Source organism: Anser cygnoides, chromosome 6 (genome assembly GCF_040182565.1).
Source record: "Anser cygnoides isolate HZ-2024a breed goose chromosome 6, Taihu_goose_T2T_genome, whole genome shotgun sequence".
Taxonomy (NCBI): Eukaryota; Metazoa; Chordata; class Aves; order Anseriformes; family Anatidae; genus Anser; species Anser cygnoides.
In genome coordinates, this window is record NC_089878.1 from 30,496,663 (window position 1) to 30,739,084 (window position 242,422).

At 43.9% G+C, this 242,422-nt stretch overlaps 2 protein-coding genes across 27 annotated transcripts; both read right to left on the bottom strand.

The window, feature by feature from the left end:
* Window positions 1-102,516: 102,516 nt before the first annotated feature.
* On the bottom strand, window positions 102,517-200,670 carry BIN1 (bridging integrator 1). 20 transcript variants are annotated; one of them, XM_067000037.1, is made up of 20 exons: window positions 200,489-200,670; window positions 161,953-162,033; window positions 150,568-150,622; window positions 150,069-150,163; window positions 148,034-148,129; window positions 143,887-143,994; window positions 141,096-141,188; window positions 136,913-136,998; window positions 136,244-136,319; window positions 134,371-134,453; window positions 131,644-131,688; window positions 126,402-126,552; window positions 122,160-122,288; window positions 119,242-119,349; window positions 117,538-117,561; window positions 113,556-113,648; window positions 112,649-112,759; window positions 111,807-111,908; window positions 110,549-110,599; window positions 102,517-107,900 (listed from the first exon to the last, which is right to left on the bottom strand). In XM_067000037.1, exons 1-20 carry the CDS (start codon window positions 200,570-200,572, stop codon window positions 107,793-107,795), a joined length of 1,779 nt encoding a protein of 592 aa, XP_066856138.1. In that variant the 5' UTR covers window positions 200,573-200,670; the 3' UTR covers window positions 102,517-107,792. The 20 variants fall into 20 exon arrangements, with proteins under 20 accessions (XP_066856138.1, XP_066856137.1, XP_066856140.1 ...); XM_067000036.1 differs by having other exon boundaries at window positions 131,638-131,688; XM_067000039.1 differs by lacking the exon at window positions 200,489-200,670 and adding an exon at window positions 200,016-200,360 and having other exon boundaries at window positions 131,638-131,688.
* A 15,657-nt stretch (window positions 200,671-216,327) lies between these two features.
* On the bottom strand, window positions 216,328-235,564 carry CYP27C1 (cytochrome P450 family 27 subfamily C member 1). 7 transcript variants are annotated; one of them, XM_067000069.1, is made up of 10 exons: window positions 234,974-235,178; window positions 230,916-231,033; window positions 229,111-229,310; window positions 227,539-227,748; window positions 225,882-226,045; window positions 223,521-223,687; window positions 222,654-222,732; window positions 221,538-221,741; window positions 219,665-219,757; window positions 216,340-217,390 (listed from the first exon to the last, which is right to left on the bottom strand). In XM_067000069.1, exons 2-10 carry the CDS (start codon window positions 231,023-231,025, stop codon window positions 217,307-217,309), a joined length of 1,311 nt encoding a protein of 436 aa, XP_066856170.1. In that variant the 5' UTR covers window positions 231,026-231,033; window positions 234,974-235,178; the 3' UTR covers window positions 216,340-217,306. The 7 variants fall into 7 exon arrangements, with proteins under 7 accessions (XP_066856167.1, XP_066856166.1, XP_066856170.1 ...); XM_048046982.2 differs by having other exon boundaries at window positions 216,549-217,390; window positions 230,916-231,106; window positions 234,974-235,558; XM_067000067.1 differs by lacking the exon at window positions 234,974-235,178 and adding an exon at window positions 233,874-234,387 and having other exon boundaries at window positions 216,549-217,390; window positions 230,916-231,106.
* Between the last annotated feature and the right edge of the window lie 6,858 nt (window positions 235,565-242,422).

Consider the following 242,422-nt stretch of genomic DNA (forward strand, 5'->3'; position numbering starts at 1 on the left):
GCTACTGCTGTTTGCAGAAAATCTTGTTGAATAACGTAGCGGCAGTGGGAGCACAACACTGATATCCTGTCCCTGGTTGTACCAATCCAATCCTTTTCAGCATCCCTAATAAATAAATAAACAAAGAAATCCTAACTGCGATGCTCACATTAATTGGGACCAAAATGTATACTCTAGTCAACAAACATGTGCAGGTGGCTTGCTTGTCAGCTTCTCGTCCAAGCTGTGAAAATTTCAAGGTTAAGGTTCCCTCAAGATACAATGAACACTTTAAACACAGGCAATAAGAAATGAATGGTGGTTCTGTAATGACTTCCAAAAATACCCCACTTCTGTAAGGCAGGGATCAGCACTCAGAGAAAAGGGCACATCTCAGTCCCATCACCCATGGGGCCAAAGTCCAGCAAGTCTGGATCAGGCTGGGGTTGAATCACTTTGGGTTGTAGGATTCGGGATCTTTTGGCAATGGGAATGTCTAGAAAGAAAATCCTGCTCTGACTCAGCTCAGATGAGGGCTCAAAATGCTAACCCTGGTAGGGAGCTCCACCTCCTCATGGGGACGGAGCAGGTCTGGTACTGAGCCTTTATCCTGCCAGGTCCCCCTGGATGCAGAGGAGAAGCTATCACACAGCCACCAGCGCAGAAGATGTGGCTGCACTACAGGGAGCCTGTGTTCATAACACCCAGCAGATGGGCACGGTTCTGCCAGATCCCACTCCTTCCATCAAAGAGGGGAAAGGCTGGGTCTTAATGGTCCAAGTCAGGAGATTGCTTAGCATTTTACTGTAGAAGAATAAATATTCTCATCTGGTAAAAAAAGGGGGTCTCACTTCTTTCTGGCAATATGGTGATCACTGCGATTTCTGTAAGCTAGAGAATTTCACTGGGCATTTGAAACTGGTAATTAACCATTTATTATTGGAAGGGGGGAAAAAGAGGTAGAGCAAATTGAATCTTAACAACGTTCATTTTCTCAGCACCAAACACAATTACAACTGCTTTAACGGACACCTTCAATTTTCACCATCATTAAATACAGACATATTTCAACCACTTATTGAACAAAGCTTCAAATGAGACCTTTATTTTAGAAAAAGGCTCCTCCAGTGCCAGAGCTGTGTTCACCCGGGGAGCAGATTTACCCACCCAGGCTGCAGTTCACTGCAGGGCCCTGAGGCAAAGCCATAACAGCTGGAGTCAATTAGTCCCTGCTTGATTTCAAATTCAGGATGCTATGCCTATTTGGGGTTACTCAACTGTTCCCTTTCCCAAAGAGGCAGATCTGGGCCTTAAATAAACTTCCTATGTGTCTGCCAAAATATGGATCCTCCTACATCATGCCATATGAGAGTGGAAAACCTAAGGTGTATAGGGATCGCTTTCTAACAAGTTTTCTTGGTTTTTTTTTTTTTTTTTAACAGATTTAAAAGACTAAGAGGATGCCCTCTTTAATGTCATGACACCATCAGCGTCAGGGTGACATTGCGACCTTCCCCACTTCATGAGCACATGAGCCAAACTCAGTGGATCATCCACTGAATCTCAAGCCCCAGGGAGCCATGGGCTGGTGCAGAGCTGCACAGAGCAAGGCAGGTGAGCCAGACCTGGCCACAGGGGCAGCAAGGGGGGAACCTCTTCCTGCCTGAGACTGGACATGTCTAACAAATTCCTAAGATCAAAGCCAACTCCTGATAAATTCCTTTGCAGTCAGGGCAACAACGCTTATTGAACCAAAAACCTAAAAATTTATACCGTTATTCTCACTTCTGTATGTCTTGCTTTGGCACAGCAGTCACACTCTTGCTGAACATGTGCACGTGCAAGTCTATCTCTATTCAGTTAAGCACCCACTTAACTTTGAACATGAGCTTTAAATGCTTTTAAGGTTGTTGGGCATCCAGAGGCTGTGCTTGAAATTAAATATGTGATAAAGTATTTTGCTAAGGCCATAAAACAACCTAAAATGAAAGAATGAAAGTATGCAAAAAAAAAAAAATAAGTGCAGTGGAGCAAATAATAACAATAATAGCAAAAAAAAAATCCACTAGTTACTGCTATGCTGAATTGAAACATACTGTGATGTCCTTAACACAGAATTTAGATGGTTCTCTGGCAAAGTTATCCCTAGACACACAGGTCTTTCACTTCTCCACTGTTCTGTGTGTTTATCTCAAATATTCCTGCCACTCCACGTAAGAATCCAACTCATCTCATTGTGATCTAGGAAGAACCTGCTATACTCATGCAGTCTCATTTTGGAGAACACAGGGGCTCTTACAAAGCTGAGCCAGCATGTGAGAACCTGCATTCAAGCCTTGGCCTTTCCGCTGGAAACATTGGAAAAGCTCCACATTGTCCCCTGCCTCCATTTACCCTTACACTTCTGATAAGTACAAACTCAATCAGGAGCATAGCTGATCAGTGTGCTCAATTTGTCTGCTGTGCAGTGGAGGTCAATGCAGAGACATCTAAACTTGCCCATGACCAGAATAGCTGCATTAATTAAGAGGCTGATTGGTGAAACTAATTACCACCAATAAGTCACAAGGCAGAGATTGTTGATTCTAGCATAATGCTACTCTTATGCAGCTCTGCTGCTTCCAGATAGCTCCACGGCTGCCAGCTCCTCACATGCTGCCCCACGCTCGTGCATGTTCCCCAGTGAGAGCCCTTCCGGGTGGCCCATTTTCACCACCCCTCATTCTTCATCCCCTTTTCTCAATGTACCAGTACCAGCAATATTTTTGCATCTATTTTCAAACTGATCTCTAATGAACTGCAACGTTTTTATCCTCCCATTATGTTCACCAGCAGTAGACTCCAGAGAGTGCAAAGACAAGCCCCAGGTCCCTCACATTGCCTTTTCCTCTGCATAGGAGATTAATTCAGGTCAGATCCCAATTTCCCTAGCAGACTTTTGAGCTGAGATCTGAGACTGCAGGTTAAGTCCACTGATATGTATTTCCAGGACATATTTTACACTCCTGTTGCCTTTTTGATAGGAGGATTGACAATTTCACAGATTCTTTCACTTCCATCTGTCTCAGCCTCTCTCTCCTCGTTACCCCCTGCAAAGAAGTAAATGAATTTGAGGCAGGGAGGGTCTTCACCGGTCAAATGCACTTAAACTGCTGGAGCCTCCTCAGCAGTTGACAAGTTTGCACTGCTACAAACTTGTCTGGATGCCTTGTGACACCTCCCAGCAGGAGAGCCATTGGTCTTCAGCAGCAAGATTGACCTTGGAAAAGTCCACGCTGACCTCCCACTGTGTGAAATACAGCAGAGACGCAGGGGATCCTGCCATGCAAGTAAACAAAGGTCAAATTCAATTCAATTTGTGTGATTGCTGCAACAAACAGCAGAAAGAGCCTTGTTGAGCTTGGAGTGCAGTTCCTGAACAATCCACTGGGCAAAACAAATAGATTTTATTTGTTTCCAAATGGGTGCCAATCAACAGATGCTCAAAACATTGTTATTACTGATTAGTATTTTATTTGAGCGTAAAGAGATTTTTCTTGTAAAGTTTTCAGGTAGGAAGGGGGAAAAATAAGCAGAAGACCTGCAGTAAAGTTTAGTTTCCAAAGCCATACATTACTTTGAGATGAAATACTGTGGCCAAAATAGAAATTCAGTACTCATGCTAGGAGACTTTCCTCAAAAATGCAGCTTTTCAAGCACAGAAAATAATAATAATAATAATAATCCCTTAATATCTGAAGAACAGTATGTAGTTTGAGGCAGTTGGGCGCGCCCTAAAAACACACAAGATTGTCATTTTTTTAGAGGTTGAGACCAGTAAATTGACAGTGATGCATGACCCAGCCAGTCTGTCCAGGACAGACCCAGGACTGTCTTCCTTCATTCTGGGAATGTGGGAAAAGCACTAAGACCAAAAGCCACTTCTTTTCCTCAGAACAAACGTTGGAGAATGGTATGGATCATTTTGCATCCCTCTGAGGCATGCAAAATGTTACCCGCTGTCTTGTAAGTTAGCAAGAATAGTCTGTCTTTCCTTAATTTTGGTTTGATTAGTACAACGTTTTGGGAGAGTTTCTCTGGAATTCAGCCTCGGGAAGATTTACAACTTACTCTCAGTAAATACTGTGAATTATAATAAAATAATATAAATTATAATAAAATAATTGCATAGGAAGCTGCTGAGGTGTGATCTAAGTGGAACTATTGAGAGGTGCAAAACTCTTTGAAAAAGTAGCTCTTTGGGTCAAGCATCAGTCCAGTCACATTCAATTCTATATTAATGACCTGGATGAACAAGTAGTTGTGCTACTTATTAAATTTGCAGAGTGATATCAGGCTGGAAGGGGCTGCTAGCACTTTGGAGGAATGGATCACTGTCAAAATGGTCTTGAAATTAGTGGAGGAATAGAGGGGGAAAAATAATTCAAAGTCATAGAAAAATTCTGCCTTTTTTAGGAGCAGTCACAATAGGATCTGCAGGTTAGGAAGGATCACAAAACTAAATCTGATAATGTTATATAGGAAAATAAACTTTATTTTGAGATAAATATATAAGGGAAAGGTCACAAGAAAGACAAAAATACTGGATAATCCTTCCTTTCTAGAGTGAACTAGCAAAGGATAGTGTGCAACAGCCGGTCTGGAACAATGTATTTAAAAGGAAAAAAAAAAAAAAAAAAAAAAACATGAACTGAGTGAAGAAACAGCAAATGAGATCAAAAGAACAATCGGTGGTCTGGAAAATATACGCTCCGTGGAAAATCTCAAAGAAGAGAGTTTTCCAAGTCAAACTAGAAGTGAAGGGAGTCACAAAAATCTTCAAATAAATAAATGTTGCATAAAGAACAAAAGATTTTTGGCTTAGATTGTGACAAGCATGATTTCAGGGCTCAGTTCAGTTATATAGACATCGATGTTTGAAGCCATTTCAGATGTTTCGGGGCATGTGATACATTTCTACAAGGCTTTCTACAAGGCGACAGATGTGACGCAGGACTTACAGGAGACAAGAACTTTCTGGAGGCAGAGTTAATAGATTCCAGGGGATGCGAGGTAGCAGAGGACAGCGATGTTGAAACAGTAAGACTGAGCTTTGGAAGAGTTTTTTCTCGGTGGTGAGGACAGTGAGGCTTTGGGATACAGAGCTGTGGAGCCACAATTTCAGTCAGGTTTTAGAAACAAAGTCCCCATCTATTAAACATGGCTCAAGCTAAGCTGATCAGCCTTTGAGCACACTACCAATTAGATGACTTCTCAAAGTCCTTGCCAGCCAAAGTGAAAGTCCTTAATTCAGCCTGGATTCTCTCTCTCTCTGACCTATTGAGTAGGATTTACTGGTAAACCTGTAGAGCTTGTGCCAGCAAAGCCTTCTAGAGGAGCATCTGGTATGAAAAACAAGCTGTGAACTCTGGACCCCACAGAGTATTTCCAGTCTCTGTGTTGTTGCTGTTGCAGGCAGATTGTCAGGGACGAAACACCTTTAGCAATTATTAGTATCAGGCATGGCTGCAGTCCACAGGAACGGGGCTCTGCAGTGCAGCTATTTCCCCCACAGCCAATGTATTCACTCAGTGTGACTAAGCAGGGCTGTGAGGAGGGGTTGCACAGTGCCATGCACGCTGGCTTGAGGGGGACACTGTAAATGCGTTCCTTACTCATTTGGATGGCTGCAGTTAGAGGACGGCAAACCAATGTGTAGAGGGAGGGAACCTCTCAGTTTCCTGTCAGCTAAGGATACATACAGGGAGTAGAAGCATGAACAGGGCACAACAAAACCCTTAATAATCTCTGTAATATTTGAAGGAATATTTGCCTTCAGATAGAATATATATATATATTAAAAAAAAAAAGTGGAAATTTCACTTTGTGGAGGAAGAAGAAAGACTCCACCTTAAACTGCCATCACTTTTGCTGTAATAGGACTATGTTCTCTTCTCTGCCTTCTTATAATTCTGACCAAAAAGTTGGTGAGAAAAGGAAAACGGAAGAATTTGTTTGAACCACAGTGCAGCCATCTATGAAATTCTGGAGGTACACCATTTTTTTGCGATCTGTGAAGTTCTCAGTGCACTAGTCATAAAAGCAAGGGATGAGTTCCTGGCCAGCAATGAGGGCTGGGAAGCACAACGGCAGCTTCACCAGGAAACATCAGAGAGGAGGAGTAACACAGTGTGCAGAGACTGTTCAGCATATGGTTACCAACAACAGTTGCTGATGGCTTTAAAATAAAAATAAAAAAATAAAAAAATCAGCTTCTCAGCAGAGACAGCAACATGTTTCCTTTAAAAACAAAAGCATACTGTTTGTCTCATTTCTCTCCAACTGCTAGGAGCCTCGTGGCATGCACAACTCCTGGGGCCATGCTTGGCACCTCATAACTGTCCTGCTTGCTGAGCAAAACCTGCCTGCCACCCTGGGGAGCAGTTTCCATGTTGTGCAGATGGAAATCAGGAGCCACATCCCCGAAGAAAATCAAAGTGCTGAAATGGAGGCAGAAATTCAGCACTGTGCAATCCCTCAGAGGCTGCCTTTGGGGAATAACAAACCTTTCATTGGCCCCTGCAAAGAGGAGAATGTAAACTCCACCTTTGCAGAGGCAGCAAATATTTCTCAAGAAGCAAATCTTACAAAATATCAGAATATAAGGCCATTGCATCAGGATCTAAACAGTTCCAGCATGCCCACCTCTGTCTCTGTAGAGAAATGACTTAATTTTTCCTCTGTTTCTTCACTGCCCAATTTGTGCATAAAACCCCTCCGGCAACTCTGTTTCTAAGATATTATTTAGTAACTGTGGCATGAAATGTTGAGAGGAAAAGTACCTAGATTGGCTAAAGTAGCATCTAAGATTGAAAACGCATCTAGATCTTGTGTATATTTAATGTTTCAAGCAGAAATGCAGTCTCCATGCTTCGATTTAAAGACAGAAAAGCTCAAATCTTTCCAATACTGTGGGAGGGAGATCATAGGACAAAAAATAAGAGTTGAGGAGACTATCAAGACTATCATAACCACTTAATTATCTGCTAGATCAGCCACTGTAGCAGAGCTGGATTTATCTAGGAGACAAATGGGATTTCAAGTTTCCATCTTACAGTTTTATGGTTCTCATCGTGAAATAAAGAAAGTAAAATAACTCAAAGTAAAATACTAGAATAGGTTTCATATGACGGGTGGTTTCTCCTCTTTCTCTCACTATTTTCACTTTTCTCAACCCACTCTCCTATTTAATGGCAGCTCAAAGCTTTCCAAACCTTTTCAGGTTTGAAATCAAAACTAAAAACCATTGCAGAAACAATTTGTGCATTATGAAGTGGCTTCCTTTACATAGGAAATACAAGAAAGCTGGAGGAAAGATCAGAGCACCTGAATTTCTGACCCAGCTGCAGACAGTGCAAGGTTGTTCTCTGGTTGTACTTCTCACCTGATGACCCACATGTGAGATGTCACCTGCTGCCCCTGTGGAGGGAATATGCAATCCTTTAAAGAAGAGTAGGGAGAGTCCTGCTCATCCTATAAATTATCCTTTCTGCCTCCCTGAATATTTTGACCATTGAACTGTTATTTTCCTCTGTGCTATAACAGCTCTGCTCTTCTCAGACGCAGTAGCTTTAGCAATAACTCACACAATCTTTCTTAGGGGGCTCATTTCTGCCTGGCACCTCTTGTGATGGCCTTGAAAAGTAATATGGTAATATTGGTGCACTCATTTGTTATATGCCCATTTGTGACCCTTCTAAGCCAAAGGCTACAGATTGCTCCTGTGAAGGAAGCCTTGAGTTTTTGTGTGCAGATGCAGCAGATGCAACAAGAAGAGACTGCCTCACATTTCAAATATGCAGATTGGAGCTTGTGATGAACCAAGGGTATGAGAAGTATACAGACCAATTTCAGGATTACATGGTTGGGCATCAGGGTTAGCAACAAGTTGGAGAATTCTGTTCAATGCAAAAATTTCTTCCCAGTGTAACGTAGAATATGTAGATATTTAGTTTTTGTAACTAAATGAGTCAAATTAATGACTTGGCTTTCTCCTTAAACCAATATCTGTCTTTCAAATCCATTCCCTAACCTGCTATTTTAAAAAGTGAATGCACAAATAGAGCTGTTTTTCTGTTTTTTTTTCCTTTTTTTCAACTCTGAAAAACTATATTGTGCAGCATTAATGTTTTTCTCCCCTTCCTCACTCTGCTTCTAAATAACCCAATCTGTTGAAGAGCAACTGAAACAGAAAATTGCTGCACATGATGAACAAAAAGTCTATGTAGTCCTATATCCTGCCTCCTTGCCTCAGATCAAAAGCAGATTTCTAAAGGAGAGGATATGTGATAATAGTTCCTTCAAGGAATCTTCCATCCTCCAGCAATGTGCAGTTCAATGCCTTGTACTGAATCATTTGCATTGGAGAAGGGTGTCATTTTCTGCATTTTCCTCTGATATTCCTTGTTGGAATTGTCTTCTTTGTCTTTCACACAAACCACCTTTCTCTTTCTTCATTCTTTGTTGTGACCCTCACTTGAGAAGGAAAATTAGCTTGGTTAAAAATACTTTGGACAGACTTAAGAAAACAACTGAAAATTCTCAAAAGATATTCCAGAGATTGGATGAATATTTCCTTCATGCTTTGTCATACTCTTACTCAGCACAAACTCCCTTGTCTTTCAGTACTCTTGGTACTTCAGACTGGACAAGAAAACTAGAAACATCTTCACTGCCTTGTGATAATTGAATACATTGAATTTTAATACTTTGAAGAACTCTATCTGATCGCCCAACTGTTCACAGTCATTATTTCTATCAACTCCCACACAATATTCTAAACCTCTCATTTCAAAATGGTTAAGAAATGACTTGTGGCCAAGACATGGCTAAGCAAGGGATAATGCTGGTAATTTAGGAAAAGTCTACTCACCAATGTAGCAGCAAAGTTTGAGCTTCAAATAATTAACAAATGACAGAATATGCTGAAATGCATAGGATGCTTCAAACTCCCATGAGCTCATTCTCAGCTGGAAGCAAGCCTGTTTCTAGCAAAATGTGCTTTAGTACATGAATTTCTGAATTTCATATTTATAGGAGTGCGTTTGTGACAGAACCCTGAATGCACAGGGACAGGCAGTAGTTAAAGAATAACTGAGCTTCACTTCATGTTCTTGGATATATTTTGGAGCTGGCTGGGGCAGATGAACAATTTTGACAAACATGAGGATTCTGTAAGCCAGTGTCAGGAGGTATGAGCACGAGAAGCAAACGATGGCCATTAATACAGCACTGGCTGTTAAACTGTAAATGAGCTTGAATACAGTTATCTAAAATTAATATATTTCCCTTTTTTCCAAAAGTACAAAAGGTTTCTGTGCCTGAATAAAAGAAGGGACACTGTTGCTGTCAGAGGAAGTGTTATCTGTGGAGAAGGTCTTTACCTCATCTTCACTTTGCATTAATCAAGCAGCTTCTATAGTGACTTTGGGAGAGGTTAGTGGTACAGCTTACTCACTACAGAGAGACAGCAAGGTAAAGGGGATTCTGGTGGGGGGAAAAAAAAACACATTTGCATGGACTGAAAGAATATTCAGGTTTTGTAGGTTTTTGCATTGTTATTCTTTGCAATATACAAAAAGTCAAAGCATTTCAGTAGCTTTTTTTCGTGAAGAGTTTCTATGTTCCATGTCAATGCAAGCTGATTTCTGAAATTTCTCTTAATATAAATCTTCAAAGTATGTCTAAAGAAAAAAAAATCAAACACTGAAATATCAGACTATCATAAACTCTTTTATTAAATGTTTACTTCTGACTGCTTTTTTAAAATTTTTTTTAGAATTGAAATAACTCTCCTATTGTACATTTTTGGTGGGGCTGTAGGGGCAATGTTCTTTTTTCCTCTCTGGCTACCAATTCAAAAATTTAAACTGTTCTAAAGTAAGGGTATTTGGCCCTTTCCCCTGGAAAGTTTTGAAATGATAGCTGCAACCTTGAACATGCGTTGTGGTGAGATTCAGTGCCAAGGGGGACTCGTTTTGGGGTGACAGTAATTCAGGCAGGTCTCTTTAGTGCCCTCCATGGCTGTCTGGGAAGCATACAACTGCATTCAAAATGCTGTAGTTGTGTCTGGTTTTGTTCAGGACTGGCTACATGAAACGCGTTGCCAACACAGCATGACCGATTGGTGGAGGTTATGCACTCACACAGTGGAAGGTCCAGACCTGGATTATCTGAAGGCCTCCCACATCTGAGATGTCTGAATTCATAATTCTGCATCTGAATCTCCTTTTCTTTTCTTCCTCCTGCTGATGTGCCTGACACAGGGGAACACAAAAATAAATGTTCCTGAAAGACCAGACTACAGCGTCCTCTGTGTCTACTACAAAGGAACATATGGTTTTATTCTACACCTTACAATGTGCACCACACTTTCAGTCTGCTTTCACAGACTCTGGCTAACTTTTTGAAGAGTTCTATAAGAAAAAATTTTTAATCTTTTTCCTTTATTACTGAAGAAATAGTGAAGCTGCAAAAAAAGCCAGTGAATTCAAACATAAGGCAAAGGCATTGTCCATCTAGACCCAGATGCTGCCGGGACTTTCTGACTAGCGTCTGACTGTGGGTACTTCAGTGTGTTGTTGCCACACTGTGTCCCTCTGCATCGTGCATTTACCACTACTCCTTTCTGCTGGTCTGCATGTCACCATGAAGGTCTGTCTCCCCTAGTCCTTTTTGTCTACTGTTGTTAGAACCGTGTTTGTGGAGAGCAATTTTCAAGGAGGGGCCTTTCTTTACACACACAGCTTTTCTGCAGTTCCTGCTGGGTAAAATAACACATCCACAAGACAAGGTGTACCCTGCAGCCATTTAGAAATTCTCTTCACACAAACCAAAGGAGAGTTAAGTTCTTATTCTTTCTGTAGGCTTTGCCACAAATCAGTAGAGGCAGTTATTGCTGCCTGACAGGGCGATTGAATGAAGAGATTTTCAGAGGTGGTACTATAAAGGACTTTGACCATTGATATAAACTACTCCTTAATAGCTTTTTTGTGAGTTCCCTTGTGAAGAATATGCGGTCTCATGCTACAACCAAAAGTCAGCAAGTGGTTCATCTTCTGCTTCAATTCTCCTGGTAAACACAACTAAAGAAAGAAATATGGCAGAATAATGAAGTAAGGGATCTAAGGGATGTTTAAGAGAGGACCTGGATTGTCAAACTAGCTCAGATACAAAGATAAGGAGCAATGATACTGAAATCATTCATGTGATCAAGGATTCGACAAGCCAGTGGACATATTTGGACCTATAAAAACTTGTCTATGAACTGTGCTGCAGACATGCTGTGTTTTGAGGGTCATGATGGCATTTGCTATAGTCAGAGTAATCAAAAAGACTGTGGGATGGTTACCTGAGAACAGATGAACAAAATTAGACTTGCTCTTTTGATACGCTTCTGTTTGCCTGCAAGGGATCATTATAGCCTCTTCTGTCTAAAAAACAATAGTGTTTATGGATTCCTGTTATCAGTCTGAAGGCCCATAGATCTGGTAGGGGGTCTCCCTACCAGAATAAATTCTGAAAGTACCAGTTGACTTCATCCAAATTTGACAGAGGAGTAGGGCTCTCAAATGGCCACCCTCAAGTTCCATGAAAACCTGCAGCTATGAAAAGAGAAGAGCATAGGGGTATCCTCAATGGCAAAAATGCTGCTAGATAAACAAGTCCTTTCCGAGACACCAGCAGGGTCAGCCACGAGTCACAAAGCTGTGCAAATGAGATTTCCTTCATTGTGCTGCTCTCAGCAATATTTGTTTATCTAAATAAGCACATGTGATATGTGCTGTAGGAGACTTGGTGCTGGGTGACATTCATGAGCAATCAGCTTCTCAATGAAGCTGGGGTGTATGGGCCTGTGATTAAGGTGGACAATCATGGAACAGAAAGTGAAATTTCATCATCATGTCAGCTGCGTGCTCACAGGGTGAGACAGGCACTTCATTTTCTCCTCTCTGTTCTGTCTCTGTATCCAGAAAATGGACACAGTCATTCATGCAGAAAGAAGAATTTGCAATAAATGATGTATTTGACTTTGGTCCTTCTGACTTACAAAATTCTTGTGAGGAGACCACAGTTTTCATTTTTGTACGGATTTAGTGTGTATCCTCAGGCACACCTCCTTTGCTCACCCTCTCACCTTCCAATAGTCCCTACAAAGGAAAAGAGTATGGGCAAAATGTTTTACTGAGAATGATCTGAGCAACTAAAATCAAGCCCATCTACTGCCCATGATCAACCAGTGGCATTCCGCAGACAGAGAGAGGTAGCTCTGGACAATAAATAAATATATAAATAGTTAAAACATGAGGTTCTATATGTAACTTCAGCAAGCCTGTTCAGAGATTTGTTCACATGTTGCCATGAGCTACTTAATTAAATTTCAGTTAATAACCAAGACTGGTGACATAAATACTTCTTCCAATTGTTATTTAATTAATTTTACATTAGCATTACGTGTCAATTAAATGCTTAACACCATCTCTTAATTTACCATATTAATAAGCAATATGCACATAATTAGGCTGAATATGAAACCTCAGACCCATCTAGCATTCTGGAAAGGTAGTCTGTCCAAGAAGAAGCAGTTGCTGGATTACTTTGTATTTGATTTCTCTTTTTCAAATCAACTCTAGGATCAAATTATCTGGTGATTCCATGCCATGTCGTCAATATAAATATGCCGACAAAGAAAATCATGTTCTGATCTTATATTCAGCTATTTAAGAAATATTTCGAAATTTAAAGAACAGATCTTCGTTGTGCTTTCATTCTTCAAGTAAATATGGCATCTACTTCTGTGCTGTAGTAAGCAACGTGCACTCAGTAAGTTTTAGACTGGAAATGAACCTGAGGTTGAGGAAAATCAGCTGTAACAGAGGAGCCAGACTTCCTCCATTAACTGATCATTTGGTCAGCTTGGTTCCCTTTGCCCCTTTGCCCCCATCAAGCATTTGAAGGGGCAGATGAGACTTGGTTGCTCCATATCTTGACTTTTAGCATTACATTACTATTGCTTTTGCCAGACGGTACTAAAGCTGTGCTTATTTCATTTGCTTTCCTAGAAAAGTTTCTTCCTGAAAGCAGCAGACTCCAACTGCCAGAGCAAAGGAGGTGGGATATAAGAAAACACCTCCACAAATCAAGCAGCTGAGTAATCCCAGTGTGCCAGGCAACATGAACACTGGCTGCTCCAGAGCAGGGAAGAAGTCTAAATTTTAATGGTAATGAAGGTGGGCAGAGAAGAATAAATACTGTCAGAGTCTGCTAATTATGAAGAGAGATGGATGGCTGCTGTAAATCAGTGTGCTGTGGGGAGAGAGTCTTCAGACAGATTAAGTTATTATTCATACTGGGGCCATTCAAATAAATCAATGGAAATTCCATCAGCAGCAGGTTCCATTTTTGTTTCGCTTACTGATTTATGGGTTATGCCTTTGGTCTTTTTCTTAGAATCCCCTTCTGCTTTATTCCTAACAGGTATATATAATCTAATCTGAAGCCACCAGATACTTTTTTGAACAATAAAACACACATATATATATATATTTATAAACATCCCAGTAACATGAGAATTCACAGAACAAGCTGGGTTTCTTTATCTTTTTATCTTTTTTTAATCCTTTCAGAGTATTTACTGAATTTCACTTTGCTTACATTACCCACCAAGCAAGGATTAAAATAGTGATTTCCTCCATGTCGCTTAGCCTGGTCTTCCAAGGAAATGGTATCAACGTAGTCACTTCATGTGTCTCAGCAGATTTTTTCACCCATTTCAACCAACTTTGGAGAAGGATAAATGTCTCAGGGACATGGAGTTCCTAGTGTAATGAAAACAGGCACTTGGGTAGAAGACACCAAGTGCCCCTATCAGGAAAATATAGTGGATCCAGATCAGATATATTATTAATAGGGAAGAACCTAAGTGAGAAACAGGCAGGAACCCAGGTCCTGAGATCTGCCACTTATATTTCCTTGTCTATTTAGATGACAAATTCTTTCTAGTGATGGCTATCTTTCTGTGTTGAAGTAGAACATCTCCTGTACCATGAGAGTGTGTAGGCACTGCAGTGGGAGAAACATTAAATAATCCACAACATGGAGTCAGGAAGCCCAAAAAATATTGCATTGCATATTTAACTTTTGTTTTACTTTATAAAGTACCCCAGCAGCAATGTCTCAAGTTCTAAAAATAGATAATGATGTGAAGTCTTGGGGAGTCATTATATTTACCAGATTTTCTAGTGATGCAGATGCAAGGGAAAAAGCCTGGCTTGTATAGTCAACAGATGAATGCCCAAGCAGTGCCTACACAACACAACAGAGCATGGAAAGTAGAAGCATGTTTCCTCTATGGAATGGACAGACATAAACAGGTATTAATGGGGTCCAACTTTCTTTCAACAACAAGAGCAAGCTAATGAGCTGGACATGTAGCAATAAAGGCAATAGTTGGGGACCAGCTCACATCTACAGAGACCTATGTTATCATCAGGCAAGTGCTTGAATGTATGCTAGAATGGTCCAACCTCTACCTATTAACAATGTTTAAAATCACCTCTGACTACATTATAGAAATAATGATGCAGACAGCAGCAAAACTGCACGGAAAGCACTTACCTCTTCCTGTCTCTTACTAGCTTGACAGAGCCATTCATAACCAAACAGCCTACAGCACCATGTATGCTGCCAGCGTGTTTTTTACCAAGTGCCCTCTTGCTCTGCAACCGTGAAAAAAAAAAAAAAAAAATATGTTTTGTACATCGTGGCAGTCTGGAATGGTATGTTTAGATGCCCAGTTCCCAGCAGAGTATTTGCAAATCCAGTAATTGCATATCATTTCCTCATTTGTTGCAGCTGTTGTTGCCTCTGCACTAGTTTACCTGTGGCTTTGGGCCACTTAAATTAGCAGTAGAGAGGGCTATCTTTAATGCTCTTCTCTCCAATGGTTTGTTTGAAGCAATGTCCATATATCTTGGGGCCTTGTAAGTAAAGCAGCATGCCGCAGAGCTTAATTAAAGAGGAAATAAAAAAAAATAAAAAAAAGAAAAGAAAAAAGTCTTTCCCCAGTGAGCTGAGAGAATTGCATACTGCTGAAGCTGATGGGATGAGATTGATTGTCTGATGTTAACAGGCAGAAAAAGGAAACTTTTGACGGGGTGGGGGGTCTATACTTCATTAGGGACAGCCCCTTTAAAAAGGACTTTCACTTATAATCTACTCAGATTTCTTTTTATTTCTGTATCCAGCAGTGTTTTAAAGTAATTCCCATCCTGTCTCCTGCTGTAAGCTTGCAAGGAAAAGAAGCCAGTTTTATACACCAAAGCCAAACTGACAGCCTCTTTTCTCTCTCATGAACCATTAGCATGGGACCACCAATACACCCAGGTCATGGCTGTGCTATTTCCATCAAGCATATGACCTGTCCTGGAAATGATTTCATTATCTCATCCAATTAGTCTGGAAAAGGCACTGGGAAATATGGTCCACATGATTCCTACTGACAACCAGGTCCATCATTTCCCATTTTCTGGAGGTGCCTATGTCAGGACTAGTAGCCACCATTTCAGAGCCCTCAGGACTCTCCTTGCTGTCTGTAAATGCATGCAGAAGGCACAAAGCAGTTTTCTACAGGTTACTGAAATGGTTGGGCAAGCAAGTTTATAATTAGCCAATGACAACAGAGACAGAACATCAGTTTTCTTTTCCCTCCAAAGTAACAAAGCATTTTTTAAAGAGCAATTTTTGCTTAACAGAATGCCACCGTACTCTCTATTAAACACTGAAGATTATCCTTGAGGAGGAAAAAGCATGTTTCCACAGAAAACATATCCTGTATATTTGGCCCAGTGATAAAAATCATTTAGTTTCCTCATAGTGTTTTAGTGATGTATGTAAAAGAGGTTGAAGACAGCAATCCAGTCTCCAGCAAAAAAAAGATCCACTGCATGCCATGCATGCACAAAACCCATTCATGTTGCAATCAAGCAATTTTAGTTCGGGCACAGAGGCCACAAATTCATGTTTTTCAAGAAACATTATGAACTATGGAAGCAGAGAGAATAAGCACCTAGATAGCTGCAGTCTGACCCCTTGTTATCTGAAAACCTGGTTGGATAGGGCTTTGGGCAATCTGTTTAGTGGGAGGTGTCCCTGCCCATGGAAGGGGGTTGGAACTAGGTCATCTTTAAGGCCCCTGCCAAGCCAAACCATTCTACGATTCTATGAAGGTAACACTAAAAGGCCTTCATCTGTTATTGAAATTTGCTTCCTCTAAACAAATATGCAAAAAAAAATCACAATGTCCATACTGGAGGCGCAGTACCCCCGCTATCACTGCTCGAAGGCGTGTGTGCTTGAGTCTAGAGAGCACTTTTGTGATGGGACTTTTAGCACGGGCCCCAGAACAAAAGTAGCACCTGAGCAGAAAGGTAGTATTTTACAGCAGTGTAACCACCAGCCCTGTTACTGCAGTTGGCTCTAACTTTTTCTTCTCTCTGGGAGGCCCAACAGCAGGACTTACCTCAGGATAGGTGGCCAATAATTTTCTTCAGAGTAATTTTGCTCACAAAAAACATGCATGGACACATTCAGATGGGTCCCAGCTCCACCAGCAAGGTCATTTCACTGCACAGGGTTATTTGCCTGCTTTTATTATGCCTGCTTTCTCTACCAAATCCCCACCTTCTAATGGCTGTACGTTGGAGTTAAACCCATCTCTTGACATAAGGCACCAAAGAAAAGGCCTCTCTCTCTCCTCCTCATGTCATTCCTGTCTGCCTCAGAGGAAAGCTTCCCCACACACCTGTGCTGCCTCCACAAACAAGGTACTTATGCTGCAGCTGCATGCCCAGCCCTCTGCGGTCATACAGATTAACAGCCCATGCAGCTTTTCTTCTTGGTTCTTATCAACTAATCAAGGATCTCTGTTTTTGTATCATTTCACAAATATCACTCCTTTCCCTGGGATCATTTTAGCTGCATAATAATGACCTGCAAGTGCCAATTGTAATATTCAGCTGACCTTCAAGGTAAATTGTGCTTTGCATTTGCCTCACACACTTTCATAGGAACATAATCCGCTGTCTAACATAAATGATCATTTCCAAAGAACATAATGGTTCTGAGTGCAGACAATAACTGGCTGCAATTTGCTTCATGAGCAATTTTATTTACATCGACGGCAACAGAACTAAATTGAAAGGTCTGCTCTTTGACTGTGGCTGTGTCTATGCTAACGCCAGAAGTATGTTCAGCTTCAGGAAATCAATTCACCTTTGATTTAGCTCTCTGTATTATTAACACAAGAATAACACTGAATATAGATTTCCTGCCCAGATGAAATGTGAATGTCTCTCTTCATGCCAAGGCAAGCACCACCCAAATTATTGAGAAATAACCATTTGATGGAGGGAGAGAGTGCATCTCAGAAGGTCTGTGGGTAGGATTCAAACAAGTGGAGCTGGATGAAGATAGCTGCCATGCAGACACTCTCAGGAAGCCCCATGTTGTTGTGTTCATGGGCTATTGGGTCATCCTCATGACATGATAAAGGCAGCCCTGAGGCAGCCTTCATAGTCACACATGGACTGCAAGTGGAGAAACAAGATCTTTAATGTGTTTGGAGTGCACTGCCCACAGAAGGCTCTGCATGACATAGCCACATTGCTAAAAGGTGGGTAGGACATACCATATTCAGTTTTTCAAAATGCTACAGGTCACTGACAGAGCAACATAAAGCCAGTTCTGGGCACCACAGTACAAAAAGGATGTAAAACTGTTGGAGAGTGTCCAGAGGAGGGCGACGAAGATGGCGAAGGGCGTAGAGGGGAAGACGTATGAGGAGCGGCTGAGGTCACTGGGCCTGTTCAGCCTGGAGAAGAGGAGGCTGAGGGGGGACCTCATCGCGGTCTACAACTTCCTCGTGATGGGCAGGCGCCGACCTATTCTCCTTAATCACCAGTGATAGGACCCGCAGGAATGGTGTCAAGCTGAGGCAGGGGAGGTTTAAGCTAGACATCAGGAAGAGGTTCTTCACCGAGAGGGTGGTTGCACACAGGAACAGGCTCCCCAGGGAAGTAGTCACTGCACCAACCCTATCTGAATTTAAGAAGAGATTGGACTGTGCACTTAGTCACATGATCTAAAATTTTGGCTAGACCTGTATGGTGCCAGGAGTTGGACTCGATGGTCCTTATAGGTCCCTTCCAACTCAGGATATTCTGTGATTCTATGATTAGACTGCATGGTCAAAGCAGGCAACCCAGGTGGACTAGAACCTGCCTGACATGAAGATGGTGTGGGATGCCTTAGACTCACTGTTTTCTATAAATTCTCCTTTCCTTGTGTAACTTCATGTTTGCAGAGGGAGACTGTTTTGATGCTAAGTATATCCCAGTTGTTGAAAGCTGTTTTTGTTAAAATTGTCACGTGTCATGTTTCCTTAATTAGAAAGATAAATCACAAGGTGCTATTCAGAAGTTAAGTGAGACAGTTCGCCATTTTATTTACACAGAAAATGTATGAAGTACCCAGGTGTTCCCAGTCCCAAAGAAAGAAAGTGAACAGCATGTAAACATGAATGTAGAGAGTGCTTATATGTGATAGGGATGATTATGACAGATTTCAAGCCATGATCAATGTCCATCCAATATATTAGGCTCTGTTCCCATTCCAGTGACAACCACTATAATTTTTGTTCCTATTCTATAATTTTTTCTTAAAAAAAAAAAAAAAAAAAAAAAACATTTACTCTGTAATTAACCATACATCTCTGAGCTAAAGAGCTTCCAATCTAAGCACTTTGTACCTTGTGGTAGTAATTTCTGTGAAACGCTCAGAGTGAAAGTGAGTATCTTCTGCTGAAGTGCTGTCTATTTCTGCGTGTAGCACTGATAGAAACTAACACTACCTGAGATGGGACCTTGATGTTCCAGTGATGCATTAAATTCCAAACCATTCTCTGAAGTTTTCTACATCTAAATAATGTAGGGAACAATCATAAAAGCTGCATGGATTATTCAAGAAGAGCTTGATGTCCATGTTAAGTGTGGCAAGTGGAAGCAAAGAAAGGTTAAGTTACCCAGTATCTTCTGATAAGTATGCAACATTATTTTAACTCTTAATCTAGTACATTAACAAGAAGTCCATCATTGTAAGCCAGTAACTATTAAAGGTGGGTGTGATGAATTCAGTGAATCTATTCCAATTTACTCCCACTGAAGATTTGGTAAAGGTGAGGGAATCACATAGTAAATTACATTTAGATTTTGCTGTGATGAAAGTCTATGAAGAAAAAAGCCCAGATAAATTTGGGCCAACTGAGTCACAACAATATTGCCAGCTGACATTAATGCTACGAGATCACTAAAGAAACATTAACTCCCTCAAGGTCAGGAAAAGAAGCTTTCATAGTGAAGGCTAAGAAAGGGAAAGGAAGCCTGTCTCAAGTGCTCCAGCAGCCCCTGAGACTGTCACCAGGAAGACTTAAGACTTTGCAAGCATTCTATGACTTCCATCAGAGGCAGTGACTGGGAGCAGGTGGCAGTGGTGTGAAGGTGACTTACAGCAAGGAGAAGAGCAGAAGGAGCCGCATGCAGTAGAGACACTTGCACATGCAGTCATGGGCTGATATATGTCTTCAGTTACTGGTACCTCTTGTGTTCTGGAAAAGAACAGCAAAAATAGCTGTTAATATAAATAAATAATTTTAATTTATTTTAAAATATTAATTTTTAAAAAAATAATTCAATAGCGGCCTAATAAAAAAAAAGTAGAATAAAAATATATTATTGAGTTTCTTCCTTTTTTTTTTTTTCTCCAGAAAGTATATAAATAGCCATAAAAATGTCAGTGCAAAAGAGGGAGACGAGCAAATAAAAACAAAGCTTCCAGTGAGCACAAGTTTATAACCAGAATCTCGAAACTGCTGTTATCTTGAAGTCAAGTTATCATCACAACATAGAGTACAACCCAGAGAGACCCCAGAGCCAGTGGCAGCAAGGAGCCGGGCCCGTCACATTAACCATAGCCCCATGTTAACACAAAGTTGTGCTAGACCATGTGGTTACAACAGCATCGAGCTCAGCAATCCATCACCCCAGGAAAAGCAGCCATGGCACAAGGAGGTGCAGTAAAAGGGGTAGGGAAGGGAAGGGAAGGGAAGGGAAGGGAAGGGGGAAGGGAAGGGAAGGGAAGGGAAGGGAAGGGAAGGGAAGGGATTTGCATTTGTGTGCCTCGAAGAAGATGGGGGTAGGTAGTGCGACAAGTGCTTGGTGCAACCCCAGCAGCGTAATATCTGAGGCCACCCAGTTGTTTGCTCAGGGATGATGAAAGTGAGAAGGACTGGATGAAAGGGCTGGGTTGTCACTGTGGATGATCACCAGATCAGGTACTGCACCTCATGCCAAGCTAGCACGGTTTGGAGCAGCTCCCCTCCCTGCCTCAGAGTGGGAGTGGCAAGGAAAAGATCTCCAGGGTTTATGGAGACAGACTGTCCCACCAGGTCTTTGTCCCTTGTATAAAAGCAGCCTGAGTCACATGGACCCTCCCTGGAGCTAACAGTTCAGGCAAGCAACCCAGAGCCCTGTCAGTCCTTCCCCTTCTGAGTTCTACACTATTGTGCTAAGACACCACTTGTGCTATTTCAAAAGACAATTGTTCATCTCATTACCCACAACCCTGCAGATTTTTTTGAAAGATTTCAGAAAAATATTTAAAAATTACAACCAATCTTCTTTTAAGAATGGTAAAAATTCCTATCCATTTGTATATTGTATTAAAATATATTTCCATAACAGTTAAATGCATTCAAAACATGTATCCATTTTTATAAATTTGTATATAAACCCATAAGGTAAATATTTTCTGGGTTCCTCGACTGCTTTTATTTTTTAGATCATCTCTATTGTCAATTAGACACTTTTCTGATGTGAGGATTCTGACAGCAAGAATAGGAGAGATTTGCAACAAATGTCTCCAATTTAAAAGCAGAAAACCACAGCAGGAGCAAGTGATGTCCAAATTACGAAGACCACTGCATTTCAGTCCAGGTTGGTAATCACATTTCTACAGACAGAAAAAAGATGTGTGTCCTACCATTAAAACAGGGCATTATGCTATTGTACATTGAATATGTATTCCCATAGATGGACTTCTCCTTCATCAGGCCTTCAATCTAAAGGGTTCTGGTGTACCAAGAAGTGCTGTTCATGTCTCAGCAATGCCTCATGATTTAGACATTAGATGCAATCAAATCTATTAAGGAGTGTAGTTTAATAATCCACATCCTCTTTCACTTCATTTTCTATTTATTGCCACAGTATGCAGCAAATGTGAGGCATTTCATGGCTAACAAGATTCAGAAAGGTATAAAAAAGAAAGAAAAGCCTTGAAGATGGTTTTGTTTTGCTGGTTTCACACAGTTCATAATGGGACACTCTGCACAGCATGTGGTTTACAGAGCTGGGCTTATTCCAAGGGGAAAATAGTAAATGTGAAATGGGTTTATATTCTGTGAGATACAGCTCAAGTGCCCTGCTTTCATCAAATGAGTCCTGGGAAACTTCTTCTTGTTTCTCACACACGTAAATTCATTAAATCTTTTTGCATCTCATTAAATTGCTTGAGGGGGAGGTAGCCAGAACCATCCCTGTGCCTGCAGGAAGTTTAACCAGTGCTGTACCTGGGGCTAGCCACCAGCAAAGATGAGCTGCATCCCCAAAAATCTTAAAGATTAAAATGCTGGTGTGGCAAAGCACTTAGGGAATGGCTCAGCCGTGTCTGCTTCTCCTCACAGCTACTTATTAGCATATTGCAAAGTGCTTTCTGAGCCTCAGCTGCAAGGCACTAAAGGAGGGATGGTGAAGGAGCAGGAGGAAGGCAGCCTCCTTCCCACTGACCTGCCTGAGCACTGCTGCTCCTGACAAGAGGACTTGCAGCCAAGTCCAGGCTCCATTATCTCTGGGTGACTGCTGAGATCACTGATGTTTCTCCTGATTTTGCACCCATCTGAGGGAAGGGCAGCACGCATAATTTCTGGGCACTGCCTGCTGAGATGGATTTGATCAAATGCCCATCAGGTGAAATCCACCAGAGCCATCAGAGCCTCTGTTTCAAGCCAGCTCATAGTAAAAGTGACTTGGAGCAGGTGGCCAGTGAGTTCCTGCAAGAGGGCAACATCCCCAGGTCAGCGCAGCTGCCTAGAGCCATAAAGCTGGGGATGCTCCTTCTTAGCCAAGTCGTGCCATAAATATATTGTGAAGGTTGTTTTGCCTCCTGCTGCCATTTCCTCACCTCCAGCAGTGACATACAAACCAGCTTTGTCATTCCTCCACATACACAAAAAAAAAAAAAAAAAAGCTTTAATAATAAACACCTCCCCAGGCTTTGCTGCCACTAAACGACAGCATTATAAAGTATTGATACAGAAGCTCAAACCGATTGGGAGGACAAGAGGTGTGTCCATCTTTCTCACTGCACTTTACCTTCCCGCTGAGAAAAGTTGAGGCTGCTATTTGGCCCTGTGGGAGTTTCAAAAGAGAAAGGGCAATTGTTAGGTTTCTGCTGAGCTTCCAGCCTCCCAAAATGTCAAAGCTAAAAAAATAAAAATAAAAAACTCAAATGATCATAAGTAGTGGGGATGTTCAAGGTGGAGAAGGCCTCTTCAGCTATTAAGGCCACCCCCCCCACCCTCCCCCTTGAAAGCCTGGCCAGTGGGTTTGGCTTCTGCATTTAAGTATTTCCTTTAGGCTGAAAAAAATTCTCTTCCCATTGGGTGGAGAATTAATATTTTTTTTCACTGGGATGATAATATTTTTTTTCTGGGATGGGAGATCATTCTGCTGCTCACCCCATCGCTCACATGCTGGCCAATAACTAGGGTCTCACCTGCCCATGCAGGAGGAGAAACCACTTTGATGTATTTTCCTGGGAAAAAAGGAGGTTTAGCACATCCTGCCCTGTAGTTTTATAATTCCTTCTGGTTGTAGCTAAATGCTGTTTCTTGGGAGAACATGGCCAGCCAGTAGCTGTTTGCCTCAGCGCTCAAAACCTTTCCTATTTGCAGTTATTTCAGTTGCTGCACCTCCATGACAGGGCTGATAAATTCAATTCTGACTGCAGTGGGACCAGGTGACAGCTGAAAACAAAAAAGCACGAGTGATCCTGACAGTGCCTCACTTCAAAGAAAAGAAAAGGCAGGGTAGGAAAATGTTCTTGAGGCAATCTGGTGAAAAGGAGCTGCTACTGAGCCGCTGCATTCATCTGAGTTTTTCCAAAGGTCACTCTCATCCTCCCTCTTTCCCTGGTCTCCCATACACCATCTGCAGTTCAGATAACGCAGCTTTTATTGGGCTCTCCACCTGTCTCAGCAAAACCTGATTACATATATTTTTCTCTTGTGGACATTTCCTCTCCTTGTTCGCTTCCTTGCCTCTATTCTTTCTTTCATCTCAGGCTGATCAAAATTGTTGTACACTCAAGAGTGGCTCGTACCTTGGGAATAGCTGAATCCCCAGCCCTACCAGAACTTTATAAACGTCATTAAAATCTTTCTTTACTGGTCTGCACTAATAATGACCTGCAGTTACGGTATCATGCAATGAAGATTTATGAGAACAACAGCATACAAAAACCAGTAACACTTACTTGTTATTGAGATAACACAAGCAAGACAATAGTATTTAGTTAACATAAAATGGAAACCAGAAAAAATGTCTATTACCTTGTAGGTACCTTGTAATTCTCCTACTCAAACCTTTTCATACTCAGCCCAGCTGCTGCTCTATAGCTTGTCTAAAAATTAGCCTAAAATTGTATCTATCGAAACTTGTTGCCACATCTAAAAAGATTTCATATCCATTTGTATATTTACATATAATTATATCTGTATAGATATAAGTATATACATTTGCCTTTTACTAGCTTGTTACAGAGTTCCCATGCATTTGTGTGCCAGATGAGTAGCTCTTGGTGGGGACGTTGCTGCCCACCCTCAAGACAGGCAGGTGGCAAACTGGGCTTGGAAAGGGCTTGAATATGGAAGGGGACACATAAGAGAAAGTTCAAAAATCCATTTCTCATAATAATCATTTCAAACGTTCTAATCTTGTTAGGTGTTATCTTGATACTTCAGCAACTATACTGATTTTATTTCATGGAGTATTGCTCTCTTAAACCTCTTTTGCATTATACATGAATGTGTGTGCATGCACACATGCACACAAAACTCTACTACAAAATTTTCTTTCGAGATGCCACCAGCTAAAATGTATTACACACCATTTTGTACTCCCATGCATGAGCATCACAGTTCAGCACAGCATTTAAACACATGCTTAGTCTTGGAAGCCTCATTTATCCCTGTGCAACTTTTGCTGGGTCTAGAGTTAAAAACAGCTTTGAACCAGAGGTAAGGATGTATCTCTCTCTCAGTCTCCTATGGGAATACAAGTATTATCAACCAAGGAGGTATGCCCTTCTTAGCAGAAAGCACTTACACAACAAAATATAAACAAAATATTATGTCTTGTTTAATATTCCTGGTTCCCAACATTTTAAAGAGCTGTGTGAAGCCCTGGAATCCTGCTGTGTTGTTACACAAAAAGCAAACATCAGACTGGGTGCATTTACAGGATTGCTGTAGGATGGATCTGTGAAATGTTCCTTCCCTGCTCTGCTTCAGTGCTGCTGTCAGGCCTGGAAAATGCTCTTTGAGAAAGATGTAAACTAACTTAAAAATAATTATCGGCTTAACAAGGATGATTAGGAATCTAGAAAGCCTGACTTCATTTGAGAAGACTGGAAAAAAATTAACTGTTTTAAGTCTAATAACTGAAAAATAGACAAATTAGAATAGCAGATTTCACATGCATTGAAGGTAACTGTAGAGTGAGTCATAAATAAATAAACTCATGTCCTCTGTGGATAGAAGGTATTGACTTAAAAGCAAGCTTGAAGGATTTAAGTGAGACATTAGGAAAAGGCTGGCAAAGCCCTGAATAGACTAACATCAGGAATGGTTTAGGTAAAGCTGATTCTGCCTTGGGAACAGAGCTGGGTCAGGTGGTGTCACTGTTTCTTCCTCCTGCATTTTTTACTACAGAAAGTGGTACCTTTCGGCTTTTGGAGGAAGTTATCTTTTAGAAATATGTTTTTCCTGACACTTTTCAAGTTACTGAAAGTAACATTATTCTTCGGTAGTTCCAAAAGAGACTGGCCAATTTAGTAGCAATGCTTCCCCTTTTCAGAGGCTGGGATTTCAAGGGGATCTTAAAGTTGCACAACTGCCTTAGACTTTCTACAAGATTTGGACCTTTGGATGGTACTGATTCTGTGTTTGTTAACAGAAAATTGCAATTGCAGTTATAATACCACCTTATCAAAGAAGCAGAGCTGTAGTCAGGCTATTCACATTTTATCAGGGTATGTCTTGGTGACTAGGAGGGTCCCAACACTGAGAAAAGCCAGTCCTGGTGAGTCCACATGAGTTACTAGGTTTTGCTCTGCCTGCTCTGAGTGTGGCTATCAATGCTGAGGATGTACTGCCTGATTCTCACTGTTGTAACCACATCGAGATCCTTTCACTAGCAGCTGTGACTTTGCCTTTGTGCCCTTTGCGTTTATTGTTGTGGAGAACTGTTGGAGGCTCTAGAGGACGATTTTGCACTTCCTCCAGTGCAAAGTAGGCTGAAATGGACAAATGGACCTTGCCTTCAGTCACTTCCCAGCAAAGACAACTAGCTCCCACTGAAGAGGTTTATGATGATTAATAAAGATCAATGACTTAAGCTTTAAACTGGGTGTCACCAAAAGAATGGCAATGACAATATACAACACATTAAAATTTTCCAAATCATGTTTCCAGCTGCATAGCCCATAGTAGTAACAGGGGAAGCACCACACAGACTGCAAAGAGTGAGCTCCGCTTCATGGCTGACTCCAGGGTTTGTCATGACCAAAAAATTTATAACTTTTTCACCTGGTTCAAGCAAAAGACATCCTGGGGAGAGGATGGAGAGTGATATACAAAGCATGATACAAACTTTTCCACATTACCACATAAAGCAGCAGGCTCTGTTTTAGACCACTTATCCCTGAAATTGTCTCTTCTTTAGTAAAACTGTGTCATTAGTTTTCTAACATTCAAAACCATCCAGATATATCATGCTGAAATGGCCCACCTTGTGCTCTCTGCACACAAACAAAAAAGTAATTGGCTTTAAATGCAAAAGGAGACCTACCTAAATAAAACCTCCTTCCTCGTCTGCATAGGCAGGCAGCAGAAAATAGGACAGCTTTGGAGGTGAAATGTCTTGTGGAGAAAAGAAGTTTCTGGAAGGTCACTCCCAGCAGGACAGAGATGCATTAGAATAGCCTGGTATTCGAACACCATTGCTTATTTCCAAGGAAAATGGCAATTTCACTTTGATTGTCCCAGGAGATAACCTCCTTAAAACAGTACTTTACACTTTGCCATAGGGTAACTGTGTAGCTCCCAGGAAAACGGGTAGGCCCAGAGCAGAGGTTATCTCTGCTCTGTGCAGAGAGGATCTTTACTGGCAAAGGAGCACAAAATATGCTGAAATGCAGAGAAGCCTTCATGCTCCATTGGCGTTAACTTTTGCTGCTTCTAGGTTCTGTACCTGTGGTGATATGAGGCTGATACCATTTAGCCCTCCCATGTTTTGCATGGCTCCAAGGTGAAAATTGGTTAATTACCCACTCATTAAGTCAACTTGCTTGAGACCCTATTTCTATAGCAATCAAGCCCCTAATACTGTTAACTCTGCTTCTGAGATGAAGCAGAGCAGCCTACAGGTTTGTTCAGAGACAAGACACCCCCAAGGTTTCTGAACATCCCACTGAAACCCTTAATGTACTTGAAACTTCTTTTTTTGCTTAGTCTGTTACTTCACACTGTGAGAGGAGGCAAGATGCAGGGAGGCAGAGACGGCAGGAGAGTCAGCAAGATAACTGAAAGATCAGGGAGTCCTGTGCAAAATCCAGGCACAAAACCAGCCTCATTTGTGTGATATGTGCCGTTGTCGGTCAGAGCAACCCAATTAGAGTTTCTCAGCACAGTGCCTATTCATGAGCCTGAATATCTTCTCCTGTTCAAGCACCGTCAACAAAGAACTTTGCTCTGAGCTGTCCAAATATTCTATAATTAAGACGAATTAGCAAGTAGAGAAGTAACTGCAGCAAGAATAAGAAACAGTTGTGAAGAATACTAAATTCCCTACCGAAGTTTTAAGTCTGAACTGATAGCCCTATGCACTTCTTTGCTGGCTTTTCCTTTCTTCTCTGTTTTTTTTTATTCCCCTTCTCTTTCCTTCAGTAACAGAAGAGTAAAAAGGACACAATCCAGTAGCTACTAAACTGAAGCACTATTTCTTTTTTATCTTTTTTATTTCCATGCTACCCTTTGCAGAGCCCTTTCAGCTCACAGAACATCTCCCTGCTTCTTCCCTGAAACACTGATTAAACCAGAAGAGTCAAGAGTGATGGGAAACAAGAAAACAGGGCAAATGTGTTCCTGCCACCTACAATCTGAAAGCACTACTCCGTTCATCAGCAAGCACCACATCTCTAGGAGAAAGGAAAGATTTAAATGGCTTTCAACTTTGTATTTGAAGCAACCATGATCATCCTCCAAGAGATGGGTAGAGGAAAAGGGATATGTCATATTCTAGGTTTTCTCTGCTGCCTTTTCTGTTGTGGTCTACAGGCAAGATGTGATGTTTGGATGCATCAAACTCATAATCAGGAGCAGCTCTTCCTTGGCTTTCCCTCTTGCAGGTCACAAGTACAGTGAAAAAGTTTAGCAACGAGATGGCAGCAACCAGTCTGAATGGCCATGCCTTGCCCTTCATAGATTATTTTTCTGTCTCACAGGGTCCTCAGCCCTCAGAAAAGGCTGCAATGCTTCTGCTCAAGCCCTTTTTGTGCAGTTGGCTGTTGGAACAGTTCCTCCTCACAAATAGATATATAATAGGCAAAATAGACACTTTGGATTGACTGAGTCTAGACTGAGCCCATGGGTGGCAGGACTTACATCTCCCTCATTAAGCATCATTTGTGGGCCTTTTAATCTCACAGGATTTTTAATCTCTTGCCTATGACTTGGAACAACTTCCTGCAACCTACAAGAATGCAGGCAGTTGAACGTTCGTTTTCTGGCTTCGGTTACAGGTTGGATGAGAATATGTTGCTCAGTTCAAGCCAGCCTGGGGCATTAATCCTCACTCAGGAATTACAGCCTATAAGCAGAAAAGTCTGTTAGGGTAAGGCAGCAGCTGAAGTGGATGTTTCTAAGGACTGAAACTGCATTCTGGCACTTACCTATCCCTTCCATCATCCTTTAAGGACCTAAATCCCAGGGAGTCCTAGTTGAGAAACCTTTCCTAAAATGATCTACTAAATGTGTCTGATCTGTGTGAGAGGTGTAAAAAGAGCTTTGGTCAGCAGAGGTTTCTGCTCACAAGAGAAAGGACAGTTCTGGAACTGACCTAAAGGCCAGAAAGGAAGTTTAGTTTGTTTGAGATACGCAATAATATTATTAAAAAAAAAAAAACACAAACTCATCATTTAGGAGAACTTTATTCTCTCTTGCTGTTATGGAAGTTTTAGGCTTTTCCAATGCAGAATGCATCTTTACTCCTTAACTAATAAAAGCTCTTCATCAGGCACATGAAATGGGCCATTAGCCTTTAAAAAGAACAGGAATATATGGCTTCAAGTGTAAAAGTCTTTAAGCAAAGGCTTGTTAGGGCAAGGTGGACTTTTCAGTTTGGCTTTGCTGCACATTTCTTGGTGGGAGGTAGAAATAGGCATGAATGTGGCCCTTTTTGCTGGCAAACCAGTCTAGAAAGCTGCTCAGCCTCTTTTACCCTGGAAGAAATGTTTGCCGTGTTCAATCCCCAAGCACCTCCTTTCCCAGAGATTTCGCCTAATTGGATTCAGACATTCAGAAATGCTGAGAAGTAGTGGCTGCATGGGAAGTTCAATACAGAGAACATTCAGTATCCAGCCACCCCTGGCCCCAAGGTATATCATCACTGCAGAAATGTAGCCATGTTCCTCATTACAAACAAGATTGATGTATTTAAATCGCCCTGCAGCTCTCCTTAATCAGCTATCTAATTTTAGGCCTTTGCATTGAGACTTAGAAAGGGAGGAGGGAGGGAGGTCATTGACAGAGTTCTTAAAATACTGTAGTGAAAACCTACACTTGTTAACCATTCTCTTTATCTGCTTTATACCCATAAGATATAAACTGCTCTTCCCTCCCTCAACTCCTTTATTCCCTCCAGGATTCACATTGCAAAGAGCTAAGATCAACTGAAAAAAACTTTGATGAGGTCTTCTCACATTGGATTTAGGTTCTCTGTACCAGCTACCTCAACGCAGCAATAAGTTGACTTAACCCTTTTTTAGCTTCTTGGTTGTATTATGTTTTTAGCTTCAACCCCCAGTCATTACTGGTCTGTCCTGTTGTCAGTCACAACACCAACAACTTTCCATTCCTTTGGCTCATTTCAACCACATTGGTGAATGAGTTATTAACAGCAAGTAACCAGAAAGAGAAAAAGAAAGCTTTCAAGTGCTCTCAAGGAGATGTGTATTGTGTTTGAGCTTGTCCCTTCATTAGACATGAGGGAATCTACATTCACTGTGCTTGCCTACATTGATATACTAGGACATGCTATGTCCATTTAGCGCAGGAGAAAACCAGTGGGTGGTATTATACAAGACTGTACTGAGTGATAAAGGAAATCACTTTAATTCCAAGTGCATCCTGACAACATTGGTCTTGGAGTTTGAACATATAAATATCATACACTCTGCACTAGTCCTGTAAGTCCTTCTGTAAGCATGAGCTTTGCCTCTCCAAACTGGGAACCCAAAACCTCATCCTGTGACAACACAGCAGAGATTAGCATTACATTCCCCTTCACATTGGACTAACAGATCATACTGATTTTAATGTGTGCAGCACAGAGGAAATTAAAAGCCCCTGAAAGGAGCCATCATCAGGATCTGCAGACACTGCCAGTGTTTCCATGTTTGTCTGCTCCTTCTGCTGTTTTGGCTGGGAAAGCCAATACTCCAAGTTTTGTCCTAGCATGTACTCAGCCAGCATCCAAGGTATAAAATGTGAGATCTGTTACACATTAGCCCCTGTTTGGTGATAGGCATGAACTCTGCTACGGTGCTTCAACTTATGCCTGCAGTCACAGTATGTGCAGTGAGAACAGCATTCCCTGATTACTCCTAGATTACTCCTAGATTGTCATGTCAAGCAGACAAAGCTTGATTTGACTTCTACATCCTGCCAAATGTCACATTAGCACCAGCCCAGGCCCATTTTTAAAGCTCCCACTGTCAGAGCCTGAAGACTCTTAAGTTCCTCGTTTTGGACATGACTCTCAAAGACACAAGCTCAAACTACAAATGCTAGAGCTAAACCCTATACAAATCATTGTTCATTTTCTAACACTAAAGGTGCTCTAAATGGGGTGAGCAAGAGCTTGGGAAGGAACACAGCCTTGACAACTGACTCAAAGTGACCAAGGGGACATTCCATGACATATAATGTCATGCTCAGCAATAAAAATTGGGCAGAGAGGTGGGTCTTGCAGGCAGCCATTTCTCTTGGAACCTAAATCCAATGTGAAACATCATCAAAGTTTTTTTGCAGTTGATCTTAGCTTTTTACAATGTGGATGACTCAGCATCAGTCTGCTTATGGGAGGTATTGAGTGATTGCTTTTGCATCACTTGTTTGGAGGTTTTTTACCTTCTTTCCTCCACTTGTTGAGATGTCTCTAACTTCACACACAAGTTTTTTTCATTTTTATTCTTCCTCCCTCTGGAGTAAGGAGTGAGTGAGCAGCTGCATGGTTCTTAGTTGCTGGCCAGGTTTCTTGCTGTAACCACATCATCTGGGTAGCTCCCACTGGGAAACCCGGGGACTGTGATCCCAGAAAACACAAGAGCATTCTGACTATTGCAGGTTAGTGATTTATCTCTATGTCTATCTGGAAGAGCAATGTCAATAAAAAGTTATTACAACTCTTTCTTTTCCTATAAAACTAAGTCAGTAAGATATTATTGCAGCAGCTTGTTTTAAAGGGAAGCCTGATAACAAAAAAAGCACACAGAGAAACAAGAATGGGGACTTGGGAGAGGTCCCCTAAATACAGAAGTTCTGTGTCTATCCACCAATTGTGTCTGAGGCAGCAGTTCAGCACCTGAATGCCATAAAGATGAACTTGACTCATTGTCTAGATGGCCTGATGGTTTTTCACAACAGCACTAGGTAGGGATTTGCACCTGTCCGCCCTTGCTAAACACCTGCTTCAGCTTCCCTCCCTTTGGGACACAGAGAAGACCAGTTCCCAGAGACTAAAACTCACTTCGCAAGATTATTCTTCAGTGGTGGATTTTATTATCTACAAATCTGAAGAGACCTAACTTGTTTCTTTATTTACTGTAGATCATTTAGATCTATGCTGAAAAGATATGCCTGTGTATAGCTAGTGCAATTTGGGATGAAATTCAAGGGGCAAGCAAAGCAAAGCTGCAAGAGAACTGCTACACATGCTCTACAACTGAAGTATAGAAGATAACTGCCTACAAAATCTGTCCAAGGGGATCTCATTACTTTTTTGGTGAGCATCCCATCACCTGTCTGCCTATGTCACAGTCTGTATCCATGTCTTAACATATCTCAATGTCTATTGAATAGACTTGCGTTCCAGCAGTATAAATCCATACAGTCTGGCAACTGTGAAAATCCCCATCACTCAGAGATCTAATTTTTGAGATTTGGTGTGAGCCCAGGAAAAGTTGGTCCTCATTCAGAATTGACCTCAGCTGCAGTACTTTGTCTGTGCTGCAAAAACCCTTCCAATATGATACAGTCTTTTATACCTCTCATCACCAATATCAGATAGGTCTCCAACTAATCCTTCTTGGACTGTGAATATTAATTTCTCACCACAATCAACCTTTATTTAAATTAACAGCATTTGTTGGGAGTAGTCACACAAACTTGTTGGAGTCGTATAAGCAACCACAGCCCCAGAAATTTTCATTTTAGCTGGAAGCACATGAGAACTTATGAAATAAAGCTAGTTGCTTCACACTGGATATGAACTATCAAGCCTTCAGTCTCTGGATAAAGCAAAGCATTTGGTGTATGGAAAAGGGTGAAACAGAAGGAAGGAAAATTCATGAAAATATTACTCTCCGAAGTGTCTTTACAGACTCATGTCTGTATGTATATTAGAGGTATCACAGGAGGAGGAAGCAACGCAGGAAGAGTAGGAAAGGAGAGAGGGTGTGCAACCTAGCAGGCTAATCCAGGTGACAGACTGGAGGGACTGTTCCTTTGCTTGCACAGTCCAAATGAAATATATATATTTGCTATAGCAGTAGAGAGAAAACACAGCAGTCTGGTGTTCGCTAACCTCGTTACAGTATAACTGATGGCAGAAAGAAACAGGGATGGGCTGGTTATAGCTAGTCCATTAATCAGGTCCCCGGCGAAGCATCTCAGCTAGAGTTAAAATTAACGTTAGCAAATTAATCGGGTCTTCACAACGGAAACCGCAAAGCATATGGTGTCAGCTAATGGAGAGGCTGTAGGGCTGAAGCCTCTGAAACTTCATGTCTTCCTGAAATCTAATTAGACCCTAATGGAAGGAAGACTGAGTGAAGGCTCTAATTGAAAATTACACTTCCAGTTCAATCAAAGCCTGCTTCCGTGTTGCTATTAACGGCCTTTTAAAAATAGCTGAATTCTACAGTGACCTTGCATACAAAGTGTTCGTTTACAGAGAGTAGCTGTATGGATAATCAATGGATGCCTCCGTGATGGATTTGGACCTGTTTTGTAATAATTTATGACTAGTGTGTATTGAACTGGCTGCTGGGATGTTGTCTGTATGAATGAATATATGGCTTAATTTAATAGGAGCTGTCCAGAAAGAACGAACAAGCAGGTAAAAGTGTCTCAAGGCAAGCCATTCCTTGACAAACACTCCAGAAGGTGTAAGAGAGAATGCACAGACAGGAAACAGCCTGGAAATAGAACTGATCTGAAGAAATGTCACATACCTGAAAAGGCAAACTTTCTCCAATGGAGGAATAATTGTTTTCCAGGTGGGTTATAAATGCCCAGACAGTTTCACCTGACTTCAGACACTGAACGTACTCAAATTAGTGAGTGAAGGTACTCAAGTACAATTGCTGTGGGTTCCCTCTATAACTTTTGGGCTGTTGCAGAGGCACTGGAAATCAGAGTGCAGAGATGCCAGGCTGGCTTCAGAACAGACAGCAGAATATCTCCACCAGGAGCAGCAGGAGTTCTGCGACTGTTGTACTTTGAAGATCCAGACTAAAATTTGCTCAGCAGGGGCTCCTTGGTGAAAGCAAGATCAGAAGTATGGGCAACATCTCAGACCTTCAAACTTCAAGACTTTCTGACTAGTGCCTGAAACTTTTCATGCCAGGACAGCTGGAGGCTGCTCTGCTCAGCTATGTGAATCATTCCTCTTTCCCCTTTGGTACACAACCCAACAGTACATCTTGTAACTGTCTATATGCTCTGTGAAGCATCCTCTATATCTGTTATTTGTATTTAGAATGACAGCAGGACTGTCCTCCATTTCACTTTCCCACAGCTCAGTTTACCTGTCTCAAAACCCCCATCACTCCCCAGGCCTTGCCACCCCAATGCCCTACTCTGCAGCCTTGGAGACCTCCTTGCACCTTCCACAGTTTGCCAGTTTAATTTTTATGGCTTGGTTTGCCTTTACTCTCAGCAGTGATTGCTGTGTTCCTTCTCACATCAACCAAGGATTTTAAGAAACCCCATGAAGCTTTGCTCTCCTGACACAGCCTGAAAGGCATTGATTCTTGCTGTATTAGGATTCTTTTCCCCAAGATGTATTTGTTACTTCTAAGTAAATCAGAGACTTCTTTCCACAGTTTTAACTCTGGCACAGCATTACATAAATGTTTGATGTCACTGGTGGCCTCTGATGTGAACTCTCCCTTCAGTACACTTTTGTCTCACTCTTTCTCTTGGACTTTGGGTTTTACAGGTTGTGGCAGGAGATGCATGAGCAATCATTTGTTCATAGCTTGTCTGTCACCAACTCGTGGCTCAGTTTGGTCAGCTCAAGTTTAGAATGGAATAGAATAGGTGGGATTCGTACATCAAGCTTGAGAAGGTAAGATTCAAGATTATCCTTTCAACTTCTGGGCTATTTGGAGAAATATCTCCTAAGTGCAAAATCCACTAAATAATACAGAATTATTTGTATCTAGAATCAAAATACTTAAAACTGTCTGGACAAATCATTAGAAAACAGGAACACAGTGCTGAAGAACACCAATCTCTCTGAGCTGCAGGCAACCATAATTTCATTCTGTATCCCCTCCACACACCTCACAAAAAGGAGCTGAACTGCTGTTTCGTGCAGCAGAGAAGGGCTGAAGCGGTCCACTCACAAATGCTCAAGAGACCTTTTCTCTTTCCGCACAGGGATTTTTCCTCCTCCAGTGCAAAAAGCATAGAAAGCACTCGCAAAAGAGCCTCTCCGCAGTGATTAGTGAGCAGCTCCAGGGATGGCTCTTCTGCTTTAAATGGAGAGACCTTAATGAATCAAGGTACTTTACTGGACACTCACTGCGATGCTAGGTATTCTTGCAAAATGTGGCTGGCAAGCCATAACGACAGTATCAGAACCATAACCCGGTGATAACAGTGCTTAAAGCAGCCCATGGAATAACTGTAAAAGAAATACCCATCCAACCAGAGTTTTATGTATGGTGTCTCCATACATATTCTGTGAGTTCAGTAATTAATTACCATGACACAGGTAATTAGCAAATTAGTTAAAATAACTGGACCAACAAAGTAATTACCACTAATATCACATCTATGCATATTTAAATTCCCACAGTAATTTCAGACAGAGGGACAAGAAGTACCAGTGCCAGAAACCTGAAGGCAGGCAAATTCCAACTAAACGCAAAGTGAATATTTTAAACCATGTTTATGTCTGTTAAAGCACTAACAAATCAAAGAAAACCATGGTTTCTCTGCATCTTCATGTCCTCAAGCCAAGACTACAAGGACTTATTCATGGAAGATGTGTTATGGTAAAATAAGAGTTATTTGATTCAATTTTTATTTTTTTTTTCATTCAGTAAAATAAGTTTCCAGGCAGAAACCAGACTGATCCACTTCTGACAATTATTTGTTGCTAATTCTATCTAGTCCATTTATTCTCCCTGCTACTGCTTCTTCTGGAAGTATCTTCTGGGTAACCTCATGCCTTCTTTGATTCCACATAACTCCTTCATCTGCATGTCTGCACACTGCCATACACGGCTAATTTCAGCTATGTTGTTCCCTTTTAATTCAAATTAATAAACAACTGCATGGGGGTGTTCCTAGCTCTCTTTGTTGGTAAGAAAGTCTTTACACCCAATATCCAGACTTCTTCCTAAGTATTTATTCTCCAAGGCATCTGTTTTTTCCTGTTTTGTACTTTGGCAGTTTCCCCCATCTCATAGCAATATGTTATATTTGAGATAACATTAAATAGGTAATTCTCTTACTTGTTCTACTGCTGTAGGCTTCCTACTGGAAATCAAAGAGCTTTGATTTATTTGAGCATGTTTGAGGAGAAAACAGGTAAAATTCTGCAGCTTAAGTTAAACAAGATGCTGGAAAGAGTGGTGTAGTGATGTTAAAAATCCATATTAATTAGCCCACATGGAAAACCTCTAATTTCTTAAGCTTTATAGTAAGTTTATTTCTAAGCTTCCTAAGAGTAACTCAACCAACGTATAACTTTCAAAATAAAACTGGGATTGCACACAACACATTGCAACTCAGACACTGCCTTCAATCCCGTTCTGGGCAACTGCTGTCATGTTTCATCCTGTCTCATCAGACTGCCAAGGCAGCACCTTTGTTCTGGAGAAGATCGCCCATCCTTACTCACTGAACCAACACAACACTAGGATCCAGTGAGAATAAACGCCTCTTTCTGAGGGCAGTGGAACTTTCTGGTGGGTTTGTATTTTCACAGAGCCCATGAAATTTGGGTTTACCTCTTCCTGAATGATCATGGTCAAGTCATTTCACACTTCTGTCCATCTGCAAAATGGAAGTAGTGAAAGTGATTTCTTTTGTGAAGTGCATCAAGTTTTCTTCATGGATGATGTAGAATAAACAGAAGTTTCAACACATTCTTCTTATTATAGAATCTGGGCTTTTCTCTATCAGAAATTCACCTGAAATCTCTGAAGAAACCGGTCCTTTGCAAATCTGCATCTTAGCTTGAGGGAGAGGGTTAATCACCCTAATTATAGGTAGTGATTTTTTATTATCATTATTTCTTAGTTAACAGTGGAAACTTAACCTTAGCCTCTGACTTCTCTGTCTTTTCCCACTTCTTCTTCTGTCCTCTTCACAGTAACAACAGCAAAGAAAGAGTGGAAGAAATGAAAACAAAGGCTAAAAATTAGAAATCACATCAAGGCTTTCACAAGAGCTGATCTCCCTTTGCCAGTCCAAAACCATCCTAAAAAAGAACCTAATCACCTGCCTTTGCCACTGTCTCTGTGAACACAGAGGGAGCTTTTCCTTCATTTTAATTGTCCTGACTCCTTTTTAATTATACCCCTTCCTCTGTTCTGCTCAGTGCTATCAAGTACTGAAACAAGGCATTGGATTCAAGCCTAATGCATTTTGGCTAAATCAAAACCCCTGAGTTTCAAGTTTCTTTCCCCACAAACAGACACAAAAACCTTTCTTGCTTAATGAAGTTTTGTCAGAGGCCTCTTGCAATTTGCACAACTGCTTGTTTGCACAGTCTGGTTTTACAAAGGTTCACATCTGCTTCTCTGATGTTTACTTCTCTTTACCACCTTAATAAGGAAAATCCAAAGCTTCTAATTAATTTGCTTGTAACTAATTTGATATGAAACTGAGTTCTTCAAACTGAAGATAAGCATTTTTGTTTATTGCCAGTTGATAAATTGGCAGTGAAATTACAGCTCTGCCGGGGCAGAAGAGCTTTTCGAGTTGGTTATGTTTCTTAGCTCATTTCACATCTGGAATTCAAAAGAAGCAAACTGACTTCAAGGCTCTGAATCTGGTGTATGGGAATAACAACAATGATCCACTCTAGCCTAATAAATCCCTAACACTATTAGCATTATATTTAAGAATTTAAAAGTACTTTTGCCAAGAGCAATAAACAAACATAAATAAGGGTAAAAACATTGTACACATAGAATTAATCGTTTTTTTTTTTTCGCTGTTTGCTCTTTCAGTTTTGTCTCCATGCTTTCAAGTTAGATCCAGAAAGGCATTTTGGAAAGTTGCTTAGTACTAACATGAAAGTGAAACAACATCTGGATCCCAATATCTCCAAGTATACATATTCTATGAGTCCTGAGACCCTAGTACTGCATAACTTGGGTACTCAGAAAATCAAACCTACTGTTGTAAAGTGGGATTTCTCCCACACAGAGTTAGATACACAAATCCCACACTTCACACATCCCACAGAGTCATTGCCATTCTTTCAGCTGCTCCTGAAGATATTAAGCACAAAAAGCCTTAGCAGAATCCTGTCTGAAGAAGAGACATTCAGCTAGGAAGAGAGATCTCAGCAGCTTTCCCCTGCCAGTCTTCTGTGTCTCTACCGTAAATCTCTTCCACGCTAGAAACAAGAACTGTCTCAGATTATATGTGATGGATTGGACTCCCACAAGACCAAAAACAATTGCAAAATATTTTGCAAAGAAGCAGGTATGTTTCCAGTTTGCCTTCCCCAAAAAAGGCACAGGGTAATACCAGGCAAAAGGCTTCCCAAATAAAGAAAGCACAACACTTCTCGTACTACCCTTCCCCTTAGTGAGGAGAAGAAAGGAGTGAACCTCACAAGGCAGATGTTATAGCACTTAACACACAACTGAAGGGCATTCAGACTGGAGCCTAGAAATTTATAGCTGAAAGGATCTCAATAGGTTTTATTTCAGCCCCTAAGCTAAATGGACCAAAGAGGTATAGTTCACCTTTGTGTTTTATCTTACTTTTCTTTAAACATTTCTGGGTCCAGCATCTTACAGCCCTCCCTTACCACTCATTCCAGTACTCATCTGTGCTTCCAGTTAGAGAGTGGCACCCTGTTTCAGGGCAAGAAACTAGTATTTGGAGTACACTGGAAATAGTTGCAAGTTTGACTAACATGGCACTATACCTCAGGAAAGAACAGTTTTCAAGAAGAACAACTCAATATAATGGATTATTAGACCAACTCTTAAAGTTAAACAACAACAACAACACAAGGCAAGCTCCCATGCATACAAAGCTCCTCACATCATTTCATGTTGTTATTCACCATCTGTGCTCAGACCTTCAAAAACACCTATGTATCTTTAGCACCTTCATCCAACAGCTAAGGGAGACTCACACTCTTAAATCTTTTGGGTGATTCTGAAAACCTTCTTTTTATGAATATGTTCATCCTTTATGTGAAATGAAATCATGATTTTCCCTTCACCCATCACATTCCCATTCTAGGAGCTGTCTCCATAACAGCACTCAGTAAATGATGCTCCTCCACATAAAATGGCCACTGTCTTCCATATGTTTCTCTCATGCATGAATAGATTAAAGAACTGCTGCTCATTTCTTTCTGAGGGAGTTAAAATTCACAGAGGCCCACTATCTGAAGAAGTTTTACAGGAATTTGAGAAGGATATAAGCAGCAGGGACACATTTAAGCCTCTTTCGTCTTTTTAATCTAAAAACTATTTGCAGTTATGAAACAGGGACTAGAGACCTCATTCGCACTACTTCTGGCAGCATTTCTGTTCTTTTTTGCTCTTGGCAATGCCTACATATACATATACCTAGAAATGCAGAAAAACTTTCTGAGAAGAGATTCTTCCAAATCACATTTGTAAGTGGAGTTATCCATGCTTGACCTACATACAAGCCATTTTGAGCCTCACTACTGAAATTCAAAGTGGCACCTGCCAGTTAACAACAAAATCTCCTTATTACTTGAGCAGGAGAAAGAAATTCGGTTTGATTTGCAGGTTCTCTAAGGATACGTCTATATTGCAGAGCTGTAGAAGAAGGGTTGGGTGGCATTTTCCTGATTAGCCTGAGTGTCCACCTTACCTGGGTTGCCTTTTGCAGCCCAGGTTGACTCCTAGGAAGGGTTCACCCTGAGCAGAGAGCAAGGCGGCAGTCAGCTAGGTCAGCAAACTAGGGAGGGCAAGAAAATTACATCCTGAGGTGATGAAGAGATGTGGCAGCCACACTTCTGGGCTACCTCAAAGAGGAGGTCTTGGGTGACAATGACCCGAGCAGAGAAAGCACCCACACCAGCCTCTTTGCCAGGATCAACAGAGATGTGGTTTTATGCAGCTAATAAGATATTTGGAGTATTATGAAGGCAGCTATCAAAGAAAAAATGTTGTCATTAAGGAACTTGAACCTAGGGAGCCTGAAGTGCTTCACAGACTGTTCTTACTGCTGACAAGGAAACAGCATTTTTCAGCTCCAAAACGGTCTACAAGCTTTAGCTGACCATGTCTTGTGGAGTACCCCAGTGGCATAGCAGCTGCACCTATTTTACACATAGGGAAACTGAGTTATGGAGACTAAACTCATCAATAAAGACATGTTGAGCCTTTCTTTACAAGATTCTTGGCTGTTCCACCAGCACACATCATGGGAGGGGTAGTTGAACTCTTCTCCTAGAAGAAAACATTGCATGAAGTAGAGCTGCCTGTAGGTGTCACAGAGGTATTGCTAACTTATTGCTAACTGGAAAAGAAATCTGTCTTCTTGATATTCACATTTTTTAATCAAAAACTATTTTTCCCCAGAAAACTGATACATTTATTTTTTAAAACCTATTTTTTTAACTGAAAACTTGACTGGCCATTATTTTCTAATGCCTGAGCCCCACTTGCCCTAGGAGACAAATCTTCAAATTACTGCATGTTCCAAAGTCAGCCTGTGGGAACAAAGCCTTGTGCACTCCCTCCTTCCTATCCTTCACAGTGCTGAGAATATGAGTCATTCCCTGGAATAATGCTGGCAAACAGCAAACCAAAAAATCATCATGGAAACAGAAACACTCTCAGGGCTTAAATCTACAATATTAGTCAGCCCAGGGTTGGGGTGAGGAGCTAAAGTGGGATTCCTCTGTTAAGTTTTCTTTTCATAACATGAGATAGAAGAAAAAAAATTCCACAGCATGGGAATTTCTTACCATGCTGCAGAGACAAGACACCTCTGAGCACTTATTAGACACGATCAGAAAAGACCACTATTCATTTTCTTCACAAGGAAAAGGTTTACCTGGAGTGCCTCTGCAGCGAGCTGCCCTCCCTCAAACGCTCTTGCAGAGCCCTCAGAAGCAGCATGGTCCACAAAGGCCACTAAGCCCCAGGTACCCCCACCACAGAAGCCTATAGACCAAGACAAGTCAGCATTGCAGAATTTAGTGTGTATGAATGACAGCATGCTTATTTAGCCTCCAGTTACACTGACAACTCACAACCCATTTTCATTAGATGGCTGTCAGCACATTTACAAATATTAAGACCTGAATATCAGCTCCTGCCCTTCTGAACATCATATCCTGCCTTTTAAGGGCAAACGTGACTCTTAACAGATTTGTTTCCCATTCTTCCTTTAATTTCAGCCATGCAGCTAAATTGCTGTCCTTCATACTTCCCACCTAAGAGCGAGGCTGTCAGTCTTCAGAGCTGAGATGGTCAAGGCAAAAGCTGCTTATGTGGGGAACAAAACTTGAGCGATGCACTCTACAAACCAGTAGGCTGGTACAGAAATGATCCCCCAAATAGTCACTGCAGTGTGACAAGAAGGAAGCTCATAACAGCTCTGGTAATTAAGAGCTAGGGCTGCCTGCACTTGTGATGATTTTCTGTCACTGGGAAACCTGGAATCAAGGCTGGACAGCTTTTCCGTTCAAGCTGTTGATGAAACAAGAGTTGATGCAGGGAAGCGGCCTGGTCTGTAGAACAGAAAGTATCAATCCAGACAGTCACAGGAGTGTTTTTTGAACTTCTGAATTAAGAAACAGACGGACCACAAGAAATTAAAAATCTGGAAATGTCCCCCTCAGAGTGCACATGCTCTGACAACATTAGCTGCAAGTGTTTCCGTCTGTTCAATCTTCCAAGCTGAAGGCAATGTTGCTCCCAGTGCGGACATCATTTCCATGTGCCCACGTTAATGTCAAACCTATCCAAGCTGACTCGACCAGATCTGGAAACTGCCATCCAGAGCCAGAGCCTTCACTCCAGCGTGGCTGTGTGATGCCATGCTCCCAGCAGAGGCAGATCACTTTGCCCTCATGTAACTGCCAAGCTGTTTTGCAGTGATTCCTTACACTCCGTGGATATTTGAAACCCGACTGCCTCCATGCTCCCAGTGCAAAAAGGGAGACTTGGAGGAAAGCAGGAAATTCAGCCCAGGGAGAAAGCATCTGCTCTCTCTGAGGCTTTGTGGCTGTTCTTACCTGAAAGGAAATTATTGTCAATGGGAGCTGTCAATGATCTTGCTGCCTCATTCATTTTTTGTGGCCATTTCAGAGGCTTCCTGTTCCGATGGCTCTGTGACAGTCTGAAGCTAGCTCCAGATGAAATCAAGCCCTGAGGCTACCAACTTCTGAGGATTTATCTGTCTGATGCAATTATTGTTAATATTTGGTGCTTATCACAATACCTGCAGCATGGCACTTTGCTTGGGGTGGCCAGATCATTTTTCTCAGTGGATGATGTACAAACAGCCTATTTTACTTATAGTTTCCATGTTTTCCTCATGGCAGTTTCATTCCTTGCCAAGAAGTTTCCCTGCCCAACCATTAGGATCACACCGCCTTGGAGACATGCCCCTCCAACTCAAAACCCAAATTATAATTATCAGAGACACAAAGCACTTCAGAGAGAAAGAGAACACAGCAAAGCCCACTCCTGCTGGGTCCAGCTGTGGATATGCTGTTGTTTGGGACTTTATTCTACAGTCATACCCATAATAAACTAGGACGTACTCCATTCTCACTTGGAAGATGACACTCCAGCAAGAATTACTGGGACATTCTTGGCCTGGCATCAGCCAGGGTATCATCACATTGTTAGCACACCTGCCTGCCAGTAACAAACAGCACTACATTGTAAACACGAAGCTGCCAGAAGTTTAGTTCTTACACATCCTCTGAGGTGTTTTTCCTCCGTGATGCCCCATCCCATGGTGATTGTGAAGGCAGATCCATTTCACTGTTGAAGGAAGATTCTAATTATTTTTCTTTATTAAGCTGTTTATTTGCTATTCTCACACTAAGTTGTCACAGGGTGTTGCATTTGCATGAAAAAAAAAAAAAAAGAGCCAACTGTCTTTGTTGCTAAAATCAAAGTTAGCACTAATGACAGATAAGCTTTCTCATATTTACAGTCCCAGTAGTGGGGAAATAAGATGAACACCAGCTCCTTCAACATCACCTTAGGAAACTACTCAAAAAGGCTATTATTTTTTTCTTCAAATAGACTAATTTACATAACCATTAATTAGCTAAATATGTGATGGATGACCCCACAAAAAAACTCAGGGTGCCATTTTCTATAGGCTATCATAACATATTATAACATTAAATCATAACATTATTTTACTTAAGCTAACTATCAAAACAAATAATTGGAAAGCAAAAAAAAACAAAAATGACAACAACAAAAAACTGTTCTTGCGGAATGAATTGGATATTCTAAACATCAAAGCATCAAATCTTTCTTTCAACTTATTTAAACTTATTCCAATGAAAACAAAATGACACATCAAGTTTATTGCTATAGTGCCTACTTACCAAAACAATCCAGACACAGGATCATAGAAATGGTGGTGGGAAGGGAGCTCTGGAGGTAACCTAGTCCTACCCCCTGCTGGAAGTAGGGCTATTGCCAACTTTAGAGTACACAAGCTGTGTCTTTCTTTGGCACCAAAATGCCTGCTTTGATTCTGGTGCACGCCTACACAGAAGCAAGCCAGGGCAAATTCAGTGCTCCCTGCCCAGGAGGAAGATCCACGGAGAGGAAAGAGTTTAACCCCAGGCAATGCAAAGTGCCTGTGACCTTCCCCCAGGATGCCAACATCTCCTCCACCAGACAGTCTGATCTCAGTCACTGTGCTAAAATGCTTTGTGGGAACTGATAGGAATAATAACCCTTTTTCCTTCTCAGCAAAGACACTACAAAGCTAGGCAAAATGCAGTGCATCTGTCCTGCTGCTAATTGCATTTTTAGATGCCAGGTCCTTTGAGGAATCAAAGAAATGCCTGAAACACTCCTGTTGAGTTCAACCACACGTCAGAGCAGATGTGGGTAGATGTGCTGTGCCTCTCAGATTCACTGCAAACTAATTAAGGGTTTCCTTCCCCACAACTATATCTAAAGGTGTTATTTCCCTAATTTTCCTAATTATTTTCATTCCAAATGCATTGACTCATGAATGGATTAGGTTCAGAAACTCCCTCACTCCTGCATAATTAGCTTTTCTAAAGCTCAGTCTTGGCTTCTGGTCCTTTCTGCTAAAGTTTCAGTGTCTGTCTGATGGTTGCCAGGTTGCATCCTTCTGATTTCTTGCCCTCAGAGGAAGCTGTGATAGAGAAAATCGACCAAAGCTGGGGTTTTTAGAACAGCAGCATCACACTGTGTCAAATTTTTCAGAAGCGTGCCACATTCAAGGAAATCAGGTTTAAAATTCCCTGGGAGTCAATCTTACCAAAAAAAAAAAGAAAAAAAAAAAAAAAAACAGGCACAAGAAAGATTAATAGCACCAAACACTGGAGACCCCAAGGGAATGTCGTGTCATCTTGTCCAACCCCCTGAGTAATTCAAGTGACATAATTTCATCTTGCACTCTGTGTGGCATGAAAGCACATTGCCCAAATAGCATCTAGCCTTGATTTTACAACTTCTAAAGAACCTGGATCCATACAAGGTCAAAAACCCACCACCGTCATTTCAGAAAAAGGTGGGAGATTTGAACTGATCCTTTCTTCATCTTGCGCTTCAATTATTTGCTTGTTACACTTGGCTGCAATCCAGTTTAGCCAAGGCATTTGGCTAATTTCTCCCAGGAGAAGGAAATCAAGGTCCACAGAGATCACATCATTTATTTTCAAAGATGCATAGAATCAACTTCCTCTAAGTAAGGGATGACTTGGGCTATCTCTAGGTTCCTTGTAAACACTTTTGACCCAAAAGTGTTCACTCAGCCTCTGCTTTCCTCTCACCACATTCTAGACCTGTGTCTCATTTTCTTTTCCTGACTTTTATTCATCCCCGAGGAGTTAATTAGGCTTCTTTCTCATTCTCACACACAAACACAAACACACACAACTGCTAAAATGAGGAGCTAGAAAAGACCTGTAACACTGCACAACCGCCCACCTCTTCAGAGCTTCCACGTGCATCTTGTAGCATGTTCCTGTAATGGGCAGAGATTACTCTCATTTCTTATAGGAGTTTAGCCACCTTCTACCTCTATTATTAGGTGACTGTAATACTAAGAAGTGTTAGAAGTTTTTCATCCATAGAGCATCTTCACCTTACACATATCTAACTGAGAGTCCCAACCACTGGCTAGATTTTCATTTCTGAATAACAAGATCAGCCCCTCATCCCAGAGTGCAACTCTGGCACTGATTGTCTATCTCATGTGGAGCATGATTAGGCTGGGATGCCTTGGGATCTGGTAGGCTTTCACCACTCTTAGGAAAAGGACTAACAGCACTGCAATTAAAGGCTTCAGCCTGTGAAAACAGCAGGATAGCATGGTGTTGTGTTCCCAGTGCCCTTCCCACATCAAGACCTTCACACATCTTGTGTTTCATAAGTGTTCTACATCTCGTCATGAAAAAAACTGCAAAGACTATCTACCTTTTGTGGTTGAACACTGTTTTCTGGTGACTGGTGTAACATACCGTTGATGTACTAGTACTACAAAGCACTGCACAAGACTGTAGCTGGAAGGTGCTCTACATTTATGAGTCCAAGAACATAGCATTCAACTGCTTTCCATATTGCGTATCCTAGTAAACCACTTTGTTCTTGAAGGCACACATTTTTCCTCGATTAAATATGAAAGCTGTTCAAACACAAAGATGACCTTTAATTATGGCTTTAAATGCACTTGGTTAGAATTACCTCCTTGTTCATCTTGGGAATGTATTATAAGAAGTAACATGATAATATGCAGTACTGTAGTTTTGGAGTAATTGCCTACTATGCTTGAACTCTGTGAGGCCTTTTCCAATTACATTTTTAGTTTGCTAATGTTTGGGGATTTTCCAGGATAAATTACGTTAATTGTATTCCTTGGATCTGTTTTCCACAAAAAGCCCAATAAACAGCAAGAAGGGGGAGGGAGAGAATTAAGTGGCGAAGTTAATTAGATTAGGCTTGTGCTGTAGTGAAGCAGGAAGATTCCACTAAATCCTATAATAGGCCCTAATGAGGATTTTATCATGCTTGTTAAACGGGTCATTTAGTTGTGTGACGGGGCCGTTGAGTGTAATGTAAAAACTGGTTAATAAAAAAAAAGTCTTTTAATTGCACACACAGGCAAAGCAGTTTCAAAAGAGTCCAGCTGAATAGAATAGCCTCCAACCAAACGCAGGAAAAGCTCTGCATATCCTGTAATGGTGAACACGGAATGTGATTAGGCCACTTAATTTTCCCTGACTGGCATAAAAATTAATACTTTACAAATGATCAAATGGTTAACACTGGGGAAACTTTAATAATCTAGATTGATCGAGATGGAAATTATTTCTTTTTCCTGATTTTTGGTTGTTCTTGTTTGTTTTTTTTTTTCCTAAAAATGGATAAAAATGAACATAGAAGTGGTCACTGTTGAATCATATGTACCTGTCCTTTCCATTAGTGTTTGTAGAAGAAGTCCATAAAGGAGCCATTGACTGCTTTGGCTAATCTTATTCCTAGAAGGGGATGAAAAAATCTTTGGATCTTGTTTTCAGGTAGCAGGCATCGCTCAGAAAAATCAGAGTCCTGCAAAATGCGCTTTATAGAGTGTGCTTCCTTAATAGCTTTATTTTTCTAATTTAAATACAAAGTTTCTGGATGACCTACTTAAAACTGGGCACAAGAAAAACCCATATCTGCCCTCACTTGGCCAAGGGGTGTAAACATCCATTCAAGTGCCAATAGTCTGTTGGCTGTCTGCTCTCCCACTGCTGAGAACAGCTCCAAGAGACTAACCTTACAGATGCAGACACATTTGGGGGCTAGATTCAGTAAAAAAGAGAAGGAACAGATCTAGGCCACAGTCCAAAAGGGTGGAGAAATCACTTGATCCCCTGCTTGTCAAAGTTTACCGATTCGAAATGAGACGTGATATATGGGATTTCTGAGTTCAAAGTCTCCTGTCTCCTGGAAGCCTATAAATGTTTGTTCGCTACATGCTACTTTCTTAGGTGACATCTGGCCTGCATGTCTTCAGAGGAAGAGTCCGTCCCTTCCCCTGGCTTTTATTTCAGCTCAGAGCTCACTGCCACTGTTTGTATTGATGCTCTCCTTCTACAATAAGGGACGATGTATCCTCTGCCTTACCATTGATTTTAACTTTACCCCTCCTGTTATGGTCCCAGAGATGATGCCACTTGTTGAGCACCCCTCTCAGCATTCAGTCCAAGCAGTGGGATAACCCCCTGCTCTTCTGGCAGACTAACTGCTACAGCTCATCTCCGGCACTTCCTTTCTTGTGCTTTAAAACATCTATTTGTTTTCTTAAGGCCCCCGTTGCTGAGAGAGTTTGATTTATACCAATCTCTGTGACATGTGACAGGGACCAGGTGGTGACTGCACAGAGGACCACCGTGATTTCCACCCGTCCAGCAAATGACAGCCATTACTCCAAGGATCCCACTGAGACATACCAGCTGCTGCTGCCTCCAGCCCAGCTTGGTGGCACCCCCAGAGGCAACGATAAGGAATAGCAGGTCATTCATAAACACCTCTCTTACCATCCGGGGGTTCTGGTGCCTCAACAACTGAACATCTGCTGGCAAAAGTGAAAACAAGAAGTTCATCTCTTTCCTGTTTATTCATTCCATGCTACTGATTTTTCAGCCTCTTTCAATTTGCAGGGGCCTAAGAGTATTCCAGTGGCAGGATGTGAACCCCCTTGCAGTGATCTGTGACAAACATTAATAAACTTTCTGTTCTCAGTTTCCTTTTCAGAGATGCCCTAGAAGTACCCAGAAACCCAGGACTGGCCACAAGTAGAATATCACTGTCCTAATCCACACTTTCTAAGAATAACATAACAAGTTATATAAAAGGAGAAATACCCATCCATTAAAAGCATGACAACACCAACCCACATTGGGTTGCCACCAAAACCTCATCCCTAGATATGGGGAAAGCGGACTTCAGGCTGCTCAGGGAACTAGTCAGCAAGGTCCCCTGGGAAACTGCTCTTGAAGGCCTTGATGTCCACCAGTGCTGGTCATTCTTTAAGCGATGCCTCCTAGAAGCACAAGATCAAGCAATTCCTAAATATCGCAAGTCAGGCAGGCGGGGCAGGAGGCCGGCGTGGCTGACCAGGAACATTCTAATGGAGATTAGGCGGAAACAGAGAGTGTTTCGCTACTGGAAGGAGGGCCAGGTGTCATGGAAAGAATACAGGGATGCTGTTCGTGTTTGTAGGGAGAAAATTCGTGTGGCCAAAGCACACCTAGAGTTGAAGCTGGCTGTGTCTGTGAGAGAAAATAAAAAGGGCTTTTGCAGATATGTGAATGGAAAAAGGAGAACTAAAGAATACATAGGGCCGCTCCTTGATAGGGAAGGTCTCCTCACAGACAATGACATAGGCAAAGCAGAGACGCTTAACGCCTTCTTTGCCTCTGTCTTCAATGCCGATGATGGGCTTCGGGACCCAGGGTGCCCTGAGCTGGAGGACCGGGACGGTGGGGATGACAAACTCCCAACCGACCCTGAACGTGTGCGGGATTTGCTACTCCACCTGGATCCCTACAAGTCCATGGGTCCGGATGGGATTCATCCCCGGGTGCTGAAAGAGCTGGCGGACGTCATTGCGGAACCTCTCTCAATTATTTTTCAATGATCCTGGGAATTTGGAGAGGTTCCGGTAGACTGGAAGCTGGCAAATGTTGTGCCGATTTACAAGAAGGGTCAGAAAGAAGACCCTAGCAATTACAGGCCTGTCAGTCTCACGTCAGTGCCTGGTAAAATCATGGAGAAGATGGTTCTCGAACTTATTGAGGCGCACCTGGGGGACAAAGCAGTCATTGGTCCCAGCCAGCATGAGTTTGTGAAGGGTAGGTCCTGCCTAACTAACCTGATTTCCTTTTATGATAAGATCACCCGTATGATGGACCAAGGGAAACCAGCTGATGTGGTCTTTTTGGACTTTAGCAAAGCTTTTGACACGGTTTCCCATAGGATCCTACTGGACAAAATGTCCACCATACAGCTAAATAAAAACATCATACGATGGGTGAGCAATTGGCTAACGGGCAGGGCCCAAAGGGTTATGGTAAATGGGGCTGCGTCAGGCTGGCGGGCGGTCACCAGTGGGGTCCCTCAAGTCTCCATTTTAGGGCCGGTACTTTTCAATATTTTTATAAACGATCTGGATGTAGGAATAGAAGGTATTTTGAGCAAGTTTGCTGATGACACCAAACTTGGAGGAGTTGTGGACTCGAATGAGGGTGGAAAGGCCTTGCAGAGGGATCTGGATAGGTTGGAGAGCTGGGCGATCACCAACCGCATGAAGTTCAATAAGAGCAAGTGCCGGGTCCTGCACCTGGGACGGGGAAACCCTGGCTGCACGTACAGACTGGGCGATGAGACGCTGGAGAGCAGCCTAGAAGAGAGGGATCTGGGGGTCGTGGTAGACAGCAAGTTGAATATGAGCCAGCAGTGTGCCCTGGCGGCCAGGAGGGCCAACTGTGTCCTGGGGTGCATCAAGCACGGCATCGCTAGTAGGTCGAGGGAGGTGATTGTCCCGCTCTACTCTGCGCTGGTGCGGCCTCACCTCGAGTACTGTGTGCAGTTCTGGGCACCACAGTATAAAAAGGACATGAAACTGTTGGAGAGTGTACAGAGGAGGGCTACGAAGATGGTGAAAGGCCTGGAGGGGAAGACGTACGAGGAACGGCTGAGGTCACTGGGCCTGTTCAGCCTGGAGAAGAGGAGGCTGAGGGGAGACCTCATCACAGTCTACAACTTCCTTGTAAGGGGGTGTCGAGAGGCAGGAGACCTTTTCTCCATTAACACCAGTGACAGGACCCGCGGGAACGGGGTTAAGCTGAGGCAGGGGAAATTTAGGCTTGACATCAGGAGGGGGTTCTTCACAGAGAGGGTGGTTGCACACTGGAACAGGCTCCCCAGGGAAGTGGTCACTGCACCGAGCCTGTCTGAATTTAAGAAGAGATTGGACTGTGCACTTAGTCACATGGTCTGAACTTTTGGGTAGACCTGTGCAGTATCAAGAGTTGGACTTGATGATCCTTAAGGGTCCCTTCCAACTCAGGATATTCTATGATTCTATGATTATTGGCATAGTAACTCTACAATCAGTTCAGTCTGAGCTTGTTTAAAATCCAAGCTTCATCTGTGAAAAATATGTTCCTTACAGGGCAGCTACAAGTGTTTACCTAAAGAATTGCCTTAAATTATGAATGCTATCTCATTTTCCTTCCTTGAGTCCTTCTTATAGAAGCCCTTTGCCTCAGCAGGTCCCCAAAACCATGCAAACATTACGTAGTTTTCATTGTTTTGTAAAACTGATATCCTTGTTGTGTCCAGTTCCTCTGTATCATTCCTCTGTAGCGTGGATCTCCTCCACACTACAAATATGCAAATATTAAATAACAAATTATTTCTCAGAAGTAACTGTATTGTAGCATAGCTCCTGGACAACATAGGGCAAGGATGCTCTTACAGATAAAGTGGCTCCCAGCTAAATAAACTAGCACTACAGTTTGGCTTCTTTGCTCTGCGGGTTATCGGAGCTCTGTTCAGTCAGATTACTATGAACCAATTCTCCAGTCCATGACATCAAGTTACCTGCACAGCCATACCACTCAACAGACAGAAACGAGCCCTGATGCTCACAGCCCTGTTCCAGAGTACAACCCTTTTGGTGATCCTGCAAACAGCAGCAGCCCCTGTTTACAGTCCATTCTATCAAAATCACACTATTAGTGAGCATAGGGATGCTGGCAGGGATAGCAGGTTAAAATCATGCTGATGGTCAAAACCACATCAATGTCAGCCAGTCACATAGGTAAATACTCTCTGAAAAGAGATTTGAAAGACATTCAGCAGGGACTTCTGAAATGGTTAAAGCCAAGCATATGCTCTGTTGCTGTGCTAATAACCATATTACATCCTTCATCCTACAGAATGTAAATGCTTCTAGTGGTAAGACAGCATATTGCCATTTAATATTTCATTGCACATCATATCGCACAATTCAGTCTGTTACTCTCAACTTGTGGAATTAAAAGTTTGCTTTACTGAACCATTTTGCCCAGGAAGGGTTTCTGCTCCTGTTGCACTAGTCATCCAGCTTTGCTGTGCATGCGTGTTTCTGTGTATGGTGCACACATGTATGTACAAGAGGATCCTTCAGACATACAGCTATGACTAATCACACAGCAGTGACTAATAAACACAGTCAAGCACAAGAGATCTTTGAAGAAAGAACCATAACCTGATACCAGATTGCTTTTGCAGAAATAATGGTATTCAAATAAGATAATTCTTATCACTGAAGGAAGGAAAGCCCCTTCCTTCAACTCTAACATTAGCCCTGCTTTGAAGAGGAGGCTGTTCCCCCAGCATTTGCCTGATTCTGCAATAATCCTTCTCGTTGTGTCCACTAAGGACAGGGAAAAAACAATGGATGCAAACTGTTAAACTGCAGCAAAGATTTAAATTATATATCAGGAGAATTAGGAACTAGGTAGCTCAGGAAAATGTGATGACTCTTGCAGAGGAGTTCTATGAACTACACAGAAAAACATCTCCCTTGAACAGCCCCTGGGGCAGAGGGATGGATTAGATGATCTCTTGAGTCTCTGCCATACCTCTGATACCTGTGACTTGATACATCTTCTGACAAAAGCTGGGTGAGGAGGATGTACTTGAAAGGATCGTATTGCTTCACAGCATAGCAGACAACCCTGTGCCTTCCTTTCCAATCGATGAGACTCTCAGAGCACAAAGTGCTGAAATAAACTCGAGCCATTTTAATTGGAGGCTTTCTTTGTTTAAACAATAAAGAAGCAATATGGGTCACTTCTGCTGTGAAGCAGTTATCTGTCAGACACAGAAAAGACTTGTGTAACAACGACACGGGAAATGCCGACTTCGTGTTCTCTTCTATTTTATTTGTGACCTGGACTTCTCCTTTTTCTTCCTTTTTTCTCTCTCACTCTTTTGCTTTTTTCTTCCTAATACGAAGCCCCAAAAAAACATCCTGACTTGCCAAGTTTTCTTCCTACCGACAGCTGAAGCTGCTAATTACAATCCCATCACTGAAACACAGACCTGCCCTTCATATGTACCGAACCATTCCTGTCTTTCCCCTGCAGTTAATGAAGTGCCTCATACTGAGGAAGAAGTACTTTGTAAGCCCAGCTTTCACAAAGATACTTACAATGCTGCGCTCACAGAGAAGAATCGGAGCCAAAGCTGTCTAAAATTCAAAGGAATGAAGAACTAGCCACTCTTTTGCAAGGCAGGCAGGCAGTGGGCTGCAAATGACTCCAGTTAACTGGGGGTGACTGCACTGCGAGGGCTTCGGGTGCTTTGTTTAGGGTCTCCTCCAAGACACTGACTGTTTATTTGTTTTGTCCCTGATACAGCACAGCAAGTGCCTCATCCAAGACTCATCTCTTGGGTATTTGTCAAAAGGTCAACAACAATCTCTGGATAAAGCGTGGCTTCTACACAGGCAGAGGAAACGTGCTTCCTGAGGAAGAGTGAAATAGTTTGCCATGAGGGGGTGGCGCTACACAGGGAGCAAACCTGCCTTTCAGCTCCAGCCCTGAAAGAGAAGCTATACTCGTGTCAGTGAAGAAGCTACACTTGTGTCACCCAGCTACACTTGTGCCACCCAGCAAACAGGGTGAGCATCCCAGCACAGCATGAAAGCCCACGGGTACTGTTTGCTATCCCAGAGTTGAAAGTCCTGTAGTTTGGGGTGGCAAGCTTATTTCTTCTCAAGAGGGTTGGTGTGGTTTTCAAGCTTATCATTTCCAGTAACAGGTTATACTGGATTAGCACCCTAGACTTGATGCCTGAATCGAACTGGCTTGGGGCCCTCTCTGACATTCCCCAGCAAAGAGGGCCTCAGCATGTAAGGGGAAAAAATTACTCATAGTCTCTCTTCAAAATCCAGCGGTGCTGGAGCATCTGGCCATGGATGTCTTACAGCAGCATTAGTTTCAGCCATGAGAAAGCAGAAATGTACGGGAAGCCTTTGGACTAATCTCTAACACTGAAAGTCACCTTAAGAGGATAAAATGGATAATCCCATATGAATGAATCAACTTCTGATATGCCATGACAACTGCCTGTTTTCACCCTCAGTATTGGCTCATGGGATCTTTGCATGTCTCTGCCTATCCATGCCCATCTGCCACTGTGTCTTCTACACAAATTCAGAACTTGCACTACAAATGGGATCCCAATGCGCATCCCCTTGATCAGAATATTCCTTTAATTACAGAACTGATGAAACTAAAAAAAAAAAAACTATACCGCACCACCAGGAGAGAGGTGCTCCAGAGATTAATACATGACACCATTATTGTTAGCACCTGATCTCTTTAGAAGTGCAAAGCTGGCAGTCATTCCTATCACAGATGTCTTTGCTTTGTATAGGAAGGGTTGAAAGGGCCAAACCGAAAATGGCATTGACAGATCTATGCAAACAGAATAAGCAAAAAGAACACAGACAGGATTTTGAAAATAAATATATAAAGATTGAGGCATATCTTCTTGCCTTTTTCTTCTCATTAGGAAGTATCTATTCTTAAATCTTATCTCCGCCTATGAAAGCTGAAAGCTGTCCACAGTCACTCCAAAGTTCATAGTTAAGCTAATCCTTAAGCATCTGTGAAAGTAGGCTAAGCAAAAGAAAGTCAGGTGTGTTGTACAGTAACCCACAGAATTTCAAAGGTCTCTTACATCTCTACGGGAAATGTTTAGGAGTCAACAAACTGCAACTGTTTGGAAATGCTTTTGGTTTATAAAGCTGTGAGCACCTAATCATTCTCTGTATTCTGACATTCATCTGTGTGGATGTTTCTGGCAAATTCTCCTTAAGTTAAAAGTCCCCAGATCTTACTGTTTGAATGTAGCAAACCCAAACTGTGCTGAAAGCGCTCACAGCCATGGAAAGAAAGAGGGAATACAACCTCACTGAATGCTACAGCCCTCCCCGGAGGCAGCCAGCCCAGCAGGGAAAGGTACGAAGCTTTTCTGTGCTTCTTGTCACCAGGTGCTAAATCCCATTCAAGCAGAAGTGCTCCCAGGGAAGAAAAGCTTTAATCTTCACTCACTTACTTCTGTTAATGAGACGTGTACATCATCTGCCTAACACAGACCTCCAGTGCTAGATGTGGTCAACTATTTCCCTACAAACAGCTCTGCCAGCACACCTCAGCCAGGGCTGCCCTATGGCTCATCTGCTATCCAGGCTCAAGGCTGTCAGTGTTGCCCAGCTGTGTTGCCTCCCCTAATGTCCCCCAAGCTTAGACCAGCTTTGTCCTCTGCCATATTCTACAGCTTTATTCTGAAGAGGTGAACAACCAGTAACATATCTCACTGCTGCTGAAAACCTTAATAAGAATGCACTCTTACACACATACAAAGAAATCAAGAAATTCATCAAATTAATGGATAGCCCCTGCAGCACTGTAAATCCAGATGTATGAATTTTAACATATTCAGGGGGTTTAATGCCATTTTTCCCCTCTGGTATCTGAATATTATAAAACTCCGGGCAAGTCAGTGAACCAGGGAATGCAACTGTTTTGAAATAAAAGCAGGATGACTCAGGGGTTTAATTGTCCAAGCCGGGCAAAGTTAAAAAGAAAAAAAAAAGTAAATAAGTACTTTGTTATACATGATGAAAAACAAATTGGAGCAGAGCCCAATTCTGTCAACTTTCTTCAGGTAAAATTCTCCTGAGCTTCACTGGCGGGGGCATGCATGTGTTCCCAGGGACTGAGTGGCTGGAAATCATCAGGAGTTTCCAGAGCCACAGGGCATTTCTGAACATCAAACTTGAAACAGCCAGAAGGTGGGTGATTTTCAGAGCATTTCACCTCTAAAAATCTGGTCTTACAGGATCTCCACCAGGACAACAAAAAGCCTGGTTTGAGGGAGCACACCCCCATGAGGTGGGGGCTGATGTGAAGCATAGTTATTAATTTACCTACAATGAGTTTTTTTGTTTGTTTGTTTTACAAAATACTTCCTTGATGAAAGAGAAGAATTAGTTTTTTGGTTTTGGGTTGGGGTTTGTTTTTTTTGTTTGTTTGTTCATTTGTTTTGTTTTTGTTTTAATTACAGGTGATTTTATTCACAGGAAAGTTTTGTTTCCTTTTTTTTTTTTTTTTTAAGTGGAGAGACAAATAAGAGGATCTTAGCTTTTCATTGACATTTCAAAAATGCCAGGAACATCAACATTTGTTTAGATCAAAGATGCCGCCATTCATCAATCTGATAATTCAGAACAGGGATTTCACAGAGCAAAAGCATTCAATACAACCTTCATTTTCCCACAAATGAAGATGTCCTTTACAAAAAGCTCTGCCAATCCTCTGTTGAAATCACTGCAGCCACCAGCAGTCGTGTGTCTTGGGAGCCCTCAGAATAGCCTGGGTGGGCTCCCATCCCCGGACACTTGCACAGCACGGCTGCAGTAGCACCCAGCTCCACCACCACTCATCCCTCTCATAAGCCGAAGAGCTCCACACCTGCTGAGGCTGGCAAGAGGTTCACTTTGAGCAAGCAAGGGAAGAGATGTGCAACATCCCGTGTTTCAGAAGTGGACTGTAAATAGAAAAAAAACAGATAGCATAGCACTAGTGATGGGGCTATACAGATGCAAACCCACAGTATCTGTAGGTAGTACTGCAGCCCAGGGACCAAGAATGATTAAGAGATGATGTTAGGGAGCACTAAGCATTACCAGCCTTGCCTGCTGTCTGACCCCATCATGTCGCCACCTCTGCTTCCTTCTCCTCCATTGAGGTGGGTGCTGCTACCTGCTACCCATTCACATGAAGGGAAAGAGCCAGGAAAAGGGTCCTTCCATTTTCTGTCAGTATTCATCTCCCTCCCCAAAAAATGCGTGGGACAGCAGAGCCACTACACAGCAGTCTGTAGAGCCCTGTGTTGGAGGAGAGTGGTGTATGGCACTTGGGAACTGAAGGAAAAAAATAAGAAAGCACTTCCCATTGTTGAACTGGGCAAGCAGAGAATTTGGAAACTCATCCAGTTTTCCTACCAGTTTCTTTAGAGGGTGAGTCCTTGCAAACTCATTTGCCTGTCCCATCTCTCCCTTCTCCAGGTGCCAGCACTAAGAATGAGGCATACAATTTCCCTGAGGCCCGTTCACGTTGTGAGGCTGAAAGCTCCTCCGGAATTGGCAGTGCTGCTAAAATCTAATCAGGTGCTTGTGCGCAACAGACCCAGAAGCAATTGCAATCAAGCCAATTGCTGCATCTGATTACACATGAAAACCCTCGTGCCACTAAGTGTTTTGCAGTCCTTAATAAAATGTGCCTGTCTTGCCTCAAATTGCATCAGGCAGGATTTTTTTTTTCTTTTTTCCTTTTTTGTACGGTTTGGGTTTTGTTCATGTTGTTGTTTTGTTTTTTGTTTAATGATATTAAGAGCTATGTGAAAGGAGAGGGGGAGGGAGAATAGGGTAGAATGAGAAAAAGCGACCAACGAAAACAAGATATATAAATGCCTAAAATACATCCATTGCTTCCATAATACTAAGCCAATTGGGATCTTCAGAATGAACTTCATGGAAACCCCAGTTTGACTGAGAAGCAGGAGAAAATGTGGCCAGGTGCCCACAGCTCCCTCACTGTCATTATAAGAGAAGATTGAACAGGTTAATAAAAGTCAGTGATTAAATTCCTCATGGAAAACACTTTCCATTTAACATGCAATGAGTTTTGTGGCTGATTGTGTTTGGCAGTGCACACACAGCAATTACATTGCGTGTATACAGAAATGCTCACACATCCCCACACAAAGACAGCACAATCCAAAACAGACACACACAGAAAACACAGTATTTGTATTCTTTGTGTCTGAGTTGCCTTTTTTTTTCCAGTCTTTCTAGCAATATGCACGAATATAGAATGAGAAATCCTAACCCTTAATTTTCCATGTTGACCTATCATTCAGAAAGAATTTTGCTATTGCTACATCAAGACAGCCCATAGTAGGGCCCCTAAAGATCCTCTGGATTTAAATTGGGCCAGCTATGAAAAAGAAACAGCAAGCCTGCAATAACACAGCAGAAATCTCCCCCGCATCGTGCTTACTCGAAATGGAAACCCACCTAGAAACCCACAGACCCTGCAAGCCACGCATCTGCCCCTCCAGCCAGTCCCACCACGTTGGCTCAGTGCAGCCCCGCTGTTCCTTAAACATGCTGTGACAGTGGTGTCCCTTGGCTGGGCACCCAGCTCTACATCTGCTCAGCTCATACTCGCTGCCTGGGCCAAACCACTTGCAGCAGCTCAGGTGTCTCGTGAGCTCAAAGAAAAGGATCTACCAGACATGCAAAGCTCATGAAGAAAAACAGCCATTTCCAGAAAGCCCCAGAGTTAGGGAAGCCCCAAACAGGCTGTCTCAGCATACAGGAGAAAAAAAAAAAAAAGATTGAAAAGGGGAACTAACGAGCAAAATGCCAACCACGTGCATTTTCTTTTATAACAGAAGTGCCCCAGTGTAGGATAAAACCTAGTCATGGCAGAGGAATTTATATTGTTGTAATAACTAGTGAAAGCCTGGAGCAGCCACATATCCTGGAGTGAGAGGCCACTCACCCCTGCTGCAATAATTTGCAGCTATAAAGCGCAAAACTCTGTAACATGAGATTCTCCCCTCCCTTGGGCAGAAAGACTGTTTGTGACCCCCTGTGTCGTGATACTCTTACTACAAACCAAAACCATTGAATAAGATGAGCAGTAGCACGGAAAGACAGGTCCAAGGAAAGTGCAGGCCCAGCTGCAACCTTTTGCAGGCCTTTGTGCCCAGGGTTGTTCTCTAGATCTGGGGACAGGGCTCTGTGTCCTGACAAAGGCAAAAAGAGAGCAGGGAATTGCAATGGGAGAAGGAAGCATCATCTCAACCACTATTTCCATGCACAACCTCTGCTAACTGCAGTAGAGGGCTTGACTCTATTTCCTGGATTTCAGCAAGGGGGCAACTGGAGCTGATGAATTAATAACATCTAAAAAGCGAACCTGTTCTTTGTGGCTACTAGTCACAGTTTGGCAGAAGAGCTACAGAAATCCATGTCTTAAGGGGGGAAAGCAGCAGCTGATAGCTGTGACTCACAGGCACCAGAGCGTGTCTTCTTCAAACAGTAAGAGTCCCCTGAGCTCAGCAATCAAATTCCAGGGCAGGGAATTGCACCCTAATACAATTAAATAAAGTCATAAAATATTTCATGATACAATAAAGAGTACTGAGAATAGGGAATCATTAAAATCATTATTATTTTGACTTCAGGGCAAGACAAGTAATAGCCAAAAGTGCTACTGCCCTCTTGAAATGACAGCTTCCACAAACATGGGGAAATCTGGATGCTCTCACTTTTCTGCATAGCTCCTCGGGTACATGAAATCCAAATGGTCACTTTGGTTTCCTTGTGAAGCCCCATGGGGCCCTCTTCCAAAGTCCACTGAGATAATAAAGAGCCCTTTGGTGAATAATAAAGAGCCTTTTAGAGCTACTGATCAAGTCCTCTCACAACCCCAAAGCAAAGGCCCTGGAAGGGTTAACACATCCTGAGTGCTGGAAAAGGCACCACTTAAAACATTTAGCAGATGGATAAGACTGTGTGCGTGCCTGTTCAGAGACTCACATCAGGAATTAAGCCTGCAGTGCTCATTAATAATAATGGGAGCTAAATGCTGTATTGCATGTGTCACGATGGAACAGACTCCTTCTGCTACAGCATGGGGCTGTCCTAAACAGCTGATTTAATTAGTATATTACAAGTATTGATTCTGGAAATAAATATGAATTCAGCAAATATCTCTAATGAGCTTCTTAACCCAGCAGTATGTCCTCCACACAAACCAGAAGCATTTTCTAATTTAATATATGCCATATCCCAATACTGACAGGAAATCTTAAAACCACTGTTCATGGCAGGAGCAAAACTAATGGCTGCCTCTTTCAAATCTCTGCTTAAAGTTAACACCTATAACTCATCTTTCTATATTCTAATAGACAGGTTCCTCTTAAAAGATTCTTTTTATTTTTTATTAGCAAGCAGAATGTAGTTACGAGCAGTGCAGACAGGTTTCCTGTTTCCCTGTCTCTGGACATCTCCCTTGAGTAGAGATGCCTGTGAACCTGCAGAGACACCTCTCTCAGAGGCTAAGACCAGCTCATGTCCTGGGTTAAAATACTGTGTTCAAAGCAATCCTTCTGTACCACTTCCAGTTCATGTGTGCAATTCCAATTCTTGCTCTGTTGCTTTTCATTCTGCACCTCATTTAAACTCATTCTGGAGCTAAATACTACTCGCTGCTCGCTCCTGTAAGAACAAAAATATGAGTGCAGCAATAAAGATTTCGGCAGGTTTTAACCATAGATCTTTCTCTTATCTGGTAATGCACCCAAGTGTTCAGTGAGTCTCCCAGATGTTCTGGGAAATATGAGCACTGCCAGATCCTCCTTTGTATGGCCTCCTTTGCCATCTATCAGCAAACCAGACCTTTCCCATATAACCCTACAAGTAGGTAGCTCTGCATGGAGCCTGGAGTTGCACGCAGTGATGCTTGTGGGTCCCTTCCAGATCAAGATTGTCTATGATTTTGTGATACATCTCTTGATTCAAATTCTTTCCTCTCAATGACCCATCGTACCACCAGATTTTGCATGTCTTGCCTCCCATGTTTAATTACATCCAAAGTGGAAAGGACGGAAGGTTTCTTCCCTACAACAGTGAAGTAACCGTAGCTGGTAAACAGAAGAGGCTTTGCAAGGATTCTACCCAATGAATCTGACCTTCACTTAACAGTTGTTCATAAGCATATATATGTATGAACCAAAACTTTTATCTGAGGTGTCTGCCTTTTTGCAAAGGAGAGATTCCCAAGCTTCTGCATACGGTCATTAGCCGATGCTTTCTCATCTGCTCTTTGTATGGAATATGCATGCTTGTTGATAGTATTAGATGTGGTAGTCAAGGGAAAAAATCTCAGATCGTTGTGCATTAGCTCAGCTTTTCTCTGCTCTGGCAAGTTTGACTTATCATTAAACATCCCAGAAATGTCAGCTTTAAAAATCATTTCTACTTTGATGTTATTTTCCACCTCTGAGACATTGCCACTCTCTTTCTGGGATTTGATTTTTATTATAAACTTTTTTTAAAGGCCAGAAATCTAGAAATAAATCATAAAAAAAAAATCAAACAATTCCACTTTAATTCAGGAACAGAAACCAAACTCTTCTACATTTGGGCCATTTTTTGTACAAAATCATTTTCCAATCTATCTCATTCTCCCCCATTGTTTGCTACACAAATGTATTGAAAGGAAAGTAGATATTCTAGGCAAATAAAGTTATCAGATATTATGCTATATAATACCTAAGAATAGCTAGTCTGGGTTTAAGCAAGCATCTAGCCCAATGTTGATCCACATTACATAAGCGATTCCCACTGGAGGCCAAGACAGCATATACAACACTTCAGCCCAAGCACTCCTTTGATCTGTGCAGCCATCAGAATTTTCCTTTTGTTTAGTAACCCTCAGTTGAGCATAATAACTAATCATATATAGTCCACACAGCTCAAATTCAGTGTTAACTTATGTTAATCAGCTGGTACGATGCAGAATCTGGCCTTGCATGTGTGTGTTATTCCTACTTGCAGGCTGGAACAGGTTTTTTTTGTTGTTGTTTTTGCTTGTTTGTTTCTATTGATTCAGATATTTTAATGCTAAGACTTCAGGGCTTGATTGTTCTCTGCAAGCCTTTCCTATAGACCTAAATAAAGATCTGAACTATATAAAAATCATAGCATGGAGGCTCTGTGGAGACCAATCTTGGATCATTGCTGCGAACACTTAATGATCCTCGAATTCACAAGGAGGAGAGAGGGGATTACTTATCCCATGAGTCCACTTTCACTGTATAGATTCAAGCCCAAAGAAAAAGATGGCAATTTCCTTTCAGGAAAATTTCTGCAGATTTGATTCTGCAAAGAAAACATTGAGATGAAATGTAACTGAAATGAGTTGTTTGGTCGGCTGTGTTTTTGGCTGGATTTTCTGATGTCTAGTAGTGTATGAGCTCTGAAGTTTTTTCCCAAGCTTGGACTGTAATAACAGTACAGTCTTGTGCAGACTCTCTACTGTCTAGTAAAAGCTGTGATTGTGCACTGAGAACACAGATAAAGTCTCCTTGGCCTCTTTCAGGCTGCTGCTTTTCACAAAATGTGTAAGAACCAGCTATATTTGAGATTTACACCCCTCTGCAAAATTTGGTGATAATTCAACTCACTAAAAATCATGCAGGCAGAAGATGTACACAAATGCCTAAGCACACAAAGGACACGTAGTCTCACAAGCCAAGGAGAGCAGGATAGAAACAACCAAGGAACACAAATACAAAGGGCAGTGAATGTAGCAGTGCTCCTTGAAAGACAGTTGTCACTTAGAGAAGCAAGACAGACTGGGAATGTAGTTCACAACTTCATTCTGCTTGCTAATGGTTATATTTATATATATATATATATACATACACACACAGTAACAGAAAAAAAACTGTCTATTAAAATGAGAACATGTTAACTTGCAGAGGAGGCACTCTGCTGTGCTCCAGACCCCTGGCTTTGTGAACACCTTTCTTAAACCTATTTCCCTGGAAAATCTTCCCTCTTCCTGCAGAACTCCTGAGACATGTGAGTGATGGCGTGGCAGACAATCTCATGGGAGTGGAACCTGCTTTAAAAAAATCAGCCTTTTTTTACGCTTTTAAAGGGTCAGGCTCTGTAGTCAGAACTGTGGTAGGCAAATATTGTTTAATCACTAGGAGTCAAGGAAGGCATAAGCAAGCAATTCCTACTGGTTTAAGAGCAGCCTTCCCTGATCAGCCTGGTAGCCTATGAACAACAGGTCTACAACAAGGTTACCCGATGCAGCATCTGTACTCCAATGCAGATCAATGCCACCTTCTTTAGGAAACATCTTAGAACAGGGCAAGCATTCAATGATACTTCAAGTATTTTCCAACCTTCAGGAAATCCAGTTTAAAGTTTTTCCTAACCAGACAGGATGCCCTTGTACATGATACCCATCAAAGCTTTTTTCCTGTGAATTTGTCCACTAATGTTTTGCACTCATGTAAACTTCCAGCATCTACACCATCCTGCTGCAAGGAACTCTGCAGCCAAACTGTATTTTGTGAAGGTGATTTCCTTTTGTTTGCTCTAAGACTACATCATGACAGCTTCATGTTCATGCCCCCATATTTAAAGGGCATGGGGCAATATCTTAGATACAGAAAACAACTCTGAGTAATCTTCACCATCACAGTCAGTACAAGAAAGTATCCGGTCCCCAGGGTACTCTGGAGACCAACATCAGAGCCTTTATAGGGCACGTCAGATGTTCAAATACCTACCAATCTGAAAGGTACTAGACCTTGGTTTACCCATCCACCACGTCAAGAGCTTTGAAAAGCCTCTGAAACCCAAAACAGGAAGAGTAAAGGAATAAAAGTTCTCACTCTGAACTCCCTTTTTTTTTTTCCCCCCCTCCTACAAGCTATCCAGCACAGTCTGAAACATCAGATATTTGATTCTGGCTTTGGAACTTTTTTAAACTATGTAAGTATCCCAACCATCTTCTGTATGTCTGCTATATTAAATATCATCCAGTGGCTATTGGAAGCAATGAAAGCCCTCCAGTTCAGCTCAAAATAGTTAATTAGGCTCCTAAAGCAGATCTTTATTAATCTGCCTTAAAAACCTAAAAATGAAGATTTGTTTTTTCTTATGAGGCTTCTCAATGTCTTGAAGAACTACTCAATCGGTCTCTCAGAGTAGATTATTTAATAAAAAAAAGAGGAAAAAAATAAGTTTATCAAAGTCTTGAAGATTGATGAAGGTGATTTTCACTGACTCTCTGTGGAGGAAAACTTAGGGCTGCTAATACCAAATATAATTCAATAAATCATTTTAGTAAGAGTGGCCTAATTAACACTCAAGCTCTGATTTGAATGCATGAAGCTCATTATTTTGACACAAGGTTCACTCTCACATTTAAAAAAAAAAAGAAACCTTTTAAGGAGCAAAGTTTCTGCACAAGTTGGGCAGCAGATATCTTCTGTGAAAATTCTGCTGCTGGTTTCCCAGTCTAGACTAGGAAATGATTTCCAGTAAATGAAGGAGAGGGTTCCTAGAACAAGAAAAGTAGAGATCAGTAGTTTTGAAATTGAAGCTTGATTTATATGACAGGGATTACATAAAGGCAGAATTTTCTGTGGTGGATGCAGAGCTCTTCTGAGACCTGTATTCCTGCCTTTACATTTAGGAAGCTATACACAAATATAAACCTACGTATATGGTTCTCATTTTACAGCCTTTGAGGAAGGTGTATGAAATTGGGAAATTGAATCCATTTATCTCATTAAACCAAAAAAAAGTGGAATACTGTTCCATACAGCTCACTTAATTAACTAACATCTGAATAAGTGCTTGATTGGAAAGACTGCCATTATAGACCAGGAGCCATTATCAGCAATTGTGCTTTTGCTTTTTCTGTTAGAGTAATTGAGGAGGGTGCCATGTGATTAGCCCATGGCTTTCCTGATTAATTTCTCATTTCTTTGTTTGCATTTGATTTTGATTGATTTTCTGTGCTCTTTGCAAATGAACAGGTTGTCATGAATACAAAAGCGCTCCACACACACAACAGCTACCAGAACTTGTTTGTCTGTTTTCCTGGTATCTTCTTCGTAGCTACTCATCCCTTTGCTGACCACCAGCTTTGACTCACAGCAGCTGAACTAATGAGTACACCTGGATGCCAGTTTGCACAGAAGCATGGTGTCCTTACCAGAGACACAGCAGGACAGAACTGCATGGAGTCACATTGTTATTTTGGTATAAAATGGCAGGCTATTCAGACACAAGTCTCAGTGCAGCATGGCACCAGATTTCTGCAGACCTGTGGCATTTTTAGATAGCTCTGCTAATGCACAATAGTAAATATTTCAGGAAGGAAACAGATGAGGTCGTATCATGGGGCAATACCATACCCATACGGTGGTGCCAACTTGCCCTGTTTGGTTTTGCAATGAGCAGAATTACATGACATTGATAACAAAACCTTATTCCAGCTTTACATAGCTAGCTAGTAAACGCAGTGAGCTCCTTGGGAAGGTTGCAGTACATTAATATAAGTCTCATGGCTGGATTAGCAAGGTATATTAGCACAACTGTGATGTGGTCTTAGAGGATTGGGAAGGAATTCACTCTTCAAGCTCTGAGGAAGTTTACATAGCATTTCTTGATCAACTCTAAGTCTTTTTGTTAATCAGGACATGGCTGGTTCCTGGGAGTCTGACAAGCTGAACTGCAGCTTGGAGCTTTGCCCTGACTTTGACAAGGGCTGATCCAAGTATCTCCTCTAACCCTTTCTTGTAAGGCACAAAAATGCACAACATGAACGTGCTGTCCTCCAGGTGGAGTGGTGAGCAAATGTACTCAACTGCAAGCATCTAGTTTTGCAAAGAAAGCCTCTCCTCACAAGCTCATTACCTGACGTTGCGTTACAGCCCTTCCATGCAATACTACCTCTCTGTCAGGTCACCATCCCTGATCCCATTTGAAAGCTTCTTCCACTGACGTGGCCAAGTGTTAATAGCCCACCACCAGGCTCGCAATTGTACTGCTCTTGGGACTCACAACACTTTACTGCAGATCAGTCAGTCAAGGGCAACTTTCTGAGCAGCAGTAGGTCTAGCACTGCTGTCACCTGGGCATGATCTTCTCAGCTGCAGATAAAATTCACCTTGCTCATGCACTGCCACATTCTTACAAAGCCAGTGGGAGAAAGTAGACAAGTCCTTCCAGAAAACTGACGCTGGAAAGCTCAGCATCAGCTATGACGGCTGTGAGGGCTACTGATCCGTAATACAAAAGAGAGTTCAAGGAAAAAGGGAAGGAAGTGCTCCACACTGTCAGTTCACCACAGAGCTTGGGTTTGCCTGGTTTTTGGTAAGACAATGATGAATTGCAGCTTAGACTAATGAAGGGAAAGAGATCTCTGGGAGACCGCAGACCTGAAAACTTTTGCTGTTCAGTGACTGCAACAGCTCAAAATTTAAGACAGTAAAGACAAAATATCAAAATATGAAATATATCATGAATATCAAAATATCCAGGTTTTATATCCTGCTTGAGGACTGAGATTTGAGACAGTTGTTTACTTTTTCACTCTTTTTGACCTCGTTTAGTTTCTTTGTGCCTGAATTTCTCCCTTAAAAAAAGGGCATGATCTCATTGCTTGACTATATGTGGAGCTTGTAATGAAGAGGTGTCCAATATGCAGAAATACAATGCCTGCGGTTGGATGAGTGGATGGAGAAGGTGAGAGTAAAACTGTATTAACAATCATAGAATGTCTGAGTTAGAAGGGACCCACAAGGATCATCGAGTCCAACTCCTGGGTCCCCAAAGGACCACCCAAAAAAAAAAATTAGAAAGTTGTCCAAACAATTCTTGAACTCCGGCAGGCTCAGTGCTGTGACCACTTCCCTGGAGAGCCTGTTCCAGTGCCTGACCACGCTCACAGTGAAAAACCTGTTTCTGATATCCAGCCTGAACCTCCCCTGTTGCAGTTTCAATACATAATACACTGATGTTAGGTAGAACTTAATTAACACTTTTCGCTTGGCAAGGTTTGATTCTGCCAGCTCATTGCATAAAGTCCCAGAAATACTCAAACACTAACTGATCAGAGACATCTTAAGTCTGCTCTTAAAGAAAAAATTCTTCTTAAGCAAAAAGCTTTCAAGCAGTTTGCTAGTCTCTTCACATTCGCATATTTAGTCTAGCAGGGTAAAAAGACTAGCTGTTATTAAATAAAAAAATCATACTAGAGAAAACCCCAAAGAACCGCTTTCCACACGTGCCCTTTTAGAACCGAGACTAGTTTCTATATAGTTGTAGTTTAGTAATGTATATATATATATATGAAGGTTCTTCATGCACTCAGTAAGAATTAATCTATGTTAACCGTATTTCTATATTTTTAAAGTCATATTTTTTTTAAAATGTTCTACCAAATCTTTTATGGCCATACAGTCTCTTCACATTTTATCAAAACCCACCTGTCTGAACATTTAGCCTCCCAACCTTGTTATCAAAATTTTCTCAACACCTGAGAGGAATGCAGTCTTGCTATTCTCTAAACACATCCCATTTGAACAAATTAAGAGAATATATTAACCTAATGCCTTTGATATGGAAGAAATCATTTTAATTTGTTTGGAAAACTAATTGGCTAAAAGTAACTGATTCCTATTTCCATAACACAAAACAGCAAAAGGTCCCAACTAGGCAGAACCTTTAGAAATTGAGTTTCCTCCTACTTAATGTTACCAAAGAATATGAACCCAAAATTACAGGTAGCAATATTAGATGGATATGCAAACAGAAAGATGAATTATCTGTTAAATCCAAATATACCATATATGAGTTACTGATGGGAATTTGGTCTGATGTTTAAAAGTTCATCAGTCAAGAAACCTAGGTGTGACTTGCGACTCTTCCTTACGTGTCATTAGGAAGGTAATTAATAGTTTTGTGCATCAGTTCATCATCAGCAAAAATTGATATTATTATTCTCACCTCCTGAGGGAAGTTGTCTTGAAGATAAATACCTTAATGTTATGAAGCATTCAGATACTGCATGGACAAATTATCTAGCAGGTTATGCAAATGTCAGTACTTTGTGCTCAGTTTCCTGAACCAGCAAGTGGTGTATAATTACCATTCTGTCCACAGCATTGCAAGAAATTAAATCCCAAGTGAGAATAGTTATACTTTTATTATCTCATGCTGCACTGTTGGAAAGATTGGAGGGGTTGTGCAAGTGGAAAATGAAACTGACTGTTAACGAGAAATGAGCTTGAACTGCGAAGACCAATTACAAAACAAGAAAAAAACATTCAAGGATATGGGGGTAAAAGTGCAGAAACAACCATTCTGCTTTCAACTATGTGTCAGAAACAGCATCCTTTATAGCAGCACCATTAGGAATAGAAGATGGGAATTATGTTTTTGTATATATGTGCCTGTGTATGTGTACTTACACATTTGTAATTATTTACATTTGTACACTAGTACCTCTTCAATTGGTGGCTATGAGTTCTCTATCCATCCCTCAGACATAGTTCACCAGAAAAGAATGTATCATAACACGGCCTCTTACTAGCAATGGTTTTAAAAATATGGAACAAGAGACAACGTGGTGTGGTCCCCATTAGTGGAAAGCAGAACAAAGATATAAGGTTCAGGATAGAGAGAGAAAGAATAAGGATTCAAAGTCTTGAATTGCTCCACATTTGAGTTTAGACCAATAGAAGTTACATATTACATTTAAAGGATTACACTGAATTTTTAATAGCATGCCACAACACTATTCTAGTGTCACCACTCAAACCTAATAGTAAGCAAGCTAGAGATATAGAGAGGTGCAATCCAGGTCCTCAGGGCATCAGAATTTTATACGTTGAGTAAATGAGATAACAAAAGACTTTAGAGTGTGAAAAAGAGCACAAAAGCTCTTGAGACTTTGCATAGCCAGATACCATATTCTAGCATTTGTTGCTTGATAAGATGCTGATGTACTCAAGATGATTCTTAAAAGCCAGATAAGTGTCCCTACTATTTTTTTCAGTAAGAGACTATACAGCACTGAATGAAACCAAACTCATTTTTATTAAATCTAAAGTTGCTGGAGAAATAGCAAACACGGGATACTCTCCTTTTCACCTCATGAAAGAAACTATAATGATAACGATCCTCCAACTTCCATTCATACTGCCTGGCATTATGAACACTTCACAGCGACTTAAAGTAATTAAATTGCTAAATACCGTACTATTTAGAATAAGATATCTTGTTTTAAGTTTTCAGAGTCCCCATCAGACTCATTTTGTGAACTTAGGAAAATAAAGCACTCAACAATACTCCTGGACACAGAAAGAAAGACGGATCCTAAGCAGCCTTTTTCGCCTGAGGACAAAAATAACCTGTTGCTTCCAGTTTTAGATCTGATACACAACAGAAAACCTCAGATGGTCAACAAACCTAATTAGCTTCAAACCACAGACAAGCAAATCTTAACTTCAGCCCAGATCTCCAAATAGCAGCCAGTTGGCAGAGGGAAGCTCAGCGGGTTAGCCACGTCCTCTCTGCCCACTTACTAGAACAAATGGAGCTATTTCAGTGGCTATTTTCTGTGGCTGCAGGCAAGAGATTAACTCTCAGACTGATGAATTGAGAGCAGAACTAAATGAAGCAACCCAATTTTTCCATTGGGCTCTCTAATTGCAATTCACCACCTAGTAGGAAGAAGCACAATCTTCGATTTTTCCAGCATTTCTGCTGGGTAACACAATTACGCTGTAAAGCCATACTACAGTATGAAAGTGCATACCTTTATGGATCTTCTGATGGTTTAGTGGCATTGGAAGAGTAAGCCCAGCCCATGTTACATATAGAATATCTTCAACCCCTGCGTTAAAGAAGATAACCAGCAAACACAGTCTACAAAACCTCCCTGCAATAAAGCAACGTGGGAGAGGTGAACTCAGCATGTGATGGAAACTAAATTAGTGCATGAGAGAAATCCTAAAATTGGAGACAGGTGCGGAGGAGGAGTCATCTGAGAGGTAAAGAAAGCAATACAAGAGGACATAAGAGAAACCAGGACACAGGGAAACTGAAGGAGAATTTCAAAGAGGTTGAAAACTGAAGATAGAGAAGAACAAAGATATGGAGATGGGGGGGAGGATCAGGCAGGTGCTCAAAGAAAGGGACAGAAGTGGAGAATGGAGAGTCTCGGTGGAGGAGGCCCGAGAGAGCAAACACGGGGTGTGAAAGAGAAGAAGCCAGATTGAGAAATTTAAGTTGAAAAGAAACAGGGAAAGGAAAGCCCAGGAGAAAGGCAGAGAAGAGCTGAAAGAAAAGAAACGTGTGCAAATAAAAAGAAATAAATTAAGACTGAGAAGATGTGATCCTTTGGGAATGATGCAGGATTGACATATGCTGAGCTATTCACAACCTAGCTCAGTATTAGTTCTGACTTTTGGCAAAGGGTTCCTCTTTTACCTCACCCACAACCCTAAATTCAAAACGCTTATTAAAAATGTGACACACTTTCTAAACTTACTTTCTGTGGGATGGAACAGTAGGAAGCTTGTTTCAAGGGAGAAGCTGGTGCCGACCTCTGACTTGGAGAGAGACCTTCTCTATCCAAAAAGATTAAAACCCAGAGTTCTAACACCCTCCTATAAGCGAGGCATACATCTGCCTACTAGACCCCCCCACTCAGATCTCCTGGGCTTGCCTGCTCTGTGATTATATCACTTCACTTGGCTCAGAGCAGCTGGCAGGAATAAGCCTGATGGCTGTGTTCAGATCACTCATCTTTCACCTGCACCCCAATGGCATCCTCTCACACCCATCCATTAACACCTCCCAGCCTGGAGAGCGGGCAGAGACCGCCTCTGCCTTGCCTCTTGGCTGTTAATAATGGGCAGTAGATGGGAAGCCTGCAGACTCCCTGGTGCTAAAAGGAAAGTTAGTTCCCTCTGGCTTGTCTGACCTCATTTCTGCAGCTTGGTTTTCACTTGACTTTTCTGCTACCCTGGACCACAGTGTTAAGGAGATGGCAAGTCTGTTCCCGCACGTGAGCTTTTCATCAGTTATCTAGGCAGGTTGCAAATAAAAGAGTGGGCCACAACGTTCAACTAAAGTTTCTAGAGGGATTGTCTTCCCATTCCCCATGCATATCCTTGATCATCACACCAGAAAAGAATAATTGCCACAAGTTATTTATGGTCAAGTAAAGTCATTTCTCTTACTGAATCACATTCTCCAGGGTCTGCAGTATGTGTAGATTGAGTTTAGATCTAAATTGCTTCATGATCAATCAGCTACCAAACAGTGTTTTAAAGCAGCTGAAACTGAAGCCTCTGGATCGCACCAGGAAATACCTGGACTTGTGACCTTATCATTTACATTTCCTACAGAAGCTGTTGAGGAAACAGGGCTGGTTTAATCCCTCCTGGGGAGAAGGCAGTCCCCAGGCATGAATGACCCCTTAGAAGCACCTCTCTCTCTCCCCTAAGGGTGTCCAAACAGCCAGTTCAGAAGCAGGTGTCTGCTTTACATTGCAGGTGGCTACATTGGCCGGATGAACACCAGGGACTGCAAAATAAAAAAAACCAAATAAAGCTAATGAGGGCTAATCCTTCATTATCAGTGCTAATTCCACTGGTCTTTACAGCAAGACTTTATCACAAGCTGATTTAAAGAGGGGGAGGGATTAAAAGGACTAATTTTTCTTGATGTTTTAATTGCCTTACCTAGTGATCAGCTGTCTGAGATGAAATAGTGTAAATGTCAAGGGGAAGGAGTATCTAGACACAGAAGGGAATCTCCTGCTTTGAGAATTGATCAAACCTCCACAGAAGTTCAGAAACTTTCCAAAACCATTTTCAATTTTTTTTTTATCTCTCCAGAGATCTTATTTACAGCAATATACTGGAAGTCTGATCTTCAGAGTGAATTGGTATACAACCTTTTCAGTGGCCCTAATGAAAGATACAATCTTGTAACGGTTTGCAAAATACTCAGTATAAAGTCTCTGAGCACCAACAGAATAAGTTGTTTTGCAAGTGCAGATAATTTTGGCAACTCATGAAACCACCTGAACCACCTATAAACTGGAGCAGTCTGGGGGAAAAAAAATCACAAGCGCTACTAAGATGCTTTATCAAAGTTTTCTTCTGAATGTTTAAAGCTCAATGCACCATTAGTATGAAAATTGGACTTACTCGCATCTGCTCGGAAGCAAGCTGGGGCCAGCTTGCAAAGGCATCCTGTGCGTAACACCTCTGCTTGGAAACCAGGGCTTACATGTATTGCAAAATATTTTGTGGGAAGCCCAATCGCAAAAGGCAGGAACTGTAAAAAGAAAAATTCCCAACGGTGTTTACTGCAGAGTCCCTGCAGAGTCCCTGCCAGTTACATACACACCAGAACCCCTTCAAATATTGAAGAAGAAGTTCTTGCCTTCTCTTATGAATTATCTGAAATACTCAAGAAAGGGTGGGGTTGAGTTCATATTTGCTTTTCCTTCCTACACCTTTTCATACTGCTGCCATGTTAAGGTCAGGACGAAGTGGAAATGTAACCAAACATTTCCTCACTGTCAGAGCAGAGATCTGACCATATCGTGAAATTCTGTTCATATATTCAATAAATCCCTTTAACTTTTAGTAGGATTATTTAGGTGCTGCATGCGCCAATGTTTCAGCATGCTTGAGACATAGGGCCTCATATGTGAATACAACAGGTCTAACACAATTTGCTATTTGACCTGGCAGCAAAAGCACATCCTCTCCATAGTCTTGGTATGGCAATTTGGATGCCCTTTCTGCTGTACTTCTTATAAGGACTTAATTCCTTATTTCCTAGCGAGAAGACAACACAGCACACAATGGTAGTTTGATTCCCAGGACATGGGGGTTTCCAACACCCTTGAAATGACCATGGCCCCAGGGAAAGATGGGGAAAAGACCTGAGGGAAAGAGAACAGAGATACATTCTCCCTATTTAAAGGTGCTCAGCTCTTCTGATATGCGATGTACTGCTTCCAGGGCTTGAGATGAAGGTTGCATATTTGTGGGAAGGTTTTGAAATATATGAGAGAGAAGCTCTGCTGCATTACCAGCATCCAGTAGAGCATTTTCCCCAGTGTGCAAGTAATGAGATCACACCACATTGAAAGTCAATTAACACTTCGAAGCTCTGAATTCACAAAGACAAACTAATTCTTACAGTTTTTGCCTTTTTGAGCTAGCATTTGTGGCAGGCACCTGAAAAGAAATGCTAACTAGACGGAGAGTAAATACAAACAATTACTGTGTTTTACCCATGTGTTATCCCAGCGGTACTTGCCATTTTAAGAGTTTAAAGTTTAATTACATTTTTGCTTTTGGTACATTGGATAGCCATTCACCTATGAAGAAAAGCATCTGAGAGGGTTTTGAGCTCATTTAAAACACTCAGAAGCAAAGACTGCTGAAGCGTGCGAGGCTGGCTTTGTGTTTTGATGTGCTATAGAATAATGTATGGAATTATTTATACATTCACTAAGTGGTGCATTTTCATCGTGATTTCAGCTAACTTGCAAACTCCTCTGGCCCCATCTCAGGAAACTCTTCTTTCCACATTCATTAATGCTTCCAGTAAGATGCTGAATTTTTCCTTGCCCCATCGCACCATTGTGTCAAAGGAGATATTTGAAAGTCTGCCCAGACTGCAGACGTTACAAGAAAGGGGGGAAGAGATGATCAAGAACATTTCAGTCACTCCATTGCTCACAAAATTGCTTATTTATTCAGATTTTCCACTCCTAGCTTCCACTGATCACCTTGCTTTCTGAAGCTTTTCCTACCACTCCTTTGTGAGACGGGAGCTGGGGACCCTTCAAATCAAATGTCTCTGAATGAGTTCACTTGTGAGGAACTGTCCTTACAGTAGGAACAGGAGGTCGTGTCCACAAGGCCCCCTGCCACACCTGGGTGAGCATTTAAAACTGTCCCACTGCCCGAGAGGAAGGGAGCCAAACCCTCCCTTCAGCAGGGAGCCCACTCTACACTGGGCTTGGAAAATTCCCCTGTGGTGCCTGGATGGATCTGGTGGTTTCAGGGCCCGGGGAAGGGCTGGGTGAAGCACCACGGTGGTTTCCAATGCACCCGGTTACCTCCTGAGCCCTGCTGCCCACAGGTCATTTGGCTTCTCCAGCCTTTGCTGGCTGTCCTGGTGCTCGCCCGCTGCTGTGGGCACGGAGTCCCTGCTGGCCCAGGCTCCTCGGGCCTGTGCTTTGGAGTGGGTGAATTGATTTCACTAACACACATCTACAAACACTGCTTCTCTGCTGCGGTAAATCAACACAGCTCCACAGGATCAGACCAATAAAACACGAAGCAAGCTGGGGGTCTATTTCCTCTGCCTGAAGGGTGCTCCATCACTCCGAGCTATGATTACTACAGCCCCACACTAGCAATCTCTTTCATTTCTCAGTCCAGTCTCGGTAGCGGGGTGTAGGAGCACATGGTTGCTTGTTTTAATCTAACCACCATTTATTTTCAATTATCCAGGGAAAAGAGAAAATCTGTCACACACACAAAGCCCTGTATTTCTTCTCCTCTGGCTATGAGTGGGCTGGTTGCAGAAATACAGGTCCTGGCCACACAGGTTCTGATTTGGGGGAAAGATGGAAACTGTGTCAGTGGGCAAGAAAAAAATAAAAGAGCTTTAAGAAGCAGAGAGAAAGCTAAGACTAAAGGGAAACTGTTAAAACAATGCCAAAGGTTTTTTATATGTAAAGTCACTGTATACCTACGTATAAATGTTTGTATGTCTGTATATAAAAAGTTCCCCTCACCACCTTTAGGATTCATTAGGAATGTCATTGTTTTCATTCTAATCTGGGGATGAAATACAAAGCCAGGTGTGATTTTTCAAAGAAAGCAGAGGTGAGCATTTGAAGATGCTAACTCCTACACTTCCTTCTGCTTTCAGTGAGGCTTTTTTCCTCACTCATAGATGTCCAAAGGATTTGCACATACAAACATACATGTACATGCACACTTCTCTCTTCGCTCAGATGCTTATAAGGCTCTCCTGGCCAGCAGCTATTCTCTAAGTCATAAGGAGTTTGTCTCTTAGAAGCATGCTTCGTGAGAGCCAGCTGTACTTCCAACAACTCACTGTTGTTTCAGGTTTTGTTACTTTTTCTTATTTAGCTGCAGAAAATGGTTAGAGAGAAGAAGTCCAGCTCCTCACAGTGCTTTTCAAAAGCATTTCAAATGTACCCCACTGGGCTGTGACATGTTTTTCCCTTCTTTTAAAAAAAAAAAAAAAAAGCAAGTTCACATCACAAAGGCAGCATCTCCCCCACCTCCAGCAGCCTCAAAGCCTCTCACTATTGCACGGGGAAAGGCTGCAAGGGCTGAAGCTGTTACCTCTGTTTCTCTCTGCCCTAGCTCAGGTCAAATCGCAGTATAGCATCATGCCACATTACTCTTTGTCCCTGCAGAAAAAGAGGTTATGAGGGCACTTTCGCTTCAAGGTCAAGAGCTCAAACATATCGTGGGTCAGGCTGGCTGCTATTGACCCTTCGGTAAACTATCTGAAAAGGCAGGGTGGTTGGGCTCCTAATCCATACATCCTAATTACACCAGGACTACATGTGTTCTTGCAAAAATACTCCAGAGAAACACCTAGGGTCAAGTGAGCACAGCGACTGCTGCACTCCCAGTACAGGCAGTCCAGCCACGTCCTGCCTGAGGTCACCTTGCCAGGTGCTGTAGGTGTTGCACCTATCCTGACCACACTCGATTTCCTTTTAGGTCTCAGTTTATGTTAGAAATATTGATACAGGCAACTGCTATGAATAAGGAATTCTGCTATGAATAAGGAATCTGAAACAGGCAGTCCTGTTTCAGGATATTCTCATTCAGATCAGTCCTGCTGGTTCAAGGACACGCCAGCCCCAGACTCACTCTCCCGCTAGGGACGTTCCTCACTGTTTTGCAGAAGAAATGAGGTTGTTTGCAAGACCAAGCCCTGTGCAGGACACTGGATCTTGGACAGGACTGGATTCGACCGTGGCACCTGAGCAGGATGCAGAACCACAAATCTTGTATAGAATGTACAGAACCAGGAATCTGTCTGGTTACATGGGGCTACCATGTTGATGAGCAATCTTGCTGATATCCAGCTTTATTTTTGGAGGACTCACTTCTCATCAACAGCACAGGATTTCCACAGATTGCACCAGGGAGATGAAATTCTTTTTAATTCTGGTTTTGTTAATCAAACCTTCAGATTCCAGTTCTAATGGGGATGCTCCTGACATCAAGAAAAGGGATAAGGGCTGTTACTGGATCAGCCCTAAAGCAAGGGGCAGATGGGTGGAATTTTAAGGCACTAGAAAATCATATCAAAAATGATTTATAATTGTAGCTGTTACAGAGCAGCTCCAATTAAAAAAAATAGGACTGCTGTGACAGAAATAAAGGCAACTACAAAATAACCTCTCTGAGGCACTAGCACTCCCATGTAACAGCCTGAAACCAAATCTAGACTGCAAAGAAATAGTTTTCTGAAAAACCATGCCACAGTCCATTGGCTGGGTCATGCATGTGAACTGAACTGTGACTCCTGGATCTAATGGCATCAGTCACTCCTGTCAGAGCAGCCTCAGTTGCTGTGAAGCAGGAACCAGAATCAGATCCCTGCAAGGGGACACAGACAAGTTTGGTCAATATATTATTCGCTGTGTCTACACTGACAGCTGGATTGGATCCAAACATCCTGGCCACTCTCTGTATTTACCAGAGGCCTTTAGAAACTGCATCTCTGCTTTAGCACAGTGGTGCCCAGAAGTACCAAGCCCTGCTGAGATCCCAAAACAAAGGTTGGAGTAGGTCAGGGCAGCAGTAGCCATGGGAAGAAAATGGCAGGTTTCTGTCAATGTCCAGTTAGAGGATTATCACAGCTCTGTGGGAACCTTTTCCTAAAATAGGCTAGGTAATGATGTCCTACCTCTGAGGCTTGCTGAGTTTCTGTGCAAGGATGCTGCCAGTTGCAATTGGAAGCAAATAGTTACAAAGAGGTTTTTTAGCTGAATTAAGATCCCTTCCTCTTGTCCAGCAGTGGATACTCATTTGGATACATCATTCTCAAAGAAACACCTATACTGGATTTCTAAAGGACCAACTTTGTGTTCTGCTACAGTGTTCCTGCAGAGACTGTCTTGGTTTATTATGTCCGAGTTACCCAGGCCCTGCTGTAGGCTCTCGCACCCTTCAATGTGAAAAAGTACAGAGTCAGGGCAGCAAGGAAATAGATACTTCATGAAAAGTCCTCCACAAGCTTAACTAAAATACAGTGAGCTGTGAACCCACCCAAGGAACACTCAATCCTAATCACACTCAAAGCTCAGGCTCAACATCAGGTTGGAGCAGAACATCAATTCTGTGATTCTGTGATCAAGCTGCTGATCAGTGCATTATTACACAGCAGCTGTGCTATGGTAACTGTCTGCACGCTCCTCCTTAGCCTGCACTAACATCCCAGATAACAGAGCATGGATTATCCCCAAGGGGAAAAAATAAAAATTAAAAAAAAATAAAATAAAATGCTACATCATGCTGCACCATTCACGGACTTAAAAAACGTGAGCAGAGGGGCAGTCACCAGTGCCCGTCTGCCTCCCAGTAACAGGCTGAGCTGCTTTAATTTGGTAAATGTCCAAGCCCCGTATTTCACAGTATTTTTTTTAATATATACACTGCAGACTGTTTCTGATGTTAGGCTGTGTAGTTTAGGGCTCTTTTGTGGTCTTTCGTGGAGCACAGTGTACTACGTTTCCTGAGAGCACCCTTTGCAGGTACTGGGGAGGATCACACTGCCTGGCATTACTCTCCATGCCGGGAAGACATGCACTGCTTCTCTCAGGCCATTCCCAGCCTCTCCAATTGCACAGGAGTGATCCCTATGCTGGTTTATACATCTCAAAGTCTCATTAAGACTGACACTTAACAGTAGTGTAAGTTTCTTATTCTTATTAAAAGGGACATTTAACTCTGAGGTCCTAAAAGAAGAAAACGTGCATGCTGTAGCCACCCAAAAGCCCTTCACATACTTTCTATGTGCTGAGACAAATGAGTCACTTCCACTAGCCACCCACCTTCATCTCTGTGAGAGTACAGGCTGCCTGTTGAAGGCAAGGCACTGAGGAAAGCCAGAGACACATTGACACTGACTGACTTGTTCTGTACCTGCACCGAGTCGGTACAGACAGACGTATTGTCCTTAATCTTCATTAGCACAGAGCTCTGCACCTGAAAGGGAGAATCAAACACTGGAAAAAGACATGGAAAGCCTGACAAAATGAACACGGCCATCTTCCTACCCCTTTCTTAACATAAGAGAAAAGCATACCGTGATTTAGACTGTAAAAGGAGCCCCCCTTTAAGAGAGATGTCTAAATGACCTATTCTTCCCTATGCTCCATCTCTCACAGATGCCACTAAATGATAGTAATGGTGAGATAAGCTGCCATCCTTTTCCTGGAGTGACTTCCAATTACTTTGGCTACATGTCTGGTTTTGGTCAAATTCTATGTTTTGTTAAGTGACCTCAAAACCTCTTACAAAGATGAAACCTAGCATTGACTTTCTTTCAGAGAGGAGAAACTGAGACATATCATGGTACGGGATCTTGCCCATGGTTTCAGTGATTAGGAATAGCTGGAGATGATTTTACAGCCACAGAGTAATTCAGGCTATGTCATTCAGGTTGGTGCTGGGTAGCTGCAGTTAGCTTTTGTTCCTGCAAGGAAACAACTCATTGATCAAGGGATTTCTCATACACATATATCTTGCATGCACACATGGAATTAATTCTAACTGCCTTCAATTCAAGCTACATGAAGTCATTAAAATTCATTCCAATTAATGGCAATGAGCTGCAAACAAGCCCAACACCTGCAAGCCATGGAAGAATCAGCAGTTACAGGAGTTTACGTATGCTACCCCACAGTGGAAATTCTTCAGGAGCTTTAATGTGCAGATTGTGCACTGAAAATAAGGATTTCTCTGCTCAGAGAGATCTTCCCACCTAAGGAAGCAGTGAGATTAGAGGAGCCAATGCTTAATGTTAACCTTGCTGTAGCACACTGCATGGGATGGTCCTGAAGCATCTGACTGGGGGACTTTGGAAAACCTCTTATCCTACCGCCAGGGAAAGTAAAGCACAGAAGGAAAGGCTTGCTTGCAGTTGCGGTTGTATCTGAGTCCCACCTTGAGAAAGACTGTGCACGCAATTATTTGCCTGATTAGGGTTGGAGCAAGCAGGCAGTCTGCAGTCACAGTAGCCTACGCTGCTTCAGCAGAGAGTTGAGAAACAGGAATAACCAAGAAACCAGGATGCTGATAGCAGGCAGTGCTGGTGGTGAGAACAAGAACAGCCCAACAAGCTGCTGAGGTCCAGTTGCAGCTTCCAACCTCTGCTCGAGACGTCTATTTATCAACTGTAGCTGAAAGCATGAGAGTACACAGATTATTTGCAACAGCCCACAACACAGCAGCCTCTCCCAGCACCGCACCAGCCTCTGAACTAGAGGGGTAGAGCTGAATACTCTCCACACAACCATTTCCCTTCCCAGGGATCTCCCCAGCCAGCTCTGGATATGTTAGCTCCTGGGGACTTCGTATTATTCTCACACACAATGAATATGCAAACTGCTATAAAACCACCTTTGCTTTGTGTCACTCCATCATCCATAACCTGGGCTGATGGAGCTTTTGGGGAAGGAAGGAGGCAAAAAAAGAAGAGAGAAAAACTTCTGAAATTCATATGAACTACTGCCTGTGCTTTTGTAACACAGCAGCACTTCAGAGACAGAAGTGCACATTGTGTTTGCTCCCTCTCCTATCTGCAGCATTGATATTTGCTTTAATGATCTTTTTTTCCATTTTTTCACTGAGTGTTCATTGGGAATCATCTGCATCTCTGTTCCCCTACCAGGAGTGAATGAACCACAAGTGCGTTTTGTATTCAACTTAACAGGCTGATTGACTTTAGACTAAGTTTCACTATTTCCCATCTGACTTTCATTACCTAGAATAAGATGGTAAGTCAACCTGAACTGAAAGTAATTAAGGGAGCTTTGGAGGGGAAAAAGAAAAAGAAAAGAAGAAAAAAGCATTCTTTCTTCAAACACATAATTGTATGAAAATAACACAAAATGCAAATGATTTATAGATGCGCCAATCTGACTCTTTTATTGTCACACTGAAGGCAGCAACTACAAAGGGCTAATATTTGTAATCTGCAGACACAGTTGTACTACTAACATATGTTATTTAGCACCTTCCAAAAACATCTCCTGGGTTTATCTAACAGTATCTGAAGGAAAGGTAAAAACTCTTTCCCATTTAGGCCCCAAAATGATTAAACAAGCAAGATGCGGAGCAGACTCACACAGCTTAAACCCCCCCATCTTGTACTTCACACATGGTGAAGCAGAGCCTCTTTGTCAGCATGACTGGCTGCAAGGTCAAACGCATGTGGCTTTAAGGGTTGTGTTCAAGGCCAAAATATTTTAAATGTACTTTCTGCAAATTTACGGAGGTTTATGGGACAGTATGCATCAGCTGGGTGTTTAAGAGTGCTGAGGGAATGGATGGATGCATGAATGGATGGATGGATGTCTTATGTTTTACTTATTGTTTTGCTTTTTTCTGTTAATGACTTGTATGATCTGCCTCCAGCCCAAAATAAATTGAGCTCCTTCAAAAAACACCTTACGGTGATTTTAACCTAGACATTATGTTGCTTAAACCAGACGGTCTCCAAGAAGAGATAACAGACTCCATATATAGCCCATCACTTATGTGAACAAGCGAGAGATTAGGAAGAAAAGGCAAGGAGTAGTGACGGCAAATCCCCAGGAACAAGGCAAGGACTGGCAGCACAAGAGGAGATCTACATGGTACCAACTTGTTTGAATCTTAGCTCAAACACCTAATAAATTCCCACCATTGAGTCAGCTTTGGGTCACTCTTCTGACTAGCACTTCCCATAAAGGAGGAGGCTTCAGCAGACAGGAAAAGCTAAGCTCTGACATTAAAGCCTGCCTTCATTTCAGCAGCAGAACAGATTAAAGATAGAACTTGGGTCAGGGCTTTTCACCAGGGCAGGACAAAGCACAGAGGCTGTCCTCCCCCAGAAACGTGCAAAGTAAACAACAGCCATGGGGCTGCTGCAGCTGTTGTGAGATGTCCACGAAATCAACAGATTTCTGGCCAGTGTTTTGCTCACAATGCATCAGCTGGAACCACACGTTGAATGTGCATCCGTAGCCTTTGGGGGATTGCTTTTGGATAACTTAATACGAAAAAACATTTTCTGTCTTGTTTCCAGGCAAGTCTGTGTTGCTGGGGATTTATCCTCTAAGGAAGCTCCTCTGTCACATTAAAAATAGTCAAACCTCTTGTATCTTATTACAAAGAAGAATGCGTCTTTAGATAGTGTGTTTAAGCATCCAACATAATGAAAGAGGATAATTTATACATCAAATAATAAGCTGCCACTTTGTTCTGTGATGTTGAATGGTGTGAAATTCATCTCTTGTGATACCTCCCAGCAGGAACTGCAGGGAATATGGATGTGAGAAGAGTGCCCTGGGTAGCAGAAGTCTGCAAAACAGCATCATCCACCAGTTTTCTGTCTGGCTATGAGGCTCCAGCACCTCCTTTAGAGATTTCCAAGCAAAAATTTCCATATATAAGATACAGGCAGGGGATGCATGCTTAGGGTTGTCTGCTCACTTGGTTTGTTTGTAGATTCTTAGTCTGTGTTTGTTGCTGGTACCTAAGGGCCTTTCTGCCAGGTGTAAGTAATATGATGAACCTCTCTCTTATGCTGGGTCTTTCAGCTGTGCTTAGGAAGGGAACATATTATTGGAACAAGTCTTATTTGGTCAGGAATGTGTTTTCTTCTGTTTTATCAGGAGAGCAAGATCTCGTTCATCAAAGCTGTTGCAAGGCACCATAAGGGCAAGAACATGTTCTCCTTGAAGAGCATATCAGAGGATATCTCTGGAAATCAAGACTCTCCGTTATGTGGATGACCCTATTAGCCTCATTTTGTGGGAGAATCAAATGCACAAGACGTAAGGTTTTTTTTGGATACAGGAAATCTCTGGCAGCACTGAGAACAGAAGTGGGATCTGTTCACTCTTTGTTGTTGTCCCAAGACCATCATTCTTCAAGTCTAATGCTCAATTAGATAATATTACATATTATGTTATAATATAACAAATCAAATAGAAACAGTTCATCTTGAACCCTGCCCATCAATACCAGAATTATCTGTTTCTCTATCATCCACCGTGAAATGTCCTCCCTGTTCTCAGAGTCTTTCTGCATAACAACTTTGGCTCCACCTTATGTGACACAAACAATCTTCAGACAGCATGCCCTTGACAACAACACTGCTTATCCTACGTGGCATGACAATGGCCAAGCAGCCTTTTACCATTCTCTGCTAATTTCTAGTGATGCCAGGTCCAGCTGAGCAAAAACGGTATCAGCTTTTCAGAGTTCTGGGTGCAGTGGGGCCATGAGTTGATGTTTTTAGCAGTTATTGCCACCTCCTCCTAACCCTACTGTAGTCTTGTGACCCAAAGGAGAAGCTTAGAAGATTTTTTTTCACGGTTTGTTTTTGAACTCATTTAGTTCCCTGACCCTGGTCACAGCACTTTTGCACAAGCAGTGGTGGCTGTGCAGCAAAGATAAGAGCAGGAAAAAACAGCAAAGGGAATGGAGGGGATTGAATACCTGACTCAGAATCATCATGAAAGATTGTATTGGGAAATCAAACCTCAGTGTTCCCACCTGCTTCTGAGATTTTAACAACCCTTTCCTCTCTAATTGTTTAACTGATTCCTGTAATTAAATCAAAGTAGGACAATTGCGTCTAATGTTTATTTACCTGAAACTTTGCTGCTTCTATTTCAGACCCAAAGAAAGGCTGTTATGCTTACAAGCTCCTTTGATTATATGTATATACATATATATATTTGCTCAATGTGGCTCTTGATTTAATAATAAGAAAATATTATCCATGTCTGCCAATCTTGTCTGGACTATTTATGATGATTATGCTACTAGGTGCTGTAGAGTTACTTATTTGTCAATATCTACTCACTAATTTATTTGTTCATAATATTTTTCTTAATTTACCTACAAGGCTGGTTTTCTTCCATCTCTATTTCTGTTAAGCAACAGATCTTCCCTTATGAAGAATGGGGGCAGACTCAAGGTCTTTGGGATGACATTGGAGGATCTGGGTAGGTCTTTTCCCAGAGCTGCTAGGAATCTCAAGACATTATGCAAATCTTATACAGTAAGATACTGAAAAATAAGCTTTACAAAGGATTAGTCAAAAGATCTTGCTCCACCTTCACACCTCAGTGCCATCTGTGCCACACAAGGAACTCATGGGGCTTTCACAGGCCAGGGCACAGCCTCTGTCTGGAGACAAAACACGGGAGGGAGGGAGGGAGGGGAAAACCATTCTTTCAGGTTTTAAATTATTCTAAATTATTATTTTTATAAATAATAAAATTATTCTTAAATTATTTTATTATTATATTATTAAAATTATTCTTGAGGCAAGTACATACCTCTCAACTGCAGTGAGTTTTGTTATCTATTCACTCTGTTGAGTTCCCAGCAGCTGGCTATCCCTGCTCGTTCCTCCTCTACTCGTCCTGGTTTTCAGCCCAATGGCCAGCTTGGCCATTCAATGATTTTTCAGCACCCTTTCTGGTCCTGCCACCTGATACAAGAGGGGCTTTTAGACAAAAACAGTTTAGTGGAAATACTGTCCTCTGTATCTTTTCAGGCACAAAACCAGAAGCCCCCAAAACCTTTGATTTGGGTTTGCTTTCAGAGGACATTTGCATGTCTGTAAAATGCTGTTTGAATGACAGGGTGGAGTAGAATAAATCCCCATGTTGGGCAATTACCCAACTGTTAATTTTGATAAAAAGACCAGCGTTTCATTTGAAATGCACTGAAAGCATGGGAGTCACCAGCCACATTCAGCATGTACCGGAGCAGTCATTCCTTTAACTTTAGAGGAGCTGTTTTATCTCAGCACCCCAGGAGTGAGCAAGTGGAGGAGCCATGTCAAATGCGAAATAAAAATGAGCAATGCCTATAAAAGAGAGATATCATGAGAATCTGCCACTTGGGAATAATGAAAGGCTCGAGCAGGTTGCGCTGATTGTGCAACCTACTAGAGGCCTGTCAGCTTTGATAACAATGGCAGCCATCAATTCCTGTAAAAATGGCAACAGCATGAATTGGAAATTGTGAAGCACCATTTAGGGTCGAAATGAGATTTTCTTCAGAATGCATTTGTCTGCGTGTTCCCACTCACTTGAAAAGCTCTGGACAGATCAGAAGGAACGTGAAGTAGCCAGGGTTGCAAGGTTGTTGTTTTTTTTTTTATTCCTCCTTCATACAAAGCAGTTTTAAATGCCAAGAGCTTTCACAAAACAACAGCAGTTTCAAATCTGCCAAAGGGCAATTTAAAAGTGAAAGGTATTCTCTTTAAATTACCTTGGAAAATGATACATGTTATGAAAGGGGTTTACTTTTTGGAGTGTTAAAGAGATACCAAAAATCCAATTTTATTGTCAGATTACTGAGGCAGGCAGTGGCGGGGAAAGAGCTGCGTAAAATTGCCTGAGCTCCTCTTTATACTCCACATATGCCTATTTGCCTTTCATGGAGACCTACAAGGATGTAGCGGACTGGATTGAAATAAAGCTGTGACTGTTTGGAAAGTCTTTTTTTCTTTTTTTTTTCTTTTTCTTTTCATTCTTTTTTTTTTTTTTGATTATTCAAAAAAGAGGTCAAAACTTCCACGAATGGTACATATTAATAATGGTGAGAGCACACAGCTTGAGGCAATGCTGGTCAAACTTTCTGGAGAGACAGCAGTCATGAGCAATTTTTGTATTGTCTAAAGGAAAGTTGAGCCAGAAGAAGAAAAGTCTGTGAGTTTTCATGCCTGATTCTGGCTACAGTATTTAGGATGTGGATTTTTGGATGTTTTATATCCCCCCCAACCCTTTGTTGTAATGAAAGGGTTCTTTTAATTTTCATTTTTCTAAACACCTTCACACCTATTATTCCCCATGGGAAAGAGCAAATCAAGTTGGCCTCTCAAATGTACCTCTTTTAAGATTGGCTGGATGGAAAATAACAGCACAGGCCTTTAAAATAAAATAAAATAAAATAAAATAAAATAAAATAAAATAAAATAAAATAAAATAAAATAAAATAAAATAAAATAAAATAAAATAAAATAGAGCCTGGAATCTAAATAGGATGAACATAATTGTTGCATTCAGTGCAAACCTTGGGACTGATTTCCTCCCAAGCCGTGAAATGTAAGCCAAGGGATGGGTTCATTCATATGCACTTTATATGCAATAGAGGCTCTTTCCTTGTAACTCCCAAATCTATTTTCTTTCTTTGTTCTTGAATCTCTTTTGATCTGTCAGAGAAAGAAGAATTGGTAAAAGGAGGCTACATCCTGAAGAGCCTAGCACACTTACTGTCCAGCCAGCAGACTTTTCTCCCTCTGAAACTGCAGAAGGCTTCTGCCTTCTCTTCCAGGCCAGACTAGCCTGTGACAGCTTTGTCCCCGTGGCTGGCGATGATGCTCATCCACCCCAACCTAAATGTGACAGCAATGGATGTTGCCCTCATCCAGTTTTCAAGAGACAAATTCTAACTCGGGCAAAGCCGAGGGGTCAGATCTGGCCCCCATGGGGCACAGTGCTCCACGCACTGATGCCAGTCCTGCAGCGAGCACCAAGTTACCACAGAGGCAGAACTGGGGAGCTTTTCCCGTCTCTCCATCCAAACTTCTTGAAAACAGAACGCCACAAGGCACTCTTCCTCTCAGAAAGTCCCTTTTCAGGCAGGATCAGATCTCATGGCCTTTTCCTATCGGACCGCCTGCTGTGTTCCCCAGCTCTGGCCTACGACCTGTGCAAAATCACAAGGCCTGGTGAGAAGTTTTTAAAGCTGAAGGGCCAAGGTTGGCTTTGTGATTTCTTCGAGCTCCGAGACTTGCCTTCAAGGGACAGAGACTGCAGCACTACCCTGTGTGAAACACCCCGTGTCCTTATAATCCGGGATATTGCAAATAATCGTTATGAAAAAAACAGCTTCGGACAGCAACTCACTGCTGGCTTTTAACTTGTGTTTTCCTTGCCAGCTTAGGTTTATACAAACGCACTGGCCTTTACCAGAGAATCTTAAATCAGAAAAACTGACAAGGAAAAAAAAAGTTTTTTTTTTTTACACTTCCCCTTGTTTCTTGTTTGCTTTGCTATATGAACTCCAAAATTCTTTCATCAAGTAGGCTGCAAATCTGTGTATTCTGAGTATGAAGTGCACATAGGCAAAGTTTGAGTCCATTGCATCTGTCAACTGCAGTGGGCTCTTTTCTCCTGCACTTTTTGGAGACGGCTGGGGACTGTGTTCTCCAGCCTCCAGAGAAGTAAGCAGTGATGTAGCTGAGATAACATATTCAGCCTAAGGGGGATTGAAAACTTTTTGGGAATTTGTCACATTAGAAAACTGTGTTAAGAGAACGGAAAGTTTAAAAAGCCAAACACACCAAAATAAGGCATTATGTCCTTCTTAAAAACAAATCCTAATTTGCCATCATATTGAGAATAAGGACACACTTTCTAATTCTGGGACTGTATAAAGGTCTTCTCTTCACAGGACCCAAGTCTCATTACAGACATCAAATGAACAGTGCTCCTGGAGTGCTCAGTAGTGGTACATATCTAAGGAATATCTGTACACACACATATGCACATGAGTATCTTCCCACCACCAGAAGCTCTGATTGTACCTGCTCTTTGAAAGCAAAGTTTGTCAAGAGAAGTTTCCAAGGATAAACACAGCTCGCTGCAGGAAAATGGCGTTCATGATTCATATCAGTGGCAAAATTGCTTCAGCTTGAGGGACTGGGGGCAGCAAAGGGGCCATTCCCTCAGGTGGGATAGTGAAAAGCAAGATATTTGCCCCTTTGTGGCTTGCCTGAGACTTTACTTTTGAGGACCCGAGGGCTCTCAGCCTCCCTGATTACTTGCTGTTCCCAGCCTGCAGCTGCAGCTGAAGCAATATTTTCCCCATCCTGTTTTATCTTCAGATGCTGGCTTTTCAGTCATACCATGTGTAGGTAACAGATGCTTCTCTTTGGGGTGAAAGAATGTGTTTGGCCACGTAGAGAGGGCAGCCTTGGGGGAAAGATCAGCATCTCTTCCAAACAGAGCTCCTGGGGAGCATTTGGGGCCAGCTGGAGCCTGGGTACCCACCTTATGGGAAAGCCCAGAGAGGCTCAAATGGCAGAGATGGGTCTAGGGGAATTCACACAAGTGAATGCATTGGGCTGTAACAGGGGCTGTCAGCGCAGCAGTGATGGCAAGACATTTGCAGAAGCTAGGGACACATGCTTGTGCTGCTCTGGTTGGAGTTGCATATTGCAGCCTTTCCCCAACACATCTCAGTATACCCTGGGTGTCCTGTGGTGTGCTTCAGTTGTCCCTTTCAGGTCACGGAGTGATGCAGATTCAGCTCCCTTCCTCTGCCAAGAGATTTCTATTAATTTTCATCAACTCCATAAGCCATATTTTGGTGATTCATTCCCACTAGAATCAAAGGGTTTAAGTTTCCCTTCGGCCCTCGCTTCCTCATTTGTCAGCCTGCGGTGGCACTGTGATAATGAACGCATTAGAGGCTGGGAGAAGTTCACACTCTTGCTGGATGCAGAAGGCTGGCAAAAGCTAATTTTGGCAGGCTGGGAAACAAAAGCCTTGAGAACAGCTTCAGGCTCAGTGTGTGCTTCCAGAACAGCGAGGGCACGTGGTACACTGCTCACCCATCTTTGATATTCCACTTCCATCATCGTCACAAAGAAGTAATCGATTAAAAATTAATACTCCAGCTCCAAGGTAGCAGTATTATTTCCTAATAAGTTTTTTGCCAGCCACTGCAAGGCAGTAAATCTGACATGACATGGTCATAAGCAAAAAAATATTAAATTTCACCTTTTTTTTTTTTTAATGTCTGTTCAGAATTCACCCTCATGCTTGTGGAAGTTTCCAGGTGTGGATAATCTTGCCCATCCTTTTTAAGCAATGTGAGGAGCACTAGTGAACAACAGCTAATTGCAATGTTTGGCCTGATGAAGCCTTTGCAGTGTTTGGCAACACCCACATCATTAGAGACCCCTCTTTCCTCTAGGTCACTTAAGCCTGTTCATCACATCACCATATACCCACTCGTTAGCACTTTTGAGCTAAGCCCTGACAGCTTTAGAAGGCTAAATCTGAAGTGGAGAAAAATCTCATACCTGGGGTTACCAGCAGGTTCCCCGTTCAAACTCAAAATTTCCTCACCAACACCATTCATAATCCGTAACATAATTTCACCCCTCTGTTTCTCTTCCCTAATGTCTCATCCTTCCCACAGAAAAATGATGCTGGGAGCTGGTATGTTCTCACCCCAAAAGCTTGGTGTTGACAGCTACAGCAGTGTTTATCTCTTACTAACTCTGTGCCACCCCCAGATTTAAACTCCGCAGTACTTGGATGGACCGACTTACCTGCCATGGACTCAGTGACCCAGTGCTTGGCATCTTTAAGCCATTTGCCAAGTGTGAGCAGACTCTGACCAGCAAAGGGCATTTCTAGCTGGAGAGGGGATTTAGCAATGCAAGGAAGAAACAGCTGCAGTCAAATAAAGAAAATATTGATGTCCATTATGAGCTGAAAAGTCTAACCATAACCAATAAAGTTCTTCTTCTCCCCAGCCTAAAAATATCTGTTTTTAGGATTAACTCATAGCTAGTCAACCTTCTTGCCTTCATCCCTGTAATGTTTAATACAAGATATTAAAGCAGAAAGCAACGCCCTCAGCTCTTTTTCAAGAAACACTGTGAGGTAAAGTATATCATAATGTGTCTCTTGATCTTTTCGCCAAGGGAAGCTTTCCTCTCTTTCCTTCATAAACCTTCCTGGTAAACTGGTAAACTGCCGATGGCCTCCTGCTCTCTGTTGGACTGGCTTTATCATTTTCTCCGTGTAATTATTATTTTTGCCATGGCCTTTGTGCTCTGAGGTTCAGTCCCAAAACTCCCAACAACCAACAAAAACCTGTGTGTGCAGTTCCTTTCTGGAGAAAAGTGCTGGAGATCCTTGTTCAGCTCCAATAGCAGGCAGAGAATAAGCTGGAAGAGGAGAAACCATCCACACCTTTTGGGAGAGCCCTGCCCCTCGCATGAGTGCATGCACACACCCGGTGAACTCCTTCATCCAACAGCACTGTGGGCTCCTCCCTGGCTCCCGTTCCATGCTGAAAAGTGGCAAAGCTGAAAGCAAAGACAACCAAGGGCAGCACGAGCACCCGGCTTCCCAAGCGACAGCTGAGCCGCAGCAAGGCAGCACGCCGAGCCCAGGCCCCCCGTCACTCAGCCCTCTGCCTAAACCACAGGGCTATTAAGCTAATAGGCATTAGTGTATGATTTTTCCCACAGGAGCATTTATTTCCTTGTGTGGTTAACAGCTCCGTCTTGTATTTCTCGCTGCCATTGCTGTGTTGGCATTCTGCAAATCTCCTTATTTGTTGTTCTTTGCCCTTTCCTCTTGGGTTTCTGTCTGCTCTGGGATTGAGGTAGACGGAGGCGTATTTCCTCTTGCCTGCTGCAGTAATGATGTTTGCCATGAGAGAAAGGGTTTGATCAGGGAAAAGGAGGGGGGAGGATTTAGAAGGAGAAAAGCAGCAAAAGGAACATGAAGGAAAAAGCAGCTCAGACAGAGAGGAGAGATTGAGAATGTTGATTTGACATCCGATGCTTCAGAGAGATTCTTGGCCATGTCTACTAAACAGGAGCCTTTGCGCTTCCTCTCTAGCAGCAGCAGAAGCAGCACAGCAGCAGAGCTGTTCTGCAGGAAGTCTACAGAATCCCTCATCCTCCAAAAAAAAAAAAGAAAAAAAAAAAAAAGCAAATCTTATCTCTACACTGAAGGATAAAATGCCCTGCATGGGTTTTGCAGGATTGCAAATCCTACAAAACTGCTTGGCTCCGTTTTACACATTACTACTTCTCATTCTTTGTGCTCTGCCTTTTTTTTATTTCAAGCCAGAGAGTCTCCAGTGCCTCGACAAAATATCCCTGCTGGTTTGTGCTTAAGTGAGGTGAATACAGAAACAGAAAGTGAGTCTTCTCTCTCATGGAGCCTTTTCCCCTTGGGCAACACCAGGTTTGGCTCCTCATAGCCACAGGGTTGTAGAAAACAGGTCTGGAAACAGGTGAAGATGGTCATCCACCACCATGACCAGCTCTGCCTGGGCACTGCTGACATTCTGCTTTATAAGCACCCTGTTTCACCCCCTTATGGCTCAGGGTTGTTACCCCACAGTTCAAAGAGGAAATGCAAGGGGAAAGCAGGTGGCAGGGGAAGCCTCTGGCTGGCTGGAAGAGCAAAAGTCATGATTCAAAAGCCAACTAGCTGCCTCGGGCATTGCGAAGGCTTGGGGAATGGCCCACGTTGCCTAGTGGAGATGTTTTTCTTCCCAAATCAACAGAGATTCACGGGTATTTCAGGCCTTAAATCTGTCATTGCACCAGAACAGGATATTGCCTCTGAGACTGGAATAATCCTGAGTGATGCATTACGGAGGGGAAGCAGGCAGCTCTATATACATACTCACTCACGCACCATGCCACACAGCAGGATGCCTGCAACAGGACACCTTCCTGAAGTTCCCTGCTGCAAAACTGACAGCCACTGTAAATGGGGATGTGTTTGGATTTATGATTCATATATAGATATATAAATGTATTTCTGTATCTCTTTATATATCCTGAGGGCTGCATTATTTCTATCTGGCAGCCCCAGGACAAATACATGTGCTTTTAAGCACACGGGCCACAGGTTCCACATAAACAAAAAAAAAAGAGCATGCACACAGCAAATCTGCTGTTCATGGGAAATGGAACTGTACAATACAGGCACTGTAGGTCAGACCACACTGAAAATCCAGGAAAAATAAGGCAAATTCTGAAAATCAACCTGAATGGTGATTTCTGGACAGATAAAGTGGACATGCCTAGGAAAAAAATATGGTGTCCCATGGCCTTCCTCCCTGTCTATACAACTGTATCTAACTAGCTAGGAAGGTAGATAATATTAGATAGATAAATAAATCTCATAGATAATAAATTGCACAGGAAAATAAATTGAACATATTTAGCAGGCAGATTTTGCATCTGTACCTCATCTGTTTGAAGTTTCTCAAATGCATGAAGCACTGGCTGTCATCCCTGGGAGACAGGACAATGCTGAGAGCACAGGTGAAACAGCAACCAGCGCACCAAACAGCTGGGGCCATACAGACGCTTGTGCCACCACCATCTCCCAGCCAGGTGACGCAGAGTGTCCCTAAAAGGCTGCGCGTTCCTTTGGGAAAGCTAACGACTGGTGGCTTGGCTTGTTATCCTGCTCCTTTCCGATGCTTCCTACAGCTGTAATACATTTTTCCTTTCTATCAGTTGTAGCGGAAACGCGTGTTTGGCATGTGCAGTCACTCCGAACACAGAAAATAGGAACAGCCATCTCTTCCTACAGGGCAGTGATTTTATATTGCCAGATGTGCGCCCAAACTCAGCCTTGCCATTAAGCCACTTGAATTCCAACACACTGTGACTGCAGAGAGGTGTTACCCAACAGGGACTTTGTCAGTGTGCCCTTAATTAAACCCAGCATGGCAGGGCACAGCTTTCTGCAGTTTGCATCCGTGTCTTTTTCACGTGAAACCCCTGGTGCCCACTCTAGGGATACAACTCTGTGCATCAGCAATAAACAGATATCAGCCCAGGGAATGGTTCAAACCACAAGGCAGCACTGCCACCCTGAGCTGTTCCTGCAGATCTGCAGACCTGAAAGGTGGAGCTGTTGGGCTGACAGCGAGAAATCAGCATAAGGCAACAGGATCTTTGTGTTTCCTGGCTTCGGCAGCAGCTCCTGTAGCCATAAAGAAAGCTGTCAAACTCCTTCTGGCTTTCCTCTCCACATCACCTTTGGATTACACCGCAGATGGTGTGAGACCCCAGGAACGATGCTTCAGTGTCCATGTACTTTCAGCAATGTGGATGTACTCAATGGCCTGGCTACTCACAATTTGCAGACTCTTAGGTGTCTGTAGGTTGGGTTGTTTCAGGGTCCTGAGCAGGGAGCATGCCCCCCTACACGTATGCCACTCGTTCAAAGTCATCCCAACACCACGCATCTAATACTGACGTGGCTGGTCTCCTTCCCTCTGAGGGTACGTGTGTATGACTGAATGCTCACGCATGTGGACTTATGTGATATTTCAGTTGCATAGATCGTGTGGCCAAACAGGAATGTAAACTGGATGATTAGAGTTCACTTTTCTCCATTGATACCCAAGAAAGCTGAAGGGGAGCGGATCTAAATCTGTTTAGAACTGGATGGACCTGACAAATCTAACTTCTGCTTTGTAGTGTGACTGCTCTCCTGTTTTGTGCGAATACGTGGACTTAAGAGGGCACGGAGGTGTCATCTGAACATGGGAGACTTCACATCTCCTTTAAGCTCATGGAACAACTCAAACAATTTCTGTCCAGGTATGGTACAATTTTGCACCCCACACTTAACCCAGCCCACCTTGCTTTATCTGTGCTAATTGGCTCAATTCTTCTGTCAATGAGGACAACGTTGTCAGGTCTACACCAGACATCCACCACCAGACAAAAGGTATTTTAATATACAGGTTCCTTTCCTCCCCTCTCCTGTGCACTGGACTGCTAGGTTTAGCTGTAGACATTTTCTAAAATAAGTTTCTATGGTGAATTAGATGTACGTCATTCCTAACATCCAAGTCATATGTCAACCAGACATTGCACCCATATCTGCGCTGTCTAAACAGAGCTGTCAGGTGTCAGCTGTAACAGCAGTCCATCAGTCCAGATTCCCTGGTTGCTCTGCACAGGCAGAAAGTGAAGAGGAATTGGAAATTTGGCGGAGATAAGATTGCCTTAACTCCAGCTGGGATGAAGGGGAACTACCCCAGGGACCAGGGGAACATCGCTGTCTCATAGCTGAACAAGGTGTGGACAGACTATCCTCCTGCTCAAGCAATACTCGTAATTATTTCTGTTGTGGCTGCTCCCAGAGTCCAACCATTATCGGGAATGAATACAAGAGTTTTTATGAAGGTGAAGTTTGAGCAGGGTCCTGCTAAGAACTTCCCACGCTTAATAAGAAAGAAGCAGAATAAAGTTCTTGAAGGAAGCATCTTCCAGGGGCATGGGTAGGTTTTCTCTGCAGCTGCCTCCACACACAATCAATGGCCATTCAGTCAGGAGAAACACCAGGTCTGCGAGACCCTTCTTCCAGGGCCGCTCTTCATACACCCTGCCCTGCTCACAACCTGCCTTATGCAACTTCCCCCCTTCCAAGAGGCCTTGATATAGCCACACTGCTGCCAGGGGACCTGGCCACTTCCCAAGGATGATTTTACACTCTTACTCACAGGGGCTGAGCTGTTTGGAAGGAAGAAATACACCCTTGCACAAGGGGACAGCAATACATACAGCTTCCCTGAAGGATGGTTCGTGAAGCCACAAAAATACCCTGTCTGCAGTATCCTGTGCAATACCCAGCACACTGGACATTTAGACTGAATTCAGGAGCAAAAAGAATGATATTCTTTAAAATGCACGGGTCACTGCCTTAAATTTGTCCTTTTATATGTGCCTGATTTGATCAGCGCCTTTGCTATCTTTCACAGCATGGCTATAACCAGTCTTGCGGCTTTCGCTCACCACAGGGTTTTGCAAATGGACTACATTGGACCAGCAGCCCAGGCACTTTTACACCACTGAAATTTGTTTTGTCACAGAGTCCATTAAGAGGAAACGGTGCTGTGCTGCAAAGCACCTCTTTTGTACCCCTGTAAAATCATATAAATCTACCAATCTCACTGCCGGGAACAACTGCAAACAGGCTAAGGGACTTCTGCGGGAAGCCGAGGCTATTAAGTGCTACCGACTGGACTTTAAAACACAGGCCACTGCTGGTTCTTTTAAACTCTGTGTTAATGACTGCAACATACTCTCCCCAGCTCCTCATCTCCCTCCTTTTCACTGGAAAAAAGTAGCCTTGTCTTCTATCATTTGCTGTAAAACCAGCCCAGCTATCATTATCCCCTGCCCTCCGTCATCTGGTGGCCAGGCCACACTCCTGGGGCTGACCCAGCCTCAAATAGCAAAACTTTTATCCTCTGAGGTGCAGGCATCACAACTTGCTTCCTTGTAGTACGAAAGCAGGAGCGAAAACACAAAGCTGGCAGCTGTAGGGCTTTATCCTAATTGCAGAGCTCATTTCCCCAGCTGAGATGTGGCCTGTTAGCTTCCCTCCATCCCAGCACATAGACCAGTGACACCTGCAAGACGATTTCCAGCCACAGCATGAGGCTGAATGTGAGGACCGTGCCTTTTACTGAGGATCTGCAGCCTCCCTCCCACCCTGGTGGGTTTTTTCCCCCAAGCCCAGAGCTGGGCTGAGACACTGCAGAGCTGAAAGCTGCGTGGGGCACTTGTGTTGAAGAAAGACAGCCATGACATGGCAGCAGACCCAGAATCATAGCAAAAGCCCCGAAGGCAGTAGTTTTAAATCCTACACAAGCTGCAAAAGAACTGCCTGTAAGTGAGGACTCATCTTTGTCAAAGCCCAGCTCTCAACTCAGCTATGTCCGTGGCTGTAGCAAGAGAAGAGCGAGATCTAAATGTTGGAAGCAAGAATCAAGTCTGAAAGATGCCAGAAGAGGAGGATGCCACTAGTTCTCTGTGTCTGACAGCTGACGACGGCCTCCTACCCTGTAACCTCGTATCATAAGAAGTGAGGTCAGATAATTGTCTCTGATAATGCTAGAAGACATTTTATCCTTTCTGCAATGTCATTTACTAGAGATGCATGTTTCTTCCTGCCTGTCCTGAAAGAAAGATGAACCCCTAGGAGATTTCTATTAGACTAGCATGACAGTGGGCCTTGTGACAGGTTTTCTGCTGAGAAAACATGGACAATATCACTTCTGGAAAGTAAAAGAAGACCATCTCATCCCACCAGAGGCCCTTGGCTACTGCACAATGACAGCCATCAAGAAAGCAGGGTAATCATTGCCCTGCAACTGGCACCCACAGCAGAAGAGGCCAGTAACACCACGTCCACCTGGATTAAAAACCCTTAATGCCACATGGGGCCATTATGGAGGTACGTGGCCATCAAGGGCAGGTTTTGCACGTGTCCTAGTCAAGCCGAGTCCTGGCAAGGGGCTGGGCTTTCCCCTGCAGAGGTGAGGAATGGGACAGATGTAAAATCTTCCATAACAGAAAACCACATTTTATCCAAGCATCTAAAGGAGACCGATGTGTTACTACTAACTCTTGATAGAAAACAGACACAGTGGCAGTCAAAACCCGTTTAGGGACTAAATAGCACTTTGGGTCAGAGAGCTTAAAGCCAGCATCAGCCAGCACCAGGCCCCCTCAAGGGCCTGGGCCTCCATAATTTCCTGTCACCACACAGCCAGTCTGGGGGACGGTGAGACCAAAGTCAGCTCTCCTCGAGATTGCTCCAGCTGAACTTTCCTTCCTGATCCATCTACCCTTGCTTGTAGATGATCTCTAAGACTTCAAAGGCATCTGATCCAAATCCCTTTTCAATAGCATGGCGCTCATCAAATTATACATTTATTTTGTTTACTCTGCCTTAGCATGAAATATTTTTGTAGTTGCCAGCTCTCCATGACACCAGGTATATTACCAATATTTCTTCTTACAAATGGGGCTTTCCAGAAGCATCTCAGCAGCATACCAAAATGCCCATTGATTTCAGTAAGATTTAGATATGGAGGCTTCTCAGGCATTGTCAATCCCCTTAGGCACTTATCTGAATCTTCCGGCACCTAAGCACCTTTGAAAATCCAAGCCAAACACCACACTGCAGCCTCTCACTAGGATGTCTGAATTGTTTCATAATCGGCATGAAAAACCAGCAGCCTCCATGCAATTATCCAGCTGACAGCTGCTTCCACTACAGCAGTGCTAACATTTGCATGAGTGAGTATCAAAGTGGGACAGCTTTTGTGCATCGGTACAGGAATATTTGGGCAGAAGACGACTAAGCAGCCTATGAAAGCTGATGCATGTCACAACACAGATAACAGAATGTGTTTTCCAAGTATGATGCAATGCATTCATTCACCCTTTTTTGCCCTATTTTCTTTGGCTTTTTTTTTTTTTTTCCTTTTGTTTTTTTCCACTTGAGCAATTGCTTAGAGACAGTCTCACACCTGAAAGCAGGCAAAGCAGAGGTGCTTTAGGACTGCTATTGCTGTGGGACCCCGCATGCTGTGAGAAGCAGTGGTGTCTCAAAGACTTACCGTGGCTGCCTGTCCTGCAGAGAAAGGCTGCTGAAAAATTGCTCTTTGCTACCATTGTGCCAATGTATCCCCTCACCTTTAGCCACAGAGAGCATAATTTTGACATCTACAGTTCAAGATCTTTCTACTGAGCAAGCAGGATGGTTTGCACTAATCCTGACCAAAAAAATAGCTCCTCAGTTTTAAAAATTAGACTGAGTCTACATCCTTTAATGTCAGCAGTGCTCTGCTGGGTTTTTGAAACATTTGAGTCCCTGGTCACACCAAGTCTCTGGTCCCATGTAAAAGTTTCTTAGATATAAAATAGCAGCATTCACAGACGTATGGAGAGCCAAGCAGGAATGTCTCAATGCCATCTGTGCATGGTGCATCACGCATACACAGAGAGGAAGCACTGCAATCACTACAGCCTCTGTACAAAATAATGCACCCACTATAGCTAATAGTTTAGGACACACTTTATTCCTTCAGTGACAGCATCATTTACACATCCACACATTAATAAAATGGGGGCTCTGGGAAGAACCATTCCTCTGCTTGTACAAGTAAGTGCTTTCACTGGTCCTAAATAAGGCCTTCCAGGAGTTAAAGAGCAACAAAACAGCAGAAAGTTCAAGTGGGAATGAAGAAAAGTCATTACAGATTTAACTGGCTGTGTAAAACCCCCAAAGCTTAGAATTAAAAGCTTTTAAAAAGCTTTGGTAAGACACACTGAATCATCAAAATTTAAAGGCAGAAATATCACTAAGGAGATGTTACCCAGACCTTTAACTCAATAATGGAGAAAGAAGTGGGGCAGGAGGGGATTTAAAAAAAAAATAAAAGAGAAAAATCCCTTCAAAGCCACTGATAGACTTGGGCTGGTCAAGTTACTGCTAACAGTATTTCTGAATGGCTGTAAATCCCACACTTAATGTGCAGTGCGGAGTATGAGGGAAATGTACAACTGGAAATTACACAGGAAGTAGCTCGGATGTGCTGGACCACCACACAGTCCCCATCCAAGCAGCTTATCTTATTATTAAGATAATCATACATTTTCCTCCCACCAAATGCCCATTCCTTTCTTTTTCAACACCTCTTATTCCATTTCTCCTGGTACTCTGTGCCTCCTCGCAGTCCTCATGTATCTTGTTGGTGTTTGTATGTAAAGCCACCTGTGGTTTTGGCTCCAGACTTTGGCTCCTACCTTTCATAAAAAAATTAAACTTTTGTTATAGGAAAAACACTGCTCTGACCATCCCCCTGTAAACTGGAGATTTCCATATTCTTGCTAATTCCTGCACATCAGAATAACAGAGGATTAAAAATAATACACTTTATTTTCATGCTTCAGCTATTAACAATAAAATCATGAACACATTTGTGCAGCATTTAAAACCGACTACGGGCTTAACCCAAAACCAGCTGGAATCAAATAGATCCTATTATCCTATTTGTTTTGGATCACTTCTTTAATCCAAGGGCCAAAGGCAGCTGTAGACACTGGAGGCTAAGAAGGCCTGCCTGGGCCTGGTGGTGGTTGTGGCTCTGAACGCTGGCTTTCATTAATTTTTCCCTGTCCTTTCTTGTTATTTAGCCTAGTAAACATAAGTATTATTGCATTTCAGGTCTGGGTATATCCTTCATGAAATTAAGAAACAAGCCTCAAGGAGAAGCAGAGGTACAAACAGCCCCAGTTTTGCCACCTGAAAAGTCTCCATAGGAAACTTTGTCTTTGGGGCATCTTAATCCTTATTAAAACCTCAGGGTTTGGTCATTTCTTTTTCTGGCTATTTTAATATGATCACATTTAATTGAGCAGACAATCACATTTTCTTTCCCTTTGGATTTCTGTACTCTTGCTAGGCCCTGCAGGGTTCCCTCCTGCTGATGGAGGTAAAAATGGTGCAGGCCCGGAGGCCTTCTCCTGAGGAGTGCTCCTCTCACAAGCCAAGGAAAGCTGCTCAGCACTCCTCCAGCTGCGTCACCTTATGTCAAAACAAGTTGATTCAACAGAATCTTAATTTTTTGTAGAACTTTACCAACTTTGCTGAGAACTTTTGTAGTAAAAATGTTATGGTCTATAGTGTTTGGGGTTTTGACAGTACAAGTTTCACCTCCACAATAGCATCGTGTAATTAAAATAAGGTAACAGACATTTATAATAAAATGGAAGAGCTAAAACAGGAAAATAAAGAAAATAGGAGTTTTGTGTTTGGCAGAATGATGTTTTGTATCAGTTCATTGAAACTGAATTTTAACTTTTCATCTCAGTTTGCATTTAAGGCAAATTTGGAAGGATCAGGCTAGCCCACAAGTAGAAAACTGCTTTCTGTTGTCTCCAAACCATATCCACTCCTGCAACACCTTCATCACCCAGAATTCTTCCAATCCAGACAATAATGGCAGGGGAAGACCCCAGTTTTGGCTTTTCCCCAAACTTCCAGCATTAACAGGCAATTCTTATGGATTGAGAAAGTTGCAGTTCCTACAAAGGGTCTTGGAAAATAGACACACAGCTCTCTGAGTCTGCTCCTGAGGCCTCTTCACATAATTTACGTCCTTTGGCTTGCAACGAGCCCTTATGCAGATCCCATGCAAAACCCAAATAAGATGATGTTTGTGAAAAACTTCAGCACCAATGTGGACACAATCAAGTAACAGCACAGGAATCACACCTGAAGGGAGGAAGCCAACAACTCAGTCTAGTTTCAGGCAGAGAAGACTTCACGGCTGTCCCACACAGGCATCAGGAAGCCATTTTTTTATGCATTATTATTATTTATGATAAATGAAGTGTGCTGTAAACCTAAGGCCAGAAGAGGCTGTGCAGATGGAGTAAGATGCTCCTCAGATGGCTGCTCTGGGGAGACTGAAATGTTTTTGCAGAGCTAATTGCCTCATAAATTGGTTTTATTCTCCTGGCTGAGTCTAATGTCTTCTTTTAAAGTTAATAAAAAGAACTCAATTTGCTGATTGTTCTGGACTCAGTACTAGCAAAAAGAGCACTCAGGGACTCTGGAAGGACCCAGACAATTCCTCAAAGCCATTGCAGCCTGGATGCTAAGTGGTGACAAGCAAGGTGTTCCCTGCTGCTCCTTAATCTGCTTTCCAGGGACACTGACACACTGGGCGCCATGGGTATCCCCACAAATGTCTGTAGGGGAGAGATCACAATTGGCAGCCTCCTGCAACAGACCCCAGGGCTTGGGGAGTAAGAGAGCAGAGCACACACGTGTGCCAAAATACTATCAGCAGGCATGAGAGAAACCGCAGTGTCACAGCAGCACTAAAATCCCAGCCTAGCCTCACGCAGCTTGGTGCGCAGCATCGCGGCCTCCTCGCACGCTTCCATTTCAGTCAGATAACTGGCACCCCAGCTGGCAGCGTGCCCCTCAGATAGCTAGCACACCAGTTAGAGATCGATGCCCAAGCAACTCTACAACGATTTGTCAAATGGGGCCCATCGAGTTACGCATACAACCAATGCTCACTGACAGAAACCCACACGCAGAGGCCAGGAGAGTGGAAACACCAGCATCCACTCTGTGGCCCTGGTTGGGGCGAGCTGCACCCAGTGTCTGGTCCATATCTCAACATCTAGAGCGTGAGCCCCTCACAACACAAACTCCCTGCCGTTATAGCCAGAAAGAAAATTAACTCCGTACCCAGCACATGCCTGAATGAAATTCCCAGTGAGATGACGTGATCCAGACTTTAAAATCTGTGAACCTTTCACTTGTTTACAGTATTTCTTCTTTTCTGGTGAACAAACCTATCTTAGTTGGGGGAAAAGAAGCGCCAAAACCCTCTGTCACAGCAATGCTCTGAGCAATAACACGAACTGGTTCAGAGTGGGGTCATCTTCTGAGGGGACACTGGGTCAATTGCCAGCACGGCCAGGGCTTTCCCTCTTGCTTTAGATGCCCAGATTTCACCCAAATGCAAGCGTTGATAGTAGGGAACAGTGACTAACTGTTAAGTTAACCTTAAATTAAATGATTTCAACAGTACATTAACAGCAGGAGGGGTTGGTTAGTGATGGGGCAGAAAAGTTTTCAGCAGGCATCTGTGAGGAGGGAGATTGCACCCCCCCCCCCAAACATTGGAAGGGTCAATTCCTCTCCTAGTGCTGAATACGGAGAATTCAGCTCTGACGCTGAGCTTAATTAAATAGAAATATGAAGTAAGAAAGAAAGGCTAATTAGATAGAAATGCAGAGTTACAGGATGTGAATGCTGATTAACCTAATAATAGACAATAATGCTGTTAAAGGGAGTTAAATGGTTTGTTCAATGGATGGAATGATCTATAATATATAATATATAAAGTACTTAACAGTAAACATTTAATTGCCAACTTCAGTTGCATTTTTCTTTACTGTGCAGAATAGTGTTTCATATAAGATTACTGGATAGGAACAATTCACAGCCCTGCAAAAAGACAATGTCTGTATCACATGGGAAAGAGCGACAGCATCTGCTTTGCAGAAAGCCTGAGACACAGCTAGCAATACTGGAAGCTGCCAGGTAAGGGAGGGAAAAACTAAATAAAATAGCTGTCCTGCTCTGGCACATCACTACCTCTGTGGGCAGGACATGCAGCCTTCCCCACATGCCTGCCCATGCGAAGGAGGGCTTGGGAGGCAGATGAGCACTTCCACACTTCACAAGATGGCTCCAGGAGCAACTTGCTGAGGCTTTAGGAAGGTGACCACTTGTCACAGAGAGGCAAAGCCAGCCTCTGGTGTGGGTTGTGGGGAAAGCTCTTAGCGGGCTGAAGGCACCTCTGGTTAGTGTGATCCTTCATGGGACCAGTGAGAGAGAAGCTGTGGCCCAGTGGATAAAACACCCTGCTTGCTCCCATCATGGATGCTTTCAGCATGAGATTTTCTCAGATTTCTTAAGAGGGGACAGATATTTTGCATGCTTACAGTGTTCATCAGGTGTCCAGGATGTTTTGTATTGGGGTGGGGGACTCAGATTTAGTGAGCGCCTTTGTGCAGCAGGATTGCTGCATACCTAACCACAGCATCACCTTCAGTGGCAAACACGTCGTATTCTGCAAAATCAATAGTCAGGACGTTTCTGGCAGCCTCTAATAGAATTGAACAGTAGATGTAAGAGGGGGGGAGTCACACCAGCAGGCCAGCAAATAAACAGTCCTCTTTGATCTCAGAGGCTCACACAGATCTCTGAATTGGAGATAGGAAAAAAAGACTAGCATGTGATGCAAGGCAACAGGCTTGCACTGCTCCTCTCACTGGCACACAGGCAGCACTGGTCCCATCACATTCATTTCGCACCTCAGGCTGTGTCACATGGAGCAAACGATGTGAGCGTGTGCAGTTTAATACCTTGCACTCCTGCTAGAGCTCTTCTTTCCGCCACCACACTGCGTGCAGCTGGGAGGAGATCATCTGTACTTGGTGGAGCTCAGCCCCTGCCTGAAAGGGTCACCTGTGGAGGGGATTGATTCACCCCACTTGGATTTCCAAAACCAGTCTCGCTCACACGCCCTTGTTACTGCATGGCTTTACCACCCCAGGTGCCTGGCACCTCCTTTTCTGGGTGAATTCATGAGGAAGAGCCCAGGCAAGCAGAGTGCACACGAAGAAACTGCTCAGCCTCGGGAAGCGTGTGTGCTCCCAAATGCAGGCAGGACATGGGATAAAGCCACTGCCAGGGAAAGAGAAGCTGGTACAAGACCATGCCCTGGCCACAGAGTGGTGCAGTAGCTTAGGCTTGGAAAAAAATCACCTCTGACTCTGATTTCTGTGCCCCTGTGGTTGTGACCTTCAATTTTTTGCTGTTTACCATGGCACCATGTTGTTTACCATCTGCTGGGGGCCTTCATGCCGACCACCCTCCTCTCCCCTGCTCAAACATCAGACCTCCAGCTTAAACGCACCTGTAGTCAAGCAACACAGATGGGAATTTCCAAAAACAAACAGTGGAGAGAGTTGGGTACCTGGCTTCAGTAAGTAGCAACCCCCCAACAGATCTATCCCCCTGGATTTGGAGAAGAAAAAAAAAAAAAAAAAAAACTCACAAAATGCCCATCAGCCACACAGTGAAACAGCTTGCAGATCCTCCCCACTGCTCCCGGCAGCTGGCTGCCTCCCAGCCCAGCGATGAGCGATGCCAACTCCATTACCTGCACCACGGGGCCAAGGGGAGCAGGCCGGCCATTAGCTGCCCGTGATGAGCTAATTAATCACGGGCACTTGCTGAATTCCTGTTCCTGCACCGTTATTAATGGCTCTGTGGATTGGGGCGGGCGGCAGAGGGTCCCCCACCTGCTGAAGCAGCAGTCCTGCTCTGCGAAGGGCACCGCTGCACCCAGCCAGCAAAGAGGAGACGTTGTGGAGAGTGGCCCCAAACTCACATCTCCCCCTTGGGTCAGAGGGGGGCTCCCAGCTCCCCTCCAGAGCACCTGGGCCCAAACACCCTGCCACGGGGTCCTCCTGGGCAGCGTGGGGCATCACAAGGCTGAAGGACGGCCCTGGTGGCAACTGCTCCTCCCTTCACATGGCGACACCATGGAGCAGCTGCATGCTGCGGATTTGGGCAGTGGCACCCCGACCCTTTTCCACGCATTTCCACCCAGGCCTGGCAGCACCCAGGCACCCAGCCTCACCTCCTGCCTCCTCCATCCGTAGAGGCTCCTGGGGCGAAGCCCAGCTCTCCTGCAGGGGGATGTGGCCTCTCGGGGCTGACCGGGGCCTCACAAGCCGGTTCCTGCCCCAGGGCTCACACAGCTGCAGCCTGCACGCGGCCACCAGCCGCAGCAGCAGTTTCAGGGGCACAGCCTGCCTCTTCCCTTGTGCCCACTGCAGGGTTCAGTTTGGATCCGTCTGAGTGCCGCAGAGGTGAGGGGCTAAAGGCACTAAAACCCCCCATGCTGTCTGGAAACGAAGGAACCACACAAACACAGTCTGGCCCGCTCCCTGTGCTGGCTCCGAGGCTTGTGCTCCTGCATGCTAAAGCAGAGCCTGGCAGTCCATTCATCAAAGCGCTAATTGGCACCGGTGTGCATCAGATCATATTCCAACCTTTGGCCAGCGCTGGCTGTTTACATGCCGTGCCCTGCATGCTGCTGCACCGAGCCTGTCTGGAACCAGGTATCGGAGAGAACGGCCCCAAAACAGTCAGCTCTAAGAGTAAATCCCGCTAATCCCTTCCCTCAGAGGATCCCAAAGCACTCTGGTTGAAGGACGGAATCACCCCCTTTCTACACATGAAGAAATCACCCCAATAAAGAGCAGGCCCTAAAGCAAGCCTGGAAACTAAGTTACCCCAAGAGTGCCAACGGGCAGAAGGGAGCTGGGACATGCTTGGCCATATGGGGTAGGACACCCACTTGGCGTCACACTCCCATCAACAAACTTGCCTTAGAGGATGAAAATCACACCACAGCAGGGTTAGTAGCTATTAAAAAGCAAACATCTCCTATCCTTCCCTAAGCTGAACTCATTTGGTGCCTGGTCCTTCCAACAGACAAACAGACTGCTGCTGGAGTAGTTTCTTCTGCCGTTGAACTCCTTCAGGGGAGGACCAGCAGCACCCTTTCCATCCCACATGTTTGTACAAACTCCCAGCATCAACAGCACCCGGTCAAACCCAGCTCTTTGAGGTTACTCACCTCTTTCAGGAGAAAGAAGTCTTGAATTGTTCTGATTTTTTTAAGGTGGGGAAAATAGAGAGAGAGAAACCGACACAGGACTTAGGATGACACAAATTGTATTTCTGAACATTGCCAAGAAACAAAATGGGACAAATCCATCTAGTACTTGTCACTGGAACTGGGCATCACAGCTCTGAATACAATGGGAATTGTTCAGTGTTGTTTAAACAAAACAAGAATTAAAATAATTAAAAAAAAAACAACACCCAAAATCCAAACATTTCTCACATCATGGTGGTTAAACCCAGACACTGAATTAACAGAAGGAAAAGAGATTGCCAGCACATTGCCAAAGTCGTTGCAATTTGATTCAGTTAAAGAGAAGCAATAAGCCCAGAACTGCATCTGGCAAGTTTCATGTACGGACCGTCTAGGTGAAATGCAGACTAGAGACACGAACAGCAGAATGCACTGTAAAAAACAAGTGAAGGAATTATAGCCAGAAGACACATCAAAATACAAACTCATACAGATCAGTCTTAGCAGCTGTAGTTTCTCCACTTAGTTTCATAAATACAATTTCTGAAATGGCCTTCTAATTCTCAGCCTCCATGTGCCAGCACCTGTGCCAGCTTACAAAGGCTGGAGGGACAGCCCAGCACCCTTCTCTGTCAGGAGTTTGCTACTCAGAAATGTCTAAGAGCATGCAAGCAGAGAGGTGCCTGCACCAGCACCAGCTGTGATGGTACCTACGTGGCATGAAACAGCTTCCTTTGGCAGCCCGGAGAAGAAAAGCTTTTGCTTGTTTTCCTGCTATCAGCATTATCAAGCCGCACTATGCAGGATTTGCTGATGGACACAAGTTTGTGCATCTTCTAGCTTCAAGCTTCAGGCTGGTGGAGGGTGCCCTACGTTAACGTCAACCTCAAAGAGCACGGAAGAGGTTGGGAAGCAGTCTGAAAGACACAGAGACTCCTGAAGTCAAGAGGACCTTAGGCACCCCACTGTTTGTGGGATTTTTGCTCTCACCTATTTTGTAGTATCTCTGGCATCTGCACCTCAAGGTCAGACTCTGAGTGGGGCCAACAGCCACGCTAAGGGAGCAGAAGATAAATGCCTTGGGCCTTTTCTTTTCAAAAGGCTGATGCAAAACTAAACTGAGCTGACACCCTGGTTCCAGGCAGAATACGAAGCTCTTACAACCTGCTCCAGGCTATAAAAGACCCCTCTGGCTTGGAGCTGTTTGCCTTGGGTTTGGTCTTTGGATAGCGCAACAGGACGGGGTCCTGCTACTGCGACCAGGGAACACGGAGCCAGTGGTTCCACGAAGTGTGGCAAACAGACCACAAAGCTGGACTAACTCTGAGCACCTGGAATTGAAGCCTGCACGATCCCTTTTGCTCCATGACCTCCACAGCCAAGAATTGCAAAAGGTGGTAAAAGCAGACAGCTGAGGACTGCCCATGGAAAGCAAGGCAGAGCATGAGGGAGTCTGGAACTGCGCATTCATCTTCACCCTGGGACCTCTTTCCCTGACTGCACCTAGTGAAGATATATTACTGACATTGCTAAGACAGAGATAAAAAGGGAGAAAGAACAATGCCTTATTTCTCTCATCACTTGGGCAAATGATAATTCCTGCTGCACAATGGGATTAGGCTCAAATAGGAGAATTGTCATACCTACAGCCATAAATCCATGACCAAACTGAGATTGATAACGAATGTCTAAGTCAGGCTAAAAACCAGTCAATAGCAAGGGCTGAGAGATGCTTTTATTGTTCACCCAGTAAAACAATCCAGTAGAATATGGGGAAACAGCAGCTTTGCTGGTTTTAGATACCAGGTAATCCTTGAAATGCGTCCAGTGTACCTGTCAGTGGAGCAAAACCGGGCAACATGCTTCTTTGGGTTCTCTTCAATGGATAATGGATTCGCCAAAAAAATGCAGTTTGGGGTTAACTGAAACTATTCATCGGACTAAGAAAAAAAGGCAAAGGCAAAAAGACTATTAACGATAAAACATTTTCTTTCAGCATTTGCAGAACAGGTTTCACATTTGCGCTTCAAAGCAACTTTTTATAGCCCGAGTCACAATGGTTTTAAAAAAGTGAAAAAGCAACCCTAAAAATGAAATGCTTCAGTTTTGTTTGAAAGTATTGTTTTATGTTTCGATTTTTCCCTTTTTCATTTCACTGACAAAATGAAAAAAAAAATTGTCTCAAGGTCACCCTTACAACTTCAGGTTACCCTTACAACTTTTTTTCCCCAGGTTTTTCAGTTCAGCCTGCAAACTGAAAAAACAGTGGGCACAGCCTACTTGGGAGTTTACTGCCCCTCTTTCTATTTGAATCAGTCCTAAGCCAAAGAAAATGGGAATTTTATTTCACCAGGTAATACCAACCAGAATCGAGGTATTTAGTAGATGAAAAAATACTGAAAATCAGAGGAGTTGTGCCTGTTATGGGCTGAACATAATCCAGGAGATAAGAGACGTCCTGGCTCCAAAGAACACTGCCATCTACAAGCTTGCTGCCATGCCATCCTACTCTCACGTAAGGCAATTTACACAGTGCGGGCCCGATCCTGCGCTTTTAGAATCTGTGATGTGACGTGCACCAATTTGCGAGCCATGCAAAATCTAGGTAACCCAAGCTACCTGCTCTAAGCGAGGGCTTTCGGGGGCTGGGATTTTGGGGTTAGGGGGACGCAAATGGAGAAAGATGCAACATCGACCCCACTAGCAATATCTGAGCATCAACCATGTGACCTGAAAACAACATCCCTTTTTTGCAGAGCGTTACCACTTCTGCAGGGATAATACAGTACTGGATAGTTGCTTTGCAAGCTCAATTAAATGAAAAGGCCTTACAAGGATTTCTGTTGGGACAGTCATCTGGTTTAAACACAGCAGAAGACAACATCAACAACAGCAAAAAAAAAAAAAAAAAAAAAAACAATAAATTAGGTATCAGCACAGCTTTCTAAATGTTCTAGAACAATTACTTGCAAGACAAAAAATCACAGCTCTGGTACTTAGAATCTTGTCTTTTTTTAAAAAACAATAATCCACAGGTTTTGCATAAAAATAAACATTTTAAGCTGACAGCATTATGTTAATTGGATTCAACCCGCTTTTTAATATATATATATTTCTATGTATATTTAAATGCATATTTTTCTATGAATATTCTTTAAAGGAGTAATGGGAGTCACAAACGCATAAAAATAGATATTTTGGAAAGAAAAAATAATAATAAAGACAACCCTGGTGAAAAAAACAAAGCAATCTAACAGGGCAGTATTCTAAAGCAATGGCTCACCATACTATAATGTGCGGAGTCCAGTCCTTCTGTATTGTGAGCAATTACTCCTAAATACTATTGGGGTTTTTAACAGTGATGTACAATACAATTTCCTGCAAGTTTATTTAAAAAAAAATAAAAGTGGGGGGAGAAAGGGGTATACAGGACAGATTTTGACACTTGTTATATTGCTGTAAATAACTAACACAGGTCTTCCAAGATGAAAGCAGGAGGAACTCCAGCACTTCTTGCATTTACAAAAATATACTTCTTGATCAAAATCTGACCCTTCCCTCTGAACTAAAATTAAAAAATAAAAATATAAAAAAAATCCACATTTGCCCTATGTTTTTTTTTTCTGTTGTCATACAAGTAATCAAAGCAGATCAGAAAAGGTGGGATTTCCAGTAGTGTGTGTCAGCATTCCGTGCTTCTTTGAACAAAAGCCAGCTCCTAACAGATATAGGAAGATTATTTCCAAGAGTGATCCTGTCCCTTTACAGCAGGAGGTAACCTCACTGTTAAAAATCCCTTCAAGGCAAAAAAAAAGATCATGGGGTAAAGGGCGGGAAGCCATTAAAAAAATAATAATAGCCTGACCTGCTTGCCAGCTGCATCAGTATTCAAGTAAAGTTTAAAGTACCTTTGCGGGACTTCACAGAGTCTTGGAGGGTCAGACTGGCTTATTTTAACAACTGTAATACGCACTTTGAAACAGCTTTGTCATCTGCTTGTTTAAACTTTAAAAAAACACAACAACAAAACAAAACAAAAAAAAACAGGAGCAAAGGAAAGGTCTAGGAAAGGTCTCAGCATCAGTATTAGACTGCGCGGTGTCTTCTTGACACTGACACTTTGATATTCTTCCTTCCTCTTCTAATGTATTAAAAGACCGAGAAGTCATGCAGCCATTTTAAATGAGTACTTTTAGAGTCCAGTTTTCTTAGAGGTTAACTTGATCACCAGCACAGCACTGGAGAAAGCTGATCTAACAATATTTCACTTACAGAAGTCTTCAAAGGAAAATAACAAATACTATTCCACCAAAAAAAAAAAAGCCAATTAAAAACACAGACAGCAAATTGTTTTTTTCTCAGTGTTTTTTCTTAGACATTCTTTCAGAAGAAAAGTTTTCTTCCCTTGTCTTTCTTTAAAAGCACATTTTCTAACCAGCCAGATTTGAGAGCTATCTTCCATCTACGTGAATCTAAGCGTTTCTGAAACTGCCTACAGGGTTTGGGAGGCAGGGGATTCCCTCTCCTAAATTTCAGAGCCATCTAAAATGGCATCTGCTAATTTTGTCTTGTTTATTTAATTTGTTCATTCTCCTTAGCATTTTCCAGGCCAATACACTACTGTGAGAACGTAGGTGCTTGCATTTGAGAGAACTTTGGACTGAGCACAGCTTCACACATTTCACCTCCATGCCCTTACTGTGTAGTTTCTTCTGTCTTTACTTGTATAAAATCAGTTTGTGTAACATTGTTTTAAAGGAATAAAATAAAATGCACACGCACACACACATACATTGTATTGGTGAACACTATACACTGAATATTATTTTTTTCAACAGCATTAACAGAAAGTTTGGCCTACTGTAGGTTGAACACGGGGGGAAGGCTGAATTTTTATGGTTGCCATGCAAGCCACCTTCAAGACAAAACAGATGAACCCACCCAAGAGCAAATGCAGCTTCTACTCTCTTGTTAGACAAATGCTGCCTTTCCAGGGATCAGACTGACATCTCACCAATTCAGTCAATGCAGTATTTACAGAACCACACCGAGTTGCTTCTGTGTCAGTCCTCTGAATCCTAATGCTGTTAAACCAAAGGGGGAAGAAGGTAATTGATTTGCCTTAGTAGTAGTAGTATTCATATATATTGATAATGCTTTGAATTGCAATTTACTTCTGAAACCTTGCCCTTTGAAAAGCACACACCCTTTAAGTTGACAATTTTTTCAGGCTTCTGTTCCGTTAAAATTCTCTTCATTTCGCTGCTCTTTTTCAATTCTCTACCAGAAAATTTGCTTTTTCTTCCAGCAGAAATGTGTCCGGTGGGCTTGGGCTTTCACTGCACTCGCTCTGTGAAATTCTCAGGGAAAACCCCTCGGCATTGGTCAAGTTCCTTATGCTGGATCCAGTCAGACTCCTTCACACCCATCAGCCATCCTTCGTCCTAGAGGAAAAGACAGAGATCAGACGCTGAGGAATAAACACGAGTGGGGATTTTTCAAAGAGTGCAGGCCAAGGAGATGTCAAGGCACGTCAAAGCCATGCTCATAGCTGGCTTGGAGACGATCCAGGTAGAGGATGGGGGAAAAAGAATGATTTTGTTTTCTTTAAAAAGAGAGAAGGCCACTTCTCCACCAGAATCAATACCAAAACTCATCTGACCCAGTGTCTGGAGGCAGTGAAATGTTGTAAACAATCAGAAAGTGCAATAGAAACATGTCATAATTTACACCCGGTAAAGTAGAAGTTCTCTGGGGCAATGGGATGGGAATCACTTGCCCTACTTTTCACTACCTAAATAGAATCACAGAATAGTTTGGGCACAAAAGGACCTTAATGACCACCTCATTCCACCCTCCTGCCATGGGCAGGGACACCTCCCACCAGACCGGGTTGCTCAAAGCCCCATCCAGTCTGGCCTTGAACACCTCCAGGGATGGGGCATCCACAGCTTCTCTGGGCAACCTGGTCCAGTGCCTCACCCCTGCAGAGTAAAGAATTTCTTTCCAATATCTAATCTAAATCTACCCTTTTTTAGTTGAAAACCATCACCCCTTGTCCTATCGCTACACTCCCTGACAAAGAGTCCCTCCCCAGCTTTCCTGTAGGCCCCCTTTAGGTACTGGAAGGCCACTGTAAGGTCTCCCAGGAGCCTTCGCTTCTCCAGGCTGAACGACCCCAGCTCCCTCAGCCTGTCTTCATAGGAGAGGTGCTCCAGCCCCTTGATTATCTTTGCGGCCCTCGTCTGGAATCGTTCTTATACTCCCATGTCCTTCTTGTGCTGGGTGGTGGTGGTGGCATTCTCCATCATCAGAAAAGAGATGGGCACCTCCACAGGGCAATTCATCCCATCCATCTTGGGCATGGGTCTCTGGAAAGGATGAATTGTTCCCTGGGAGTGTTCACCCTTGTTCTGGTGAGGGCACATGGATATTTATCATTTTATGGAGCTTACACAGCCAAAATGAGTCTTGTATGCTATGCTGAAAGTCTAGTCTAAGAGAAATGGGAGCTGAGGAGCTCAACCCCTTTTCCCCAAACCCAGCAGGCTGTTGGGCTTGACGCACAAGGTGGATAGCAGAACTCTCCAGTCACAAGCGTCCTCCCTAGCCGCTTATCCCCCAGATCCATAAGCAGGGATCAATTTTCACTGAGGCAAAGGGAGCCCTGCCAGGTAGGACCTGCTCAGGAGGAGAGCCAGGACTTCCCACGACCTCCCTGCTCTCTGCAGTGTGTCCAGCACCAAGATTTCCGCTCAGTCTGAAGCCCAGGAGGGAGACGAGATATTTGAGGTAGGGAGGCTGCACTGTTTGCAGCTCAGGTGTGTGGCTGCCCTGTTGTCTGCATGCCTAGGAGCTTGCAGATTCCACAATGCCCCCCCTGCAGCTTGCAAGTGCCCACTCATGTCAGCCTTTTGCAGCGGGGCAGCCTGTGGGGCAGGACTGCAGCACGAGGCAATGGAGCTGCATGGGGGACCACTGCCTCCAAGCTCAACAGCTTGCTCCGCATCTGCTCCTCTGAGCAAAGTATACACCAGACTCATTTAGAGAGACATCAACACATTCAGCTACATAACTTGCCAGGGCAGAAACGCTCAGGCAACCAGATGCTCTAAGCCGTAGAGATACGAGGCATGCATGTGTGCAGCTCAAACAGTTGTTCTCACACTTCTCCTTTCGTGGAACTGGCAGGAGTTACCTGTGAATTTACCCAAGGACAAGCACTGCCTCCCTTGAAACATATTCTTTAAAAACATACCTGCACGGTGCAGGAGTGAAGCAGCCCTCACACCAGGGATGATCCATGGGGCATGTGCATGGCTTTCCACTGCCATTTTATAGCTTCTGCCCTCTTGTCCTGTTTTCTGTGCATTTCACACGGCAGCAGCTCAGACCAGCCACTGTACTGAGCTCCCTGCTCCATGCGGGCTGCACTGGGTGCCTGAGGCTCGGTCAGCCCTTGCTGCTGCCTCAGAGTTGAACATTCAGGGGATGGCATGGGAACGGCGTGAGACAGGAGCCCATCTGCAGCAGCCAGTTGCAGGGGCTGCAGAAGGACTGACATGCCATATATCAGGAAGACAAACAACTAGGTGGCAGGTGCTGGGCACAAGTGCCTGGAAGGCATCTTCCAGCTAACAGCACAGCAAGCACAAAAGCTCATCCGTTTGCATGTAGCGTCTGTGCCATACAGCATGCATCACTCCCACGGCATCCTGCTACCAAGGGTCTCCTCAGCGGGAGGGATCAGGCACCAGGACCCAGACTGACCCCTGCCTATTTTGAACAACGTCACTTGAAGTGACGGCTTAGAAGCACTGCTGCCTTTAACTCCTTCTATCGAGAAGAAATAAATCCAGGCCTGCCTGATGAACACCAACACCTAAGCCGCAAGACAGAGACCCAGATCACAGCCTATTATCCTAAGCTTCCTCCACTCACGTGCACAGTTCATGCACATGTTAACAGCCAACGCTGTCTGGCTGGGTATGGTCAGGGTTAGGGAAATGAGCTGTAGCACACAGTACACTGTAGGAGGGTTAGAGGGCTTCAGTGCAGCTACAGCATCATGTTAGCAACACTCAGAGCTCACCCTCTGCAGCTTGGAGAGTCTCGAGTTCATGGCTGTTGCACCCACATCCAGCTAGAGTGCAAACATAGGGCATTGAAAAACTCGCTCCACAAATGCCATCTCCTACTGCTGAAGGGGAGCTGCCCCTCATTTCCTATCCCGAAAGCTTTCTGAGAAGGAAATGCTCACGAATGCTTATGCAGGGCAGTCCCACCCAGTGAAGAGCTGTCTCCAAAAGGAATCACTGCTTCTTCCCCATACAACCCTTCCCCCCAGAGCATCAGCTCTGCGGGAACTGGCGGCATATTACAGCTCCCATTTCACAAGCAGCAGCAAGATCTGTCCCCATAGTTCACAAAGGCAACAGCTCAGCCACAGAGGATCCACATGTCCTGTGGCCAGTGAACTACACCTTCCCTTCACACCCCTTGTGGAATCCAGATTTTGTCTGGACTTGGCCAAAACCAAAGAGCTGGTGACTTCTGAATCAATTTGGAGAATTCCCTTCCTTTTCCAAACAAAAACCTGGAGACTTGAGAACGAATGTTACACAAATACCACCTCTCTCAGGCAAAACAGTAAAGCTGCAGCAGTCTCTATCAGCTGGAAGCCCTCAAACATAGCAGGTGAGGAGGATTTACTCAAGGCTTTCAGAAATAACTGAGATTAAAGAAAAACACTGCCAGTTAAATCCACGTTGAAGATGGACAGGGGAAGCGTTCCGTGGAGCTGGGCATCCTGCTCACATCTTTGGCTCTGCTGCCATCTCCTGACCAAACACAATCTTTTAGAAATAGGCATTGCTATGCTAAAGTGTAGCACACCAACCCTAAGCAAGCTTCTTTCTCAGAGCTTCAGCATTTCTTAAAAGCGGAGAAAATCATCACAGGCTGTGGTTGGCTCTGGGCCAATACCACAGTCTGCACTGCAGTGGTCACAGAAAATGTTCATCAAGATTAGGGGCTAGGTATGGGTTCTGTAGGGTTCCTGGTCAAGAAAGCCATTGCCTTGACTCAAATGCCCTTCTAAGGGCAGAAAGCCACAGCTACTTCACATGCTATACGCGGAATAAGATCTCCACTTTCAATTCACAAGCAGAGTGCTCCTCTGTTGCAGGAAGCAAGGACAAGGACAAGGACAACCGGCTCTCCAGCCAGCTCCCGGCCACAAACTGATGGCTCTGCACCCAGCCAGCAGGCTGTTAGTGGAGGAAGAAGCAGCTCCAGAAATCCCTTTGGCTTACCCCAGCCCAGGCACACACCCTGTCTTCTCTGCTCACCTGCTCCTCAGGGTTCTCAAATGGAATCACAAGCACCACGTCTCCGGCCTTCAGCTGCAGCTCATCACTGTCGGTGGCTGTGTAATCATGCATGGCCTGGACCTGCAGAGAAAGGAGAGGAGAGCCACGTGCTTGTTAACACAGCCCAGCATACAGTTTGCCACAAAGGCACCCTGGTGACTCACATCCAACTAGTTAGTTACGCATCAACACTTCTGTGTCTTTTCCTTCGGAGGGTTGTGTTCCCATACCGTGGGCCCTGAAGCCTCACAGGACAGAAAGTCTGTATTCACTCAGATGGCGTCCTGTATTGTTTTTGCAGCTGGACTTCAAGAGTATTAGTGATTATAGCCTCCCAACTCTACGCAGGGAGAGGAAACATAGGTAAGAGCATCAGTTCAAATCTTCAAGTGATTGTATCTTGTCATGTTTTTTTTTTGTATTCATCTTATCTCCTATCAACATCTGTATTACAACCTTTCTACTTCAAGCCACAACCCTCCACTTCAACTGCTACAATCTATAATGCTGCCTGTAACCTGGCTGAATCTGATGAGCCTCCTATTGTTCCGCAAAGTTTTGCAACCCTCCTGCTTTCAGCAGATTTCCCTGAAAAAGCAATACATGGACATAACTAAGCAGAAGAAAAGAACTCCTACAGCAGGTTAGGCAAACAAAAAAGGAGAGTGCCATATCTCACATTCAGGACATGATGCATCTGTGTTGTCTTGCTACCAAGGCCCTTCAATGTGACATAGCCCATGGCCATGCTGAGTGAAAGTACTTAACTTGTTACAAGAAAAAAATGTCAGAAACTCAGTGTCCCACCAGCATGCACTCACCTTGAACAGAAATCCTGGGGGCATGTCAGCTCTTTCAGAGGAAGCACCTCCTTCCACGGTGCCATTGACAGTAGCAGGGAAAGTTTCCACAACAACAGCAGGCAGAGAGCTCTGAAAGGCAGCAGCCAGGGAAGGAAAAACATCATTGAGAAAGGAAAATCCCAAATAGCAGCTCCTAGACCCACCCTGGAGGATACACATCAAAACCATAACCTATTTGGGACTCTCAACACTATCCAAGGATTCAGTGGGTTTTCCCAGCACACTAGGCAGTGACAAAAGCAACCCAAAGGACAGCAAAAGCAGCAGTGAGAAGGCAGGAGAGGTGACCGCTGCCCTCCTGTGCTTAAGGCTGAAGAAAGGCAGGGAGGATTCAGAGCATTTTTCTGGGACCACGCTGCCTGCCATTTCCCATTTACTGCAGTCCTTGTAAAGCCCATGTAGAACAGACAACTCACACGTGACAGTCTATAGGAACCAAGCAACCACGAGATGGGACCTACTCCAGCCCCTAAGAATGCTGACAGTGTCAGAAGAAAAGAAGAAACCTGGCTAGTCAGGGGTTATAGGCAGAACCCACAAAAGAAAAAGTAAATGGTGGGCAAGAAGGGGCCAGACAGAAAACACAAGCTTAGCACAGCACAGGTCATGGGCTTGCTTCGTGGCATGGATGAAGAGACAGGTTTTTTTGGGGAACTTCCAGCTGAGCTTCTCCCTAAGTATCACACAGGGAAAACACAACAGCTACGTCTGGCCTCTGAATAACACCACTGTAGCTGCCGCAGTGGCAGGGATGTGTTTTCCCAAGCCATCACACACGTCTTTTGTCAGCCCAACTTCCCGCATGTCTGCTGTACAACAAAAGGACATGATGGAGAAAAAGGGACTGCTTTATCTTGAGGCTTACCGATCCTGAATCAGCTTCAGTTTTAGATGCTTCAGCTCCAGCTGCGGCTTCAGATCCAGCTGCTTCAGCTCCTGCATGGGCTGCTTCTGCGGGCTGCAATACAAAAGCCATCCAGGTGGAGAGTTACACTCATTACAGCTACGCGTGTTGTGCAGAAAGTACAGCTCACTCTGTCCAAGTGCTCTACACGGTTGACTGCTGCCATCTGCTGACAAATGTGTGAGGACCTTCAGGTCCTCACCGTGTCTGCCTCCTTAGTTCTCTGCAGCCTAGTGCAACCGCAGCAAAGCCTGCATTCCCGCCCTTCAGCCACACAGCAGGCAATACTCCAGAAGAAATCAATGCAACCTGCAAAACCTGTATGCCTCCTTCCTTTCAGGACCTAACTTACAGACCTGCTCGCACATGCACAGTATCTATACTACATCTAGGTTTCCACTTGTATGTGAATACATGGGTCTGCTTACGTGCCAAGGGACAAGGTCTCTCCATACGCTATTGCCAAGGATCAACAATCGAGGAATATTTCAGCCTTTGCATGCACCCAGTAATAGAAGAGCGTGCTAATGACACGTCCAGATCTGCAACTTCATCTGGACCCAGCATCCTTATGACATTATCATTGAATCAAACAACTGAAAAACGTGACATTTTTTAATCCAATTAGGTTTTGGGCAGGCCCAAAGAGGCATGAACTTGAATTCTGTTTGTAAGAATTTGCTCTGACTATCCTGCACAGTGCATGGTGGGGAGGGGAGAGTCTAGCACACAAAAGCTACCCCCATCAGGGAGAAACATTCAGCATCACCTACAAACCACTGCCTGGCAGAGATTGCTCCTGGAAGCACGCTTCCAAAGCTTCAAGCTTTTAGTCTCTCTCACCTGAAGTCAGGCTAGCTCTGTTCTAACACAAAATTAAAGAGGTTCATTTGCCGCTCCCAGAAATTGCAGCAACACAGGAATTAAATTGGATCTGGCAGCATTAATGCTGCCAGCCAGGCATCATCTGGGCAAACTCCTGACAAGAATCTCAGGGGTCGAGCAAGGGAATGTCTTCATGGCCAATCTATATTTGTTCTCTACATCAGGTATAACAAGCACCTCTTTGTATAATCTGCAAGATTCCTATTCTATACTGCACAATAGAGATTGTTACACAGACATCTTCCATTTTTAACACGTGAATAAACAAGTTTTGGCATGCCTACACACCTCACGCATTTGGTAAACACGTGTGCCCCTAAACACAACCACATTCAGCACGAGGCATTGTCCTGATTTCTTCATGTTGTAATTCTCATAGCCCCAGCCCTACAGAAGCATTTTGGCCCAGGTTCAACTGATCAGTGAAACCCTCAACTTCCACCTCTTTCCCTGGGAACCCAGATAACTTGGTTGAACCTGGGTTCTGCAGATGTTCCAAGCCATCCCACAGTGACCGAAGCCCAGACACGCGGTCTGTGGGCTGATCCCGAACATCTCCTTCAACCACGTCTCTTCCCCTGATGAGAGCACTGCCCAACAAGACGATGCGCAGATCTACCAGGTTTTAAGCCATGCTCTGCATGAGCACGTTCTTCCTTCATCACATCTGTCTTCCATCATATCTGGGCTGAGAGCAAGCCAAGATATGGATCTGTTCCTACACCTGAGCAGATGCAAAGCACCAGTCAGGAACTCCAACACCTCCTGGGTTAACCTGGCCAGGCCAGAGGACACACACTGTAAAGCTGCAGCCACAGTAACCCTCAACTCCACACCCGTCTGGCTACTAGCCACACACTGACACAATACTCCAAGTGGTTTTCTAATAACAACAGAAATAAGCAAGCAATAAATACCTTGATTTAACAAAAGGCCATTACATGGCCTTCAGCTGTTCCAACAGTGCCATTTAACACACGCCTTCCTCTGCTGTCACCTCCTTCCTCACGTCCCCCCATCACTGCACCCACAGGCCTATACTGCCAGCAGGTATTACACATAGCAGAGCTGTTCCCGTCCTGCAGGTGATTCCCAGAGCAGCTTTGGCAGTACTAAGGTAAACGTATGCGCATATGAAATGCTACCATGGCTTCTCCTGTTTAATTAGATTTGCTCCCAGGTTGCTTTTTGCATGGATTCAGTGAAACTGGAACAGATGCCAGCCCAACTCTATCTGGTCGAGCGTGGTTTTTATATGGACAAGTGAAAAGGAGTTCACATTTAGCCATGGACTTCTTAAAGCAGCTAATTTGCAAAAACAGTATTTAATAACCAGAGAAATGGAACCTCAATTAATTCCCTGGATTTCAAAGGGCATTTCCACGTCAGCTACTTATTTTTCTATTTTATGTACCCGTAGGCATGCCAAAGTCTATAAAAGTATTTACAGTCATGGGGAGATACCACAGGGAGAAGACGGGCAATTGCTCACTGCTGTTGCCAGGTTTGAAAGCTTTATTTATTCCAACAGCAGCATCATACACACCAGACGCAAGTTTACTGGTCTGCAGAACTAAGCGGGTTCTCCAAGTTTCTATGCAGTTGTTAACCCCATAGCATATGGGGCTGTGCACCCAGGCAACAAAATCTCTCATCAACAGCTAGAAACAACATTAGAGCAAAAACACTTCAGAATGCTTGAGGAGCAAAAAGGAGGATTCCCCAGCTATGGGGAGCTCTGCCCTTTAACACTGTATGGGATGTCAAGGTGAGGACTGGAATGGTGAGAGCATCTTGCCTAGTACCATTCCCCAGTTATACTGTCCTTCAGGTTTCCAGAATGGGAGAAATGGCCCCAAACTGGACTGTAAGCACAGTTCAATCACACACAGTCATACCTCACGCACTGCCTGTCCACATGAAAGGCATGATGAGATCTTTCCTTGCTAAAACACAGACTTTTCTTTCTTTCTAAGACAGACTGACAATGCACATAAAATGAAGTGACAGATGTTAAACACTGATGGCTGATAAAGCACACAAGGGCAACATCTTTCAACATGACGCAGACTCATGTGAAGGAAAGTACTGGCCACAGTGAGTCCTTGGGCCAGACTCTCAGCAAGCGTAAAGCTGTTTCCTCCTATGCATTGACTCTAGGTGCTGATCTGGCCTTTGAGAATGGAAAGGTTGGCAAGACTCAATCCCCCGGTGCAAGCCAAGGACACGTTGCTTACATCTACACCATGGGTTACAGCCAGCTCAAGTCACAGGCTTGAGTGCCCAGACCAAGTGTTTTCTATCCACACTGCTAGTTGTTTGTGCAGAGGGGCTCAAAAGCAGCTGTGCTTGGTGTATCTCCACATGGGCTAAACTCCAGCACTCTGAGACCTTCCCAGGCCTGATATATCTAGAAGGCACAAATGAGTGTCCAGCTTAGGTTCAAGATGCAGAGCGTGTATAGAGTCTCCCTTGCCAGCAAGCTCCAAAGCTGGGGTTGTGGCAGGTGACAGGCAAGTCTTGGGCCTGCTCTTAACATTTTGCTTAGACACAGGCTGGGCTATTTCACATCAGTCTGACAGTGATGGTCAATGAACAGCAAGCACTGCAGAAAATCCCAAACATGTATGTATACCCAATGGTAGAGGTAGTAAGGACCAGGGGCACCCGAGACATTTATGCATCACACACAAGACCAACAGGACATACAGAGTTTAGGAAACACTGTGGGGATGGAGGGTGAGGATGATGCCACAGTGGGATTAAGTCTGGGGAGAAGGTCTCAGCATCATGCCATGGGAAAGATAAGTGAGTTAGCAATGGGGTGGTTTGGTGGTGGAGGCATTAAGTTACAGTGCCAGACCTGATTTGCAAACATGGCTGCCCCCAGGGCTTCACAGAAGGTGCAAAAGTGGGTTCAGCATTACATGGAGCAACTTTGGTTTGGGGGATGCATGGAAGAAAAGCAGTGAGGGAAATGGAACAGATATGCACAAAGAGATGGCACTGGCACATGCACAGTACATGATGAGAGATGAAAGCCATGTGAAGTTCTTACCTCCCATAAATCCCAAGGTAAAGACTATGCATGTCAAAGAGCAACAAAAACAAAACATGTTTATACGTGATTATTTCAGTGAGTACAAACATTATAGACACTGATCAGTCTGAAGCAGGCATATGCATTCAACAGCACTTACCTCTGCATGTTTTAAAAATATTTTTTAATGCCTGAATTTATACACTCCTCCCCACAGCATATCTAAATTAAGTCCCCAGGCATTTGAGTGAGGGTTATTCCTACCTTTGGAATGAAAGGAATCAGACAAGCCACAATCAATTAGAAGTGGCGACCACACAGCCAGAAAAAAATCTTGAGTTTGTGGTCTATTAGAGCTAAATATGCACCCTTATCTCCCCAGACAACACAGTTAAGAATGATTTCAGATCAAGACTTCAATTGGTGTCTTTGGATCAGCAGTGAAATATTTTAACCTCTCTGCCATACTGTCTGCCCTATAGGAAATAAATTTGACTCCTTTGAAAACTGGGTGGTTTGTGCTAGGTTTTAATACTGTAGCTACCATTACAATTATTAATTTCAGACTCTTTAATGACTTCTGAAGCTAACAATAAATATATTAGAACACCAAATAATCTATTGTTGAGCGGTTTTGAAAATCTTACTCAGTGTAATATTTGTTGCTTGCTGGAAGGGTAACAAATAATACCATTTTTAAGTCAAATTTATACTAATACCTAATGTCAATATACCTGATTATCCAAGTTATAACTGGTGATTCAGATGAAAAAAAAAATCCCAGTAAAGGAAAAATAAGCTTATTCTGGGGTATGTAGCTTGTTCAGTTAGGCATGCAGTCAGGAAATGCCAATCTGCCCAAAGTTCCAGAAAGTAGCAGTTTGGCACATTGAGGTGTATTAAATTATGATAGTAACTAGCATTTTGTAATGTAGTATTTTAATTTAGAAGACTCAAATGCCTAACAGAGATCTTATTGCTACAAAAATTTGTTTCAAACAGGTCTATTTGACATTGTGATAATGCAGAAATATTGTAAGCATCCTAATTATGTTATTACAAACTTTAATGGAAACCATGGGAAAAAAATACCCATTTCATACATATGAAGTGGAACGTCTGGGTGAAAGACAACAGCCAAAATCAGGTGCCCTTCACAGCCTCCAGCCATTTAGAAAGAAAATGAAGCATGGTCTTCCTGGGACAGTAGCAGGTACAGGCCAGAGCAGAATGAGGCATCTTCCTTTTTAATACTTCACTGTGTTAGCAGTATGTTCAGGGAAGAAGCTAGTACTTTACTACGAACAGAGGCTGTTATACCCAGAAAAAAAAAAAAAAAAAAAAGCACTTCATGTTACTTGAGTATCTGTCTACAGCTTTATTCATCTTAAGTAACTGCTATCAATCAAAGAGCCTGCTTATTAAAAATCCCTTTGAGAGCAATTTATAGCAGGCACACAGAGCATGGATTGAATGCCTATCCACAGGGTAACGGTTTAAGTCCATAGAGCACACGGTGGATGCCAATCTACGGATGGATGAGTTGAGTGAGTTGTCAATCAATAGATCCTTACAGCAAAGCACAGGCACCTAGTGCCAGCCCGTGGCCTAGCTAACAGCCACCTGCCTCTCACTGGACTTACAGATCCAGCAGAGAAGATCGAGGTGACCCTTGGCAAGAAGTCAGGTTTGCACTGAGAGGGAATGGTGATATGAACCAACCTGGGAGGCAGGTGTGGGGGTCTTCCCCACAGTGGCATCTGGTTTAATGGGATCAAAATCCAGATCCAACAGGCTGGCTCCCTCCTGGAAGGGCCCAGGGGCATCAAACTTGGCAGCAGTGAGGAAGAAAAGCAGGACGAGCATTAGACACACACATGTGCACAGTAGAGGGTACGCGATATCCAGGAGCTAAGGCTGCAAGCGCAGAGATGTTGTGGGGATGCAGACACCTGACGTGACTCCTGACTGCTCTGTGCCCGTAACCGCGGGCAGGAAGCACGCCTTTGCTATCAACCAAACCTGGGCTTTTTCCACGAGGCTCACTCATCTTCTCACCCGACCAAACGAGCTCACATGGCGTAAGCACCTGACCTGCTACAGGCAAAAGGATCGCCACCACTGCCAACTCAGGTGGCCTTCTATGTATAGCTGTTCCTCACAGCTCATCCAGCTGCCTTTGTGCTGAAGGCCCAGGACAGACCCCCAGCCACACACATAGGAGCTGCCATCCACACCACCTATCTCAGGAACAGGGATCTAAGCAGAAGAACAATGAAACTTCTGGAAGACAAGTCTGAGGGACCTGATTGCTCCTAAATCCCTCCAGAAACAGAAATACAGAATATGGCAGCTCACCCTAGCTAAGGGATCTGAATCACTTCCCACTCCAAAATGCCATTTCCAATGCCTTCCATTTCAGGACATCCCACCAACATGCACACACCAGACTTCTAAAACAGCACACATCTGAGAGGCTTAGCTACCCTCTTCAAAGTCAGCAGAATACCCTTCTTTGATTAATGCACTAACCAAAGATGATGATGACACATTCACTGATTACCACTAATAAAACAGTCACAAAGAAGTCATTAGTACTCAAAACAACTATCATCACATCTGGTTGTCAAATTTAGCCTAACCACTACAGCCTTCCTATTTAGCTTCAGAGGAAGCTGCAGTCCAGGAGGATTTGACCCCACTTCCACTGATCTTCCAAGCTTGCTTGCTCTACCCCTTCAGCTACCTGTCCAACAACACACCAAGGCTGGCAGCTTGGTCTTCATTTACATCACGGCCCCAACATGGAAGAACTTGTGGAAAGAATTGAGACACAATATAAGAGAAAGTCCTCTGCATGCAACACATACCACCATCATCTTCACCTCCTCTGATTTCCTCTTACACCAATGATCTTTTAGATTTTTCCCTCCCTTATGAACATCGTCTCTCTTTTTAATATCCCCAGTTCCGGGAGGGCAAGGAACCAAATTCACCCATCTCACAACAATAAGTATGCTAAAACCAACTGGCATTCTAGTACATTCCCCCAGCACACTGAGGCCATTGGAAAGGTTCAAACCCTAATCTGTAGCTTTTTTTTTTTCGGTGGTTGGACACCAAAGGGTCCGGTCATGGAAGAATCTTACCTGCCATTCAGGACTTACATGCAAGGCCTAGCACCCTTTGCCTTTACCCAGATCTCCCACAAGAAAGCTCACTGGAGCCAAGCCATCTGACAGGAACAGCCCTGGGCAATGCACTGAACGCTAGCGGCCGCTGGGTGCTTCAATGAAGATTGTTCTGGCAACCATAATCCTCCCTCAGAAATCCCATCCAACTGCACGTCACAGCAGATCCCATCCTGGGTCAGGGCACTGATCAGGTGGAGAAGAGTATGTCTGGCTAAAGGCAGGCATTCACATGGAAATATATGATACAAACCACAGGGCAGGCAAAGTTGTCCAGTATGATAAAGGAGAACGAACAGAGAATGGAAGAGTTGCTCAGCTGCCTGTGGTCCTCCCCCCTTCCAATACGGCAGTCAAATCATCTCTCTGCTCTGCAAACTTAAATCTACTGCAATGCAAAATCTGACATTGACAGCCTTCCCTCCCCACTCCACCTTGGCTCCTCACCAGCTGGGTGGAAGGTGGCAAACCAGAGGCAAAGGAGCAGCATGGTACAAAGAAAAGTTAGCAAGGGAGTCACAGATGAACACTGATAGAGACATTACTTGTGCTTTAACAAGCATTTAGGAAAAATATACATATTATATACATGTATATATATAAAAAATATAGATGTATGTGTCTCATGATGCAGCCAGAAATCTGGTCAGGCTCCCCTATACATAAGGACCACCATTCTCCTAGATCCAACACAGAATTCCCCATTTAGGCATCCCCTCTTCCAGTGATGTTAACAAAAAGGAAAGTGAAGATGAAAAATACATTGTTTAAAAATGTTGTTCCATTTTTAGGGCTTCAAAAGGTGCCACATGACTGGAAACACGCATTCTGATGGGAACCGCCGGCTGGTGAAGAGTGACAGTGTGTCAGGAGCCCTGAATTCACAGCAGGCACGGTCCTGCCTGTCTGTACTGCATCCACCAATTCCTGTCGGCCTTTCCAGCGCAAGTATGGGCTTTAAAAGTCACCACAAAGCCCATATCTAAAGGCACTGAGATGGTACAAAACTGCATTCTCCCACCAATGGCACAGCTGCCAGTGTCATCCCGTAGGGATGTACAGGAGCAGAAAACACATGCTTCACCCACACCCAGGATCTATGGGCCTGGAAGGCACATATCATGGGATGTGAGGTGAGCCAAGCCATAATCCATGTGCACTGTTGCTGAACACAGTGATAACTTTCTGGTGTCTTCACCAGTTTTATTTCTCACGTTTCTCTACGAATTAAAGCTCTCAAAGGGCAACGTGTTGGCCAAAGCTGCCTTCTAGCCACCCTGCCCTCTAAGATGGCCTCCCATCTATCCCTTTGCCTCCTGAGGTCCCATGCTGAGCTTGTGTTCCTCCTTTGCCTGACCAGGTTTCATGGCTGGACACCTCCAGAGAGAATAAAGATCAGAAGGAAAAGTTCAGAGGCAGACAAGTATAATGCAGGGCATAGCAGCTAACCTGCGAGGGGGTTGTCACACTTATCTCAGGGACAAAATTGTCATCAAACAGACTGATGATGTTCTCCTGCTTGATCTCCTTGGAGGGGGTGACTTTTGGAGGCGGAGGCACCGGAGGCCCTTTCCTCAACTGCATGCAAGTGAGCACACGGCCACAGCACAGACGGCGACACCCAAAAAAACCAGAGACAGGAACCAGGTTAGCCACAAAAACTGAAGGTGGGGGAAATCACAACCACAGGCACAGAGAAGGGTTCTGTCAACTCCATCTGGAGAGAGGGAAGGAGAAGGGCAGAATGAAACAAAATAAAAAAACAACCACACGCCTCCAGAGAAGGTTTGGCATCATTAGTTACACTTCAGCCGTGGGCAAATTTCCCTCTGCAGAGGAGAAGCGTAACACAATTAATATGCATCGGCAGGACATGCATACATAATTAGAGCATGTGCAACCTTCCAAAGAACCACTGGGAAGGGAGCAGATCAGTTACTGAAAACAGATTCAATAGACCAGGCCAGTTCTGCCACCGTTTGCCATACTTACCGTACCTAACGGAACAAGAACCCAGACTCAGTTTGTCTTATTATGGGATGCCCATGAGGCCAGATGCTGATCTGCCCAGCAATGGGTTATCGGTATACCATATGGAAAGTCAGAAGGAACCCTTCATGGCATCTTACCATATCTCAGTTTGGGGCAAGAACAAGCCCAGCTCCTGAGAAGCCATGACTGCTGTGGGCCCAACTCAGCTCTCAGTTTCACCAATGAGCACTGACACTAATGAAGTCACAAGTGCAGCCCAAATGGAGATCCCAGAGAAGGCTCGATGAAATCTGACCCTGTGACTCTAACCCATCCTAATACCCTCTTATCATGCTGAAAGACTCAGCCTGACGCTGCATCCACCCTCAGTGGGAAGCTGTGGTAGACCTTCCCTAGATCAATCAACCCGCACCCTCTTTATATTTTTCTGTGTCCAAGGCTCAATCCTTTTTTTTCTAGATCAAATAAAACTTTGAGGAGCTGCTTCTGTGGTGGAACAAAGCAGCCAAACAAGTTCCGAGCACCACAGCAATGCTCAGGAGTGGTAATGGTTTGGTTTTGTTTTTTTTTTAAACAGTTATTTGATTTTCTCACCATACCTGGGATCTCAAGGCAGAAGATTCAGTGATCTGACAATGGGCACTCAGTATATTAGTGTCAGGCCTAGATTTGAAACAAAGCAGTCCCTGACTCCTAGTTCCATGTTCACACTCCTCCAGCATATAACTGAGCTCTACAATGCATTTATTCAGATTGCTAAGAACATGTCCAGTTCTCTAATGGGTTAACCTACTTGAGACAGTGTAAGTGAGAATGCAAACACGCATTTTCCACTGAATGGCTGGCTAGTGGAAATAATGAAATTAGTGTGATCACTCCCAGCTTTTCACTGTTTGCAGAACATGATGCATCCGTATCACCTAAAAACAATCCCTTACTGAAAACCTGCTTGCCAGGTGCAAGAAGAGACCAGAAGTTTCAGGGAAAAGCTACTCTCGGAACAGAGCCACCACCTGCAGAAATGGGAAGCTCCAATTACAAACCCAAAGCTAAAAAGATCCCGACTCTTCTGTGATTTACTTCTCTAAAATAGTCCATATCCTGCCCTCTTCTATGCATCAGTGTCTTAGAGACCAGCACTTCCACATTGTCCAGCATAACCTCCAACAACAGTTTAATACCACTTCTCAAAGACAACAGGACTGCATATTGATGTCAGGTTATACCTGGAACTGCATGAAGCATGAAGAACTGCTTTGCTGACTAGAATAAAATAACCCCCCTACAAGCTTCCTGCTGATTTGGATCCCACAGAGCTGGATCTGTTTAAATTCACCACAGCTGTGTTGTTTTCAGCTGTGCCATTAGCGTCTGTCAGTGGTGTAACTGAGAGCAAAAGTCTGACCTTTACAATTTCACAGACCCTTGAAGTCCTGTGTCATCATCAAATTACTCGGTGTGGAGAGTTGTGGCCGCTTCTTCCAAAACACAGAAATTCCAAAACAGCCGTTTTCAAGAAGTAAAGGAAAGCGACAGTAAAAGAGCTCCTTTTTGGCATAGGGAATAGTTCAAAATCAAGTCAGTATTTATGTGGTCTCTCCTGTTTTGCTGTCTTTTTCCCTATAGCCTCTGCTTATGATTTGCATTAGTTTTTCAGACAGGGAGGAAATGGGTAGAGAACTACACTTGCTTGTTGCTTTTTGCTCTGGCCTCCCGTACAGTAGGAGGCCCCTTGCCTCCCTTGGAGGACCCTAAAGCAAAACACTTACCCGTAGGTCAAAAGTAGTGACACCTGTAAAGCTGAATCGGTTTTAAAGTCAAGCGCTGTTTACAGACACTTGTGTCTTCCAGCTGGCTGCCAAGCTGACACAGGCTGAGTTTCTAGACCTTGCCATATAGGCACCAGGTTTGGCTCTGAGTACAAAAGCCCTGTCCTTGCCTTCCCTCTCTCTAAAGCAAGCTCCATCTCTCAGCACCTAGTGAGAACATGGAGAGGAGCTCTTGCTCTTCACTGTAGCAAGGCTTAGGAAAATGAATTAAAACATACAGGGGGAAAGAGCGGCCAGACGGTGGCAGCAGAAGCTGCAAACACCATTTTGGTCCTGCCTTTGACCCATCGGAGGTTCCAGATGGGGCTCTGCTAGAATATTCTGCTTGCTCAACAAGGGGTGCTTCCAGCCCCATTCCTGTGGGCAGGAAGGCAGCGAGTGAATGAGCAAGCACTTGCAGCCTGGCAAAAACAAGGCTTATGTGTGGTATTTAAAGGAAAGGGAAAAAACCAAACTCAGCAAGACAAGTCCACAGGCAGCACAAGTAAAGTCTGCAGTGAAAAGTTCATTAGATCTGGACAATTTCTTGTGCCACATTTCCATTAAGTTGTGGTGATCACTGAAAAAAAAAAAACAGGAAGGCAGTTCTGGAAAAATATGCACTATCCTCTCTCCTTCTATCCATAGACCCCACTCCAAGGTCCTGACCTGGGGGGTGATGAAACCACTCTAAGCTGCACAACGCTCAGTAGGGCAGAGACCCTAGAGAAGTCCTGCAAAGACACAGCCAGACATCCTCACTTCTCCAAGGCTGGAAAAGACCTTTTGGCAATGTTAAAATATCCCTTTTTGTCCTGCTGAAAATCAAAAACACAGGGGAAGGAAGAATACTGTGAGAGGTTATTCCAGAAACAGGAAACAACCCTGCTCCACAGGCCTGGATTTGGAATCACACTGCTACGTATGATAACAGCAAGGAAATTCTGGGTTACTTTCATCATTTTATTTTATTTATTTATTTTAGCAGCAATAGGTATTTTCTTACCAGTTTGGCCAGAACGCCTCTCAGCTTTAATTCTTCCTGAAAGACTCCTCCTCGGTGTCCCACTTATTGAAATGCAAGGACTGGCACCAGACATGAATCTGGCCTAGTTAGTTTGCCTCCACTAAGCTTTTCCCCCACTCAGCAATAGGGGAAATTATGGAAAATTTAGGAAAAGCAAATGTTTTATTTTCCTCAGCTCCCAAAGTGAAACATAACATATGATATGCTAAGTAGCAGCAGCTACATTTCCTATTTTAAACATGCTGCTGGGCGTCCCCCATGTAAGGGAAGTACTAACAAAGGCCGCGTGGAAGGTATCAGAAACCACCTAACAGTCTCCTTCCTGCTACGCACCTGATTTCTTCATAGCATAATATAATGCCTTTATTTTTAATCCCAAGGAAAAATACCAAGCTAAAGTAAAACAATGCAAAATAACAGATGCTCTCCTTATCCGTATCAATATTAAACTTTTTTCTTTGGACCCTCGTCATTTACAGCAGTTCTTGGGAAGAGGCATGACCATTGAATTTCACAGGTTAATTCAAGCGTAAAGAACAAACTTCCTTGCCTTGCTACACCCTCCCTGCATTTTCTTGACCATCCTACTGGACAGCAACGTATATTACTGGCCTTCCCCCTGTAGAGGCATTCAGAGACAGCTTTAGTACTTCCCTGTACAATACAAAGAAGGTCAATGAACAACTGGCATCCTCAGAAACCTCATTCTTGCCCACACTGATGGAGAACAACCGTCATGTTATTTTCTCTGTGCTCAGTAGCAGGAAGAGGCCCAAAAAAGCAACTGATGGACATCTGACTCACAGAGCATGTGTCGTCAGTGGTCATACAGCAGAGACATGGTCAATGTCATGGGGACGCTACCTGAGATGGTGACTTTGGGATGCTTGCCCCAGGTGCTTCCAAAGTGGACGGTTCCAGCTCATGGTTGACAGTCTTGGTCTCAGGGCTGGTGATGGGAGATCCATCTGGTGGAGGCGAGGGGCTTTTATTTGCTTTCGCTGGGGTGCTGTCACTGAAGGAAGGGGAGAGATGGAGAGAAAAGAGAGAGACAGACAGAGAGAGAGAGAGAAGAGAAGTCTGAGCCAGGCCTAGGAGAAGTTGTGCTAACCAGCACAGATCATTGGCCTCCTTTACCTCTTTCCTTCACTGCCCTGACATGTGATGAAGATATCTGAAGCCTCTACAAACTTTCTGCAAAGCATCTTTGCTGAGTCACTTCCAGCCCAACACAATGAAGTAGGATTACTGGGCAGCAGGTTCCCAATAAATTCCTACTGCATGAATACATTTGGGGGGAGGGGGGGAAAGGGGAGGAGTGGAACAAAACAAAACAAAAAAAACCCCACAGGCATCCATAATTCTGATAGATCCTAACTCATTTAATTTTATACATTTTACAGGTAAAAATTTCTCTGGGTGGTGTTGTACTGACACCCACATGGGTTGTGACCAACGGATCCATATGCAGATCTGCAACACCCAAACTAAGGCAGTAATAAAACATTATCATATTACTCTACACAGTACAAACTGGCTGAGCTGGAAGACGGGAAAAGCAGCCCAAAGTTTCACAGATCATTCCAGACAGCAAAGAAACAGTGAGATTTTGGCTACTAATAAACTGTTCCCTACTATGGAAAGTTTCTTCAGCCTGTTTTCTATGATGAACCCCTGCTGTCTTTGTCTTTCCAGCTGGTCCGTGTTCCAGGACTGTTTCTAACACAGTCAAGAGGGACTCTTCAGGGAATTAAGATGCAGGAAGCATACGCCAATGGCATTTGTTGGTTCATAACTTGGCCAGATTTGGATTTTTGAAAGGAATGGCAAGAGGCAAATGCCCTTCCCTAAAGGCATGCCCTGGCTGAGTGTCAAATCTGCTTCAACCTGTGGAATCATAAGAGATTCAGCTAAAGGTTGGTTAACAGAGAGTTTCAACAGGGATAAAGCTAAACTCATTTTCCCAGCCTTATTCTCAGGAATAGCTGAAAAAATTTGGCTGAAACTCAGCTCCCCAAAAAGCAACCAATCAGCTTATCTCAAGGCATGCAGAAGCACTCACACTGGTAGAGGATATTTTAGCAGAAGTGGTTACAATTTGGCAAAACTACGCACAGCTGAACACAGAATATCACAGAATATTTCAAAAGGGCTGTGCAGCCTCATCTAGGGGGAGCAGTATTTGCCTCCACTTATAAAGAAGGGAGAAGGCTGAAAGGCACAGACCCTTTCCTCCAGCCTGAGACAATAAATCCTGGCACAGAGCCACAACTGCAGCCATGTGGACCTGGTTCTGAGGAACACACAGATTATTTCTTTGCACTGTCCCAAGAGAGCCCAGAGCTCTGGAGATGTACAGCCACTCACACTTGGATGGTGTGGTGGTCATGGGCTAACATGCAGAGTGGCCTCATTCTTAAACACTCACAAGGGGACAGCAAGAGGAGGAAGGGACAGCAAGACATTTCAAAAAACCTCCCCTCCCAAGCAAGCATCTCCCCCTGCTCAGCATTCCAGCTTTCAAGCTTCCCACCCCATTTCCTCTTCATTCACTTTGCCCTCACCCATTCCCCCACCTTTCTCCCCATACCCACACACCCCACACACCTTTTCCCACAAAGCGCTTGCTCCCGGGTCCACATGCAGGTCCGATGTTTCTGATGACACTGATGCCAGCAGTGCACCGACATGATGCAACAAACCCAGTGATGTTTTGTGCAAGCAGCTCTCAATCAGGGGCACACACACCAAAGGTTGAGAGGAAGAGGGAAAGGGGAAGAGGAAGGACTAAGGAACACACACATTGACCTTTGCAGCTCTCCGGGGTGACTGCACATGCCTAGTGTCCTTCCTAAGATGTCCCCCAAGTCACTTCAACACAGAGGGCTGCAGGAAGGATTCTGTGACATTGCCAAGGCTGTGCTACAGATTAAAGGTAACAACGGTTGGAGTGAAGGTAAGGAAGTCTTGCTCTAAATGAGAGTTACCAGGGAACAGCAGGCTCCACATAACATGTTCACAGCATTGAAACCTCAAAATGATTTCAGGAGAAACATTATCTTGGTACTATTTCCATGGCAACACCATTTACAGCACCATCAGAGGCTGACATGATGACCTTGCTGAGCCCAGCCTCGCTGAAGACACAGATCTTGCACCCCAGTGCTTCGCCTCTGAGATCTCAAAGGGGGTCCTACAACACCTCATGCCAATGAGGGTTGCTGCAGAAGGATGAGAATGATAGCGATGAATTGCCTAGGACTGCAAAATGATCAGCCCAGAGAGGTGTCCCAAGGCATGGGCAAGTGCATGTGAAAGGCTTCAAAAGTGGTGAACAAAATCAAGGGGGGAAAACTCAGGAAGAGGTGAGGCAAGATGTTCCTCAATCTAACTGTTTTGCTTGTGAAGATGTAAAGAAAATATGTCCTGGTGCTAGAGTTGAGGAAAGAAAAAATGTTACTTTCCCTAGAGTCACTTTGGAGGAGATGGAGAGGACAGAGACCTGCGGCCGGACTGCCAGGACTTCTCAAATGCCTGGACAGACTGGGGAGTCCTGGCTACCAGCTGGGCTACCAGCACTAGGGTACGTTTCTCAAACTAAGCACCTGAAAAGGACTTTTCTCCTGGCAAGAAAGGACTTCACGTTCATTTTCTAGAAGCCATGAAAGAACTTTTTGGTGACTTATTTGTGGTGTCTGGCAGTGGCTTAATTTGGAGCCGTATTGCTGAAAGACTCCCACGTGAAAGGCAGACCAGTTTCTTCCCCTCATCCTAGAAGGGCTAAGAGGGCCCCACACTAAAGCCCTCATTAAGTCACTGCTATTTACAGCTTGTTTGATGTGTTGGCTGATCCTCCTAGGAAAATGCCAGTGCTAATTTTGACTGAGCCTCTACCAGCCCCCCAAGCAGCACCTTCATTCCTGCACTTGCTGCTCTGCACGCATTCAGCAACTTGGTGACCGGCACCAGGTCAGCCCCTCACCAGGATCCTGGGGCCTCCACAGGTCCTAGGCGAGCACACGCTGTGTGTCCTGCACAGAGCAAAATCCTGTTTCCAAACAGACCGCTCTTCCCTATGTTCCTGGAGCAAGCAAGTGCGGGGACTGACCAAATGTGAGTATCGCAGCAAATCGTCAAAACAACGCCTTTTCTTCTTCTTCTTTTTATAAGCAACTGGAAAGGGGAAGGGAAAGGAGAAGGGGAACAGGAAAACCACTCTGCTCTTTGAGAGCTAAGAGCAAGGTCTACTGCAGTTACAACAACTGAAGGAAAGTTGCAAATCGCCCAGCCTCTCCTAGTGCTGCTAAGCTTCCAGACCCTTCACTGGGCTGCCTCATCTATTCTGGAAGAGACGACTAAAATCTGCAGATGGGGCTCCTATATGCTAGTAACAATCCTGCATTAGAGGATGGAACCAAATCTCCAATATGGTAAAAACAGACAAGTCACCTCCTGCCAAGTTCTCAAGTTAAAAAAGAAAAAAAGGTTGGCATCTCTGCTAAGGCTCAGATAGCGTCTTTTAGCCCGAAGTAATTAGGTTGTTTTTTTGTGGCGTTTGTTTGTTTGTTTGTTTTTAACATCAAAGCTGTCTGAACACTAGAATTATTTCCACTCCCCAGAAAAGGAGGGGCAGAAAAAGAAAAAAAAACACCTCCATACCCAGGCATCCAGTGGCACAAACGTACATTTTTGCTGCAGATCAAAGAGCAACCAAGTCCCTGACCCTCTTTCCCTGCACAAGGGTTTGCGTATTTCTCTGCCCCCCCTGCAGCTGCTGTGACAGCAGAAACCCCCAGCAGAGCCGGGGTCAAGCACCTTAACCGCTGGGCCAGCAGGACCTTGTCTGGAGGATGTTGTGGTTAGAGCTCAGCCAGATGAGATTTCCTAGGCTCGCCCTCTGCTGTAGCATCCACAAAGGCTACGACGACTGCAAATGCTACACCTCCTGGTGCAGTCGCAGCAACACTGCCGAGCCAAGGTCAGACACAGACATCCAGAGGAATACTCCTGTGAATCCTCCTTTTTCACATGACATTCACTCACTACTTTTCATTTGAGGAAATAGTTAAGATTTGCCCATCGGTTTCCCTGTGAAATTACCATTCTCTTCCCTCCTGCTTCCCATTTTACACAGGATGCCCAACAGAGACAAAGAGAAAGGTTGTACAATTTGCCCTAGTCAGTGGGAAGACAGGATCAGAAAGCAAGAATCCCAATTCACCAGCACTTGCTTTTATTGCTGGCAGAACAACATCTTGAGATTTAAAAGGATATTTTTTTTGTTCCTATAATGACCCCATGGAAGGAATATCAACACAAAGACTGAGAAAAACAAGAGTTAGGGGAAGTTTCTATGCCGTTATGCAGCAATCCCCACTTTGCCCCAGAGCACATTCTTGTCGGAGTCCTTGACCTTGGCTATGGGAACTCTGAGCACTGCAGCAATCCAGTTATTCAACGCCACGACTGTCTTGAAAGGCAAGCTGCTGCTGTTAGTCTTTGTACAGGATAACAGGCTTCCCTTTCCTTCAGCTCTGCACAAATCTTAAATGAATGGAGCACAACAGCGAGGATCTCAAGAGGAGAACAAGTAAAGAGCAAAGCCCTAGAAGCGTCCTTCTCCCACATCAACGTCCTCCCACCACACCAGGTAGATAGGACAGGACTACATATGAAAATGGTCCTCCCGGGCCAGGCAGGGAATGAGAATGCAGCATTTCAGAGCTGTTCAAAAGGGCAAGCCTCACTAGGTAAGACTGGATCTTGTTAATTGCCAAAATAGCCCGTATATCCCTGTACAACCCAGCACCGCGCTTTTAGTCACCACAGAAACAACCGAGCAGACAATGCCTGAGCTTTCCCAGTGCCCTCTTAGGTAGGAAAGGAAGCAAGGATTCAAACCAGACACACAAGCAGTTAATGGGATTATCCGGACACAAGAGACCTCAGCAGGACCCAGCAGGCCATGAACACACGGTATCATGCACAGGACCCCGCTCCCATCACAGGGTTAACACGTGCCAGGCTGTTAGAGTCCAGCAACAGCCTCTCCAGTTTTAGGAACTAAATCAAACACGGATCGAAATGCTGCTCTCCGTACCGGTACCTGCTCATCTTTTTCCTCAGCCTGGCGAACAGTTTAGTTTTCTTTCTGTTGAGGACGGCACGCAAATCGATTCCGTTACAGGATGGCACAGTCAAACCAGCGAGGAAAAGTTAAGCCTCCGAGCGTTCGTTCACTTGGTGCCACGAAACTCACAGCAATCCAGATGACACGCACTCCTCTCTTACTCTCAGAAATACACACACACAAAAACACACAAACACACTCTTCCCGTGCTTCCTACAAAGCTTTGGCCTTTGGAGAGGGTGGGAGAGGACTTTTTGTGCCTGTCAAAGATTTGCAGACATGTTAACAAACTAGATTTGTCCCTGTTCCTTGGAATATGGGGCTAGGGTGCACATGGATAAGAATAAAAAGGAAACTGCACAGATCAGCAGAGAACTTTGTGACACTGATCTTTTTTTTTTTTTCCTCACAGGTAATTGCAGCTCCTCACTCGCCCTTGTAAATGCTGGTACACAAGAAGCAAGCTCCCCATTCTCCTTTGTGCCATCTGTGCACAACTCTTAATGTGGAACCTAATCAGCAGTTTTCCTATTATGTTTTTTTCCAATTGTAGTAGGATAATACTACAGACCTCCCAAGGTTTTCTAGGTATCTGACAACCCTGAATGTTCAAACTCCTTCAGAAACAAAATCCAAACATCTCTGAAGTTTCCCGAAATGCATCAGCTACTCTATGCTACGCAGCCAGCATCAGGTTTGTCAGCCATAGTGATGTATGAGGATAATTGCATCTCTTCTCACACCCCCTCATTCATTTCCTGCCATTGTAGCCATCTCCGATCCTCTGCCCAGCAGAGAAGGACGAGGGAAGCATCTGCTCCTACCCCGGGCCACAACGGGCAGTCAGATCAGCGAGGGATATTTCCTCCTGCATGTTCTGCCCCAGCCCTGAACCACAGTGAGAGGCCAGATGTGGAGGAGAGACACAAGTGCCTCATGGCATTTCCTGATCCCTGCAAAACACTTACAGTCCTGGCAGACCTTGGACACATTCTCCTACAATATCCTGTTCCACTTCGCTCAGGGGTATCGCAGTTGTTTTCGGGCAGGTCCGTCCTCTCAGCTGAGGTTTGAGCAGGTGATGCAGCAGCACTCAGATTGCTACCTGCACAGGATCCTCTGTGTAGGCACTTGGGTTTTTGTTCTTCTTTTTTTTTAGGACCAACTAATCTCTTCGCCAAACAAAGAGCACAGAACTGCAACTGAGACACCCATTACCTCCCCAGATAAGACTAGCAGTCTGTGGGGCAGAAGTCATGAGAAAATGTAATTAATTCACTGGAAACTCTTTCAGGCCAGAAACTTCATGCCGGAGCAGTATGTCTGGGCCCAGCTGTCACTACAGCCTGCCATCACTTACTTGAGCAAGAAAGGCAGGATGAGGAAGGAGCTGGCAAAGCAATGGCTCTGGCCTTCATCTGTCTTGTTACCTCCTCCTCTTCCAAGCGCCCCACTGGATGCTGCCATCAGAGACAACGTGGGGCATGGCACAAGAGGATTGGCACAGTGGCCTCCTGCATAAAGCTTCAGTCTTGATGGTGATGAACAGGCACCGTGTGCTGACTTAGGAAGAAGACACTTTCTTCACAAGATGCATTGCTACCAGCATCTTGGGAATTTGGTATTAGCAACCCAAAATTCAGGGGCCAAATCTGATTCAAATTTCCTCTTTCTTTAAAGTTGGCAAACACCACACGCATTGCCAGAATGAGACAAAAAAAAAAGTTGTCTGTGCTTGCATGTAACAAGAGGTTAAACTGGGAGGAGAGACGAGGGAGCGCAGAGGTGTCAACAGCTCATCTAGCCCTTCCAAATCAGCGCACTCAGACCGCAGCTTGCCCTTTTTTCACGCTGACTTCACCTCCTCCCTCCATCAATACACCAGTTGAGGACCTGGGTTGTGCTCCTGCTCACCCGGCATGTGGGATTAGTGGCAGCTGGAAGCCAGAGCCCTGCATTGTTTCATCACTCACACATTTGGATGGGAGCCAGCTGCAGCCTCATCCACAGCCTGACCTCTCCCTCCCCTCTCCGTGCTGGAGAATGTGCAGCTTTGCAGTTAACCTAAATGGACCGGACCCAGCTGAGCAAAGAAAACTAAAGGACTGGAGGACACACACTCCTTGCATACACACAGATTGGAAGTGCTCTGAGATCAGAAAGCCTCGTATTAATGAGGCTGCAACTACATCCATAACACACACGGACACAGGCAACACACCCTGATTTGGTGCACAGGAGGGACACGGGGCTTTAGTGAACAAGTTTGGAGGAGGTTGGAAAACAAATGGGCTCTTGGGTCCTCTAGCTCACAAGCTACAGGTATGTGGGGGAAGCTTTTGAAGGAAAGAACAGGACGGGTGCAGGGCAACCAGACTCAGAAGGAAAGGGAGCTCAGTGTTACAGCATTGGTTTATGGAATTTGACTTCAAAAACAGCAGAGCTGAGTCGGTTGCCTAAATATCAGCAAATAGTGAAAGCTGAGGCCTCCAGCTGCTATCCTACAAAGGTAGGAGGTTTTGCATCGTGTCTCCCAGCCCCAAGGGCAATCCTGGATATCCTCTAGGGATTCTCAAGGCTGGCTATATGCAGACAATCAAATCACTCTTCAGGTGACACCACGCAGATTTCAATACCCCAGCAGAGACCCCCCTGTCCCTCCTCCCCTGCTGAGGGGAAGACGTTGCTCTCACAGTTACTCACCTGGGCTGTGCTTTAATGGGAAAGGCATTGCCTGAATATTGCTTGTCTAGACCCAGCAGGACATCATGGAGGTTTTGGTTCAACTGCAAAATACAAAAACAAAAGAGAGAAAAAGAATGAGAAAAGAGCCCCAGCTGCCAGAAGAGAGCCTGCACTGGCCTGCGCAGGCTGACCAAGCACCGACTTGTGCAGTCAGCTGTCCCATGAGAAAACAGCCCTACATCTGTTTCCACTCCTCCATGGGGTAAAGAACCCTACATTCAGACTACCGAAGAGCTGCTGACACCTCATGGGAATGCTCTGTCTTCCTAAGACACCATCCTCTTTGCCTCTGTGTCTCCTGCCCCAACCTGTGTGCTGCCAGGTACTGCTGCAGCAGCAGGCCGAGCGTTCACCTGAGGGTCTTCTGTTTACTGGGACTGAAGCTCCGCTCTAGATTTGTAGCCAAAGTTGCTCCTTATACCTCCTTATGAACCTGGAATATCAATATTTAAAATGCAGAACTACAGGCAACTACAGAACTACCAAGTCAACAGCAAGCCTTCACCTTGTAGGCTGCCTGGGCCATCCAGGTTTAGGCAGGACCTGGATCTCTTGGAAGAAATGCAGTATTAGGGGTTAAACTTTTCCCAATACCAAAGGCTGAAACATTCACCCTGGACACTCCTATTCTGAAACAGCCAATTCACAAACAAGACGAGATGCCAGATTTATCATCGGTAGGAGGAGGGATCCAATGCAATCAATGTCAGAGGCATCGTGCCGACAACACCAGCAGTTAATTGGATGCTAGAGCAGTAATAAGAAACAGATGGCTTTCATGGAACAAAGCTGAAGGCCTGCTCTCACACAAAAGTCACAGGGAAAGAAAAGTCCAGGACATGATACAAGAGTAGAATTCCTTTCTAGCAGGCATCCTTCCCATGTTTTGCTGAATGTAACTTAACAGCAGACTGATAATTATAATAATCCTCCCTACTCTTAACGATAAGTTCATTCCCCAGCGGAGAAGTGCAGGCCCTTAACTGGAAAGGTCCCCATGAAGTGTCAGCAGGGTTCCAAACTGATGCATTACACCGAGGCAGTGGGCCTCCAACTGCTGGGAATTGAATGACTATAAAGTTGCTGGTTGCTTAGCGGCTGTCTTGTTGTTAGGATGACATTGGGGAGGGAGGAATACAAGAGTTTTCCAGATGGACTCTCAGTTGCTTGCTCAGATTTACAGAGAGCATGCATGCATGCCTTAGGAGCAGCGTACAGACCTAAGGAACACAAGACTTACTGAGCTTTTAGGAGAAGTAACTAACGATAGAAACGTATCTCTAAAGGAAAGTGGCAATGGGAGGATTTCCCACAGCCTATTTCCGAGGTCTCTGCTGGGTGCTGGCACACCACCCAAATCCAGCCTGCCACCAGGTTATGATGCTGCTTACTGCCCTGATTCCCAGCCCATGACCACCAGGCAGTCCATGCAAGGGCCATGCTAAGCATTCAAATGCCTTCTTTTGCAAACAGATGCCAGGCTGAGATAGCTTGGTTATAGGTTACAGATCCAGATTCTGGAGGAACTAGAAAAGGCAGCAAGACAGGCCTGAAAGTGGCTTTCCTCCCCTCTGTGGATCTTCAAAGGAGCCAAGTGACACAAACTCCCTGCAGCATGCAGTGGTACTCTACCCTCTCTCCCCTTACTCCATCCCTTCACATTACTAACTCAACAGACCCTCCCCCGTGTTGCTTGGAAAAGTCTGAGGGTTAACATTTTGCTCTAATACGGGGTAAATGCTTTCTTCTCCAGCCATATCATTTAGGTTTTTCAAATAGCAGTGATGAGAGAACAGGGCGTGTTAGTAGGACAAGCTGTTAATTGTCTTACCTTGCTCATTTCTTTATGGAAGTTTTCTTCTAGGCCTGCTATACTCTGGAATGTGTTGACGTAGAAACCAACACGACTGCCAAATGAAAAACAAGAGGAAGAAGAACTTAACGGACACCATGCTCTCCCAAAAGCTTTCAGCTCTGCCTCGCCTGCTATCTTCCACCCACCATTCCCATTTGAGCTCAACTCTGTCAGGCCTGGCACATGCTGGAAGAGAATGGCAGCAAAGAAGTGTGAAAGGGGTGGTGGAGCAAAGGCCAGGAGGAGGAGGCCAGGTAGGGTAGGATCCGAATTTGTGTTTCGTGCTGGCAAAAGGGATAGAAAGGTGCACGGGGTGGTGGGGAGCACACACTAGTGGTAGGGTGATGGAAAGCAAAATGATGGAAGTTGTGATGGAGTGTGGGGAAAGCTGAGGGAACTGGCAGGACAGAAATTTAGTCACTCCAAAGACCCTCAGCACCAGGGGAAGAACAAAAGCGTGAGCTCTTTGCTTCTAAGGGCAGAAGTGTAAGAAAGCACAGGATATGCACAGAGAGCAACAGGAATGCAAAAGGATCAGCTGGACAGCAGGAGCCTGTGAACAACCTGTGGCACTTCAAAATCCCCGTAGCCGCCTGCCTCCTTGCTTCCTTCCAACCAGCCCTTAGGAAAACCTCCAGCACTCACCTATTCCATAGTGAAGGCAGCTCCTCCTGCAGATCAACGTTCATCTCTTCAAACACCTTCTGAGCCTTTACTAACTCTTCTTCAGCCTTAATAACAGAGAAGGAAGAGAGTAAGCTCCAGCACATACAAGTACCCTGAAGGGCTGAGCTAACTGTAACTCTTGACTTTGCTGGGAGAACAAGCAAAGTTCTGGCACGGGGTAGTCCCCATTCCAAACGAGTCTCCCAGGAGCCAGGGTTGCATCACAAGTGAGCTGATGCCCCTTCAGCTTGCCTGCACTGCCCACAGGGTTTCTCTCTCAACGGATTTCCCTGTCTGGATACTCAGAAGAGAATTCAAACATCCACTAGCATATTTTAAGTCCAATAAATTTCCCTGGCTCCCAAAACTGAGTGGAGCTGGTCAGGCAGTTCAGCCTCCAGTTTGGACACAGACAAAGACTGAGAGGCCCCTGCCCCTTGTTGGATCTCTGAAAGAGTTGAAACCTATCCCAAATGGCACTGAAGAAGAGACCTCCCTCCTGAGGGAGGTAAGGTCATGCCAAAGCGCTGCCTCTTCTTGGGAAGGGAAGAGGTCTGCCTCCTTCACTGATACATCTCTCTCACAAAGCAAAGCAGAGAAAGCAAGGAGGGATACACAAAGCATAAGTTGTGCCAGCAGGAGGCTAGGCTGGAGCAGCAGGTCTTGGTCTCAGCAGCCTCACATACTCTTATTGGTGAAGACCTAATACAAGAGAAACCCCTGGCTGGCTGCTGACTACCAACAACAAAGGAAACATCCCTCATACAGAACCTCTTACTTCCAAAGAGCTTAAATTTCATCTGATCCATTTGACGCAGACACTGACAGACCCCAACAACGATGCATGAATTCTGGTGCATTTCAGAGGCAGAAATGATGAACCTGGTTTCTGTTGCTGACAGCAAGCACCAGCAACATGCACGTTCCCCTTCCCGTATCAGTCCTGGATGGCCCCTTCCCTGTTTTCAGTGCCCTGACTTAAAACTGCAAGCTTGCTAAATAAAATGTTTATATTCTCTAGTTTACAGCAGCACAGCACTCCCCTGCAGCTGGATTCAGGACAGCAAACTCCTGCATTTCCACTTGGTGATGCTTCTTAACAGGAAACTCAGCACCAGTGCCTACCTTCAAGTGTGACAACAGCAGGAATGTCACAACACGCTCCGAAGAGCCAGCAAGCCACTAGGGACCAGGTCTCTCTTCGCACCTCCAGTTAGATTCTCACCCCTTCTATGAAATGAAATTTTATCTTCTTTGTGCCAGCTTAACTAAAGAAATGCACAACTTGCTGCTCCTTAATGCCAGGTCTGTGTAAAGACAGGACTGATAGGAGAAAGGACTTAAAAATATCGTGGAGTTCAGAGTCCTGTTCCTCACAGTGCTGTGTAGGATCCTTAAATTCTCCATCTCCCGTCTGACTTGGGAGCCAGCCACAGAAGCTCCCAATTTCCAGCTAGCTTCACCTTTCAGAGGGTCACTCATCGCTGCCAAAGGCTCTTTGTACTCAAGATCAGAAGAGACTCTTTCCCCCAGAAAAAGACACCACAACTGGGTATTCAGAACAACTGGTATGCAAAATTTAAGCAGTCCCTGTAAGGAACAGGTACGGGGAGAAGAGATCAGGATGTTTCCATCCAGAAATCCCTGTATTTTGCTACTACACTTGTTGCAAAACCCAACACTTTGAAAGAGTTTGCAACAAACAAACAAAAAGTCCATTTAAACGGAGACACAGTTTATGCTGGATCAGAGCTGATAATCACAAAGGCTCATTCTGCCTTAAAATCCCTCCATGACCAAATGTTTCCAATGCAGCCATTTTAAAGGAAGAGAAAAAAAAAATCCCATTCCAACCTTCGGTTTTATCTTATACTAGCTTCCACTACAGACTGGAACCACAACCAACCCAGCAGATGGGATAGCTGGGACATGAAGCACCACTGAATGGTGTCAGTTTTTCAGATACGTTGAACATTAGTTAGTCTTTCCCTCTCTTGTTTACCTGTTCAGAAGGCCAAAGAACCTAGAAAGTAACGTGTCAATATTGTGACATCCTGAGGCAAAGGCGAAGTCAGCAAGAGGCAACGTTCACTCTAGAGCAGCTGTAGGAACCAGCAATCCACGAGGCAGGGGTAAGGACAGCTGGGCACCCCACGCCAGCCCCATCAGTCCCAGCCAGCGCTGCCTCTCCCCTCAAAGGGATCACAGCCCCGGGCCCAGCTCGCTGGCTCTGCCCTATAGACAGAGACACTGCTCCGTTGTCACTACAGCGCCAAGGACATTGCTTTCTGGTCCGAAGTCAGCATTTCAGGGATGCCTAGCAAAAAGTCAGGAATCTGCTGTCCTAAGCTATTTCCCCCTTTGTTTCAAAAAGCACAGTCACCAGAATTTGTAACTGAGAGCTCGCAACAGCAAACCTCCCAGGAGACTACAGGAACACCCCTGTATTTTTTGTTGTTGTTGCTAGTATCTGCGAAAGGCCCAGCAAGCCAGCAGTCTAAACACCGGAGGGAGGGACTTTTTTTTTTTTTTGGCATTAAAAATAAGTCTTGCCGACCCCCGTTTTTGCTTGAAGGTTATGTAGTAATAGCAATTATCAGACAAGAGACAGCAACACAGCTGCTGGTACATAGAAGGAAATTTTGTTAGGCGTAATATTCTGAAGCTCTCCAGTAAATGCAGTGTCATCAGCCCTCCTGCTTTTCCCATGAGCTTAATGAGATTTAGGGCTGCCATTAACACCTTCAGTCTTACAGTCATGTGAATACAAAGACTGAAGCTTTCTTTTTTTAAACCCTCTGCCTGCTGGTGTTTGAGAAGAAAAGCTGAGAAACCCACAGGTTCACAAACTGATCTTCCTCCTTAGATTTTTAGGTTAGTTCAAATCAAAATTAAAAAAAAAAAAAAAAAAGCCTCACACGATTAGAAACAAAAACTTGAGGTTAGCAACAGTATTATTTAAGGAATACAAGAGGAAAAACTTAAAGGAGGACTTAAATTGATTTTACAGGGTGACTGAAAATACTAATGCCACTTAGCAGGAGATTAAAGCCCCCACAATACAGCTGCTAGAAAGATTACATACATCCTTGTTACCTGCTTTAGGGCAAAGTCACCCAGTAGAGAGAAATTATCAGCTGACTCATAGTACCCTCAGATCACAACGCAATGGATGAGGGAGCCCTCGTATGTACTGCTTCTGCAGGTAGTGTGTGGGAGGTGGTATTTCCCCCAGTCACTCCGGCCAGTTTCAAAAGATAAAGAATGACCAAGGCCTGATTTATTTACCTGTGGCTTGAGAAACATCCTGTACCTGCTTTCTAGTCCTCCAAAATGACCACCAGGCAAACAGATCAGTCAAGATCCACAACCAAACAGATCATTTCCAGCACGGTCATGGCACAGGAAAAGCCTCGGGAAGCCTGTTAAATATCCTTCTCCCTTCAGTCAAGAATGAATACTTATTTCCTCACTTTGCTATGCATCCTAAGCAGGGCTGCTCGAACCTATTCGTTCCCAGGCTTTATTTATGTGGTAATGTAGTATTTTCCCAGATCTTCCATCATAGACTGACTGTGAAAATCCCAGGTGCTTTATAAGGTGAGACCAATCATGTTTCCAAACTGCAATGCACTCACTGATAAAGAATGTAAAGAAGTACAAGCTTTTGTACAAGCTCTCATGGCACAACCACGACCTCAACCTGGAGCTGTTCACATCTCGAACGAGGGGTGCGAATTCCCTGCTCTGGTCCCTCCTCTTCTATGCAGACCGAACCTCTGCGTACCTGGAAAAGGCTCTTTTAGGCCAGTGACAATTTCAGAAACTTGTATTTCACCACAGGTGTGGCAAGGAATAGCTGGCAGAACTACGCTACATCCCCTCTGCCTTGGTATTACTCCACAGCCTTTCTTCATCCCCATTTCGCTTTATGGGGAGGAAACAACAGCCTAGCATTACCACACCTGGTTAGAAATCAATAGGGCAGGCACAGCTTCAGCCCTGGGTCAGCGATTTCAGCGTGTCCACTGCGGCTCACGAGTACCAAGGACACACTAACAGAAGGGACTAGAGTGAACGTTGCCTAGAGATTAGTTGCACAGTACAGTCTAGAGCCCGAAATAGCGCATGCAGCGTTAGAGGCAGGTAGATCAGCAGTCACCTGATTTCGGAGCAGATTAGTTTGCGCAACGAGGTGAGCTTGGAGCTTCCCTTGACACCACTGAGGCGCAGCTTTCTCAAGCAGCGAAACAGGCTGGGGGGAGGGAGCATGTTTGAGTGAAAAGAGAAAAAAATAAAGAGAGAACAAGAGAGAGACAAACATATACATATATATATTTTTTTTTTTAGGACAAAAAAAAAATAAAATCACAACAGAGACTGTATTTAGAAGCTGGACCAAACCAGTGTCACCAAGGCAAGAGGAAAAAAAAAATATCCTGGGACTGATTGGTTATGAATCCTTTGAAGCATGCCAAGTTTAGCAGTAATTAATGCTCCAGTGTGGGCTGGGATACTGTAGGCCAGCCGGGCAGCTGCGAAGAGCAACAGATAATAGTTGTTAGTGACCTAGCACACAGACAACCCTACTCCGAGTCGTGACTGTGAAGTGGGAGCTCCTTGGAGAGAGGTCAGGATTAATTAACCATTGTAATTATTTGCATGCAACAGCTGAATGTCCGCAGCACTTTAATTTAATGGCAGGTTGTGAGTTTAGCAGTAAGTGGCAGGAGTCCTGGGTGGGAAAAGAACATTGTAAATTAGAAGAGAAAAAGAGACTGCGTAACCCCAAAAAGTATTCCCAATGCTGTTTGTATTACTAAAACACCGTGAAACATCATTCAAGTCAGTTCGCGATTGTATGCTGTGTCATAAACAAGATTTCTCTTTCCTCAGAGCCTGTCATCACATTTCAAAGTACCTTACACTTACACCTTACCCACTTCACAGGTCACACAAGCAGACCTGCAGTGACGGGAATGGAGAGGTGAGCTCCCTACATGAGTGCAGTGCATGGCTGCATGACTGCAACTGTGGGTCTGAGAGGCTGGGCAGTGAAAGCTGCCTATTTGGGAAGAGCACACACACACACAACTTTTGGGGACTCTCAGTGATCCCATCGCAGGATCAGGCTACTGTGATGCATCACAGATTACCCGTGCACGAGCTTATGGCCTACAGCACAGAGCAGGGGAAACATCTGATGCAGTGCCTGTTTTGGCCAACGAGAAGGGTCCGACCAAGTACTAAGAGGCATTTGCACAGACTGAATCAGAAACAGAGCACCATCTCCTACATCTCAACACTTCACACTCCAAACCATGGTTAATGCACGAAGAAAATAGTAAAGAGCAACAACAAAACACCCCCTGATAAAAACACATCTTATGTGAGCATTTGGGGCAACATGAATGAGTGCAGCGATGACAAGGGCCAACCTCTTGGGTGCGGACCACCAGCTACCAACCTAAGCAAATGAATTCTTACAAACTCCAGGGCCACTGCAGCAAAGATCCCAGGGGCACACACCAAAAATGACATCACATCCTATGGAAATTCTGCTCTTACCCCTGAACACACTGAAGTATGGCTTTCAACAGACAACATCAAGTCTGTTGTGGGCCTCATGCCTTGAATACAGAACCACAAAGACACAAATAACGCAATGACACCTGCCATCAATCTTTCCCCTCTTTGTTTGCCAGGGTTAATCACAGTGCATGCACCAGGAGAGAAGATGACTGATGACCGGCAGTTTAAAAATAAAATTACTGTCAGTTGGCTAGTAAATGCAGATTTTTTTTGCTTGCGGAAAGAGAAGCATCCTTATTCCTTCCATGCCGGAGACATACTATTGTCTCCAACACAGCCTAAATCCTTCCTACCTGAAATAATTGCAAAGCAAAGGATGACAACCCTTCTCAGCCTCGTTAAAAGATTAAAGAGGCTCAGGCTCTTTTTTTTCCCCTGCACTCCTCTATCCCCAAGAGTCCTGATGTGCCACGGTCTACATTAAAGAGAAATGAAAGGTGTCTCCCGACCACTAGACTTGTTATGTCAAGATCTGTCCTGTGGTGTGGAGCATGTGGGTTCAAATCCACTCAGGGTAAAGGAATAATCCACAGCTCATTTTCTGGGCTATCCTAAAACCACAAGCTTCCTCTAGAACAAGGTTAGCATTACCACCTTTCTTCAGCTACAATTAAAAGACAACCTAAGTTCTATTTCTAATGAAATTTACTTTAATTAAAAATAAAATTCCACACTTGTGTGTTGGGCATGCTCCAGAATTAACACTGGATCATTTTGCTCACTAGAATGAAAGAAGCCATGCCTTAGCAAGACAAAATTCTTGTTTTCCTGCTTTCAGCCTTATTTATTTTCCACTAATTGTGGTCAGTAGATGACAGAACAGAGTCATCAAGTGCACGTAGGGTGCATTTGCACCAATAAACTTGGAACTCACTCTCCTAAAGGTCTCTGTCCTAGCATATTAGAAAACTTCACAAATACCACCAACCTCAAGCAACGCTCAAACACTTACTATCACTGCTGATCTAAGATGGGGAGACAGAGAGTCCCAAAAAGCAGACAAACTGGAAAATTTTGCTGTGGCACCACAAGGCTTTGCTTCCCCAGAGCCGCACAGGCTTTTTTGACAGAGGTTATTAGTCCTGCAGCATCTGAGGAAAAACATGCCTAGGCCTTGGCTGCTGACAGATGCTGGCTGATGATGGTGGGTGTGAACTAAGACACCAGAACACATCCTGCCTTCTCGGAGAATTAAACAGGAGAGAAGAAAATTGCTAGTCAAACCCCACCAGTTCACAACATCTCTCTGAACAAAGCACACCCAGCAGAGAGGTACAGGTGTGCTTTACACCTGCTCACTAAGCAAAAGCAGACTTCCCAAAATGAAAGGAGAGCTGCACATCCTCTCTTGCTTGCTTTACCTTTGCGATTTTAGTTTCGTCCTTCTTCTTTGCAGTCTGCAGGGCTTCAAAGTGGTGTCTGGCGCTGTCGTAATCCACAAGCTTCCTTCCTCGCTTCGCTATACGAGACTACAAAAGATGGAGAAAAGAGTCATGACAATCTTCCCCGGCAGCCAAAACCACAAAGACCGTCAGGAACACCCCCACCTCAGCTCCACCCAACTCGTACAGCACTGCGTGCTCTGCCTGCACAGGGACACCCACTGGATGCCCCACACAAGCTGCCCAGAGAGGATTTTTCCCATTTTTCATTTAGCCTCACCTAGGCCTCTGCTTTTTCTTTCTCCTGAGGGTTGCAGCCAGTCTCTAGCCAACCAGCTCGCAGCCCCAGTTCATGCAGAAACTCAAAAGATGAAGCTGAACACAAGAAAGCATCTCTGTTGCCAGCACAGCAGAAGCACTCCTCCACGTGCTCAGGATATGCCTAGGACAGCATTTCAGACCCTGCAACTGGCGATCCAGACAGAAGCACTGTGTTTATCAGCTGATGTGACCACAGTCACAGCCAGTGGCCCATTATAACAAGCTATTATGCAAGAGAAGTGTGAAGAAGAAGTTGTAGCACTGGATCACAAATATACAACATCCACCATTTGTCCCAAGCTGTGACAAAAGCAAGGAAGGAGCCAGCTGCGTACCAGGCTCACGCTCAGGAAAAGCATCCTGACAAGTCCGTGGGTGAAAATCCAGACCTCAGAGCATCACGGCTGTGGCCTGTTACTCTGTGATCTCTCCGTCACCCCCCCCCTCTCCTGAGGTGCCCCCAGGCCCTCTCGCCCATCAGTTTCACCTCATTGAGGCTCAGACCCACTGGGCAGCCTTGCTTTAAGAACCACCAATCCCCCTGAGACCCTTGCCCCCTGTGCTTTCTACAGACACCCTGGACGATCTGTGTTGGAGCACGGGTCTTCCCAGCGTAACCCAGCTCTGAGAGCCTGGTCCAGTGTCAGTGACCTGCAGCATAGAGACAGACTGGAGAACTTGAACAAAAATGACACAGAAAGGAGCCAGAAGGGTTTCTAATTAACCACACAACTCAGAGAAACTGAAGAATCAGCACTGGGATTTACTTGCAAAAGCAACTCCCCCCCCCCCCGCGCACTTGGCAAGGAGAGGTGGTCTCCTCTCCTGAGGCTCCTGCAGATAAAACTGCAAAACCACGCTCGGGGCTGATCTTTCTGCCAGAGCAGCTGGGACCAGTTTGCACGTCTCCCACACACGCTCCTCTGCGCTTTCAGCGAACGCTGGTGCAGCTCCCTGTGAGTCACCGAGGATCTGCAGGATCTCAGCCGCACGCACACCCAGCCCGATTTCAGAGTGCTCAGCTCGCTCCAGGAGAAGAAATCACGAAGAAGCCGAGCCACTCCTCAATCAGGGGCTGTAGAAGACACCTCCCAATACCGTGGTGGCAGCCTGCCCTCCTGGGGAATGCTGCCAGCTGGGCACAGAGACAGGTGTAGGAGGGGGCTTCCAGCAGCATTAAAGTCTCTGAGATGTGAGCTAATGCATCTTCCACACACTCCAGATCTGGGATCTCAGGGAATGAATATTTCCCTTACGTCAGGCTGGCAGAGACAGCAGGCGTTTAGAGGGCTTTTGCCCGTCTCTGTCACAAGGCAAACAGCCACTTGTATGTAGTTCCCTTCTATGACTCCAGGAGAGCTGTTCTCCATCTCCAGGAGATGCTCTCCAGGAGAACTGCGGCTGCCCACCACCACCTAATGGCAAAAGCTGAACTCAAAGATGTGTTTTATTCCTTTGCAATATATTCATCTGAATTTGAACCTCCATTTAAAATAAACAAATAAATAAATCCTTACCGATACTTGGTTTCAAGCCTAGTAGAAACAGCGCATCAGTTTCTGGACAAAATACAAATTTGCCAATTCCACAGCCACTCAGAACTCAGGTTAGGGTTCACCTGCCCTGAGCTCACTGCAGAGATCTGTACCCTCATGGTGTGCTCTGCAACCCCAATCAAAGATTCATTCTGAAATATTTATTGATTATACAAGAGTCCTATTCCCGGAAGCTATAGATACCGACCCACAAAGAAAGGATAAAGTACTTCTTGTGTTCCCATTCCTCAAGTTAGAAAAGACAGAGAGGATTTGTTCACTCCCCTCTGCCAAACTTGAAAAATGTTTCCCTTTAAACTTAAATTCTTTACTAAAGGAATACTAGGTTTTCACATTCCTGCTGTGGATCCTGTTGGAGGTCCAAAACATTCAAGGGAACTTTTCCAGCCCTCTTCGACAAAAGAAGATTCACAATGTGTTAGAATTTAACAAACAAACAACACATGCATGATCTAACTTGTCACACATTTGAATCACTGGGCCATTAACAAAAATCAGGCTCTCACATAACTCAATTAAAATCATTTTCTCTCCATAAATCAATTTTTCTCGTCATCTTAATACCAGAATTCCAGGGAAAACAGACAGTTTGTTTTTGCAGAAAACACAAACCAGAAAACTATTACCACAACAACAAAAAAAAACAGAGTACTCTATTAATTACATATGACTGTTTTTTCTTTCTTGCATGACACCCTCAAGAACTTTAGTTCCTTACTTGAAGCCAAACTACACTTTTGTACAACTGTACAAACTTGTTGAAGTTTGGCTTCAACTTTCAACAACAGTCTTACAGTTGTTTCTACCAGTCAAAGAAACCAAGTCTGATCTGAGCACTTCTCACTGCTCTGTGATAAGGAGAACGACACATCCATCTGGACTACCAAAAACCATCTTGACCTTTTCAAATTCATACCAATGAAAAAATTAAACAAACGGCCAACTCAGTGAAATATATCCATATCTTAGTGTAGGAACCAACAGAAACCCAAATTCTCACTCATTTTTGGAGAAGTATAGGTGAGCAGTGCTCTCTTTAAAGCATTTTTTTCAATTGTGCACAGAAGTGCTTTAACTTCCCATTTTCTAGAGTATCACCTGAAGACTGAGAACGTGATATCAGCAATAAGCACGGAAGAAATGTGACACTGAGGTTACCTAGTGCGCAGCCACAAAACGCTGATAAAAAACTATTTAGTCAGAAGCAGTGCAGAAGTCTGAGTCTACAGAAAACCTGAAACAAAACCTTCTGCTAAGGAAGCAGTGCACAAGCCTCTGCACAGGCTCACTCTATGGGCTGTGATCAGCACTACAGCCTTCAGCGGGTTGAAACTAACAGCAAGCCTCTTCACCCTTCCCCTCCTCGGATTTCCAGGAACAGAGGAGGCTGGAAAAATGAAGCAAAACCAAGGAGCCCCAGGAGGCAATGACACTGCTGTTCAGGGCTTATTTTCAAGCCTGTGACCTGCCCCGCTTTGATACAGCACAAGCCTCCTGGAGCAACAAATATTGACAAACGTTTTAAGAGCCATGTGGTGGGGAAAGGGTTGTTTTCACTGGGAAGAAGCCAAGCTGATACTTCCCATATGGTGATATCATTATTAGCACTTCCATATGGCGAAGACATTTCCTGCATAACCTTCTCAAAGCGAATGGAGAGATGACAACAGCGGAAGGGGAACCTACAGGACATCATTCAAACCCAGGTCCTTGGATACGACCTCTCTCCAAAAGACATACATTCAGCATTCCCCTTCCTGGCAAAGAGCTGAAAATATGTGCAGCAGAGCTTCAGGGAACACAGAAATCTGCCTTCCACACCAGCCTCTACCTATGAAGCACATTTGCCACTAATTGCTTCCTCGACACATTGTACTTACAGGGAAGTTAAAAAAAAAAAAAAAAAAGCCACAACAAAGGACTGAAAAGAGAAACCGAGAGCTTGTGAGCTGTTGCTGACACTACCCTCCTGCACTGTGACACAGCGGGATTTTGTATGGATCCTCTAGTTTTGTACTGATGTTTTTTCTTCAGCGTCTTTCCCCTGGATTCTTCACTCTGTTGCTTCAAGCCCAAAGGAGAACATGGCATTTTCACATGAACCAGGGCTGCAAAGATCTTGGCTGCTCTAAAAGCAAAGCATGCAACAGCACAGCACGCACATCCCCATGAAGAACATGGGGATGCAAGGAACTTACGAGTTTTCATCTGCTATGACTCTAGATCAAAAGACTTAATAAGAATCTTACTTTAATATCTGGGAATTGACCAAGGTAAGTATCCATGGTCAGAAGCGCCTGATCCACCAGCTTCTGATGGAAATCCGTCCAGAGGAGGTCATTGTTCTGAAAAACAAAAGTAATGAGCAAACTGTTAAAAGCACAGAGCTCTGCATTCATGCCTGTCTCAGTGAGTGCTGCAGACAACAATTTCAGTCCCCAGAGCTCTTAAGAAATAGTCATTTCTTAGGAAAAACTAAGGAGCAGAAAAGTTAATTGAAAACTGAGGTCATGGCAGAAATGTAGATACAGAAAAGAAAGCCTGATGCTGCTAATTCAGGCAACCTCTCCACAGACACAGCACCCTTCGTGAGCCTTCCTTTGAGGGCTTATCTGTTCCTCTACTGTGCTAGTCCAAGTCCATAAGGCAGAATGGATGATGAACGTCAGGCTCCCTTCACCTCCTCCTCCAAGACCCCTTCCTCCAGCAGCCACAAAAATGGGACATCTGACACCACTGGGCACCATTTTCTCCTTCACTCTAACATAGCTTTCTGAAAGATAACGAATAGCAGAAAGCTATTGTAGCACTCTTCAGCCCTCACACCACCTGGCCCCATGGAGGTTGCGTTCAAGGCTTGCACCCCACCCTGTGCATACTTCATCCTTCATCTTTTCTCAGCCACGCTAACTTCCCATCAACACCCTGGATTAGGTGGAAATTGTCACTCCCTCCTGTTTTTCCACTTGGTCAAAAAGTTTTGACTAAACTATTCAAGAAAAAAAAAAGTCCTCTTTATGGTGGAATTTCAGGGTGGTTTTTGGTTGGTTGGTTTGGTTTGGGTTTTTTTGCCAGGAATAGCACTCATCTCCCACTTCTCTTTTCCCAAATGACAGAAAGGCATTAAATGGGGAGATGGAGGCTGGAAATATTCCTGCAGCCCCTCAGAATAGCTGCAGGCACTTGTCAGGACTCATGCTTCTCTTGACTTCTCTGGCTCAAGTTTGTTGATGGGACAGTCTCCCAGGAAGCAACACAGCCGCTCAGTAAGAAACAAGGCCAACAAAGAATGTGAAGCCAAACCAACTGAATTACAATTTCGTTATTTACTGCAAGACCACTTCATAATGGAAAGTTTCCACGTTAATGCAAGAATTGACCTGGAAACGTTCAGGTTTTGTTTGATTTATCTGCTTTGAAGTCAGTATTTCCTGGGTAAGACGTAAATGTTATTTCATGTGAGAATTCTGCAGGGAAAGCAGAGGAAAGGGAAGAATCCTTCTCCTGCTTTTCTCCCTGTGCCTTCCCCCCTGCTCCAACACCATGAACAGCTGCAGATAAGCCCTGTCCTGCAGCCTCACAGCAGATGGATCCACAGAGCTGAATTGCCACAGCTGCTGCCCAGCTGAACAGCTGAGCAAGAGAGCAGAGGGTGTTTGCTTCCAGCTGGACCCACCGCGCACACAAGCCAAGGGGCATCCAAGATGTCAAATGACAGGCTGTGCCCCAAGCTCCACAGAAAACACCTGGGCAAGTTGGACAGGCATCACCTCACCGAGGGATGAGAACAGCAGGTTGGGGTGAAATATGGCTCAGACAAACAAGATGGCAAGCAAAATATGGCAGCTGGCAGTACTGCTGTGAGTAGGAGGGCGACTGCAGCTACTCAACGGCTGGCTGGTCTGACCATGCTTTGGGCATAGATTTTAGGTTTCCATTCCTCTTGCATGAAGCATGAACAATATATCCAGTTGATTCTATTACAGACTCTCTTTGGCATCCCCTGGCCCTTTCTAGCCACTGTTGAGAGAACAAAGTTGCTTGTGGACGTAAGTTCAGGGCTCTTTGCACCACTCAAGCACCTGGGAACAGTGCCCCACACGGACAAAAACACAGGCCACATTCCTTCAGCTTTCCCTTATTCCCAGCACTGAGTTTGTCTCTCTGATTACTGCTGCGTGTAAAGCTGTGTGCCTGAAGGAATTTAGCTCACAGACAGCTTCCAAAGCCCATCTCCTCTGACAGACCAAGCCTGGTAAGCCCACATCCTGGGCTGAGTCTTACCTCTGCTATTTTATTTGTGTCATCTCTCCCAGGCCAATCAGGCTCATAAACTTCCTGCAAACACTCCGTCAGCTTCTTGGAGGCCTCATGCATAGCTAGGAAAGAAGAGGTAACTGCCTCAGAAACAGGGAAACACTTCATCCCTTATCCTGAGGAACGGGGACACAGGAGATGTTGAATGGGTTACAACAAATGCTAAGCTGTTCCTTATGGAACGTCTGCCCCTGGATAACACAAAAAAGGAAGGTAACCAGAGGGAGAAAGGATGCAGTCACATCAAATCCTCTGTGTTCACACCAGCCTGGCATGCATTAAAGCACAACCATCCCACCTCAGCAAATCCTGAAGGATTCTGAGAGATCTCCCACCCAGACAAGGCGGACCTTCCCTTAAAACTCTTGCCTTGGGATAGGAAACACCAGAAAGGGGAAGGCTGCAAAAACCTCACTGCACAGGTAAGTCTTGAGCAGAAACAGTTTTCTGCATATACTGATCTTACCTTTTACGGAAGCCAAGTAAGTTCGGAGATCCTTCTGCAGCCTCGTGCCTTCCGACTGTGAAAGTAAGAAAACCACCAGTTATCCTTCCATACAAAGACAGTGTAAGAGGGAGGAGTCCAACATTTCTAAATAAAGAAAAATCACCTTGCAGATAGGCTAAACATCAGCACTCTAACCAGCCTAAACGAATATTAACAGGGAAACCACGCGGCCCTCCAACCTTCTTCGTAGGTCCACAGCGGGTGACCTGCATGCACGTTTGGCCAACAATATCACCAAACTACTGAGCAATTTGATGTGGGTAAAGTGTGATTTACTCTTCACAGCAGAGCCAGCTTGAATGTTTTAATTTCATACTGGCAACTGGACAGGGTTCAAAAGACAATTAGTTTGTAAGCCAAGGGCTAGTAGGTTTATGCAACAAATGTAACTGAAGGGTGTCTGTAGGATAGGGGAGATAAATGTAATTGTCTTATTTTGAACTGGCTTGGGAGCAGTTTAGCTCACCACTTTTTCCTACAACACTGCAAACCAAAAGCCCAGTACAAAGTAGGTACAAGAGGCCTCTGACCTGCTCAAACATCCTTTTTAAGCTTCAGGGCTTGCAAATACAGGATCAATCTTTTTCTTTAGCCACACCATGGAGGTGGCCAGCCAGCAGCAGACCTCACTCGCTATGAAACAAAGGCTTAAAACCAGAAGCTAGGCTGAGTTTTGACTGTTTGAGCCTTGAGGCAACACAGAGGAGTACAGCACAAGCACCCAGATTGAACAGGTCACGGAACTTCTTACAGCAAAGCTGGCTCAGACGCACAACCACACGTGCCCTCCCCATCCGACCACTCTCCCACTGCAGGATGAGCACTGCCAGGTCCGTGTCCCTTCTACCCTGCAATGACATTGACAGTGGTGCAAACCAGACAGGGAAACATTCCCAAATCCAGACAGTGACGTTATACAATCAGAAATGAAAGAGAACAACAGAAAGGCCTGAGAATTCGACCGACACCACCACAGAGGATGTCAAAGCATGGGAAGGAGCAAACACGGAAGACACCTATGCAGATACAACTGCTAGGGTACAGAAAAGTTTGAAAGGCAGAGATCTCTGTTATAAAAGGACTTCCCTTTCCCTGTGGGATCTCACTGGATCCTCACCATCTCCCAAAGTAGCTGTAAAAACAAGGACACAGGAAAGCAACAGCCACATCTCACCCCTTCCTCACAGCCTGCTGCCATGCCTCGTTTTCCTTCCCAGTTTGTCCCATGGGGGGGCCCCAGCACAACTAATTTTGACAGCTGAAGACAACTCCGGAGACAGGGAGCTCACAGGACTTCTCTGACAGCTGCCTCAGAGCTAATAGCTTTAGAGGCAGATGTTTCCCATCAGCTTTCCCCACCACTCAGCCACCTCTTCCTTCATCTGAGCTCATGCCCCGATCCTTTGGGCTCTCGGTGCAGCTGTGCTCTCTAAGCAGTGACTAAATCTGCCCAGCTGTTGAGGTGGCAGTGCTAGCACATCTTTGTGGAGAAGTCCATCTGCTTCCAAACGCCACACCTGATTTAAGTTCCTTGCCTCAAAAGTTTGGATGAATTCACATTTGTTCATTTCCTACTGACATCGACAAAGGAACTGAGGGATGGCAAAGAGCTGACCGCCTTTACAAAAGGAAGCCATACTCCTAGTTGGATGGAGAAGCATTGGAAAGTGACCCAAAGAGAGTACAAAAGGAAAGGAATGGTGACCATATCTGCTGCAAAAGTCCTAGGAGGCCTTAGAATACAAAGCAAGGAAATGTAGAGCTCTGCTGGCTAAAGGTGACTGGGGAAACCTGGGCAGATGAAACTGCCTCGTGGTGCAATCAGAAACCACCAGGGATGAGATGCCAGTAATCAAATACACAGAGGACCATCAGGGAGGCTGAGCTGACAAGCACTAGTATGAGTTTGTTTGTGGCCAAAACAGCAAGCAAGAAGGGCTTAGAGAAAAGCAGTGATGTCTTTGCCTAGAATGGGCCCATGCTTGAAATCGCAGACTGGAATTGGCAAGGTCAGCTGTCACATCAGAAGAAGAAATGGCACAGAAGAAACTATCGTGCAAAACCCCTCAGTTGTATACATTTTCACCCTGCAGCTACATTGTTTTTTAAGAATCACTAAATTCAAACACGCTACTTTGAGGTTATCAAAAACTCAGAGGCAGGGAAGGTCTGCTGCAGAACCTGCCTGCCACACTCTTGGGTACCACAGCATCTTAAACTGTGACTGAAAACTATAGCACCTGAAATCAGAAACCACCTTCAAAATTGTGCCCGTACATCCTTGAGTCCTGCCACAGCAGCGCGTGAGAGAACCCCGACGCCCTGGGACTCTTCTAGCGAGGCAGTTGGCGCAGGCAGGGCGGGCAGGCAGGGCGGAGCGCTCACACCCGCCCTTAGGGACAATTCCTCTAACGGCACTCTCCTGTCAGCTGGGCTACAATGGTCTCCACCAGGCACGGTGCCTTCTCTAGGAAGTCAGTGCACACCCAGACCGACTGCCCGTCCAAACATGCGGCAGTTCAGGTCTCCGGATGCGGGGAGTGTCTGAGCCTCTTGCTGCCATCGGCGGGAGGCAGGGAGACTGCTTGCGTGAGGTGCGAGCAGGTGGACGACCTGGTCCGCATGGTGGCGGAACTCAAGGAAGAGGTGCAGAGACTGAGGGATATCAGGGAGTGCGAGCGGGAGATAGACTGGTGGAGCAACTCCCTGCAGGACCAGAGGGAGAGGGACCAGGGTGAGACGCCCCAAAGGGGGGTGGACCCCCTGCCCTGTTGCCATCGGGCAGAGGGAGGGGACCTGCGAGTTGAGGAGGAATGGAGACAGGTCCCTGCTCGACCTCGCAGGAGATGCCCTCCCCTGCCGGCACCGCCTTCCCAGGTGCCCTTGAACAATAGGTTTGAGGCCCTGGGGCTCGAGAGACCCGTGGGTGAGGATGAGGTAGGAAGCCTACCCAGGAGGATGCCTGAGGTGAGGAAGTTGACTCCACGCCTCAGGACTGCCTCCACCAAGAAAGAAAGAAGGGTGATTGTTGTGGGCGGCTCCCTCCTCAGGGGAACGGAGGGCCCTATTTGTCGGCCTGACCCCACACATAGGGAAGTCTGCTGCCTCCCTGGGGCCAGGGTCAGAGACGTTACCAGGAAGCTTCCAAACCTGGTTCGCCCCTCTGACTATTACCCGCTTTTGATAGTCCAGGCTGGCAGCGATGATGTTGAAAAGAGAAGCCTCAGGGCCATCAAACAGGACTATAGGGGGCTGGGACGATTGGTGGAGGGAGCGGGAGTGCAGGTGGTGTTTTCGTCTATCCCTACGGGGGAAGGGAGAGGCACGGAGAGGACACGGAAAGCTCATGTGGTTAATAGGTGGCTCAGAGGCTGGTGCCAGCATAGAAATTTTGGGTTTTTTCACCATGGGGAGCTTTACTCGGCACCCGGCCTGATGGCCCCAGACGGGTCTCTATCTCCAAGGGGAAAACGGATCCTAGGCCAGGAGCTGGCAGGGCTCATAGAGAGAGCTTTAAACTAGGTAAGAAGGGGGACGGGGCTCAAACAAGGCCTGTTGGAGCTGTGCCGGGGGAAACAATGGCTAGGCCGGGGAAGAAGGCGATGGCCCAGCTGAAGTGCATCTACACTAATGCACGCAGCATGGGTAACAAACAGGAGGAGCTGGAAGCCATTGTGCAGCAGGCAGGCTACGACTTGGTTGCCATCACGGAGACGTGGTGGGACCGCTCCCACGACTGGAGTGCTGCAATGCCTGGCTATCGGCTCTTCAGGAGGGACAGGCAGCACAAAAGGGGTGGTGGCGTGGCTCTCTACATTAGAGAATCTTTTGATGTTGTGGAACTCCAGGCTGGGAATGATAAGGTTGAATCCCTGTGGGTTAGGATCCGTGGGAAGGCCGGCAAGGCTAGCATCCTGGTGGGGGTCTGCTATAGACCGCCGAACCAGGATGCGGAGACGGATGAGGAGTTTTATAGGCAACTGACAGAAGTTGCAAAATCGTCGGCGCTTGTCCTCGTGGGGGACTTCAACTTCCCGGACATATCCTGGAAACACAACACGGCACAGAGAAAGCAGTCTAGGAGGTTTCTGGAGAGCGTGGGAGATAGCTTCCTGACGCAGCTGGTCAGTGAACCTACCAGGGGTGGTGCCCCGCTAGACCTTCTCTTCACAAACAGAGAAGGACTGGTGGGAGATGTGGTGGTCGGAAGCTGTCTGGGGCAGAGTGACCACGAAATGGTAGAGTTCTCTATTCTTGGCGAGGCCAGGAAGGGGACCAGTAAAACTGCTGTCTTGGACTTCCGGAGGGCTGACTTTGAGCTGCTCAGGACGCTGGTTGGCCGAGTCCCTTGGGAGGCGGTTCTGAAGGGCAGAGGAGTCCAGGAAGGCTGGGCGCTCCTCAAGAAGGAAATCGTGATGGCACAGGAGCGGTCCGTCCCCACGTGCCCAAAGATGAGCCGGCGTGGAAGAAGACCGGCCTGGCTCAACAGAGAGTTGCGGCTGGAGCTTAGCAGAAAAAAGAGGGTTTATAATCTTTGGAAAAAAGGGCGGGCCACTGAGGAGGACTACAAGGATGTAGCGAGGCTGTGCAGGGAGAAAATTAGAAAGGCCAAAGCTCATCTGGAGCTCAATCTGGCTACTGCCGTTAAAGACAACAAAAAATCCTTTTACAAATACATCAACGCGAAACGGAGGACTAGGGAGAATCTCCATCCTCTACTGGATGCGAGGGGAAACCTAGTTACTAAGGATGAGGAAAAGGCTGAGGTGCTTAATGCCGCCTTTGCCTCAGTCTTTAGCGGCAATACCGGTTGTTCTCCGGACACCCAGTGCCCTGAGCTGGTGGAAGGGGATGGGGAGCTGGATGTGGCCTTCGCTATCCATGAGGAAATGGTTGGCGACCTGCTACGGAGCTTGGATGTGCGCAAGTCGATGGGGCCTGATGGGATCCACCCGAGGGTACTGCGAGAACTGGCGGAGGAGCTGGCCGAGCCGCTTTCCATCATTTATCGGCAGTCCTGGCTATCGGGGGAGGTCCCGGTTGACTGGCGGCTAGCCAATGTGACGCCCATCTATAAGAAGGGCCGGAGGGCAGACCCGGGGAACTATAGGCCTGTCAGTTTGACCTCAGTGCCGGGGAAGCTCATGGAGCAGATTATCTTGAGGGTCATCACGCGGCACTTGCAGGGCAAGCAGGCGATCAGGCCCAGTCAGCATGGGTTTATGAAAGGCAGGTCCTGCTTGACGAACCTGATCTCCTTCTATGACCAAGTGACGCGCTTGGTGGATGAGGGAAAGGCTGTGGACGTGGTCTACCTTGACCTAAGTAAGGCTTTTGACACCGTTCCCCACAACATTCTCCTCAAGAAACTGGCTGCTCGTGGCTTGGACTGGCGTACGCTTCGCTGGGTTAGAAACTGGCTGGATGGCCGGGCCCAGAGAGTTGTGGTGAATGGAGTCAAATCTGGTTGGAGGCCGGTCACTAGTGGAGTCCCCCAGGGCTCGGTACTGGGGCCGGTCCTCTTTAATATCTTTATCGATGATCTGGATGAGGGCGTCCAGTGCACCCTCAGTAAGTTTGCAGATGACACCAAGCTAAGTACGTGTGTCGATCTGCTCGAGGGCAGGAAGGCTCTGCAGGAGGATCTGGATAGGCTGGAGCGATGGGCTGAGGTCAACTGCATGAAGTTCAACAAGGCCAAGTGCCGGGTCCTGCACCTGGGCTGCAACAACCCCAAGCAGAGCTACAGGCTGGGAGATGAGTGGCTGGAAAGCTGCCTGGCCGAGAAGGACCTGGGAGTATTGGTGGATAGTCGGCTGAATATGAGCCAGCAGTGTGCTCAGGTGGCCAAGAAGGCCAACGGCATCCTGGCCTGTATAAGAAGCAGTGTGGCCAGCAGGTCGAGGGAAGTGATTGTGCCCCTGTACTCGGCTCTGGTGAGGCCGCACCTCGAGTACTGTGTTCAGTTTTGGGCCCCTCGCTACAGGAAGGACATGGACGTGCTCGAGCGAGTCCAGAGAAGGGCGACCAAGCTGGTGAGGGGTCTGGAGAACAAGTCTTACGAGGAGCGGCTGAGGGAGCTGGGCTTGTTCAGCCTGGAGAAGAGGAGGCTCAGGGGCGACCTCATCGCTCTCTACAGTTACCTGAAAGGAGGCTGTAGAGAGGTGGGGGTTGGTCTGTTCTCCCACGTGCCTGGTGACAGGACGAGGGGGAATGGGCTAAAGTTGCGACAGGGGAGTTTTAGGTTGGATGTTAGGAAGAACTTCTTTACCGAACGGGTTATTAGGCATTGGAACGGGCTGCCCAGGGAGGTGGTGGAGTCACCATCCCTGGAGGTAAGACTCAACACCAGACCCGAAATGAGGGTAACAAAAGGATCTCTGAGAGGTCCGCTGGCACTGCAGTTGAACATCAAATCAACAAGGACAGATTTTTAGACAGGTCACCTGAAAAAAAACTGCAAGTTAGGGCCCAAATACTGGAGTGTGCAATCACAGCCATGCCCTGGTAGCCTTGTCAAAGCAGACGCCTCAGCCAGGCGCTGTGCCACCGCCGTGCGCCATCGGCCCGTATGCAGTGCTGCACCCTGCAACCACAGGGGTCTTTTCAGTCAGCCCTTGCTGAAGGCTCTCCAAGGCTATGGGGTTTACTTTCAAAGTACTTAGCCCGCTAAAGACACTGAATAGTCTTCATAGCCTGTAAGATCTGTAAGCAGAACGACTCAAAGAGAGGCCCAACTATCAGTTTGTCCAAGAACCCCAGCTCTCCTGGGCACCTGGGTGGCTTGTACCCGGAGTTCCCCTCCAAGTCTCTTTTTGGCATTTCCATTGTTTTGTTTCTTGCCACTGATGCAGCAGCTCCCTCCCTCGCTGCCACAAGGGTTTCTCTTCATTGTTTTAAACATTAATGCTTTCCCAAGAAACTCTGGCAAATGCTTTCTCTCCGTGCGTGCAGCACCTGCTTCCTCCAGGCAGGCTAAAGCAGGCTGTCACGTACAGCCACGATTCTGCATAAACAGCTCTCACAAAGCAGTCAGACACTGTCAAACGCCGTACAGAACAGAAGCTTTCTGTACCCTTGAGTGCACATACAGAAGATGCTTCCTACACTTAGAAGTAAAAGTAGACAGAGTGAAACTGGAATCTGAAAAATGAATATAGCTCCCAGTTATCAAAGAACAGGAGGTCTAAGGGTGTGCAGGGGAAGTTACGGAGTATGGTTGGCCCTAAAGATGTTCGGGAAAGAAATGTCATACTGCCACGCTTGCAATCACAGTGTAACGCAACCCTGTGAGCCTGTAATAAACACAACCAGGTATAATATGAAGGGCTGTATGTGCAGGAAGGTGCATATTTAAACACAGAAAGAGCTATACTGGGGCAGCTGGAAGAGCTCTCTTCAAAGCCCAAATGAATTACGTATTACTTATAACTCTGTGAAAGAAAAACACAAAAGTATTTTGAGGACTTCTTGTCTTATTGGGGGAGTGTGTGTGTGTAATTTATAACACCTTTCACCCAGCACTATTTATGTGTGTAATTCTCAGTAGAGCTGTTTCTTGGTAGAAGACAAGTTTCCAAAAACATTCTCCCCCAACTTCTAAAGAAGAGATTTCGTGCCAATTATTTTTACAACAGCAGACAACTGTTCAAGACAATACTTCTCACCCCTCGCTCTCTTAAACAAGGAGGCAAGCACAGAGGGCCCAGCAGACTGCCACGGCTCCTTATCACAGGGCAGAAGAGGAAAGCGTCCCAGCTTTCCCAGTGCCGAGAGTCAGATCTTGATAGCTCTGCACATGAATTAGCAGTTCGGAGCATTGTGCCAGATGTCCTGTAACCCTGCAATAAAGTATGGCCATCTCTGCAACAGGCCACAGGCTTTGCACTGAATTTGCAAGGCCTCAGAACTGAGGCATCAATCTTGCCCCCTCTGAACTTTTCTTGGCCAGCCTTTAACTCTGTTTTGCTTGGTTTAGCCGTGACAGCAATTTTTCCAGTTGACTTGGTATTTATGGCTGCTTTGCTTTACTTTTTGTTACCTTTGTGTGGTACAGCTATAAGCATTTCTCATGTTTTTTTCTTTTTTTCTTTGTGTATTTTTTTATAGACAGCAGTAACAAGCGGTTATTCTATGTTGCATGAGTTATGAGTCTCGTAACAAGACTCACATGAGAGGAACACAGGTCTCTAAGGACAGCAGAGGACTTGAGAAATTAAGACATAGGATATGGCTCAAAGGCACATTGGAAAACATACAAAAACATCGCCAATCAGATCCTAGAAAGAGAATGATGAAACTGTCAAGATGAGCATTACACTGCTGACAGCGCAGGACTTCAGATGCTAACGGCTCACTCCAGCACCCCACCACTGCCAGAACAAACACTGACCTTTGGACCCAGAGGAGCAGTGGAAGGGCGAGCGCGACGCCAGAAGGATGTGTAGAAGTGAAGCATGTAGCAGTTTTAACTGCATTCTTTTTCTTTTTCTCTGACAATTCGGTTTGGATTAAATAATGATTTCAATTTTACAAACCATACATTGCTGGATTTACTTATATACGTGGCGTGCTTCCTCTCTGCCCACAAACAAGGTTTTAGGTGTAGCACCCACAGCCAAACCCACATTGTGAGAGCAAAGATTAAACCCGGCACCCCGCGGGGACACCCAGAGCTGCGCTGCCTGCCCCGAGGCTGAGCCGAGCACTGCGAAGCGCGGGCAGCGACGGTGCAGCCCGTGCCAGCAGCAGCTTGTCTTGTGAAACGCTGTAAACCAACCCAGATCCTCCACGCGAGCGGCGGCTCCCGAAGGTATCAAACCCAGCGGCTGTGCCAGGCAGGAACACGAGGCGGTGCCAGGTGTAAGGGCTGCCACCAGCCTCCACCTCGCTCGCTCCCTCCCGGGAGCATTTCAAATGCAGGGGAAGAGAAGCCAGTGCCTGGCACACCTCAGGTGCCGCAGCTTCGCGGCAGGTCTCTTGCTCCCAGGTCTCCGAGGACAATTTCCCTTTGTGCTGGTGCCTGGACACAAGTGACACCGGGACAGGGAAGCAGAGGTGCCTTCCAAGGACCTAGCTGGGAGGCTAACTGCCGGAGATAACCTGTCGTGAGGGAGTAACACGGGGGCCAACCGTGCTGTTTGGTGGGCCTTCAAGAGACACAGGGGAGCCCTACAGCAGCATTGTTACGCCCAGCTCATTTGTCATGTAGCAAATCCATCTGTCTGAGAGCTAAAAAGCTCCCGCTATTCTGAGACCTCAGAGTGCTGATCTCATATGAACCTGAATGGAGAACACTCTGGAAAATGCAATGCCTTCCCTCATGTCCACTCATCCACCGTTTGGGAGAACCACAAGATGCCTTAGTTGAAATAATAAACTATTTTTAGACCTGCTCCCCATTCATTGACAGTCCTCCCCCCGGGAACGTGTGTCAGCGTGGCCCACAGCAGTCATTAGAGTCAGAGGAGCCTCCAACCAACTGAGCAAACAAGGCCACTGCCACCGGGATATTTTTCAAAGCTCCCCTCCTGTTTCAATAACCCTCTGGTTGCACCCGGGCCAGTTCCCCAGGAGAGTAATTCTGTTACAGGCCTGCAGCAAAAGCTCACCTTTCCTCCAGACTTAACGCTTCCAACTGGAGCACACTTTGTAAGGAAAGGGCACAGAGTTCTCACGCGCAGCCATACCATACACACGTATTGCATACATGCAAATGGAAGCAAGTGGGTTTATATGCACATACAGCTAACGTTTTCTCCCCAGTCTCCTTAGCACCATAACTCCTGGTCCCTAGATAACAATCCAGCTAACTCACTTTTATGTAGATGCCCTTTAGAACAGGCATTGCCTGCATTTATTTTACTGATAGGGAAACCGAGGGCCAAAGCAAGACTAAGAGACCACAAGCAGCAAATGCACAGCAGCCTCTGGCTCCTTCAACAAATTGTTTGGAGAGTTTAGCTCATGGTCTGTCCCTGCAAGATGGCAAAAGAAATTGAACTGTAAGGGGTACAGAGGCAGTGCTTCTTTAATAGGCTTCTCAATGCACCATGGGGACTGATGGCTTTGGAAACTGAAAAGCCATTCTGGACAGCCAGATCAAGGTTTGAATCTGAGTTTTTCTTCTTAAAAAGGAGATTTCTTAATTGCTGATAGTTGGTCTCAACAGCAATGTGGAAAAGTCACAACTGGTAATGTCATGTCCCCAGAAAGAAGCCAAACTCTATTCCTCTGTGTACTAGAGAATACCATCGGTAGACAAGCTATAGAGACATTGCACGTACTTCTGAAGCAACAGCTACTATTGCTGCCAAAAGAATGATCATTAGTCTCCAGGAATCCGTAGTCAGCCTTGGTTAGACACAAGTCCAAGTCAGACTGAAAGATTTTCATTATATTCAGCTGTGGCAAATCCCGGCTCAGCCGATTTTGGGACACAGAATCACATCTGCTGAGTCCTAACAGACATGACGCAGCTGCCACTAACAGCTCCAGGAAAAAAAAAAAAAAAGGCTTTAGATATGTCAGGAAACAAATGGTCTAAAGGTTTTCTTTAGCACCACCTGTGCTTTGGTGTTGCATGCACTTCCTGCCATGAAACAGAAGCAACGCTTCCCCTAACACCAAGCACCGCTGTGCTTCAGCCAGCCCTGTAAATTCCTCTCATCTGGGTGGCTGAAAGCTCCAGTTATAAAAACACACCCAGGTCAAGACATAATCCTACTGCTACCCATGGCAGGGGGAATTGCTACACTATTAAAATATTTGTGTGCTACAACAGAAGCAAGAAGCAGACACTTAAAAGAATGATGACTCGGGTTTGACACAGGGATTGTGCAAAGATAGAGAGGAAGTTAGATTTAGATCTTACCCATTGAAGGACGTTCCCCTTTCACCATTTGTTTTGTTTGCCTCCCTTTTGCTCTTCAGAAACTGAATCTACCCTTTTTCCATTTTGTTTTTCTTTTTTTAATCTGTTTCCTCTCCTATCCATTTTTCAGAGAGGCAATGTTGCTCTTATGCCTGGTTCCAGCCCAGCAGGAAAAAACTACACTGCACAGCAGATGTTAACTGAAGAAAATGTTCTGGTTGAAGTATTTTTTTCCCCCAAACTTGGGTCCAGAACAAGAATTAGTTTTTAGCATACACTCACTCACTCCATGATAGCAGAATTGGAAGATACAGTGTGAATTCTTATAAACAAACAGTTAAGAGTTGTGGGTCACTTCAATATGACTATGGCATCATTTAATTTCATGTGCTTTAATTGCATATTGTAGGAGATGATTAGAAACTAATGCTGAAACCCAGGGTGTAATTACATATCTCCAATTATCTTACCAGCTGTTTGTTGAAGTTCTGCACACACTGCTCAAACTGCTCATCTTTCGTTTCATCTGCTTTCCCAAGCTTCTGAAGGACCTGCAGAAAGAGAGAAAAAAGATGGGAGACTGCAAACACAGATATAACAAAGCAAACGCAAAGAAACACTTGCAAGTTCTTGCTCATGAGGCTGAAAGAAGGAAGGTTAAAAAAGGTCTCCCTTATTTTTTTACTCAGAAATTCTGGAGTATTTCTCTGCACTGTCACAATCTGAAAAAGGACTTGCAGATGAATCAGAATGCACTCAGATCTCTAATACTCTGCTGTACGGAAGAGCACAACTGAAGTTTGCTCTTCACATGTCTAACGCTTTTTGCAAACAAGGCAACAGCGACCCAGTTACCAATCTCCTGGACCAACCAGAAACCAACCGCATCCCTCATATACCTCATGTTCTGTGGTTATGCTCATCCTGGTTTAACATGAGACTAGTCCAGACAGGCTGGGATTTTTGCTCCTGGAACAGCTGGAATGTGCTGCCCTCAAACACATAAAGCTGTGCAGAGGCATCCTAAGAAAGAGAATATGGATGGAGCAGTGAACGTCCACCTTCTTTCCTCCTTTTCTCACTACGCACATGCTTAGCAGGAGCTGGCTGCTGAGAGTAACTGGGGACCTCGCACCACGAGTCTATGGGACACTCTGTGTCACATCCGAGTGTCAGCAGCCAGCCCTGTTCCTCTCACCACCTCTCAGCACAGCACAGCTCCCCACAGCCTGCAAAAAATCCTTATCAGACTACTTCCCTTATCACATTTCTCTTTTAATTATCTCTGTGCAGCTAAGTGGGCCGCTCCAGGGCTTTGAACAAAGCACTTCTTGGGCAGGAGGGCAGGTCCCATCACAACAGGGCCAGACAAACCGCAGCTGCGGAGAAGGGCAGCAGTTACTTGCTGTGCCCCAAGCAACTCTAGCAGCAGGAAAACAACAGGACGCACTACAGCTGGTTAAGCTTGATTAAAACACATTTGTTAATCAAAAATGAAACCTGATCATCCCAAAAGAAAGCCTGGTCTTGCAGAACCAATAAAAATGCAGAAAAGCCTACCCAGTCCTCAGTCAGAGGAGACTCCAGGGAGCCAAAGGTGGGCAAGAAAGGGTGCTGCAGGAACACTTGGACAAGAAAGGGAGTGCTGTCTGGTGAGAGCGTGACTGCCAGAGAGGCAGAAAGCACGGGAAAGCAGAAGTCTCTCTTGCTCTGCTGAACACAGCAGGCCTTTATCCATAGATCTCAACTGCCATGTTCAGAGGACCCAGATGAAGGAGCAGGTGCAGGTTGTTGCCATCAGGTCTACAGGGAGGCCACTAGTAAGCGTCCTCAGCCCAGCCCCTCTGAGGGGCTGACTGCCAGGCAGCTGTGCCAGCCACCTAAACCAGCTTCTTCCAACTTCTTTTGCAACCTGTGGATCCTTTCAGAGAACACAAGGAGGGTTATCTTCCTGCAGAGCAGGGATCAGACTTGTACTTTCAATCCCCAAAACGGCACTGAGAAGGCCCATGAAATGGGATGCAACGTTCACCTACTGGCCCACTCTCACCTTAATGCACAGGCAGGGTGGAGGATGTTTGTGTTATGTCTCTGAGGCTAATCTCAATTCCCTTCTCTCTCTATAAACACATTCCCCAGCTTACCCCTGCCTGCAGTAACTGCCTCTAAAGCTGCACACAGTAGATCAGCATAGCCATTCAGCTCATAAATCCCCTTATTTAGGCTGGGATTGAATGTCCAGGAGAGAATCAATGATTTTCATTCTCCCCCTGTTCAGTGGCCTCTCTTCAAATCCAGGAGTCTTTGAGGTATTCATGTCGCAATGAAGGATGAGGGGGAGACGCATGTGCATGAGGACTGCCCTGCTTGTGACTGAGGACTGAACCGAGGACCTCCAGCTAGAAGCACAGCTCTCTACAGCTCAAGTGACAGCAGCAAGCACTGCAGCTATGAATGACTGATGCGCTTGGTGAACTGTCTGCACAGCAGGATGCAGACAGCATGAGTATTCGCATCTTCCTCTCAAGACCCTGGCACACACGAGCTTGTTGGAGACTGGAAGAAAAGCAGCACAAGGTGGAGAGGCAGAGTCCTACACATCAGCTACTGGTGCCTCCTTTGCTCACGTGCATGCCACAGGAACGCCGCCCAGGCTACACATTTCTCTGCCATTCCAACAAGCGAGAAGGGTTCGATATGGCTTCACCTTCCCCAAGCGGCGTGGTGAGCCTCTTCTACTAAGGATGTTGCTCCAAGGCCCCGTGGTCAGCTGTACTCCCCTGGGCTACCGGATCCATTATGGAGCAAGAGTTTCCCACCCGCTGGGTGACTTTCTATATGTCTGGCACATGAAGAGAGCCATCACCCCAGAAGTGCCCAGCGGTAATTACCCAGCAAGAACAGTAGCTGCAAATTGCAAAGCAGAATGAAGTTCCCAATGTGAAGATCAAGAGAACTGATGTGGATATAAAGGAGCTTTTTTGTGGGGCAATACATCTGTCTGGCTAATCAGGAGATGTGATGTTTTCAGGCCCGCAGGGAAGGAGACTGTTTAACTCAGAGGAATCTGGAGTATGTTGCCAGGGGTCAAAGGTTTAGAGCAGCCTCTGTGCATCTATACCCACAGACCATTCATTGCAATGGCCTGCACTCCTGCTTCCCACATGTCCAAGAAGTTAATCTGCAGTTCCACTGCTCCCTAGGGGACAGGCACACTGAGTGCAGGGTCAGCTGGGAAGCTCTTGTACCACTGTGCTGAGGGGCTCTGCACTTGTCCTGCGAAACACTCGGCACTGGAATGGGCTCTTAACTCACAGGCTGGCTCTGCGGAAAAAGCTTCTGCTGCAACAGTGATGCTCAGCTGAGGAGCAGCTCTGAATGGGGGAAAAGGCAGCCTCATGCAGCCTGCTGTTTGCCTCATTACTTGCTATGATATAGCAGAGACATTTCTGCACTGCTCCACGGCACAGATTATGTTCTCCCACCACCCCCTCTCAAAAACAAATCTGCCTTGTACAACCAGCCCAGAAGTCAAATGTAAAAGTCACCTGAGCAGTGTAAAATGATGGCTCCACAAGGCTGGTCGTCAAACCTGCTCCCAGCTCTCCCAACAGCGCCACACCGGCGAGCTGCGCTAACAGATCCCTCTGGACCCCCTAAACCAGACAGGGATGGAGCAGATGGCCCTGGGTGTGCTGCTGACTGCAGGCATGCCTATTCTCTCTGCTAATAACCCGTGAGCTCACAGGACAACTCCCGTCCCCGTCCCCAGGCTGGTACGTGCCGTCATAGGTCAGGCTATTCCGGGTGAGCCACGGCTGCTCCCTCCCTTCCCCTGTGACGGTCTCTAATCCTCCAGCTCGTTGCAAAGCCAGATAAAGTTCGGATGGAAACTTCAGGCTCTTTGATAGCTATTAATGGAGCAGATTTACCAGGGTAGGAGTCAGAACCCCGCCGTGGCTCCCAAATCTCAGGGCGGATCAGGGATGGTGTGATCTGTCAGCTGCTGTCTGGAGGCAAACCACACTGGGCAGCGACATGGATCTGGCATTTAAAAGATTAAGCAGCAACCATGCCTCGGCTCCTTGGTCTGCCCTTGACCTGAGAAATCCTGACCCTGCATAAGGAAAGCGACCATTTCAAAAAGGTGGAAGATGAAAGCTCAGATGAAGAAGGGAATACTTTGCATGAATGAGGTGGCTTAACAACACGCATATAATAACAACACACCAATAAATCCAACTTGTGGATACCAAACGGAGATAAATCTCCATCTGAAACACCTGAATTTAGGCTGGTCTAGCCCTGATGAAGGGGGAGTCGCTAAGCCCACAACCAGAGAGGTTGAGTCCTGCACGACCACATCTTATTCCACATTATATCAGAGACGGGGTTGTCATCATACCTGAAGGACACGGCCCCTCTGCTCCTAAATCCCTCCTGCTCCTGACCTCTCCTTCCCTCACAAATGCCTCTGACTTCTGCTGTATCTGCCAACCCCAGCACATTATCTTCAACTACCTACCAACTAGGCAAAGAGCCAGTAATACTGTGACTAATTTTGAATTCCAACAAGTTGGGATGTGCCAATGGGTCAACCAGCAACAGAACAAATAAATCTTCAACCTCAGGCCGCAGCCTGTTCTTCCATGGAAGACACACGGAAAGCGGGGTGGAAGAAAACAGGATCCAAGTCAAAATGGAAAGAGCAAAGCCCCATAACTTAATAAGATACAAAGGGAATCGCACAAGCTTTTTAAGCCTGGTTTGTCCCTTGCCCCAGTGAGATGTGAGTTGCTCAGCGAAGGACTTGGGTTTTGTGCTCGGGGAGAGGAGCAGAAGCCCCCCGCCTGCCCCCCAGAGCAGGCCGCGCTGCTGCCTCAGCGCCTGCCTCTAGGCCCGGCGGGGGACAGCCCGGCCTGGCACAATCGAGTCTTTCTTTGGGACAATCGGACAAAGGAGGATGGGATGGACAGGAAGAAACTCCAAAGGTCTTAGCGCTGCATTTTAAATTGAGAGAATTATTCCCGGGGCTGAGCAATCAGCAAGATCACTGGAAAATGGGAAAGGGCAGCGTCACCCTTAGTGCAGACAGAGCAGCTCTTGTTCGCCTCTATTTGCTGGCAAAATTCAACAGATCCTGCAAAGACAGGACGTTGGGAAATCAGGGTTCAATACAGTGTTTTGTTAGAGACTTCCTGTATAACCTGGGAAATCCACGTCCAATGTCACTTCCATCCAGCTGAAAAGGGGAGCATTTGTTCAGCGGGGCACAGAGTGACCACAGTTATCCCCGGCATCCCCAGCTGGCAAATGGGAAGCAGAGGTACAGAGAGGTGGGGTGACCAGGGTTTTCAGTGCTCTAACGATTTCACAGGTGTCCCTCTCACTAAAGCCTATAAGAATTTGCATTTATTTGACGTATTCTAAACCAAAATACAGCTATATATATATATATATTTAAAAAAAATAATAATAAAATATAACAACAATAATTTTCTGGTCACACTGGATGTTCCGAGACTTCAACAACAGCAATATAAAAAATTTGCTAACAGTGACGAACTTAAAGCATTCAAATAGACGGGATTGAATGGAGATTCTTCGCTAATGGCAGACTTCCAGAAAAATTAGACGACCGTCTAAGGTGTGATTTAAGCAGGTCTGCATCCACTCTGAACAGGGGAAGGATCTTGTAAGGCCCTTTCAGAGGTAGTTTCCAAATCCTGAAGATGACAGCAACAGAAGGTTAATCGCCTGGTCTCTGAATATCCACTCCAAGACCTCACTCCTTCTTCCGTCAGAAATTCAGTCAGAAATGCAATATACATCCAAACGTGACTAAAGAATAATGGCAAATATGGCTAATCATCAAAGAAATCTAAGTCTCTGTCACCTTCCCTAAATGGCACTACACTGCAAAATATCCCATAGGAGCAAGAGTCACACTGCACTGCTTTCAAGGCTCATCTCAAATATCTGCCTCTGACAGCTACTAAGGAGCAGTCTCACCATGACCTGCACCTTCAGGACACACCTCTCGAGTTTAACGTGACTCACTCTAGTTTAAACTCAAGTTTAATATTACTCATGTCATATTGGGTTGCCTTACAAGGTTTATCCTCTTTGCTCACTCTACAGCCAATAAGAAAAAAATCCAGGAACTCCACTTTCTCATTCTGAATTATTTCCTGGAGAAACCTGCTACCCTAGAATAGGCTCAGAGACAGTTCAAGGCAACAACTTTCACCAGACTGAAGTTAGCATCTGAAGGATATAACCGTGTGTTTCTGATCTCTGCATGCCAGGTGTAAAGTGAGATGTAGAAATACACACAGCAGGTATAGGACTTTTTTTGAAGTCTCGTGGCTGGAAATGACGGTCCGCTTATCCTTAAGGCAGTGAGTAACATCCCCAAGAAAGGGGTACACAAAGGACCTGCCCTACTTTTGTGGCTGCACATTGCACCATCCTGATGTAAGAACACCTGCTTTATTTCAGCATTTTCCTTTCAATACTCTGCTGAAAACTTTATTATTTTTTTCTTTTGGTGAACCATAAGAAGGGGATTGCTTGGCTGCAGCAATTTTTTCTAATGCAGCTGCAAACCTCCATCCAAACTCAGAGGCTTTAACTGAAGGAACTGCAGGGCACAAGCCTGTAGTGATAGCCCTCTGAGGATAAGCTGTTCCTAACTGCATCATGCACTTCACCCAAGACCTCAAGCAAATCAAAATTACTCTGCTCAGCTTCTCCCTATGGGATGAGGCAGCTAGTACCCATCGTAAAAGGATGCACAGGCTCAGCTAGCTGCTGCACTGGAACATCTCACAATGCTTATAAACAAAAGCAGAAAGATGTAGAAACTTGTTAATCAACAGTACTACAGGGAGGATATTATGTTTTCTTACAGTAACAGCACCACAAGAGATGTTTTGTATTTCATTCTCTGTTCTGTAAAGGTCCTTAGACTACTTCACAGTATTTGTTATGAAGACTAATTGGAGCAAGCTCATGAAACCTGTCACTCTTAAGACGCTTCCTCCAATGCTTGGCTCCCTTTTGGGGGATGCGGATGCTTTTCTCAAGTTACATGATAGTGATGTGAATCCCTTGGTCAGTCATAGCACTCATTGTTCACATCATTATCAAGCGTCCTAAGACTGCAGGTAAACTCAACGAGAACTGGGCCAAACCCTCAGACCTGTTCAGCCCAAGCACAGGACAGCTAGCCAATCTAGCAGATCTCAGCTCTTCCTGCACTTGGAGCTCAAGAAGCTGTCTCACACACTGTGCCAGGAGAATTGCTGTCTCACTCTCTAAGTCAAAATTGCCATGTGAATGGGCAGAGCTCTGAGCACAAGGTAAAAGTCTTCCTAGACCTGTGGCCAGAACCTCTAACTCATCTTCTGCACAGGGAAAAGAGGCAGGAGGATTTTCATTACCCAGGTTACCCAATCCTCTATTTGTTTTACTCTTTCAGCATCTGCAACTATACTGCTTGCCACATTCCCCATCCCAGCAAGACAAACATCTCTGAGGAGCAGCATAAATGGTTTCTTTGTTTTTGAAGCCTGCAGCATGTTCCCCCAGCCCCACTGCTGCCACACTTATAGTACTCAATTCTTTCTGAAGAAGGTAGTAAGTACTTTACTTTCAATTCCAACCTGTGATCAAATCACTTTTCTAAATCGGGCTTTGACATTTCCCTGCCTTAATGTCACTCACTCTGGAAAGCCTTGGTTACCAGGATCTGCTAACGTCTCTAGCTATTATATCGTCAACATACAAATTAATGGAAGAAAGTAGGAAGGAAGAAAAAGGAGCAGCACAACAGGATAGGCTAAAAGCCCCATACTTGGCTGGCACAAACTTCGTTGCAAAAGCCCTCCCTCTTAGAGGAAGATGTCTGTTGAGGACCACAGTCTCCTGACACAGCATTTTCCTCCAGAAGCTGACATTTCCATTTTCAGAGAGAGCAAGTATGGTGAATCCAGCAGACAGAAGTAACACTCACCAGCCTCATTCTGCTTCCTGCTCCCCCAAATCAGGAGAACAATTCCAGAAACGCTGATCTTGGATATTTATCCAGGTTGGAAGCTTCTCCTCCACCACGAAAAATAATGATATTCTGCCCAAGTAGCCTTTCCACATTACCTACAAGACGGGCAGTACCTTTTTGCAAGGCCAAGTCGTGTTATTCAAGCTGTAAAGTGCAACTGCTCCCAACATCACAGATGAGACCTGAGGTTCTGTATGAAGGGACTCTCCCTCTAAGATAAAAATCTGTGTGCTGTAAAAGTTCATCACTATGAGGGTGCCCGTGTCGCTCAAGTATTCTGAATACGCATATATCCACATGCATATATTTCTGTATAACTCACACTTTAGGCACCTAACCCTTCTGAACCACTGTAGGTAGCTACTTAAAGATGATGCTGCAGAAGAAGCAGTTCAGAGAGCTGCTGCACGTATGAGTTTAGTAAGCCCACAGACTGTATTTGCTGCACTGAAGAAGGCATTTATTAGCGTGAACCTGAGAAAGGTTATGCAAGCTGTTATGGAAGGCAAAGCCATCAATATTCCAGTTTGCTATGCAGAATAATGCCGACTTAACACTCAGAGCATTTTTACATGTTTATTTTCTCCAGACAGTCTGCAGATTTCAGAAAGACAAATCCCTCCAAAAGATTGCAGAACCTGGCAAATCCTCATGATCTAGGAACGAGCAGTCATATACTGCAAACATGAATTTAAGAGCCCTCTTAAGAAGTCTAAAATCTCCCATCTCCTAATATCTAACAAGTTTATTCTCCCCCTTTCTTTGCATGCAACTATGGGCTGCTGCTTTGGGGAATCCTAAGAGCCCACCTGCTGAGAGGCCTGAGCACTGGAAATCAGTTAGTTGTCTGTGGTTTGCACACTTAAAATATAAACCAAGACACGCCTGCAACTTGCATTTTTAGCTATAACCCACTAGAGAGCTGTTTTTTTTTTTTTTTGTCAAGAAGCAGGGTGTTTCCAAAATAGCTGTCTGCTGACTGATTTCCATGATCCTTCTCTCTAGGCGTAGGCTGGAGTACCTCTTTGTTTCTTTAATCTACCACACCGCCTGGAGCAACAAGCCAACAGCTTCTATCTCATCTTTCTCTGAAAGCTTCGTGCTTACAGCTGCAGTATCTCGCAGGCTACTGCAGCATAGTCCTTTTTATCCTCCCATCTTTGACCATACAAGTACAGCATATCCATTGCTATTTGGCAAGCGTTACACAAGTAGGGAAGAAGCCAAGGTTAAAGCTATCAGCTACACGTCCTGCCTCCAGTGGCCAAGCACTCCCTGCAACGCTTCAGTTTCCTACAGCCACTCGGCAAACAAGCTTGCGTTACGTTAGAAGCATCTGATCAGTGAAAACATGCACAGAGACTTCTGAAATTTTGCTTTTATTACAATAAATATGGGTTAAAGGAGCAGTGTAGCATTCAGAATTACGGAGGCATTTTTTGCTTTGAAGCAGAAGGTCATTACTGATCTAGTCCTCTTCTTATCCTCAGGAACCTGAACTAACAAACAGTTTATTCTGTCCCTCTTCTATAGGTTCTCACATGCTGGCATCCAGATCGCTTGATGAGAGCAGTGCAGACACCCAGCCAGCACACCACCAATTCCCACAACACTGGACTACGATGTCTAACCCTCGGCAAGTTTGATGGATTGATTCTCAGCTTTCCGCAGACCAGCGGTGGGACTCCTTCTCCAAGGCACAGAATCGGTTCCGAAACCAAAAGGCACAGGAAATACCACACGGTTAATCTGTGCTAATTCCAGACTCATACAGACTCATTAGAGAAAGAGATAAAGATGACATTCAACTGTAAGCAAAGCCCAGGGGCTCAGTCAATTTCTGTGGCATCTGCTCTGGCAAAAAGCCTGTAAATAACAAGGTCTTTGAAGAAACGGGCAAGTTCTATAGGCACTCCCTTGCTTTTATTAGGGAAAAATGTTGTTCATAGTACTTTTGAGTGGATCTAGCTACATTTTTAAGCAAAACCAAAACAAGCAAACAAAAAAACAGAGCCTAAAACACAAACCCTCACATCCTCCCAATACCACTGGGATATATTTAATAACTACACCATGAACTTATTTTTCACCTAAAATGCTGCATGACTTTCAAAAAAAATTACTTTATGAATAGAATTGCTCCCCTAACAGTAGGACGTCCTATACATATGTATATTTTTTTTAATAACTGTCCTAGGAAATCCTTGCAAGGAACATTAAAATTGATAACATGGAAGCCTTCTTTTATGAGAGACCCTGCAGTACCACTCTATCAGTGGTTAACTGTGAAATGACGTTTCTCAGAAATCAGGTTCTGCTGATCAACAGGCCTGACCTCAGGTACGCTACAAACTAGGTGCTACTGGATGGTGGAAGTGGGGAGAGTTGAGCCCCCTCACACCTCCCCGGCCTGCCCTCATCAGGCATGGATTTACAGGCAGCAGGACATGGGGAAGCTCTGCCCTTGCTTCCAGCCACGTACGTGCACCCGCAGCAGGTGATGACACCGGAGTTCAGCTGCTCCCTTTTCCCAGCTGGCCACAGCTACGCCTCAAGTGCCTTTTCCACATGTGGCAGAAGGTATGAAGGCCAAGCTGGAGAGCCCAGCTCAGCTCCTTTGATTGTGGGGAGGCCCCAGCTGACAATGCTACCTCAGAAAGGGTGCTGTGCAGCAGCTCTGCCACGCTTGCACTAAGCAACAGGGTTTGCTGAACACCCGTATCTGTGAGTCTGGCACACGAAGACATTTTAGCATTAAAAAGGCAACTCAGAGTGATTTATTATTTTTTTTTTAAGAGGAGCAGAAAAGTGAGAGTTCCTTCACATGCTAGAGCAGCGCGAAGTTTGCAGAATCCTTACGCAGGGCACAGGACACAGCAATCCAACGAAAGCAGTTTGCCTTGCTCATCCTCCCCTCTCAAACTTTCACGTCAAGACCTCCCAACCAAGTCAAAACATTAAGTGCTCCTAACTATCAGCCCAGTCGCTTCTGTCCTTCATGCAGTTTCCAGTTCTCAGATAACCACGTCTGATTTGAGCTCAGCAGCTTTTATTTTTGACAGCGGTCTTAGAGCTCAGTTACCAGCCCTGGACAAGCAGCCTCTCTGCTCAGCTCTGGGCTGGAAAGGTGTCGACAGCCGCTGAATATATTACACACAAGTGGACGTGAGCTGTCACTCCCAAAGGAGAAGGAAAAGGCAGACTGAGGAAACTTTTTCACTGTAAATCAATTGGGGGGCTGTCTGTCAAAAGAACTTCAGACCACTTTTGTTCCTGCGGTGCACCATACATTCATCAGCTTTAAAAATAGGGCCAGGAAACAATACGGAGCGATTGTTTAAAACTGCTGCAGAAGATCTCCAGGAGAGCATAAACGAGGTGTGCTGCTACCTGGAAACGGCTCCAAGAATCTCTCTTTATTCTGATGGGGAATGAAAAGAAAGCTTCCCATCCCTTCTTCCTCCTAGACAGGTGGTACCAATCTACCGCTCGTGCCTTCACAGGTGTCACAGAATGGCTAGAGATTTCAGTACTACTCCATGATTAGCTATTGAAATAATAAGATACTTCAGGTCGGCAGAGATCTGCATCTTTCGTGTCTCCCTCTCACCCACACCTGTGTGTCATGACCCAGAAAATCCTGAATCCAGGCAGCAAGTGGCTGATTGCAGCATCAGTGCAGCTGCAGGCTTGGTCTGCCTGCAGCGTTACCCATCGTACGCAGCCTCATGGCAGGAGGCCCTTCTTGTTCCCGAGGTTTGATTGCAGTGGGATCCTGACCTGTCACCGAACCCCTCTGCGTAAGTCGCTGTTAGCACTGTCCGAAGTCACAGGTGAAGTCTCCAGGGTCACTGCTGAAACATTCACAATATTCACAAGGTATTAAGATCCACCAGCCTCCAGAGTCCACTTTTCCTCATAATCCCAAGGGAGTATAACGTGCAAATCCTTCATGCATCTAATGGAGAATATAGCATCTAGCCAACAAGGATAAGCCTAAAATGCAGTTATTTCTGTTTGGGTTGTATGACCTCCTGCCACATCAGGCCTTGGAGAAGACAGCGTCAGAACTCATGCCCCTAAAAGAAGGAAGGCTCACCAAGGGTCTGTGATAGGAAACAAAACCGTTCCCTTCCAGAACATTCATCTGAAATAGGCTTTTAACCAACACCGACTGAACGCTATGCCCCCTCAGCCACCATTCAACAGCATAAAGCTACAGAGAAGCTCAGGACACCTCTTGCTCAGCCATCACTGGATGAGGATCTGATTTCTCATCTGCGCAGACCTTCAGCACTGGCGGCCTGAACAGGACGGGTTTCCCCGACAGTGCTCGTCCCTCAAGGCCGGGCTGAGGAGCGCCTTGCTGGCCCTGTTCTGGGCTCGTCTGCTGCAAGGGAAGGGAAGGAGCAGGGCTTGGGCTTGGTTTTTGCTGGTAGCGGGTTGGAGTTTTTCCTTCCTCTCTGAGGAGACATTCACTAAGAAGAGAAGCTTTGAAGGAATAAGATGGATGCATGGAAAGGCACGAAGTCTCAGCAGTCAGCTAAGATCAGGTGCTATTTTCAGATGACTTATGGACATACACCCACAATACATGTCATTAGCTGGGCACAGCTGGGGCTGAGGCTACCAGCCAGCTCCAAGTGCAGCTTGCCCCCCAAAAATGGAGAACACTCTATCCGACAGCCCTATAGTTACGAATATTTACCACGTATTTCATGACAGCAAAACAAAAAAAAGTGTCCAAGTAGGTAATAACCCCCCAACACCTGGGTATCTCAAACAAGGATCCACAGCAACCAGACCAGGAAAACCCATGCAAGTTGAACGCTTCCTCCTTTCAGATCCTAGCCACGGTTTGAAACTCGTGTTTCCTTTTTATTTGCAGAGGTCCCTCTCCTGCTTTATCATCTTATTAAGCACACGCATGCAGACAAACACAGAAATCACCACCTAAACTTAGAGCGGAGAAGTCAGCTCCGCTGTAAATGTCACCAGGTTTAAGCCACGGCTGGGAGGAGAGCAAGTTTGTGTCACTGTCAGTCAAAAGTCACGCAGAGACATATTGCTGTATCAAACACCATTGTCAGCTGTCTCCTCCAAAGCAAATGCAGAGTCTATTCTCAGAGCCCGTGAGTCCTTGCTGTGGCCATTAATAACTGGGGGGGGGCTGTCAGCAGCCTGCAACCCTCCCCAGACCGCCACTTCACGTTACAGCCTCGCTCAGAAAGACTGAAAACTGTGCGTGGACTCGCATCGCTCCTGGAAGATGAAAACATTTTCTGTGTGAATCGATGCACCTGCCTCTGGGCTGCAGAACGCTACCCAGGGGCGGACGGAGCCGAGCCTGAGTTCAGCTTCCTGGCTTCACTCGCTCAGACGTGTACCACAGAGAACTGACATTTGATTTTCACCTCCTCCCCACAAACCGCATCCTATTACAGAGTGGGAGAGAAGCAGGCCTGCACCTGCAGCCTTTAATCTCTCAAAAGGGCTCTCAGAGAATATCTGATACGTTCGGAAGCAGACGGATTCGCAGTGACCTGGGAGCAAACTCCACCGCTTTTGGCTAAACGATTCCACGCTCATGTGTGCTTGCAGACAAAACCCGGCCCCCTCCCTTTCGTTTGCATTGCAAACACGCAAGGTGCAGAGAAGGGGAAGTCTTGTTATACATGAAGGAGCTCAGATTTCCAATACAGACCTTTTAAAGCAGAGCAGAAATAGCTCATGGAGAAGAAGCTGGGTAACTGAAAAGCAGATGTGATTTTGGCCTTCTGCAAAGGTGAGCAGTAGCTAACGGAGGGGAGGTAAATCCCTCGCCCTTTTCTCTACATGTGTGCATCACAAACTACAGCCATCCGCACCTGAGCACTCCTTGCCCACCCCATTAATAACCTTTCTGCGTAGCCAGCATTTGAAAATCACCCACTAAAAAGCACCCGTGTGTCTACAGGTGGCACAGTCACTCCTGCAATCCTTCCGTCGTCGCGTACGGCTGATACACGTATCAGGCAGAGTCGTGAGGGTTGTTATGACACCCACAGGCTCGAGTGATGCCACCCAGCTCCTCTCTCCCAGCCTCTCTGGCTCTGATCTCTCTGTTCCCCACCCTCACACACTTCTATTACACCCGAATCCCGCCACGGGTTACAACCAGCACAGAGATGAGCGATCCCAGCTCCTGCAAAGGAAGCGAGCACACACCTCTCGCCCTGCCGCCACGGATGATTTAGCGCTTCGCGTGCTTTCAGAAGAGGTTCGAGGAGGTTTTTGGAAATTTGGGGTAAACAAGCATCTGGGCTTCTTCATCTTCTCCTGCAGCAGTCGTGCAAATTAACTCTCCTTTAAACCTCTTGAGCTGTTATGAAGCAGACCCATAAACTTATCACAGCCAGATAATAAACAAGAGGGGAGAAATTAAGAGTTGCAGGGAGGCTACGCTGCCTTGCCAGACTTTATTAACTCCAGCCACATTCTCATTAACAAGCCAGGATCTCCGCTTTTAAAATGCAACTCCCCTTCCCATGCCATCACACTACTTGGTAAGATAAAGCCTCCTGGTATTTATTTACACAGGTTACTGTTTCTCATTAAATAAAATACGGGGAATAATTTTGCTTCAGCACAGCCAAAGTTCCAGAACATTTTCAAGACGACAAGAAATTTATATTTGCAGGGTGGCTCTAATGTTATTTTTTTTTTTAAGTGTGCCAGTTGCCTTGTTTACAGGAAGCTTGGAATGGAAATAAAGGTGGTGTCCCATGGCTGCATCCCAGTCTGTGCCTACAACAGGGACAAACTGCTGTGCACACCACACTTGTAGCATAATCACAGAGGTAGTTAACAGAAAGGGGAACGTCTGTGCTGCAACACACACTCCTTTAGCACAGATTTCTTTTATTGTGGGGATTCACCTACTTATTAATACTGTAAAACATTAAGTCTTCATGTTGGAACAATCACGAGCTCAATCAGTCATTGCAACTGGTAAGTACGTGAGTGAAAACAGCCTCAAGGCTCAGAAAGGAATTTGCCTTCCAGAAGAAAATCTGGTGCACCCTGTCGCTTCAGCAATGCCCTCCGTTTCACCCTCGCACCTGAAGCTCAGGGCACAGGGCTTTGCCCAACCACCTCGGGGTTCATCGCAGAGCTGAGGAGAAAGCATTGCTTTCGCTCCCACCAAAAACTTCAGCAACCAAGTCCTTTTCATGGTTTCTTTACAAGAATTTTCAGCTTGATTTAAAAAAAAAAAAAAAGAAAAAACACACAATAAAACAACCTTCCAAAGCTTTGTTTTGCTTGAAGTTGAGAGTTGAGTGACAAAAGAAGCGTTTGCTGTAGGAAGACCCGATTTTGTCAAAGTTTTCAGCCACGCTGTCATAATAACGAAGGTGCTTTCGTACCAACCCAGTTAACACCACATTAAAGACCACCTGACTTGTTCTGAGTCATTCGGTGCTAACCTTGTTACACAGGCTAGCAAGAAAGTCAAAAATGTCTGTCCAGAGCCTAGAGGCCTGGCTGACCTTCTGCGGTTAAGGCACGCCTGTGTCCACGGCCAGCAGCCCCCACGGGAAGGAGAAGGCCCCAGCTGCAGCCGGTTGCTTTCATCCCCTCTCGCTTGTTTGCAAGGGTTACCAGCAAGCAGCCAAGCGCAAGCCCAGGTAAAACTCAGGCCCACTGCTGGACCACAGCAGGACACGTTAAGTCTGAGGTTACGCAGGCTGCAAACCCTCTTTACTCTGCGTTCAGGAAGAGCAGGGTGTTCTCACACCTACAGACCTTCGCGATCGGCTCGGTGCTATGAAGCTGCCCCATGGCAGACGAGCCGACTTGTCCCAGTACCCAACGAGTGCCCTAAGAGCTCGCTGCCTGCCCAGGACCCAGGTGCCAGGAGCTGCCCCCACAAAACATCACTTAAAACTCTCAGGCACACAACCAGCACCTGAACCGGCGAATCCCACCCCACGGCTAAGAACATTCACGGCCATTTCAATTTCTTTTCCCATTCCAGGTGTTCAAAGTGACACACAAGGGGCTCCTTGCACCACACTGGATGACCAAGAAGGACGCAGGTAAGCATGGGACCTACTTTAGAAGTCAGACCAAGGGACCTGCCGATAACAGTCTCTGGTCCTGGCCTCAGCCTGCAGCAATACGGACAGCCCTGTCTCAGCCACCCACAGAGCCGTGTTAGCTCTACTGGGAGGCTGGACAGACTCCTCCTTTTTTTCCAGTGCTGCCACAATACACGATGGTGCTGTAGGAAAACACGAGGGCCTGGCTATGTGCGTGGGAACAGGAGCAAACTTGGCAGGCTAGACTCCTCACCTCGGACTTGATTTGACGTTACAAGCACAACCACTAACTGGTCAGGCTACGCCTTGAGAAGCTGAGCTATATTCTGCGCCGCCGACGAAAAGCCAGTTCACCACCGCAGCGACAAAGGCACCAGGCTGTGATCTTGAGGTAGATTCACTAGTGGAGCTTTTAAAACGCCTGTACGCCATTCAGCTAGCTCCACCGTCGCTCTGGGAGGCACACACCGTCACTGTCACAAAGCTGTGTGTGAAATCCGAACAGCAAGAAAGGAACACTCAAGCTTTTGTGCTGTTGTTGTACGGGATGCATTTAAAATACCTTTTTAAAAGCTAACAGCACGGGTAATCTGTTCTAAAACCTGCAAAATTTAAACATCAACTGTCTGCAGACAGCCAAGTACAACTTCGGGTAACAATCGTTGTCCCAGACAGCTTCTGGAAAAGCTTCTGCCTCTGCAATGGGGAGAAACACGTTTGAAAATCCACAAGTCACCATTTTAAATGCACATTATTCCAGATTGTCATCTGCAAGTCAGTTTGTCCTTTCTCATCCCACAAGTTAAATACAGCAGGGTGGTTTTTTTTCCCCACTTGCCCAGCTCCCTGCAGCAGATTTGGCCCATTGTTAAGGTTAGATCTCCTTTTTGCTTTGACACAACCAGCCTTATCCTGGTGGTTCCCCACTCAGCACCTGTTCTTGCTGCTGCTGAAGTCAGGATAAAGGCCGAACCAGCAAAAGAAGGGAACCCAGATTTCAGTGCCAGGAGTGATTTAAGGTTTTGTTCAGCTACTCAGAAAACTAAGCTCCCAGAGAACAAACCCCACAGAGCCGAGACCAGATCTGTGCTGAAGGGGAGCAGGGAGGGCAGTGACGAACAGATCAAACGGGGCACAAACAGCGGCAGATGATCTGGCTTTCCAGGAAGCACACAAAGTTGCTACAGACGACACACAGGAATCACAGAATCGCAGAATCGTTAGGGTTGGAAAAGACCTCCTAGATCATCTGGTCCAACCATCCCCCTACTACCAACGTCACCCACTACGCCATGTCCCTAAGCACCAGGTCCAACCTTTCCTTGAACACCCCCAGGGACGGTGACTCCACCACCTCCCAGGGCAACCCGTCCCAATGCCTGACTGCTCCTTCTGAGAAGAAATGTCTCCTCGTTTCCAGCCTACACCTCCCCGGTGAACGTCCTTCTTGGCAGCGACAAGGAGAGGAACGAGGGGAGCGGCCGGTGCACAGAAATCTCACGGCTCTGGCACCCACATCACAGCAGGCACTTCAGCTTTACCCATGTTTGAATGGGACCGTGACAAACCCTCACCACCACAGCGGGCTTCTAGTGGCTCTGCACTGCCTGGTTCGGGGTCACCAGATTTTAAGCAAGGGGGAGTGCAGGTAGTAAGCCAAGTACGTCCCGGAGTACAGAGGACACGTGAAAGGCACGTTGTCAGCATTCATCTAACACCTTCAGAGGGGAAAGAGCCCCAGAGGGGTTTCAGACCATCACTACCAACAGATCTGCTGCATCAGGTGGTGAGCACCACAGAACCGGGCCCAGAGGGCTCCAGATGCAGGAGGCAGCGCTAGGAGCCACGTTTGAGTCTGAGCTCGCTCTGTAACAACCATACTAGGTTTTGGGGCGGGGGTTCAACCCTTCTCAGTTTGCAACCCTTAAAAACATTTCCCCATGAGGGCACAAACCCTCCACACGCTTCCCATACAGCTATTTGTTGGGCAAAGAAAAGCCCAACTTGAGCAACATTTCACAAATCCCTTAAAGAAAAAAAAAATCAACCATCCAACAGCAGGAACTGCAAACTGCAGCCTGTCCATCCCTTGGTGTCTCTGCTACAACGCCAGCAAGCGAGCAGGAGGGATGAACTCAGCCGGTGCATAGGGATAATCCCCTCAGACACAAAACGTGTTAGCTTGCATTCTTCACACGCCCAGGGAAGCAGCATTCCCCTTCTGTTGGGTTTCCATGGGTAGTAAGAGGAGGGAGGAAAACACATGGATAGTGAGCTAACGTTAAAGTCACGAGACACATTACAAGAGAGGGGAACCCAGGAAAGCGCACTCCCACTCTCCAGCACTCCTCTACCATAGGGGAGTTTTTCCAAAGCACGCGGAGCTCCTTAACGTTCACCTGGCATCAACACGGAGCGAGAAGTACAGGAACGGTCTGGGAGAAACAATCCTTCCCCATCCGTGCTGCAGAAGGCACCAAGAGCTACGAGAGCCGGCCTGACAAGGCCTGGAGAATCACCCAGCAATGCCCACGGAAGGGAGGCCTCCACTAACTCCTACCCAGAGGGTACAGGGAGCTTTCCAGAGCACACTCACTCAGTATCTAAAAGGGCAGAAAGCACAGGGAGCTAACCAGGCAGTAAGGCCAGAAGATCACGGGCTAAAATTACGGATTTGATAATTAAGGTAGGAGAATACCGCATGACTTTCAGTGTGCGGCCTGCAGACTCCAAGGCCCACAAAGAAGAACCACGGAAAGCAAGCTGCATGTCTGACATTTAATGAGAAGACCAAACCTCTGGAAAAGAAAATTAAGGGCCCCACAATTCAAGAAAAAGTTTGAAACCCTGCTCTAGTCCATCTCTCAGGGGCAGGTTTGAGACATTTTCACGAAGCACATTCCTCTTTATTTTAAAAGGCAGGGAGGGAGGGAACGCAAAGAACCCCAGCGGTAGGAAGCTTTATTTCCACAAACCTTCCAGAGGTCTGTTTCCTTACTGTTCCTGGGAAAAAGTCGGGGGGAAAACGAGAAACCTCCTTTCCTTGATCCCCCAACACAGCTACTCGAGGTATCTGAACACGGCCCAGCCTGGTTACGCGCCCCGTAGCGCCCTGCAGCCAGCACTGACCTGCAGGCACTGTGGCCATGAGGGGCAAAGACGTTCCTCCCTCAGCACGCGGGGCGTCACCAGCAGGATGTGTGCTGGCCCACGCAGATGTCTTCCCGGCACAGTCACATCAGCCTCCCGGGCACCTCCTATATGCTAATTTTGGCCTGGCGTGACTTTAATAAAAATGAATCATGACAGCAACCAGCAAGAGCTCCATGGCTGCTGCTATCCACACTGGTAAATCACAAAAACGAACGCCGCACGTACACACTGCTCCGTGCCTTCGCTCCCACGAGGCAAGCGCCATCACCTAAATATTTCTACTGTCACCTGCGAGAAAGAGGTGCAGGCACTGAGGCTACCGCCAACAGCAGCTGCCTGGTTCCCCAGCCACACTGGATGATGCTGCAGGTATCTGCTTGGCATGCAAGACAGCCTTTCACAGATTAAACAGAAGCTTTTGATATCTCGTTACCAAGAGACGTGCTCTGCCACCTCCCTTCCCCAGGGAGCCAGCCACGGACACAGCATAAAGCCTCCCCGATGGACCTGCCGCAGGTCTCACTTCCACCTCCTCAAACAGCCCCGCGACTGCAACCAAGCGAGGAGAGGAACCAGAGAGCTCCCACCAAGGAGAACAGAAAACCAAGCATGGAGGAGAGTTTTTTGTACCAGTTGGGTGTTCCTCAGCTTGTGCCCCTGCTCCCGAGCTGCCGCTCAACCTCTTCCCCCCCAGCAACCACTGCATGTGGGTATTAGTGCTGCACACCCTGCAAAAGCATTAAATGCTAGGACTGCTTGAACAATGACAAGTTTTAGGAAAAAAAAAAAAAAAATTTAGCTGTATAAAGCATCTTTGACAGTGATGATAGAAGAGATCAGAGAACAAAGGTTGCCCAGAGAAGCTGTGGCTGCCCCGTCCCTGGAAGTGTTCAAGGCCAGGCTGGATGGGGCTTTGAGCAACCTGGTCTAGTGGGAGGTGTCCCTGCCCATGGCAGGGGTGTGGAATTGGATGATCTTTAAGGTCCCTTCTAACCCAAACCACTCTGTGAAAGTTCCTTAGTCCCTACCCACTCATGGCTTGTTATCTGCACCTAACAGTTTGTTATCTGCACCTGCCGACAGAGGGTTGCATTCACACAATATTTAGATTCCTCTTGCGCAAACCTTTTTTCTCTTCCCTCTCCCAGAACAGGGCGATCAGAAACACCCCCGGCTGGGGCAGCAACCCCGAGCTGAGGGCCACACGCCCCAAGAGGCAGCGCTATCACTGCGTGATACCCCGGGGAAGAGGCAAGTGCCGAGACACACGTCCACGCACGGGGCTGCAGCTCCCAACAGAAGGAGCCTTTGTCCACGGGTGACTTTCAGCACAGCCGCGCCAGAATCAACAGGGACCCATTCCAGCAGCGCTCGGAGACAGGATGGGGGCAGGAAAGAAGAGACCGGGCTGCTCCCAACCTCTGGGCATCGCTGCCTTGCACAGACAGGGGCTGCACGCTGAGGGACCCAGACTCTGAAGAAGGGTACCATGTATCCTATGATATAGGACGTGAGCCTTCAGGCACTGGCTCGAAGATGCAGAAGTCGCCTTCCGTAGCGGGCTTGTACACACAAAGCATTCAAAACTTCTGCCACCTAATTGCTCCCTGGGGAGAGGGCTGATGGCTGCAGCTTCCTGTAAGAAACAACAGGACCCTCCTTAGAAGCACGTCCTCCAGCTGAGATGGATAGAGCATCTCCTCCACCCTCACTTCCAGAACGGAGCCGTGCTGCTCAGGGATGAAAGGAAGCTTTGTCTGGGGCTGGAGAACTAGAGCACGGAGGAGACCTTGCAGAGGCCACAGTTTTGTGAATATTTCAAGCTTTCCCAACGTGGCCACTGAAACAGTCACATTTCCCGCTCCCTTTCCTGCCTCTGCATCACTGTCACCCCTTGCGCTAACCCAAGCACTTGAGTGGCCACGTGCTGAACAGGATTGAGAAACAAACCTCAATTAAAAATAGCAATACCAATCTGGGTTTGAAGAAACCGATGGTTTCTGATTTCCCAATCTAGCTCACAAGCGGTGGAAGTGATTTTCCCAACAGCAAGTGCCTGCCTGTGCACTCCTGCAAAGCGTTGGGCCGTTGCTTTCACTAAGCCACACTGACTGAGGATGGATCTTCGGCTAAAGGGCTGGATTCAGGGTCCAGGCAGTTTGAACAGAACGTGTCCTGTCTCTGTGCGTGAAGTCCCTGGAAAACACCAAGATTTAGACTTGCCAAACTTGTATTCCAGAGCTAAAAATTCATTCCCGTTTCTAAAGAGGAAGAAATGCAGCCAAATCTTTTTATATTCAAAGACAAGCTGATGAATTTTGGTCTCGGTATTTAAATTTAAAAAAAAAGAAAGAAAGAAACACAACAAAAAAACACTCCGTTATGCAAGGAAGATGGAAATAAATCAGACGGCCACATTTTCAGGCAAACTCAACCTGAAAGTGTTTCAGGAACTAGCTTATTTACTGAAAACTTTGGCTTCACTCGCCAAGAGTTTTTGCCAAACCTCAGTTTCTGCACACTTTCCATAATGCCTCAAAGGTTTCGCTGAGACTCAAGTGAGTTAGAAAAAGTGGGAATCTCCTGTTCTAAGCCACATACAGTATGATCCAAAATTATGCAGATAAATCTGTAACGGCAAAATTCCAAAGTACTTTTTTGTGCCTAGCTTCCATCGAGCTGCCCCACAGAAAAAACAAATGCCAATCCATGACAGTCACAACTGGTTGGATCACCTACCAGAAGGCAGATACTGCCAGAAAGAAGGTTCTTAAGGGAAGATGAAACTCAGAATCCAGAGACTTCACAGGCATTATAAACTCAGTGTCGTACCTAGCACACACCTTTCTCTTGGTTATAGCAAGTATGAACAGATACAGGCATTACTGAGCATGAAGCGTGCTCCTTAACAACGTGGAACAGGAGGACAACGCAGTGAGGAACAAACCTATCAACATCCCCAGTCCTCTTTGGGGGCTCAACCCCGCACAACACACAGAAGGGTTTGTCACAGAGTAGGCAACGTTTATTGGTGGTGATATGGGCTCATCACCACAGACTGGCCGAGGTCAGGAGGGACCTCTGGAGGCCGCCTGGTCCAACCCCCTGCTCAAGCAGGGCCACCCAGAGCAGGTTGCTCGGGGATGTGTCCAAGCAGTTTTGAGTATCTCCAACGATGGAGACTCCACAATCCCTCAGCTTGGCGTCCACCAAGACTCTCAGGTCCTTTTGTGCAGAGCTGCTTTCCAGACGGTCGGCCCCCAGCACGCACTGGTGCGTGGGGTTGTTCTCTCCCAGGTGCAGGACTCTGTGCTTCCCCTTGTTGAACGGCACGAGGTTCCTTCCAGACCATCGAGGTTCCTCTGGACGGCAGAATGAACTTCTGGCATATCAGCCACTCCTCCCAGCTGTGTGTCAGAGCAACCTTGCTGAAGATACGTTAACAAAGACATTAAACAGAATTGTGCCTAGTGTGGACCGCTGTGGTATGGCGCTAGGCTCCGTGTATCGTTACAGGATAATCACGGGTTTCCAATGACATAAATTCAGGAAAAACAACTTCAACAAATCCATCACCACATAATGGCTTGTGGACACACAGAGGGGCAGAGGAGCCACCTCCTCACGTGGCACCGCACTGCCGGTCACTAACATGCTCACCACTTAAATCCTGCTGCATTTTCTTCCCACAGACCACTTAATGCCACTACGGTCCCGGTGTTCACCCGGGCCTTACAAAGATACCAGCTCTGCAGAGAGCTGGTCCGGCCAAGGAGCATTTTGACATTTGCTCTGTGTCGGCTTTGTCAGAGGACTGCCAAGTGGAAGCAACCAAATGAGCAGGAACAAGACAAGGAGGAAAAACCCAAATTAATTCCCAGAAGTGCCTGGTCTCGTCACTTAAAGGCTCATACCAGCTGAGACACCCACGTATCCAAGGTCCCTAATTCTATACGACCGTTCCAGTGCACAGAGACTATACCGCCCCAACCTCTAATTAAAGTTCTGAATGAGAGAAGAGCCAATGCAGCTCGATGTGTGATCTCCTCACTCACAACCAGAGCCCTATCACTAAATGCAGGCTGGATCACAGAGGCAGCGTCACTGGATTCTGGCCTGGCTGCAGAGCTGCCGCAGGCAAAGGTTAAAAATGATGTGAAGAGAGAAAAAAAACACGGCAAGAAGGATCTAAAATAACCACTAAATAAAACATCACTGTGGAACAGCAAGGATGCTGAGAAATAAGCACTAGCTTGGAAGAGGTCGGGTTGTCTGTGTTTTGGCTGGTCTGGAATGAGAGGAAAGAAAATCCGAAGAGTGAGTTGTTGGAGGTGACAGCAGGGAAATAAGGTCAAAGCAGGGGCGCTTTTTCCTACAACAAAAGGGAGCTGGGAGCACAGCAGCGTGAACAGGTTCCTTGGGGCTCCCCGGATCTCACCGGGGGAAGCCCTCCTCCTTGCAGGCTGCCCGATGAGGGCATCCGGGCCCGTAAGCACTTGGCTTCCTACCAAATCCTGGGGATTACGGAGGGGAAGAAGCGACTGAGAGGAGGAACTTGCACGATGTGCGGATGATGCTATCAAGAAGCGCCCAGGTGCTTTGCTAAGCAGATGGAGGGAGCGAAATACGTGCAGGACGAGCGCTGATCACCAACACCCCGTGAAGGACAAGTTCCCAGCCGCAGCCGTTTTTCCCCCCATCGGTGCCCACCCATGGGTGCACGGGAAGTAAAAGATGCCTTCCTCCCAAACAAGCGCAGACCTTTCCTCCGCATCGGGCCAAACAATGCGCCACACAAAGCGCTGGTGCTGCCCACCGCACTGCCAGCACAAAACAAAACGCTTGCTTTCTCATCCCAGGCTCCAGAGCAGGGGCATAAACAAGCCAAAGACGCTCGCTGAAGGCAGGCAGCCCGTCTCTGCCGACTTTCAGCACCACACACACCACAGGCATAAACCAATTTCTGCTGCAGAGAGCAGGACAGCCTGATCTGCGTTGTAGCAGGGCTGCCAGGAGAGCAGGCAGCGTGCGATGGCTCAGTGCACTGGGCAGCGTGCACATAGTCGAACATTTTTCCACTCCAGCACAGAATCACTTCCCCTTCACCGTTTGCAGATGTCAGAATGAGATCTCTTGAGAACAAATGACCCGCCTGTGGCTGTACAACAGCGTACAGCAGGAGTAAGGAGCAAACTTAAATTGTATGTAGGTCAACACATTAAACATTACAGAAGGAATGGAGAAACTGTCACAGTTCCCCTTAAAACCAGGAAAAGCTGCACTGAAAATGTGCCTCTGTCCCAGACGCTGTTTGGGTTCGTACAGATCACGGTGCCTCTCCGTATCAATACCTTTCCTTTCTATCACAACTCTATTTTCACCAAGCCCCTGAGGAGGCACGATAAAAACCAAGTGCACGATTCCACAGCTCCTAAACGCTGTTCCTTACCACTGCCGAGACCGCTGCGTTATCAGAACACGCTTGCGAGATAAGATTTCTGACACAGGCGAGCCCAGCTATTGCTGGAGGAAACAAAGACGTTGATTGTGTTCCTGGCTCCCTTTCAGCCTCCCAGGCTCCAAGAGCTGGGTGATGGCAGGATGAAAAATACAGCTTACTTTTCTAACCTCGAGTCAGCTTTGCATAGGCTGAATCTCAGCCACACGGCGTCTTTTCCTTCCAGAAAGCAAGGACACGAGATGTGCAGCGAAAGCCAGTCTGCAGGGTTCACAGACATCCCCAGGTGGTAGTGCTCAAAGTGAGACTTACTGCTTGAGAGACAGGACTGAGGCATACGGGATGCGCAGGGATTAGTCCCAAGACATGCTAACGCAGGTAAATACACAGCAATTTCCCCAAGCCTCTCATTTTGTTGCTGTTCGTGTATTGCCGGCCACAACTGGTTCCAAAGCCCCAAGAAACCAGCGGCATCAGCCCAGCGCGCTTCCCTGCCAAACCAAAGGCCAGGGGAACTGGCCGGTCTCACAGCAGCTCCTCCTCTTCCTCCTGCAAGACCCTTCCAGAGCAGCTACAGCTGAATTCAACAGATGATATCCTGACTTGCACCTTTTCAAAAAATAAAAACCAGCTGATTTTAACCCAAGCCATCCCTGACTGAGAGCTAGAAGGAACACGAGGGAGAATGACAGCAACAAACAGAAAGCAGATCAAGGGATTTGAGTAAAGCAGCAGCAGAGCCAGGCTGTGAAAGCACCAGAAAGCATCATACATTAATTTCCACCTCTCAGCCTGTTGCCACGAAAGCAGATGCTGTTTTCATACATCTTCCTCAAGTTTCCAGCCACTTGGTAACGTCCCTGCTTAGCCTGGCCACAGCTTCAGGCTAACACATTAAAAACCTATTAAGGTCGGTACGTGCTCAGAGCTCGTAGAAAGCCTACCATTACCAGTGGGGATAATAGCCTCTGATTAAAAATCATCTTCAGAAGGTTACTCCAGTCAGAAAATTAAAGAAGGTTGTTAAAGAAGAAATTAAAGGGGGGACGAATTGAAGGAAGAATTTGTCTCATCACACACAGCCTCTTCCATTTTTTAATCTTCTCATCCACTGACCTCTTACAGAGGAGGGCTCAAGTAGGGCACGAAAGCCCACAGCTCTTTCAGAGCCCAGGTTTGCCCTTCCTGCATCTCCCCCAGCTGCTTCGCTGCAGAAAAGACTTTATCTCAAAAGTGGGAAGAAACAAAAAGGGCTTAGATACACGCTCCCAGTCCAGCTCTGCAAAGCAACCCTACAATACCAAACCAGAGGAATTGAACAATACACTCTTCCTGAACGGGGTTCATCTCACTCCAATTTTTTTTTTTTTTTTTTAGGGTGAGGGACATTAGTCAAGTCTTTAAGTTTAGAGGGTGCGAGGGAGCTGAGGTTTACACTAAGAAGACGTCAGAGTGCCACAGACCCAGCAATAGCTCAAAGGAGAATGGAGAAGGAAGCTGGGGAGGCAGCAGATACTGAGCATGACAAATGTACCTTCAAAACCAAGCACTTGTTTCTTCTGATAAGGAGGAAAAAATGTTTTGCTTTCTGTTCTCCACACCACAGAACAAGGAATTAATAATTCCTTGACAAGGAATTCCTTGATCCTCAGCACGATGGAACTGAAAAGACAAGGATCGCTAGGTTTTTCTCTGGCCCCTTCAACCCTTGTCCCTGCTCACTCTGTCCAAAAATATCCCTCTCTGCTTTTGATACCCTTCTGCGTCCTCGCCATGCCTGGCTTCGGAGCCGTGCCATCCCCGGGGCCTGAGGAACGTGCTGCAGGGCGCCTGTCCCGGCCGGGCCACCAGCTGTCCCTTCGCCCCGGGCTGCCCATCAGGGCGGCTGGCAGGCAGCTCCTGCAGGCTCTCGAGCAGCATTTTGTCGTTTCCAAGGCCTGCCGCTCCTCCAGCCCCCTCGGCAGCCCCGTCCCCATTCACCACGGTGAACTCTCACTCCCCCGAGAAAGCAGCTCGTGGTGCTGCTCCCGTGCAGGGCCAGGGGCACGGGTATTCGTGTCCCAGGGCTGGGAGGGCAGACGCAGCGAGCGCTGCGCACGCAGCCCCTGCCTGCCTCGGGGGTGGTGTTAAGAGCCCATGCAAGGGCCGGGCTCGGTCCCTGTGAACACGTGCTCCCAGAAGACTGCAACGGTACGTCCAGCACCACTACGGTTCACTCAGGAAATCACAGCGATGCAGCTCCCCACGTGGACCTTGCTGCCCGCATTGCCCAGCCCCACGAGGCAGGAGGGCCCCAGCAGCCCAGCTCCCTCGCCTCGCCTCTGCGCGAGCGGCCGGCGCTGCTCCGCATAACGAGTCTGCCGACCCAACTTCACCTCAGGAGCACCCCTCCCTTCCTCCAGCTACCCATCAGCCGCCGTTAATCCTCCTCCCAGACAATCGGGGTAATGCTCTTTAAGCACGTAACTGTGGCAAGGGCAGAGCCGCTCCGGCTGCGGTCTGTGCTAGAGGGCACGGCGACCCTGCAGGTACTGGAATGGGGAATATCCCGCTCCAGAGCCTCCACATAGCCCATTTAGGGAGCCAGCTCTGCAGAGCAGAGCTGGAGCACAGCAGTAAGGGCACTTTTGCTGGAAGAGTGTCCTGGCATACCCTGGGACACCTGGCTGGGTAAGCACCTTACTGCGGTCCCGCATCGACACGCTCCCTCCCCTCCTCCACCCGCTCTGTGCATCTTCTCGCCTAATTTAAGAGCGATTTTGGATGGAACATTTATTTATCCCTGTGTGGGAAAATCATCCCGAGAAGACCTAGCAGCGTCATTTTTCCGCTTTCCTGGCAAGTTGTTCACACGTCACTGGCATCCATACTGCACTGCAGATGTCGAAGCTGGTGCTTGGGACAGCGGAAGAGAAGCCGGGACTTTTGACCGTCACAACAGCCTGCATTTCTGAAGGTTACCCACTCCCAGCAACGTTCACTTTCGAGCACGAACTGAAAAGGAGGGTTTGGGGAGAGGGGGCGGGCTTTGGCACCCATCGCAGGAGAAACCACCCCGGTGCAACACGAACCAACAGAAAAGACGCTGCTAGCCCCCAAACGCCGTACAATCAAGGTGGCAAGGAACTGCCGTATGATTTTGCTTTCCCTTTGGTCCCAGAAAGAGGATCGGTTAAATTTCACTGATCTGCGCAGCCGTGGGCTCACTCCTCATTCTCCCTTACGTGCATTAAGCCCCAGCCAGTTTACTACGGGCACGACAGTGCTGGGTGAGGTTGTACCACGTGCAACCCACCAGCCTGACCCCGAGGCTCACTGGGAATTCAGCCTGGTAATCAAGGACAGAGACAGCACTTTTTCGTTTGAGAGCAACAACTTATTTTTGCTGCCACTTACATTACAAGTGAAATAAAACCCATAAGGAAATGGGGGTGATGAGAGAGCTTTACCTGTTAAGACAGGAGACTAACATTAAGGATGTGGTTTCTTAACTACAGCTAAAAAACCCTCAAGTGACTTAACAAAATGACCAAGATGTAGCAAGAACCCCTTTGAAACTGCTCTCACAACAACATACGGGACGGTAAGAGTGAAAGGCTGGTGCAAAAGCACATCAAAAAAAGCCAGTCATGGAAATAAGTCAGTACTAGCCCATCAGTCTAAACTGAAATCTGAGTATAAGCAAAGATTAACTTAAAAAATCTGTATCTTAATACATTTATTACATATTAAATACATATATTGTGTATTATAATACTTTGTTGCAAGAGAAAATTAACCCACCTTCTATATTTCTAATATTAGCCTTCAAAAGAACTGTTTCCCACATGAAAACAGCCATACTGGAGGTTAAGGAAAATGCACAGCACACCTCCGGTATGCAAGAGCTATTTTCCTCAAGGCAATTCTGCAGTTTGTTCACGAGAACACAAATAAATCGCCAAATCTCAGGATGTTGTGCAAGCATTACCTCTCCCCGCTTCTGTGCGGGGCGTATCAGTGGAGCAGAAGTTCTCTTCGGTTTGTAACCGCAGGCCCCAGCCAACCTCTTCCCCCAGAGGGCGTTAAGAGGGACAGCTCTCGAGCACGCACGCAGTACTGACCCAAATTCTTAAGTTCAAAGAATTTGCACGTGAAGATTTCTAACCCCCTTGACCCTTTTCAACATTTCGGATTGCTTCTCCTTTTACCCACGGTTTTTGCAAGTTTAGCTTCCCGCACCTTTCGAGCCTAGGTGAGGTGATGATGCAGCAGGACCGGCGCTGTGTCGGCAGGGGAAGGCCACTTCTCCTCTTGCCAGCACGACGGCGCGGCTGGGTCAGCGCAGGCACGCCGTGCCGCCACCTACGCTCACAGAATTGCAGCTAATTGTCCGCACCTAAGCCGTTCGAACACCTCCAAGCCCAGGTTCCTTTTAAACGCTCCTGCTACATTAGCTGAGATTTAGGTATCAAATCAGAGACCGAAAAAGCAGACAACTACGGAGCTGGGTTGTAGCTGCATCGAAGCTGGGCAGCTAACAAGGCCAAATGGCAGCACTTCATTCAGCTGGCATCAGCGCGGCATTCCAGGCAACAGGACTCGAGCAACATCCCTGTCTATTACTTGGGTACGCATTTAACATCGCTTAATTAAACCCTATCTATAGCCGACAGTAACACTAGTAAGAGGAACAGATAACATAAATAGTGCTGTTTGCACAAATCCCCCTTCTCATGTCCTCCGCCTCCTCCCCTGCGACACTCATTTTAAACGCTGGTACATTTGCAAGAAGTATTTTTATTTTTATGCAGGCACTGATGCAAAATGAAGTAACCAAATCAGGACAAAACACAAAAGGCACTTGGGGCCACGCTGAGCTGAAGAAAGAGATAAAGGAGCAGGTGTGTGCTGGAGGAGAGGGGGCAGAGGAGCTCTTATAAGGCAGGGCCATGAGCAAAGGGACTCCAGAAGCCACAGCCTAGACGCAGAACCCTTAAGAGGCTAGGAAAGCTCCTGTAGGGTTGCTGACTGCCTTGCTGAACAGGGATGGGAATTTCTGAAATGCAGGACAGATCTGGAACATGTAACACACAGCTGGGCAGAGGGAAAAGGCAGACATCTGGATCAGCAGTTGGATCTCCATGAGCCAGAAGGAGACAGCAGCAAAGGATCAGACGCAGGAGAAAGGTTTAGGAACGCTGCCCTCCACGGCCACACTGGGATACAGGATGTGGCTTGTCCCAGCAAAGCGGGAACATGTGGAGCAACGCAGATGATCATCTCTTGTTGCTTCTTCCAAAGCCAGTCACATGTTATCCTCTGGTGAAAAAAATCTGGAGTCACAGACTGTAAAAAGTCAGAAGGGAGCAGCTTTTGAACAGCTCTTCTTTTCCCCGAGAGGACTGCCTTCAGAGGAGCTGAAGGAGTAACAGTAAATTTGAGAACTTGGCCTGATGGGCAAAGCTCTCCTTCTGCAAACGGGTCTAAGCCCACTGGCTTCCTTGCCCATATACTTGCTGAGAATTTGTCCGTATTGTCGTTGGAAAGGAAAAGGCCTCCTCAAAAAGTCAGGCCTGAGCTGGAGATACGGGATGGGCTGCTTCCAAGACACCCCAGTTAAATCCTCCCACCCCAGCCCTAAGGAGCTTTCACCCAGCAGAGCAGCCCAGCTCTTTCCACCTACTAATACCCACAGCCACATCGTAATGTCATCCAGCCCTGGTAATGCTCACTTCCTTCCGCAATTATTTATGTTCGCTGAGGGTCAGGGAACGAAGAGCAAAAGCCTCCAGCTTGGCAAAGAGTTGCAAATGCAACTCAAGGCATCAACAAGGATGCAGTGCACCGATGCAGCATCCACCATCGGCTCATCACATCACCCCCAGCTTTCTCTGACCTTGCCCTTCCTACCATGGTCAGCCTCCTAATTCTCCCCTCTCAGCCCCTGCACGTGCAGCTGCTCTTCTTCTCCAAAGAAAGCCAGTCTCTCTTTCCAATTTCTGCAGCCTATGTATTTTCATGAATTTTCCGAGGTTCAAAAATAGCCCTGCACCCTTGCCTACAAAACCATCCTTACTGAACCTCTGCAAAAATTATCTAAAAAGCAACTCTCAGTGCAGGAATACGGAATTCTGCTGAAATAAAACAGAAGCATCTCAACTAACCGAGGCTGTCCGGTATTTACACTGGAACAGTTTCAGGATGGGGAACGTCCACTTTGAGCAACGCATAACGCGATCGCACCGCTGGTACTAACAAGCGGCCACGCCGGCGGCACGGCACAAGGACAAACGTTATCAGCACGGGTACTTTCTTGCAGTGGCTCACGTTCACTAACGCACAGCGAGGCTCTGCCTTTTGCAATGGCTACTCAGCTTAAGGAGGCAAAAGGAAAAGGTCCCCAGTCACGTCGGCTCAGTGTACAAAGTAGGTCGTTCGTTCCTCCACTGAGGAGCCTATACCTCAAGGAGCGTCTCTGTGCAGACCCCAAACACACTTCTACATCTGAACAAACTTCACCTTTTCCTGAGCATTGTTTCCCTAATAGAGCTTGGCATCGTTCTCACCAAATTTTTTCCAAAAGCTGTTTCCAAAGTAACCCTCGAAACATGCTGTCCCCTGCCACAACAACTCTGGTCTTGTGTCAGAAGCAGTATTTGGACCAGATGGGCCATGTTCCACCACCCAAAGATGACGGGATGAAAGAATCTCCCTTGGGCACCAGCCTACCGCACGACAGTTCAAAACTCACGCACTAAGCATACAAATTACCGAAAATTAATTCCCTGCATTTCTTTTTTCATACACTATTTTTTTCCCCTCAAGTTTTTGCTCCTTTTATCCCTCATAATGGCTGAGGAAGGCGGGATATATAAATAAGTTCAGTCCTTCTACACTCGGCCTCCTGGAGCTCGCACTGTCACAAGACTTACCACAATTTCCAGGAATGTGTCACATGCAAGGGTACCAGAGAGCTACACCACCAGCATTTCTGTTAAGGAAGAAGGTGCAGAGATCTACATCATCTTCATATCCCAGTCTTTATACTTCATGAAGTATGTGTGTTCTGCGTGCGTGCACGTCCATCAGTGGCACCATTCCCAATGAACCCAAGGGGATACGATCACTTACTCATTCTGCGGATACCAACCAACTTAGGGTTGAGTTGGTTAAGTCATGCGTTATTGTTTCTGGCCTTATCAAACGGGCGATCATGCCAAATGGCTTGAAGACGAAAACAAAACAAAACAAAAACATAAACACTTTTAGCTCTGTTTTCAAACACTCTAGTCACTGTAAGATTGAAGTTCCCTTTCCCTTCCTGCTGGCAAGCAACTATTGTGCTTCTGCCTAATCCAGTTTCAAAGCAAAGCGCTAGGAAATGCCCCGTGAGACGTGTTTGTACTTCAGCTATTCCAGCCCCTCATCTCCTCCCTCCTGGAAAGGTAACTTAGAAGAGGACTGGAAACTAGCATGGCTCCTAGGCAATTCTAACAAAAAGTTCTAAACCTCCTTAAAAAGCACAAAACCAACATGATCAGCAAAGAACTGGCTAAAAATAAAATCACTTCCAAACAGGTTACCAGCTTTCTGAACCTGCACGTCAAATCTTTGCAGAGAGGCCAGGCTTTGATATCTGTGTATCACCAAGAGATTAAATGCAGCCCGTGGTTTTACAGCAGGGTTAGATGCTGTTAAGCGCTGCTTTCCTCCCCGTCGGTAAAGTTTGCATTCTCCATCCTGCCTGGCAGCCTATATTAAGAAACTGCCACCCAGACTTCTCCTTTCTACTGAGCAAAGGGGCAAAAAGAAAGGCAGCGCTGTCTAGCTTTCGTGACTCTCTTAACTGCCTCTCAATTAAATGTGCCCCTCTAGAAGCGCCTAATCAAAAGCTTTAACCTACCAGCCCCAGGGCTGAGCAGGCTTACTCCAGCACATCCTAAATAGTAAAAAAAAAAAAAAAAAAATCTGTTACACGTGTGTACTTGTGGAGGCTTTTGCAAACATACAACCTGTTCCTCAGTTCTTAAAGTTTGCCACGGCTGCTTCGCAATGACTGAGAGACCTGCCTAGGTCTGTGTAACGCCCTGAGCCCTGGCTTCCAAGAGTCCTTCAAGACATAACCAGTGCCCAAAACCCTGCTGAGTGCTCCCAGCAGTCAAGGAGGAACTTGGGAGGGAGAGGGGTGGGGGAAGAGAGAATTCAACAACTGTGAAAACTGTTCAGGTTGGGCTGCTCCTATTTGCATTTACCAGGACAGTTCCTTCAGAGCACAGAAGTGCAAATAAAAGATGTGCTTTCCGAGCAGCAGCTGAGAAACTACACAAACAAGTTGGCATAATAAAACTGCAACCTATGTCAAAAAAGATCCATTAACCCTATTTTCTGCTAATAACTGCATTTCCATTTTTTTTCTTCGGAATGAGGGACTGGACCTGTCCTGCAGCACTTGCCAGCTTTGTGAAGATGAAGCAGCTCCAGAGGCAGCAAAGCTCGGAGGTGTTCCAGGGGATACCTGAACTGTCCGAGACCCATCAGTCACTCGCACGCACCTGCTGAAAAACCACCTGCCAAGATTTATCTATCCCCTGCACCACTGCCAACAGTCCAAGCGTTTCTGCAGAGGTCCCTCGCTCCTGTCCTGGCAACGTTAAGTACTCAACTAATAGCGTGTTTAAAATAGATTTTAACTAGCAGGACAATGTAAATGACCCTCTTCTCTCTTCCAGTCCCTTCCTCTGAGAACCGACCCCTTTCAGCATGAGTATGAACACCAGAAGGGTATTGCTCGCACTCGCACATTCGGTACTGCAGGCATCGAAGAAAAAGCAAACACAAAGTCCCTCAAGGGAAAAGAAAGCACAGGCTGACGTCAAAACGGACCTTGGTCCCTACTCCACCTGCCAGCAGCTCTCCTAGGAAGCTTTATTCATACTTCAGCACCTGTCCCCGTCTCATTACTTGCAGGTGGGCGACGCGGACTCCGGGCCAAACCCAGCGCAGAGCAAGGCAGCCCGATCCCAAAGCAGGTCTGCGCCCCCTGGCTTTGCCAGCCCGCTTAGGAAGCCCCACGTGCTTCCTAAGAAGAAGGAGACTGGGTCGCAAGAGCCCGTTCTGCCTGGGCAAACCGAGTGCATCCCCACGATACCGTCAAGCTGCCAGCGCACACTCGTGGGGAGGAGGCCGGACCCCGGCACGCACAGGTAGGCAGCCAGGACTGTAAGCTGAGCCCTGCGAAGGGCAGGACTCACACGGCACGCGGCTCAGGTGTCCCGTCACCATCACAGAGGGGAGAAAATAGCCTCGCCGATAGCTGTCAGCCTCGGTCACCCTCCTGTTTCTCTGAAAGTTTCTGGAAGAGGAGCTTTACGACGCGTTTGGGGCCTAAACAACAGGATCTTGTCACTCTGCCCAAAGGGTCAGGAATTAAAGAAAATCTGCATTGTTTGTTACTACTGCCTTCCGCCCCAAAACCCCAGTCCTGCAGGACAGCAAACACCTCAGGCTGCTTTCCTGAATGGTTTGGCCAGCTACGTGCGAAGAGCACTTGTCATGTTGCAAAAAAAAACATTTGTGGCTGGAAAAATCAGCATGCACGAGGGATGGAGAGGACAGACAGGTTTGAAGGCACCTACCTGACTGATGAGCTCTGCAGCACTAATTCTAGGCTGCCTAGAGCCTCACCAAACCTCTTCATTGGAAAAGAGATCTCACAGCCACTTTGTGAACCTGACCTCACAAGCACTGTACCGAAGAGGACTGGCTGTCAGATTAGAGCTCACGGGGCTGAGAGCGGGCAGGAACACGTCTGGGCCTTTCCCAACCAAAAAAAATTCATCCATCCATGAGATTCTGCTTAAAAGACAACTGCTGCCAACGCCACAGACAGCGGGGCACCTTCAGCAGGGCAATGTAAATGCCCTGCCAGTCAAACCATTCCATGGCAAGGAAACATGTGGAGCCTGGTTTCCAATTTCACCTCCTCCCTGCCCCATGCAGATTACCCGATACCCAGTAATGCAGTCTGAGCTCATACTGGAATCATCTGGACGTGAGGGGCATGAATTCAGGTCTCTCTTCAGTGCCCGTCTTCCAGCAACCTCTAGACACAAAGTACCTTTGAGATTCTACCGTCACATTAGCCTTACCTTCTCAAGAAACCAAGCCAACACGAAGAAGCCCTTTCCTAGGAGTAAAAGAAAAAAAAAAAAAGTTTCATGCCAGATCGTCAAGAGAACAACTCCTGTAGCTTGTCAGGCTGTCTCACGTTTTGTACTTCCCTGATTCAACATCAAAAAGGTCAATTGCCGCCAAACCATCCTACCCTATGCAAAGCCAAGTGAAAACTGCAGAAGCTTTGAAGCTTTTTGCCGAAGGATAAATCAGTACGGAACTCCCCTCCTCCCAGCCAGGTAGATGTAGCGCTGGCTTCTCAAGAAGAGAGCTTTCTGCATCTACCATGTTCAGCTTAAAACCTTCTTTGTGCAGAACTTGCCTGCAGAGGTTCCACGCAGCAGGCAGCCTCCTGACAGCAGGATCCTGCGAACATCTCCATTTACGTGTGGTTTAAGGTTCTCAGTTGCTGCTCCTTGATATAGATTCCCACCTCTTTCAACAGGGAAAAGATTTCAAGCCAGGTGTTCCCACCTGTCATGCTCCAGCTTCTGGTGGGTTTTAAGAAAAAGATTTAAAAAAAAAAAAAAAAAGAGTGTCTTCTGAGAGCAAGCTTAAAATGCAACCCATGCCTCCTGCAAAGTGTGTTCCACTCAACTCGCAACCTTCTCAGCCTTCTCATGTTCACAGCGAGGGGATATCAAGGGAAGAGAAACAAAGCCTAAGACCCTGAGAAAGGAAAAGATCCTTTCTGGACATTCCCCGCGCTACTAAAATTGTTACATGAGAAAAATTAATTTAAAAAAGAATTGGGAAACCAGGCTGCATCAGCCTGCCAAAAGCACTCCTCTGCCTTCCTTCTCAAGGCCAATGTCCTTGGTTATTTCTCATCGCTGGGCTGCAAATACTTTAGTGAAACCTTTGGTTTACTGGCATACGTATGCTTTTTTGCTCTGTAGCAGACAGCGAGCACTGGCAAGCCTAGCTGCAACCAGCTACGCTCACAGCAGCCCTGCGAGGCCAGGAGCACAGCCCAGCTCCTCGGGCTGTGCAGCCAGAACCATGCTCTGACAGAAGGTTCAATTAGGGAAACTCTGCAACGATGCACAAGGGTAAACACCGCTGGGATAAAGTGAGCCAGGAACAGAAAGCAGAAGTGACATTTCACGGTAACACAGCAAGGCGGCGAGTGCAGGGTCTACAACCTCAGCGGCACCCCCAGTACAAGGGGGTTTGGACGGCTGAACGTCACCAGGTCCTGGGCCCAATCCTTCCCCTTCGGTGAGGGACATCAAGGGAGAAAAGGGGATGCGCTGGCGTGTTGGTACAGAGTAAAAGAATGAAAAAATACGACAGTATTACCATGGTGAAAAAGAACAACCCCGCAGAAACCTGGTTTCAGATCTCTAACTTGGCCCAAATGAAAACAGCAAGCGACCACAGCCCCTGCAGGACACGACAAGCTGAGACGTCTAGAAAGGGAAACACAGCTCATCCCGTTCTGCTCCTCTCCACACACACACACACAAAGCTCCAGAGGAAAATCCAATGTCAGCTTCACAATTTGTCTCCTCAGAAACGTCTATGAATCTCCGGGCAATTCAAATCCCTGAGCCCGCCTCCCCGCAGTCGGCACCCTTTTCCGCTCTGAATCCCCGCTGAACCTGCTGGGGGAAAGCAAGGAGCTCGATCCCGGGACGGGGGCTCCCGCTGCCAGCCGAGCGGCAACAGCCCGGTCCGTTTGCTTCGCGAACTCAAGCCACTCCCGGACTCTCCCAGAGGGAGTACCTGACACCAGGACCGCACCAAGTCACCGAGATGTGACTTCGTTTTGTTTAAAATAGAAATGTTTGTGCACGTGCAGATTCACACATCTAAGAACGGGACGCTCTTCAAACAGGATGAGAATTGCATAAATACGGGGGATTTTTAACATTTTCCAAAATATAAGATAAATACTGACTACGGAGAAACATAAATTTTAATTGAGATTACAGACACAAAGGACAAAAGCTTTCAAATCCTTATTGTCAAATACTCATTGGCAAAGTTTAAAGAGCACGTAAAGACTAGGCTCTCCAAGATACCACGACACTGGAGGCATTGAAATTTTACTCCATTTTAAGAAGCTGAGAACCTATGAAAGGCTCAGAGCTCAAAGTCCAGGTCTGAAAATGCTTCAGATAACCATAGGATGAACAGTCCAACTCACAGCCCAAATCTCCCAGCTGTTGAGAAGGACGATGTACAAGTTCACAATGGTTGCATGAGTTCTTTCGGCCAGGTACATCTCAACAGATGCATCAACTTATTTGATACGTTTCACTGGACAACAGGCAAATTTTGGCCAAGTATTACAACTTGAGGCTACATTTAAATAAAGAGAGGGGTTAAAAGGGTGCACCACCCATTTGCAAACAGCACAGTCAACCATTCTGCCCCATATTTCCTGTTGAATCGAGAAAGTGCCTTCCAAAAATAGCTTATAGTTTTGCTGAAAGGCTCAAAACAAACAGCACTTCTGAAAGAATATCTTACATGCTTTACATAATAGCCATCTCAGAAGGGAAAAAAGGATGTGTACAGCATTTCAGTGTGAATTCTGCATTGAACAAAAAGACATCATTCTTTGCTTAACACAAGGCTTAAATTCACCATGAAGGAAATTGCCGAAGTCAAAGCCTTAGGGCAGAAGTTGGGAGGGAGATAGCACTCTGAAGGAAAGAATTTTTATCCTAAATTTGGACTGAAAGAGGCTACGTAAAAGGAACACTGTCAGCTTGTTTAAGCTTCAATTTACACTTGCCTCAAAAAGGAAAGTTCAAACTCATTTAGCTTCCCTTCAGAAAAATCCAATACTTTTTCAAGCGCTTAGTCTGTTGTGCACCCAGACATACCTCTGCAGGTTTCTGCTTAGCCTTTTCTCTTTCTTGAAGACCTGGTCCTTATCTCTAGACATGTGGTTTAACCTTCCTGTTAAACAGCCGCACATATCTACAGTTTCAGAAAAAATGCCGCAGTACTAATACCAGCATCATGCCATAACCACCGACATCTTCACCCCATATTCTACTGTGCCTTTCCTCGCAAGTTGCGAGTTTGCATTTGCGTGCCTGTCTTGGTGAAAGCCTTTCCCTCCAAGACCAACGTAAAATACCAAACGCTCCATAAAAGAGGATTCGTTGGAGATGAAGTGCCAGCAGTATGAAGGAGCCAGTCAGATAAACCACGCAATGCCTTTTTTCTTCTTCTTTTTTTTTTTTTTAAAGAACCCAGAGAGCAAAGTTGCATCGTTTGTATTCGGATGACAACAGCCAAAGGGCCTACAATTTGCGGTGGCTTATTAGGCAAGTGCTTTGGGTTTTGTTTTCTTTTTCTCCTTAGAGGGGAACTAGCTGCGCGTTTGCTGCGTGAAGCGACAAACAACCGATTCCACGTCATGTGAGTCCCCTACAACGCGCAGCAAAGCTCCTAATTGCTATCCTTCCCGTATCCCCAGTCACCATCAGGGAACGAGCAAGGAACCGCGATGGACCTCCAGCTGGGAGGACGTTGTGGAAAACTCTTCCCTTGGGCAAAGAACCTGCGTGTGTTCAGACAGGAGGCAGGGGAAGGGCCTGCCAGCCGCATCGATAAACGCGGCAAGTTCAGCAGCAGGCCAGGAGCCCAGCCTTCACCACCTACCTGAAAATTCACCGAAAATATGGTTGCCATCTGGCGGCTAGCGCACATCGGCAGCCGTGAGGAGCTCGGGGTGCACCGGCTGGCCACCGGGAGCCAGATCTGCTGTCCTGTCACCCCCCGGAGCTGCAGCCAGGGGAAAAGCCGCGGCCCCGGCTGCTGGAGCAGGGCAGGCAGGCTGCAGCCGCCGGAGCAGCTCTTCGCCCCGTGTATTTCAGAGCAGCCAGGGGCGTTCAGAGCACAGCTCTAGCCCCAGCAAACAAGCCCAAGCCCCTGGAAGCAGCAGCACAGCGTTAGGCCCGGGAGGCTGAGCTCGCCCTTCACCATTTGGAGACCCAAGCCCCGCGGGGCGGCCAACACAAAATCCCCCCCCCCGGCTGCCGACACGGCGTGGGGCTGGAGGACAGCGAAGGGCTCCGGGAATCCCAAATGACCCACCCCATACCACCACCATCACCGAGCCTCCCCCTTTTCACCTTCTCCTGCGCCCGGGTCAGCTTCTTCTGCACGTTGCTGGCGATCTTGCCGGCCGTCACCCCCTTGCTGCCCAGCTCGGCCATCTTGTGCTCCTCTCCCGGGCGGCTGCGAGCGCCGGGCCGGCGGCGAAGGGGGGTAAAAACCCGGCGGGAGACAATGGCCACGGCCGCCGCCGCCTTTTAAAGGGACCGAGCGCGGCCGCTCCGCGCCGCCTCAGCCCGACCGCCCCGCCCCGGCACCGGGCCCGAGCGGCCCCCGCAAGGCCGCGGCCGGGCGCGGCGGGGGGCCCCGGGTCCCCACCGTGAGGGGAGAACCGTCAGTAAACCCCCAGCCCGAAAGGAGGGACCCTGAGGGGGCTGCAGCTGTGCCCGGTGGTGCGCATCGGTCAGATTTGGTCTGACAGCCCCGTGAGGGACGGTGCACGGACGTGGCGGCTCACGGCCACGCTGGGCTTCTTTAGTAGCCGCGGGTACAGCGCCGTGCGGCAACCAGCAATTCATCTCACGTAGCCAACGGTGGGATGCTGCTTTCGTCCCGCGGCAAAATGGCCTTCTCGTTTTATGAGATCTGCACCGCTAATTGCAGCCACTGATTGCCCGTGCTCATCAATTTGTGACGCTACGCAGCTGCTTTTCAAATTGTACTTTTGAAAAAACACAACGTGAAAAATTTATATTCTTGGGGACAGGGGTTTGAGTGAATCAATCCCCTCCCCATGTAGAAAGCGAGCTGAAATTCCAGATTTCATCCTGTAATTTTAACTGTGCCTCACATGACAGCTTACTGTGGGCCCCAGGTAAATGCATCACCTCAGCCTCGTCTCTTTGAAAACTGCAAATAATCAGTTGACCAGCTCGTCCACAGGAACATTAGGGTGGATAATTACTTTGCACAGAACTTCCAATGTGCTGCAGTCGCAGCAGTTATGCTCATTTTTGGTTTTGTACAACAAACTGGATCCAGCGTGGCTGCAGGTGACGGCTGCTGCCGCTCGGGAGTCGCCACGCTGCTGGAGCGAAGCAGCACTGCAGAAGACATGGCAGGGACAGGGCACCTACCAGGAGAAATCCAGCCGTGACTGCCCAGAGCGCTTCACTCACCTGGGTTCCCCCAAATTCCTGGGACCTCAGCCTGTGTGGTGTTTTTCTTCGGCTGGGACTAAACTTCTCGCCATTCCCCAGCCCAGGTGTGTACACATCCTGCCTCTTACCTGCAGCGAGCCCGCGCTTCCCGGCCGTGTGCGCTGCAGCTGGTCCTGCCAGGGGGGCTTCAGTCTTCCCTCTCCTATACCCACCGTGCAAATACTTTCATGAAACACTGTTCCTTTACAAGATAGGACAAAGTTCTGTTTCCTGGAGCACAGGAAGCCACCTTAGCGCTCTTACTGAAATCCTCACGCTCAGCACCAAAGCTTCCTGCAGTTCCACATGCTGCAGCTTGGTCAGGCAGTGGGGAAGCTCCCTTCCTCGTCGGCTTCTGAATGCTTATTTAATTTTGCCTGAGATGGCATCTGCTCTGTGCACACCCAATAACCAGTACAGCATCAACCAAAGCAACGCTCTAGAGACAATTTAGGTAAGAAATTTGCATTTGTCCTTAAGATGGAGACTTGCATCTCTTACACCTATTCGAATTGAAAGATGGTAGTAAAACCTACCTGTATTCCAAGATGATTTCACAGTCTTAATTTTGCCAGATGAAAACAGTTATCTCTGGAGTTTCATATACACGGGGAATAGTGTAGCGGTCACTACTGCAATCTAAAGCAACAGAAAAATGTTGGCAGTGATTGCTTGAGAGCTAGGCCAGATTTTTCATCTTACATTTCATTTATTGTTTCCCCTTTCTGCTCCAGTACTGTTTCTGTTCATTGAGAACTTGAAATAAAAACAATCGTCTTGCCAGAGCCCTTAGAAACTGTGAGCAGAGAACCTGTCAACACCTCTTTGTGAGGCTTCATGATATAATGCCTCTGCATTTCTTATCTCTTGTGACAATGGCGTTTAAAAACAAAAAGTAAAAAAAAAAAAAAAAAGCCCTAATTCAGAAACTTGCTTAAATCCATGCTGTACCTCAATTGTGTTAGTAGGCATACTATTCCTACTTAATAAAATACTTAGGCATGTGTTCCAGCTGTATATGCAAATAATGCAGTGATACAAGTCATATTCAGACTCAAGTGCATGCACACCTGTGATACCATGCCGCATTGCAAACTACAATTTTATTAAATTCCTTTCTGGCTTTGCATTTAATGTCCATAATTGAGTCTGTTTTTCTGTAGATAGGCAATTGTGTATTTGGCCCAAATGCATCTTGTTTTGCCCACAATTTCAGCCTTACTATGTATCTTCATATTACTTTTCTTGTTTACTATTATCTATAGTTTTGCAGCATCTCACTGCACAGTATAATCTGGAAAAATAATTAATATGTGGTTTTCATCATTTCTTACTTCACACACATCCCCATCTCCTCCTCCTCCTCAACCAAACTTTTAAGAGAGAAAGATACACATGTGGTTAAATATTTGTGACACCAAGAATAAAAGAGCAGATGTTTCAGGGTCAGAACAGCATTCCTTTGCATCCTACCTCATACATTTGCTTCTCCTGCCTAGGTTTTTTCTTCAGTGAAACTGGTTTTGAAGGGATTTTTGTCTGATTACGTCTTTCAAGTGAAAAGAGAATGAGATTGCAGCACATGAGCTGAAAAGAAAGTCCATGGCAAACATCAGAAAACTGTAAAACAAAGGTGACCAGACACCCATATTCACGATAATGAAAAATGATGACAAACTGTGTACTTTTTAAAAGCTAAGATTATCAGCAAGCATCCACCATGAGTCATTTCCTAGTTGTTTCTGTGCTTGATTGGATCAGCACCAAAGCTGCAAAGCATTTGCCAGGCTCCAGGTGTGGCACAAAAGGCATTCCCCTAGCATGACCCAGTGAACATCACATACCATGACAGGCCAAACATTTGAATGAATTCCTCATAAACTGTTTTAACCAGCTGATATACGCTGAATGCTATTCCTCTGCGGACAGGAGAGGTTTCAGTCTCACATCTATCCACACTGTTCTGATCTTAATTTTACTAATACCATTGTGGGTTTTTTTTATGCACACTTACAAATGTTAGTAATTTCACGTATCAAGAGACTGCATATAAAAATAAACATACTGATTAGCAACTTAATGCTTTTATTCACATGAGCTTGTCACCATGAGGCACAGCAGTCTAACTTTTCAGAAGCCACTTTTAGTGGCTAATTGCATTTCTCAGTGACAGATTCTGCACAAACTGAGTTAAAAAAATAGAACTTGATACATCAGACTCTGGCAATGAGGCTCATTGGGTTCAAGCACACATCATTGCCCAATTTATTGTAACATTATGACACAATTTCACCTAGTTGTAACTGGCTAAACATGCCTAGTCTAAGCTAAACTGAGGTCACATAGGCTTCCTCTACAGTCAAAAGCAGTGAGTACCTGCAAAGCATGAGTCAACAGATAAAACAGCTTCTAGGAAAGTCTCCCCTCCTCCTTAACTACAGAGGGAGATGAGATTAATACCTTAGATAGCTGAAGTTATGAAATCCACCTGTAGTCCATCTCCCTGGTGACAGTATGATTCGTTTGCACAGGTCATAAGCAAGAAACAAGTCTGTCAAACACAACAGCACAAATGCACATATTTACAGGGTATACCTAACATTGCTTTTTTATTATGTTCTAAATTGATTAATACTCCAGTCATTAATGCTTATGTTATGTCTAAACCTCATAAGTGCATTTCACTTCAGTCACCTCATTAAAGACAGATGAACTGCTCACCTGTTTACAATTAAGCATATGCTTAAATGCTTGGTGGTTTGGAGTCTATTATTTCATGGTTTAGATAAAATTTATTCCCTTCATTGTACAAATTGTTACATCTCTCTCTCTTTTTATTCCTGTTTTTGCCAAATTTGTCCATCTGGGAGCAGGATGTTTTTGTCAGGACTACTAATTTAAATTCGTATAAAATTTTAGTTTTTAAGGAGTGATTTCAGTGATATATCTTTATATTCCCTGACTTGAACCTTTTAATTGCAACTTGTGCATTTAGAGCTGCAAGCTGTGACAACCAAAATATGTCTGTTTTTCTGCTGCTGGTGGCAAAGTCTTCAATGTACAATACAGTTCGTTTATATGAATGAATTTTTAAATGGCGATGGTACTAGCCTCTAACATTCATGCAACTAACGTATACATTCCCTGTTTCAGTTAATCCAAAGAAGAGTAAATCCCAGTGAAATTGGGAGAAACTTTTGCTTCTCTACATCAAGTTCCGATTTTAAGTTCATAATTGTTGTGGTTTTGAAATGTTTAGTAGAGCTTGGTTAAGTAAAAAAGTTCGAATTCTTAAAATTGCTATATTCATGCTAAATAATATTATTTGCAATAAACTATTCAGACAACTCTAAAACCCTGCTCTTTAAGTAATAATATAACACAAGTCTATTATAAATCGCGATTCCTTGTTTTTATTCAAAACCAAGGCTCGCATTTTTAAACTACCTGAGAGATTCTGGCTGCTTGGAGCCATAGGCTTGTCTCTAACTAACTCTAGCCATAACACTAAAAGTCAGAAGGCCTAACTCATTGCCAGCACCGCTCCCTTGCTTTATGATGCCAGCTGAGGGATTAAATCAAGACATCAAGTCCAACACCTTGAAAAGAACAATTAGCACAAAATATATTATTTAGCAACATCTAGTCACATTAACACAACCTTGCTTGCTCTAAATGGTGTCTTCACTTTTTAATTTCTATTTCCAGTCATACATTCTTCTGTGACAACATTCGGAAAGAACCAGCCAAGGGGACTTCTATCTTACCCTAAACAAATATTCTTATCAAGTTAAATGGAAATTCAGACATCAACTTCACCATTATCTAGTTTGCCTTAGCATTCCTTTCTGACTATATTCTCATGCAAACTCTTCCTTTGTTCTCTCATACAAAGGTGCTGGGAAGGATAAGGAAGTTTCTGCCATAATAATTTGAGATAAGACATTACTGATTATGTGTTCTGCCCCTTAAAACAAAAACAAGATGAAAGTATTTTGATTTTAAAATGGTGTCTAGAAGCTGTTCTCTCTCCCACATAAATTCACAACTTCTGTTGTGTGTTTCTCCACTGTCATGAGGATGAGAAACAGAAGATGATATATAAATGACTCTTTTTGTATCCAAAACACAAAAAAATCTACTACTACAGCATAGGGAAGGCTCCAAACTCTGCTCAGCTTTGCCAGTCTAGTTCAGACAATCCCACTCCCCTCAGAGAGGGTGGGAGGCAGGAAGTAAAACAACGCTAAAACTTTGTCTCATAACTCACTGAAGCCTTTCCCTTGATTACAAGCTTGCTAGAATTCTTGAGAATTGTGTATTAATGATATATCTTGGACCTCAAAACTACAGCAGATTTTTCAGTGAATTTCAAAATTTTAAAGTTTCTTCCATCCATGTGCCATTTTGGATGCTTGATTCAGCGGCAGGTAGATATTTTCTGCTTAGTGTCTATGTGCATTTGGCCACCACAAAGTCAGTTTTGGCCCTGAATTTGAGACAGATTAACCTCCCTTTGCTCACAAATGAGTAAAGAGTGGAAATGATTAGTAAGCTTTGCATAAGTATACTTCCAAGAAGCTTACCAAAATTTCTATGTGCTCCACCTTGTTTATGAAATATGTATTTTTAGTTTTTCACTATCACCAAACAACAAGGGAGTAGGTAAGCGAATCACGTGCTTGCTTTGGAAATTATTCTGAGAATTCTGGAAACCTTCTGCTATTTATTAAAATATCTAAAAAAATGAAATTAATTGTAAATCATCCCACCTATTAGTCTGTATCTCAGTCTACAGCTGCAGGAGAACACATGGACCACTGGATGGAATCACACAAAGGATATTATATCACCAGCACAAAATATCAGTGAAATTGAGAAATATTGTATACAGAACATACCACCTCAGGCTCTCACATTGGTTACAGCCATACCATGTAAAATTATGAAATGGTAACAGATGCCCCAGTTGCAATGTCTTTCTCTCTGCTTCCATTTACTGACAGCCTCATTTCATTTTCCTTGGCAACAAAACTGAGTGACTCATTCGCTACGAGTAACTTATGAGAGCTATCTCACCTTCATTCATTACAGACTCACTATCCCTTCAGATCTGCTCAGTTTTCAAATTATCCAACACTTCTGTAGGTATTTGGGATTTGATTTTTCAGCAAATGAGGATGGCCACTTTCTGCTTTGGACATGAACAGTATTCTGCACATATTCAATACACCATTACTCTACACTCTAATTAATAATTACTGAAATGTAAAATAGTGTAAAAACTGCACAGACAAATGCAAAAAATGATACTTACCCATAACATCTCAGCCATCTCAACCAGTTGGCTTTGTCAACTCTGTAAGATTTTCATAAAGATTCAGGGAAAAACAGAGAAGACCTCAAAAGGGATAAAAAGCCACAGTAAGTAACTTAAAAGCTAACCGCCCCAAAAAACACTGCTCAGAGTCTCTAGTTTTTATTAAAGGTATATCAATACAACGTATTGGATTTCTAATCAAAAAAAAAAAACACCTGATAAAGACAATGCTTCTGGGTATTATATGGACTTCAAGGAATTTTTCAAACTGTGCACATGCCTTTAATCTTGAAACCATTATTCAGTGCACACCCAAGAGTTAATTTCTAGTAAAAACAAAAGAACAGGCTAACGAGAATTAAAGTAGAAGTTTACTGCTTGTAAGCTTCCATGCACTGGAATCAGTTATATTACCAAGCTGCCTCTGCACCACTGAAATATCCCATCTGAAAAATAATGCAGGTCCCAGGCATTGTGAGAGCATATGCCTAGAAAACCAAGAGTGGAGCGTCAGCATTTCTAAGGGAAAACAGCAGATGATCCCATCAAAATGGCTTTTAATGTGAATAGCTCTTTGCTATTCCAGCCTGGATTCTAACCTGAATTCTAAACACTGTACTCAATTACTGCGGTTTGCTGCAACTGATCCAACTCTTCCCAACTTGGGTAAATCAGTAGTTTTCTTTTATTCGTAGACAAATATTTGATCCATGATTGACAGTAAAATGTTATAGAGATTTAGATATAAAATTAAGGGTCATGTGGATGTATTTCTCTTTGCAAACAGATTATCTGGCATTTTTACATGTCATTGAATACTCTGACATCTTGAAGTGTCCCTGCCAAATTTAACAGACAATATTTAGAATCTTAAAGTAAGCATCCTTGACGGTTTAATGAGTCACAGCCTTGTGTATACAGATATCAGGGTCATCACCATGCTAGAAGGAACAAACATAAATGTCAAGCTACATTTCTGCTTTGTTTCCAAACTCTATTTTGAAACAAGGCAACTCTATCAGATAAACCAACCAAACATCTTAAATTGTGAAACTTTTTCCTAACGTGTCACAGTGTAAATGACAGCAATGCATGCTATTTCTTCTTTTCTATCCTGAAAGCCAAATAATAAGTCTGGAAATGTTGCAGCACCTCAACATTTTTACCTGGAATTTTTCAATGCAGGATGTTCTCTCAAAACCACACCGTCTGGAATCACATTCATATGTTTCAAGACAGGAAGAAAACTTCAAAATCTGAATCAAAAAAAATCAAAGGCAAAAAAGGGCAGGTGGAATTAAGCCATCATTTCAATGTTTTCATTTATTTTAAGGCATTTGTTGTGCTTTCTTTCCCAGCATACTTGGACGATAGTGACATCAAGTCCTAAGTCAAAGGAAGACACAAGACATGATACTTTTCTATTTGGAGGTGAAGAGAAATTTGCTCTCTATACTGCAAAGATATGCTGCTTGGAAAACTACCGGAGAACCTCCTGTTCTTCTCCCCACTGCTCCTACTGTGTTAAACAGGAACAACCTCCTTCCATCACTTGCACATGCAAGTCACTGGTCCTTTTACTGCATAAAATCCTTAAATGATCCCATTTTATATCCTCTCACACAGACTGCTTATAGCTATTGCAGGTAGAGGCCTGACAGTTGAAAGTGAATCTCTTTCCTACCTAAGAGTGTCAGAGGGGTGTGGTCACAATCAGCATCACCTGTCTTGATATTTTTGGCAAAAACATCCCACAAAGCCACACAGTGATGAGAAAGGCAAGAAAGAGCAGCACAAAATGAGGAGGCGGCCTTACAGCTCCACATCCAGGAAGATGTTCCACAAAACTGAAGTTATCTGGTCCAAAATGATTGCCCAAATAACTTTGTTTAACCTCCTAATTCTGATAAATCAGATCAAATTGTCTTGTGCATAGCCCTGGGCTGAGTGTGTGATTTGAACTTGGAAGCGTCTGTGTTAGAAGTTTGAACCTCAAACACTAGCCAAAAGGAGAGAATTTGACTAGCCAGAAGTTTGCTGAGCTTCTCAAATTCCATTCTTTACAAAAAAAAAAAAAAAAACATTCTTTACAAAAAAAAAAAAGAGAAAGTTTTATGAGTTTCAGTGCTCACATACACATCTCAGTCTAAGTAACAAGCAAACAACAAGACCAAAATAGAAGAACACTTCGTGCCCTAAGGGAAAGGCTTTGTTATTTCCATTCCCTGTCACCATCTGATGATACCTTTGAAGAAACAAAGGAACTTGCAAGAAAATACACGTGAAATAAATTCTTGCTTTCAATGGGAACCTTAAACACTGAAAACAAACTGTAGACTAATTTCCAGCTACTGTTAATGTTCTCCTCCTTTTTCTCAAAAGGAGGTTTTCCCACCCAATAATTCTATCTTATATGCAAAGGGAGGAATGAAAGAGAAACTGCTCATTGCAAATATTTTATTTCAAACAAGCATCCATAAAATGTCTCTGGTTAAAACGAGCAAAATCATAAATTCATCTAATTTTCCCTACCATCTGCATAGCTTTTGCATTTACATTTTTTCCCCAGATGCCATTTAGACCAGTGTTGTGATTTTAGAAATTTTGAATGTCTCATTTAAAACAATCAAACAAAAAACTTATCATAAAAAATATCATGATCCGATGTTTTCAAATACAAAGAATTTATTTCTTCTTTATTCTATTTCTGGGGATTTGGAAGAGACTGTTCCTCATGTGCTCCTGTTTCATTGAGGCGTTTAGTAGACTTGACATTTCTTTTATTGGAAGCAGTAGATGGCTTGCTTCTACCTCTCATATTGTTGTCACACTATCGTAAGCAGCAGTAGGCTTCATACCCACAAATAGATATGAGAAAACAAGCCACTACAGACTGTATCTACTCCTAATTAGCTTCCAGAAACGTAAAAAAAACATAAACCAGAAAGGCAACTATTATAAAAGAACAATATTTTTGGCCTACAATACACTAGTCAGTTCTACCACAGGAAGATAAAGCAAACTGCTTTGGAGAGGAATAATCTTGCACAGTATTATCCTCTGGATATATATATGTTGTCAGATCTTCTGAGGTCATAGATTAATTTAAAAAATATCCATCCTGAGAATGCCAATACATTCCAGATTTACCAAGACTTACAATGGTAAACATTTCGCTTATCGCTCTCTGTAGGTACCTTAAAGGAGGCTGTAGTGAGGTAGGGGTTGGTCTCTTCTCCCACGTGCCTGGTGACAGGACAAGGGGGAATGGGCTAAAGTTGCGCCAGGGGAGGTTTAGGTTGGATATTAGGAAGGATTTCTTTACTGAAAGGGTTGTTAGGCATTGGAATGGGCTGCCCAGGGAAGTGGTTGAGTCACCATCCCTGGAGGTCTTTAAGAGATGTTTAGACGTTGAGCTTAGTGATATGGTTTAGTGGGGGACTTGTTAGTGTTAGGTCAGAGGTTGGACTGGGTGATCTTGGAGGTCTCTTCCAGCCTAGACGATTCTGTGATTCTGTGATTCAGCAAGGCAAGCAATTCTACGTTCCCTAGAGAGCACTACAAATAGGTAGGAGTCAGTTGCAACTCCTATCAATACGATGGCTATTCATAGCCTTGTAGGGATGTGATAATCCTAGAAGACACACAATTGTCTCATACTGAAATTTTGTATTCCTATTCTATATAGCAAGGTCATTTGTTCTGGTTTTGCCTTTTTTTTTTTTAAATAGAGGAAAACAAAAAGGTTGACCATGCCATTAATGCAGTATTTCCTAGGAAGTATTTAATTAATTATCCTACGTACAAAATTCACGGCAAGCAAGTCTTCACCTTCTTATATAAATAACAAGATATATATATATATATAATTATATAAATATCAAAGAAAGGTAAATATACACACACACACACATAATTTTTGTTTTTATACCATATGGGATAGAACTTTGCCCTAAGCCTGTTTTGATGAAGCTATATTAGTTCAGCTATGCTTTTTTTTTAATATTTATTTTACATTCTCATTGATGTGGAAGGGTGGAGAGAGTTTTTTGGACACAAGTAGTAGTCCCTTATTCTCTTGCCACTAGAGGTTCCTACCCATTCCATAGGAATGTCCTACTGATCATGAAGAATATACTAAATTATTGCTGTCTTTGAAATTTGTTTCACTTGGTTGCAAGAACACCAGTCAGAATCACAGAAACCAACAAACGAAGATATCTTCTAGCCAGCAGTTCTTACCCTTTTTTGATTTGCCATCCTTTTAATAAGTGCTTTGTAAAAACATTTAAGCATGCACAATAGGCTTCCTTGTCTTAGTCCCCCGAGGCTAAAAATCACTCTTGCAGTCAACTTGCCCAACATCAGATTTCCAAACTTTAGATGTAAAGGACATGTTGATAATCTGAAATTTGGAGGTTAGCTTCAGTTGTTGCATTATCTTAAAAACATCTAAAATTAATGAACTTTTTTCTTCTGCCTTTTTACTAACACTATGCAGTTACAAACACTAATCATAAAAGTAAATTGGCCTAGGAAAAATTTTCTCCACTGAGATGTAGCCCAAACAGTGGAAAAGCCTTAGGACCCTGCCCTATCCTATCATCTGGAAAACATAAGATTACTCCTCACCATACATTATTCTGTAATTTAATTCATCTTGATTTTACCTGAATCTAGCAACAGACATCTTATTACTTCTCATGGAAGAAACTCATTAGCAGACCATTATTTTCTGTGCCAGTAGAATGAGCATTTCTTCTAGTAGAATGAGCTTTTCTTCTAGCCAGATAGTTGCATAAAGTTTCATTTGTTCTCTCCTTCTCACATTGTATTAGGTGGTAAAATGCCAACATCAGGTGTAAAAATAATTATAAATTTACTTTATACCAAATCAGACATCGATACAATTGCAGTAATTACAGGTACTACTCTTGCACTCCTCTGTGGCCCCGTGTCATAATAGATATAAAAAATTAATCTCTTCTGTACATGCTCCAACAATGACTTATCAGTCAAGATGGACCAATATCAGAAGATGCAGAAAGTGCAGTTCAAAATGCTGAATGTTCACCGGGCATGTAAAATCCACAGTCTTACAAACGTACAAACATTAAGATATTTGTTTTCTAAGAGTAGGATGGCTGACATAGATCTTTCCTGTTTCAACTTAATCTCACATCACAAACTAATGGACAAACATAGCCATTCCCTGCAGTCTCAGCTGGTGAGAAGTTTATGAATCTACTGCATAATAATATGAATTAGAAAGCTTTGCCAACTGAGATTAGTGTCTTAAATTTGCATCCGCTGGGATTTTTTGTGGGATAGAACTGAGACTAATGGCTGCCTGCTGTTTCTGGCACTGATAACCTATCTACACTGCAAAACCAAGCTGACTAGCAACTTGTAAATGAGTCACCGTCCCCAGGGGTGTTTAAAGAAAGGTTGGTTGTGGTACTTAGGGACATGGTTTAGTGGGTAATATTGGTGGCAGGGGGATGGTTGGACCAGATGATCTTGGAAGTCTTCTCCAACCTTAACGATTCTATGATTATTTCTTAGACAAATTTGGTGCCCACATTCTGTGCAAAAAGAATGTTATGTCATACAGCTTCATCTGAAAAGAACTGGTGTTTGATAGAGTTGTCATGATTATCATGCATTTTAGTATCTGTGAATTTGTGTGATAACATAAAAGCATCTATAAATGTCATAGTGAAGCATTGATTGCCTTTTCAGCAGTATCTTAGACGAAGATTTTTTAACCAAGCCCTTCCAGATATGTATAACCAATTCCCCACTTACCTTTTCTATTCTCTCATCATCTAGAGTTAATGCTTCTTTTCTCCATCTGGGATGAGTCTACTTTTGCAGTATTTTGGAATCTTCATGCAAATACAAGTGGTTGTCCTTATCTGCATTAAGGAGATAAAGGCCATTGAGCTACCGAGAGTAAATGAAGCCTATTTAAGTGAGATTTAAAAAAAAAAAAAATCTCTTTGTCTATACTTGCAATTGTAAACCAAGGTAAGCACTAATTCAGTTAGAAAAACAAAGAGCTGACAACCACTTGCCAAAAGGAATCTAGCTGCTAAACTAAACATGACTGAAATCTTACCATACGACTTCAGAACTTACTTCATGAAAGTTCCTAAGCATCCTTTCTTATCTGTTTCCCTTAAATCCGGGTCAAAGATTTCCCTAGCATAAATTAGTATTTTTAATGAACATTATACATGTTCCACTTAATTTTATAACCTAGATTTTCCATGTTACAATTTCTTTCACTCTAAATAAACCATTTTTTGTTGGTTTGTTTAGGACTCGATTACTGTAATGGAGGATGTCTCAATGTTGATGTATTGTACATTTCTCCGTCAATAATTCCTTTAGCATGTTAGTCATGTTCTCTATCTACAGTTCTTTGACATTTCCCATAAGCATTTCAAAAAATGACCTTTGTATTTTGGCATGCTTTCTAATTTTAAGACCATCAATACTCGCTATTGGGAAAGAATGATGTTATTTTTCAGACCAATTGTAGCAGTTGCTTGCTTTTATATGGTTTGTTTTTTTTTTTTCATGTCCTGTATGAAATACTTCCATAAGAGCTTTGCTTTATCTCATATTACTATACCTTTTCAAATCTATGTTCCAGCCTACACTTTAAACTACAAATTTCCTATAAATGCTAATATTCAGATAAATAATTAAGATAATGCACATAGTTTGCTAATTGCCTACGTGCACATTCCTGGATCATGATGATGCACCTTTTATTTTGGGTTACTTGGTTTGCTTTTCATATGACAGAGTCTAAGAGCCCCCACAAACACCCTGAAGTTCAACTGACAAGCAGCAACCTGAATGCAAACCCTTTATCTGCGTTTTGCAGATAAAGAATTTTATCTTTCATTAAATATATCCCCAAAATACTACTATTACTCACTGGTTCTTGAAGAGCATGGGCTGAGCAAATTGCTTTTTGGACAAATAATGGTTAACCTAAACAAAGCTAGGCAATTCTGTAGCTCATGTCCTGCATACGCGAAAGTACACAAGGTTTTGCCTTTATGAAAAATGTTTCATTCATATTTTCAAACTTTTCATTTGTTACTCTCAAAAAATATAGAAGAAATGCAATCTGAACAAGATGATCATACCTGTCAGCCTCTAATTTAGACACAAATTCTGTATTTGGCAGATTTGAAACATTAAAACATTAAAAGTAGATCTTATCCTGAAACTCCACTGCAGCAAATATTCTCTTGGAATTGCTTAGCCCTTAGACACTTCCTTCCAAAATCCCTGGTTCCAGCCTTCCTTTTATCTGAGCGTAGTGGGCTGATTGTGTGAGTTTGCACGTCAATTTAACTGTTTCCCAACTAGATAAACACTTGGCAGCAAACGTTTGGTTTCAAACATTGCACAGACTGGTACAATACCCTTTAAATGGTGTCAAAAGACCCACTGTTTACTGCAATGCAGGGCTGAAATTTACAATGGAGCCCAAAATAATGCAAAGGATCCCTCTTAATTATTTTCTGTCCTCTTTACTCTTATCTCATCTAGACTGTAATCTCTTCAAAGCAGGGCCTGTCTTTAATTCAAATTTTGCATGGTAACAGGTAGATTGTCAAAAATTAATCATTAGCAAACTCTGTTAAAGAAAAACCTCAGCAGAAGGCATACAGGACTGTAAAGGCTGGGATTTCTCTGAGGAGGCCTTCATGAACCTGTGAATATATCGTCCTATTAGTTGTTTGTAAACTACTATTTTAAGCAAGTATATGCAAAAATGAACACAAATTGAGCACACGTACACATTTACATATAGAATGGCTGGGAGTCCCTGTCAAACAGGTTCTTGAAGATAGAGGAATTTTGTTACATATATTAAGTACATAGCTTTTAGTTATTTCTATTTTTTCTTAGATATACAATCACTGCCTTTTACTAAGGAACACTAGAAAGGCAGCACCATCTAGTGGTACTAAAACCACAGCATAGGATTTTCAGTGCTTTGAGGAAAATTACGCTTTAGAGAATATAGGAGAAACTCTCAGATGAAATTCTTTTTAAAATCGCTGTGTGACATACATGTGTAGGTTGTTTTTTTCTTGTCGTTGCTGTTGTAGTTTTTTTTTTTTTTTAATTCAGAATAAACATCAATAAACCATGGGAAATACCGCACATCTGCAAGTTCTGTTAGTAAGTACTAATTGAAAGAGCAAAAGATACGACTGTGTGCAATAATCACAGAGGATAAAAAATATTTTGTGTGTCTGTATGCATACATACATATATATGTATATCTGGTTTTAAAATATTTACTGCTCACACCTTCCATCTAACTTTATTTACTATACTTGGTGTAAAATAGTAAACACACACATCAGGTGTCCAAACTGCTCTCTTGCCTTGTTTCATTTCTCTCATCCTCCCCCATCATACAAACAGTCCCCAGCTGACCTCTACAGTTCCTTGGCTTTGATCTCATATACACTTCCACATTTTACCTGCTTGGTACGGTCCCAAAGCTTGCACTCTGTTTGGTCCTCCTACTCCCCTTCCCCATCCTGTGCACAGCAGCACAACTCTCCTGCCTAGCTCCCAACACACCCCCAGTGCCTACTTCTCCATGCTCACAGCTGCCAGGCTTGCTACTCTCCATCTTCACAGCCACATCAACGCTGGGTACTTAAGGAGCTCTTAAGTTTCATTCACCACTGGAATACAATTTTGCTGTAGTTGTGACTACTTCGTCATAGATTCCCTCCAGACCTATGTACCTACAACAGAGCAATAAAAAAACAGAATAGACTGACTGAATACAGCAATTCTAGTTTTGAATGTACGGATTAGCATTAAGAAAAAAAGAGGAACTCTTAAAAAGCACATACATTTATTTAAAAAGGGAATTTTATGTTTCTAAAATTCCGGTTGCAATGCTTTCATGAACCCTTAAACTTTTCTTGACCATATACATACACCAAAGCCTTTGCTTTCCCTCCTTCACTCCAAAGTACCCAGAGAACAAGATACTTCTAATTACACCTTGAATCTTTAGTATCTGAATCTTGATGTTTTTGCATGAGTTCTTTTCAAATTCTGTAACTGCTGGTATACGGCTGTGTGGCTATGTTCTTCAAAATACTTAGTCACTACTGCTTTGTAAACTAGTACAATTTGCATTGATTTAAAAACTTTAAAAAATATGCAACCGCAATCATTATTCAAGCAGAAGGTCACAACAGAAAACAAGAAGATGGAAGAGTTGACCAGAGTTCATTACACAAGATTTATAACCAAGGAATCACTTTATATAATTCTTTTCACCATGTTCAATCTTTAATTTCATTTTTTCCCCCATATCATTTCTCACAGTAAATTTATTCGAGCCTCTCATTCTCCTGATGGCTTGAAAACTTGTACATCAGTTTACTCATTACTACCTGGTGATGCTTGTTTTGGGCAGCATTGTCCTCTACCTTAAGGAGTAAACACCTTAACTTGAACATATCTGAAGAGAACATTTATCTCCTCTCTCAATATTCACCTTTCTAGATGGACCACGTGAATATTTTGTTGAGGATACATTTAGTCTCTTGTAGACATCCATTTACCTTTACCTCCTACCTAATCTAACCAGCAAGTGTGTAATTAAGCCATGTGTCCACAGCCATGTGTCCACAGAAGCAAGTTCTGCTATGACAGAAGTGGTGACAGCTTTCAGATGTGTCAGTGCTGGATCTGCAGGCTTCTGGTCTGCTTAAGTCACAGGCAGGCAGAGTAAAAGGCATTGCAGATATAAACCCTTTCTCCATTCATAGAAATGTTCTATATTAACCCGACAATCTTAGTAGCTGCCTCACCTGTTCAAATCAAACTCCATTCCTGAACACATAACCAAACTGTACATTGCACTACAGATGTGGTCTCACCTCTTCTTCCCTAATCTCTACCAGATATGGTCATCGGATACATTTTAGGCTGTAATTTTCATTATTCCAACACACTTGCAATTTACAGTCATTTAGGTCTTCCTCTATACATTTCATTTTCATCTAGTGAGCTCCCCAAAATAAGTTATTTTCATTCCCTAAATAGATTTTTTTATTAGATTCCATCCTATCTTTATTACTACATTCAAGGTTCTGTTTTTCATTTTTCCCCTACACCTTCTGACTTTAATCTTTATATCATTTATACTCTCCTATGTATTAAGCAATTATCATTAATCAAAACATGACATTAGAATCAGTCCCAGAGTGTTTAGGTAACTTTGCCAGCAACTTTCCTCCATGATGACAGTACTCTTAATGATATTTTCTCTCCTTCAACTGGGTCACTGCACACCTTTAATTCTTGTATTAATCCCCATCTTTTCTAGCCAAGCAAGTAATTTCCCATGCAGTAATGAACCTTCCAGTTCTATCCAACAAGTCAGAAACTTTCTGTCAGAAACGGAAGAAAAATACAATTATAAATAGCAATTAAAATGAGAAACAGGACTTGTAAATTCTGTATAAATACTTTATTATGTGTAAAAGACAACTTACATGTTCTATTAAAACAAAATTCTATTAAAACAAGACACAGGTTTACTGTTTCATGAAAAGGTTCAAATCCTTTAAAGAGCATTTAAGAATGTCTCTTCCCTCTTCCACAGTGATCTATTAGTTAGGAACTGGCATCAAGTAGAAAATGTACTGCAACATAGCAATGGCTGGGGCTTCTAAAGATGCTGTGACAACGCGAAAAGAAGGCCCTCTAAAGAATCAATATTTGGATTTAAGGCTTGGGCCTTTGGTCCTAAGGTCAACAAAAACTGGCAGAGTTGTTTAGTCAAATACTCAATCCACAGACTTGAACAGACCTCTGCAAAAAAAAAAAAAAAAATCTCCTATTGTTTGTCAGCTTGCTCCAGCAGATACAACTCTGTTCATTCTACTTAAGATTGAAAATAACAGTGGGACAGAAAATAAATGGGTATAATGTGAATTCCTGGAAAACAGCATCAGAAGGCCAGCTCATTCAAGAAAAAACCCTCCACAGATTACCTGCTTTTCCTATAGTACAAGTATATGCTCAGTACAGGACTAACATTTTAAAGTCATGTAAACATTTGATCTTCCTACAGATGAGTTTTGTTTAGTATTATTTTATATAAGAGAACCATAGGAAGGAGAGGATTTTTTTTCTTTTGTCAAGACTTTGAAAAGGCACTACAAAAAGTAAACAAAAAACTATAAAAATGCGTTAGCTACACAGAATTTCATGTGTACCGTTTTAATTAAAGTGTATTATTTCATTCATAACTTATCTTTGACGTATTATAGCTAGATGAGAAAAGAAAAATGTAATTTTAAATATTGAGTTGCACAACTTTTTCTAACTCTACATATGTCTGAAACTTTATCATTATCAGTATGTAAACTACCTCACAAACAACAGTCAAAGCCTGTCTCTCATGTAAACAGTTAACTATACATCATCACATAGATAATATCATGTTAGGATATGCAGGTTTGAGTGTTGTTCAAGGCGTAACATGGTCCCAATGTATAAGGTTTCTCTCAAAAATGAGAATGTACAGTGATACTAAAGTCATCTAAAGACTGAAGTCTCATGCAAGAGACTTTTGTTAGTTGTCACGAGAAAAATAAACCCAAAAAAAACCCCACCATCTTTCTGGTATCCCCTCTTTGTATTAGACACTAGGAAAAAAAAAAAAAATAGAACATCCAAATATTTCAATAAACACACTTCCATCTTACAGAAGGCAACTGTGCACCTGCCTACGGGAACTACATGTGAAGTTTCCAGTTCTTGTTGAAGAACTGTAAAGATAGTTAATAGTAGTATTTTAATTAAATGATAAAAATGTAACAAATTCTTCATTTTTATTATTTACACTTGGTTTTGGCGTAATATTAGCTAGAACACTGAAAGTGGCTTGTGCTGTTCCACTCAGCTTTTGCTTTGGTGATAAGAACAATGTCTAGGTTCATGACTCTACAATATGACATTTAAACTCTTAAGATTTTTTTTTTAATCATATGGAAACTTTTTATGGGGATTATGTTTGGATAAATTGTAAATTGCTCTGAATTTTGAGTCTAGGCAAGTTAACAAATCGTATTTTTTTCAGTCATTACTTTTCATATCATTAAATATATGTAGTGTAAATGTTTTTACAGACAAGAGAAAAATGATCTCATAATTTCAATGTTATGTGGAAATTTTTAAAATGCACACTGGAAGACACGAAACAAAAACGCAAACTCATAAATGCAGCTAATTTGCATATACCATAGAGTAATCCTCTTGCTCTCAAACAGACTCACATGAGTAATTAACTTTTATGACAAAGCAGTGTAATAAAACTACTGAATGACACCAATGTGTCTGAATTTCACTTTGTGTTTTTCAATGCATGTGTTGTTACAGTTCGAAATAAAGAAAAATAAAGAATTTCAGTGCAAGGAGGAATTATTTTAGCATGTATCTTCATGCCTTTAGCATGTAATTGTCTATTATAGGAGAGGTAACTTTTTTTATGTTCTGCCGGGTCTAAGGCAGAGTATAATACTTGATCATTTTGCCAAGTAAGTACAAACCAGAGAACACACACGATCAAACATCCATAAGATACAAGCCTGTTTCCACAAAAAACACACAAGTATTTCCAAAACAGTTGAGTCTCACTTTCTGTCAGAAAATCTCACATTGATGGAGTCTCCAGGTGTTAAAAGTCCATGGGTTTTGGCATGAACTGGTTCAGTTTTGGGAGAAATGTTGATTTCAAAATTCTGAAGCAACTATAAAGACAAATAAGACAAGTATTAGAAAACCTGAAAAAATACAGATGAAGATTAGATGAAGAATTCAGAAAAGAAAATACAAGAGACTGTCACAAACAAAATTTCTGTTATCAATTTATGTCTTCTGTTCCACTGAGTGCTGTGATTCCCACACGGAGAGAAAAAAAAAAGTTGAGCTATCAGTCTGAACTATCAAAGAAATGAAGGCCTCTTTCAAACCTTGTGAGCTTTCAAACCTCTAGGTACTTTTGATTTCAATTCCTTTACTATAAATCAATAAGTACAATTATAAAACAAATAAGTAAGCCCCAATTTCATTGCATGCGTTTATCTTCCTGGGCAGACGCAAAAACAAACATGAAACAGGACTGTCCAGTACACCGAGTGAAATAACCATAATAAGGCAAGGAAACAGATACAAGATCCCTTCCTGAATAGAACCACTCTAATTTGTGGTTCATTTGCAAACATAAATCATAGAAATGGTGGGCTAAAACAAACCTCAAGAGGTTCTAGCCCACCACTGTTTGAAGCTGAAGACAGAATACTTCAGGTACCTTTTTTTTTTTTTAAACAGCTCTGCATGCATTTTATAGGTACTTTCATCTGGAACAAGTTTTATTAATTGTTAGAATAGGACATGTGAAAAATACTTCCTGAAGTCAGAAGACATGATTCCTTCTATATCCGTGACATTAGAGAAGTAATCAAATCAAAGAAAAAAATGAGACTGGTCTGACAACGTCTCGTCAATCAGCTCCATGCTTTGTGTACTACTATTTTTAAAATGCTTAAATATCTTGGTGCTTGTAAATGAGCTGTATAGTATTTTGTTTCAATTTCTTCCCAGAAAACAAAAGCAGGATCTCTATTATTTCCTTGATCCTCCTCTTCAAATAGAGGAAATTATGTTTGCTTTATTCAGTCCCCTGAGAGCTATCTCATTCTGAGTTCTGAAAGACAGTTGCTAATTGTTTAAAGATTGCTTTAGGTGCTTACTTAAGGAAATTTAAAGGCAAATTTAATCAAGTTTTGCTTTAAATAGATAAAATGTGGATAAATACAGTTATAGTTAAGTAACTATATATAGTTTCCAAATCCTTGAGTTTTGACAGCACAAGCCCATTTCAGTATTTGAGTTAAAGGTAGCCTTGTAAATGACAAGAACTGGAGCAGCTGTTGGGAAAGCTTTAGGTCATGAAACAATGGAAAACAATATATGTTAATATGTACTATTTACCTATGTAACTATATGTGTAGCTATATATAAAATGATAATAAAGTAAAATTAGAAGAAGGAAAAAGAAGGGACAGAATAACCACAGAAAATAGAAAAAAAAAAACACAAGAATTTAATCTCGCTAGTTATGATAACACGATGATCAGAACAAGGATATAAAAAACATTTCACCTGTTCTCATGTATTGAGTTCTTTGTAAATAAAATACTGTAACTGAGCAGGTAACCATCCTAATATACGTTAAAGAAGGCTTATAAAAATCTTCTGTACTAAATCCATACATTTCCTTAATAGTATTACCTTTAGTTTTACTTCATTTGGATTACAAAGATTTTTTCTTCTGCCATGTAGTTTAACTAGTATGCTACTCTTCAAGCATGATTATTTTCAATTTTTTAAGCCTTTGCAGAATGAGCATGCTAGACAACACTCCAAAACAATGTTTTTGTGCACAATAAGATATCCAGAAATGGTATACATAGAAAAAAATCATACCAAAACATTTTTCTTCTTCTAATGCTGTCATACATTTCTAACCTGAATCAGTGCAAGATGAATTTCCAGTTCTGCAATTCTTTTTCCAATACAACTTCGAATGCCATAACCAAAGGGGATGGAACCAAAATTGTCTACTCTGTCCAAATTATCTTTCCTCAGCCAGCGCTCAGGCCGAAACTCATTTGCCATTGGGAAATTCTCTTCATTGTATGAAGTAGCATAATGACAGAGTGCCAGCTGTGTCTAAAGAAATAAATGTTATTTATACTTATCTAACTCCAATACACAAAAAAAAGCGCATTTATACTTTTATCACTTTAGGGTTATAAAAATTAAGTATCTTTGAGTAATTCCAGGAAAACAAACAAAACAAACAAACAAAAAAAGCACAATTAGAGAAGATCAATGAGGAAGGAGATTGGAGCAAAAGTCACAGGAGCTGGGAATTGTCTCAAACAGGTATTATGAGAGAAAGGGAAAAGACACAGGATAATGGAAAGAGAAATAATGAAAGAGCGTTAAAAAACATCTCAGGGGAAAAAAAGAAGCAATAATAAATGTGATGTTTCCAAATAAGTTCTAAGGGAAAAAAAAAAATAGGATATTTAATTATATTAAGAATCCTGAATGTTTCAAAGCAGTGTTGCTCCAACAGAAGTAAAAGGGGACTGTGTAGTCAACTGGAAGAGTTACATAGTTCTACCTTGTTCTCTGTGTAATATTTGAACAATAGAAAGAAATATCCATAATTTTAAAAGGAAATCAAGGTTTCTAAAAAGGAAATTAATAGGCAAAGAACTAGAAAAACTGGCAAAAATAATGAAATTCATACTTTTTTTTTTTTAATAAAATTCTAACATTGCACAGAGATGTTTTCAACAGATTCCACCCTCAAGAATATCAAGTACAAGCCACAAGGTTAAACTTGATTAGCAGGTGAGGAACCAAACCTATTAAAACAACAAAAACAGCAACAAGTCAATTATAAAATCAATTTTTGTCATATACGTGGGTATTGTTATAACATTTTTGTCCTAATGCTCTAGGTCAGTGAAATCCTTTGAAATCAGTGAAGTGTAAATATGTTGCAACAGATTACATCTCAGATACAAAAAATAAATCCTGTTCTCTCCAGAAAACTGCAACAGAACCTACCCCTTTAGGTATCAAGTATCCTCCAACAATCAGATCTTTCTGGGTCACTCTTCCATTTCCTGGCAATACTGGGTATAACCTAGAGACAAATATTTAAGAGAATTTCAAGAGTAATAACTAATACAACGTAAAAAGTTTAGTTTCCAATCTAACATGCATTCAGAGCGCAAAGGTTCTTTGAAAGTACAGATCAGTTGGGAGATAAAAAGACCTTAAAACATCTGTGAGAATATCATTAATACTTGAGAGAAATATATAAACTAGTAACTGGAGGTAGAGCTATTTGGTCTATGAGTTTATTTGCTTTATACATGTACAAACGGGCAATCAGTTGGTCAAGCTGGAGTTGTTTTTTTTTTTTTTTTTTTTTTTTTTAACACTACAGAGAGATGAAAAACACTTGTTGAAGCCTTCTTTAACACCCTCTTACTCCTCTCACCTCACTATGAACATTTGGTATAAACATAAAAAAAAAAAAAGCACGTCACATGCCTTCAATTTAAGTAAAGAAGCTTAAAATGAAGAAGCAAAGTACCACTTTGTAGTGTGGGGGGTGGAGGAGACTAGGTTATTACAGTCCTTTCTACAGACTAATACTTAAAAGGCCAAAATCAAACTTTCAATTACCCGCCTTAACAGACATGTCCTAAATATGTGATACTAATTTTACCGTACTTAAAAAGCATTAAACATTATATAAGCTATCATATTTCATTCCCTGGATATCCTTGGACACAATACTGCTACAGTAAGTAAAAGCAGAAGGAGCAAATAATAAATATCAAATACAAACATTAGCATTGACTCAAAATTCATTACAACCAAATGGAATTATTTTTTTTAATTAACGATTACAAAAACCCTTACCTCAGGGTTTCTTTCAGCACAGCTCTAATCAAAGGCAATTTGGGGACATCAAGAGCAACAGGAACTTGGTCTTTCCCCAGGTTATTGACTATTTCTTCATAAACACGTTGTTGAACCTCAGGGTGCTTTGCCAACAAGTATGTCGCCCAGGACAAAGTAAAAGAAGTCTGAGGAAGAAACCACTACCATCATCATTAAGTCCAACAAGAGCAGATTAAAAACAATTTCAAGCCAAGAAAAGCAAAGTGTTCCCCTATGTGTTTTACGTTTATGGTTATAAAACTGACTGGTAATGATTAACATCTGGATTCAATGGGATGTTGTCAGACTCCACTATCTCCTCCTTCAGCCCTTTTCCGCCCAAATATCCTCCATATATCAAAACAATCCATGCTGATACTTTCTCAGTGAAATATTAAAAAGTAACAGAAAAAGCAAATGCAAACAAAACTACATAAACAATACTGAAACATAAACACACTAAACAGCAACCTGTGTTGTTCTTAGCATCTTACAGCATTTAAGACAGATTGTTAACTCTACCTTAATTTTCTTGAATAATTTTAAAATGTGTTTGTTTTTCTACTTGCATAATGAAGACAGACAACCAGTTTCACTTTCTTAGCAGTAAACAGTTTCATTTTTAGCTTTTCACTCATTGGTACAGCAAAGCTGAATATCACATTGTATGGGTATGAGTTTAAAAAAAAATAAAGCTGGAAATGTCTTATTTGGGGCTTGCATTTAAGAGCAATTTAGAATGCAAATTCGTCATGATGGTGACCTTTTATATCATGTTCAAACTGGGGTATAGTGCTAGAAGTAATTCTGAGAAGCTTTATTTTCTTCTTCTTGTAATATTGAGTTGTTGTTCCCTGCTAAATACAACCCTGCCCTATTCCTCTCAGAGCTCAGAGGAGCTGGCAGTTGTGCCAACTGCATACAAAACTTCCTGTGATGTAAACACTGTTTCTTCCCTGGTTCCCAGCTCCTTCATAACCTCTTAAAAATTAGCACTTTTCCAGGGACAGCCAAAATGCTTCGTAGCCAAAAGCTGCCTTACAATTTTGTTGAAAGCTTTTATAACCCTCTAAACCACCTTCATTTTCTGTGATAAAATGAGATCTGAAATGACAGCAGAAGGGGATAAAAAAGGTTCCCTCAATTTCTGTCTTGTGCCGGGAAATGAGGAAATCACAAGTGCCATACTCTCACAAAATTGTTGCCAGCTGAGAAAGTTGCGTCAAATGGAAAGAGAAACTCATTGGCATGAACCTGAACACTGTCCTTATAACTTACTGAAAACTTTGTCACACTAAAAGTGGAAAATTAAAGGTCTGAAAGATTAGAAAATGAATAGGCAGAATAACTGTGCTTTACTTAAGAGCCAAACATTAAAAAGCTCTCTAAACTCATAAGCCCGTGGAATATTTAACGAACAGATTGATCTTCAGCATGTAAGCTTTACATATGCTCCTTACTTTGGAACTCAAAAGTATTACCATTTTGTTTTGTTTTCCTTAGAAACCTTACAGACTTTTCTTAAATTCAAAAAAAAAAAAAATCTGTATTCAATTATCAAGATTTTTTTAAAAAAACCTTTAAAGATACTTTTTACTTAATCTTTTTTACTTTAAGATTATTAAACACAGCCCTACATAGCGCTCTATTAAATAGTAAAGTTCTTTTAAAAAAAGTTTACATTCATTTATAGTAACACTGTTCACTGATACTCTAAATCCATATATATAGCATATACAATACAGTAATTCTTATTTTCTTATTCTGATTGCCTTGCTGCAGTCAATGCTAAGCTGCACTGGTTCCATGTAACAGGACTGAGAAGAAGGGTAGATATATACATGGCTTTTACATTTGTCTGGATGACAAATGCATCATTTGGTCTAGCTTGGCGCACTTGAAATGTTTCCCTAGGGGTAACATACCTCGTACTCCAGTTTAATTAGCGCTGAGCCCCACCACCATGACTCTGCCTCAGACTGGCTGACTGTTGCCATCTCAAGTAGAGGTAGAGTGAACTCATGTTCACCTATGTCAGTGCTGGGCTAACATCCCCCTTCTGTGCCTGTGGCCCCCGTCCTAACTGCAGCAGAAACCAGGCACCTGATCCAAAACACGTGTCCCAGTTGATTTACTACTGACTTCATTCCAGTAGGCAGATTAGACAGAATAGCAAGTTATTTTCTATCGTATAAAAGATATCATGACTTAAACGTGTCAGAAATTATGTCCTTAAAAACAACACGCACATCCCTCCTGTACTCCCAAAGGTAGCTGTGGATGGTACTGTGAATTGATTTACAAAACAACTGTGCTCAATAAAAATGATAACAAGCTTACTGTGTCCACTCCTGCCAGCAGCATTTCAGTCATATTGGCATAAATCTCCTCCAAAGTAAGCTCCTTACTCACTAGGAGGTATGTAAGTAGCCCACCATTCACTTCTTCTCCTTGGTCCAGTTGAGACTGAATAGCCTTCAATTTGTTGTCAACATGGATTTGACCTTTGGGATTCAAAAAAATTGTTAGGCCTCCATTTCTATTTTTCAGCTGGTTCCATTCAGTAACTTCAGTTCCTCTATTCCCTTATGCTATACTACGTAGCCATAACCAGATAAAATATTTTAAATCTATTTTCTCAGGGAAAAGATTAAAGCGCGGTGGTGTAGGTCCTTGGGTACTCGTGATAAGGAAAGACTGAGCTGATAGGAGCCTTGGTGACTCTCAGCACGAGAACGCTGAGCGTGAGGAGAGGACACAAGAGGCTGTAGATTCTGACTGGAAGCGAAGGAAGCTCAAGGTCAAGTTTTACGCCCACCTGGCTTGTTTTCTGATGACTCTGCAAGAAGTGGTGACCTGTGCAGAGCGTGCTGCAAGTCAGCACACAGCGGCTGTTAGAAGATGTTAGCGGCAACCAGGAGGTCAAAGCCACCGAACTGAATCACACTGAAGACAAAGATGAGGAGCATCAAGTAATAACAAAAATGGAAAAACTTCAGTGAATGATATTTTCTTTTGAATGATTTTACCCACAGTCCCATTTATACCTTTGTGACTACAAACATTTTCAGTGAAACAAGTGCTTCAAAGGTGAAAACTCCCCTGAAAATGAATGTCTCACAGAATGAGCTTACAAAAAGAACTAGAATCGACATATTCCTTTTTGAATCCTTCACAAATACACACATCGCAGTGATATTCACCATTTAATTCCTTTTTTCACAATGGAATTAAAGAAAGAAGTAGCATAACAAGTTTCAAATGGAACAAATTCCTCAAGAACAGTTTTTCACCTACTTTTAGCTGAAGTCTGCTCTTGTTTTTAACCCACGAAAGGGAAAGAGAGAACTTTTCCACAGGAAATAATTTAAAAGTGGCAGTGTAAAAAAGTTCAATGTGTTTTGCAGAAAACACAACCATACCAGCATTAAACAGATTCCCTAATGCTTACTGTAAGTACAGATCAATACATATAGGCAGATTAAAAAAATAAGAAACTTAAGAATCTGCTCTGAAAAAGACCTACACAAACCTATCTAGACAAATAGTGTTAATAAAATAAATACAAAGATGCATGCAGTTTCCTAAAATTAGACAGGGAAAGAAGGTTCAGACCTCTGAAATACTCCAGAATATTAAATATATATATATATATATATATCAAAGATAACTTCTCCTTTTTACTCAGATGACTGAAAGTAGTCATAAAGTAGTATAAAATGCTTTATTTAAAAAAAGATACTGCAGTACCGTGCTATGTTTCTACACCAACTTCTGTGTTCGTATGTGTATATTTAAACTTCACAGTGAGTTTAATTATATTATTACTCAGATCACTAGTTAATAGTTCAGGTGGGTTGTTTTTTTTTCATTATCACAGCATCTCTTCCGCTGCAATGTTTCCTAGTAATTTTAGGTGAGAAATACAGTAAGTCCTGTTCAAACACACAAAGAACCTGCAGGAAAACAGCAGAACTTTTCTACTACTAAATCTTACTAAATTTGAAGAGTCCGTCCCAGGATCTGCAGAACTCTTTCCAGGGTTTTGGAATAAGAGGACGAAGCCATTTGGGAATAGCACCTGCATACATAGTGGTCTTAAACATACTAAACATCAACTCCAGAGCCTCAATATATTCAACAGTCTGCTGTGGGATGTTGTTTTCCAGGCAGCCCAACCGGCATTCATACAGAATAGTTGCCACACCTGCACATACGAGATCAAAGAATTTGGTATACACTTCCATATACAGATATTAATAAGGTGAGGAGTTAAAATTCTAACATAATTATAATCTTAATTATTCTAATTTCCAAAAGCTTTGTTACTATCACTGCAGCTGTGAGTAGATAAAAAATTAAAACAGTAAAAAAAGTAAAAATCCTAGTTAACATCCCAGAAAGACTGCGGCTACCATGTCAGTAATGTTCAGCATGAGAGGACAGCCAGGAATTCCAAAAGAAGCAGAGCAGCCCTCCATTTTCATGTGTCTTTTATTTCTCTTGCACGTCTTTCAGCAACTGCCAGTTCTTATGCATTCTTTTATTGTTTAGATAGACTTTTCGAAAAATCTAACACACTGGTTCTCTGAACAGTTGACAGTGAGTTGATCAAAAACGCAGTTGATATAGGAAATAAATGAGTGCCAGGCACAAGTTATAAATAAAAAGCTAAAAGAATGTGAAGAATTTAACTTGCCAGTTAGAGTGAATCTGTAAGCTCAGAGTTTAAAATTCCATAAAATTTGTAACTTAGTTGAATGTGATTTTTAGACATTAATAACGTAGAACAGACTTAGATTAGTTTGCCAAACAGACAGCCATTTAATGCAGCATCTTCATAGGTGAGCAATTTTGAAGTTCTTGCAAAACTGAAGTTATTTGGATGTCTGTCAGCAGAGTGCCTGTGTTTTTAAAAGGTACTATATATAACAGGATCAGGCTGTATGAAGCCAGTCAAAGGAATGTGTGAATGCATATCGCCATTAGATCTCTATAAGAACACAGGAAATCCTACACTAGTGGAGGCTGGAGTTCCATTTAGCACAACATTCCTTCATTAGTAGTAGCCAGTGCCAGGTGATTTTAAGGCAAGCATAATCTCACACTTGGTATGTTGTAGGCAGGGAAAAGCACTATCTTTTCCCACAACATACTATGAACAGAATTTAAGTAGTGATTGCTGATCTGGAACTGGGCCAGTAGACTGTTAAATTAACATGTCTTAGAAAGCAAACCATTAGAAGGTTAACACTCTTATTCTTGAGAAATTTATATAGAAACATTGAATATTGAAACTGGTCAGGGCTGTGTCTGTCCATTTTGCCTATGTGTCAGCATTTCCACAGTAATTGTCCCTTATTACAAAGTATCGTCTGTTTGGAATCTACAAAGGAATTCCACCGATAGCCACTGCCTTCAGGAGGAAGGTATCTGAATGCAAACTGTCAAGCTTCCCATTTCAGATTAATCACGATGGGGTAAAAGTCATTTATGACAAAAATACCTAAACATAAGCACATCATTTTACATTAATTTTCGCCACAGATGTTATACAGCTCAGACCTACCTTCCATTGAATACTTGAAGAAAAGGTTGTTAACATTGGTCACTGTTTCCCCATCATCCTCTTGACTTCTGAGGGTGTGGATCCTTTTAATCAAATCTGTGATAACTTCATTGACTCCTCCAGAGTAAACAGCCACATCTTGGGGTTTCAGAATTTTTTGCCTCAGTACACTTCGCATTTTTAGCCATTGTTCCCCCTCCCTAGAAGAAATTATTAATGTCTACACACAACTGTTCTTAACAATCACTAGCTCAGGGAGAGCTCTGAAATGACAACTGCTTATATTATTGAGATGAAAAATTAAGTAGTGAAATGAAAATAATGGAGTTATGATAACATATACTTGGTATTACGCTCCTACATTTTCATTTCGTACTTATTGCATGTTCACATTAGAATTCAGTGTTGCAACATGTCTATACATCTGAAGGCAATCTTTGGGTGACAGAACTTGTCAACTCAGTGTTCTGAACTTGACATGTGCCTCCAAATTAGTTTTAGTAGTACTTAACATAAGAAATTTAGATTTGCACAATTTTCTTACTAAAATTACTTTAAATAATTATTTGAATGGATAGTTTGCAAACTTGCTTTTGGTTAGAATTTGTATTTAATTGTCAAAGGTAGGTATCACATCCAGATCTGACAAATCAAAAATTTAAGCTAGTACTGTAAATCCCATTATTGATAAATCACTTTCAGTTATGTTAATTCTAAATCTACAAAGAAATAGGACAACAGACAAAGCTTTGAGAAACTATTTACAGATAAAGTCTCCTTTAGATATATTTTGAAATCTTTTTATTGAAGACTAGAATTCTGAATTGTAGCATCTGCCTGCTTGATACAAGCAGAACTGTTGGGAACTGTGGCTCCAGGGATAACTTTCAATTCCCCATGAAGACAGGCAACTGTCTTTAATGAATTTATTCTGAATTACAATGTATTTCCCATGATTTTTTTTTTCAACTGGAATAATGCTGCTGTAAGGTATAGAAACTTACTGGCCAGCAGCAAAATTTAATCTCTTTAACAGACGCTTTCTGAGTCTGTCTTGATTTAAGTTCTCCTCAAACAAAATATCAAGGAACTGTTAGTTTGACTCTGCAGCGCAGCTTAAGATTTGAGGCTGAAGTGCCACCATTAAAGAAATAAACTGGCCATGACTCAGGAAATCGGTTTCCCTCTAAATAAACAGCCTATGTCAGCGCTGACTGTGAGCAGTTCCTGGTGGCAAATAACCACACCCACACATGCACTGTCGGTTTATGCAAGCTTTAAAGCTAGATGACTTTTCTACAATCAGCCATGTACAAAAAGATACATCTGCATAGGGATGCGCTACAGTATAAATTTATGATACAGTGACCTCTGCATTAATCTAGTGAGAGGACACTTTGGTGAACAATAAAGTGAACCCAAGTCAGCAAGTCCACACAACACACTGCCAACTTGTTGCAGTCATCTGGATCTGAAGCAGATCGAAAAATCGTATTTGTGCAGTGTTATGCCAAGGCTAGTAAGCCCTGCTCTTATATACTGCTTCCAGATAATCAGTCCCTAAGAATGTTTTAATGTGAGGTAGCTCATTCCACATTCAAACTATGCATTGTTACCAATCCTTTGAAAATTTACAGCAGAATAGACAATTCACTATAAATTGATAGCCTCCTCCTCCCCCTGCTAAACATACAAACATTTCCATGCAGAAGAGAATGAATTCCCAGATGACCAGTACAGTCCTTCAGAAAAATCACTATAGTTTTACAATAAAACTTAGAAAATGAAGGGATAACACCACTTACGCAGAAATAAGTCCCGTTGCTCTTCCTCGCAAGTCTCTGTATTCCTGCCATGATTCCATGTTAGCTCTTTGTGGTGCTCTACCTTCTGCCCGGAGGACTTGAGCAACCATATCTCGATCTGCAATGGATACAACAAACTGGGGACCAAAGTGAGACTTGAAGATCTTTCCGTATTCCTGAGTGTGTTTTTGCTACAATATCACCAACAAAGAGAAACAGAAGTAAAGTATTACTAAGGAAAATCAACAGAAAAGGAAACTGACAATTTGTCACACAGTGACAATCAATGTATTGCATCTAGAGCTCGATTCCCAGTTTTCCCATCAAGGAATGGTTTGAAATGTCACGGGAACACATTGTAGTATTACTGTGAAGTATTCAGCAGGAAAATAGAGGGGTCACACTGTTCAGGACCCCTGACTGAAAATACCCAAAGCTCTAAGGCGCAGAAGTGCTAGTGAAACCAAATACCCATAAAATCAAAGGAGTTGGGGCACTTAAAAGCACACATATCTTCAGATCAAGTAAGAAAGAATGTCTGAAAAAAATGGAAAACAAGGAGGTAAGTAGGGTGAATTTGAAAGTATAATACAGAAGGATAATAACTTACTTGCAATGTCTTCTGTAAACAGACTTACTCTACTAGTTTATTCTTTACAAAAAAAAAAAGTGTATAGTTTCTTACATCTAACCAAGGATGATGATAGCATAACAGCCTAGTGAAAAAAGTATATTTTAGGACACATTCATCAATGGCAAACTTTGGAGAAAGCCATACATTAATTCTGAAAAAGGAAGGAAAAGTTGAAGTGTTATTCCTGCAGTGAGGTTTGTTTAGTGGCCGATTGATCCACAAGTTGTATGATTCAAGCCAGAGGCAAGCAACAGGCAATTAAACAGTAAGGGATGTGTCACTGTCTGAGGAAATCTTACTGATTATTTTAAACAAATTTAATTACAATATTGTTGTGAAACAAAACAACTCCCAGGAATTCACTTGGAGTAGAGGTTCATCATCATGTTCAGAAAAAGAGTCTGCAAAGGAGTTGTCAAAATTTATCATTAGGACTTTAGATTTAAGACAGTTCAAGGTCTTAAAGGTTTTATTTCTCTTTAGAGTAGCAAAATAAGTTAAATTGACCAAATTTGACACGTTACTTGCATCTAACCTAAAGACATCTGCTTGCAGTTATGTTTGTTAGAAATCAAACAAGTTTGATACAACTAAGCTAGTGAAAATCTAGTGTTGACCCAATATTAATTTATGAGATACGTTTTAATCAGTATTGGTTACGGAGATGAAACTTTTAATTGCCAACAGTAAATTTAAGACGTATGAATTGCTCTTTACCATACGGTACCAAGTGCTTATTAAAACATAATTAATTTTGCCTACTTTCCAAATAAAACAAGGGTTGTGCAATTGTGGTCTCTGACAGTCTCCACTTGACCACTTTCGGAACACATTGGCCAATTTCAGCCAAGTTTAAACACAGTTAAAGGTCTCCTACAACTACATTCTTCCCATTTCCAACAACCAGCATCTGGATTCAAATGATACGTAAACATCTGTCACCCTGACAAGGGATATGCAGCAGTGGGAACTCAACCATTACCATTTCTGCTCGTCTCCTGCTAACCAAACATCACATGCAGACCAATGGGCAATGAAAAAACATTCCCAAAGCAGCTCTTGCCCCAGAGGTATTTTAAGGAATCCTGAAGAGATTTAGAGACCAAGAGGCTTTAAGGCAAGCTTGTGGTGGGAGATGAGTGCTGTAAGGAAAATGCAGTGGGGTGAGGGGGTTACAGATCACCAATCCCACAAAAAGAGGTTCAACAAATTTGATATTTATGGAACTGACTGTTTTTATTCACTCACGGTAAGGGATTTATCACGTAGGGATGATAAACTTTACCAGAAAGTAAACTGTCAATCGAGTCAATCCAACATATATCAGTTTTAAAACAGAAATGGGTGAGGACTTCTTGTGTTTTCAGCAGAATGGTGATCACTGTATCAACCTGATGTTTAAAGGAATGCCTGGAATTTCTTTTCCATATTTTCTGTCACAACATAGGTTTTCTTTCCCTTATTCCAGACGTTAAAAATATTTCACTTGAATGTCTCATACCATTCTCACACCATTTCACACATCATAAGTCCAAACTGTCAGCACCCAAACCCCTTCCCCTCACCTTTATTTTCTTTATACTCGTACAGTACCGATGAGACACGAGATCTGACCCCCATCAAATTAAAAATACTTTTCCTTTGTCATAATTGCTGTAGGCATTACTGCTTTGGCCAGGACTAACTGGAATCATGTTACCGAGAACAGAATCTCCTTTGTGAAAAACGCCCGGCTTCCCCACCCCTTCTGCATATAGCGTACGAGTGCTTGTGAGCGCCAAAGGACAACGTTTAAGTAGCTGTGCTGGTTACCAAAGGGTTTCAGATTAATTCATTCCTGATGTGCACTGCATTGTTAAATTTAACAGACTGTTATTAAGCCGGCTAATGCCTGCCTGCATCCAGCATGTTTGCAAACAGGCCAGCCGTGATTTGCAAAGTGATTTTTGAGACTCTAAATGGAATAAAAACCGGTGTTGTGTTACAACTCCTCCTTGTCCTTTCTCCCGCTTTCCTTTCTATGAATAATGTTCACTTAAGAAGAAAATTTCTTATTCAGCTAGCAGTAGTGAAAAGCACGCACTCTTTATGTCTTCTTACATTCTTTCTAATAGTTTGAATAATTTTCATTGTGTTGACTTGCGTACTTATCTCAAGGTAGCCTTGAATTCGGTGTACAAGGTAGGATTTTAGTGTTACAATACTATGGCGAGTGCCTCGCAAATTCTGTGTGCCACCAGAGCAGTGGTGAAATACAGTAATATAAGAAATATAGCGTAAGAACACACTTTAGCAATTATAAAGATAAGTTTATCTGCATGTACCTGTTAGGAAGTAATTAAGTCAAACAATTAATTCAGCAGCAGCAATATAGAGCTTGGCCGCCATCACACATGGCTCACCAAACACTGAGGAGCGTGACACTTTTTAGATAAAAAAAAATCTAATCTATCTCAGTGATAACTACAACAAAGCCAGACAAATCCGAGGAACTTATTAGCTCCCCCAGCGCCTAATTTCCTGCCATTTTCTGCCATTTTCCCCCCTCCACACACCCCGCTTCCTCAGCCCACCCTCAGCAGGGCCAAGGGAAAGCGGCTGGGGCCGTCCCCGCTCCCCGAGGCCCCGGGGGTCGCTGCCCGCCCGCCGCGGCCCCTCAGGGAGCCCCCGGCCGCCATCACATCGCGCCCCGTTTCCCGCCTCCCCGCCCGCGCCCACGGGGCCGCCGAGCCGCGACCGTTGGCCCCCCCCGGCTCCGGGGAGGTTTCAAACCGCCCGCCTCCTGCCGAGGGGAGGGAAGGAGGACCCGGCCAGGCGGCCCTGCGGGGTGCATTTATACAAGGGGAGGCCAGGAGAAAGGCGGGGGCTGGGAGACAAAATGGTCTCTGGCTACGGCGGGGGACCGCCGTCAGGGAGCTCGCCCCCGCTGCCTGAGGGAGCTGAGGCGCCTCAGCGCGACCGGGGCTGCCCCCGCCTCAGGGGGGTGTTGCGGTCCGAGAGCCGAGGAAAGCCCGCAAATAGGTAATTTGCAAGTTTGTGAAGCGGCCCAGTTCTAAAAAATCCCGTTTTTTTTTTTTTCTTTTTTTTTTCTCCCCCGAAGAGTCTAAGGCAGCCACGTACACGCATAAAGATGAAAAGAAAGAGGGAGCTCCAGGAGCGGGGGTACGCGCTACGCGCACAAGGGGAAGGGGGGAGCTCCTCAGAGGATGCCCGCCCGGCTGAAAGCCCCGTGCTTGACCGAGACAAAACCGCTAAACCTCCATCTGAAGGGACGCGGAGATTGAATGGGGCTCCTCCTGACCCCGGCTCTTTCATAACAGGAGCGCGGTGCTGCTAGCTCGGGGGTTGAGCAACGTTTTGTGAGGGAAAAGCCGAAGTAACCCCGGCGGGACTAAAATCTACGAAATCTCCAACTCGGCTGTACCTGGATCTCATGAATGCGGCCGAAGCCGTCCTTCCAGAAGAACTCGTAAAGATTGTAGAGGGTGTTGGGTCCCGGCATTTCCTGCAGGCTCTTCACCCTGCCGAGCCGCTGCCGGGGGGGCTCCAGCAGCCCCCCTGCGCCCCCCGAGCCCGCCGCCGGCCCCGGGGCTTTGTTGGCTGCCGCCCCCGGCGACTTGTCCGGCACCTCCAGCGACGGGCTGCTGGAAAGCTTGGGCAGCTGGTGAAAGCCGCAGGCAAAAAGCTCCTGGTAGAAGTAAGTCCTCTCCCATTCAAGTGGCTGCTTGCATGCCGTTGTCAAAACCCTCGTGAGGAAAGACATGGCTTAATTTCAGGAAGGTCCACTTTGTTCCCGCAGCGGCTTGTTATGCGGTTGCTTTCCTCGCTGCCTGCTTTAACTTGTACAAGCAGCACTTCTCCAAACTCTTACTGCATGAGCATCAGTTTACACAGACCATTATTTAACGCTCCCTCCCCTAGGGCTGGAAAAGGGGGGTGGGTCTGGGATGAGACTTGAATAGAACGAACCTATTATTTTGTATAATTCAAATCAGATAAATTTGCCCATTAAGCATGCAGCCAAAGTGTAGTTTTTCCCCTCTTTCCCCAGTTGGCAAAATCTCACACGTGGATTATCTCAACTTTCTCCTTCATTGAGAAGGTAGGTTTAGATTTATATGAAAACATTTCCACATCTGCATACAAGTAGCAATGGTTTTCCACAGTAACATTACAAACAGTTCCTGTAAATTACAATACCCAGGGATGTTATTTGTATTACAGATTAGTCTATCTTTTGGATATGGTAAACCTCGTAAGCAGCTTGTGTCAGCTTTTGTAGAAAATGACATTTTAACTGCATACAGAGTTCCTTACCGCAGCTTTTCTCAATTCAGCTGCATCAGTTTATAATAATACACAGAGAACCCGAGCTCCAACCTGTTCGGCACAATTTCAAAAGCCTTTGTGCCGTCTTCATACCCATTTCTGTATGCTTCTGAAAGTATTAGTGATAATCTGTAAAAATTTGATTATCTCCAGGAACGATGTGGGAGATCACCTCAGTTAAAAGTGAATCGGAAGCTCAGGTAACACTTGAGGACAGAGGAACATCTCAAGCAAGATTCACATTTACGGAACTTACTTTTCCAGCAGTTTAGTCCCAACTAAGTTTAATGAGCTCTGTTTTCCTTGCATTCTCTATATTTTTCTACATTTGTATTTTGGGAGGCACAATCTAATTTGTATATATGCTTCGTTTTATCACTGAGGACAACTCCACTGAAATAAATCTCTCTCTTGAGTCAGATGTGCATCATGCTCTTGGTAGATAGAGCATTAAATGTTGCAGGAATAAAAGGCACATGATAAACAGTCTTAATATCTATAAAGTACATACTGGTTTAAGCTAAACTAATGTCTTTAAAATAGACTTCATTATATTTAAAAAGGTCCAGAGAAAAGCAACATAAAAATTAGAAGCTTTTAAACAATGATATATGGAAGAGGTTGAGAGAGTTACTTCATCTGCTAAAGATGACTGCCAGGGGCATAACAACTGACTACAGATGTATACATCTTTTGTTAAAAAGAGACGTATATCAGAGGAAAGGAAAAAATAATCTGCTTAGTTTGCAGCAACAAATTTCTTGGTTAGATTTTCAGGTAGCCTTGCTATCTCAGATATTTCTGGGGTCTCCTAGATATTTCAGATAGCCAAGCTACCCCAGGAAGTTATGTAACTGCTATCACTGAACTTTGTAAGAACAGATTTGATAAACATCTGTCAGGCACAGTCTGGGCGTATCACAGTCTAGATTACCTCTGGGGTTTCCTTTTACCATCTACAATTCTGCATGGTGTAGCTACATTATTTCTTTAACATTTCTCTAAATGTTGGTTTTGGAGACACCATTACTTATAAAATAAATACTTCTGGGAAAAAAAAAAATGAAAAAAACAGCTGGTAAATGTGGAATTCAGAAAAAGTTTATAATTGTAAGAGAAAGGCTAATTCCATGTCTTGCTTAGGGACAGGGGAGGAGAAGAACAACCGTGAGTGTCTCTCAGAGCAAACAGTAAATGCACTAAGAGATGCCTATAGGTGGATTTAAAAACAACATTTATTTATTATATAAGAAAGATGGACAGAAGTCCTAAAACATGCAATGAACAATCCAAACTAAATTATCTAAATTATATTTCCCATATTCTAATATCAATATCCATAAAAAATTAAAGCTACCAAACAACAAATGATGTCCCTGGATTCTAAGTCAACATATGAAATGAAGAGAATATGAGTTCATTTTGCAACCAACACTGATACAATCCTTTAGCTATACACATTAAGAGTTATATATGAGTTTTAAAAATATATTCTTAATATCAGTGATAATAATTTGAAATTGATTTTTTTTTTAAGTTTATGCAGTTCTCCAGTTTTAAAAAATTGTTTTTCATGTTCTAATTTCTAGATTGATGGAGGGAATACATGCACTCTTCCTAAAAATTGCTTTTTCGCATCTATCAGTATGGTAAGTATTTTATATCAGTCAAACACCATTAATATCACACAAAGCATCTGCATCTCCTTCTATTAGTATGCTAGTGAGAAACTCGAGATATATTATACTGTAAGACTACAATTTTGCAGCTGGCACTAGCTTTCTCTGGTCATACATTTTTGCAGTTAATTCCATATTTGGACATTCAGTTCCCTCCCCCCTCCCCCTTGCCTCACAATGAATTACCCCTTTTTCATGACATTAATTGTAAGAGAGAGTTTTTCTAGCCAACCCACTTGAAAAAGAGTTTCAGAAGTTTTGTAAGTACGTCACCAGAACAATACCTGTTTTTCCTCTGAGGAGTTTCTGGAGGTGGCAGCAGTCCCAGTATAGGAACTGTGTTGTAAATCCTCACTTTCACACTTCTAGGCAGTTTAGTTCACATTAGATTTTGTTTGTTTGCACCAAAATGGTCTGAAACAAAGATTCTATTTAAAATAGACAGATAAACACTCAGAGAAAATGAAATTTTGTAAAAAGTGAGCTAAAGACAATGCTAATCACATTCCATTCACTTCAGGGGAGACTAAACCATAGAACACTCATACAGTGTACAAGGGGAAAACACAACAGTGCTTTATTATGATTTTAATAATTTTAAGTACAGCTGTCTTAATTACAGCCGAGGCAGCTATACTTCTTCACATCTGTAGTCTCTCTGGAGGATTTTTCATTATATAATTTCTACCTTGCCAAGCTGTTCTAAATAGTTATGTTGATCAGTAATGCATCCTCCAATGTAATGGCTGCCTGTATACATTTATATATATTCCCTGTTTACTGTTCTCTAACTTACCTGGTGTGGTATGCAAAACAGCTGCAAACCTTCAGATCTCATTATTGACAATCCTCAGCAAATCTTTAACATTATTCAAACATTCTATGATTGCCAGCTATCAAGTTTATCACAATAAAGCCAGTTTCAAGAAAAATAAAACAAAACACCTAGATATGGATTGTCTTAAGCGTAGTGAGGAATTCACCTCTCTCTCTGCTGTCTGGATAGACTTTTTAATTATTTATTTAGAGATTGCACTCAACATTTGAAAGTCTAAGAGAGTTTCTCCCATTATTCACATGCAAAAATTTATTACTGTCAAAATAGGAAAAAAAAATAAGAGAAAGTTAACACCTGTAATTAATTTGGAATAACATTCTGTACTTACTGGATATCTGCTTGTAAAGAAAAGGCAGAATCTATGTGCCATTTGAGAAAAGAGACCTAACCGAGGAGCTCCTATGAGACACCTCCACAACTACTTACTGTCTTCTATTTTTATTGCTTAGAAAGTGCCATCAGTGTCTTATCCCTCTCCCCCCACCAAATAAAGAATATCGAAGAATTTGCAAAGTTGCTTAGAATCAACTGTTGAGTATAATAAAAATAAATAAATGAAGAAAGGACAAAGTAGCAACGCACTGATGATGAAAATTGTCAACTTTCCCGTATATAACAGCAGAGGGATTTAAAGGAGAATAACACTGCAGTTCTGCCTATCTGTAAATTTGTAAATTTTGTGCAATTTCTTGCACAAAAGGAGATATGAGTGGATTGATATCCACAGAAACATAATTTTTACTTGGTGGTCATGGTAGACCAGTAGTTCTAAGGACCAGTGTCAGCAAAAACTTAGTACCAGTAGGACTAAGAGGCCTACGTACCATAGTTTGCCGTGAGTAGCAGATGACAGAAGGGTCACAAAATAGTTTATCAAAAAACCCTGACATAATACTATGATCCAAACGTATTTATAAAATAATAGATATTTCTATAACATTTGTTAGATGGAGTAGAAATGCACTATAAAAGTTCAGATACACTTTTACAATAATGCTATTATACAATAATACTATACCGTAATTATCAATAATACTATAGTAATCCATCAATGCAGACAGAAGTGTGTTTTTCTAGGTAACCTGCAGAAAAATAGTACCTCAAATGACAGTAGCCAAATTGTATGGCGGTTAAATAGCCCAAACCAGGAAGGGAATGCATATGAATGTGAATCAAAACATGTGGCCTACCACAGCATTGAATATGGAATTAAACTATTTTCTTCTCTTTGCTGTGCCAGATCATAATCTTGTGGTTCTGTTTGACTTGTCTGACTTTCAAATAAGAGTTAGTTATTAATGTATGCACCACTAAGTTTGCTGCTATACTGCCACACTTCACATCCTTACTACTGCAGAATCCAAGACAGAGGTCAAAATCGCCAACTACAGCATGTTAAGTAATCAACACTATCAATAAAATCCAGAATTTATGCTACAAGAGACAGACAAAGCTGAAATAACAGTTTATTAGAGTAGACTAGAAAAGGAGAAAAGAAGAATGAAGGAATGAAACCTACCTACGTTTGAGAAAACAGCAGCAGGTTTCACATAGTTTAGGGTGTAATCTAAGCTGGTGGAGGGATCAGCATTGTATGGTCCCCTTTTCCTCCCAGATACGATCACAGATTTGTTTCAGGTAACAGAAATCCAGTAGTGCCAGAGAGCCATGTAATTGCCAGGAATAATGGTGAACGTAGCAGCTCTAATATAAAACCTCTTCCTTCCAATCCATGTAAGCCCACTGAACCATGAAGATGGGAGAAGTTATGCCACCAGCACCACCCAAACAAAACACAATGATGTGACTTGGAAGATAAACATTTTCTCCCACTTACACAATCTTCCAGCACATATATTCATCAGACTTAACAGCAACTTGAAAACACAATTCTTTACATTTAAACAATGACATTTGTCCTAGCCTGCCAGTCTGCTGATTTTGAAAAATTTTTATGTAACTAATCAGTTTGGACTTTGTTATTTCAAACAAGTTGGAGCACGTGCCTCTTCACAGTGGAATTGCGTCAATTTTAGGTAACTTTTGGTATGTAACAGAATCACAATATAAACTAGACTATCGACAATTTAAGATAGTGTATTATTTTTGGATGAGAGTTCATCTCCAAATCCACAATCATAATGTTCTCTCAGTCTAGACCCCCGAGCGGGGTCATATTAATTGTGCTTTATTACCTTCACTGAGTGATTTCTAAATCCAATTTAAACTTGCCCTCCTCTTCACATGAACTCTGACAAAGTTCAGTTGAAGCTTTCTTTGTGTAGTAATAACATTGCTGTTCAGTCAGTGGTTACCTTACCATCTTAGCAGGAATTCTGTTTTCTCAGAATTATTTTCACTTTTCAATAGCCTTGACTGTATCTGCCTTGTAATTAATTGAAGAGTATCATAAATATCATACTGCAGATAAAAACATCGGTGTTCAAATAGCTAATGCATCTAAAAGTATTTATGGAAATAAAAGAGATTTGATGGGAGACATTTAACTTTGCCCAAATTACACCTTCAGCTAACACGTTAAAAGATAAGTCTCTTCAGAACTTTTGAAAGGAAGAAAAGCTGAAAAAGCATTGATAAGTCAGAAATTCCAGCAAAAATTTTCAGTGTACTTTGAAACATCTCTTTGCTGAAAAAGCCACGCTGTTAGTCATATTTTTTGCTTTTTATGACTGCCCTTAAACACATCTTCTGAAAGATTTTTTCAAGTTGTAAAGTCACTTCTTTGGAATTTTAAATGCTTTCCAAATTCCCATTCTTTTTCCTGAAAAAGGAACAAATTTGAACTTAACAGACTATGAGGTGAGAACAGAGCTTTTAGGTCATTTACTGCTAAAGCAGCTTTATTTAAAAAAAAAAAAAAAAAAGAAAAATCTTCTCAATATTTGGTTTCATCTACCATATGATGACAACTAAAATATCGATCAAATACTGTACCAAAAGAAGACTCAAATCTGAGCAGGTTAGCCAGTCCCAGGTGCTGACAGCACTGTACATGATTTACGGTTTAATGCTTAAACAGAAAAATATGAATCAACTGCAACATATAACGAATTCAGCTCTAGAAATCTGTCGATTTCTTGAAGCAAATATAGATCCTTATTCTGTCTGTATACCTCAGAAGTAGTTGCCTGTAAGCCCCTTGTTTTTAAACACACTGTAAAGAAGTAAGGCACTACTAAAAACTGACCATCGGGAGGGCACAGGAAACTACAGAAAAATAACAGTTGCATTTATTTTAGTGCTTTGCAGAGCTGCAACACTGCTTGAAATTGCAACCCCAATGTCACTGTGCCCTTTTAATCTTGAAAGTCATTTTAAGGAATAATCACAATATCCTTCAAGCATTAATCCCTTCACAGGCACTTCTTGGTTTGACATGAGAATGAAGAGCACAAGCACAAGTTTCAGTATTACAGTCTGTCAAAAATGCAAAGAACTGTGTATATATATATATATATACACACACACACATATATATATAAATATATATATATATAAAGCCAATTCCTCAAAGACGCCAAAAAGAATAAGTTTCCTCAGCATGGAATTCAGCCTAGCAAGGTAGGTAGTCAAGAAGCCAAGTATAAGCTTTTATCTCATTAAGGAAATCTGAATTATGTCCAAGGAAATTGCACCTCTGTTCACAGACTTCCAAGAAATAATGTACATAACCCAAAGTTCACCTGCCTCTATCATCACTAACAGTCAGAAATGGTTTTGCCACACAAATTTTTGTTATTTTGCCCCCGGCTCTTGAGAGCTCTAAAGCAAATATTTTCTGGATAATCATCGAGCTATCGCTGCTAATTTGCAGGTCATCTGGATCCACGAACTGCATTGCCCTTTGTTGGCTGTTGCTAGACAACGCAGTGTTGTACCAAATACTCCCACAGGGCTGAAGGCAGCATCTCAGAAAGGTACACATACAGCAGCTTAGTGGCAGAAAAGCAAAATTTTCACCACATGCTCCCACTTTCAAGGCAAACATGGAGCTCTCGGCTACCTT

Coding starts and splice junctions, on each gene's coding strand:
- BIN1 (XM_067000036.1), bottom strand. CDS start 200,572: ATGGCCGAGCTGGGCAGCAAGGGGGTGACGGCCGGCAAGATCGCCAGC. Junction 150,623..161,952: donor AGAACTTCAACAAACAGCTG/GTAAGATAATTG, acceptor TTACTTTCACAG/TCGGAAGGCACGAGGCTGCA. Junction 126,553..131,637: donor AAAAAGATGAGCAGGTACCG/GTACGGAGAGCA, acceptor CCCTTCCTTCAG/TGACAGCACCCCAGCGAAAG.
- CYP27C1 (XM_048046982.2), bottom strand. CDS start 235,312: ATGTCTTTCCTCACGAGGGTTTTGACAACGGCATGCAAGCAGCCACTT. Junction 222,733..223,520: donor GTGCTGAAAGAAACCCTGAG/GTAAGGGTTTTT, acceptor ATTTGTCTCTAG/GTTATACCCAGTATTGCCAG. Junction 217,391..219,664: donor CACCTGGAGACTCCATCAAT/GTGAGATTTTCT, acceptor CGTTTCTGACAG/AAAGTTTCTGACTTGTTGGA.